General features: G+C 43.7%; 4 protein-coding genes and 1 long non-coding RNA gene across 8 annotated transcripts; 3 read left to right on the forward strand and 2 right to left on the reverse strand.

The window, feature by feature from the left end:
* Positions 1-454: 454 nt before the first annotated feature.
* Positions 455-43,782, reverse strand: PTPN1 (protein tyrosine phosphatase non-receptor type 1). Its single transcript, XM_034066968.1, has 9 exons — positions 43,616-43,782; positions 15,373-15,463; positions 13,448-13,548; positions 11,419-11,517; positions 8,559-8,696; positions 6,188-6,397; positions 5,323-5,484; positions 4,497-4,732; positions 455-3,785 (listed from the first exon to the last, which is right to left on the reverse strand). Exons 1-9 carry the CDS (start codon positions 43,676-43,678, stop codon positions 3,578-3,580), a joined length of 1,308 nt encoding a protein of 435 aa, XP_033922859.1. The 5' UTR covers positions 43,679-43,782; the 3' UTR covers positions 455-3,577.
* Positions 43,783-43,864: 82 nt separating this feature from the next.
* Positions 43,865-206,742, forward strand: LOC115946134 (uncharacterized). 3 transcript variants are annotated; one of them, XR_004080246.2, is made up of 6 exons: positions 43,865-44,045; positions 52,352-52,413; positions 181,410-181,638; positions 182,586-182,660; positions 185,894-186,068; positions 206,019-206,742. It is a non-coding gene; the product is annotated as an uncharacterized lncRNA (long non-coding RNA). The 3 variants fall into 3 exon arrangements; XR_004080247.2 differs by lacking the exon at positions 206,019-206,742 and adding an exon at positions 191,584-191,952; XR_004080245.2 differs by lacking the exon at positions 206,019-206,742 and having other exon boundaries at positions 185,894-187,341.
* On the reverse strand, positions 199,567-201,951 carry CEBPB (CCAAT enhancer binding protein beta). The gene has a single exon (XM_034066596.1). The coding sequence runs from the start codon at positions 201,663-201,665 to the stop codon at positions 200,667-200,669; it is 999 nt and encodes a 332-aa protein (XP_033922487.1). The 5' UTR covers positions 201,666-201,951; the 3' UTR covers positions 199,567-200,666.
* A 2,111-nt stretch (positions 206,743-208,853) lies between the features above and the next one.
* On the forward strand, positions 208,854-230,236 carry PEDS1 (plasmanylethanolamine desaturase 1). The gene is made up of 6 exons (XM_034067246.1): positions 208,854-209,112; positions 212,315-212,434; positions 224,061-224,152; positions 225,638-225,782; positions 226,426-226,638; positions 229,078-230,236. Exons 1-6 carry the CDS (start codon positions 208,860-208,862, stop codon positions 229,197-229,199), a joined length of 945 nt encoding a protein of 314 aa, XP_033923137.1. The 5' UTR covers positions 208,854-208,859; the 3' UTR covers positions 229,200-230,236.
* Positions 230,237-234,611: 4,375 nt separating this feature from the next.
* UBE2V1 (ubiquitin conjugating enzyme E2 V1) lies at positions 234,612-250,973 on the forward strand. 2 transcript variants are annotated; one of them, XM_034067247.1, is made up of 4 exons: positions 234,612-234,729; positions 245,348-245,496; positions 248,588-248,713; positions 249,107-250,973. In XM_034067247.1, exons 1-4 carry the CDS (start codon positions 234,708-234,710, stop codon positions 249,251-249,253), a joined length of 444 nt encoding a protein of 147 aa, XP_033923138.1. In that variant the 5' UTR covers positions 234,612-234,707; the 3' UTR covers positions 249,254-250,973. The 2 variants fall into 2 exon arrangements, with proteins under 2 accessions (XP_033923138.1, XP_033923139.1); XM_034067248.1 differs by having other exon boundaries at positions 234,663-234,723.
* The last annotated feature ends 37,385 nt before the right edge of the window (positions 250,974-288,358 follow it).

Consider the following 288,358-nt stretch of genomic DNA (forward strand, 5'->3'; position numbering starts at 1 on the left):
ACTGGAACTGGCACAACTGGAACTCTTTGAAAACCCTGTCCTTGAGCATTACTACACTTGTGTTACCACACTGATTGCCTGGGCCAAAGTAGTTAAAATATAACTGTTTAAGGTGAAAGACTAGAGCAGGGAGGCAGATATCCTATGACTCTCCCTGACATGGCACTTGCTTCACTTACCTCTCTCTCGCTGGAGCTCTGACCTACATGTAAGTTCTTCCAGTAACGTTTAAATCCAGTTCCTTGCCAGCCCTCACCCAAACTACTACATACATATACAGGACATTGAAACAAAAATGCATACAAGGGGAAGCAACACCACTCGCACGGACCTTCTTTAAAAAAAGAGTTTTATTGTTACAACTAAAATGAGAACTGAAAACTCGTATGGGAAATCATTGAAAAACTGTACAGGTTACTCAGAGACCTGCAACTGTTGTACCAAAACATTGAGCTTTTTTGGGGTTTTCTTTTTTTTTTTTTTTTTACAAAAGTTTATTCTATGGCAATCTGTAAAAAAGAAAGACCTGATGAGTAAATATTTGCTTAAGGCATATAGCAGAGCAGCTCACTAACTTTCTAACAAGTTTAACATGGATGTTTGTCCATTTTCCAAGAACAGGTTAACCAATACACCCACTTTGAAACGCTACTGTATATACACACCCAAACTACTACATACATATACAGGACATCGAAACAAAAATGCATACAGTTCAGTATGATAAACCTTACACACAGCTCTCCAGGCTGGGGGGACATTCCACGGCCTATCCCAGGACTGGGAATGTTTGCAACAGAGGGAGAAATGGCAAAAGCCAGGAAGAGGGATAATCAGAACTCTTTTCTTATCAGCTGCAGAAGCTTTCTCTTGTGAGAGTAATTTCCAAGTGAATGGTTCTGCACCCAAAGGAAGGATGCTCTGGTTTCCTGTCAGGCCTAACATTTCGTATTCCCTCCTGGGAACAGGACAGTTCTTTCAGTGCTAGTTCTTCTTTTTCAAATGGGCCACTGCTGGAGGAGCTGCATCTCTGCAGGCCACAGCAGGCTGCCCGAGCTCTGGCACAAGAGGTTTCCCTCTCCTCCTCTTCCAGTGACAGCACAGCCAGTGAGCCCCTGAACTTGCTGTGCTATTGCCTGCCCCCAGTGCCCTGGGTGAGGTGTGGGTAGGGCTTACTAAACTCTCTGGAATGTCTGTACTATACTTACTCAGCTGAAATGAACCATGCCGAACAACCGGGTTACACTGAGTACGCAGGAATTCAATAGGAAGTCATGCCAAGGATTGGGCGAGTACATGTTATCCGATAAACACCAAACCAGTCTAGCGCTGAACGAAGGGACTTTCAGCAACACCCTTGGAACCACAACCACTTAAGGATCAGGTCATGCAAATATAATTTTTGGGCACATCAGGAAGCAGAAATATAAGTTCTTTCACCTTTCAAGCACGTGGTATTTAATCAGGACACTAGAAGACTTTACATGCATTTTAATACAAATGGGGTACAAATGTTGCCTTAGAACAATATTCTACCAGATGGAGAGAATAGTGGGGACAAAGCAATCACATAATGTATCTTAAATACACAGATGAGCCATTATATATTACCATTTTTCTATACTCATTTTTCATGTTTCCAATAATATAACTAAATATTGACTGATTACAACATTCCTCCTTTCAAGTACTGGTCTGACCAACAGTCTCACAGGTAAAGTATTGACTCCCAGTACTACCTGAGGATTTATTATTGTACTTTTGAAAAGCCCTTGATGCAAGCTTAACAAAACACAAAATAGAAATAACTCCCACCCCCAACCCCCCCATTCACCAACTTATTCACTGAAGGAAGAGCTACACCCAGACAGCTTTGCACAAATAAATATGGAGTGGAGAGACTTACGTAAGGTACTCCATAGCGATGCTCGCACTGAGAATGGTGGTTAAGTGCTATCACTCTAGAAAGACTTTAAAAATAAGAAGAACTGATTAGTAACACTGTTGTAAATCAGCTGTCATGGTTTCAATCACTACAGCCGCTGGTAGTGAGTTTACTCCTCTCCTCTGCGCCATGACGTGAGCAAAGATGCCTTTGCTGTTATTCTATTGATAATTTGGTAATACACGAGGAACAGCACTGACTAAGAGTTAGTGCAATGCTGACTTCCAGTCACAGTTCTACCAATGCACCCAAATCCTTATTTACAAGCACTCTACATGATTCGAGTCCCGGGTGCGGCACAGGGGCAGCATCCCCATCCCCTGCTGCAGAGGTGCAGGGCTACCCCTCGTACCACCTGCCCCATGGTGTTGAAGAGCGACTCTTCAACCAAACTAAAGCCAGTACATTAAATCTTTGCTTTGAACAAAGCAGCACACGAACGCTTGCATCATGAACCAACTGATACATCCATAGACCAAGATGGCTTTTGTTGAGCTTTTTATGTCTTAAGGAAGCTGCCACAGCATTAATTACTCTGGATTTACACAATGCTTTCCTGCTCATCACCTACGGTGGCTCCAAGCACGTCCCTGGCCCTCGCAGGAAGCTATTCCTTATGGAGCAGAGTGAAACTGCATTTTACATTCCAAATGATGAGGTTTAAGCACTGGTCCGTCTGAATGCCAGCTGCACAATGCTGGTGGACACGTTTTGGTTGAATTTCCCTTCCTGTTTCTCTCCCTCCCCTCAACCTCTCCTAACCTAGAATGTAAAAGTAAAACCAGCTTTACAGAGGATGGTGCAATGTAAATAGGCGCATGTGCAAGTAGAGTGCAACAAAAGTCAATGAGGGAATACAGTTATTAAAGGAAAAGAAGGAAAAAAAAAGAGCTTGACATGTTGGGATACCCTGAGCAAATGCGGAAGCCTGTTTCTATAAACACATGTAAAACAATAAGCTCTTTAAGAAGAGTTATGCCAGGATTAAATATATCAATACCACAGGCACTGCCCACAACTCAGTCTGCAATGATGAAGCAAGTTAAAAAGAAACCCTAAACCAAAAACCCCAACCACAACATCCATCCCCCAGAGCCCTCCCCTTCCAAAAAGGTACATTCTTCAGGTATGTGGGGTTCTTTTTCTGTTTTTGGGAACTCGTCAATATAAGTCATGTATTTGGTTACAACACTTGGAGAGTACAAGCAAGTTTCACTTGTGCCTAGTTTTTCTGAAACAAAAGAAAAAGAACAAGAACTGGCTTTTTAAAAAAGGCTAAAAACAACAATGTGTTGTAGTTCTACTACTGAGTCTAAAAAAAGAAAGAAATTGAGGAAAAAAAAAAAAGAAAGAAAAGGAAAACAGACTATTTGGCATTTTCTCTGCTTACTCCTGAATATTTTAAGGCCCTGAGATTAGAATATTATGTTCTTGGGACCACAGGGCTAGATAAAACCCTAGTGCATCAATTCTCTCTTTAAGCCCTAACCAAAGTTCCGGCCTTTCAAGCTAAGATCTACCTCCACTGAGACGAGGCTCAGGTGCCTCCATTCGCTTTTCTTCAGAGGAGCTGATTACAAACCCATGGAATCGGTGGTGTTTTCTGCAGGGTCGCTCTTGCTGGCACGTCCATCAATGAAAACACACCCTGTAACAGAGGTAAGCTCCCGCCGTCAGGAAGGTGAACATGCATATATTCACTAGAAATGGCTTCCAGGTTGTCATCATGTTCTCATCATCCTCTTCTGAGCTCTCCGACTTCTTCGACTCTTCTTTGTGGGGTGAGAGACGCAGGTTTTCACCAACAGTTCTCCTCCGAATTTCAGTGTCTTGACTAGTGCTTAAGGACAAAGACAGAAACATTCAGTACTGGAGGGAAACAACCACTCCGCGCTGGACTCTCCATTCATCTGGTTGCTCTAAATACAACCCGTTACCATGCAGGATGCCAGCAACACCAGGGCAAGTGGACATCATCCACTCCCACAGCACTCCGGTAAACCAGGAGTGACACCTAGCGGTTGCGCAGGCAGAAGCCCCGGGTTCGCTGCTGTCAGGTACACAGCAAGTCCTGACAGTCAGGTTGCAGTGACAGGCAGAAAGTCCTCTGTTCACGAGCTCACTCTGCTCCTTTCATCAAAAGTAGCTTTGCCTGCAATTCCTTTCACGTTTCTGAGTGTGGCTAAAGCCAGTCAGCCTAGTTTTCAGCTACATGACTAATACTGCCTCTGAGTAGTAAAAGAGCTCCTCTGTAAATTAACATATACTGCACGTAAATCAAGACTGAACCACCTCATTATGCTGTCACTTCTCCTTTTACTAGCAGGATCCTGTAAGAGGCCCTGGCTTATGCGTGGAGGTAAATGAACAAGAGCATAAGAGCTTTACTAAAAAGAGCGTGGGTTGGAACTATTACACTAACTTGATCAAGGTCTGTTCAAACCCTTCTGTATGAAAAGCTATGAGCAAACATCCTACAGCCTCTCAACTCTGTAAGCCAACTGGACACTCCTCCTGGGACAGTTAAAAGTGGGGAAACTAAATGCATTACCTGTCTGTGATCAGTGGCACAGATGAATGAGCCCTGCCATCTGGAACCGTCTCTTCCACAGTGCTGACCAAACACCTTATCTCTTCCTCTGCTACTTGATGTTTAGGAAGGAATTCTGTGTGTTCATGCATCCTTCCATTGTGCATTTCTGATGTTCGCTTTGGTGGTCTGGGAGGTGGTGGGGTATGTTCAGGAGGTGGGTCCAGGTCTTCATTGGAGAGCTCTTTCCACTGTTCCTTCAGTGAAGAAAAAGCCCTGTTAAGTTTTTCTCCATTGCTTTTAGGTAAGATACCGTAACTTTTAACATGGCAGGGTCTTTATACTCTACCCGTTCATTTGCATTCTAAAAAAAGGAAATTACAGAGATACAAGAACTCCAAACCTCAGCTACATCCAGCAGACAACAGCTATAAATGCAAAAATTATCACCTACTTCTGTAACATTCAAATAGTACAAAACAGAATCTGTGCTCCTGGAGTTCTGCTTGCAATATAACAAGCTTAGAGGATTTAAACATGATACTGCACCTTCTGGCATATTAGAGAGTTTTTATGATCTCAAGTGAAACACAAGGCCAATGAAGCCAGTCTACACACCAATTATGGTGCTGTAAAGCACACAGGGCTACCTCTTATATCATGGGTACTTTTGTGAAGGTTCTTACATACCACACTGTAGATCGTGACAGACTGTAAAGCACTGTGTTTAAGAACCCCATAAAAACTACTGAAGCTAAAGCAAGCATGAAATGCAAAGGTTTCTCTATTCTGCTTATCCCACATATCCACTCGAGTTAAAACAGGCTGTGCAGTCAATAGGACTCACTTGCACTGAAGCATCTCCCATAATGAATTTTGCCCCTTCAATAACAGCTAGGTAGGAGAAGCGGAGCTGGTCTGCTGTCTGTATGAGCCCCATGCGGTACTTCCTCATCTCCAGGAGGACCTGTTTAATGTCCACAGAAGAAGGATCTTTCCGCTTGTCCATCTGAAGATAAAAATTTGAAACAAGCTTTATGCTCTGATGAGATGCTCAATGACTCATTCTGCAGGAGGACCTTCACATTACCCTTCATATTATCGAGTTAATAAACTCATGCAAACCCGGTAGCAGCAGCTGTGTATTGGGTCTCTAAAAAGACAGCCACTTGGCCTCAAAATGTGGTATATTTGCCCCTTTTGGCCTTTTTTGTTTTGAAAATATAATTAGGGAAAAAAACACCCCACCCAGGACATTTTAACCTAGGCCTGACTTCGTTCTGTGACTGCTCTCACACAGGGACAGAATAAAGCCAAGGGAACTGCACTTTTATCCTGAAGTCAGGACAATTTCCTCCTGCCTAAGGCAAAGTTGACTCTGTAAAAGGAAACACATTAGATTTATTTCACATTGTTCCAGGACAGTCCACACTGTTACTTAGCAGACATCAGTGATTTTTTTAAACCATGAGGGGAAAGCCTATCTTTGTGAATCACACTAAAACTAGAGACTCTTTTTCTCACAGACTTAATATGGCCAGTCAGGAACAAAATCTGCCCTTGGAATACACTTCCAAACCAGAATATGAACATGAGAATGGGAAATAGCATGCAAAATACTTCACAGAACATACCACAGCTCTTTGTAAACCCACAACAACCCGTAACAACTCCACAGACATAGCACATAATCTGGAATAAGTGGTTCTTACCAGTAGAAGACATGTATCAACCAAACAGAAAGTTCCGGATCTCCCGATTCCAGCACTGCAGTGCACCACAACGGGTCCATGCTCCGGGTTAAGCGAGCCAGACTCACGCACTTTGAACAGGAAGTTGAGGAATGAAGCAGGTGACTCCGGGACGCCAAAGTCAGGCCACGTGGTATAATGAAAGTGCAGAATCTCTCTGGTTTCCTGTGTCTGTAAAAACAGTATTTAGGAAGTCTTTTAGCTTGGATACATGAGTCACCAGTATTGAAAGCACAGGTACCTATAACAAGTTCTAAGCAGCAAACACAATTCCTCATGGATTTCCCTAGGAAACAGTCACTTATATATTTAGATCAGGGGACTGGAGCACCTCCCATATGAAGACAGGCTGAGAAAATTGGGGCTCTTCAGCCTGGAGAAGAGAAGGTTGCGTGGAGACCTCATAGCAGCCTTCCAGTATCTGAAGGGGGCCTACAGGGATGCTGGGCAGGGACTATTCATTAGGGACTGTAGTGATCGGACAAGGGGTAACGGGTTGAAACTTAAACAGCAGAGGTTTAGACTTGATATAAGGAAGAAATTCTTTACTGTAAGGGTGCTGAGGCACTGGAATGAGTTGCCCAGGGAGGTTCTGAATGCTCCATCCCTGGCAGTGTTCAAGTCGAGGTTGGACAGAGCCTTGGCTGGCATGGTTTAGTGTGAGGTGTCCCTGCCCATGGCAGGGGGGTTGGAACTAGATGATCTTAGGGTCCTTTCCAACCCTAACTATTCTATGACTCTATGCTTCTATATTCAGCTTCAAACATTTTTACCTTCAAATCAGTTTAAAATTTTGTTCCTTTGGAAAAATTTTAGCTACTTCCTTTGAAAGTAACTCTGACTTCCATGGAATGGAAGCATGTGCCCACTCAGCTTTGTGCGCTACTCAGACTTCATGGCTGTCACTACATCTTTAGAACAGCTGGCTTAAATTCAACTGACAAAGTTCCACCAGTCAAGGAGCTTTTATAGCTGCACAGCTCAGGAACTAATAACAAAGAATTATCTCTGTGAAGCTCTCCATTCTAAGCAAAGGAAATTGGATCAGTAAATTTACTAATTTCTAACACAGTTCAGTTTATTCAGTAGAGTTCAGTATCACCACAAGACAGCTGGCATTGCCTCTTCCAGTTTCTAATGACAGAACATCATTTGATGATTTCTCAAAATGAAGTACCTCGAGTTATAAAAGCCCTTTACACTTTCTGCAGACAAAGCCCTCACATTATCACAGCTGTTTCTTTACAGGTTTGTTCCCAACTTGAATACTTTTTCTAAGACTGCTAACCCACTGGTGCTCACCTCCTCCTGCAGTACTGAGCTACAGCCCTCAAACATGTCTATGGCAGACACTGTACTTAACACACCAGGCATAATTTGATCAAATTTGTATCTGCTGTCACACTTCCTGGCAAAATGAAGCATGTGAGATGCTAACGGATGAGTAAAGGAATAACTGTGTCTTCCAGCAGTGAGCAGCACACAACAGAATGCAGGCTAGCATATCCCAACCTAGCCCAGCATCGAGGACCTAAGACGTTATCTTCAGTGACCTGCATTCGGTGGCAGTTAATGGTGCTTCCTTAGCCAGTCTCCCCAAGGAGCTTTAGATTAGCTCTCACTGCTCTAACACAGGGCAGTGTTGAAGAGAAGAGGAAGGGTGGGAAACGGCATGTATGCTTTCATTTTGGTGTTGCACAAAAGAAGAAAAATGTGAAAGAGGAGGAAAAAAAAGACAAAAGAAGGAGCAAAAAGATGATAATGAAAGAATATGAAGAAAAGAAGAAAAAGAGGAAAAAAGAAAAGAAAGAATATTTCTCTTAAAGCCAGTGGTATTGTATTGAGCTCCATACAGCTTATTGCAGGACTAGGACTAGAACAGCTCTTGCTTTCTGAAGACCATCAATGCAAAGCCTGAAGATTTAAGCCAAAAAAACCCTAAAAATAAACCTTAGAAGCAGACACATGCAAACATGTACATTAATAGGAAAAGCAATTATTTCAGCTATAACACAATAGCACTAGAACATCTGCTAAGTGATTTTATAAAGGGTTCTCTGAAAGGTAGTGACAAACTGACCTTCACACTCGGGGTATGGCTGAGACATGGAAATGACTGTAGTTTCCCCAAATATGTTTCATAAATATTCAGGAGTTTCATTTCCACAACACACAAACCAGAGGCTGAAGAACAGCCTCATGCAGAATCAGCAATGCCAGACCAAAATCTGCTATAATTTACGACCATCTTTTTCAAGGCCTTGTTGATGAGGAGGCGAATCTCACCTCAGAGGGACTGAAGAACCTGACTGGTGCTAGTTTCTGTACTTACTGTAAGGTTTTCCAATTCTAGCTGTCGTACTGTGTAATAGGATTTTATATCTTCAGATATCAATGTTAGTTTCAAGTTTGTATCTTCAAAAAACATTTCTTTCTCCTCCTTCTGTGGCCAGTACTGTGCACACTTGACCTAAAAACAAATAGAGACATTTATATACCATTTATGTGTGTGTAAAAGGCAAGGAATAAACATCCTTAAATATAACATTTTCTTATGAGATAATTTCATCTGCTTTTATGATACGGAGGAACAGTTCTAGTGTGAAGAACAGTCTTCCTTTGTACTGCAGAACCACATCTCCACTGAACCTGTTGTATGAGTCAAACTATTTGACCCTGACTGAATCAAGGATGGAGGACAGGTCTGTTTAGGTAGAGCTCTCTTTCTTCTACACATAAGCTCAAAGAGTGTGACTTATGGAATCTAATCAAAATCACCAACGCCATTATCTGTTTTAGCTTGTGTCAGAACAAACAAAGCCACAAATCTAATAACTGTCTAGGTATAAAAGCTCTCTCAACACTCTGCCAACATCTGAGTTTCAGTCTACTCTGCATTTTATTTATTACCCTCATGTCAAACATTTTAATTTCAAAAGAAGAGATAGATGCTAACAAGAGCAGAACACACTGTGAAAACCATTATGTATTCCACGAAGAAGCTACATATAGAGAATGACACCACTGCTAATTTGCAAGTGTAACATCAGATGAGATTTTGGGTTACTCCATTCACTTACCACAGAAATAAAAATAGCAGTGAGATCATTTGGATTTTGCATGGCACAGTTTCGAAGTAAAGAGCCGAACAAAAACCCTGCATTCAGCAAACGTTCCCATTACGTACTTCTGACTGAATTTCAATTTTCTCAGTAAACTATCACAGAGAGCTGACTTTTGCAAAGCCTGCTACGTGCTAGGAGCTGAAATGAGTCAACCAAATAGCAAAGTAGCACATTTTGCAGTGAAAAATTGAAACTAAGAACTAAAGAAACTCATCAGCAACATGAATAGGAAGCCTGCAGCCAAGTTTCTGACAGTTAAATCTAAGGATATCGTGACTGGGTGAAGCGGCCAGCTTCTTCTCCCACTAAGCACCTCTGAAATGGGATTATGACCACCACCTAACCATTGCTAACCATGCAATGGAATGGATTGCTGGACATGGCTAATGTCTGCTTTATTAAAGGGCAAATAATATGGGTTTAAAGTTGACATGGAAGAACAATGAAAAAAACCCAAAATTCTCAAGACTAAGATGATTTCTGACAGTATTGGAATAAGTAAGAAAACTCTTCAGTAATTTATTCATGGACTAACACCAGTTCTGTTCCAACTATTTCTAGTTCTTACTCAAAATCCATTCTCCAGTTTCTCAGGGTATAGAATGCATTACAATTCTCTGCACTTTTTCTCTTATTGATGTTAAAGAGACAGCCACTGGCTTTGTGTCTCATTTCTCCACCAAATGTGTCTGCAAACAATATTTTGTTGTGCTCCACTGTGTAGGTCCCCCAGTGCTGCTTGCTGAGAAGTGTAAGCAGCCTGCCCTGAGGGATCTCAGTAATTCATTTTGTTCAGAACCATTGGCAGTGCAGAGAATGAGAGGGAATGGTTGGAAAGGAAGAAACTATTGAAAATATGGTTACTGCAACTCTTTTGAAGATTAAATTTCACTTGCACTACAAAAAAAAAGCAAAACTCTAAAAATTCAAGGCTGCCATTTATTAGAACACTACTCACTGCACAAGAATTTTCCTGATTATTGGGAATTCTTTCCCAATTACGCTGAAGCATGTACCACCCAGTTATCACTGGTGAATGCCCAACGAACCCGCCAGCCCTCCTCCAAAGTGTCCTTATGCTGACTACACTGTAACATTCTACTTTAAATTGTGTATTTCTATCAGTCTTTAAAATTGCTTTTGTCTGAAGTCAGCACAGCTGCCAAGTCCACTGTAAGGATGGCAGATGTGGAATTAGCATAGAGGCAGAACTGTGACCCAAGGATGAAAACCATGCCTAGTGGTTCCTGTCATCACCATGAGAAAGGGCGAGGCATTTCCTCTCAAGACAGCATCTACTCCATGTGTCAGAGGAAGCAAAACCTTTGTTCTATCTGAAGGTAAATGACCTCAAAATTAACCTCAACTGTTTGTTCATCTATTGTTTCCCTTCACCTTCTGCCTGTCTTGTCCAATATAAGCTTCCTAAAAGGTCTGGACAGACCTTTAGACCACCACACTTGTCACAGTGAGTAAAGCATAGGCTTAACAGCTGGTTCCACATCACCCAGGACATCACTGCTCAAAGCAGATACCAGGTGAAGTGCTTCCAATCCTACCTCCATTCTCCTAAGCCCTCTTACGAATTTTGTAAAACAATGACACTGGTAGAGATACAATGTGCCTTAGTGGTGCCTTTACTAATCAGAGCTCTTACTGCATGAAGGAAGCCTGGAGTCAAAGTGTCTCTCTAACTACTTCAAAACCATTTCATAAAGCTTGTGAATGAACACTTGCTGCAAATGGCCTTTGACAGGTACAATCTGTGTACACTGAAAAGAACTACATTCAGATACTTATGGTAGCAACAGAGAACAAATTCAGGAGAAATTAGGACCTACAATTACAAACCAAGTCATTTTCTGACTGCACTAAGATTGGTTCAGTGGATATTCAATTCTAGGGATAATTTCTTAGATAAAATGACTTATGGTCATTTCCTTCCTACCCCACCCCATTCTTTGGGTTGGTTTTTATTGTTGCTTTGATTGCTTGGGTTTTGTTCGGGGTTTATTTCATAAAGAAAAACCATGCACTGAACACATAGCTAGAATTAAAAGTACTTACAGATCCCTTTTCCATCACTCTGTTCAACATGACAACACCACGGCTTTTCTGTTCCCAAACCATCTCCCAAAAGTGACCACAAGTATTTGGCAAAGGTCCCTGCAGAGACAGAATCCCCAGAAATAAGCATTATTTTCTGTTAATGTCAGTGCAACGCTCCCCACTAGAAGTTACTGCACTAGGCAATAAATTCCGACAAGTAACAAGCAACTTCTCATTTCAAACTGTAAAAAAATGCGGTGATACAGCTTTAAGTTCCATTTTCCCATTATGAGTTTACCCATGAAAGCACAGTTAATCTTTCCCCCCCATATAAAACAGGAAGAGAGAAGTAGTCTCACTTGTGAGAACAGAACTGGGAGTGAAAAATGCTGAGAATCTTCTCAGAAAAGGTGCACAAAGCAATGGGATAATAGAACCTCACTGAGTAAGAGCAGAATTAACACCTATGTTAGACTATTCTTCTATTCATCATTGTTATTCGTAATACTTGAAAAGTACTTGACTGAATGGACATTCAAAAGACTGAAACAATGCCAGATCAGTAACAAATTACATGGTTTTCCAAAATCTTCATTGATCTGCTCTGGGACTGAAGCAATGCCAACTCCTTTTAAAGACTACTATCTACTCACAAAGTCGATGTAACTGTGTGTTTGTGCTATGTTCCTTTGGTATTTCCTACTCCAAAATCATTGTTCTGAAGTTTGGGCAACACAAGCCAGCACAGTATTATTGTGCTTCTCATATGTGCTATCCATCACTTTGCTTCAGCAGAACTGCAGGCCAGGGTCTTCAGGAAGAATGACTGGATTTAAATAAAGCCACTCAAATCCATTAAATTCTAGATCAGAACAAAAAACTAGTAACAGCTTAGCTCCACATTTGACTATTCTACATACCAGTTTGACCCTATGATCAACCTCCCTTTTCCTGAGTAAGTGAAGTATGAGCTGTGTGCACAGAATCATTTTCATAGTGAACACTTCTCCCTTAGAAGATTTATCTTTATTCTCTAGAAATAGGAAGGAAGAGCTGCTGCTTCAAAATATTAATGCCAGCCCATGTTTATCTAAAGCATGGAAGGAGAGGTAAAAAACAAGGCAAGATTAAAGACCAGGACAGTCTCCAGCAAACTGATCATTTAGGACAAACAAGAGTTTTGGCACAGATGCTGGCTCTCAGAAGAAGATGACAGGCTACCCGTGTATTTTTAAATCTGTTATATAAATAGGTGTGGAATTCACAGATTCAGTGAAAACCAGCCGCTTCCACCCCCCCAAATTCCCATCACTGAAGTCAGTATTAATAGCTTTCCTCTCTCACATTAAAGGTACAAGCATCAGCACTGCCCAACTTAAGCCTTTTGGAAGTTGTGGTATCAGTAGGTATGTTATTTGTAAATGCTAAAGAACCATCACTTTCAGAAGGATGTTTAACAAGAAACATGTGATAGAGCATTCTGCTTATTTGGAACAGAAGATTCCCTAATATATTTAACTTCAGCCCCACTCAAATACCTGTTATAGTTAAAAGTCTTATTCAAAACCTGTAGGAGATATCTTTACTTTCATAAATACAGTTCTGTAAACGTGAAGCCCTCCCTTGAGGTTTACCTCTGTTCAGGGAATTTACCAGGCCACTTAAGACCAATGGTATGAAACCACTGTTCTGGTGTTCCATGTAGAAGCATGATTCATTTCAATCACATCTAAATGCTGCTTGTCATAAGCCAACAAGCAGATTTGTAGAAGTATGTTAGTTTGTAGCATTGATGGGTCTAAAGTCAAATATAGAAAGTGGCTAAAACACTCCACAAAAAGTCAGTCTTGAGCTGACAGGAAGCAAGAAGGAATCTGTAGCACTTCTATAAATCTGTTCTATGTGCATGCTTACATATGCACACAGATGTCAATAAGCACTTAAGTAGCCTTACAATAGAGAACACAAACACAATGAGGCTAAAGAAAACCCACGAAAACCAACTCCAATCACCATAAGATTTTTATTGTCCACTGCCAGCAATTACCTGGGTAAGGATGTAGCTCCTTTGGGCCTCTTCCATTTTTATCAAACTAGCATTGATATAGTCATTGTCACCTTGGTTTAGCTTAATTCGACTGTGATCAACTGCAGCATAATTAGAAAACACTGGTTAAAATCTATGCAACACAGCACAATGCATGCACAACCTCATCAGACGTTAAGATCAAAAAAGCCTAAAGAGTTTAATGACAAATAGCACAGAAGTGTTTGCTGGTGCTTGTAACTCTGGAAATACAAGTCCCCCAAGAACAGTACTACAACAGGGCAGTAACAGACAGATGTGGCACTTCATCTTCCAAGAATACATTGCAAGAATGGAAGTCTTTGAAGTAATCTCAATGGTAATTTGCAAACCAGATCACACTGGTCTATTTGTACAGTTAGTTATCAAGTCATTCTTTATAAATAAATCTCATTACACAACTGCTTATCTTTTGCAGCTTAAACATTCAAACCCACCTTGTTCAAGGTTTTTAAAGGTCTGCCTAAACATATATTGAACAAACAGAACACAGACTTCTTACTCTTCTTACACTCAGCTACTGTTCCCCCAACCCAACCACACCTTCATGCAGAATGAACACAACAAGAATTCCAGAAATGTAATTTCATTGCTCTCTTGTTAGTCTCAGCTTGCTCCACTTGGAATTAAAATAAACCAAAACACCAACACACACACACAAGTCCCCACATTTTGCAAGAAAGCCAAGCAGACTGGAAGCAGTATTATCTAAAGGTAAAGAGCAACTATTTGTTACTCACAACCCCAAATACTAGAACTGCTTCGTAAAGCAAACCATTACTATTCCCAGTCAACTGCTCCAAGACTTCAGGAACTTTTAACTACTAAGAGGAAGTTTTCTGATATACAATAATACTCTTGTCTTTGAACAGCAGACATCTGTCAAGCGGTAGAGCCTATAGAAACTCCACATTTAAATCAGGTGGCAGTGCTGCACCCTTGAAGGGGGAAAGAAGAGCCAGAACAGGCACTGTCACACAGCACAAAGGCGGCAGTTTACTGAACCAGCTGTGAACTTCCTTTAGCATCTAACACATTAAGTATTATCTGCTGACCATTAAACTACTGTCCTGCACTTCATTGCACTTTGCATGTTTTGGTTGTTGCAGCCTCTCTTGCACCCCAGAAGTTCAGACTTCCTATGCCTGGCATGCTCTGTGTTACTGCCTTTGTACATGGGATCATAAAAAAGAGGACATGCTGCAACACCGAACTGTGCCTTGTACAGAGGAAACATGCTCAAGGATGTACTTGGCACCAGAATATATAACAAAAATTATTTCAGAAACATGAGTCTCACTAGTAGTGCCACCTTTGCTAATGGCCCCTCTGTTCTAATTAGCCTAGACTTCTTCCTAAAAGTCATGTATTTTATGCAAGACTGTTTCCCCTCTCCCAACGGAAGCAGTTATGCTTCTATTGACTAGAAGATGCTCTATAAGAATCTATAGATACTTATACATATTCTAACATAGAGACTCTTCTATATATTCTAATATATATTCTTACAGAATCTGTAAGAATCTGTAGATTCTTAGACTGACTAGAAAGATGCTCTAGTAAGTACACTGACACAGAAAGGATACTTGCCATCTTACTAATGCTACTTCAGTCACCATTCTTCCCTAGCACAAGAATTCAAACGTAAAGAAAGCTCCTTTCTTCAGATTTGTGCCCACTAATACAGAACCTACTGCATGGTGCTCTAGTAAAATCCTATGAATATAGGGGCATCCTGTGACATCTATCTCAAATACAATAACAAAAAGAATTGTCTTGGATGCATATCCCCCTAACACAAATTTTGTCCTTACAAAGAACATTTAGCTGTTACAAGAAGTCATTAGAGGCCAACCATCAAACAATGGAAAAGAAAGTGTACTTACAGGGGCTGACATCTCTGTACCTATTTCTATTTTTGTTTCTGGGATGTTTGGCCACTTTACATGGAAAGTCACTGGCTTCATGCCTGATGTCCTGAAACAAACAAACAAGGAAAAAAAAAGCCTTAGATATTAATCCATCTAAAATCATTATACCATTAGTTATTTTAAGACAAAAACCCATTTGACTGTATTTCATGTACAGGAGTTCTGGACAGAAAACACTCTGGGCTTCAAATTAAGAACTGAATTTAAATTTATCAGAATACAAACCTAACATTATTTGTGTGTTAAAATGTTATTAGTTTGCATAATAAAGTAACAGAACATTTACCAGAGATTATGCTTTTACATTCCTCATGAAGCAATTGCTCCCAATAACACTGAAATTACCCATTGTACTTGTCACTCAGAAGCAGTTAGAAAACATTGTGATAGAAAAAAACCCCACTCCTTGTCTACCTTCCTTGGCTTCAAACACACACATGGTGTGGTGACTTGTCCAAGATCACCTACATCTTTACCTTATCAACAAGATGTCATAAAGCTGCAAATGGTGAAAGTTATTTGTATCCAATTCACATGCTCCACTAAAGCAGATATATATATCTATAGAGAGAGAGTTTCAATTGGTGCACTGATGGCTGAACTGTTACATGCACTTTTTTTTTTTCAAGCTGAGACAATTTTGGAAGTTTTAATGAGAATTCTGCTGTCCTTGGACATTAATCCCAATCTGTAGAAACAGAACTGCACATTGTAAGTAAATACTGTGTAAGTATGCCAAAAATTATAGAGCTAGAAAATTCATGGTGAAGCTCTTTGATCTAACTGGAATTAATGAAAACCAATGGAATGGATTTATTATAGAACTGGTATTTCAGTGGCATAATAAGTTTAAGAAATTCTAAGACAGAATTGTGTATGAAACAAATATGTGAACCTAGCCCAGAGGTCACTACAAAAAAAATCACCATTAAAAAGAAATTATGGAGTTAAATTCATGCCCTTTCAGTGGATAACATTAATTTTGTTAAATACCGTCAACCAAATGAAGCAGAACTCAAAACTCCGTTTCCTGTCCAGATACAGCTGTATTTGTGGATGGTATTGATCCACACCCAGTATGACCAGAGAACAGGTTTCTGCACACATAAAGTCAGTGCATTTGGAGGGCTGCTTGCATAGAAAGGCTGTGGTCTCCTCTATGAGCAGTTTTGAATTAGCTAAGGCTCTGGTTCAAAGTGTGGTAACTTTTCAACATCAGAGCAGGAGGATTTTGTACCAGCTCAGAAACCCCTAACATAGAGGCCAAACTGAACTGGTTTTCTCTTCCTCTCAGTTTTGCACAAATAATCACGTACATTGCTGACGATTTCTTTGTAAGTGTGCTATATACTGCAGCTTATTATTTGCTCATCTTTCTCTACCCTATTATTCAGCTCTGTATCAGTTTACACTGAAAGCTACATGTCAAGGGAAGAATTCTATTTTACATATACCTGCTCCAAATTAGTACAGTATTCTGAAATGGCTCCTCTCTGAAATAAGCCCTGACATCAGCTGCTATCTTTTTATAACTTAACACATGGCTGCCAGTATTTCTGCTTATGAAGAATGCAGTCTGGAGAATATGATCTTGACTGCCACAGTCTAATATCTCAAACACGAGGCAGCTAAAATGGGTGTTTTCATAAATTCCATCTCTGACACTAGGTTGGTGACATTGTATTTTGCAGGGGTTTATTTTTCTTCTGTACTGACTGTACAGGATTAACAAGAGACAAAAACAGGGAACCAGGAAAAATGGCTTTCTAGATCTCTAACCACATTTCCCACAGAGCCTACATGTTATTTCTTTTAAGTGTTAAAAAAGAGAAAAATAACAAAACCCCAGCACTTAAGATTCATATTATAAGAACAGCAAAATGCAAATGAAACCAGAAGACCCTCAGGCATTTTTGCTGTAAATGCTGGGTTAAATTAGCAGCAGCACTAATCTACACTGTTTCCTTTCACGACATTAACACATTTGAAATGAACTGTTCCTTTTTTTAAGAAAGGAAGCGGATGAAATGCTTCATTACGGAAATGGAATGATACAAAGGCATTCTGATACAAAAGCTCTATACTTAAGCATATATGTGTATGCACACATACACTCTACTGCCAGTCTTGAAGAGTTCCATAGATTCAAATACCAACATCCCGTATTTAAGGATCTGAAACTGGTAATTTGCTGTTCCAGGAACAGAGAACTGGCTGTTACCTCATTGCCAAACACTGGATCTGTTTAAAGATGCTACAATGTCTAAAGGTACTGAAAGAATAAGGGAGTCATAGGAGATGCACAGAGAAGAGAAGAAGCCAAATTACCCATATACATCCCGAAACACAGACAATTTAAAAAGTGTAATACATTTCTGGAGCATGCTTTCAACTAACAAAAAAGAAATGGAGTGGGGATTGGGTGGTAATAAAGTGAAGGACCGAGATATGGCAACAGGCAACCTGCTGCCTCCTGAGAAAAACCCAGCAAGCACACAGCACATCACTGCTGAATGTAATGGACACCAATAAAATCCAAAATCCTGGAGGCTATGCATGCCTGGAGCTCAGCATCAAAGCCAAGCCTAAGAGGCATACTCTTCTCAGCAACATGGGATAAAAGTGGTTTGGGGTTTTGGTTGAGTTTTCTGGGGGGTTGGTTTTTTTTATTTGGCTACAGCAGTTGCTAGGACATCTAAAGTGACCCCCCAAAAAAAATCATTTCTAGGATCACTTCCAGAATATGTACCTGACTTCAGTGGAAATCAGATGGCCTTCAACAGAGAAAATTATTAGACAAAACCAAGGTACAACTGGCCATGTTACAGGCTTTTGGTACATTCCTCCAAAACTCCTTTGTTACTGGTTATTGCAGGAATCACGTAACGCTAGTGGTAGGGTGGTTTCAGAATATGTCAATAATAATACAATAGGATAATCTCCATGCTGGAGAAAGCAGAATCACTCACAAAAGGAATTATTATGCCATGAGGAGCTTGAATCCAGTGATGTCATGAGAACTGAAGGCAGCGGATGAACACAGGGATTGATAAAGTTACAAAACTCCTTCTTGAATCACACTCGCAGTCACACTGCAGAGATCCCGTCAGTTAAAAAGGAAGCTCGACATTTCATTTAAAAGGTCGTGCAATATAAAACTTTAAAGAGGAAGGGCTAGAACTGAAGTCAGTTTTCCAAAGTCAAATGCTTCTGGTTTTGAGCATGAGTCATCCCATGCCACTCATGTCCTGGTTTTAAGTCCCGTACGCTGTGCAAATACCCCCAAAAGCTTCAGGGATGGAAAGAGGAAGTCTACAGAAGCACTGCTCTTCAGATGGAAAGTTCTTGTAGCTGTTCATTTGCAGTACTGACTGGAATAAGTTCTTTCATGATTTACAGGAGAAGATTGCTCTCAGCTGCATGAATTGAGCTCCACTTGGCCTGACAGCATCAGGACACAAAACACAAGGGCAGATGAGACAAAAGGGATCAGTCCCATGAACACAGCCTTACCTTCCAGAGACCTACAGATGTTCACCAAGAAGAGGTGCTCATGGTGGGTCTCAGCCCCTTGTCCCAAAGCCTTCTGCATCAGAATACCTGACCCTTCCTCCTGCTATTAACACCCAACATTAGTGATTACTCTGTAGCCCACAGCACTTTATTTCCATTCCTCCCAGCCTTCAAATTCACCCTCAATTGAGGCTCCCAACCTGTAACTACTCTGGAGTCTGAAGTCTGACAAGTCCCCCTTTGGACAGCAAGGATTTTCTGCAAACTTGTCCTAACCACTGGCACTCTGTACCACACTACAGCTTCCATACATACACTCCTAACACAACAGCACATTTGACTACACTTTCGCCATCTTGTTCAGACACCAACAGGAGATTAAGAAAGAGCAGATATACCCCAAAATCTTGAAGTAAGTATTAGGTCAGAGGAAGAACAGTTGATGACATCATTCATTCAAGCACACCACAATGTTGTACAGATCTGCATGTTACTATTTCCAATAGAGGAAATAATGTCTAGTCTAAAGGCCTTCATATTCAACAGAAAGGCTCCTGAGGAACTTTGCTGCAGGCCTTAATTTGATCACACTCTTTTATTATACCATAAACTCTGGAGTAGCTCAGACTAGGAGATAATGATACACTGTCATTTTAACAGTTCTGTTCCTACGGGAAGCAGCAATTGCCGAGATCTTATCATAGGCTGCAGAAGTGCATAGTAATCCATCTACTGACGCAGTCTCACTATGGAAAGCAATTCACAGCAAGCATATAAAGACTTAAATAAAAAAATAATTTTAGCTTAAGAGCTTAAAAAAAAGAAGTTTTATCTTAAAGTGAGCACTTAAAACACGATGACACTGCTGTACAGGTGGAAGAGTAAAGAAAAAGTTACAATAAGGTCAAGTGAAAGCTGCTGTTTTCTGAGATACCATTACAGGCTGATTTCAGAATGGAAATGTCACTACAGTTATATGAGGTGGCAAAGACCTGTATAGAAGAACACAAGAAAATCAGTACAAAGGGTTCCACAATGAACAACTACAATACACAAATGGGAAAAGGTCTTCAGATTCAGTGTGTAAGGCAGCAAAAAAAACCAAGGCCAGCTTGAACGGAGCTTTGAGCAACCTGGTCTAGCACACCTGCGTATGGTAAAGGGTTGGAACTGGATAACCTTTAATGGTCCCTTCAATCCAAACCATTCTGTATGATTCTATGAAATTAAGCCACTGAGAAGCAGTGAACTGACTCAACAAAAGTACCTTGCTAAGACACAAAGTATACATACATCAAATCTTCATTCAAACCCCTTTGACAAGGAAGTCTGGATTTCTTATCCTGTATTTTTTTACACTTTACATCAGGATATTCAGACACGGACAAGAAATGAGGATGTAACTTCCAGGTAACAAGAAGGTCATCTAAAGATCAGGTAAATGAACAGGGAATTGCATCACATGACATTAATTTTAACAACAAGCTGCAGACTTTTAATACCCTTTGAAAACATTTTATCTAGTCTCTTAGTTTTGCTTTCACGTAAAATATGGTAGCATTGATTTTCTTATTCATTTCCCTCAAAAAAACCCCAATTGACTCGTATGCTGAGCTTCTTCCTGACATCATGCATGAAGAGAGAGAACAGGCTTGTTTAAAGTTCAACAACACAATTACGTGGGTTTAAAAGAATAAATAAATTATATTGAGAAAAAAAAAATCCCACACTTGCAACATCATTTTCCTAGAAAGCCCCTTGCTCGTTCAGCACTACATGGGCAATCTGAACAGGTTGTCGTAAGCAGCGTAAGCAGAGCTTCTGACACCAGTCAGCTGGTTCTAGGCACGGAAATAATCCCCCAGGAGAATGTAAACTGGACACGATTGCGTTCTTAAATCATATCAGCACGTGGAAAAGGGTACTATTTTTTTCTGGGCCCATGTTTATTGCAGCTAGATTACAGATTGTTTCTCACAACTAACTAGTTTCAACACACCTAACCACAGAAATTTAAGAATGATGAAAGTAAACCCTGCAGTACCTTACTGTGCCCACTTCATCATGGTAGAAAACCAAACACTGTAAATGCTCAAGGAAATGCTCGCACCTGAAGAGTTCCTACAACTTGGGTATAATCTTCCAAAAGGGAGAAAACCATTTTAACAGTATATTCATTCTGCATGTTGTCAAAAGGATGACACTGCTGTAGCATAAATCACTGCAATTCTGTGGAACTCAGCTGTTCCCATTCTCAATTTGCTTCAATGTCATTATCTGCAATGAGGAAAAAGTGATTTTTCAATTGTGCTATTTTTGAGGCTTGCAGCAGAGCCAGGCCGATCAAAGAGCTAAACTCTAATATTAGGCTAAAGAATTACATGCAACTTCTCAAATTTCAGTAAGTTCAAAATACGGCTTGTCCTTGAAATTTATGACCCATAACAGAAGAAGTTCAGAGTAGCTGGCAGGAACACTCCACTTCTGCTGTTTTGTAGCCATGTACTCACTGCCAAAACAGGAAACAACTGAATGGAGGGTCAGTATATGAAAACAACTGAAGTTCCCTTCTTCATGTCCATTGCTATTTTTCCTCCCAGACACTCAATCTATTCCAGAAGTGTATCTTACATATTATTGGAAGGATAGAGACTTCTGAGAAGATGAAATGGCTTTTTCTTGACAGCACTTGTGCAAAAGAAAAGCTCTGCTATCTGTATCATCAAACAAAGTCAGTGCCAGGAAATAAACCACAGTCTCATTAAAGTGTCAAGAGGTTCTAACTCAAGTTACTCTTCTCCTATAAGAAAAATAATCACAGATGAGATCCAGATCTTGATTTGCCCAAACATTACAGGTGTCCAGACAGAGTTTTGGTTTAACCTCATCTCAAATAGACTGATGCATCTGACAGTCCAGACATCTTTGTAACTCCTGAAGGAATTTAGTCTGTGTAGCAAATCCAGACCTTAATATGTTTGCAGCATGGATTCTGTATGAGTTTTAAACTGCATAATTCCTGGCCTGTTGTGTATTCCAGGCTCCATAAACTGACAACTGTGGTTATAAACAGAGTCCTCCTTTCCTAGTTACCCAATATTTTCATTCTGACATCTCACAACAGCATTATTGCTTTTACAGAGCTGCCAGCAGAATAAAAAGGCAAACCACCCAACAAGGTGAAGAACATGTGTGTAGACCTTGAAGGCTTCAGGGAGGGTGGGAGTGGGGAGACTGTAAGCACTAGAAGGTGAGGGAGGGATGAGAAAAGCTTCTTCTCACACCTTTTCACAGCAAAACCAGATCACTGTGCTGCTTATAACCAAGGTATTTTCTAGAGTTTAAACAAGTGGCAAATGATAAGGTACAAACTGGAAACAAAAGGACAAGAGATGGATGTCCTTGGAACCACTGCAGGTAGTTTACAGTTTCTCAAGGGGATCTCTGACTTCATGAAATAGGAACCATGGAATAACTTTTTATTTATACTCAGAATCCTCTACTGATTTTCAGAGATACTACACACAGTGTTAATCTCAGTTAATGTTAAGAAAGCAAGACTGTACTATTGCCTCAAATTCCTGCATAATCCATGATCACCATTTAAACTTAAACCAGTTCAGTTAATTCAAAACATAAGTGATAAATAATATAATCATATGTAAGACACTCCTTGCTCACTGCTTCACCATCTGTAGAGGTGCCCTGTTCACTTGTCACACTGTCACTAGTATTTTAAAGTTTTACTGCTCTTTTAGAAATTAGGTTTGGTTTGGGATTTTGTGTCCTGTTTTTAAATCATCAAGCAGCTACGTATTAACCCTCCCAATTCCTCCACCATTATGCAAATATTTTCAAACACATACTAGCCTTTCAATCATTTAAATTCATTTACATGGCTCAGCTCAGGTTAATATACCAACGTGAACACTGGTGTATTAGCACCAATTAATGTGTTGAAATTCAGTATTACTAGTTCAGTATGCAAATCCAGAAAGCCTGACTCATTTACAAAGCTCAGGGAAAAAAAAGCCCAGTCTTTTAGAAAGGTTTGAAATAATCTTTTGTTTAAATAATTTCAAGGATTGTGCTAGAACACGGGCAGCAGCCTTCAGATGAAAGCCAAGTAGTCCGGTTTGCAGGGTTAATGCCACTAGTAACAACTGGTACTCATGTAGGAATTTGCAACTTTAAAAAAAATAATCTAGTATAATTTATTTTGTAAAAATCCACAATGAAACTGAGATTAAAAACGCCCTAATAGCTGTCTAAAATCAGCCATTTGACACCATACCTCTCAGCAACCAGAGTCCTATTTACTAAAAGATAGCAGAAGGCAGTGCTGTGCTGGCATGGTCTAATCTGTAACAGTTTTATCCAAAACCCTTCGCTTGAAGGATAAAGTATTTTTATGCAGCAGAATGAAAACCAACTTCATCTTCAGTTACAATCAGCAAACTAAAATCAGGACTTTGGTCTGAATCTCACCAGGTAATCTGATGGATGAAATCCCTAAGCCTTAACAGAAAAGAATCCAAGAGACAGAAGAAATAAACTGAAGTATTATCCTTTGAGTTTTCCACTCTGTTTCAGGACCTATCATCAGGTGGTGATTCTTTACCTGTCATGATTGTAATATGGACAGCCTATTCTTGGAGCCCTTAAACAGGTTATTCTAGCAGGCAGTGGTTAATTTATCTTCAGAAGACCAAGAAAAGATACTGAAATAAAGGTAGGAAAACGGTGAGATTTCTTGTTCTGGCTAAGCACAAACCCAGTTGTAAACTTCACGACCATTACAGGAATTACCCCGAATAATTCAGATATAAAGCTTACCTTTTTTTTAAAAAACAACAACTTTCAAGAATAAGAAACCACATGCAATGACTGAAATAATAAAGCCTTGTTTCTTTAATAAATAAATAAATATATAAATAAACCACTCATGTTTTGCTAATATCAGACATTTTACTCTGGGCACAAATCAATATGCATAAAGTGAATCAGTCAAGCCTGATTTCCTGTAAATTGTTTTCAGCCCACTGAAACATTTAAAATCTTGAAGCAAAGGAATGCTCCTGCAGATGAACACAGCTACATAGTTCCATTTAATAACTTACCGTCCTCTCCCTTCACACAGAAGGCATGTGTGATCTGATCTATTGAGGTACAGCACATCAGAGCATGTACTCTGCTGTAGGGACAAAAACTTGCTAATAATGCTATTCCTAATTCTTGGCAGCTGTATGACAGCAGTAGTAAGCAATGAAAACCATAACCAGCCCCTGTATGAAGTTGCCTTTTCTCCCCTCCTCCAGATGTCCACTCTAAAAACTGTCTCCTTACTTTTGACAAATACAATCAAAAGCCAAATACAACAAAGGGCCACCTGTGGGTTTATGGGTTGTAAGAATTTAAACATGGCCTGGCATCTGAATTGACAACAGAGAAATATTTTGGATCCAACTGGCATTCTGCAATCAGACCCGCTTCTATCACTACCAACACCTGTGTATCCTCTTCAGGCAACAGATTCAGGGGCTTGGCATTTAGAAGCTGATCACATCTTTATAGATTTTTTTTTACTTATCTCACATTTTTGATCCCAGTGTATGTGTCTGTTCCAAGACTTCTGGTTCTGAACACATCCTGCTCTTATAGTTAATTGAGCATGCCGACATACTGCCCACTGAAAAGAATACAGATGTTCAGAAAATCTGGCATATTTATTATTACTGTTAACAAGGAATTTGAGATGCTCTTATGGTACTAGGTGTTGTATCAACACAGAAGTACAATATAATCCTCTGCCTAAAGAGAAGCTCCAGACAGGTGCTTAGCATTGGATCTACTGTCACTTGTTTAAGGCCCGAGTCTATTAACATGCTCAACTAATGAACTGTAACAGAACTACTATAATTACCGAAGGACCCACACCATCCAAACACAGTTCTGTGGCCTTGATGAGTTATATCACACTTGCCAAGTCTGAAAACAAGCAGAGCTGCATATCTGAGGAGCTGAAGTTTGAGTCTTCCCACTAAGCCTCTATTGTTTTTTTAAAAGAGAGACTTGATTGGAAACCTACAGTTCAGATTCACTGAACTACACATGAAACTCCTCTGTGGTATTTGTGTCCTTTCACCTTTTCCTGGAAAGTATGTTGACTAAAAGCCAAACAAACAGCACTTTAACTGCTTAATAGACAAACACCACCGTCATGTTGCTCAGGACAAATATTTTTAAGAAACAAAGTGAGGTTAGAGATGTTAGATTTTTTTTCTTTTTTTTTAAAGAAATGCCAACATTAGTCTTAGCAGCAGTTTAAACTTACAGAACCACACAATTACCACGGCACTATTTTTAAGTCTTTCATAGATAACATGTTAACCACCTCTAGATCACTAACTCATCTGAAAATACTGGTCCCATTAACAAGACAAGTCCAGTATTCCCTATCTGCAGCAATATATGCTCATCAACAATACAGAACTTCTTAAAATAATAAAACTGTCCAAGAAAAAAGGGCAGGCAACAATTCCCAAGAGATCTTCATTTTGTCAAGGTCATTTTCAAATTAAGGTTACTCTATGTGAGATAGAGATCTAATTATCCAGTACACAGCTAAAAGCTACCAGAGAAAACAAAGTCAGCATTAGAACATTTTACCAAGCCTCTCTTAAGTTTAAAAGCTGTAGTTCCACCACAAAGTATGTTTCCACAACATGGCCCATGTAAGAAGCCCACACAGTCACTTTCCTGATGTGTTTATGAAATGATCCATGAAAGCATAACTCAAATCAGAGCTTCCCAACAAAGGGTGATTCCCCAGACATTCCAATTGGTATGATACATGTATTATGTTTCCTCCCCCAGGGAAAGGCAATCGTGCCCTGAAGCCAGAGTACAGAAGTTTATAGCATGAAGTATGAGCCCAACACTAAAGAGGAGGCCTGTCCTGGGAAAGGACCTTAAGGAAAATGACAAGGTGTTTATAAAGCAGCCCCCAAACACCAACACAAATAAGCTGGGAACACAACTAATGAGTTTTCCCTTTTGTCCCTAATTGAAACTAATTAGATAGCATCCATAAAGCGATTTTAGTTCGGAGTGAAGCCATGAAGTGGCCCTAAGGGACAGGTAAAGCATCTACAAAATACACAAGACCTTAGCAACAATTGTCAGATGGGTAAAACTGTCATCTAATACAAAGTCATCATCTCTCCTAAATCCATAATTTTGCCTATCAAGTAGAGACAACAAATTTATTTGCCAAGCTTTGGGGTATTTTATAGATCTCATCCTCAAGGCAATCCTAACAAGTCAGAGAAAGAAAAGTTGTTTTCTTCAACAGTCTCCTACAGATGTTTGTTGTTTTATTTTTTTCCTCTGGAGTCTGATTTTCCACCCATACAGTTAGCACCAGAACAATTCCCTGGAAGGTATCTGATTCCCTGAATAAGACCACAAGGATTTTTAACCCTGGACTCAGAAAACATGATTTTTACAGTTTTCAGCTTGTTCTGCAGCTCTACTTCCTTTTGAAGGCATAGATGAGGTTCAAATAGAAATACCACATATCTCTCTCTCGAATGGTGGCATAGCTACTTTAAAGTGGTGGTCATCCAGTAACTCATAATAAAGACCAAAGACAGTTTACAAATAGCATTTGAAAAGAGGAAAAGAGGACCTCAGAATTTTTGGTGGGTGCTCAAAACAAATATTAAAAGCTGGGGGGAATGAGAGATGGCTACACAGGGACAATATGGTCGAAAGCAAAAAATTCACCTATGTCACAAGTGTTATAGCACTAGATGTGTCTGAAAACAGAAAAACCAAGTATTTAAAGATCTCCAGAGTTCTCATGTTTACATATCAAGCTCTTTACAAATTCAACAACTTGATTTGCACCTTACAATACCTCCTTTAAAACCACAGTCAATGCAATGAGTAATAAGGAAAGGAGGAGACTTTGTACACTCTAAGATCAATTCATTTTTGTTATACTCTTAATACAACCCTGGAATTTGCATGCAAAGGGAAAAGATAGGCTGTATGTAAGAATGAGCACACACATAATCCTTTGTAGGTTTATTAGAATTAAAATTACAAAAATATCCTTCTAGGGCTTACAAAGGAAAATATCAGACACTTTTTCACAACACTGCCTCTACTGTCAAGTTTGTTGTTGTTGCTGGTATTAAACATTTATGCCAACATGAACTGCTAAAACATTTGAGGGTTTCAATGGGAACGAAGACAGGGCTTTATGCTGGTGACACTGATCTACCCTATCTCTTCCTAATAGCCAGTTGTGTCCTGCTCCAAGAGTAGTGAGAATCACAGAATGGTTTGGGTTCAAAAGGACCTTAAAGCTCACCTAGTTCTACAGTCCCTTGCCATGGGCAGGAACATGTTCCACTAGACCAGGTTGCTCCATCCAGCCCGGTCTTAAACACTGCCAGGGATGGGACAGCCACAGCTTCTCTGGGCAACTGTTGCCAGGGCCTCACCACCCTTGTAGTGAAGAATGTTTTCCTAATATCTAATCTAACTCTCCCCTCTGTCAGGTTAAAGCCATGCCCCCTTGTCCTGTCACTACCTACCCTTCTAAAAAGCCAGCTTTCTGGTATGCCCCTTTAAGCACCGGGAGCTGCTCTAAAATCTCCCCAAAGCCTTCTCCAGTCTAAACACCCTCAACTCTCAGCCCGTCTTCACAGAAGAGGTGCTGCAGCCCCCATTCATCAGTTAAGGAAGTCATCCATTGAAGACAGTCACAAAACACCTCTTGGTTGCTATAATGGATGCAACTTGTGTTCTCCAAGCAGATTAGTTTTCATCCACAACACCCAAAGTCATTAGCTTTCTAACTTAGGAGTCAGTGTTTCTCACTACCATTTTAGGAATCCAACCACTTCGCTGCAATGCTCTTGGTTTGACAGCTGTGTTGGAACATCTATATATTTCTCCTTTCAGAAGGGAGGCTATTTCACTCAGCAATTTTTTTAGGCTCTTGTAGGAATGCTTTTGTCTTCCCTGGTCTCTAGAGGCAAACGAAGAAAGTTTTAGATTAGCTCCCCTACCCCATCATTAGTACTATAGAAAACCAGAACTGTCACTAGAAGCAGACATCATTCAGAGCCATAGAATCCAGGCCTGGAATTGTATATTTCCTTTATGTTTTTGGTGAGAAAGTCTTTCTAAATACAAAAGCACTTCTAGATTAATTGTCTATGGCCCATTTTCCATGATGACACAAACCAAGAAACAAAAGGATTGTTCCTTAGGAATCAGAGCTTCTGAAGTTTGCCTAGTCTTTATTCTCTTGATTTGTGTTGGTCTGAAAGTCTCTTCCCATCATGAAAGACAGAAGTGAAAAGAGAATTTTATGAAAACAGGATTAATTTGCAAGAATAATTTTGTACACCCAACTGACTAAAACTAAACTCAGATCTTAGCTACTGTAATTTAGAGGCTAGAGTAAGCAAGCTATTGGTGTTAAGAGAAGCAAATTGGAATTAAAATAATTTTTATCAAGTTAAACTAGTTCTATATGCTTTTAGAAAGTACAGTCTGTTAAAGCAGATTTAGACACCAGCTTGCCATATGTTATGTTAAAATTAGACTGATTTTTTTTGTAAAAGCAACAAATTTATGCATGAAATATGTCTGTTCAGTACACCCAGGTTTTGAGGAACACTTCTGCTCTTCCAGTAATCTCTGCAGAATGTAGCAACTAAAGCTTATTAGAAAAAAGAAACTAGTTCAGAATTTTGAAGTTAATCTTGACAGTATCTCTTAGAACTGTTAACACTTTGCACAATATGAGCTCCACTAGCACTGTTTTCCAAGTGGTTGTTAGTGCAGATATTTCATGGTACAGTTACCTGCAATGACTTCTAGATTTCAGGATGGAATTTGTAGGAATTTTTACAGGGTCTGTACAATGATCATCTCTCAAAGATCAACAGAAAAGCATTTTGAATGCAAACAACTGCATGGAAAAAAATCCTGTATAATGGAGAAAGGCAACTTTCTTCGAGGGTAAGAAAGGGGGAATACATATACTAGACCAAATATATTGTAAGCAGCTTAGAGAAAACAACAGTTACTTCATTCCAGGGCTCATGCCTCTTCCTTTGAGGAAGCTTTCAGTCTGAATTCATACAAGCCACAGACATGACTTTAGTACATATGTTTAGTGTAACAAAGCCCAGATGCCACCTGAAGTGTTCTGTTGTGTCTGTATATTTACACTGATTGCTCAATTTCAAAAGTAACGGACTGGCTGTACTAACATTTATTGTACCTAGTTTGTTATATGACATGCACATTAATATAATTTTAAAAAGTAATAACATGGGTACCATTGAGAACTAGAGACATTATAAGCTGGTTAAAAATAGTAATTTAAATTCCTAGCTTAGTCAGCTTGGCAGAAACAGCTGTGTTCACTGTAACCTCTAATTAGTTTGCATATTATAGGAGTTCCAAAGGTTATTTCCCTCTCAGACACCTACTAAATTAGCCTTCACAGCACAAAACTATTACGAGATCAAATGCAACAGCAACAGATTATTCAGACTTTTAGTGTGAGGTGTCCCTGCCCATGACAGGCGGGTTGGAACTCGATGTTCTTAAGGTCCTTTCCAACCCGAACTATTCTATGACTTTAGAGACTTACCACTATTTTTTTCTGTAATGTTTCATTTATAAAGGCATATATCCTTATTTGATAAGGTACAGGCAATCTACTTTCTATATGGAACATTAAGAGCCTGTCTTGAAAGGAAAAGTAAAGGCCCAGTTCATAGCTGCTTGCTTATGAACATGCAGTCCTTGCTTAAAGATCTCTGTACTTTACTTCCAGTAATCAATGCACAAAAGTTTTCATGTAGCACATGTATCTGTTCAGCAGTAAAAGAATGAAACAGGTAGACTTGAATACACATCTCAAAAACAGCACACCAGAAATGCCATGAAGTTTATTTTGTAAGCCTCTGTGTTTTAGAAGTAGCGACCTGGAGGCTGAAGCCATTTTTGTTCAGATGATGGAAGAAATGCATTAGAAATCGAAGGTAATTTTTTAGCCAAACTACATTTAATACTGTATTTTGGCCACACAGCCCAAGTTTCTGCTATGTCATCTTATGAATACATTACATAGGTGAGACTTTCAAGACACTGACTGTCCCACCAACAGTCTAAATGTCACTGAACTTACATGGCAGAAGTAGTGGCAAAGCCAATGTTGAACATGCTTGAATATGAGCTAACAGTCAGTTAAAAATCAAAACATAAGTGGCTCTATATGTACCAGATTCTTACTCCGCAGAAACAGCTAGAGAATGACAGATGAGGAGCAACGTGCATTATCAAAGTGTGTTTGAAACTGGCATTCACAAAATAAGTCATATTTAAGGCATCATGGTTTTGGTTTATATGTATTATGCTAGTTATAGCATTAATATTTTTATAAACAAGAAAGGTGAGAGAATAATTTCTTGAATTATATTTCTATTGGTGAAAGCATATTTTTAAATATGCTTTCTAGAGACAACTACAAATAACTACTGTAACATAAAAATCTGTTAAACCTTTAAAAAAGCAAGCAAAGAAATGCCAGTAAATGTTTCATATGAAAAAGAAAGAACTCAGTTCTCATACAAGTAAACTTGGTTCATTACTTTGAAACACTGAGCAACTGCAACCAGAGTTTAAAGGAGGTTTTTTTTCTCTCATGGCTAACGGGTGTCATTCTGCATTAATGATTTGATTCACTTTGAGTACCTCAATATTCTAAAAGATAAATAAAACTTTCTAATATATTTGCAAACGTTAAGGGAATGAAGTCACATGAGGACTACAATGTGGCACATATTCAGACCACATCAGGAAGGGACAGGAAACAGCCATGTTTCCCACTTTCTACTAATTCCATGAAAATTCTCCAAGTCATGAGCTTGTAAGTAGAGGAAGTACTAAAACACAGAAGAAAGGAAGCGGCAGGAATTGTTAAATAGGAAGTTGTGAACTTTGCATTACCTACTAAAAAAAAAAAGATATCTACATCTTATTTTGTGGTAAACTTCATTTCCTTGAAGATGTTTGTACCACACGTTTGACTGCCCTTCTTGAGATGCCATTTTTAAGTTAAAAACATGAGGGGGATTACTAGATTCATTTAGTATCAAGAAATCCTGTTCATTCAAAATGATGAACCGTATGCTACAACAGGTATCAGCTCCATAATGTAAGAGGATTTCCCTCCTGCATTCTGTTTTTTTTCCCTACAAACTGGAGTAATACAAAGCCCAGGAAGTTCTGATCTATGGCATAAGAATAATTCACTCTGTTGGCCATTAGCAAGAACGCAGGCAATGAAACTACAGACTCATTCTGCCAAAGCATACTCATTACACTATTACCAAAGCTTTTTACCATTTTTAACATAATGAGGTTCAAGCTTAAAGAGCATGTACAATTAACAGGATTGCACAAACCATGTTCATGCCTCTGCGTGCAGGGAAAGGCCAAACTCGAGCTTTGCTCCTACAACACAACCAGGAAACAGTCCTACTTTTAGCAGTTAAGTTTTTCAGCATATTGCCATTCTGGTTTGTGGAACTTTGAGTAGCTCTAACTGCTTAGCTACCATTCCCAGACAGAAGCTGCAATTACCCTTTCTTACACTATTTTCAAGAAAGACTTTTGGACTGAAATCTGAAGAAACTATTACAAATTCGCATGAACAGCTTGTTTCAATTGGGATCTGTTTAACATGGCTGCTGCTGTTATAATTACAGATGCCCACTTCACTGTACTTATAATATTCAAATTTGGGAAGGAAAATTTTAGTGATGAGTAAAAGCACACTGAATTCACTGAATGGTGCAACCTACAGGTTGCCAAGCTACTGCAGTGCACACAAAAACCTGCTGAGAACAAACAGTACTGCTGAAAACAGATGTTAGATAAAGCAGAATTTGGATACTTCTGTTTTCTCACATGACTAATATGTGTTTAGGAAACCAATCCAAGCTAAGCTAGTTGAATAATAAAGCTTAGAGCTTTCTACACCTAAGATGATCAGCTCACAGTCTACGGACCAAGTACAGTTTTGGGGACAAGTTGAACAGTGATGCCATTTCCCCCGTCCCCACAAACACAAGCTTACACACTTGTTTACCCAACTATATGACTGTCAGGTCACGTACTGGCTGAAAAGGCCACGTTACAAACACGCAAGCATGTTGTTTGATGACGGGGAAAGAACGCACTGTCCAACCTTCCCATTGCTCCAGGACAGAACACCTGTGCACCTTTGCTCTACACCCAGGTTTAACAGAAGAAGTTGCACAGAGGAAAGTCAATACTTTCTTTGGAAAGAGAAACTTAACCCTTAAATGCTGACAAAGATGTAACATTCACCAAACTGACATTCAGAGAGGTTAAGCTGCTTAGATCTGAGGTAGGTTTCTGAGCACTTTGCTTTGCTGCCCTTTACACACAATAATATATATTAATTCTTACAGTGGATATCGATCCTGCATTTTACTTACCATAGTTTCTAGTATGTGTTAGCATTTAGTTCTCACACACAAAAGGTGAATGTCAGAAAAGACAGTATGTAGGAAAATCTGCCTATGGCCAACAAGCCTGAGAACTCCCTGTGGAAAGATAAAACTCCTTCCTTAACCCCAAAGCAGCCATACATGAAATGCTAAAACTTATTCTGTATTTTTTCTCCAAGTTGCAAAGCAATATTTTAAGACACTGACAGAACCAGTCCTGTTCTAGAGACTGTTTTAACTGTCACTGCAGTGAAAGAGAGCTTTCAGCTCCAGCTGTGCAGGCCATCTTCTCCCCATCTGAAAGCAACTCGAGAGTTTAAAAAACAAATGTCAGCGTTGAACAGTCACATCACATAATCAAGATAAGCTTTCAGACATCCTAACACAGGACAGATTGGCACCCTGCATTCCAGTACATGAAAAAGACTGCAGAACTTGACAAGCTAGGCCTTCAAAGGACTGTTTAATTCTCTCTATGCTAATGAAATAGATTTGTGAGTGAAAGTAAGTTGCACAGATCAGATGAGATAAACAGTTTTGCCACTTCATGCATCTACTAGTACTGCTAGTTTAAAATAATTCATTCCGAGAACACCAACTGATTTACCAAAACCAAGCAACTCTCACAACTTCTACCTCTATAAGGACAGCATCCTCTCTGGAAATGCATGACTCCTAATACTTCCTAAACTCCTCTTTCCCAGCCCAGACAGAGCGCTGTAACTAACACCCCACACCCCACAGCTCCACTAGACTCTTGCTCATCATGTTCCACTTCCTGCCAGCCAAAGCCGGTTATCAGTCTCCACTAAATATGCTTTATAATTTGGTGGCTACCTCAAACCCTCATTTGCAGCCAGACACGGCTGAAACTAGGAAAGGAGTATAAACTACAGTAACTTTCAAACGTCTTAAAAAAAATCCTTCACCCCTATCACATCCCCTTCCATTCCCTTGCCCCCCAAAAGACCATTACACTGAAGGCTCCTCAGGCTTTATCTACAAATAAAGGTTATCAACATTAGAAACATGCACAAGTGCCTCCTCTTATATGAAAAGTGCTGAGGGCAAAACATTTTTATTAGAAGACTGGATTATTTTTCTCTAAGTACTCTAAGGTGGAACTTTGCCTGTAGAGAGATAGTTTTATTATATGGAGAACAGACTGCTAGCAAAGACTTTAGCACAATAAAATCCTAAAGCTGTAGACATTATTACATGAAAAGAAGGAATGTCTGAGTGCTTGTTCCTAAATAGGTAGCTATATCAACTTATTTAGCTACTCTTAAAGGATAGTAAGTACATAACAGAAAACCTCACTCCATGCGGTAGAGAACTTTGCAGACACACATCAAATAGGGAATTTCCTGTCACCAGTTACAGAAAAGTGGCCTGTACACTGGGCTACATAAAGCAATCAAGTAAAGCCAAGCATAGTGCATTTGGCTCCTAGCAGCAGTTCTGAATGGTAAGTTTTATGCAAATTATTTCTGCTTTAACCATGACAATTATAAACAAGAAATCAATGACACATAAGACATAAATCAGTAGTTTCCATGAAGCCTTTCTCTGCCTGCTTCTTGACAAGCTTTAAAAAGACTTGTAAGATTAGACCTCTCCACTAATGTCAGCTAATAAATCCAGTAACTTAGCAGCTGTAAAGATTTACATATTTTCAACCCCATTCCAATCTTTCACCATTACTGAAAACAAGCAGAGTCTGACAAACCCACAACAAATAAGCTCCAGAAGCTGGAATTACACCCCAAAACCAGCCCTATTCCTGAGCCTGCCCCCTGAGCAGGCAGCTGACTACCTCTGGCCTTTGGATCTCAGGCTGCTTACATCCTCTCCTTCCCCCAGCTGAAACCACCCATGCTCTCCATCTGCTTCTGCCTCCACCAGCCAGAGCCAGACTACCACATGCTTTCTCATAGTTTATCTGTCTGAATAGGTTATCGCAGTTACTGAGTTATCAGAGTGATAATTGTAGAAGAACTGAAAGTAATTGCTATCTAAGGAAATTATTAAGGAACCATATATGTAATACTGCTCACTGGCAAATCAACCAACTAACCCAACTCAATACTGCACTTTTTTAGTACACTACCAATTCAACCACAGCTAATGTTGTGATTTGCAAGGAGAAAAAGAATGGGTTTGTTGGTTCACAGCACATATTGTCCTTCATGTATTTAATATACTAGTTTTGAAACAGTACAAGGGCAGACCTGCTCTGGTCATGAAACACTTCAGGCCATTTCTGAGAAGATACTAGTACTGGGAATGAAAACATGGTACAAGTTGAAACAAGACTCTTGTTGATGTCATACTACACATTGCAGGTAGTAACTGCCATTGTCACAAGTTTAAGAAACAAGTTACAATGTTACTTTCCAATGTAATTAAAATGTCAAGGGAGTAAAAAAAACATCCACTTCCACTTGTCTACTTCCCCATCCTTTTCTGGTTAAAACTTCATAAGATTTCTTCTTCCATTTCTGGAAACATTCAGAAAATTTCTATACTATGTGTATATGTATGTTGGCTGTTTAATAAGCCATGTCATACTTGTTCATTTCCTGCTCCAATGACCCACCCTCTCCTTCTTTCCAAAAGATGCTCCTCTTACTAAAACCTCCTGCTTGTGTCAGAGTTCTGCTTTTCCCAGTAGCTCCCATCTTTAGTCACTTACGCCTGCGCAACACAAAACAAGGATGTACAGTCTACACAATGATCCAGAAGTCTGGTCCTACTTCAAGCAGCTACAAAGACTGTACAGAGACAGTGGAAAAAATAGGCCCTACACAGTATAATGGAATCGCCATCTTCTAAACCAGTACGGGTTATTTTTCCTGACAGAGAAAGGAAGTATACTCTTCCTTAGTTGAAGATGCATTTTTAAAATAACTTCACATTTGTTTCCTGTGATCACATTAAAAGGTCACACTGTTTATGCTACTGTAACCTGTTACAGTGGGATTAGAAATTATATAAACAAGCAATTCTCATTCAGATGTGCACAAGGGAAGAAGGTTATGAGAACATTCCCCTTTATGTGTAGAGCACTTGTTCCAAATAAATATAAAGAATCTGAGAAACAGAGTGTCTTTTGTAGAAGGGCTCACAGCATCAAGTACTAGATGAATCATGCACTTCACAGAAGCATAAAATTCTGGGAACTTGAGATACTAGAATAAGCACCTGAAAGATCACAAATAGAACAGCCACTTTATGTTCAAAATACTACTACTGAGTAGCATTTTTAACAAGCGATTATTTTAGTACAAAAAAAGTATAGTGAGCTGTCTGCCTGCAGCAAGATCTGTGTAGCTCCACACTCGCCACTGGAACAGCATGGAAGTGTTTCTGTAATTGCATATACTGACGGAATGCAAATGTTGCTTTGTTGTTGCTTTATCTTGTGTTTCTACTGATGTAGAAACTGTTTTAACCTTCTTCTAAGTACAGGAAAAAGACTGCACCACACAATTCAAATCTGATTCAACTACCTAACAGTTGGCGAGACAAGTAAATCTTCCTTGTCTTGATCTCTTCACCCTCAGTGCTGAAGGTGTCTTTTTATCTCTTAAACCGCATCTTCCCAAAGCATCTACAACAACCAAGAGCTGAAACAACTCTGAAACTATTTGATGTCCTGGATCCCAACACAGAATGAAGCAAGACATCCTATATACACAGTAGAAATCTAGTTCCAGTCCCTAACAAAGGAAATGCCTTAATGTAGCTATCAGTACGCTACTTAAGGAAATCCAATATAAGATTAATGCTGGATTCAGCAGAAAGGTTTTTTTTCTCTGCTTTCTTCCATGGAACATATGCCCACCTAGGAATATTTTTCTATTCCAAAGGATAACAAAACAGCAACTAAATAAGCTATGTGTTCAGTGAAGAATTCTGTGAAATAAATCAGTGCAAAATTATTCTCTTAAAAGTATAGTATAATTTATCATGCCAACAAGAACAGGTAGGAGATTGCAAGAACAAAAGCCACCAGGAAAAACAAACAAAACCCGATAAACCCACACATTTCAGGAGGAATTACATCTTGAGTTGGTGTTGATGATAGATATTTGTAGCTGAAAAATATAAAACCTCTCACTACACTGGTTGAAAACACAGATCTTTCAACTAAGCTGGCTGCATGTTGCTGCCGCAAGTAGTTGTCCTTTACCAGCTTGTTACTCCACTACTTATGAATGCAAAAACAATAACTTACAGATATAATGTGTTTATTGGTCCATATTCTAGGCTAAAGTATTGTGCAAGGTGAAAACATATGGAAAAAGAACTTAGAAATAAAAGAATTAGAAATAAAAATATAAAAGGAAACATTTCCAAAAGCTTCTTATTATGCCAGTTCATTTTCCTTCCCAACAAGGACATCAGATTTTTCACTGCTGTTCTATGAACCTTTTTTCTTAGCTGCAGAAAGCACAAACCCAATTTGAAAGTAGATCAGCTATCACTATTAGCAGAATCACATGAATTTCCAAGAATCACTTTTATCACTTTTTCTTAGTATAATGACAGGCAAGCTGTTGAATCTTAGCTGCATTCCGCGTGGGCGAGAGAAAAAGCACATCTAAATTCTCAGGGTTTGGTAGAAAATGAATTGGAGTTTGCACCACAGGATCTACAAAGTGAACACACAAAGGTATTCTGATGCTGTATCACAGTGCCTCTCCCAGCCAAACCAGCAAGGGCATGTCTACCTGCACCAGAAAGATAAACAAAAACATGTTTCTTGTGCAAATCAACATGAAACAAGTTGACCAATGACTAAAAAATTAAATCTCAATGGTAAGTGCTGTAAACATCAACGCTTCCAGATCAGATCGAGTTTGTTTTATTAATTATGAACATTGCAGAGAATCTGCTTCTACATTTTCATAACTTGGTTCTTTAAGGATAAACTGCAGACATTGTTCACTACGGCTGCTCTCCTGACAGCAATGCTGTGCATGCTTTGGTGCAGATACAAGTGTTCCAGTCTTATTGTTCTAGTCTACTATGTTGAAAATAACAAAGTTCCCAATTCATTTCATTCTGTACAATGCAGGAACACTGACGCACCTCACAGCAGCACAGAAGATGATACAAAATCTTTGGCAATTCTCTGATGTTTGTCCTGTATCTCAGTTTATATGAAACTCTTTCCAAATCAGTTACAAAAATAAGCAGATTTAAGTAAACTTTAATATGAAATCCTACACCCAAGAACATTTTAACTAAACACTCCAGCTAAAGGGTTTGGGTTTTGGTTATTAATTTGGTAGGTTTATGGTACAATATTCAAGTACTAATCAATTTGTTGTTAATAAGCCTCCTACTCAACTCACAGTTTGAAGAACTTCTGCTCCATGCCCAGCCCCTTCTACTTCTGGGCAATAGCCTCTGTTTTAAAAGAGGTGAACAGAATGCAAGACAGACTATGGCCACAGGAGAAAATCTTCCCCTGATGTTGAACTGGCCAAAGCATTACAGGAGCTGACCCTTTTGTCACACAGCACTAACTTAATTTGCAGATACTTAAAAAACACCCCAAACACAGAATCTCCAAAACCTACTAGAAAACTACTTAATATATTATGCATAGCAGATACTGATACTCTACATGCTTTTTGTTCCTTCCCTTCTTATGTTACAAAAGGCGTAATTACGTGTTTAAAAAAAAAGGCTAACACCAAACACAAATCTCATTTTGCATATGGGGCTGGTAAAGAAAAAAGAAGTTTATTTGCCTACTGAAAAACCAATTCAGTGGCATTATCTGGTGGCTCAAACAACCCGCCCAATTCTCACATTCACTGGAGTACAAGTGATGCACGACTTGAGGCTTTTACACTTTTTTATAGATGGGGTTTTACTTTTTGTTTGCAAACTCTCCTCCCTCCAACTTCTTTTAATTAAAAGATGACCACTTTGAATCATACACGAATTCTGAATTTCAAGGAATTGATATCCTCAGATATTTAATGGGGCTGAATTCACAATCCAAAGAGATTATTATGGTACGCTAATGACACTGACCTAAAAGCTGAGAACTGATATGTTTACAAGTAGCAGTGATATTTCTGTGTAAATCATAGCTTAGAAAGTCTCAGCTAAAGAGTACCCTAGGAGAAAGCCCACTTGCAAAGCAAGTATTACAAGAAAAGATTTAAAATTTTGTTACCTGTTAATTCAAATCTACCCCTAATACATAGAAAGTTATTTTACTTTCCAAAATACGTGGTCTGCCACTACCACATTTAATTCTCTATTTACAAGGGCTATTTCTATTTGAATTTAACATTGTTTGGCTTATGACCAACACTGCATTCTCCTTAACTGTCAGTTTCCTTCTATATATGTAACCTTACAGCACACAGAGGAATAAGAAACATGCGGAAGAACATACCAAGGCCATAAAAACCTCCCAAAGGTGCTCAGAATCAGGTGTGGTACTGTCTGCACATTGTACAATTCTACATTTTTAGCAAATCCACCTTAATAGTAAGCCAAAAGAGGCTCCACTTTTCAATGTTCTACTTATAGCAATGCTATCACAGAAGATCTGGATTCAAGTACTTGGATTTTAAACTCTGAAAACCAAGGAAAACTAAGCAGCTCTGGAGCTCTATATAATGCAACTTGCTCAATCTCGCATTTGCCATCAGTAGACACAATTGGTCTTGATCTGAAAAAGTTAGTAGCATAACTAACCAATGCAGCTGAGTGCCCCAAAACATTCTCAATATCACAGAACATACCATCACTTGCAAATGAAGGCAAAGTCTGATTTTGTCACAGAGAAGTTACTGGCTTTGCAAGCCACAGAACCTTAGCTACTCGATCACTGGAGCCTCTCCCACATTTGTGTCAAGATTCAGAGGCTGTATAGCACTGGAAAACATGGAGTATCTTTAGCTGTACTGAAGTCAAAAAAAGAGACTCCTTGCAACTGTCAGTTCTAAACTAGCTTTCCATAACCAGAGCCAATTAAGCTAAGCCTCGAATGAATCAACATAGCATGAATTAAGAAGTGGTGAGGCATGCATGCAGAGACCTGCATTTTCAAGTAGCAAGAACTGGCAGAATAAAGTACAAAGATGCATTTGGAATAAGTCATGCTCATGCTACAATTTATCTGCTGCAAAGAACTTTAAACTTTTTTTAGTACCAGAGCAAAACAAAGAGTAACCCAAATGCTTATAGACTGCAGCAGCACAAAGCCTTAACTCTCACTGCAGCTTATAAACTGAAAACACAGTAGAACTTCCTGTTCATTTACTTTAAATACACAACACAACCACACTACTACCCGGTCTATGGGGTCAACCATTTCACAGTTTACTTTAATCATTAAAATCTATATACATATTCTACAAATATTTTGCCAGAGACAGTGAATACATTGAAAAAAACCCTTTCCATGCCTTTTCTCTCTCGACAGAAACGTCTGAAATATCCACGATAGATTTTTGTCTTCCATAATGTAGGTAAAGCTTGTTAACTTTCATAATTTGTAGTATTTTAGTTTAGAGAGGTTGGAGGAAAAAATGTAACATTCACATTAATATTAGTTTAAAATATCCTCAAAAAAATAAAGAAACCAAGAACAGCTGTGTGTCTCTTGCAGGCCTCAAACCAAACTGTAACTGCACTTCAGCTTTCCAGAGCACACAGAGCAGTACACTTAGTTCTGTTCTCAGTACACTCGCCTCCAAACATATTTGAAAATCTAGACTACACCCAGTTTGTTCTTATTTTGTGTTCTACTGACTAAAAAGCAATTAGAGAGCAGTGCACAATTTAATTTGCTACCTTCCCTGCATGAACTGTGTCCACAGATGTTTCTGTAAAACCAAGTCAGCTCTGCCTCCATCTATGTTGTATGGGATTCCAGTTGAATGGTAGATCAGAGAATAATTCAGAAGTATCTTTACTGCTACTGATAAGCACATCAAAGGTATATCATTGGCCAACATACTAAAGTCAACATAACCAGCTTATATAAACACAAGAAGCAACTCTACCTGTATTTGAGGGTTGTGTTTTTAAGATAATATCTCATTCTATCACCCTGTACAAGAAGTTAGAAACTAAAATACCTCCTAAAATTCTGAAAACCCTCTGCATACAAAATCACAATCAAAATCTGATATTGCACTCACTGTAGCAAATGAAAACCCATTGTTCCTTTGACATTCTAGACAAGTATCTGTATTTTTTTCTCCTCTGCTCTAAAAGCAAGCCTAAACTGTGGCTTTTCTTAGCTCTGGGCTATTGCTTCTTTGTTGTCACATCTCCAGAGTGAATGTTTTTCATTCCTATTGATACTTCTAATTATATTTATGCAGTGTGCTATTATTCACTTACCCTTAAGCATTTGTTTTCTGTTGCATACCTTCACCTTGGTTATCACACTTCAAAGCTCACATTTAATCTGCTGTCCATTTTCCTTAAAGTTTGTTCTTAAGCTAAGATCAGGTCTTATTTTATTAGTTATCTTCTAAGTATGTTTCTCTACAACACAAGCCATGGACAGAACCAGACCAGTCCTTTTTATCTACTGGGTCTCTGAGCAACCTCAACAGGATCTCGTAGTTCTTGTAGCAATTAAGTCTAGATGAAAGGAAGAAACAGCACTGGGTATTTAAAAAACCAAAACCAACAAAACATGTAGCGTTTCAACAGTGTTCACCCTGTGGCAGAGAACAGTTGCACTACACATGCAGTGCCCAAGACATGATTGTCACAAAATCACCTACACAAGGTCTTAATTTTGAAATGCTTTTGTCTCCGTCCTGTGATTATTTAAGGTTTAAAAAAATAATCCAAATGTTATTCTTGCACAACTGTACTATTATCAGAGCTGAACACCACTTTCCCTTGTCCAGGAAAAAAGAAGCTTGAACAATTTTAATCCTTCAAAGTCACATGGCACCAATGTAGCCATCCTTCCAATCAGCTTCACCTCCCTGTAGCATTCATTATTCCTCCCCTAGATGCTGTGCAGTTCTGTATCTCTACATAATAGATTTAGCCAAGAAACAAGAGGAGGTGCCTGTTAGTAAATTGCATTATGTTTCACATGGAATACTGGTGAACACTTCCGAATTTTAGCAGTTACAATCATAACACCCAGATACAAAAAGCCTGTGGTACAGTTAATTCAGAAGAAGACTTTTTTCTGCACCAGCAACATACATTATTCTACTTAGGCCATTCTTCAGACCTAAAAATACCTAAAAGGATTAGTATTTTTAAGACAACTGCATTGCTAATGTCACAGCCCAGAAACCAAAAGCACGGATTATAGTGAAGTACATTGTTCTTCCAGATGTACATGATCTGCCAAAATGTCATTTTCAACATCTGATATTTGAAAGATGCAGTTGAGCAGGGGAGTTACATGACATCAATGCATACACTCATTAATCTTAAAAAAAAGGCCCACCTCTCCTGCTTGTCAACAGTTGGATGCAGATCAAAGAAACACTTTATTTTCTTGAATTGAGTTTTAGTCCTCAATCAAACCTCGTGCTATGCCACAGTCTGGGCCGGCTACTGACTCACATCATTCAAAGACAGTGGGACAAAAATATCACTGAATGCTGATCCTGCATTGAAAATATTCCACAGTCCCTCGTTCTCTTTATACGTTTCACTTCTGTAATTAAATTGCACCCACAGAAATACACCATCTCCATGACAGAGATATATTACTCAAAATCATTTCCTGAGCACTAAGCCTGCAACATACCAAATCATCAAGAATGGTTTAGCAAAAACATAGCGTCATATATGCACATGACTTTCAACTGATATAGTTAACAAGCCTTGAAACTCCGCAGGAAATTAAATACTCTGACAAAAAAATGACCTTCTGAAAAGCATGCTCAAGGTTTTATGCTTATTCTCTAATACCCAAACAACTAGATGTGTTCATCCTGCAAATTATTACATTTAAAGCTTGCCTGCTGTGCTTCTGAAACTGGAGTTCATCTATTTCACTTTCAGAAAAGTCCACTCCTTCTCTTCAATGTCTTATTGCCAGAGAAATCCATAGCGAAAGGGAAGCAAAGCCCAACTTCTATGTTGCAAATACGAACTTAAAACTCATTAGTTTACGCAATATACCAGCTTAAACATTCAAATGGATTTTACAGTAATGCTGCCTGGTCTGACTGAACACACCCGCCCACCCATTCATGCGCTTCATCTCCTTTTAAACTTCATTTTGGATAAATGTGCAAGGAACTTTTTAAAGGGAAAAGCCTTCATTTATCTTGCTTGTGTGTGTGAAGGTGGATTCAATGGACTAATATTCTTACAAGTGTTCACGTGTGCCACACGCGTTTTTCAAAACGTCACCAAAAAGCTCTAAATGCATTTAAACCACGACAATGCAGTAAACGAAATAATAAAAACCAGTACCAGGTAACTGTACAAGTAACACCAACAAGCTGGTTTCCGGCTATTATTAAAGTGACTGAAAACCTAGGTGCATGCAATGCTGTCCATCACTGCTAATAGAAATAAAAGAAGACAAACAGAATACTAAGATTTAATTCTCTTAACATTAGGAAATGGGCAACTTTAAACGGTTACTGAGAATTCCTGCCCATGCTTAGCTCCAAACGGAATCCGGAGGGCGAAAAAGAGCGAGGCTGAAGGGTCCCGCAGAGACAACCCCGGCTCGCCCCACGGAACGGGGGCCGCTGCCCCGCTCCCACCCCTGCCCCCGGGCAGCCCCGCCGCGGTACGGAAGGTCCCCGCCAGCCGCCGAGCGGAGCGCGCTGCCCGCGGGGTGCCCGTGCACCCGCAGCGCCGCCGGGGGGGAGCCGCCCGGCGCTCCCCGCCCACGGGGAAGGAGGTGAGAGGGGCTCCGTGGAGCAGGGGCACCGAGCGGGGCCTCCCGCTGCCCCCTCAGCGCCCGGAGGGAGGGAAGCGGAGACGGGAAAGCTCCGACCAGGGAGAAGGGAGGCGGAGGGACCTCGGCACACACGTCGCGGGGGTGGGGGGGAGCAGGACCAGGCGGCAGCAGAGGGAGGGTGAGGGAAGCAGCGCTCTCCCCTCAGCGCCGGGGGGCTGCCCCTCACCTGGTAGATGGCGGCCCAGCTGCCGGCCTGGTCGAGCCGGTGGAACTCCTTCTCGATCTCCATGGTGGGGGCGCCGCGCCAGGCCTGTCCCCCCCGCACCGCTCCCGCCCGCTGCTCCGGCAGCTCCGGCTCCAGCTGCTCCCGAGGCCGCGGCTGCCCGCTCTGCATGTCACCCCTCCCTTCTCCCCGCCGGAACTACGCACCCGCCCCGGCGACGCGACGTCCGGGGCGGCCCGAGAGACAGGGGCCTGAATGCGGGGCGGTGGGAGCGGTCTGTAACGGGAGCGAGCGCTCTGTGGAGGGGCTGTAGGTTCCCCCCCCCTCAGACGCCCCCTGAGGTGGGGTCCGGCCCGGACCTGCTCGGTGGGAAACGGGGCGGGCGCGGCCGCCGCCTCCTCCCCTCCACACTCGCCCGGGGCCGCACTGACAGGTAGGGCGGCCCCGGCAGGGCTGAGGGGTTGCAGGCTGGAGGTGGCAGCGGGGAGCCCCGGCTTAGTGCTCGGTAACGGGGTCTGGCAACGGGAGCAGCAGACGGAGCCGTTGGTTGGAGCTCCTGGGCTCCAGGCTGGTCCTTTGGTTCCTGAGCCGTGAGGAAGGGCTCGGCTCATGTTTTCAACAAGAGGGTTAGAAACTTGTCAAACTTCTCGTGAGGCCATTTGCTTGCAGAGGAAAGGGTGGGCTGGCAGCAAGTGCCTGAGCTGGCAGCACAGGGTGGTTAGGTGTATATGTGTGGTCCACTTCATGGATGGGGAAGGCATTCTGCCTGTAATCAGAACATGGAGAGTTCATTTTTCACGGTTACACAGCCCACAGAGTTAAATGTGTTTCTGTTAGTTGTTCCATACCCTTTGACTTAAAGAGTGTGTGATGTGACAAGCTCCAAATGGAGTTGGATCGTCTGTCCTTAGCTCCTGGATTCTTACTCTGAAATGGCCTTTACTAGCAAGGTGCTACAGTCCTATCGCTGGAGGTAAACATGTACGGTTCTACTCCACCCTTTTCATTAGGCCATTCATTTCCAAAGGAAGGTGTAGCCTACAGAGTCAAAGTCTTTCTTCCTGATTTTCAAGACCAGACATTCCAAACACATGGACATAGTTATCCTGTGTATAATGCTAGACTGTACTTCGTTTCCAAAGCAAGAATTTTCCCTCCTGATGTCAGCCAGCTTCTCTTAGATAACTACTTCTCAGGCTTTTAGAACATACTGTTCCTGAGGGCTGGTGCAGGCTTGGCATACCTGGTGTCTCTGCAGCACAAATACTGACCCAAAATAGGGTTTGTGAGAGTGGATTTATAGGATCGACATTTTTCAGGAGTGAATTTGGTTATAAATACCCTAAGCACAGCATGGATTTGAAACAGTGAGAGTCGTAGAGTTCTCACCAGGCAAGATGTATCAATGTTGATAAAGACAAAAGTATTTCATAGCTTAACAGCAGCCTTCGCAGCACTTCTTTGTTCCTGCTGGAGGAAGCTTTTCCCTTCTTTTACTAATAATTCTACTGCACAGTCTTTGGAAGAGGCTCCCTTTCACTGTTCAGCCACTCAGATCCAGATTTGTTACATATGTACAAATGGATGCTCTCTGAGGAGAGGACTAGTCAGAGATGTGAGCTGAGGGGGCCAGAATTTTGGGAAAGGGTTAATAATAGCTCCCATGGCAAAGGCGATCCGTGAAAGCATCTTAATAGGATAAGAGTCTTAATCTAAGTAAACAATGAAACATTATTCTCTAGTCAGCTGCTGTGTTGCATAGAGACATTAGCAGATGGTATTATTTTTTTGCCTTTTTTACTGCATGGGATTTCTCTTGATTTTTGGAACTAGGAAGATGCAACATTAGCCCCATGAATTAAAGGGTTTCCACCTGTTGAGACTTGCTTCCGTATTACTAAAAGATGGGGGACTGCATATTCTCTCCCAGTCTGGCTGTTCTGACACAGGATCTTTATCTTGAGTCCAGGTGGTGAATTTTTAACCTACTGGACCTGGGGGCATAGCAAGTTTAACAACTTTGCTGCTTTCCCCTTTCCCTGTTATTCAGGGTCATGAGTTATGAGTATACGTGGAGAGTCTTGCTGTGTTTCAGTGGTACCATACTGAGAGATGAATCTTTATAATGTCACCAAAGAGCAGTTCCTGTGGATGGCCATTTTTCATTCAGACATAAGCCTGAAGAGGTCAGAACTTGTGATGCTGCAGCTAAATGCAACTGAATTACTGCAGTGCATAAGCATTTTATAAGGGAAGATAGCGTACATTCATTTGTGCTTATGTCTCCTGAATGGATGTAATAAATAAAATCCGTACGAATTCTTCAGTCAGTGATTCATCAGCAATATATTCTGCTAAGTGTGTACTGTTGTCACAGAAATAATTGCCTTGAGTGGCAAAAGCTGGTATATTCCCCTGAACAAATTGATATTCAGCTGAAGATTTCACAGAGTAACCCAGAAAGTAAGAGACTAAAACTTGCTAGTGGGTCTTACATTCTTCATAAATTTATGTCTATCACAGTTGCAATGTGTGTGACCAGCAACATTTTAAAATGTGTTATTCTGGTTCCATCAATGACTTTATTAAAAATTTACAAATTTTGGAGGGGATAGACTGTTACAAGTATTTGCTATTTATGCCTGTAGAAAAGAGGTAAGAAGCAATTTGCAGCAGTGATACACATTGTGACTTCTATTTCAGAAACAGTTTGCAGTTAGATTCTAGTTTATGACAAATAATAAGCTTCATCTCTGGCATCCTGTGGTGCTGCAGCAACGTAAAGGGCACATATGTCACTTCATGGAACCATCAAGTGCATTCTGAAAGTGGGAATTCTGAAGTTCTTCCTGCTGAATGGAAGACCACCCCACCTTTTGCTTTGTAACAGTTGTAGGGGTTTGTAGTAATTTTTATTTGGCTCTCATATACACAAGGCTCCAGCTACCCACAGAACCATATGAAACAGACTGACCTCAAGTTTAGAAAATAACAGTAGCAGAACAATGAAACTAATTCTATTATTTTTAATTCACTTAAAACCCATTAAATGACGCATTCAGTCTAATAATTCTAAAGTTTTAATTTGCTCTCTGCTGACAATATTCAGCATTTTGAGATGACCTACTTTAAAACAGCCAGTGTCATGAATCTTCATTAAAGTGTCTGCAAGTACGATACATGTTGTTCCTTCACTGATTTTTGAATGCAACTTTATAGTTACATAAAGCCAGTTCTAGCAGGCTTGCCTCCATTGTGCAGCTGGGAAGCTTGTCATTCACATTCCACACGCTTAATGCCATTGCACTGTACACATTTGTATCTCTGTTTAGCAGAAATACAGTCTATGTGCAACAGAGCTAAGGCTTGGATCCTCTGGCATGTCCTTTTGGTGTTACATCTGAGCAATCCCTTGTTCTGATTTTCTCTTTTGTTGTAGTTCAAGATTGTTACTGTGTGAAGATCTGTTCTGTCTTGATTTTCCTCTCACTAATTTTACAACATCACACAAAGCTCTAATGATTCACATGTTATGCCTTGGGTACTTTGAAGTATGTGGGAGTTCATGAGCAAAATCCAGTGCAATTGGACATTGTCATATGGTGTGGTGAGACTGTTTCGCTTCTGATTTTGTTCTGATGTTAGCATCAGTTTTAATGTGATAAAATTATTCTGGATCTTTAGTACTGTATGTAAGTCAGGACCAAGCCTGGTATACTCGGTGTGATTTCTGTGGTAAAAATGTACATTAGCTTGTAATTTTTTAAATACTGAAGTCACAAACACAAATTAATACTCAGGCTTGCCTAACTTTAAAGCTCCCTGAAGAGACAGGTGATTAAGAGCGGAACTTATAAAGAGCATGCTTAGTGAAGACTCAGAATGAGAGACTACAGTAGGATGTAGCAGAATTAGGAAACTATTAAATATTTTACTTTATGTACTTCTCAGAGGCTTAGGTATCTGAGTCAAGGGTTCAGAAAGTATGTATCTCAGATCACAGATGGGAGCCACCTTTGGAAGCAAGATGCAGAAGCCAGAGAAATTTTTTTAATAGCGAGAAAATGTTGTGGTGAAGGTGAGTTAAGGACAAAATTACTGTAGCCCAGGTCTGAAGCAACTCATCAGAAAGGACACTCATATTTTAGTCCTACTGGGGGTGGATGTTTGTGCAAAACAGTTTCACATACGTGAGGGAGGCTAAAAGATCTCCGCACCAGCCTCCATGACCTCATGGTTAGGACACTGCTGAGACATGAAAGATGTTTCCCTCAGGCAGGGGCAAGAGTTGAACGCAGGTCTGCCACATCCTGGTGTAGTAAGGGATGTAACCGCTGAGGTCTTAGCTGAAAGGCCATTCCCATCCACAGCTCCTTTCTTTGTTTTCAGAATGTGGTCTACTGGTGCTTTAAATGTGTCTTCAGGACCAGGCTTCTCAAGGGATTTAAGAGTGGAGAATCCATAGGTAAGGTGGGGGCTTAGACTAAAGAGAAAAATTGACATAGGCAGTTGTGCCAAAACTGCAGAAATTCTGTGCATATTAATTGTTTGGGTAGAACATTTTATACTCAAATTTTTAGGCTGGTGACCTCAGCATGGATCTAGCAGAGGATTCACATACTGGACACTGCACAGGGATACTGTAGTAGGACACTAGTGTCAGAAACCATTCACAGTTTATTAGAAAAGATGCAATTAAATGATTTGGCTATTGTAACTTGAACAGTGGGAGAATCAGTGTTGACCTTCAGTCTGGCTTGTAACCCTGTATCCACTCTATGCTTTTAAAATCAAAGGAATGATTTTCTGCTATCTGGCTTTCCTCATGTCTGCCTCCTTAGGCCAAGATGTCTAGTGAGAGATATAGTTGTGTACAGTCACTTTGGCTTGGCAGTGCTCTGAAAATGACTCTTCAGCTTGGCTTGTTCTTTCTGTGTTCATTCATAGTTTGAGAGAGAGGTGCTAAAATATTAATACACAAGTGTGTTAACCTATAGGGAAGAAAGATTTCTTTATTACAGCTCTGTACTGGGTCTATTGGAAAGAATGCTTGGTATCTTTTTCAAAAAGACAGCTTCTTTCTGAAACATATTATGAGAGGTGGCATCGCTTTGCTGTGGAGTAATCCCTCCTGTGAGTTCTAATCTATGGGAAGTAAGTGGTGCACTTGACCTTGTCTCCTAATGAGACAGATGATGCTCTAGAGGCTTTAGGATTTTATGCAAAGAGGAGATGAACTGAGTGTAAGAACACAAACTGCAGTTTGTAAATGTGCAACAGAAGATTTCCTCTGATATGCAGATATCAACAGTCCTTGTGTCCAAAGCACTTCAGGACTGGGATGGTGAGAGATGACCCTAAAGCCCATATGGTACAGAGTCACTGAAGTTCAGCTGCAGTAAAGCATCTTACATGATGGATGCAGTGCAATGCAAAACAAGTCCTCAGTGAGAGGAGACGAGCACTGCCATGAAGAATGGCTTATGGGTTCACCTGCTTCGGATACCCAGACTCCCAGAGAGAATCCGCATCTCCTTGGACGGCTGGGAAAGGGGCCAGCATGGACGCTAGACTCTCTCTGATCATCTGGAAAACCCATCAGGGGTCGGTTTCACTGTAGATGGTGCATAAAGGTGGCCTTATTCAGAGCTTTACAGGAACTATGGTTGGGACCAACCTGCATAGGAATTCAGCTGGATCAGGAACAAAAGAAGCTGCGGAGTGGAAACTGAAGACAGATAATAGTGATGTAAAGGGGGTGCCCTGACGGTGCTCCTGTGAACGTTTCGGTGGCACCATCTAGTGGCTGAGAAGCGTTGCGTGCGGCGGCGCCCACCGCGTCACCAGAGTCCCTGTCTGTACCGCCTGTGCCACAAAGCTGTACTACAGCCCCCATCAAGGGGCCATTGTAACCGTGGGTCAGCCTCAGCTTGAGCTTCAGCATGTCGTGACATGATTAGCTGGCTGTGACCTCAATAGTTGCTTATCTTAACCTAACTCATTGCGTGACTGACTTCTACCAACCTTAGTAATGAACTGGGCCCCGAAATTACTTCAATGAACAGGCTGCTGAGAGAAAACTACTTGTCGCGAAATGTATGCACCATTAAAAGTAACCACTTGGTGTCACTCTTTCCCACAGTTAATGGAAATTAAGGCAATAAACTACTCCATAGGTGTCTCTGTAGATAGGTAGAAGCACAGCTGCCCATGTAAAGAAACAAATGTCTTCTTTGAGATGAACTGTTTCCTGTAATGCTAATAATATCAATATCTTGTACTACGCATTGCAGTGAATCTGATTCTCCAAGGATGAGGCTGAGATTTAGCATCTGAGTAGATGTGGCATCTGAAGTGTAGGCAGATGTACTTGCGGAAGGCTGGAGCCCTGTTGCATGTCATAACTACTCATTTCTCAGCTCCAAAACACATACTAGAGCAATTGCTTTCCTCTGTGTGGAAACCAAAACCATCATTTTTCAGTTTATGAAAAATATAAAATTTAGCACAGAAGTATCGTTGCAGCAGTGCTATAGGGTCTCATGCATAGACTGTCCCTTTCTAAATTAGGCTCTGCATGGAAGTAGTATGAAAAGACCATCCGTGACCCATTTAATCAAGTAATAAGTTCTGTTTTCTTTTCCTTCAGTATAGGGTCTGAAACTGTTAGTGTATTTTTGAAAACTTTACCAGAGTGTCAATGGAGGGCTGTTAAGAATTGAGTCATTTAACTTTTTACACTGGTCTTTGTCATTACTCATTGTGAAGATACACTTTTCCACTTGCAAAGTGTTTCAGTCTGAAATGCTCCAGCAAGGAAAATTGCCCTTACATGATTTGCCCTGTTTTGAAAGATTCATTTCACTGACTTCTGAACTATTTTCTTCTTGGTAAGAAGCAGTACAAATAAAAAACAAATAATTTTATAACACAATCTAGTGATGATTGGAATAGAATTGGATTGGTAATAGGAATGTCTGGATTGGAATTTCTAGAAGAAGGTTCATTTCCATAAGATTTCCAGTCCTGGCTTGCAATGTAAAGAAGGTAAATTAATATCTGGATTTATAAGTTCAGTTGAAGCCAAAGGGGGCAATAACTGTTTATCCTAATGCTGAATTGGACTCCACAAGCTCCACAATTTTGGATCTCTGTCCTAGTAGAATCAAAGGTCTTAAATATTCAGACAGTCACAATTATGGGCTGAAAAGAGCCACCTGGATCATAGAGACCTATGCCCTACAAATGTGTGCAACCATTTAAAAGCTGGTTAGCCCTCAAATTGCACTCTCCACAAATCCAGAGCAGCAGAGCATTTCTTAACAGCCTGTATGAAATTCATAATCTACCTTACAAAATACTAAAAGTTGCAAAATCTGCAAAGCGTTGCAGGGAAAAAGCAGAAGAGATTAAAAGCCTTACTGGTGCCTTCAATCCTTATAGTGGTGGAGGATTAGGTAACTGAAAACATTCTGTGATCACAGGACGCAATCCTTCTTGCAGTTTAGAGAGGAAGGCAGTCCCTCCCCCCAAATAATTCCAACCTGTGTAACTTGAGGCACATTGGTTTTCATCCCAATATACACTGATTCAGGGTTTTTAGTCAGTTAATGATCCATTAGAACCTGGCACTTGAAAATGAGAATCTAAGAAAGGGTTGGATCTTGTAACTTATTCTACTTCACAAAAAAAAAGGCAAGTACTCGTCCAAACTCGAACATGCATTTCAGATCTTCTCTCTTCACTTTCCATAGTTCAAAGCAACATGATGAAGCAGGTTGCAAATATGCTAAATCTGTTATATGGGGTGTAAGATACATGACTTCATAGCAGAGTTCTATGTTAGCTGTCAGGTTTATTCTCTAGCTCTTAGGAAATAAAAGTCTTCCTCTGGGATGAGATAACCAGAATGCTGTTAGAAGGACTGGGATACCAACACTTCTCATTACCACCTCTGTTAAAAGAGAGTAAGAATAACTTTTTAGCTAAGTACATCAGTTTACACTAAATTAACCTGAAGAAATAATCTGTCAGAATTCTGTGTGGAAAGGAAAGAAGGGCTATATCTACCTGTTACCTGTACTTTGAAGTTTCAGCTATCAGCAATGGTGTGACAAACCGTGCCTGTGGGGCAGTGTACCCTGTACGTTCATGTATGTAAACCTTTTGCTGCTTCTGATGTTTTTCAGCCTTCATGGTTCTGCAAGATGTGTTTAAGGTTGATGTCATGCTGTGGCAGAAGCAGCTAGAGGTAGAAATTTGTAACTCATAGATGCTAAAGCTCATGTTACCATTGGATGGCACTGTAGACCTTACTGCTCATAGTAATTACAGCAGTAATAATTTTATTCATAAGAATTTTAGGTCAAACAGCAACTAATAGAGAAATAGTTAATGAAAAGACCTTTTAATGGCTAACATGGTGTTAATAACATAAAATTGCAATTGCAGAGCTGGCTTTAGTTTTGCAGCATTACGTTTTAGGAAGTCTATGTTGAAATCTTGCTAGGTTGCTTAGTTTTCTAAGTAGAGATTTCAAAATGCGGTTGATTCTGTCACATGGGACTCAGGTGCTGTGTGCTCCCTACTGTCATAAAAGGTGTATGGGTATGTTTTGTGATTAGAGGTTACTTTACCCCAAGGCTTTCACTCACTGTTCTTATGCTTTGTTCAATGATTTATATTAATGAGAGAATGTTTTCAACAACCCTTTCTTTAAACAACCCTTTTTCCTTACAGCAAATGTGGCATATCAGAGTTTGGAATCACCATCGCCTGTGTATCTGAGGGTGACAGAATAGGTGAGTGCTAAAGACCTGTAGGCTTGCATGCATAAATATTTTTCACCTCAAGTTGAAGACAAAGTGTTCAAGGGGATGTCTGCAGTTCATTCAGAGTTGTGGCTGCTGTTTTAAATATGCAAGGAAGCATTAGCTTAAATTCGAGTTAATGATACACCATTACTTCAATGTTGAGGCAGTTACATCATTGCTATCTCTATGGCCATAGAGTGGCATTCAGTGCAAGCAAGCCAGTGGCAAATTTGCCTGAGTTTCCTATATGGTTTTGCAGTCTTGTGTTCCTTGCTTCCAGTTCACTTGGTGTGAAGCTAAGTGAATTACATACATGAACTGCTGACTAGACTTGAGGCTGTGTATCCAAGGTGAAGTGTTTGGCAACAATACTGACTTAGCCTCACCTCTTTTGCCACCTGCTGCTGGTTTCTGTGGTACACCACCCCTTCACTTGTGCCAGCCCAACTATTTATGCAGCTGTACTTGGAAATGGAGCTGCAAACACATACACTTCAAAAAAAAAATAAACAAACCAACAGCAACAAAAAAAAACCCCAAACCCAACCAAATCACCTTTTTTCTGGATTAGTTTTAAACAAGATCAGGTCTCCAGTGCAGTGAACCACATGGCTACATAAACAATCATTCTAGAACAACAGAATACATTGATGCTGGAGCAGGATGATTACAGGAGACAAATATCAATACCATAAGCCAGTATTGCCACTAAAGACTTCACCTTAGGACACCACAATTAAATTTATGATTTGAGTGACTCACAGTAAACTGTGTTTTAAGGTAATGTTTTAAATGGTTGTGTTTAAAGCTACTTCCATATGCTATTTCCTGGTGGCACACAGACTTAATGTAGGCCCTGTAGTGACAGAAAGTGTCTGTAGAAAGAGTGCCCTGACATTCTTTTTACCTAGGAGTAAAATGAGAGCCTTCTAGTTTCAGATAAGCCTCTAAGTGGAAAAAATAGTGGTAGAGTGCATCCATTTTTACCAGTATTTCATTGAAACAAGTGGAACTATTTTCATATTGTCCTCTAAAATCAGTTATTTTTCTGGAGGTGTATCTTACTTCTTTTGTAATGTGGGAGTTTTATGACTCTTAATTTATTTTCCATAAATGAAGAGGAGCTCAGATGAGCTCCATTTCACTTAATCCAAGAAGGGCTCAATAAAGCTGCTTAAGAAACTAACACCACATTTGGGATGAGGGTAAGTAGATTGACACGTTGTATTTCCCCAGCACTGTATATAAGGAAGTATCTTTAGGCTGAAGCATTTTTTACCAGTCAGATACAGTTAAAATTTCAGATGTGGCCTACTCGGAGAAGCAGACAGGCCAGAAAAGCAGTGCTGCAGGGGAAAGAAACCTCACTGCAGAGCTGGCCTACCTGCCAGGAGAAAAGGGACCTATGAAACTTTCTTCCAACGTATTATCTGGATCTTATCTGCTCAAACACTTCAGGGTTCAGGAAGAGCAGCCAAAGTCAATTCTTGCTTAGAGTGTTTAAAACAAAAAATAAACAGAAGAGAGAAGTTGTGCGTGTGCAGGAGGAGGTGTTGGGGTGGAGAATGGACAGGGTAGTGGGATTGGGGAGGCAGTGTTTTAACCTACATTGACTCTTCTGAAATCTTCTTGGAAGTATACACTGGTTTCTGAAATGACAATGAAATTGCACAATCCATAATTGTGGCGGTGGAGATTTGCTGGCAGGTATCCAGTGGCCAGTATTCTGACATCAGCAGGTAGATGAAACAATAGCTAGTATAAATTAGAGAATAGCTTTGTCTTTACTGTTTGCTTGTTATCTGATTCTACAAAGCCTGAAAGATGCTTCTGAAATGTATAAACCTGAAACTGAATTTTCAGGTCTTCATTACTATTTTAAAATCCTAAAAAAATCCCAAACCAAAGCCAAGCTTTGCTGACTGTGCAGTACTCCAAATTGTCTGAAATCCCTTTTGCAGACACCACCAAGCTGGGTGGGAGTGTTGATCTGCTGGAGAACAGGAAAGCTCTACAGAGATATCTGGACAGGCTGGATCAATGGGCTGAGGCCAAATGGTTCAGCAAGGCTTAGTGTTGGATCCTGTGCTTGGATCACAAAAACCCCATGCAATGCTCCAGGCTTGGGAAGAGTGGCTGGAAAGTTGCCCAGCAGAAAAGAACCTGGGGGGTGTTGGTCAACAGCAGCTGGACATGAGCCAGCTTGTACCCAGCTAGCCAAGAAGGCCAAGAGCATCCTGACCTGTATTAGCAATAGTGCTTGGGTCAGACTGCCCAGGGAAGTGGTGGAGTGACTGCTCCATAGGTATTTAAAAGGTGTGTACATGTGGCACTTAGGGTTATGATTTAGTGGTGGTCTTGGCAGTGGCAAACTAACAGTTGGACTTGATGATCTTAAAGGTCTTTTCTAAAAGATTCTATGATTCTGTGTAGGAGAGAGACTGAAGAGCTGTTGTAAAATTAAAATGTTGCTGTATATTCTGCCTAGGGTCTGTCTGGCAGCAGACAAATCCACTTCTGTTCTTACTTAGAGGTGTAAATAATCCAGATGTCATTTTTATTGCAGAATTATGATAGTGTCTTCTCAAATTGTGCTTCTTCATGTATCGAGTGAAAACTAGAGTTGGGGTAAAACTTGCAGCTTGTGAATTTTCCTATATATTCTATACACAATTTGACTTTATATTTCATGAAAGAAGAATGGTATTAGAGTTTTATTGGAACAGATGTTGAGAGGTAACATTAGGTATCAGATGCGTGGAAGTTTCTGCCAAAACCTTGTCTATGAGACTCTCAAGCTGAGCTATACAGAATATATTCAGGGTGGAAGGGAGGAGAATATATAGACAGAGTTTCTGGGAACAGAGTGCAGGATGTATCAAGGAGTTCAAGAAGAAGTCAGGGTTAAGCAATCTATTTTCACTCTTCTTGTTACCTTCTCTCAGACACATCTTCCATTCTCAGCACCTTACAGCATTGATCTTCCATTATGATATGTACAGGGGTATCTTTCCCAGTTGGTGTGAGCACCACAGAGAAATCAGTTGGGGAGAAGCATACTAAGGGCACAAAATGTTTTGTAGCAGGGAGTGAAAGCATTCAGATGAACCTAAATAGACCTAAATGGATGAAGATTTCTGTAATATTCTCATTCTATTCCCATGCTTCAGTAACTTCATTATTAGATATTTTTTCCTAGTGACAAATCCTTATTTCTAGTACAGCTTGTGGCTGTATTTTTGCAGAAGATATCTTCAAGTGAGGTTTTTCCAAATGTTAACGTGAGTGGAAGGATTAGCCTTTAGATCTGGAAGAAGTACGTGTTTTTATATACCGGGAATGCTAAGAGATACTCCAAAATTATTTTCATATGGTACTTTTACATTTTAAACATTTTGGAGCAGATACTGTAGCCATCCAAATGCATATGTAAAACGCCCATGAGACTGGTTTACAAACACATTAGGAAACTGAACGTGATTGTATTATCTGCCATGTGCATGTATGGACATTAGCAAGTGCCTGCAGTAGGTGGGGGAATGTGAGCACAGTTGAGCCAGCTGCATGTGTAGTCAGAATAAGGAAGGAACAGGTTTATATGCATTTTGAGCTTACATTTGTGTGTTTAGCTTCTTTAAAAGTCAGTTACTCTTTCTGTATATCAAGCATCAGGCAGTGAGCATGCCACATGTGAATAATTTTTTAGTGTTCGTGCTACAGGATTAAATCACAGGTCTCCCGATGTATAAAGAAAACCCTTCCAGCAGGGATGAATCTCTCTTTTGAACTGATAAAATAGGAGGAAATTTAACCAAACCAGTTTATTCTAGTTCCTATGAAAAATATTATCTGTGAAAACATAAAAGCACTTAGAAAATGTCAGCATTTAACTCTTATCTGTGTGCAGATCAACATGAATGGGTCACAGTAACCTCCCAGAGAGCAGGTCTGCATGACAAGCAAAACTAATATGTATCTAAGGTTCTTAAAAAAACCCACAAGCCACCTTTATCCACGGAGTATCTGCTCCTAATAGAATACTTTATAACAGAGAGATCTGAATGATCTTGTATTAAGATGGCTTCTTTGAACTTTGCATTGTAGCAAAGTAAAACTTTCATCAATAGTCAGGCATATTTCATCTAGGTGTATGTATTTTACATTGCTTCTTGTTTCACTTTCCTTCTTTGTCAAATGACTATTTTACTAGAATACTTTTAAACATTTTTTACAAGCACAAAAGTAGAAGTTCACAAATGGCGTGTGTAATTAGCACTGTTGTGTGCAGGAACTGGTGCACATCTCAAGCTTAGAATAACATTTTTAACAGCTATTAACTAAGAAGTTTCAGACAAGTCTGTACCAGGCGCTGATATGGATGGAAAAGGTGCCAGACTGACACAGGAGCATGGTGCAGCACACGGCTGCAGATGTGTCATTTGGCAGATTAAATAATACAACTTAGGTGTAGCAAAGCTCCAAAAACCTTTTCTGCCCCATTGTTGATGCAGCACATGATTCAGCAATAAAATTCCTGGTTGAGGTGCTAGTGCTGTGTCACAAGTGCATAGTCTTGGAAGTGTATATTCCCTTTGTGTGATGTGAAGATACCAGAACTTTGTTTGGAAATTAAAGATTCAGCCTCCTAAGTATTAATGCTTTTGACAGTCATAGGTTAACTATGTAGTGTGTCTCTACAGATCTTGTGTGGTGTACAGAAAGTCTGAATCCAGCTGGGAGCTAAATGGTAAAACAAGTAAAAAGACCTTAAAATACTCTCCAGTCTTGATGTCTTAGAAAGATTTCTTGTTACCTAGATGCACAGTCCACTAATAGTTATAAGAGTCCATGTACCCTTTGATTTGTGTTTAACACCCTTGTAATTTAATCAGGAGCCAGGCAAAGGATGATGTACTGAAGACAGACCTGGTATTATTGCAGAGCTGGGTGTCTGGTTTGTGGGTCTGTATGTTTTGAAACTTTGCTGGATCAATTTCAGCTCTCTCCAAAGCTTTACGTGTAGGGAGATTACTGGGAAAACTGATGTTGATCCTCTCGGTAATGGGGACAGAGATGCAAACTCTCTCAATACAATGAGTAATAGTTTCTAAGATGCAAAGTATTCAGTAAAAACTCTCTGTGAAGGCCTGTGTTCACACTGTTTGTAATATTCTTGCTTTGTTTTTGATTTTTAGGCTTTTTAGTAGTCAATCAGCTAATAAAGGCGAGTAGTCCCCAATTATAAGCACAGCTCACATCCTAACCACGTCCTCAGCTGTTAACTTCCTGTAGAAGAAGAAAGATGGCTGTAGAGAAAGATGGAAATTCAGAGCTAGGTGTTCCAAGGGCACTGCCACTTTGTGCTGACAGAGGATTAAGTAAGGACAGCTAACTTCCCATTTAACTGGCTAGTTGGTCATGCACAGCTCAGTGTTACGAATTTCCACCTCACTTCTTGATAATAAAGTCAAATTTACTGATCTTTGCCCCCATCCTGTACTCCCATTTCTGCCAGTTTGCTGCTGATTTTGATGAAAATGAAACTGAGCTCTTACTACAGGATAAGAGACTCTGACAATTATTTCCTTACAGCAGTAATTCATTTGTTCTAATAAAACTGCCAAGAACTCCAAAAGGAAGCAAACAAACAAAATTCCTTTTGAAATGTCTTTGCATAACTCTGCAATGGCTTTCAGAGTCAGCAAAATCACATCAAATCTGCTTTTTTAAAAATAAAACTTCAGGGTAACTCTCTTACAGTTCGTTTCAGGGTCATTTTAGCTTGGGGCTGTTTTGTTCTATTACACAAAGAACTTTCAGATGGGACAAGGGACTTCATTTTAACTACAGCAAAGCATTTTCAAATATTAGAACATCTTGTTTTATGAGGTGAAAAATCTCTGCTGCCAGAGCACAGATTTAAGTTCTGGAAAAGGCAGTGTCTTCACAGAAAATTGGACTACTTTGGAGTGAAGAAGGATGCAGATCTTTGAAATACATTCCACCATGCGATATTTCAGTGAATCACAAAATCCTGTGGTTCAAGGTTTTATTTCCCTTATCTGATATATAGCTTGTAAGAGGAATGATCAAGAACTGGTTGAGAGCTTTTTTAGCAGAACATTCTTTGTCTAAAAATGGTATTCTCCATCTGAAAATGCTGCTTTGCTAAAAAACACTTGTAGACATGTACCTTTTACAAACAACTTCTGAGAACCAGAGTGGAATTTCCAGTCAAAGTAAGAGAATGTGTTGGAAAAACGAGTCCAGTAGTCAGCACTGTCACTCACAACAGGAGCTTTAACTTTTGTCTCCTGTGTCGCAGAGAAGTGCCTTAAAAAATAGCTGCTTGAAACTTGGCTGCCTGTACAAGAGTTAAGTGCTCATGTTCTCCTCTTGGAAAAAATGTGGAAGCTCTTCAGTTTGTTCAAGTCCAGAGCTAATTGTTGATACTTCAGGGTTTTTCCCAGATATTTTTTCACGTTTAAATACAATGGCTTTTAGCCTTTGTAAAATCTTTCCATGCATCTTGGCTTCACTCTTCCTATGGGAAGATGAGATGTGTGTCATGTTTGTCTTACATGTGTTACCCAGATGAACAATGCCATGGGATGCGTGACCCACCTAATGGCTTGAAATCCTGGCACTGTATCATTGGTTGCAATAGGTGGGGCTGTGTACACCCAAAACCAAAAAATGTGTGTTTGAACAATAAGATGATTGGGGATTGTTTGCGTTTAGGTTTGCACATTCTGCACATAAGCCATTGATCCCCAGCAAATAATGAAGAAGAGAAAATCCATTAAATAAGTTATTCAAAATATCATAGAACTTGTCAAATTGACAATTTCACAAAAAGTATCCAACCAACTGTTTTAGCAGTAGAGCAGTTTTTAGGGATTAGAGAGAATCCAGACTGTTCGCAGGAAAAATCCAGCTGAGGTGAGGCTGGTATTTTGCATTAGAGATTAAAAGATTGTGAAATATGTTGAATTGAATAGTGTTTGTGAATAATTAATTTTATGGTTTTCATTCCCGCGATGCAGCTTCTATCAATGTAAAGCCAGGCTTGGGAGAAGTACATAATGTGTAAGACTGAAGACAGTTACTATTGCCCTAACAATGGGAGATGCTCAGTAATGAAACTGTGATCAAATAGAAGCAGCTCAAAGAAGCTGGCAGAATACCTATTGCAAAGAAAGAGATAAATCTGTGGCTACTTTGAAAATACAGTCTCTGTTGCTCAAACTAAGAGCAGTCAATAAGAACTTACAGATGGAAATTATTACGGTTTAAATGTTACAATATTGGGATTAGAAAACTTGTTCCACAACTGCCTTTAATTTTGTCTTTAGGAAATAATGTAAAATCAATAGGAAATATTTTTTCTATGTCAGGCAATGTGATCAGCAATTTGGTAACCAGGGGGAGAACACCAACAGTGCTAAGCACTGGGATGCTGAGCAGTTTGCAGCTGGAACAGTTGACTTGCTGGATGATCCCCAGTGTGGATATCTGTTTACCTGTGGTCAGAGAAGGTGGAAATCTACAACCCCTGAGTGCCTTTAGGGTAATCAAACACATACTGAAATTTAGATACAGAAAGAGTGCCCAGGTGGGTTTTAATTCAGACTAACATTTAGGAAACCAGAATAAATGTCTCAGTGATAATATGACTTGACAAAACTTCACTTTGATTAATACATGTGTAGCTGTGGCTAGGTGTAACTAGGTCACAGCACAGAGACTGCCCTGTGACCAGACAAGATGGTATTTGAGTTGTACTCAGTTTTATCATTTGGCATTGCTGAATATGTCTGTATTGCTACTGCTGATTAGCAGCCACAGAGATAATGAGAGAACTGAGATACATGAGAGAGTTTTTAGACACTTACACCCCATTTGAAACTCTTCATGCAACAGATATCTGCACTTCAGGCAGGGTGTTTTTCCATGCAGAGTGGGTATGCTATTGTCCATATTTGTCTAATTTCAGCCTAAGTAGTTCCAGATTTCAACAAAACACGATGTTTGTGAACTTTTCCCACTTCATATGTCTCTAATGACTGGATATATTCAGGATTTGCACATATTAATGCTGGGAGTCTGATGGTCATGATGACCTAGGCCAAAAGAAATTGGTGAAACTGACTTCTGGAATGTCCATGCAATGTATTGTGCATGATTCCAGTTTAGCTTCAAACCACTGAAGGATATACAGAGCTCATTTCCCAAGATGTCCTTCCTGTTTTGAATTGAACAAGAATATAGTCCTTGAAGAAGCACTGAAAGAGAGAGAGCTATCTGATGGTGTTTGCTGAGCAGCCTGAAATTGAAACTCAGCCTTCTGTGAAGAGCTCCAACAAACAGGAAGGTGAGGGAAGATTTTGCATCCAAGAAGATTTTCTTAAGGAGTAAATTTTAAATAAGTGCTAAATAAAAATGCTGTTTCCAAAATTATTTCCATGTTAGTCTACCATAAGATTTATAGAGAACTCGGGAAATTTCTCCATAAACTCCTAGAAGTCATTGGCTGGAATAGTACAACTTTGGGTACCAGTGACTGGAACTCTCAAAAGAATCGAGGAGATCAGACTTTGGTGCTATTAAAATTATCACGAAGGCCCCAGTTCCACCTTAGCAGCTCAGCTAATTGCCCATTCTGTGTAATTCCATGGAAGATTCTGGAACACTCATTTAAAATCAACACTGATTTTTTTTTTTAAGGTGCTTTTTAGAATTTCAGAATGATTTTCAGGATTAGAACTCAACTTTCTAACAAACTGTACAAGCCTGTATTGCATTCCTGATATCCTCAAAGTTCTCCCGGTGCAGGGCATGGGCCTGAGCTAAAATCTGATTTTGTGCATTGGACAGAATTTGTAGTCTTGGATTCCAAAAACTAGGCACTGGATGCCACGTACAGTTACTGTACTGGGTGCTGAGTCCAAGAACTTCCAAGGAAGTCCTTCAAGGTTTTTGACTGAAAGGAACATAATCTGAAATGTCAGTATTGTGAATGGCAGAGCTCATGCGAATACTGCAGTGGGGTTTTAAATATTCACTGTGCACATTTATTGATCAAATCGTGAACGCAGACCTGCCTACATCAGATATGCTTAACACAGTTAGGTCCTGTTTCTAAATGTCCTCTTATACAGCAGTGAATTCAATGAATCGGATGCCTGCTTTTGAACTGCACAGACATGCTACACAAACATCCCCCGAAAGGCACATTTTTAGTCAATTGGTTAACAAGTTTAGAAGCACAAAGTAGATCTGCATGTATGAACTATGTGGTTAGAAATGAACACAACTCAATTTTGTTAAAAGAAAATTAATAATGATTGGAAAGTGTTGTTGTAATGGAATTAAATGTTATGAGGGGAACAAAACATAGTTTAAAACAATGAGTTTAAAACATACAGCTCTGAGGAACAGAGTCTGCTCTTTCTCTCTAGAAGAAAATCCTTCTAGGTTTCACTGACCAGTGTGGTTATTGGTTTACAGTTTAGTTTCACAAGTTTTTGATATTCACTAAATATTTTTGTAGCTCACTGATTGTGCTCCTTACTTTTCAACCAGTCTTACCCCTGCAATTTCTCTACCTAGAATCAATAACGAGAATCTAATGGGAGGCTCTTCCCATGAGGAGCATCCTCAGCTGAACCAGCCCCCAGTTTTACCACAGATTGGTGGTGTCTTTGTTGGACTTTTCCAAAAAGACAGTGTCACATGCCAGGGTCTGAATCAGAGCCTTGTCTGTAAGTCACAGGTTTAAATCCAGTCACAACAGCAATTTTAACATGACTGTTACTCAGTGTGCTGTGTAAGGCGTACTAACCCTCAGTCTGGTTTCTCTTTAGCTTCATGTTATGAAAACACCCTAGCACTATAAAGCTAATTTTAGCTCTTGCATAGAATTTTTAGCAGTAGCTCTTGAAGTGTTTTTTAAGGGAAGGCAGTGACATTAATCCCATTTTTAGTTAAAATCTCAATTATAGAGAGGTATTTTCCAAAAACCAGGCTGCTTGTCAGTGACAAATCCAAAATGGAGTGTGAATGACAGGCATCTCACTCCAGGGCACCACCTCCAGGGATCACAGCTCTTCAAATGAGACTCTGACATAGAGCACCTTCTTTCTGCCTGCAGTGTGAACTTGGGTCGGAATGCTCTCAGCAAACCCTCAGCATCCAATAGTGCCATGCTGGGAAACCTTTGTGTGATTTGCCAGTTGTTAGTCTGGCATTCTAAATTCCTATCAGCGACACTGATTTCAGCTGTGGCTATCCCAGTATTTCCTACTCTGCTCTGTATCATGTATGTATATATACTTTTTTTTTCTGTTCTTAGCAGTATTTTGGAAACTTTTCGGCCTTCATTTTTTACCCAGTACCTTAACCATGGCTCTGAAGAGACCAGGAAGCTTGTTTTTCTATCCTTACACTGCTTTCTGGATTTTGTGTATAAACACTGCCAACTTTTTGAGTCTCTCCTTACGACCTGTTTAATATTTAACTCAAATAAACAGAACTGAGATTTTTTTAATATAAAACTAACTCCTGTAGGCCAAAAGAGCTTTTAATTATTTTGTTGCAAATCATTGAAAATAAAAAGTGTTACAGAATGGAGCTTTCCTAATACATCAGTAAGTGCTACAAAAAGTAGAATGGGAAGTAACAAGTATTTAAGGACATCTTTTTGCTGTGTGTGCTGTTTGTGTTAGTGAGATTAGTACTTGTGAGTAGTAACTTAAGAAGGTGCTGTGCAGAAAACAAAAGCAAGATACTAGGCCTGTCATAGTTAAACTAATTTTCTGCTATTTTGCTTTCAATCTCAGACTCTTAACTCACCCTCCTCAGCTTCTGTGATAAGTTCCTACTTGTTGCTGGTTTTTTCCATAGTAAAAGTTTTGTCCCAGTGCCAGCACATTATGTTCCTGGTTAGAGCCATGACGTCAAATGGTACCTGGCTCCAGGCCAAGGAATGCTGCTGGGAAGGAGTGAATGAATGAACGAAGTTTTCATTTCACATTGTAGTTGCCTCTTTCAGAGCCAGGAATCTTCATGTAATATTCAGTCAACTGGCTAATGTCAATTTATCAGTGTTTCTTAGTAGAACTAGAAGGAACTTCAAAGAGGGTTCATAATAGGTAAAGCAGCTCAGGAAAAATATTATGATAAACTTCTTCAAGTTCAGAGCCAGTTATAATCACTAGAACCATAAAGGAAGAAAGATGTGATTTAATGCATAGCAGCTGCTGAATTCTAAATACAGTAAGAGAAAGAACCTGTGCCTGCAAGAGTTCCTGTCTGGTGTTCAGAAACTGAAAAGGAAAACAGATTCCAAATTCTAAACATTTCTGTGAGCTCACGTGGTATTGCATTTCTTTCAAAAAGAATGTATCCTTAGCTCTGCAGGACAACACTGCTTTGAGCTGTGCATTTGCAAAACTGAGGCATCAAAATTACAGTTCCAATCAGAATTCACTGCTGTAAACTCACTCATCCCAAAGTGCTGATAAGACTTTGGCCCAGAGTTTTTGCTCTGATTTTTATGAAATTCCATTTATAAAGTGTCTCTCTCCACTGGAAGCTGATGTTCAGTTTACTGCCAGTTCATTTTCATGATTTCCTCATTTTTGAGTCCTTCCAGGAGTATGAAAACAAAGGCAACTTTGGTAGCATTTCTTTTCTCACAATTTACTCAGTGGTAGATGATCTATGTTCTGTCAGTTAGTCCCAAAGAATAAAGTGTAGCTAAACCCTTGTCACATTAGTTCTCTTCTTGATGGCAGCAGGTGCAAATCCAGCTTCTTTCATGGCCCAGAATCTATTGTATGAAGTTTCAGTTATTGCAATCAGTTTCTGTGTCTTTTCTAATGACCAAACAACCATGGTGGGAATAACTGTCCTATGACAATACTGTACATGCCATGTATTTCAGTATAATTGCACAGCATTTTCCAACAGCTGACTGGATGGAAAGAGTAAATTGAATGCATAAAACATCCACAAAAGTTAGTTAATGCACATATTTGGCAGAACAGTGCACACTCTTGAACTGGTAAGGAATAAACCAATACACATAGGGAAGATGCATTGATGAATTCTGTAAGAGATCAGTGGTCCAGGATGGATGCAGACAATGGCATGGTGTACAGCTGGGGTCCATGCCAGACCTTCTCCTGTATAAAGCCAGTAACTAGTGAATTAAGGACTGTCTAATAGTACTCAGGGCTCTTTTATAAGACACAGTAAAGAACAATACTAAGCATCCCAAACTAGAAATTAAAAATCAGTGCCCTTATAGGGTATTACAATAGTAAATGTTTTCCTATTTCATAATTAAAAGACACTGTCATTCAGATTAAAAAAAAAACCAAAGCAACAGCACATTTAAAAATTAATTTGGTAATGGCTGCTACTCTTGCATGAATATAAAGGCACTTTTAAATCTTCCACTTGGTAGGAAACAGTTATAACTATTTTGGCAACCAAAAAATGTGTGATAGAAAAATACCTGGATTCCTGGATGTATTTACTTGTTTCTTTTGAAAGGATTTGTAGTGAAATCACTAACTAGTGAAATCACTAAGGATGCTTAGGGAAAGCATGACAAATACAGTTTTTATGCCAGATGAATCCAAAGATTCATACAAATCATTGTTCCTCATAAATGACTAAATTCACTACTTTAAGCCTAATACCACAGGTATTTACGTATGTGCTCACCTTATTCCTTTGACTGTGCTTTTGAAATCAGTTGGATTATTCATATTAGAGTTAAGTACAGATGTAAGCACTTGCAGCATTGATCTGAAGAAGTCTGGGTTTAAATACAAGCCCTTAAAAACTGTGGTCATTCTCTCACAATCCATCTGATCGGTCTGCATTGGACAATGAAGGAAGAAAATATTTTGTGATCCTCCTTTATTTTCTAATTTGGATAATAAAAACATAATAATGAGGAGAAAAATAATAACATCCATCCCTCAACCAGATGGTGTTACTGTTTTCTTCTGCAACTTGTTTTGAAAAGTATTAAGTAGGATTGGCATAAATTGTTTTTCTTTCTTGCCCCAGCATGATTATGTGATTGTTAGTCTTGTGTATAACTTTGCCGTCACCAGTTAGCCTTCAGCTTTACTGCATGTAATTATATGTGCTATAAATGGTATACCATAAATATGCTGAGAGCTTTTTCAGAGGTGAACAATCTCTTCACATGCAGTATGATACAATCTCTGAGCCAGTTCTCTTCAATACAGCTTGAAGAAAAGTAGTCTTTTAAGCTTTTGTCAAATAAGCAAAGTTTAGTGCAGAATTAGGTACAGAGAAAAACCTGGAGTAGCAAACAGTCCAGGGCAATGCACACCTCAGTGAATGAAGCAGGTGCAATGTGAGCAGTAACAGTGGCTTCCTTTCTTTTCTGAAGTAACCAGCAGCAAAGAAAGCAAAAAGTGTTCAGTGCATCCTCTCTGAGGATATTGTCAGCGGAGAAAATGCCAGTTTATATGATCAGTGACAAACCTGGCTGGGATATCTATAGATACATCGTGCCTTTAATACTTGGGATGTCAGCCAGTCAGCAAGCAATCTCTCAGGTCAGATTCAGTGGAACCAGAAGAACTTGTTGAGCTGGTGAAGCTGGGATCCATAAGAGGGCTTACAGTCAGCTCTGTCTGTTAATCATGGCTTGCATTTGCTAAAAGTTTTGACATTGTAGCTTTGAGGTTTTTATTTGCAGCTGACTGTGAGTGGACAGGGATGCAATAAACTTGGGTCGTGATGTGGGAAACAACTGTCACGGAAGGATTACAGAACAGAGGAGAATGTTCCACTGATCACAGCTCAGTGAGATAGCTTCAAAGCCATAAGGTGACACATGCTTCCAGTCAGAGGCCTTTACCTAGAAAGGTATACTCATCAACCACAGAACCAAAGGCAATTCTAGAGTAACAGTGGCAGCACTGGCACTTCGTACTAAAGCAGTGCAGTGAAACATGATGTCAGGTAACTCTCCTTCCAGTGAAAACCAACTCAGAACAGTGAAGTGCTGTTACTGCTTTGTTAAGTTACAGGTTTCTTCCAGCACACCTCCTGAATCTCATCATACCTCTCACCTACAGGATATACACCTCCAGAGGCCTATAGTGTGGACATATCCTAAGGCTTTAATGCTCAGTGCTTTTTTCCTTAGAAATTGTAACAGCTCCTTCTTTCCCACAGAAGTAAAGGGCATGGTAGTGGGTGTGGGAATTTTGTAATGGGTGGACCTCCAAACTTCACATTTTATTCGGGTCAGTTCCCCAAAAATTCCATGCTGCTATCCCAACCAATTCACACTGTTTTGATCAGCAGAATTAAACACAGTATAATAGGACTGGCTTATATGGTGACACTTCTGAATCCAGACAGTGTCACAACACATAACTACAAAGAAGTAAATAATGACAATTAACTGGACTTCCTTGAACCTCCCCAGAAATATTGTTTTATTCACAGCAAAGGTTCAGAACTGTTCATGCTTTAATTGAACCACTTCACTCATCCCTAAATGAAAACAGTTGCAGTGTCCAATGTACATAGCCCCAGGCACTGTAAAACAAATGAAAAGACTTTTCTTTGTCTTATTTATTTACTTGAAGCTAAAGAAAAATGCCAAAATTCTGCCCTTGAACAAATCACCACTTCTTACATACTTCACCCCAGGCAGAAGTTCCACGTTTTTCCCAACTCATGAGCTGTTTTTGTGTATCTGATTTGTTTACTTTTCCTGCTTCTTAAAATTGCCTCTTCTCTTTAGAAGTGGGGAAGAAGGAAAGAAATTGAGGTGAAACCACAACATGTTTTCCTTTTCATGTAACAAACAGATCTTCTTTTCATAAGCTTCTGCAGGCACTAAATACCCAATATGGCTTGAGACAATAAATTAATGTCCTTCAGAGAATGCAAAGCTGGGAAAATAAGAAATACAAGTGTTTGTAACATGTGTTAGGAGATATTATAGCTGATTGAGATTTTGATGTTAACTCTACATTGTCTCATCATTTCTATCCGTTAAAGATAATAATACTGTTTATCCTTGTGCTGCTCACTTTCAGTTTGCCCAAGTCCTTACAAGTGTGAATATGTATCATTATTTCTGGTTTTCAGATAGATCTCTTATAAAAGCAGCAAAGTCTCCATGGAAGTTAAGGTTGGCATTTTCAAATGATGGAGTGTCTTATGTTAGTCTTCATTGAAGAATCAATGCTGCTTGGTGAATATTCTGTGTTGTAATTTCTAAGCAAGCTGAATCTTAAGTAGAGCAACAGGTAAAGTGATCAGCATTAGAGAAAACTCCCAGAGGGAGAGGTATAAAATGGGCCTTACCTCTAATTTCAAATAGAGCTGAATTACCTACAACACCATGGTTGAAGATTTCCTTTCATGTGTCAGTGAAGCATAAGGAGAAGCGATTTGTTTAAACTATGCCAAGGCAAGGCTCTGCAGAGATGAGATGTTGTAAGGGGGCTTAACATAAAGGAGACAGAACTCTTGTTTTGTTCTGTTTGATATATTATTCTGTATGTGCCTTTTGTCAGAATCTTCTCTTTAGACACCTTCACATCAAGGTTAGATATCATTGCACAGTCTCCCTGGGCTCTGGAATTTTACAACAGTACATCCCAGCAAGTCCATGTTCTGCAAGGACCCAGTTAGAGTCCAAGGAGCTCAGCATCAGATTCAGTTTAGTTTCTGTACCCTGGATTCTATCACTGTGTCCTTGTTTCACCTTCTCTCACCCAAACTAGAATTTTTTCCCTCCTTGATCATTTAGCAGAACATTCATTTCTTATCACCAGCTGAACCTCACATTGTTATGTGCTCAAACACACTGTACAAAAATTAGCTGGGCAGGTCCTATGAAAAGCTGAAGCATTTCATGATGTGTGTCCTCCTTTAACAATCCCTACTGAAAAATGTACGTTTCAGGGATAATGAGATGATAAATGAGATAAGGAACATTCCTGTCTTCGAGGCCTGTGTGTCTTACACCTCCTCCTGCTGCTGCAGAAGTCAAAGGTAAACTTAGGGATTTGTCCTGAGAAAACTGAATGTTGGGAAAAAAAATGCTGTCCATTAGATGGATTGTCTTCATCAAGGCCTAATTTCTTTGAAACAGGGATGGAAAAAAGGTTTCTGACTTTGCAGCTCACTGTGTACAGGTAAATTATAAATGATGTTCTGAGAGTCAGCTCAGTTCATAGGTTAGTCCCTGTAAGTTTTGTGTTGTAAACAGGTATAGGTGTATGTAACATTTTTGATGTAATAATACATGTATTGGTTAAAAAAAATATGTCAGGAAAATGTCCTTCTTGGCTAAAGATTGGGTACATTTGAAGGGACCCTGAGGATCAGCAGGACTGAAATTGGGAAGGACAATACAAGAAGTTATATTATTACAAAAATGCACCCAAAACAAAGATGTGTTTCTGGAAAAGCCATATTTGGATGAAGGGATGAAACCTCACAGAAATCTCTTACTTTCAGGGCATCATGAATATATTTATAGTGAAAAAACAGATGTATTTGTTTAATGTTTGTGATTTCTCAATCTTCTGCACATTTTTAGTAAATACTACTTAAAATAATTGCTGTGAAATCAACACAATTTTCTTAGTTGGGAGTTTGGGATTTTTTTGTCACAGAATCATAGATATTTGTGGCTGGAAGGGACCTCTGGAGGTATCTGGTCCAACTCCCCAGCTCAAAGCATGACCAACATAGAGCACTTTATTCAGGATTCTGTCTAGTTTGAATATCTCTAATGCTAGAGACTCACAAGCTTCTCACAGGGCAAGCTGTTGCTGTGTGGTACCACCCTTGCAGTAAAAACTTTTGCTTGTGTTTAAGCTGAATTTCCTGTGTTCTACTGTGTGCCCATAATGAACAGAATATTAACACAGCCAGAATTAGGCACACTTTTGACTACAACCTTAATTTTCTCATCTGTGAAGTAAGCCACTATTATGATAACCCTTATAGCATCAGGAGGTAAATAAGACTGTTGCTGGTATTGCAACATATCTGCTTCTGTACCAGAGCAGGCATTAGATGTCAGGTTATGCTGGGTTATACTTTTGCTGACTTTTAACAGTAATTATTGTTCAACAAAAGCCTTGAAGTGCCTGATGCAAGAAATGCATTGCTGGTGTAGTCACTTGTATTATGATTGAGAGTTACAAATGACTAAAAAGTGACTCCTATAAATAGGTTGGCACTTTGAGGGCTCCAGTGGAGGAAGCCACAAGCTTAAGTTAAAAAGGAACTCACACAAGACTTCCCATGGCCCCAGGAAAGAAAGTACATTGTAGAATCAGAAAAAATGATGGTTTTCTCTTCGCTACTTAGCCTGCTCTCTCTGATGATGTATTATTTTATGTCATAGAATCATAGAATCATAGAATAGTTAGGGTTGGAAAGGACCTCAAGATCATCTAGTTCCAACCCCCCTGCCATGGGCAGGGACACCTCACACTAAACCATATGTCCTATCATATCTTGCGTATTTTAACCATGGAACTAACCTTTTTATAAACAGAGCTAAAGGGGATGTATATTGTTCTTTCTTCTTTTTAACCACTGTTAATGATATTTTGGTTTGCCCTTGTCCATGTAGTGTAAAATAATGTTTAGATTATAGTGTTTTGCTTGGCTTCTCTCCAGGCTTTTTTCTACTTGCCTTACCTACTTCTCTCTGTATGTGTAATATCTGACTAGTGATAGAGGTAATATCTGACTTGTGATCCCACAGAAAAGAGTGTAATAGTATATTACAAAGTTGTTTTTGCTTTCCTCTCCCAGGAAACAGAGGCATTGGCAGTAGTAATACTTTTCTGTTTATTATAAAGAAACAAAAGTGGTCTTGATATGGATGATTTACTTGTTGAGTAAGTTTTGCATAGGCATTGCCTGCAAAAGGACAAGACTTGAAAGCTCAGGCAAACTATTTCCCTTTGAATACATAGTGGTGTTGCTATCTGCTCAGTTCAGTTTCATCTCTATTAGGAAGGTCTGCCAACTCCAGTAACTGGGCATGGTACATGGTATGTGGTGTGCTTGGAGGACAGCAGGAAGATGTGCCAAGCACATTTTGCAGAGCTCAGCTGATTGCCAGAGTGTGCAGAAAGCCTGAATCTTATCCAGTCTGTTTGTACAAGATATAACCTCTGATGACAGATATTTTCTTCAGATATAAGGACTTTGCAGAGCTCTGATGCAGGTTGTACCTGCTGTGGGAATGTTGCTTGGGTAACAATGTACATTTAATGGATCAAAGAGCAGTTTTCTTGTTCAGACACTATAGAGTCCTTACTTATCTAAAAATTCTATTGTGAAAACAGAACAGAAATTGATCCATTGCATTTAAAGGAAAAGATGGTAGAAACTTACCCACTCCTGGATGCAGAAAAGACTTTTAAATTCCTAACATCTTTATCTTAGTACAGCAGATCACTCCCATCTTGCTTTGAACAGCAGAGGATATAAATGGAACACACAAATTGGCGTAGTAATCTGGCCTTTTGAAGAACACTTAGGCTTATATCACCATATGCTATTCATTCCTTAGCTATTATACACAGGATTCAAATAACAGTGTCATCATGAGTTTTGAAATCTCCAAAAACAAGAGTTTCATGATTCAAACTAATATTTAGATTTTTATCTTGAGTTGATGTATTTGTGTCACCAACCTGTGATGGGAAAAAATGAGGGCTATTCCTGACAACCACTGCATTCAGGAGTGGTTTTGGATTAAGGATTTTTGCTTTATGTTTCTCCTAACAGTCTTTGACATCTCTTCTCACCATTTACATTAGCTGTGTTAGTATCCAATACTAGAATGTTAGTATTGGATACACAGGGAAATGAAAATGACATTTTCTAGACCTCATGTCTGTTTGACTCTGCCACCCAATGGTGTACTTTATTATTACCTGCTGCCTTCTCTCCATTGCTTAGGAGTTGCTCCATTGTGAGTTAATTTTTTCTAATACAAACTTACTTCCAGTGATACAAATTTCACATCAATGTAGTAACATTGTCCACAGACAGGAATTGTAATGGGAAACTGTCACATAGGAAAAAAGGGATTTTTTGTGTAGATTTTCAATACTAACGTTGTTGAATATCATTTTCAAACTCTGCTTACATCTCACTTTTGGAAGTTTCAGTTTCCTCTGAGATCAGTTTCTTTGATGCAGCATTGTGGAGGCCCAAGAAGAAATAGAGGATGTAAAAGAAAGAATTTCAATTCAGAATACTACCTTTTAATATGTCATAAAAATGCAAAATATCTGCCATTGATGTGGTTATATATATATATATACATGAGACATTTATAGGCTTAAACCATATGCCTGAAATGTATTACAGTGTCTCAGCCCCTCCTAATGACAGATGATCTTAAGGTCCTTTCCAACCCTAACTATTCTATGATTCTAATATAAAAACCTAAGATCTGTCTTAAGCCAGAAAATGTGCCAAAGACACCCAAGCAAAGCATTCCCATGATCTTGATGGGATAACTGGGCAGTTCTCTGGACCATGTGCTTCAGGAAGGTGAGGAGTGGAAGGGGGTGTCCGGATTATTGCCAGACAAGTCATTCCTCTCAGGTGCTTATTAGTGGAGCTTGGAGGTTTGGAGGAAATGTACAAACTCATTCGTCCTTATCAGCAAATGTGTCCAAAATAAGTACTGTCAACTGTCAGCCCCAGCAGGCACTGTACACACTGTACCCTGAGAGCTCAGTCACAGTGCTCTGAGGTTGTTTTCTTTGCTTTTCTATCTTAAGAGTTATACAGGTGTGTACCTTGCGGGAAGACAAAAAGGGTGGGGGTTGAGAGGGAGGGAATGTTTAAGCAGCAGGATTGTATGAGCATAGTGCTGTGTTGGGAACATTTGATTGAGCCCCCGTGCGCAGGGTGATGTTAAAAAGCACGGTAGAGGTTTTCAATGCCGTGAAGGGGTACTCTGAGGTTTGGTTTGAGTGTATCCACTGACAGTGTTCAAATGCCAACATATATGATGAGAGTGATCTGTGTAATATTTATGGGACTTGCAACCTAGCTAAGCCTTGCAAGAGTTAAAAGTATGGCTCCACCTCAGGATAGAAGGGACATGGCAATATTTTAGAGCACGTGATTTCAGGCTCTGTTCAGGTTTTACTGAAATAAGGCTGCATGCCTATTTCTCACCTAATTTTGTTTTGCTGTATTGACACGTGGATATTTGTTTGTATTGACACATGAATATCTGGTTTTGTCTTGACTTCAAGGTGCCAACCTTGTGTTTATTTAAGCACCTCATAGAGATCCTGCTTGGAAGGGACCTTTATTGATAAACTTGTTACTTGAAACAGGACGATGTGGTTCACTGCACAGGGTAACTCCAAGCTTTAGGAAGTCAGTGTGCTGCTGGAAATGCTGAGCTGTTTGACAGTGATTGGTGAGAGCGATTGTAGTAGTTATAGATGTGCATGACAATGTGAGACATCATAACTTTATTCACAATATTCTTGCCTAAGCTGAGAGATATTTTTAGTTGGTTTGTAGTGCCAAGATTTCAGTAAGAAAAGGAGTGTGAAATAGACCACTTGGGGCAATGTGAAGTCTTGCTGCAACTCTGGGGCTTGCCTCATACCTAGGAAAGGAGCAGGAACACGCCTGGACTCTGGAAGAAGTATTTTTACATTTTGCTGTTGTGGCAGACAGCAGGCACATGGGTTTCACTGCACAATCCAGAACAGTGGGGCCAGCTGGACTGAGTGGGCAGCCTGCCCACATGTAGTGACAGAGGTTATGGGGAATGTAGTTTGGTTCTGTCCACAGCCTACAGGAAGAGCAGCATGTAGCCCATTCCCTAAGGCATTCTAGCTAAACCTGCTTTACTGAGAATATGTCAGAGTGCTTTGGCTATCTACCTGCTTACGTGCCAACAGACAGTTGAAAGCCACTTAAGTAGCTCTTAAAGCAAATGGAGTTGCTTTGCAAAGACATGATTTATTATTTCATCTGAGAACAGCACTGTGTTGAAGTGAACAATCTCCACTATTTTGTGTTTTACTGTTAATCTGTGTAGCAGTTTGGATAACAGCAGTTTTCTTAACAGATTATTTTTGTAAGGTTTTAGAGTAGTATTGAGGTGTTAACTCTGATTTCTCGGTGTTTGTGTGGCTGCTGTACTCTAGATATTAAATTAAAAATTGGAAGTAATGAATAACTATTTATATGCACTGCACTCTCAGAACATGGGATAACTTAGGTATGTGACTTTTGTATTACGGCTGCCACTTGGGAGACATTATCAGTTGTGTTCTCTACTAAACTGATCTAGGGAATCTAATGAAGAGGAAACTAATGAACAATGAATAGCGAAGTCTGACTGACTAATAAAATTCCTTGGGGAAAAAGCACCATTTCTCTATAGCTTTCTGTCATGGTGGAAGTATAGCAATGCTTCTGTCACTTGAGTCAAAGCTATCACTTGAGATAAAGATTTCTGCTCTGAACTAGATATATATTAAAAATTCCTTAGTTTACCTGGAGTTAAAATCCGTGAGGATTTAATTTTCACTCACTTATACTGGATTTCTACTTGTGTACCTTCAATTGCTACTTTGAAGCCATCCTGATTTCTACCAATATAAATAAGAGGAGAGATGAGCCTCATCAATTGCTTGGAAAAGTACCATGTAATGTTAAGATTGTGTGCAGAGGTGCTCAATGTCTGCAAGCAGGAGTGATGCTACAATAAATGTAAAAAAGAAGAAAAATACAGTGTTGGAAAACTGCATTTATGCAAAATTCAAGCTTAGTTTTAGACTAATTTGAAGAAAATTGACTTAACTCTCCCTAGCCACTACAGCAAGTACCATTAGGCATCCTTGTGGGGTGTAAAGTAGGCCGTGGTGCAACTGAGCACACACCAAATGACAAAGCTTCCATTTCTGTTCTATATTGTGGATATTTGCATTTCTGAGACAATTTTTGCTTGCATGGGGGCGGCAGCAATGAAAACATGATTCTACAGTCCTGGGATGGAGCTTTTTGCCAGTTCATAAATGCATGCAGTGGAAACAATGTTTCTGAATAAAATCAAAGCACTAAATGAACTGTTCAGTCATCTCAGTGTTTCCATTTGGAATGCTGAATAAAGAGCCCTATTTCTAATCCAAGGCGGTTTTTATTAGCACTCAGTGCATTTAGCGCAAGCACAGACCAGTTCTGAAATCAACCAGGGTACAGCTTGAATAATAGGCAAGTTATTTTCTTCATAAACATTAGATTTATGAAGGCTTGGTTTTTTCTTCTCATGGAAGACTAGTTGCAACTTGTTTGAGGAAGCTGTCAGAGCAATTTTTACATTCTCAGGATCTTTGAGAGAAGAAGGAAGATTGACATCTCTGTCCAAACAATACTGCATTTATACTGTTCCATCTTCTGCAGAATGCCACAGACTGTTGGTGCGGTGGTTACCTGCACCACTTTATCTGAAATCAGGTTCATACCATACTCACCAGCTGGGTAGTTCAAATGAAAGATGGACAAGTTATCACCTTTCTAAAATTAAGGTTGCTTTTCACTTATTCTCTATCTCATCACTTTGTTGGTTCACATCACCATCTGTTCCAGTTCTGCTGCTTATATGCAGCTATTATCTTGCTGCCTGGCAATTTATGTGAATGTCCAAGAAGGTACACTTAATCTGGGGATAAATATCCACTGGTAAAAACCGCCCTTTCATAGATACTAAATATTGGCAAGAATGCATGAAAAACATCAGTCACAATTCAGATCCATTTCTGGTTTTGTTAACTCTGTTGTGTGGATGTGTGTGACTTCCTTCCAAAGTTTCTCTGTTCCCATATGTAATATGTGGTCAGTTGACTTACTTCCAGATCTTAGATAGCCTGTGTGGACAAGGTGAGGAGTCTGCTTATGGAGCGAATCTCACAACTATTGCCACTTGCAGTCTGACTGGTATTATGGGATGGTCTTCAGTGCATGTACTGAATTTCTTTTAGATGAAATGGAACTGTTGTTCTTCAGGAGCACAGTGAGCAACTCCATCTGTAGATGAGAATGCTCTTCATGAGGATACACTAGAGTTAGTCCCAGGTAAAACCCTGCCACTCATGCAGTGTGACTGCTGGGTTCTTCTTACCAGTCATTTCTGTTAAATGGTCCCACCGACTGATTTGCTTCTGTTACACCCCATGACTTGAAAGTCTAGACATAGCGAGAGACGGATGAATGAGTGACATATCCAACACCCATTAACCTTCATGCTCTTCAATAAAACATCATTTTTCAGTTGCTTTCTCTCTGAGCTCTTGTTTAATGTTTCACACAGTACAGGAGAAGATAAGGTCTTCATGCAGTGCCAACATGCAAAATACGGGTTGAGATACAGTTTTGGAGGGTAAACTTTGCTTTCTCCAAGAGGTCAGGCAGCTCTGTTGTCAGCCTGCAGATGGCTGTTGTCATTGTGCTTATGTTTCTTAAAAGCACATGAAAAGAAACACAATTTGCTGCTGTTCGCTGAGAAAACCAAATGAAATAACCTGCTTGGATATTGGGTAGTTTGTCCTGACTTTTTATTAGCTGAACAAAACTATGAAATATTTACATCTAGTTTTCCCAGCCTTTTGAGAATTAGTTTGGTTTGGTCATTAAATGTCTTTCAGTTGGTCTTTTCATGCCTATTCAGTAAGAGTTCCTGAGAAAATTTTGTATGGAATCTTAGTAGTCCAGCTCCATTTAGAAATTGATTTTGTATTTTATTCTCCCAGGATGGAACTTGCAGGCCACAGGGTATGCGTTTTACTTTGTTGGGGTAATCCCATTGACTGTTGATTTTTATGGTACGACAGATCTGCTTAAATCTGGCCAGATTGTGGAGTTTGGAACAAGAATTCATTTTTTATTGACTTTTAAATGGCTATTCAGCTTATAATGTATGTGTAGGCCCATCTATATGCCTGTGTATGTGGTTACCAACAAGGCTTACATACAGGAAAAAGGCAAGAAAAATTACTTTGCTGTAAATATACCATTAGCTAAATTTTAGTCTTTTTGAACTGTTAAGCTGAAATGGTGCCAGAGTGAATTGTTGTGTTGCTGGAACTAAGTAAATGCATATTGCAAAGTAAATGAAAATGTGTGAGGAATGTTGCCTGTTTGTAGCTGCATTAATTTAATGCAACTGTAGGCATCATACAGTGTCATGACTGAATGCAAAGAAAAACAAAATTGTGCCTGATGAAAACATCTGGATTCAAGTTTTGGTGCCAGTAAATTCTTCCCCCACTGGTAAAAAAGATTGTAAAACCACATTCTTTTTGGGTTATGTGATTCATAGGAATGTTCTGCAGAGTGCTCCAGCTCTTCTTTTAAATACATAGCTCAGGGTCATTGGCTGGCAATGGCAGTGCTCTGGGACTAAACCAGAGAGAGGTCAAGGGGCTGTATCCTCAGTTATGCTGAGTTCGCAACTGGCAGGTAGGGGAGAATTAACCTCCATTTCAATTCCCTGAAACTCACAATCCAGAACCATCCTGGATGTAGCTCTTAAAAGTTACCTTTGCAGAGGGATTGCATAGTAAACAGTGTTTTGTTCCAGGAAGCTGCTTTATGCTTCATTCTCGCACTGTTACTGCTGTGCCACCTGAAAGGATCAAGAAGTCTGTGATGAAAAATCAGCTATACTGTCTGTTGTACAGGGTTCTTTCTGTAATAACTGTGATCCTAAACTGCTCCTGAAAAATTTGTCCTCAGTTGCTTTTTGCTCTCTTATTACTCTGGAGATACAGCAACCGCGAACATTCGGCAGCACCATTAGCTTCAGAAAGCACTGCTTTCTGTTCCTGTACCCTGCCCTGGTCACTTGTACCCACTGTGGGATCTGATGACCCCAGCCACTGCCAGAGTCACCTCAGGGAACGGTGCCCTTCATCAGAAGCTGCTTTGCTGCCTGTTTCTTCTCTGATCAGGCAGAGCGCAGGCAGCAGGGCTGGGCCCAGGCAGGGGATAGCACAAAGACAGGAATAAGTAGTGTAGTGGGGGGGACTGCAGAGAAATGATGGCTGCTCATGCACAGAAGTGCAGCCACACAGGTACTGTACTCGGGATTACAGGCTGAATGATGGCATGTCTAAAATTTATACAAGTGTGAGGCTTTACTGAAGACTTGTGTCTGAGATTAATTTACATTTTCTTTTAAATGATGAATCAGTGCCTTTTCTTCAAAGTCTGACACACAGATAACTAAGATAGCCAAGAAAGATAAAACTGTGGTAGCTCAAAGATCAGTACCTTTATCTTAGCTGTTAGTACGTAGATCTGACCAAACATCACATTCGGAGAATTTCTGTAGGCGTTCAATCCTTGGTTATTTCAGGGTGACAGTGGTACATAAGTTTATATGATGAGCTTCATTTGGCAATATAACTATGAAGGGATATTCAGGATATCCCACTGAGTAGATACAGACTTACTGTCCTAAATGTGCAGACAACTATGATACCAGGGCTGTGAGTACTTGAGGCGGGTTCAGCTTTCATGCTCCATGTTGGTATGTACAGGCTCTGTCCAGAATTCAGAAGCCTACTGCAGCAATATGTAGTCAAATGAAATTTATGGACATGGGAAAAAACTTAACTGCATGTAAGCTGAGGTGTATTAACTAGCTTCTAAAGGAAGTGGTGGCCCTCACGTACATGGAGTGATTCACAGCCTGAGATTTCCTGCTTGCTTTGTGAGAAGGCAATTGTCTTCAGATATAAGGAGTATGGAAGTGGAGATGTAGGAGTATGGGACTTAGGAAGGTAGCAATAAAGGATAATATAAAAGCGGGATGTTAGTATGGAGAAATGAGGAACCATGAGGATAGAGTGCAGTTCTCAGCCCTGTGAAGATTTTAGAATGTGACTCCAAAAGTTAGGAAGTTGTTACCTCTGTGCTTAGCTGATGATTTTTGTTGTATTTTCCTTCTCATTTTAAACTGCTTTGGCTTTTTCTTAGTTGTTTGCCAAAAATACCCACACTTACTCAAGCAGGGTATGTGTTCACAGTTTGCTGTCTAGAGATTAAGTTCTGAATGGTGTCTATTCTTCATCAGTCTATGTGCATCCTTCATGTGGAGCATTGCCAACTCTCATACTCTGCATTCTTCTGTATTGGAGGCTGCCACTCTAGGGGAGAACTGCTTTACGTGTTGCAGGAAGTCTGAACATGTGCCATGGCTCGCAAAGGCATCATAAATGACAAAGTTAATGAGCTGTATGTGGCATGATAAGTGAGTGTTCTTTCATTGAATTATGAGCAAAGAGGGAAAGATGTGATGGTGAGGTACTTCTGAAATGTTATTCTGAAATAAGCAAATGCAAAGTACTAATCTGGTGCCAAATATATTGCTTGGAGTTGTTTCTAGCAAAAACATCCAAGCAGTCAGTTTGTCAGCATTGAAACACTGGTTCTTATTCAAAACAAATTCCCACTGTGACCACTCACATGGAGCTGACTTTAGTCTCTGCTCAGGCCACATTGCCATTGGCTTTAGCAGTCACTAAGTCCAATATGCTCTGTTACTAGATCCAGATTTTCCAGGTGGGTAGAGTTGTAACTGCAGCAATTCAAGCCAGCACAGCATGATTTTAGGTCACGTCTACACTGGGTGCTTGGACTTTACTCAGCTATAATCATGACTGAGATCCTAAATCAAACAAAGCCTGAGGGTATGTCTACACTTAATCAGAGGCATGAATGCAACATGTACAGGCATGGTTAAGCTACTTTTAAACAATAGCAATAATGGAATGGCAGTGTAAACTTTACAAAAGGTTGTCTAAGCACATTGGGAACTTGGTGGATGTATGCAAATGATGAGTTGTATTGAATTCCATGCCTCTACTTTCCCACTGCTGTTGCTAACTCATGTTGTAATTGTGTCTCTGACTGCAGTGCAGAAATTCTATTAAGCTGTTTAGTTGCCCTGTTACAGAAAATAGGACATTGACTGGAAAAAAACCCCAAATAATGCAAAGGCAACATGTCTTTGCTAGATTGCCAGCTGTGTGATCTGAAACTCAAACCACAAGAAGCATTCACACAGTTTCCTGTTCACTAGTGTGACATCTTTTCAAGTCAGAAACTAGGTACAGGCTCTTATAATGACCTCAGTGGAGGAGCTACATGTCAGGTGGGGTTTGTTAGCTTTACTCTGGTTTGAAATTAGAACAAAGGAAGGAAACACTAGATTGCTCTTTCTAGTGAAATGCTTATCTAACATAAGAGGAGGCATGTGGCTTTAAAATTGTTTCTCATATGCAAAGAGTCTGCCCTGGATTTGCATTTCAACCATTTTGTTAATTACAGTTTTATGGTCAGCTTGCAAACCCATCTATTCCAATTTCACTGTTTCAGTTTGTAAAACGTCTGTTGGAGAACAGCTGGCCCCAGAGTCCTGGACACCTTTTTTGTGTGTAGCTGATCAGTTCTAATCCAACTGGAAGTTACTACCTAAATGAACTTCACTGAACAGCTATTTTGTTGTAGCCTGTAGGCATGAGACAGTTGGTCTCATTTCCCTTCCTAGAGGCTAAAGGTGTCCATATTATAAAATCAGCATGCTTGTTCTAGCTCTGGATTGGAAAAAAACAGAGAATTCAGAAAGTGCAAGAAAATGACTGAAGTGTCCTCAGGGGGAAATTCAAAGAACTTTGCTTATTGTGCATATCCAAAACCAGATCAGATTTGATTTAGGGCCCCTCACTGTAAGATACGATACACAATATGAACCAGTACTGGTGTCCGAAGTCAGACATTCAATGAGCAATAAGAGGCCTTTTTAACAGTTAAAAAAAATTGCCAGTCATTTTGTTAGACTTTTTACCTCCACTGTTCTAGAAATATTTTTCTAAAATAGGTATATTAAACCTCAATTGCCGTTAATGATGGAGGAATTAACTCAAAGAAATCATCTAACTTCTTTATATGTAGCAGATCAGATTAAGTAACTGCAGTATCATTCGATTCAGTTGGCAGCTGTATGACCTTCCAGATTTGAGTGATTCTAAGCTGTCCAAATCTTAGAGGACAACAATGCTATATCTACAGTGTATGCCATGTTTACAGGCTCTGGGATAATTTATCACAGGAAATGAATCTTCCCAGTAATTAATCTGTTTTCACGGTTACTCTTCATCCTGTTAGTGATAAAAATGATAGCCATCAAAAATGTCTTGGGGAATGTGGACCTCCTCTTGTTTAGAAATTGGCCAGACACAGGGAATGCTGCTTCCATTAAAGGCAGTAGTCCAACACACAAAGCTAGTGAAGCAATCCAGGATACCTACTTTGGGAAGACACCAATTCTTCAGATGTTACAGCTTAATAACAAACAAGTGAATTCAGTAGGGTTCAGAGATGAGTGCTCTTGGTTTTGGAAATTCAATAGCAAAAGCTTATTACCAAGTACTTCATAATCAGCCAGAAAGTTAGTGTCATTTAACATCAATATATTTGACTTATAAAACAAGCGTTCAAGGAAAACAGTCTAGAAACAATTTGGGGCAGGAAGCAGAAATCAAAGCAAGGTGAAACAAGGTAAAACTGGCCCCACATGGAAAGGCAAACAACTTAAAAGGATTGCTGATCCTGTCACACTGAAACCTTATAGCTGTCTTTTGCCCTCCATGTATGGGGTTTGGTTGGTTGGTTGGATCATGTTGGTAGATTGGCTGACATTTTGTTAAGTGTTTATTTCATTGTCTGAGACAGGCTGATACATGAGATGTACAGATGATCGGAGCTGGCTTTTCAAGACTGCTTACATGTATTTACAAATATTTCTGTTTGTTTAATTTGTGACAGCTAATACTGGCTTCCAGCTGTTTATCTGGCTGCACTTTTCTATGCTGGGGTTAAGGATTCATTGGGAAAACCCCAAGAGAATAAAATAAAATGGTGAAGCCATGTAAAACCAATAAAGAAACCTTTCAAATTTCCATTGTTTTGGTGTAAAATTGTAAATCTGCTCAGAAGCCAAACGTTTACATGGGGTAAAATCTGAAATCATCAACATCAACATAGTACTAGTACTGTACTAGTGAGGGGCAGTGTGGGACTGTGATACGAGGAATCAGTTTCCATCAAAGATAACCACAAAGACATTGTTTCACCATCATCCAGCTACCCATCATCCAGCTACGTGAGTGTGCACAACCTGTGTTGATGTTACCCTCTGGACGCCATCTCTTGGGTAAATAAAGGCCATTTGCTGGCTTGTGAGTTCTGTGTGCTGAAAGGCAGTACATGGTACCAAAGCCAGAGATTCATTATAACTGTACCAAAGCCAGAGATTCATTATAACTGTTTTGCCTGAACCTTACAGCAAATGTTTCAGATTTAGATTAAAAACCAACTCAAATTGACTCTAACCTGTATGAAGCTATTTGACAAACATCTTAGCTTTGAAGAGTGGAAGGAAAGTAGAAACTATGGAAACTTACAGTTTTCTGTGTGTACATATCTATTCTATATTTGTAGTATCATTGTATCGCTGAAACCCCAGATAAAATGGAGGGAAAAAATTCTAGTCATTGTACACATAGAGAATCACAGCTGAATTAGTTTTGTTGACATTAGTTTCAATCTAGTGTTGTTGATAGCGACCATTAGTGAAGACAGAAGATTTAAAGCTCACATATATCTGAGTTCTCATGAAACATCACTGAAGATTGTATCTAGATCTGAGGCTTAGATTCAGATTCCCCTTATATTCATTCAGGCCAATTGCAAAGGTCCTTAACATTGCTTTAATCAGGATAATGACAGTAAAAGCTAAGTGAAACATGTTTCAAACCCATGGCATTTGTGATAGTGATTTGGAAATGAAACATTCATTTTTGTTTTGTTTGGGAAATGAGATTTAGTCATTGGTTGTCATATGAGAATGAAGTGCACTCCCTGGGCCACTTCTTCAATTGGGCAAGGGCTGCTAATGTTAGCAGTGTGCCAAATGTGAAGATTTGCAGCTTGTTGCAGAGGACTGTGTATCATAAACATTGCTGTAATCTGACAACTAAATGTGACTTCTGTCTGAGGTCACAGATGATGCCAAAAGTCCAAAACATTTAAGTAGATCTCTCATTCTCCAAATCATGCAACAATCTGATATCTGCATTGGCATTTTTTAGGTCTCTTGGTAAGATTTGCAGTGACATGCTCTTGCTTATTTAATGTGAATCATTAACTCTTGGAAACCTGTGATACTGTGTTCCTCTTTTAGGAAATTTGTTGGAGGTGGGAAAGGGGGTGCAAAGCAAAGAGAAACATCTGCCAGAGACTACCATGGTACAGTAATGGCACAGAATTGGGCTCAGTGTCAAGCACCTCAGTAACTGGAATAAGCTTGTCCCTACAACTTCTCTCAGTATGATAGTAAATGGAAGAGCAGTCCCATCTTACCACTTTACTAGATAATCTTTTGAGCTTTCTTCTAAGTCTAGCTTCCAGTGATTTGGGAACTAGAACTTGCCATAAATGGCTGAAGTTTTCATGCATGTCACCTGCATGACAGCACTGACTGCCTCTGTCTGCCCAAAACAACAAACACTGCAATGCTTCCTGAGTTCCTCCTCACTTGAGAGCAACCAGGGTTCTCCAATGCAGCCAGGGGCTTACAATGAACTTCTTTCCTCAACGCTAATCTCATTCCTGGTCTTTTTTATGCTTTGAAGCTGATAGTCAAGAAAAAAAAAAAGAACAAATCTGTTCTCCAGAAGTGTCTGCTGCTTTGCATTTATCCCTGTGGGATGAATGCATTGGTGTACATTCAGTGGAGGAGATTATCTGGAACAGAGGAAAGTACAAAGTTGGAAAGCAGTGAATACCTGAAGGTGTTTGTCAGAGGTGCTTGCTTATGAAATACTCAGCTTCAGTCAGGGCTGCAGTTCCTGAGCTGTTCTTTCACTTCATGTAAGGAAATGCCCTCTTCACTGGAAACTACTGAAACTGTTCCACAGCAGGATGTAATACTGGATGTGCCATGTGAATGTGCTATATGACAGTACTGAATGACATGGATCATGTCACTGCCTTTGGATAGTCATGGTGCTGCTGTTTACCAGGGCTTTGGGACATAAATGCAAAACACCGCAAGGCTGCTTTTCCTTGGTGAGAACCCTGACACAGAGCATTCTGCAGATCTGTAGCAGGCCCTTGACTAATCTCCCTGGTTGTTTCCCAGCCCATTCCAAATAATAGATTTATTAAGCTTTTCCTGCTCTTTTGAAAGCCTCAGAGAGACATTTTCATAGCAGAGGGAAGCACAAAATGCAATGCAACATCTTGCAGACACCCTCCTTTGCTGAATCATCCCTCGTGGTCCTGGGGGCAGGAAAGTGTTGTACCATCTGCTGACCACAGTTAAGAGAATTGACACACATGACAATTTTGGCAGTGGAATAATATTGGAGCCAACATTCATAAGGCTTTGGCTGATTGAAACCAGGACTACCATACAGTCTGTTATTGTCCACTGCCCTGCTAACTAGTAGCTGCTTTGCTTCGCTTTTCTTTTTTGGGGGTGGTGGTGGTGTTATGTAAGGTCATGAGTAGAAATACCCAATTCTATACGCTTTTACTTGTAACAACGGCCTTGGCTTGTTCTCACTGTTTATTTACAATGTGGCCTTGTGGCTTAAAACAGAACAGAGCTTCCTAAAACAAACACTTGTTCTGCATCTCTCTCTCTAATTTCATGCACTCCTCTAGGTTTTGAGCTCTCTGGTGCACACATATCTGTGTGGTAATGCCCCGCTACAGGCCTCATAGTGTCCTGCAGTATAGCCAGTGCAGCCAATTATCCTTGGATATAGTACAACTGTAATGCTATGATGAGAAAACAATGCAGTATTTGCTTACAGGAAAGCATCTTTCTGTCATATATCTCATATGCAATAGTTTTCATTCAGCTTACTTAGTCCTCATGATCATGATGCAGATATTGCTTCCTTATGGTTTAGTAACATCCTGTGGCTCTTACCTGCCTATACTCACTGCTAGTGAGCTAGAATAATTCCTAAATTCTCCAGACCCCTTCCTTCTCTCAGACTTTACAGCCACAGAACCATCACCTATTGCTCTCTGTCACCTGTGGGATTCAATACCCACCTTGCTTCCAGCAGACATATGATAATCACATAAATGTTCATGTCTTGCTTCCTGCAGAAGGGGCCAAGTGTGCACAGGATTTGTCCCTGATGCTCATTCCTGTTACATGAACATAGTCTGTAGCAGCACAGTTGTGTGCTTAGCAGATTCTACAGTATCACAGAGCAGCATGCTCCTGCTTAATGTGAGCCGGGACTTTGTGATGGGCAGTCAGGAAATTCACACTCACAGCAGCATTACCTGTCATTGAACACTGTTCTCTCTCCAGTTCTTCTCACTGGGCTTTTTCACCTTTAAATTCCATTTCACAATAACATGCTTCTGCCAACACTACTAAAGGCATGTCATCAGCAGCTCAAAATGTAATTTTCTTGTCATATACTGTTGCTTAATTATTTATATTACCAATTAGAAATATGAATAATTTAACATAATCTGCTGGGGATCAAGGTAAGGACAACACTCTACTTGTATTTCAATGAGAAAAAACAATATGAAGGCTATGAGAGTCACCCTGCAGTCAACATGTGCCTTCTGTGATGGAGCTTTATTTCTTCTGTGGGGCAGGTCCTCTTGTTTGTTTCCTTACTGTCACATTTCTAGAGACAAGATAACTGTCACGTTTCTTGAAGGATTGAACAGTCAGATCCAGCTCTTGTACTCAGCATAGTAAATCACGTAGCTCAGCTTCTTTGCCATCGTTATTTCACTGAGCCCCGTTCATCCCAATACATGTCGCCTGATTCAATCCAGAAATTAATTAAAAACCCATAACTTTATTTTTTTTTAACCCAAGGAATACTGCAGTTGGGTGGAACTGCAGCTATAATTGGGATCAGAGTCTGACACAAGAAACGTTATAGTCCAAACTCTCTTGAGAACACCTGACCTTAGACATCTCTCCACATTAAAACTGAAAAGAAGAAAGGCAAAGTCTGTTGTCTCTGAGGAGTGGCATATATGATGTCACATTAAAACCGCAAAATAACTCCAGTGAATGAACATTATCACCAAAGAACTGTATTTGTATGAGTAAGAATAATTTCATAACTGAAAATTGCTGTGATTCAGATGCTATGGAAGACCTCATAGGATCATGTAGCAGTTACAGAAGATGTTTGACATGTTAATGTCTGTGTATTCTCTAAGGGCTGGATTTTTTAAAAATGCTTCTATTGGCATATCAAATGTAATCTAATTTATGAGTCAAGTAGATCTCTGCCCTTCAGGTATTCCTGAAGGATTTACACATTTTCCCTTGGTCACACCAGTAAAATTCCTGTTTCCACTGCTTTCTGCACTTGGCTATGCTTAAGTTTGGGCAACATTTCATATAAAAGCTGTAACTACAGTTGTGATGGGCATTCAGGCAAACTGTATACGGTGTGTAATTGAGTGGAACAGATGTGATGACATGTGGATTGTGCTACTGCTCCGTGCTGCTTGTGAGGTTCAGCATGAAGGTTGGTACTAAAATGCTGGCAGGTGTACACCTGCCTATGTTGCTTTGTAGTGTGTTATTTCTCTAGATTCCAAGCATGGTATGAAAGAAATGTTTGGGAATGGAATGTTCCAATAGTTCTGGTATCCACATTTCTAGAAGTTGCTGGAGTTGTAAGGAGGTTTTAGAAAAATTCTATGGAAATTAATCTTGGATTAAAAAACCCACAAACCAAAGACTAGGGAATGAATAGCTTGTTATATATCATTTTGAGGGGGAAAAGAGTAAGTAGTTGAATATTTAAGATGTGAAGTAAAATGTAACAAGAGCTAAATAAAAGATGAGATCAGACATCTAGGTATAAGAGAAACACCTATCTTTAGCAGTGACTACTGAAACTATTGGAACAAACTGTCAAATACGTAGGAAGATTCTTCATGATTTGTCTTCTCAGGAATACTGGGTACCCTTCTGAAAGACTTGCTGTAGCCAAACAATATTATTAGTGTCATTCAAATGGTTACTGGTGTAATATCAAATGACCCATGATATATAAGAGGTCAGGCTAGAACAGCCCTTTCTGTCCTTGTGTCATGTGAGTGTAAATTAACAAAACTTCAGGTTGGAATTTATACCAAAACAATGTAAAGGTACAAACAATGCACCTTTAAATGCAGAAAGTTTCATGAAGGAGAGGATGAATTATAGCTGAGGAAATTACAGCTGAAAGAAATACAATGAGAGGAATCCTAACAAAATGAAAGAGAAATTCTTTTTAGCGAGCATCTGACTTTAAAACAGCCATGTTCTGATAACGATCTAACAGTAAGTCTCACAAGCCACCTCTGAACTCCCATAGGTACAGTATTAGTATTTCTGGTGTGGATTGAATCTAACATATTGAATCTAGTTCTGCTGAGGACAGAGGGAGTCAACTCTTAACAATGAGGAGGAAAAGGAACAGGGAAAATCCCAAGCACCTTCCCATAAGCCACCTGACGAACTTGTCCCACAAGCCTCAACTGTTTGTTTCCATCAATACCACCCTTTGTACACAAAAAAACAACCCATGCCTGGACCTGCTGGTAGCACAGAGAGCAAAACAGCCGGGGGATCTGAGAGACGTGTGTCAAGACTTGTTCTTGCGCCATGAGTGGTATAGCCAAGTGTAGGGATTAAATATAGTGAGCCAGCCCCTTCTCCAATTGGAAGAGCCCAGCTCATCATATTTTGGTTGGATTCAAAACCTTAAGGTATTTTAATGATAGCGATAATGGATTTTTGTTCTTTACCTTCTGTAATTGGAGTTTTAAGATTGACTTAAAGTATTACCCTTCACAAAGATTAGATCTTTTAAAGGAAACATGAGGGTTTCTGTTAGTTTCTATACTTACATGACAGAAGAGGCCAATCTGACACTCACTAGCTCTATGGCTTACAAATGAGTTGAATATGGTTGGTGAGAATGGCTGAAGATAGGCAAAACATACATCATCTTTGCAGACACAAATGTGCTCCTGCTGCATATGTTGCATATTGACCTTGTGCAGGGTTACTTCCATGTCTGAGTCTGAATTGTAGAAGTAGGTTGTGTCCAAGAACTGGCTGGACATCACTGGGGTGTCACGTTTAGAAAAACACTAAGCTATTGCCAAACTGAGGACACAATCATGAGTTATCTGGCCGAGAGCTGGGTGAATACTACTGGCAAATATTCATTTGATTAATTTGTTTCCATCAGCTTTGAGTCATATGTGTTCTGTATCTTCATTCTTCATCTGGCTGCATTCCTTCCTGAATTAAATATGGGGTTTTTTGTCAGTCAGCACAGAATGTGTTGCCGATTATTTTTAACATTCCTTATTTATTTTTATTCTTTTAAGCATTACTTATTTGTGCTGATAGAATCAGTGACACTGACATTTCTGAAGCTGCTCTCTATGTCCAGTATCTAGAATATAAGTGGTAGTTTGAGACTTCAGCAATGCAGTTTAGGATCCCCAAAGCTAGTACAGGGAATGCCAGCACTCTTGTTAATGCTTATGATTTACTTTCCTGTTCTGTGAGTGGCAGTATTTGGCTGGACCTAGTCAGAACTTGTCATGTTAGAAGCTTGTGCCCTTGAGTGTATCAGACCTACCCAGGGATAAACTCTCAGCTTAGTGGAAAGGACAGGCGAACTGATCTTTTAATCCATATGGAAGTTTTTTACAGAGGCAAAACATAATCTAGGGCAATAACACTTCTCCCTTTCCCTGTGTTGGAAATTTTCTGAGATCACTTATTGCAGCAATGCTGCAGAGAGGACTAATGGAGTCAAACAAGACAGAGCCAAACAAGAGCTGTGGGAAGAGAAACATGTGATGGGATACAGCAGAATGGATATGCTGGGAAAATGTGTATAGGATTGATTTGGAGACTCAAAAGTAGACAGAAGTGTGAAGAAGCACCTGCAGCATAATATTGTCTCCCTCTGTATTTCTCAGGGGCTGACAGTATGAAATGTGATGCAAAACATGGAAGGGTGAGGGGGTGGATTTTAAAAATCAAAGCTAGATAGATGAAACCTACAAGCTGAACACAGCTGATTTCCCAATTTTGCATCATTCTTGTAATTCCTGCAATCTGAATATCACTTTTACCATTTTGACGATTGCTGCAACAGTTCCTGTCAGTCCTGAAAATTCACCTGTAATAGTGGAGAGAACACAAGCAGACACACTGAGGCAATGTGTAATTTTTTGCTTTACTGTCTTTAGGACAGTATTAAAAGCCATCAGAAGCAGCAGGAGAGATTCAGAGCAGTGTTCTGTTCTCACTTTCCCACATTGCAATATGATTGATTCTTTGCACTGTTCTAACTTGAAGCAGCATTTAAGACTGCTTAAGAAGGATAAAAATTAGCACAGGTTTCTGAAGTGTCATTAGGTATGCACTTAAATATGTATGGTATACATATATATGCATGTATGCATATCTGTATATATGTGTGTCTACAGATATCCATCCACACACAGTTCCCAGCACTCTAAAGCCCAGATCTCTACTATGGCTTTCTTATTATACATGTGGGTTCATACAGTTTAGATTTATATAAATTAACATGGCATTTACATACACCCAAATTTTACTTAATTTGTATTTAATTCCTGAAGGAATATTTCCTTAAAATTGTACATTCCTTTTCTGTTTCCTATAATAGAACACCTCCTGCTTCACCTGCCTAAAAAGCCTTTTAGGTGAAATCCTGGTTTGTGGGAAATCACGTTGAAGCCACAGTACCACAGCAACCAGCAATTAAAAACAAGCTGATGCAAACAAGAAGAGCAAATATAATCAAAAGACAGACCAGACACACTGCATTCTATGAATGTTTCTCTCATTCTATTGTGATCTGTTGGATTTGTTCCTTGAGGCTTTCTGTGGCTCTCAGAATTAGAATTTATGCCTGTAAATTGCTCTTGCAAAACAGCCTCTTCAGTTTTGGCTTTTCAGTTTTCCTCCTCACATATGCTTCCGCCCCCCCAATTGTTTCCCCAGTATTGGTTCAAACAAGGATGAATTGATGCTTGTGGTGGTGCTGCAGGACATCTTACTTAAATTTAAATATGATCATCATTTGTTTAATGTTAATAATAAGGCTTGATCCCTTTCTCATTGGTGAAGGGCAGAAGGGCAGCTGCCTTAATGCTGGGCAAAGGACAAGGTATCCTTTAAGGAATGGTTAAATGCACTGCTATGGAAGTAGAAGGTCTTGCCTTCAAACTAAGACACAGAGTAAACCATACTTAACTGAAGGAGAGAGAGGGTACCTGTGGTACCCAGCTGCTGTCATGATGGCCTCAACAAATCTGTTTTCCTTGGGGCAGGGTAAGAATGTTGCTGTGATTCAGCTGATGAAGCTCACACTGCAATTACTGAGTTTTCAGCCATATCCCAATTTACAGCTGCTCCCCAGTAAGGACATGAAATTTCTATACCCCCAGTTCAGCTTCTCTGTCTCGCAAGGTTCAAAATGTTCAGCTTCAAACCCTGGTTCTGTGTTAAACTTAGTGTATAATTGCAGCAAAATCCTTCAACAGTTAGGTACGGATATTTCAACTCCATGTGTAAGAGTTGGTCTCTGAGTCTTACTGCAGTGAGGATTTGGCCTCCTACTGTAAATATATTTTGGTGCCTTGTATGTTCCACTCTCTCAGAAGCACAGGACCCTTTGAAGGCTTCACCCTTTAGCAAATAGCCCAGAAGATAGAAATACTAACGTCTGTTTCATCAGCAACAATGCCAAATGTGTGGAAAATCATTGTATTAAGTTGTATTATGTCCCAGTGCCACAGTAGCCTCAGTAACCTGAAATAAATCAGGCACAATGACCTAGAATCCAGGAATTTCCCATGAAGAAACAGCTTTCTGCAAAACAATTTCGCCAAAGCCAAAGTCTTGCCAGTGGCTACGCAATACAGAAGAAGGTGCCAGTTGTATGATCCCTGTGCTTGCAACCATGCTCAGAGCCAGCCACAATGCGATCCCAGTGCACAACAGACATTAGGCCAGACTGAAGACATATGACTGACTGCTGGGATTTACAATAAAGCACTTCTGAGATCAGCAGACAAATACTCTGTGTTGATAAGAAACCTGTGAAAATAAAAAGGTGTTATCACCTGAAGTTTATGGTTGTTGACACACACATCTATTGCCTTTGTGCAAACAAGAAGTTTGGTTGCAATGCAGCATTAGGGAGCTCTCAGCATGGAATCAGAATAGTTCTGGCCAGCAGTCCAGAAGAGAAAAGGAGTTTTTAACGAAGGAAAGCAGCTGGAAGGTATGTCTGAATTTACAAACAGATCTTCATGTTTAATAAGATAATGTAAGGCTAATTCAACAGTAAATATATCCAAGAGATTAATGACAAAGAAGAGCAAACATGAAGGAGTCCCTTCCTCACAATATTGGAGCACTGGAAGTGTCCCTACCTGTGGCAGAGGGGTGGAACTGGATGATCTTTAAGGTCCATTCTAACCTAAATTAGTCTGTGACCTATGATCCTACAGAAAAGGCTGCTTGTCAGAGAACCTCATGTGAGGCACTAAACTAAACAGTAGCAGACAGGCCACAGAGGTGTGACCAGAGAGAATGCTGAAAGGTCTGGTACCATCAGCAAACCTTTCTGTAAAGACCATACAGCCAGTGGGAGATGACCAGTTGATGCAACCCTGTGTTGCCAAGGGAATGATTTTGTGACAGGTTGTGACCTTCTAATCTGTGGTTTTTTTGACAAGCCAGAGCTTAAACAAAACCCTGATCAATGTCATTTCTTAAAAGGCAAGATGTAGCAACACACATGAATTTAGAGAGCAGAGCACGTGTTGTAGGAAAGAACTTGAAGGAGGCATGAGGACCTCAGCCTGTTGGCACATGGGTAGAGCTGGCACAGGACAGTGGCTGAACCTCTGCAAATACTTGCCTCCATGTAAATAGCCAGCTAGGTCTGCAGACAGGGAATCATGTTTTACCTAGCATATGATACAGAAAATAGTAGCTTTCTTCAGAATTTCACTTGAGGACAAGGAATTGGGGTGAAAGCAAATCTTGAATCCCAGCTATATTGTTAGTCCTTCACATTTCAGCTGGTGCTTTCTAAGAATGCTTTTAGCAGCCCTTGACAGGAGATTTGTGAGTAACACTCTGAAGTAAAATCTGCAGCAAAAACCTGAGCAGTTGTTCCCCACCCCCAGGTTTGCTGTGAATATCATCATCGTTTCCTTTGCTGTTTAACCCTTTCATATCTCATTTTGTCTGGCAGGAGGGTTTCAGCTGCACACTATTTTTATACTTGCTTGACCCTATTGCCTATTACCCCATTGCCAGGCTCTGTTTTGTATTATATACTGGTTTTGTCTTGTTCAGCTGATTACAGTTAGTTATATCTAAGCCCCAAACTCAGCAACTGCATATAAGAATTTACTCTCTAATGATTTTTTTACCCATTATAGTAATGGCTTAAGAAGTACTTGGAAAACAGTCTATCATGGTTTAATTTAAATGAATTGCACAAAGGACAAGGTTCTATAGTAGCAGCATCATTTCTCCTGCACTTAGAGTCTAGTCCAGTAATAGGTACAGGGTTTTGTCTCTTAAATTTGTGACATACATGGCATATTTCTCACCAAAAGTTAAAAGCCCACATTGGTGTAACATATGTTTAGACCTGGATAATGACAAAATTAGAGCTTTTTGTCTTGAAAATGTTTTGCAGCAGTTTTCCTATAAAACAATTAGAGCAAGGTCACTGATAGGATGAGGAGGACTGATGAGCTAGAACTTCAGGATCATCAGAGTTCCCTTTTCTGCACAGACCCCTTCAGATGAATGTGCACAAGATGCATGATCATCTCTCACATCTGCAATTTCTAGCAGTTTAGAAGCAAAAAAGTTATATTCTTGAAATATTGCAGTAAATTTTACAGTACAGGATTTCAGTAACAGAGAAGTCAGTATTCCTAATCTAGCTCTTTTAGTGGTATATTCGTGGTATATTCATGGTATATTGATGGTATGTTCAGTGCTTTCATGCACTGAAGCTAAACTTTTATAGTTTTCCTTAGCATTTGACTGACTTACAAGTATAAAATGGTTTAGATATATATTTTGAGGTAGCAGCAGCAGCTCTTCATGAAGTGAAGGCAGTGAAAATGAAGGTCAGAGATCACAGAAAGTCTGTTCTCCCTCCACAGAATCAGCCTGAGTGTTCCATTTTTGCAAATGAACCTTTGAATATTGTTTCGTCTATTAGAAAAAGATAATGATCTCAGTCCTCTCATAGCTTGGATAGGAAAAGTGTCTTATTATTCAGTTGTAGCGTTGCTGTGGCCAGATTGCCCACCAGTCAGTGGTGTAGCTCTATTACTGAAGCAATGTTTTCTTACTTTAGCTGAGGATCTACTTTGATGCTTTCACCTTTTGATGTAAAGTATTTCCAGAATGAAACGTATTCTCCTGGTCTAGTACAGAAGTGTAATAACAAATACTTCCTGGTATAAATGTCACCGGATCAGACTCTAGCTTAAAATGCATATTTACCTTTATGGCATGCTGACTGAAGCATTTCATGGAACCTTTTACTTGAGAGAGCATGAGAGAGTTAAGAGGGGAGTGTTTGCTTTCACGTGTTTATCTTTCCCTGTACTGTACAATCCGTTCATTCCACTTCTCATCTGGGCTGTATGAGATACAAGTGCAAGTATCTACTGCTTTACCTGATACCAAGCAGAGTGCTTTACCAGACATTACTCTGAATGGAACTTGCACCATTTCCCTTCTTCGAGAAGACTGAACTGCTCATCCTTTCCACTTCCTGAAGTCATGGTAATAATGCAGTTGCATAGGATGCTCTTGCTCACTCTTCCTGTTCTTTTATTCCCCCTACACATCTTCCTTCTCCCACATATTGGCAGTGTATGCATCACTTAAAATTGCACAACTAAGATTTCATGGACATTTTGGTTCAAATATTTAGGAAAAACCCTGCTATTTAGGAGGTTTCTTATGTAATGTGAAAATCTATGTTTATTTTTCAGACTTTTTAGCAACTGTTGAACAGATGGTTGCACCTTTGCTTTCACTGCTCTCACTATGATCAGAGTGTTCCCTTACACACACTGCTCACCATCACTCGCTCTTAGCTCACTGGGGACCTAAAGCTCAGAGTTTTCTGGTTAAGGATCCATGTACTTATTCTGGTGGCAGAGCCAGGCTCTGTCCCATTGCTTCTCTATCATGTGACATTCCCTGTGGTCAGGAGACGTACTAAGTCAGTGGTACATCTGAAGTGCCAGATTTACTGGTTGTGTTTTCAGTGCAAGTGTACCACTCATGTGCTTTCAGTGACTGCACTGATCTTCTGAGACAGAAAACTGTCTTTTCCTTTTGTAGAGCACCTTATAAAATGGGTCATGATCCAAAACTGGCCTTCATTTATGATGGTAGCATGTTAAACGTATATTAAATTTATGTATTATATAAAGTCTGTTGTGTAGGTCTGTTTGTTTTATCCTGTTTTGTTATTCCCCTAACCTAAAGCAGACAGCAGTTTGAATGAAGTTTGGTGTGGGGGAACCTAACAAATCCTTGTGTGTTAAAGTGCAGAGGAAATGGAATGCTGTATTAAAAGTGAAATGTGATCCAGGTAACAATAGGCTGTAGTCAGGGGAAAGCAATGTCACATGAAATTAAAATAATTTCAGCTGGGCTGGTAAAGTTTCCAATAGCATTTTACAGTTCACAGAACAATTTAGACTTTATGCAAGGAAGAAACTAAACAGTTAATGATTATGTAGAAAGCAGCAGACATCAGAATCCTGACAGCTTAATTGCTGTGCTGACAGCTCTGCCTGTTCCATGGCTCGGGTGGTATTTTCACCTACAAAGCTCGCACTGAATTTCAGCGGAGGCTGGGACTGGAGACACTCCTTGTTACCACACCGGCTGCAGGGAGGATGTGTGTAGGTGGCTCTCTAAGGCAAAGCAGACAGGCAATAGGAGTAACAGGTTAAAACACTTGTCAGACAGTCTCTCAACATTCCCTTTTGTGGAAGGGGATCAAGCCCACATTGAAAGGTGTCTGAGAAAAGAGAAAAGAATAAACAGAAGTTGGTTTAATTTAATCCAGTGCTTATTTTGCAATTAAGAAGGTTTTGAGGTTTTGCTTCCATCTTGAATAAAAGAATCGGGAATCCAAGGAGTCTCTGCAGAAAGCAAGCCATGAAGTGTATTTCTGTGGAGAAATTTGTATCTCTTAGTAACAGCCACTTCTTATTTCTGTGCAGAGACTGCCATATATTTTTGATGCTGCTACATTTAATAGTGCTGTTGCTGATTAAAGATTCACGTATTTTAAATATCAGCTCAGGTCACTCGTTTTGTAAAAACCTGGAATGTAATGAATTCCATGATAAGGTGTTTATGAAGATATGGAAGGATGCAGTTGGATTCTCCTGAGGCAATTTCTTTGGAAGTTCCACTCTGATTTTGTTTCTCACATTTTACAGTTACTTGCAGATTTGAGGAGCTGGAATTTTTAATGCTATCTTCATACTGATGTGCAAGACAGAGGGAAGCCCTGTGGCTGGAACCCAGCCCTGGCTGGTTTAGCAGTCCCACTCTAATGCTTGCTATAGTGGTAGAACTCTATCAGACTAGGAGGTGTATATGGATTGCATAGGAAGCTAGGCTCCTGCACTGTGTTCTGCAGCAAAAATTATACATTTTTTCCTTTTGAAAATGGAACAATTTTCAAGCAGCTGTGGCAGCTGCTGAAGACATTCTCTGTGCACTCTTCAACCTGCTGGTATTCTATAGCGCCTGAGAGCACAGTGTATTCACAATGCTCAGTCTTTAGAAAAGCACCTGAAAAAACCCGTGACAGGACATAAGTACATCAGATGAGCTAATAACACAACAGCCTTTTCTTGTAAGCAGAATGATACTTTGAGTTAGTTTCATTGTTAAACTGTGTGCATAAAATAGGATGACTGTGTCTGATACCATCTAACATGCTCCCCGTATGCAGTTAAAGGGATGTTCTTTCTGTGCTGTGTGAATGGGCTACAGATGTTCAGAATTACCTTTTTGTTTTCTGTGGCCTTTGCCCGTTCTTTGTCAGCATTCAGGGTGAAACTTCGGTGAATAAAAGCACTGAGAAGGAAATGAAGTGAGTGTGGTGTTGGGGAAAGTTTTAGTAACCCACCTGTAAGAACCACACACATGCTTTTTATGAAGAATTCGGAAAGGCTTTTCAGTAATTTTAGCTGCAAAAAGGAAATGCTTTCATGGCTTTTATAACCTCTCAGGCTCTACTCAGTTTCCCAAATACTTCAGATTGACAGGCAGAAAGAAAGAGCAGCCCTTAGTGGGGTTTCATTCACTGACTTCAGTTTACACTGATCAGTATTCACACCACTTTCATGGGCCCACTGCATCTGACTAGGGGCCTTCTCTGCATGGTGGGGAGTGCTTTTGCTTGCCTTTGAAGTCACAGTGGGTCCAGCTTCTGCTTAAGGTTCCCTAGCTTGCTCAGAATATGGTGTTTCAAGCTGTGTGCAAACATGTTGAAATTGAGATGCCTCTATCACACAAGCCACTAACAACCTCAGACTCAACCTGCTATTTCTGTCTGTGTTTGACTGCAAGACTGTGGACTGCATGTATTATAGGGTATATATGCATATATATAGGGTTGTGCTGTCTCCCTATGTCAGAGGCTGGATGTGATTGGAAAATGCTGTCTTTACCAAAACTGAAATGTCCCACAGATAATGAATTTTAACAAATGAAAGTGTCCTTCTGTTACTCTTAAGCCCAAGTTAGGTCTGATTAGATTGTAACTGCTGATCATGGTTTACAATGCAGACCACATGTGTACCCAGGAGCAATATGTAATGCTGCTCACATGCTAATCTCACAAAATGTGTTTTATTTTATCATTGTGTTCAGATTTTGAATTATATTGGTTGTTTGTACAAAGAGCAGAAAAAGACACTAAGATGGCATCCCTTTAAGTATTCACTATATCTAAACCTGAATCTGACAAAGAGGAGGATAAGGGAGGGGAATCTCATAGCAGCTTAAAACTATTTGAAAGGGAATGGTGAAGACGACAAAGGCAAAGTCTTCTGTAGCGGCAGACAATATAGGGAGGAGAAATGACCACAGATTTTAGCTCGGGACTTTCAGACTGGACATGGGAAAACTTTTTTACCCAGAAGGTACTGGGGAACAGATGACCTGCAGAGCTTGTGATATTTCCTTCCCTGGAGGTTTTCAAGACTCAGGCAAAACCACAGCCAACCTGATCTAGCACTGGTGATGGTCTTGCTCTGAGCAGATTGGGTGCCATAACATCCAGATACTTTGCAATTCCTATGCTTTTATTTGTTTAGGTAGCTGAACTGTCCATCTGCCTCAGTGAAGGATTTATTCCAATGTCAGTTCAGTGTATCGTTAGCACATGTAGGAGGAGCCAGATACCAAGCATTCAAGCTCTTTGTGAGGAAATTTCCTTGTAAAAGTGAAGAGATTTAGGGTTTAGCTTAGACCATATTGTCTTGGGCTTGTATTGTGCACACAGAATGACAGTAGTAAACAGTTCATCCTCGGGGTACAACTAAGAGCTCTTTGAAGAAGATAGCCTAAACTACTGCTTAGGCACCAATGGGAAATACAGCAGTGGAGTCTGCCACAAAGCACAGCATCCACTCATCTGTTAAAGGATGCCAACTTCCCTGCTATAGTTGGCTCAAATTTGGAGTCAGTACCAAATTTCAGGTTTTGCAATCCTTTTGTGCTGAAAACCAGGATTTTCCAACACATTCTATTAATACGTCACTTGCAGCTCTCACCCCTGCCAAACACTGAGGGATTCACGTAATCTCTAGTGCCATGTGGCACTTTTGTGCCTTACATCATTTTTCCTGAAAACAACTGAATGATGGTTCAACACATGATTTAATAACTGACATGGCACAAGGCCTGGGCTAGGAGATGTCCAGTGTCTATTCAGCTACCGTGAGTTTTTGGCTAACATTCTCTGAGGGACACGTAACAAAGTGTAGTAGTTATTTCCATTCAACTCTTCAGATCCCTCACGTACTTGCTCATTCAAACAGGAAAAGGCTATTATGTACATATGTGCAACAGTGCAAAATCTATACTAGTTACCAAAGCAAACATGGCCTGGTCTTATTGTGAGTGTTTCGTAAAGTGATAACTTTAGAATCTGAAATGAATAAGAAGTGACTCAAGACCAAGAATGTTATTAAGATACAAAGATCAATCAGTCAGTCTCAGTCAGTGAGGACAGAACGAGATAGTGGGATTTAAAATGGAAAAGGAAATAGATGCAGATGTTTCTATAAAGAAAAATATGGCAGCAAAAATTACAGTCCCAGTGTGATATGTATGATGTCGCTGGCACTACATAAAGGATGACTTGTATGGTTAGTTAAAATACAGATCCTGTTCTCATTAAAACTGGGCTAGTAACTTCAAGAAGTGGGAGGCAGTCACATATGAATAGATGAAGCATGAAGGAGGAAGTGGAGATAGTTAAGAGTTTGATAATTCCAGATGAAGGATGTGCAAGTAAACTATTCAGGTATTTAAAATCCACATAAAGGAACAGCAAGTTCTTTTACATTGAAATAAAAACAAAGTAAAATCAGTTAAAGGAGTGGAAACACTGATTTAATTTCATATGATACTTAAAATAAGGTTAAGTGTCTTAACCAGGGAATTGCTATCAGGTGAGTATGAACAAAGATAAAGATCTTGGTAAGGACAGACTGGAAACTAAGGATTAATTTAGTGTGTTGTTGGTAGATCTCTATATGTAATCATGTAGAACTAGTTAAGGAAAAGTGTTCCAGAAATTATATAAGGAATGACCCATAGAGACAACAGGATGCTTAAACATGTGATCTAACACAGCAGTTGCCAAATGAGAGCTGAATCATCTCATAATATTTAGTTCCATCCCCTTGCACAGGCACTGCTTCTCCTCGGTGCCTGGAGTCTGTCTAGTGTATGTACAGGCTTGTGTCTGCCATGCTTTCAGCCGTAGTTGGGAAAGTGGGAAAAAAGTGGGAAAGTGAGATGATAGAAGCACAGCACAGCTTATCACCTGCCTACCCATCAGGAGGAGTGTCTGCCTCTTTCCCAGGTCCAGAGACCCCAAGTGTCTTTCTTGCAGGACAGTCCTTTGTGTAAGAGTGGTTAGTTTTTCCCTTCAGTGCTGTTGGAGATAACCTGCTATTCTCATCTTTCCTATTTTCACTCCATATAATTTTCAGGTCAGGCAGTGTTAGGCCACTGTTGTCATATTCTCCACCTCATCTGGTTGCCTCTCCTGGTAAGGTCCCTTTCCATTGGGTTCACCTAGACACTGGCTCTGGGGGCACTCAAGTGGGCGGTGTTCTCCAGGCCCAATATACACAAATACACACGACACACACGTGTAGATGACTGGAGTGAAGCTATTAGAGAAGTGATGGAAGAGAGCTGCAACCTCTGGTAGTGTGCAGTGTACTTACCTTCCACAAAGCTTCTTCATATCCTTCTGTAACTATAAAGCTTCTCAGACACATTGTGCTTCTAGCTTCACTCCTGTCTTTCATGACATGATATGAGGGAGCTAAATTAATTGTTTGTCCACCAGTTAATTTATACCAGGATCTTGACAAAGCAGTAATGCTGCAGTGACAGTAGTGTTGTATGTGTCCAGATGTATACATTAACTAGGTTTTGCTGATTCCTGGAATAGGTAGTACCTATGGCATACAGCTTTCTGTGGTGATTTAAGAACGACATAAACCAAAATATTCTGTCTTCAGAAGAATATAACAATAAAGCTATTTCAGTTCTGGACCAACAAAAGTTCTCAGTAAAAAATTAACCCAGCCAAATGTGATTCTTCTAGTTTATAGCAAGATTCCACTTTAATCATGGTCATGTCAAAGAAAATAAACAATCATGTGTAGTGTACAACAACAGTTGAAAGGTTTTACTATGAAAGATTATTTGTCCAGGTGTTCTAAAGCATTACACACTGGTTTTCCTAACTGCTGATAGATATGTCAATGGGGAGGTCAGTTATCATAGAATCCCAGAATGGTTTGGGTTGGAAGGGACCTTATAGCTCATCCAGTTCCAGCCCCCTGCTACAGGCAGGGAAACCTTCCACTAGAGCAGACTGCTCTAAGCTCTGTCCAACCTGGCCTTGAACACTGCCAGGAATGGGGCAGCCACAGCTTCTCTGGGCACCCTGTGCCAGCACCTCATCATTGTAATACATTTCTTCCTTATATGTAGTTTAAATCTATCCTCTTTCAGTTAAAACCATTACCTCTTGTCCTACCACAACAGTTGTGCATATTTGCCTTTGAATGTATCAGCTAATGAAATCCCACAGACTGCGGCCCTGATTCAGGGAAGTACCGAGGTATGTGCATAGCTGTTCAAGACAGCACTACATTGTGTGTTTGATTCTATATATAATTTACATCAGTGAGAGTTAAGCACATAGTCAACCCATGCTATTCTAAATCTTTGAGTTACTTCTAATTAGGAATTATCTTTGTCCATATTGAAATCCATTTGGATTTTCTTTTCATGAACTCTTAGGAAAGGAAAATAAAATGTGTTTCTTTGAGTATTTCAATCAAGTAAATGTCAAAAGTTTTATCCCAATGTCATTTGTATTTTGTAGTTTCATGTTTGAGTTTTGGAATAAGAAAGTTTTTTAGTGGCTGAAGTGATATTCTAGCTGGGGAAAGAAAAAAAAGCAATGCAGTGAAATGAAGTATCTAATAACAGAGTCTGACCATTAGTCCTGACAGAGCTCTTTACGTGTAATGTACTGTCCTTGAATAGACGAGATACGGCATTTCTTTGTTTTGAGGATTTCATCTGTGATTACTCTTTTGGCACTAGCATCAGTGATGAAAACCTGTCAGATTGTCTTTTTCCTCTGAATAACTCCATGTTGATGCCTTCTGCTGTCAGCATCTCCTTGCAGTTTGTTTCCTTTCTTTGCTGGACCAACACCTCTAGGAATATTGACATAGGCAGGATATCAACTCTTTTTGTTATTGCAAACTATCTTATGCTTCAGGTTACATCTTCATATGTAAACTAATGTGAGTGTTTTGCGGTTCACCACAACATTTATGCTGCAAATTACTTTATACATTTGGAAAAGTTTCCCTTCTACCCTATCTTTTTTCACCTTAAATGACTAAATTTAGATTTTACTTCCTATGGGCTCTTAAACTGGAATTCTACCTGTAGAATCAAAGCAAGCTTTAATACACAGTGTGGCTAGAGTTAACTATTATGGTAGGTCTTTCAACATGGTGCCTTTTATCACTGAGGAGGAAAACACGGGAGCCATACCTGGATGCTCCAAGCCAGTTTAGTGAGAGTCTACTGGTCAGCTTCAAGAGCAGGAGAGGAAAGAGCAATGGCAGAAGGCATTCAAAAGCCTGCAGTGCGCCTTATCCTGGCTCCCACTGGCTTCTCTCAGAAATTTGTTGCAACTTTTTCATGTCATCACAGTAACTTAAACCAGCACCAATGATCAACAGTTGCAGAGGAAAGAAACCAAAACTGAACACTTGACACAAACGAATACTTCTTATAAGGAACAGTACTCAGAGTTTGCACTCCTGCCGGAAGAAGGCAGAGAAGTGAGGCTCTTCCATCTGCAGAACTTGTCACTGAAACATGAACGGATCCTCAGAGCTACTCTGGAGATGGTGGCAACTTACTTGAACTTGTTACCAAGTGGCCCAGACCAGCTAGAACAAAAGCCATCCAAAGAAGCCAAGCTGTATTAGAATATAAATTAAAATACTTAACATTTTAAATGAAGAAAACTCCAATAATTAGCTAAAACAGAATAGAAACAAAAAGAACTTGTAAACAAGCTCCCTGCCCAGTGTGTGGGCAGTGGCTGTTCTGGTCTCTTCCCATCACCTCTGAGCCCTGGGTGCTTGCTCAATTGTGTCTCTCTGCAGTCTCACTAGTGCAGCCGCAGGCTCATAGCTCCTTGCTGTGACTGTCTCGATCCATTTGTCTGTCATGTTCTTTCTTCTGGTCTGGAAGCTTCTGTCCCAGACCAGTCTCAATTGCTCCTCAAGGGAAGAAGCAATTTCTCACTCCATCCACAGGATTTCTTCAGACCCAGTCGCTTATTTTTTAAAGGAAAATAACACACAAACTAAGGACAAATCAGATACTGGCTGTCACAGGAGTCCGTAACAAATAAAAATTGGATTTAAATTATTCCTCTGAAGTCACAGAGTATTTATGGCCTAAGCAGAATTAAACCCACTACCCTTTGACTGGTTTATGGGTAAGCTTCCTCTCTGAATAATGCCTTACTCTTGCCTGGAGTGCTGAGGGGATAAGAAGTTTCTCTGTACATTCTGTTTTCATATGGAAGTCTGTAGGAATTATTCACAGGCTCTTCTGTGACACTCTGCAGTGACATGTTGTGAAGGGGAATACGACACTTCAGAGCTTTCCTAACTGTCTTGCTATTGTTTTGTGCAAAATGAAAACGTTCACAGTATAAACACCTTGCTTTGGCAAGAGTGGGAAACCTCATGAAGTCTGAGCTTGCTTGATTAAGCAAGAGAAAGGGAACCTTATGCATGTTGCATGACAAAACCTTGTTTGTTTTGGACAAATCCACTCAACTTGTACACTGCCTATTGCTGTGGGGAGAGCAGCAGCTTCTGCTGGGCTATCAGCAGTAAAGAAAAGCAAAACCTCCAGAGTATTAAACTTCCTGATTTGTCCTGTGGTGCCAGCGAGTCCCCAGCTGACTGAGGCAGGAGCTGTCCTCAGGAAGTTCACAGTTCAAAACTGAGTAGGAAACAATCATCTGCTTTATTACCAAACTACCAGGAAAAGAAGCAGGGCTGGAGAGAGGCAAGTGACTTGTTCAGTTGTGCTCAGTGGTAGAAGCCGGCATAAACCTACATCTCTCCCAGCTTCATTGCATTGCTTCTTTCTAACCCAGTATTGTGTATAGACAAAATATGGAACCTAAGAAGCATGAAATTTGAAGAGCTGGGACACTGTCGTTAGTTCTAAGTTGGTATCTCTGTGGCCCAGATTTCTAAGCTGCTAAGTAGAAATACTAGTGTCAAAATTGTGAAACTATTGAGATGTTCAATTCCTGTTTCCATACAGACATCCCTTCCTGCAACTTCCTGGGCAACGACAACCTAGGCTGCTCTCCACCTTTCTTAGTTGGTTACAGCACTGTGTTGGTTAGAGTACCAACCAGCTCTTAAGTAACTCCTTTTCTTATAAAAAGCAGTCTTGAGCAGTCAGATGTGTACGAGCTGAGCCAGGCCATTAGACCCTTGCTAAGGTAAGTAAATAATCACATACACAAGTTATCACTTTTTTCTTCTAGATTTTAGCATTATAAGAAAGAAGAATGCCAAGTCCTGTAGCCTCTGATAATGTGTGTAACCTCTTGCCATGAAGCTATGAGCAGCATATGAGCTGCCTGCTTCTCAGTACTTCCTTTATACTGCTTCTTTTACTAGCCCAGTAGGAACAGAAATCCAACCATATCAGTGGGAACAGCTATATGTTTGCAATTCCATTGCCATTTTTGATTTAGGACACTTTTATTTTGCCTCAATAAAGTACCCAGGGCGTTTAAATCTATATTTAGTTTCTTAAAACGCAGAAACCTAGTCACACAAATGCCATATGGAGTAGACGTTTTGACATGCACATTCTAAACCCAGTGATTAGCAAGCTTTTTGTAGTCACCAGAAGCCAAGTTGGGTTATCCTACTGTGATTCTCTTGGGGAAACTATTGGACATCATGGGATCACATGATACCATGTGGCCAAAATTACAGGAACTGTAATTCATCAGCAAGGTGAGGACAGCTTTCAGGGAGATACCACAACATCCTGTCACTTTGGAAATTCTAGCTACATAGCTGGGAAGCTACAACTTGCCTAGCTTCTGGTTTTAATTTTGCCTCCCAGATGTGTGGCTCCAGACACAGAGGGCTAGCACGCAAACGGGTTCTAGTCCTATCGTAACTCAGGAGACTGTGATTTTGATGTATGTAATATCAACCTGTGGCCTTGCACCTCAGAAACACACAACACTTCCCACTTGTGGTGAAGTAACTTTCTTTCTGAATATAAAGGAGGAAAAGAAGAATTGCATGTTAATAGCACACACAGTCATGTTTCCTTTTATAATCTGACACATGTAAAACTCAAAGTGAGAGAAAAATGCAGTGTAATTTTTCAATAAGCTGAAATTAAATACACCATCACCAATATGAAGTTGTTTTATGTGACAGGTTATAGTTATCCAGTGCATTAGTTCTGTAATCAAATCTAATCCCAGTGGATTAAGGACAGCCAAGTTGCTAAAATAACTCTCATAATAAAAACCATAGACCAAGTGAATCATGGCCTGTATGAACAGAGCAGTGAATCATGTTCAATGACAGAAACAAAGGCAGTCACAGAAAGTTTTGTACCTATATACCTTAATGAAAGATAATTTCAAAATAGAACTATCTTCACTGAAATAAGTATTACATGGAAAAGATGACAACTGTGACGCAAAGCTATCCAGATACATTGTGTTTAATAACCTCAGAATGTTCAAGCATAGCAGATACCCTCCTCGGTCAATCAAATTGTCTGTCTTTTATAATAGAAAAGGAGATGCTTTTTAGGGGAAGCCATGAGCTGAGCCACTCTCTGAAGTCCATCTCCCTGGTTTTCCCATGACATCGAGAATTGTTGCATTAGGGAGGGTGGAGAGCACATCTCTGAGGGTACATCTACCCTGAAGGAAGTGATGAGTCAACTGTGTGATGAAGATCTTGGTGATGGCTGTAGTAACAGAACTTTCTGGCTGCCCCATTTATCTTTTCAGTTGTTCTTTGCATGGATACTGTCTACATATGGTGCCAGAAACTCCTTTGGAAAATCCTGCCCTAGAAGTGATCTGTTACACTGTGCTCCTGGGTTATGGGTATCTGGTCAGTTATCCAGAGTTGAGTTACCATTATTGCAACACAGCTGCAGCATACAAAGACTTATGACAGTTAAAAACAAAGACCTTCCATCTTACTAGTGCTCATATGAGGAATGTAGAAGCACGTGCCCCTCTTTTTTCCTAGTGAGGTATAATTGGACTTTGTTTATGGACAAATAAAGGGCTTCATTGTAAAGGCTGATAGGCTCTAATTGGGAAAAATCTGGCAAAGATTATTTGTCAGTTTTGTGGAATAATGCTGCTTGTCATGCTTTTACCTCCAGGAACTGGAGAGGAGCCAAGGGAGATTGTTCTGCTCTAAGTGTTCATGAAGAGCTTCTTTTCATAGTGCACCAAAAAAAAAAAAAACCCTGAGAATAAAGAAAGAAAAATTAAAGAAAAAGAAACTTCCCAAAACAACAAAGTTTCAGCACATGATCAGGACACAGGAGTGGCTGGGCCAGGCTGTCACCTTCAGTTGCACAGTTGTTTGTGGCTTACAAAACCATTAGGCCTTCAGAAAAATGACTATTATTCCATGTTAATAATGCTGTTATTTAAACACAATGTCTTATTCTGATGGCCACTCACTCCAAGCAGGATGCAGGAATCCCAAAAGGGGATTGAAAAGACAAAAACAATCCAGTAGCTGGTAAACAAATTTTGGAAGCTGAATTCATCTCAAAGGCAGGATTTAAGCACCCTGGGTAGATGCTTGCAAATGAAGTTATTGGGGCATTTCAGTCGTGAAGACAAAGACATGACCAGATTTAAAGCTAGAAAGAAAAGTAACAAATAAATAGATAAATCTTTACAATAAATACTTCACAACTTGCTAGCAGTGAAGTCAATTACACATAGTAGCTGTTTATGAGGGACAGCAGTGGGTTCATAAGGTTTTGAATATCTACAATGAGATTAGGTATCTTTCAAGAATGCATGTGTTAAGTTTAGGCTTAAGAATTACAGCCTCTATTCAGATCGAATTAGAGAACCATAATATTCCCTTCTGGCTCTTTCAGTCTTTGCACCTATAAATCCACTTCAGAGAAATTCCTGTTGGGCTGGAGGCTGATGTGCTGGGTGGGTGGGGGCTTCAGGATATGCTTCGAGACTGATTTTGTTACATGGACTCTTGATGGGACAGGAGTTTCTCCACCTTCTGATGGCTTAGTGATGTTTGTGGTGCGCTAGTGACTTCATTGTCTATCTCACTCCAAGAACGAAGCAGAGGGAGAATCACCTTGGCTGATTCTATATTTAAGATGTTATTTTTCCCCCCCAAAACCTGTAGGTTTTTACCTCATTATGCAAACAGTTAAATTGCCATATGCAGAGGGCAAGATTTGAAATGTGACAGAGATGGTCCAAGATACAAATGTCAGCTAAGAGGGACACAAGCGACAAAGATTTGTATGCATTATCAGTGCTCTGATCCCCTCACTTTGCATATAGTACCTATAATGTAAAAGCGATGTGCTATCAGCAGGTAACTTTCAGGATTGTATCATATGTCTCTGCTTCACCTGAGATAACTCACACCGTGGCCCCATTTCGAAAGATGGTTTTTCTTTAAAATGTCACAAAATACTACATTGCCTTTGACATGGACTTTCATGTTATGGTATGACCAAACCTGGATGATAAGGTTTCTCTAAGGAGAAAGTAAAAATTTCCATTCTATGTTCTCTGACTTAAAATACGCCATAAAAGAGAGGGTAGGTTAGTGTCCAGCTGCATCATGTGGTATCATCTTATTGTTGTATGTGGAATTATTCTTACGTATTTTGTAGCCTCAGGACTTAGATCACTGATTTCTCTGTGCTGTTGTCCTCACTGCTGCTACTGCTGGAGTCAGGATTGACTACTAAGTGATGTGTGGCCCCCTCATTCCTGGAACTGGATACATGATATTACCTGCTAGCAGTGCCTGCTATTCCGTATGAAAAAAGACTTGGAAGCCAGGTGCCTGCAAAACAGAGGTAGTATCCTTCAAGTGCACTGGACTGACCTTGCCTCTGCTGCTCCCAGCTATTTCTAGCCAATAAGTAACGCTGACAGGAACTGAACCAATATGGCAGTGATGAATACTGTGCCCAGATGTCTGGATGTCATGTCCGATATCCTCTGTAGTGCTCTGAATCCTTCCCATTCCCAGAAACATAGTTAGGAAGTAGCCTTCTTCTCCTGCCTGTCTCTATGTTGAGCTTTGGTATTAATGTGGTCAGAAATGGTCTCTCAACATGTTTTCCTCTTTGGTAACTCCAAAATGATTATGAAATTGGGAATAAACCTAAGTAGCATATTGTACATTTCAGGTGACATAACTTCTTTAAGTATGTGATGTTTAGAGCATGTCTTGACCTCCAGTTGGTCCTAGCATAAAGTAACATTGACAGGACTTTGTTCAGCCTTTCACAGGCAGAAAGAACACATCTTTGTATACATTCTTCATACGCATATCTTTTGTTTTATCGATTAATGTCATAGTAGTGGAATGTGGAAGCTGCAATTTCTCAACTATTTTGGAGAAGGCTGGACTAAAATGCTGTCTCTCCTTTTTATGCAGGACAAAATGAGACTCTGGGCATATTATGTCTGATGAGTATTTTCCTAATTGTTCCAAATAGTCTGTCTCTATGCAACAGCTTCTCTCTTTGACAAAGTTTTGGATCTGGGACTTTTATACTTTGAGGGTTATCCTTCACCAGAGGAGCCACAGGCCAGCACAGCACATGCTCTGTGGTACACGTGCACAGCTCTGATTCCCAGATACTTTTTTTATCTAAGGCACTTTGTCCATGATCCAAGGAATCAGCTAGCTGTTCCTGTGCTTAGCTGTGTTTACAATCACTGCCTATTATCCTTGCATGCTCACTGACCTCTGATTTCATAGCACGTTTAGCCTACGATTGTTTCATGGGAGATTTTTGTGCTATCAGTATCTGTTGCAGATCTCAGGACTTGTTAAGTTTCTCAGCACAACTGATCAGTATTCAATACAAACCCAAATCTCCAAGGATAAGTGGCAGAGGGGATGCTACCCAAAACTTGTCTTCACCCCTAGAATGCTCTTCTTGCTCCATAAAGTACATAGGCTTGCCCAGAGTTCTTCCATGATCTACATAAAGAGGGTTTCAGAAGTAGATATTGATATGAAATGCCAGAAAAACAATCTTCTTGCTGCCAATTTTAAATCATTGAACTTATTTTAGCAGTAGGGAGAAGTTAGAGCTGGAAAGCTGTGCAGCTTGTGTGACAGCTGCAGGAGTGGATGTTACCTCACATTGGCAGTCAGTGCCCCTGGCAGACCTCCTATGCTGTGTGCTGGACAAACAAATGCAGAAAAGGACAATTCGTTTCTTGAGTTTCTCTAAATATGACAAGAAGAGGGCACAAAACTTTTCCTAGGTATTTTTCTGTGTCACATCCATGAGAAGATCGTAGCTCCAGAGTTAAGGAAAACTTGGGAAAAGGAGAGAAAACAGGAGACAAGGAAAGGACAGGAGAGGGCAGTGGTGGCATTTTCCCTAAGAGGAGTTGATCTGAGATCAAGCTGTAGTCAAACGCTGTAGCCAAACTGACAAACTGAAAATAAAAGAACCAGTGATCACAGTGTGGATGAGGAGAATTAACCATGATAAGAACTATGAGCAGAAATGTTTCTAAGTCTCTACCTCCTACTGTCCCAACCAAACCCATGTTTTGTACTTGCTAAGCAAACCACCTCTATTTCTAAATTACAGATGCTTAATAACAGTAGTTGCAAACAATATAGGATGTCCTGGCATCCTGATAGGATACATTAAAAATGAGGCTTTAGTTCCTTCTTCCTTGAACTGGAAGAAGGTCAGAAGGGAAGGGAACTGTAAAGGAAAGGGAAGGTTAGGAACTGTTACTGCTGTGGAGTTGAATAGCAAAGCTGATTCTGGAATCACTGTTACTGGAGTAATGGCAGTGCCACAAGGTAGGGTCTGTTGTGCTGTTTTTGGTCAGCTTGCCAATAGGCCAGGAATTGATGCTTATATTTTTGAATGCACATTTTAAGAGAGGCCTCAATCGATCCTGTGTGGATGGAGTGCACTCTTGTTTGTAAAGAACACGAAATGGAAAGAAAAAAAAACTAGGTGACTGTGTTCTATTGGGAAATGCATCTTTGCATCTCTGTGCACAAGTGATTATGCAGAGAGAAGGGCACAGTCAGGAGAACCCTATCCCACATCTCAGACAGACATCTCCTGAGACACCCTGGGTTCACTGTGATGGTCTTTTCTGATCAGGTTCTAGCTGCCAGTAGTTGAGTCTATTTCCAGCAGTGGAGAGTCACAGAAGCAAATAACTATGTAGGTTGGAGTTACTGTTTGTGTGCCAGGAGGCAGAGGGAGGCTCTGATGAAGATGGATAAAGGCTGATGCTGGACAAATACTGGATGAGAAAAAGTCCCTGTCCCAAGCGCTTACTGTTCAAAGGATGAAGTACAAACATATATTAGAACAAATATATGTTAAACTTCCAAATAAGATGAGACAAGTTAGATTCTAAAAATGGGCAAAAGATAACTTGTTCTTATCTCTAAAACAGCCTAAGGAAAACCAGCTAGCTAATCCCAGCAGAGGGAGACTGGAACTGAGGGAATGAAGAACATTCCAGCCAATTTGCTGATGACTAACATACTTTAGAACAACAGGCTGCTTTTTAAACTTAGAAGGTGACTTGCTGAGTGGTTATTCACTGTTCACTCCCTGCTCTTGATAAGGGCTCCCACAGGACATTCAGTTCTTTCTACCTTCTCCCGCATAAGTTTATCTGTGAACATCAGTACAAAGCAAAGGGGAAAGAGGCCAAGCAGGTTTGTTTAATCTCTGCTGTGACTAATAATGGTGTGCTGGGCTGGCTGCTCAGTAACGCAGCTTGACATCATTAATGTGACCGGCCTTTTGCAGCATCTTCCTATGGTGTTCCATGTTGATAATTATCTTAGGACAACCAAAGATTTTAATAGCAAGACTCAAATGAAATTAATTTCTACCAAGCCGGGAACCCCAAAGGTCTGTGTGAACATCCCAGTGAATGTCACAGACCTTTGGCTCAGGAGCTGCTGAGGCCATGCAGGACTGGGCTTTCTTTAGCAACTGTAGAATTGGAAAGGCCTATTCTGGCCTGAATGCCTTGTCAGAGATGTTTTCTGTTCACTTTGATTCAAGCTGGCTGCTGCAGGTGAGGGGTAGGACCAGATAAGCTCCTGAAGTCTTCTCTAACCTAAAAGATTCTATAATTCAGCAATTCTGATTTAAAGCTGTTTGCATTATCACAGTTTTGTATTTAATATTACTTGTTTACTACTAGTGCCATATGTGTGCATCTTTAAGCCCTATAGAGGTAATTTAACCTGTGTCAATGGTGCCACTTTTCTGAGATTCAAAGATCTTTTCAAAGCTACTAAGGGAGCTTCATCACATCGATCAGGATCAGCTCCTTTCGATGTATGATTGCTCTCAATATTTGCTTATTATATCTACCTGGTAATAAATACTTTGGAGGATGGGCATTGTATTGCACCTGAAATGTAGTGTTTGGCTCTGCAGCACTGCTGCAATAGAAATCATAGAGATATGTATCTGTTTTTCTCTGGCTGGGTACCAACTGAGCCAAATGGGTAAAAAAATGATCAAGGATCATGCAAGAAATTAGTGACTGAAAGACTGAAGAGGTGGGAATAGAAGCCCAACTGACCAAGTGTTTCATGCCTTAGCCAATGAACTGCAGTACCACCTCTCCTCTTCCTCTTTGGTCTCAGAAATGAAAACATTACTTCAAGTGAAATGAAAGTGAAATGCTTGTCTGCTTTGCTGAAGCAGCTAAAAAGGAAAGGGAAACTTTCAGGAGAGGCCTACAAAGGAGTGCTTGGGATGATGACTCAAGTGCCTTTTCAGAGGTATCATATCATACACTTGTTTTTGTTGCCTTAACAGTTTTATTCTTAAGCTAAGGCTTGGGTTTCAGCTGCTCCCATATTTGGCAGCCCCAGACTGTTGAATTGGTTTTGAGCCTTCTAATTTTCAACCTTAGTTTATTAGTGGCCAGTTCATGCCTATTTGTTCTTCCACCAGCAATAATAATCTGTTCTTTTCCGTCCTATTTTCCTCTTGATGTATTTATAGCCAGAAACCATATTCTTTTTTCACTCTTCTTTTTGCAAAGTTTCCTGATCTTCTTTCTTGTATCACTCTCTTGCTGAACGAAAATTCACCTTGATTATTTCAAAGGAAGTGCAAAGTTGGAACAGAAAAATGTCCAATTCTATTGCAGCCTTACCATGAGCTGGACTGTGGTAGGCTTATGAAAGATGGGGAGTGGTTACAGAACCATCCTCTTCAGTGTTGCCAGAATGGTTGTCTTTGTGCTCAGCTTCCACAGAAATTGTCCTGTAGCACACTGCTGGGGGCTGAGCAGTTGTAGGAATGGGGGTCTGCCCACTGGTACTAGGGCCTAGCTGCATGCTGAGGGAGGTGAGGGTGCAGGATCAGTACTTGGAGGTATTGAATCTGGAGATTCAACTTTTAGTATTATTCTTCAAGTTGAACTCTTCCAGCCATATAAAAATTTTCCATTTTTATGTTAGTAGAGAAAAATTTGAATGTCTGAGCCATAAAAGCTCAAAATTAGAGAGAAGATAAAAAGAAGCCAGCTTTTGCCCTGTTTAAGCTCTCAGTTGGTTAAGCCAATTTGGAACATGTAGGTGAGGATGGCTGTCCCCATAGGGCCATGCAGGGGTGATGGGAAAGCCTGTCCTTCATTGCATCAGCGTGAGGTGTAGTGCAAAGAGCCTGTCTCAAGCAGGACTGTAGTGCTTATTGACTGGGAATCCATGACCCACATCTCTTGTCAGATAGGTTAATCAGAGTCTATGTGGGCTTGGTGTGGCAGCAGCACAATGTGAGCAGGCTAGAAATGGATTTTAGCCCTTAATGGAGTTACTTCAGTTTTGTAAGGTTTGGACAAGTATATACTCTCCCTGTTGAAAAATACAATCATTACATTCTAACTTGCTCTGATGTTGTATGTGTTTGAAAATTGTTATGTGTTCAAGTGGTGAAAAGACAAAGTAACTCATACTTTCTGCTCCCAAGATAAGTGCTCAGCTGATGAAATTGGTTCTGATGTCTCAGGCTGTGTTATGTTTTTTGTTGGCTCTCTATTCTCTCAGTCAGTATCAGAGAGAAGAGCAGTGGGACCTGCCTGTGCAGCTTAAGTGCAATTTGATTAATAATGATTAATAAATCGTATGTTTGATTATTTTGGTCTGGCCTGCATTCAGATTCTTGTTCACTCCCAGCAGTGGGAGGGCTTGTTCAGCCAAAAAAAATTCCATGCCTAGATTTTTACTTTCGGGAAGTACAGGAGTTTGAGATCCAAAATTAGGCTTTCACCTTGTGCCAGGAGAGAATCAGCCACTAGATTAAGAATTTGGATGCTTTCCCTCACAAAAAATTCTGGGAGTTGTATATCAGCTCCAGGATTTCAGATCTATTCCCAGTGTACATCCAGTGCTAAAGCCATGCCTCATCTTCTCATTCCAGAGATAGGAAAGGGGGAAAAAAATGAGGAGGAGGGGAGAAAAGAATAAAAAAGTCAGAAAGGAAAATGAGATCCTGGAAGTGAAGAAGGGAGTAAGTCATATGGGTAAATGAAGAATGAAACTCAAGGGCCAGGGAAGCAGCTGAGGGATCAGATAAGAGATGTTGCTTTGTATAAAGGCTTCTCTCTTTCACTGTTCTGTTGGCTCTCCCAGACAGTTGGGGTCAAGAGGTTATTTTTAAACTACCCATTGATTCATACAAGATGCCTGATTATGAAATATTGGAATCTTTCACCAGCGAGGGAAAAACTTCCCCTGTGAGGGCTGCCTGGAAACCCATAACAGGGAAGGGGTTAATTGTTGTTCAGTTTACAGCTGGGAATTGCTGGTATCCAGGAAACAAAACCATGAGACCAGCTGGAGCCTGCTGGAATCCCATTCATTTTGGCAGAGGTGTCTGTGGTCTCCAATTCTGACATCACTGCCTTTTGCGTCACAGAGGAATGCTTAACCACTTCTCCCTTGCTATTTTTTCCTGTCTCTCTCTTATTTCTGTGACTGACTCAGAATTTGCAAAGCAATGAGAAAAGGCAGTTTACAACCCCCCAAGTCTCCTGTCATCCATAGAGCTTGCAAGTGACCCCATCAAAGATGTTGGAAGATTTTTAATGTGCAGGAGAAGCCATGCTCAGGAAGAATAGACGGGATGTGAGCTAGTGATAGGACAAGGGGTAACGGGTTGAAACTTGAACAGCAGAGGTTTAGACTGGATATAAGGAAGAAATTCTTTACTGTAAGTGTGGTGAGGCACTGGAATGGGTTGCCCAGGGAGGTTGTGAATGCTCCATCCCTGGCAGTGTTCAAGGCCAGGTTGGATGAAGCCTTGGGAGATATGGTTTAGTGTGAGGTGTCCCTGCCCATGGCAGGGGGGTTGGAACTAGATGTTCTTAAGGTCCTTTCCAACCCTAACTATTCTATGATTCTATGATTTCTGTTTCCAGTCTTATGTAGCACCTTGCTGTAATAGAGAGCAGTCTGTCTGACTGATGCTAAAGAGAAAATACTCTTATGGTTCAGATACTCTAGAGTATGTCAGAGGAGCTGGAAACTCTGCTCACAGGCTCCCTGAGTCCCTGCTCAGTGTCCTGTGCCTTTCCTGCCCATACAACAAAACAGTTTGAAGACACAAGTCCACACTCTGGTTCTGCTCTGTAAGAAGGTCTTCTGAAACCCAGATCACTTTGAGCACAAATAAGAAATCATAGGCCATTTAAGATAGACTATCCTGCTCCTACATACTTAACTCTTTGTGCTTCATTTTGCCTACCCATAATCTGTAGATAATAATAATCCTTCAACTATTCTACTTTTCCATTCTGTTGACATGTCTTTCTACACCGTAAGTAAAGCTGCCTGGAAGTCTTTAGTACTGCCTGTGGGCTTGGAATGCCATTGCATGGTCCTCAGTCTTCCCCTGGTCTGCAGATCCTGCTAGCATAGAAATAGCAGTAAAACCTGTTTTTTTTTCCTCTTTAGTATCTGCATGAACACAAAATTCTACTGTTATTTTTTGAGTCTAGCTTAATTGACTGAACATGACCAAGTAACATGATGTAAGTGCAAACGCTGCTCATTGAGATGATGTGAGAGGACGCTGTGTTTTCAGCCGCATGGTGAAGCAGGCCAGTTACAATGAGAACCCTGCTGCCCAGTGCAAGCCTGTGCCCCATCCCCATTCTGTTCAAGAAGGGCCTGACATAGATATTGAGTGTGTTCTGTATGGAAGATGTTTTGGTTTAGGAAAGATTGTTTAAGTATTTCAGGACTCTGTTTTTCTGAAGCCTGTTCATGTCTGGTATTTATCCTCAGCAGCTGATCTGCAACTTCACTGCTCTGTAAGCAACCACTGATTATGCTCTTATTCTTCTTTTCCTGATTAACATTCTGACCCTTAGTATAAAGTGCAGAATAGAGCCATCATTGCAAAGGAATCACTGTGGTAATCCTGAGAAAATGCATATGTGTGACTGGGTCACTGGGGAAATGGAAGAAAAAACCCCAAAAGATTGCTCTTGCAAAATTTGGCAGTAGACAGACTGTTAAAGGATCTCTGTCTAGAAAATATGCTCTAGGAAATTAACCCACAGTATCTATATGAAAGGTTTTCACTAATTTAATATCACTTTTCCAAAGTGTGTTCTAATAAATGTAAAGATTTGCCTTCTTTTCCTCTACATGTTTACACAAACATTGATCTTGTCATAAACAGATCTGCACTCTCACTCTTAGCCAGGTTTTGAGACCCTGGGGGAATTTCTATACCTATACAAGTAGGAAAGATTCCTACTTGTGTATATGCATAATGATGTACCTGTCAGCGTGACAGGAGTTGAAGCTTGAGGTCTGCGTGACAGTGGCCTGTGGCCTGTGCAGGGATCTGGTCCTCACTGTGTCTCTGATTAGCAGTGCCCATACTTTGCTTTGCTAGATGCGAGGATCTTTGGTTCAGCCAATGTGCCAATGCTTCATCAGCTCACAGCCTGTCTTGTCATGATGCTACCACCTCTGTGTTGCACAAGGGAGAAAGGAGAAGGGCATCCCTCCTCTCCCGCTCCTGCACCACAAATTTGGAGACATTGGAACAGTCCAGGCTGGTCTGCACTTTGCTTCCATAGGATTGGTACTGATCCTAATGAGAGACTGTAAGGGTAGAAAAGAGAGGAGGATGGGACATGCAAGCACCAGCCCTGCCATGGCTGGAGTAAATAGCCAGTGTGAATACACGGCACACAGGTTACACAGACATCCCACGGAGCTGTTGTGGAAATGTGTCTGGAAGCTTCCAGCACACTGATATTGCTGGATTCACTGGCATTATAAAATTTAGGTGTGGCATGAATCAATTATTTATAAACTGAAATTCCTAAAATCAGGGGCCTAACACAGAAAGGTTCTGATTTTCAGGAATTCTGGGCTTTAAGAGGTGCCACTAGCTTTCTGGGGATCTGCTGAGTGTTCAGCATTACACTATGGCCTCTTATTTAGGTATACAGTGTCTGAAAACATCAATTTTCTCTTTCAAAGCAAGCAATGCATGCAATTGGACCACTTTTTTAAGAGGCTATGGTTCTTTCTTTGCTGTTACTTGGAGGTTCTCAGCAGCACTGGGAATTGGGCTCAGAAGCTCTGTGTTTGGCTTGTTACATGGTTTCAACTTTGCCCAATGCTTTGATAATCAGGACTGGGTGAGTGCTAAGTGAGATTTTACGCTGCTGCATTGAAGACAGTGGATCTGCATCCGTTTCCATTTCTGGTGCTTTATTTCACTGTTTTCATGGCAGACAAAACAAAAGCAACAGAGGGGAATAGCCCTTCTTTGGAAAGTGCAGTGCTTATGGTTTGTGTCTGTCACACAGGGTGCTGATCTGTAAGCGGGACTTGTAGGCAACACAAATAAACAGGACGACTCACAGTACTATGCTGGGCTTGTATCCACACTCACAGATGTTGCTGACTTCCACTGCACAGGAGGCATTTTCACAGGGATGAGTGTAATCAGTTTAGTAGCTGGACTTGGATTAAAACAGATAGCTGGTGCAATCTGCAGAGCTGAGTTACACATTGCTGGGAAGCACAGGCAGGGCTTTGTCTATGCTAGTCCAGCAGAGCAAACACCTGGCATCATTTAACAGCTTGACTAAAAATATGTTTTTTCACATTAATACGCAGGAGAAATGTGCCTTTGACTCCTCTTGGGTGTGGTATGAGGAAAGCCACAGCCATTGTAAGAATGTCATTAACGTCAATCAGGCAGACATCAGAAAACATCCCCACCCACCCTGTTATGGTGTGAATGTGTCACACAAACACTATGAACAACAACTAGTGCATGGGATTTCTCTATCTGTCTTATTTGAGCCCTATATGTTTATTTTTAACCACCATGGTCTTTACGACACTTTTTATCATCAAGTCACCCATCTTGATTGTCCAGGCTAGGGTCATTCCAACTGGGAATCAATGGGATACCCTTTGTGCTTTCCAGTCTTGTCCTCCTTATCTTCCCATTTCTGTGTTTACAGATCCTCTCCTCATGATAAGTGACACTTCAGTCTCAAAGCTGTATTTTGAAAGCTAGCTCAAATTTTAATCACCAGCATGATCAGGATATCTTACAGATATTATACAACATGTCTGGCTGTCATTGTGCATAACCCACTGAGTAGGAGACTTGGCATTCAAGGAACTGTCTGTGCATGTCTTTACGTCAAATGATAATAAGCTATAGTTAAGTCTTTAGTACAGCACATGAAATTTTGTACCAGTTAGAATGCAGTAATGCCATCTTTATATGAACTCAGTACCCACCACAGACAATGGCAGGAGTGTTGTCTTAATGTCTGGGGTTTTTGATGATTTTCTAATTTAAAGCTGAGGTTTGGTCTTGTATTTACTACTTGGAATGAGAGTGTATGAACTGATGTAGCAAACCAGTCAAAAGAGCTAAACATTCAAACCAGGGTGTGAAAGAAACCATGCATTTACCATTAGTCTGGTGTTGTGTCATATCTGCATGCAGGTGCCGTTTTAAAATTAATCGTGGACTGCCTTCTTCAGTCTCCATGTACAATACGCATATTGCACCTTTTCCTTTCCTTGTCATCCCTGTTTATACTTTTATTTGTTAGATTAGAAGAGACCTTAGTAAAGGTCTGAAAGGCCATCACAAGATAAAAAACAGCACACAGAAGTAACTTGCCTAAAGTCATATGGCAGGTCAATGGTTGGTTTTATATCACATAAATAAATGTCCATTGTACCACACTGCCATCAAAATGATGTGAAAGTACATCCTAACTTACACATAGCAACAGTACCATTCACGTCACAGAGCCTGTGTGAAAAGGCTGCTGGTGGTTGTGAGACTGTATTTTACAAAGTTAGTCCCAAGGGAATGTTCTGCAGTCAAATGATGGCTGAGGGCTCTGGCCCACCACAGCTTCCTGTCTCCCTCCCCAGAGGCAAGAATCAATGTCTGTCACATCTGTGAAGTCGCAGTGGATTTGGATTATTCTCTACATTTTTATTTAATTATACCCCTTTTTGCTTCTTAAGAGACTCTTAAAATTTCCAAGTATAATAAGAAATAATAATAACCAATTAAAAAGCTGTGGGTATTAAGTGGGAAATAACAGACTCAAACAAAGTCAAGGATTATCCTGGGAAATGACGTTTATGCATCCTGGAGCACTCAGTTCTGTGAGGCAATCTGAGGTTTTGGTTGTACTTAAAAGTGAGGCAGCACTGCTTTACAAGAAGATTTGACAAACACCACCAGTGCAGATTTTCTGCAAGGTTGAATGTGGAGGTAAAGGAACTGTTGTATCTCCATTCCCCTCATTAGCACTCCTTACTATATAGCTTGTGCTCTTTGTCACATTAGACCCCACTCATATCAAGACTGTGTTAACCAAAGTAGTCCTGTGACAGCAGCTATGGTGTCAACATGGTTATACAAGCAAAACCAAATATTTTCCCTCATATACTGTATTTCCCTTGTGAAGTTAATACAAACCATATGAGTAAAAACATTTTTTGCGTTGTAACTCCACCAGGAAGATCAAATACTATTTGTATGCCATACAATGTGCACCAAAGAAAAGGGCTTACAGTATTTGTATGAAAAGCTTTGTCAGGCACAAAGCAAACATGCTGAATTGAGTCTATGATTAGTGGCATCCAAGAGATTTTGATCCACATTGTGCTCTCTAGCTGTACCTCTGTAAGCAAGATGTCTCAATGGATATAACTGCCCCGTCAAGGAGTTACAGTTGGACGGTGTGTTTGTATACAGAATAATATACAGGAATCTATAGCATCATTTCAGATGGCATTGGCTTTGAAAATACAGCCTATGTGGAGGAAGTTGAAAAGCCCAAGTGTTGCATTGCTTGGTCTTTCTCTTCTTTTATGATTGAATACTGGGGTTTTAAAGACATCTTATTCAAACATAATAAGGTACAACTTCCACAGTGGGCAAGAAAAGGTTTTGGAAGCATATGAAAGAAAGCATTAGCTACTGAAAGTAAATCCTAGTTGATTTACCTCCACTACAGTTGGAACATCTCAGCTTTCTGTAATGAAGACAACACTTTTAAGTGTAACTGGACCTTGGGCTTTAACATGAGCTCTGTAAGATATACTGAAGTCTATACTAAATGCTTCATGAATTACATTCTGATAATAATCCTAGACAAAATTAAGTCAAGAGGGAGGAAAAACAGTTTATCAGCTCTGCAAGCTGAACACTTCTGTGGAACCATAGGACCAAGGATTTATCCTTACAAATCCCTGTGATCATCAAATGGTATGTGAAGTTCAGGACAGTGAGCAGACCATCAGACTGAATTGGCTTCATTGGTTTAATTTAGAATCCTTACCTGCAAAAGGATTGTGTACAAACTCACAAGGATTTCTGGATTTGATGTTTTTGTGTAGCCTTTCTCATATGAATCAGGCTCTCAGGATCAAGGCCCTCATCCAAAGGCTGCTCAAGTCAATGGAAAAAACTCTCATTGTCTTTATTGGGCTTTGGATTAGGCTCCAAAAGTTGAGTCATGTGTTGAATGGAACATTGTTTGAAGCAAAACAGGCTCAAGCCTTCATTCACGTAAAGGTTTTAACTGTTAAGTGAAATTTCTTGGATACTTCCTGTGCCCTATTGCCCACTTCCTCCTGCCTCTTTGCCTGAGAAGACACACACCGTCAGGGAGAAGACCATGAGCCCAGCCCCTAACTCAAGTGGTTTTCAGCCTGTTCTCTGCTACTTTTTCTCTATCAAATGGCAGAGAATGTGTCTGCCATATGACCAAAATGCAGACTGACAATGTAACAGTAATGTTCTGGTTAGATTATGTGACAAGAATATGTCCCATCTTGTGACAGGACATCCACACACTAATGTAACAAGGAAATAGTTCCATGTCACTCGAAAACACATCTGGCCACTGGGTCATTAAAGGACCAAAGTTTACTGTCCTCAAGCATTTTCAGTAGGAATCACCACTGCCAAGAGACCAGGCACTGATGATCTAATTCATCACCTTTCATACTTCAAACTGAAGACATACCTGACCTGTTTCCCCCCAGAATGTAGGGGAAAATATCTTTACTTATTTTAATTTCAGTCTTAAGATTACCATTGTTATCTACCAGTTAGTATTTGTAGAGGGAGCAGACAGACTCTTCTATTCAATAGGGCTTCAGAACAGTGAAATAGTGGTTATACCTTATACTTGCTGTTTTATTGCTTATTTCACATCATCAGGGCAAGAACACTGGATGGAAGGATGCCTTTGTACCTATTTTTACACGTGACATTTAAGAGGCAAAATAGATTGTGAAGATTTTCTCCAGATGTGTTTTCTGGTTTTGGCAGATATCTAGAAATATGAGGGATGTCCTGATGCCCTTATGTACAGGTGCTTCATATTTATTAATCTCAATTCATTAGGAAGTGCTCAGAGTGATTTTTTATCCACCAAGCTGTCACTACTCACCACTTAAGTTCATGTCATTTGGTTGTATGGTTTTAATGCTTATTTCCAAGTTCTGTGTGCCAAAGCCGTAAGAGCGCACAGAAAATAAGAGACTGATGACAGAAACCTAGAGCAGGTAATCAATCCAAATCATGATTAGCTAAATAGGATTTCAGTTTATGTGGAGGTGCTATCATGAATGAGGTATAGTGAGGTTAGCTGGATGTGAGAGATTTTGTAAGTCATTCTCAGAAGCAGACTTAACCCCAGGTCTAATGTTGAGGGTACTAATACCAGAGCAGCGGTTGCTTTAGGGTTCTCTTGTTGTGATTAGAAATTTAGCAAATCCCTCTACCTAAATAAAGAGATAACTTTGAGCCCCAGCAGTCAAAATACTTGTATGGAATGTGGGAGCCCAAGTTCAATACATACTTAATAGTTATACAAAATAGAACAGTCCCAATGCTGTGTTCCCATTAAAAAGTTCAGGTTCAACACAGTGTAGTTTTCCTTTAAAAATAAACCCCAACCAACAGAGAAACCCTTCAATGGAAAATTCCCAAGTAGCTTTTCCTCTCGAGCTACCTATGGGGTTTGCCAAAAGAGCTGACGTACAATGAGATTTTTGCTCTCTGTAATTTAAATCCAGGAGGTTTTTTTCTGAGGGTGATTCATTTTACAAAAACACACAACAAATAAACAAACACATCACTGGAGTTAAGAAGAAGCATGTGTTCTGGATTAGGAAACAGAGCACCCCTCGAAAGCTCAGCTGGGCCTGTTCATTATACAGATAGGGTTATTGTTGCCCATTTCATTGTCTTCCTTTTTGTCCGTGCTTCTCTTCTCACAGTGTCTCCCTTCATTTTTTTCTCACTGGTACACTCCTCACTCCATGTGTCACTCATTTGCTTTCCTTGCTTCTAGTCTGTCTAGACCAGGATGTGGAATGCGTTAGCTAACACCAGTTAGCAGGAGAGCAGATAAGACAGTGAGCCTTTGACTTGTTTTAAATTGACTGAGATATAATAAAATACTATTTTATTGTTAATTATTAATAATTATTATTTTATTATTTTTATTATTAATACTGTCTAATTGTCTAGGTGAGATAGTGCTTTATTTATCTGGAATGAATGCTGAGTGCTTTCAGGAACAGTGTCAATACCGGCCCCATCACTTGCAGGTTTGCATAAAGCAACACAGATGAGACCTGCCGTACGCAGTTCATGCTCTTGGTCACTCCCCAAAGGGAGAACCAGGTTTGCAGATGTTTGTCTAGACCAGTCTTCTATAGGCTTTGCTAAAAATGTTGAAAACCTGGTTAGCTGTTTTGTTGAAAAGGACACCCCTGCACTATGTGTGTGGGAGAAGGTGGGTAAAGCATGCCTCGTGCTTGGAGTAGAAGGTAATAACAGAGCTCAGGTGCTGCAGTTTTTTCCAGGGACTTAGGGCTATCTCTGTTTCCTTAACAAATGAACTTTAACTGAACTGAGCATTCAGAGCTATGGTATTTGCAAATATGCACTGTAAGTACAATGGGAACAGGGAGAAGTAAACAGCAGCAGCTCAGAACAAAAGAAAAATCATAATTTGATTTATGTATTACTTCCATCCTCACTTGAGATTCCAATTTTCTCTTCTCCCTCTCTATCACCACCCACATTCCTACAGCAGGTTCGGAGGCACTCTAGTGAAATTACAGTGACTGACAGCAGAAGAAACTCGATCAAAATGAAACTAATTTTCCGCATAGCTCCATACAGGCTTTTCTTTGGTGTATAGGAAACGCGTATGAGTAATTATATCAAATTTGGCAAAGATAAGACTTTTGAATCAATTCACAATGAGTCTCATTCATTCCACTGTAGCTGAAGTGCAGCATCCCATGCTAGACTATGATTAACTTCCCCATAGTGCAATATCCTGATCGGTTTTTTGTCTTTTAAGTGTATCTTTGGTAAGGCAGAATGTACCTGGAATGTATCTTGCTGCGGCAGACACAACAGCTCTGCCCTTTGGGAACTGACACTCAGAATTCCTTAGCTACAGCCCAGTTGTCACAAGAAGAGGTGATTAATTGGCCATGGGGCTGGGACGGTCCAGTGGGGCTGAGGGGTTGGGAACTGGCATGGAAATGGCTAACCAGACTCAAGGAACAGTAGAGCAGTCCAAAAGCTGGAGCAGAACTAACTGCTGGAGAGATCTCTGGTTTGAAAGCCAAAGATTTCCAGGCAAAAGCCAGAAGGGCCACATAAACGTAAATGAGTGGGTGGACAGAAAGGATCAGCCATGTATCCAGAGGTCTTTCGATTCACTGACCCTCTTTAGCGCCAGATGCTGCTTTTAATGCACAGCTGGCTGGTGGAGGAGTATTTCAGTATAAACAGAGTGGGAGATGGATCTAATATCCAGGATGGAGGCTTGAGCCATTTGCCCAGTACTGTACTTGCCCTGAGTGAAGGTTGGGATCTTTTTGATCATGTCCTGCACGTTGTACTGTACTGAGATGAATCACTTCCTGCCTTTGCCCTTTTTGCTTGCTGCTGCATCATGGCAGCACTGCTCTGGGACGGGATCCTGAAGCCTGGGCTGAGCTGTTTGTGTTCTCTGTGCTCTGTCCTGGCGCCTGCTTGAGCAGAGAAAAGGCTGCTGTGCGTCTAAACTGCTGTGTCATACTTAGTTATTAATGACCGAGAACCACATGACACAAAGTTCTGGGAAGCCCAAGCAGATTCCAGGAAGGGGTCATGGAGTTCAATAAACAGTTTTATTAGAACTTGAATTGCAACCAGAAGGCTACACATTGACTTTTTCTTTTCATGTAAAAACTTCATGATTGTTACTTGAATTCAGAAATCCTGTGAATGGCAGAAAAAGCACAGTTATCATCCAGTTGGTTTTTATGTCACTGCTAGCTCAATACTGTTCTCAATAATGAAATCTGAAGTCACTCTTCATTTACGTTTTTCAGTTACCTTTCTAGTTTGTTGGTGAACTATATGGTTATCTGAATTTTAACCAATAAAAAAGTGCATCATGATCAAAGGATCAGATTCTTACCTTGAGTTATACTGATGGAAATACAGAAATCAGTGGAGAAATCCTAAATTGGCAGAAAACACCAATATATATCGCATTACTGTAAAGCCAGAGGTAGGCATGTCATACATCACAGTTAAAAAGAGAGCTATAAAAATTGTGGATTAGTTTATTGCATGAATAATGTGCAGGGTTATCATTCAGGATGGCTGATGCCATATCAATGCATATTGCTGAGAAGAGGTTGGAAAGGATCTGCATGTTGACACAGAGGAATCAGGTGGCACAACAAGAAGATACGGGATGAGTCTCAGCAGGCAGATGGCCACGTGTCGGTGTCCCTGTAGCAAGTGGCACTAGCTGGCTCTGTGTCCTGGCAGCAAGCCTGTGAGCTGAGTGAGCTGGTGCTCAGTAAAAAACAGCTTTGCAGTAAATTGCCTTTGCTAAAGTAATTGCTTTTACATTATCTCTACCACACACTTGTTAAGGGGAAGCTATGGTTCTGTCTCACTGAACATGCTTTTCATTAGTGTTTCTGGCTTTACTTCTGTGTTTCCTTTTACTGCCATCAAGCACTATGAGTTGTCTAACACCATGTATAGTGTAAATTGATCAACTTGTTCATTCATCAATTCTTATGTGTCAGAAGAAGTGGGAAACACATCTCCTTTTGAAAATGACCATAAAGCATCCATTATAGTAAATATCAATGATACATTAGTGAGCATTGCTATTCCACTGCTCCTGAGGAGTACTGAGGGACAGGAATTAAGTGTCAAAGCCAACCTCTTCCGAAGTAAAATTCAGGTGCTTTTTTGCCTTACTCGAAAGTGAAGGAACGTGACCAAGTTGCTATGTGAAATAAATAGAAGAGCTAAAACTCAGACTCAGGTCTGCCTCATACTCTACTCATCTGTCCACAGGACAAAATCTTTTCAGTGCTAACTCTTGGGGGCTGTTTGCTACAAACCATAGCTCCAAACCATAGTTCTGTATGATAATGTTTAGCAGTTCTGATTATGAACAGACAAGAGCAACATTTTCCCTACAAACACATTGACTGCACCAAAGCTCTGCACCAGGTCACTCACTGGGTACTGTAGCTACCTTTGAAGTAAAACCCAGCAAGTGCTCAACCAGCCACACACAACTACTTGGCAGTCTTTTATGGAGGAAGTGAAAAAAATATTGCATCTGTTTGAAATAAACGGGGAATTTTCGAGAGGCAGAATGGAATTACCCATGCTGGAATCTGACTTCAGCTCACTGGTGTTAACTCTTGCAAAAACAGCCACACATTTTTCAGTGCTCACGCTGGTCACAAGTTGTCTGATCTCCTGGTCTATGGGTGGCATTCAACACATACTGGTACATCCTCCTTTGAGGAGGTGGGCTGGCTTCTTGCGGAAAACCACTGTGTTATAAACCTATAAGCCTGCTTCCATACTGCTTGGAGTTTATCAAAGCCTTTGCCTAAAATTCACCATCACTTCTCAAGACTATTCCAAGGGTCCTCATTAGAAAAGCTTTTTGAAGCATGGCATGGTCAATCTGTTGAGTGCTGCAGGACAATGGCTGGTGTCTGCAACAGTTCTGTGACATCTGGAGCAATAATTTCTGGTCCAAGGTGGATTATTTGCAGAGGCTGTTAAGTTTTGTGGTACTACAGAATGCTCCATAAGTTTTGTTTCATGTAAAAGCTTCTAGTAGAGATTCAAACATACTTTTTCATGCCAGATAATTTGCATCTTAGGGTATATATAAAGCTGTGATGTGAAAGTGTAATTGTGGCATATACAGGCTCCTCTGAACTTCTTTTATCTTAGGCAGCACAGGTAACAGGAAGAGTGAAGGCACACTGGCACCTTCTAAGTCTTTGGAAATCTGCTAGTTCTCTGAGTACTAAAAATGGGGGTACAGCTCAGGAGCTGCAGGTCACCTTAAGCAAAAGCACTAAATAATATCTTTACCTCAAAATAGGAGTCGATTCTAATCAAATATGTTGTACATTTATAGTCAGTCTCATAGTTTCCTAGGATTTCTAATCTCATAGGAGACAAAGTATAAAAAGGAGTGGAACTAACAAATCTTGGTTTCCTGTGCCTTTATGTGCTGTGGTGTGTGTTCTGATAAGAGATTTTCCCATAGCTGAGCATTTACTGTTCTTTCTCATCTGCTTTCTGTGATTCCTTGTATTGAAAACAAGGTTGCTTCTATTGAAATTTTTCTCTTCATGGATGCATTAATAAAATCTCTATCTGACTACTTGAAATCTTAACAGAATTTAGGCTTCTGTCTTTATATCAGATTTAGTGGAAAGCTGCCAGTTGCTTTGAAATTATAGAGCTGATGGATAAAGAGACACATGTATGTAACATGCAAACAGCACAACCACATGAATCCCATGTCCTTAGGAAATCAGGTTACAGGTAAGAAGTCTAGCAAGAGTCATTAGAGAAAACCCAGACAAAGATTCAGTTAGCTTGAAAATGGGGAAGATGGCAAAGGAAAATTTAGCATCTCACTGGATAGCTATTTCTCCCAAATTTTCAATCAAAATCCAGTTTTTGGTAAAATCTATTTGCTGCAAAAGTCATTACATAAAATTAAACTTGATTTTCATTCACTAAAATTTCCATGAAAAGTTTTAGATCAGGCTTGACCAGACAAGAAGATCTCTTTTAGCTGGAAAACATAAGGATCAACAGAAACACGGCATGTGGGAAAATATACATGAACTGAAGTGAAAGTTCTTAGGAAGTGAGGCCCATTCTGTACCTTGCTTTGGATTTGGGTGACAGAGAAAAAAAAACTACCCTCAGGACTTGTCCAAGCACCAGTGTCCTGTTTATATCTTGTGGTCTTATGAGTAACTGGCTGGAAAAAAACAAGAATGAAAAGATAACAATTACAATAAAATTAAATTAAATAAGCCAGTGACTCATTACAGAGCAGTAAAAACAAAAACAACATCATTTAGGACTCAGTAACAACAGCAGAACTGAAAGGAAATACAAATATGGCTAGACTGGTTTCCTTGTATATACAATCAACCACATCGAGATAGGAAAGGAGTAGAACTGATCACACAGTTATTTAGTGGAAGGCAGAAAATGCAGACACTATGAATTACAATGCTACAGTACTTTGGCAACCAGGTTAATTTCAATGGGAGAAAGGGGCATAGAGGTACATAACGTACATCTGATGAAGGTATCCCACTGTAACTGACAACAGGATTTATCCTACAGACTCTTGCTTCATAAATCTGCTTTATTAAGCAACTATGTTAGGCTTCAGAAAAGTGTTATCAGTGAAGATCCATCCATGATCTCCTTTATACTTTCAATATAAACTTGGGGCTAATCCCAGAGTAAGGACAATCCAAGAAAGTCTTGAAATATGGAAGCAAACTAAAGCTCAGTTTTTGTATGACTCTTTTGGGACATTAGTGAAGTTACTGTGCTTCCAAAGCACGGCAGTGCTAGGAACTGCACATTCTGAACACAGCACTTGTCACAGGCATCTGACATGAGCCCTCCACAGCTGTAGTGCTTTGATTTAGAAGAAGCTCTGCAAGATTTATTCTGAAGAAGAAAATATATTATATAGAGGGATACTGTGATTTTCCAATGCCATTCACTTGACAGTGCCAGTAAGAAGCTGAAAAATTGAGGGGAGAATATAAATATCCCCAAAGTTTGGTGTCACCTCTGAACAAATTTGATCTGTCTCTTCTAATCACATATTTCTAGTGTTCTCATTGTCACAATCTCCCAACGATCACTTCTTTAGTACGCTAAGTGGGATGGAGACATGAGCACAGTGACTCTTGGACTGCTTTTGAGTTGTTTGTGATAGTTTACAAACCTTTAACTTTGCTGCAGTAGAAAAGTTTTGACCTGAAGCTTTAGAAATTCTGTAGAAATACATCTTGTTTAGTTATAGTTTAGCCTTGCATCCAAAGAACAAAAAAGCATGTTATAAACACAAGCAATGGGTGTTCATACCACTAATAAGGTATCTCATGTAGCATCTTGGAGAAAAACAAGGCACAAAGCAGTGATTTCCCCTTATTTGCTCTGGGAGCCACTAGGAGAGGAATAAATAGAAACTAAATCTCCTGACTGCTTGTCCTGTGCTTCAGCCACGAGACCAGGCTTCATCTGACAGACACTGATTTCTGGTGTGTGCATTGTTTTTCTGCACAGATGGTAAATCCTCCTGTAGAGTAAACAGCCTGTAAAGGGAACAGCTGCAGATGCCTTTTTGACAACCACCTCGCCTGATGCTGGCCATGTGGAAGATTTGTACCCGTCAGATATATTATACTGTCCTCATCTTCAGTTGTGCTGTGTTGTTTACAGCCTGCTTCCCTTGAAGTCAATAGAGCTTTTCACAGCTAGTCCTTCAGTTCTTGAAAAGACATGACTAGTATCTTTAACTGTTTCACATCAAGGCTTCTATGACTGGACTGTTTGTTGCTGCTCTGTGCTTGAGTTACTTCTGCCCTTGGTGTGCTAGAACTGGGCAGGAATTTTCCTGTTACTAGAGGCTAACATTTACTACCACTCTATACATTTCAAAGCTGTAGGGCTGAACAAACACATTCCTCATAAGCAGTTGAGCTCTTCCACCACCAAGAAAGATGCTGCCTGGCTGATAGCACATATGGCAAGGTCACCAGCAGTTTCTGGTTTGCACAACATGGGCCTTTAACTAGAGAAGGAGTTGTCTCTCCAGTCAAGAAACATTGTCTTGCCCCTTGCCTCCTCAGTCCTGGGTTACCAAAAGAATAACACAGAACTCTCATGTTACATGTTTGTATTCATTGTACAAATGTTTACCGCTGACATCAAGCTCCAATTTGCTAGATGCATGCTCTGGTTTTGATCAAAGTGTGCTGAATTTATGCATCTGCTCTAGAATAGTAACTTACCAACTGGCCTTAGTATTTTAAAATGTCACTGCCACTGCTGTAACACATGCTGGCAGTAAGCAGATTTTCAGCTGAGGAGTCATTCATGGAAGCTGCTTTTGTAGCAGAATCCATCAGTTCTCTACCTCATAACTCAAAGGTAGCTGCTACTTTGCTTTTCTTAAAATGCCAGATATTGAGTCCTACAGATACTTTATTTAATCGTGGAAATGTGCTCGATTTGTTACTAGACAAATGTAGCGGCATCTGAAGAGGTTACAAACTAAGAGGTGGTAATAGAGAAAAACAAACAGTGAAGAGCTTAGAGGTACGAATAATATCCAGAGTTTTCTGAGAGGTTATTGGGAATTCACTGGAAACCACCAAACTGTAAAACTAGAGAATGAGTCCACATCATCTGCACTGACATGCAGTCAATTCAGCATAAACTAGGAGGCATGGACTGAGTCAGCCTCTTTTCCACCTCCTTAAAAACATCCAGAAAAAGTGTACTGCCAGGCGGAATAGCTGGGAAGCAAAGAGGAGGTGTTCTGGCAAGAGCCCTCACCTCTGCATTTTGTGACTGTGGGGAAACCGAGCAGTACAGCTTTGAGCAGTACGAGCTCCCACACTTGGACAGGATCTGCAGCCAAGGTTGACCATGATGTGACAGAATGGCTGAAGAAAAAGGCAGAAAGGAGTGCTTTGATTTTTAGATTCAGGAAGGCAGAAGAGGAGTGTAGCCTTAAACTGAGAGAGGATCTCCTCAAACTGATCAGCTAAAGGCAAAGGATAACAATACCTGCTTAAAGGTACCACAGAGTATCTATTAGCTACCAGTGCCACACACTGCGAAGCTCAGAGGTCAGCTTTTCAATGGCTGCACAGCTCAGAAACGGAATAGCTGCTGAGGGTCTAGTTGCAAGGTTAACCCAGCTTGATTCCCAGCTTGGCCTAAGCCTATCCTTAACCCTGACATGTTTTGAAACTTAAGCTGTTATTGAGGTATAATGAACAGGGACCACTTTGCTTTAAACATCAGTATAGACCAGGACTAATTTTATGACAAAATGGTCCATCAGAATGCTCTAGTATCTCTGCCCATCTAATACTAGCTCTGCTACATGAACTGCTAAGAAAATCAGTTTAACTGTCAGAGAATAAAAAGATGTTCTATCTTGGAGATCCTAAACCTATCGGTTTTAGCATCTCCCTGAGATCTGTAATGAGCTTACACCACACAAAAAAAATAGGCAGTAAAATTTGTAGTCAGTTGTGTTTCAGTAAGCAGATGATGCTGTACTTGGGAAGTGTTTGTAGGACAGGGTATCTGTGCTCACTAGGCCTTTACCAACACACAAATGTAATGGAGAAAATAAACATTTCTCACTGGTATTTGAATTCCAACAAATATTTTAGCCAAGAGCTGAACTTAGAGCAAGGACAAACACTGCCATGTGCTGCAGTGTGCTGGATGTCACACAGATGCCCAAGAAGCTGATATTTGTTCCTCTGCAGCCCATGGGGAACTGGAGTCATTTGCAACAGAACACATTTGTGCTTTCTGCAAGGCAAACAAGCGAGGGGAGAGGGGAGGAAGCAGCAGGCAGGCATCAAGTGGTCTTTAAGCAGCTAGCCTCTGCCAAGGGAAGATAAGGAGGAATGAATTAGCTGCTCTGGAACCAACTCCACTTCTTTTTCTTAAATGACTTCGGCTTGGTGCCTGGTTAGAGCACATCCTTGTTTTGAATGCCTTGTTTCCGTTCCATGTCAATTTTCTAGTGCTAAACTAATTTGCTGAGGCTCTGTTAATGTCCCTGCCAGAGGAGCTTCCATCTCTCTTATCTTTATTTACTCAGAAACATCACAACAGTATATTTTAGCTCTCTTTTCCTTTCAAAACTATTTTCAGCTTCACTCCCCATCTATCCCAAAAGTTGCTTCCTGCACGGTGATACATCTTAGCAAGGGGATAATGAACACCCAGCAGCAATGTCCTAGACATGTGTTGCACAAAGAAGATTGACAAAGGACTGACTAGCTGGTAACCCTAACCGAGCTTCTGAAGTTCTATCAGTCAGCAGATTGGAATGGCACCAACACAGCCAAGCAGCACAGAAGCGTGTAGATGTGCCGCAACCTGCCACATGTGTTTACCCCAGCAAGGAACCCACTTTGCTTGAACCAGTGTGTATTGTCTGTATTGGCTCTGGCTGCCTTTCACAGGAAGCTACAGAGCTCACTGAACTTGGGTAGTCAGCAGGGGTTGATCTGGCACTGGGCAGTGTCAGTCCCTGCTTCTTCCAAAATTCTTTTGAGGAATCTGAGCTGAATGGTTTGTTTTAGCAAGTAACTGCAATATGAAAGAGGGATATGCCTTAAGTGCTGGATTAATGTCATGAGACGGGTCCGTACACAGTCTGTTATCATGCAGGATCTTAACCTAGTGGCTCCACATAGTTCATTTCAAGCTTTTAAGTCAGTGGAGTATGTAATGGTTTTGTAACTAAAATCTGTCCTTAGGTTCATCCATTCTGCTTGTGTCTGCTCCTTTCTCCTTGAAGGCTGGCCCACTTTTCCATCTGGAGGACTGGGATGGGGCTGTCCTCAGAGCACCCGCCGGGCCGGGGAGGTTACTGGAGGGCGAAGACTGATCCCTCCCTCTCTCCAAGGCCAGATGAGGAGCCTCCCTTGAATGATGCAGGATGATATTGCTCCCAAGAGCTAACCCTGATGTTTCCCTGATAGGAAAAATGACCCCTGCAGGATCTGAGCACAGTGCCTTTCCTGGGGTAGCACTGAAGATGCTCCCTCCCTACAGGCAAATACATCCAACAGGATGAAGCCACTGGGCCCTTCCTCTCTTCTGGAAGCTGAAGATACAGGGGAAACCTGTTCTGTACCTTCAGGGACTCAGCCATTTGCTGCTTCTTACCCTCTCTTCCTCACTTGCTTACTTGTGACACTTACTGGGACCAGATTTAATGACACATTGTTTAGAACTTATCCAGGATAAAGCCTTTTTGGTTTATTCTGTCGGTGGAATAAAGCCCAGAGTTGCACTGATTAGAGGTTCTCTTCAGTTTCCTATTAAATCTTTTTTTAATTACACATCTCTTTTAATCATGATCTCTTGGCTGATATTAAAAGCGAATGCAGGAGGCTTTGGGTTTGGAATAAACAGATAATGGCTTTCCAGTAGTTTCAGAACAACAAGGTACCAGTGACACCTCGCTAGTAAAATCTGAGAGCAACATGCCAATGACTAAGGCAGGACTAGCCTTTCTCTGTTTCACTGCTGTCACGTAAAGTCACTTCCATGTTTAGCTTATAGAGCCATTAAGGTTGTTGGACAGAAAATGGTTATCCCTGGAGTATGTTTGCAACATGGACAAACTTTGACAGGTTGTGCAATGCTGCCTCTGCTGCGCACACAGGCACAGCGAGCACAGAGTGAGCTGGGCTTCCCCTCAACAAGGGTACAAGTTATCAGTACAAGTCCTGAGTTCCAACCTTCCAGCTCTGAGTACTAGGACAGAACCCAAGGATCTCATCACCTGCTCCTCTCCTGGGACAAACAAGACTGTCCAAAAACAAAGGCTCTTTTTTTCCTGCTGTTTTCAATTGGCAGGGAGCACATGTACTCCAGGGAACAACAATATCAAATTTAAATTACTCTTTATTTCTATGACAGTCGTGCCCAGAATCTCAGACTGGGACCCTGCTGCAATGTGCTGTTCAAAACATGTCAAGAGAAACTACAGCATGAATGAATGGAACAGAAACGGTGAGAAAAGAAGCAAAAGTAGAAGGAAAAATCATTTGAATAGGATGACAGAGCTGGTGAGAGAACTTGGTCAGGAAAAACCCGCAAGTACTGAACCCACATCTCCTCAGTAGTTAATCACACATTTACTTTACCACACTGCCCAGTTCCTTTTTGTATTAAGAAGGATGCATGTATTCAGAAGTTATTACAAGTTTCAGTTGAGATTTTTCTTTTGTACAATGCCAGGGCTTGTCCCATGAAATTACAAGCTGAGCTACTGCACGCTGCTCCTTCATGGGACTGCTGCTCCTTACTTGTGCACCACTGGGATGAAGCAGCCTGTCCCATCTGCACTTTGGGAGAAGCTGAGATTATGTATGACACCTTTCCCTCCATATTCATACTCCACCCAGGAAAATGAAACTTGTAGTATGTGCAAAAATATCTCTGCTAGCTTAATCTAATTAGCATGAGTAATAACAGCCACAGAGATACACCTGAGAGGACATTAACATGCTATAACCAGATTACAAACTCAGAGACTCTGCATACACACTCTGGCAGCTAAACCCACATTGCCACAGTTTTGCTGCTATTGTTACCAAGGTGTATTAGCCTAGCACAGGTAAATCAGCACATGCTGCAATTATTCCTTCCCCTATTTTTGATGCATAGATACATTCAAAGGCTCAATATTTTAAAGAAACCAGCTACCCTTACGCTTTCATTCAGATAACCCTTTCATTCAGATAAAGCATGCTTTTATTTAGTGTGGCAGATTGTTACTCTATGTGCTAGAACTGCAAAGTAATGGACTCTGATGTTATTCATTTCAGTGCCTTGCTACTGGCACATGGGTTTTGGCCTTTGCAGTGCAGTATATACCTCATATCCTTGAAGAGAGGTGAGTTGTAGGAGCAGAAGGTGAGGCTGGTGTTTACCCAATAAGCAATAGGTTGGTTAGCATAGTATCTTACCCAAAAGACACGTACACTGCCAAACTGCCAGGCTGAGGAGGAATGAATTCTAAGAACAGGGTTTCTTGAAGGCAGTGGCAATAAAACTCCCCTGCTAGGTGCTGCAACGAGTCCTGAGGCAGCACCTGCCAGAGATGGCTGTGTGAGCACACCCTCCAGCACAGTCACAGTAGGAGTAGAGTTTCTTCCCCAGTACAGCTCAGTCGTACTTGCTTTCTGGAGTGGCTTCCTCTAACAGCGTTAGAAAAAGCAATGTTAACAAAGCCAGGAATTCCCAGCTTTGTTAACATTGACTCTTCCTTACCAATGTGCTTCTGAGCTCTTGTCTAAGTCTGGCAAGAGCCTGGTTTCCAGTAGGTTTTCTCCAAGAAACCTGGATTGAATGAAGTATTTTTATGTCATTATCTTTTTTGTAAAATCAGCTATTGAAATGTTTAAATGACAATCATGACATAGGTGACCTGGTCTCTACACCCAGCATCCTCCTGATGTGATGCCATGGGTAGCTAGCTGGAGTTGTCTTCATGACTCCGTTCCCTTCTTTCCCTTGATCTGTTTCCCCTGTAAGATGAGGAGCTCTGTGTTTGTCCCGTGCTTAGTGCAGTGAGCACCTTTGACAGGGGCTTCTATAAGCCACCAGAAAGAGCATGGAACAGAATCCCTATTTCAGCACACTTTTGATATGAATGCAGATGTTACTCCAAGCTTTTATAGTATAAACTAGGAACAGCTTCTCTGGGTTTATAAATAGATGTAATCCTGCAATCCCACTGAAATTACTACAAGTAGTCTCACCTGCAGAGTTAAGCACAGACTCTCTGCTCCTTTAAGATCAATATTAATTAGCATCTTGGATTTACTACTAATTGTTTAAGAACCCATTCCTGTAAAATTTCACCTGATTTTGACAGCAGGCTCCTTGGCATAAATATACTAAAGATTTAGCTTAAAAGTCTGCATTGACCAAATCAGGGCCCTGGACTGTGCATGCTTGGGAGCAAGATCCTACCTCCTGCTAGCTGTTTCATTCATAACACCAGCAGTCCAAATCCTTGACTAGGATTAGAGATGCTGCTGTAATACAAGTAAATATTAAAAAGGAAGCTGCTCTGTAGCTCAGTGAAGCATTCTCTTGCCCTTGGCCTGAAAGCCTGCATCTCAATTCTCCTGCCAAGCCTTGGAGCTCACACCCCATGGACAGACGCACATGGGTTTTTCCCATCAGTTTCATCAGAATAAAACTGTTTTGTGGTTTCTTGTTATAAACTCTTTACAGAAGCTAATTACCGTTGGCACAGAATTAACCACCAGTTGTATAAGTGAAATTTTGCTCAACTTTGTATCCTGTGCTGCATTCACAACATCATAAAAGAAATGTGCTGCCCAGCTGCATGTGCTATGTGGCAGATGTGCTGCTAATGCAGGATCAACCCATCTGCCCATCAGGTGGAAGTTAAAAGTCCTCTTCTACTTTTTAAATAAACAGGGAGTAAATCCCAGTGTCCTTGTCAACGTTTCCGCCCTAAACAGAGCAGATTCTAATGTTCAAGGCTGCAAGCAAACTAGAGAAGCCTGCAGATGCATTGACGTGTTTACCTGAGTATTTACTATACTTTGTTTCAGTGACACGTATGTGATATGGAAGACTCTATGTAAGACCCATTCTCAGGCTATTTTGCCTGCTAAGTGCTGAGCAAGTGTTTTTATACCATTTAGAAGAGCTGCTTTAACGGGGAAAATGAAGGGGAAAAAATCCTGTGGAGACCAATAAAATCTGTGAGGTTTGCATTATATTTATGGAAAATGAATACAGCAGGGTCAATGGGGCATCAGTTTACAGGGTGCCCTAGCTCCACTGGTGAGTAATATGCTAATTAACAGCTTTAGGAATGCTGCCAAAATCCTGCTGGAATGATTGCAGCACACCAACAGACCTCTCTTACCTCCCCAGCAGGCATTCACATAAGCAACCATAGCTGTTGGGATGAGCAAGATGACCTCTTACTACTTCTTCCAGTCTGTTTTCTAGGCCAAAAGATATTAGATCTTGTACCTGACCTCAAATATAGATCCTTCTTTTCATATTCTTGGCATCATGAATCTCAGTAGCTGAAAGTCAGACCTGATTTCTGTTTAAGCAACGTCTCAAGTGTTTTCAAAAGCAATAATAAAAATGCAAATAATCCAACAGCTTCCTCTTTGACCAACAGGAATTAAACAAATATATCTGTGCACTGTATCTTTAAACCTAGGAACTCTTTATACTGAAGCTGAGGTTAAAAAAATTACCTGTTTACATAAGAAATAATGAGGTTTTATATGTTGGTCTTTCATTTTGTTGTTCTCTTACTGGAAAGTAAAGGCAACACTGATTCAAACCCAATCTGTCAGTGAGACATACATACTTGAAGGATTAGCTTTGCTGGATTCCAAGTTACATTGCCAACTGCTGTCTCCCCAGAGTCTTGAATATTGGGAAAATGTGTTCTGAATCTAAAAATTAATTGAAAACCCCACAGGCCCTTGTGTAGAGTCCTCATTAGCAACTGGCCCTGCCTCCTTGTAGACTGTAAACTCTTTCTGTTTAGACCTGTGTTATTTTGTGCAGCACAGTGCAATCTGTTAAGGGAAGACACATTGTAGATGTGTGAGAGGCTGGTGTAAGAGGTCAGAGTCCAAGTCTGCATGAACCACAACAGCTCTGTTGGTTTCAAGGGATAGAATCTGATTTATGTCAGCAGAGGATTTGGCCCACGACAGGCACAGTGTGTTCTGTTCTTTCTGTTTGGGGTTAGGAAGATGAAGGTGTCCCATATCCAAAAAAAAATACATGCCAAAGAAAGATAATAAGCAGCTGCTTTGAGTTGTATCTGGCTTGTAGGGGTACTTCATACTTACTCCTCTTGGTAAGACTTACTTTATTCTAACTGTGGCTTTGGTTTCTGTACAGTTCAATATTCTCAAGTTTGCTAATAAAAACCATTATAAGACTCTAAATTCTAAAGCTTGGGAAGACATTAGTGATGAGTAAATGAAAGAAAACTAAAGCAATGTGCTTTTAAATGTTTCCCTTTTCTGCCTACAGCTGCTGGCAACCAAGGGGCTATTCTACATAGCAGAGTGTACGACTCTTCTTGAGAAGAGATGCCTTCAATGTTTCCTGTTCCACAGTCCTCTTGAGGGTAAAGATGTACTTTCCCCACTTCCTGGAAGCCCACAGAGGATGTTGGCCTGAAAAAAGAGCCCCATTCCAATGTTTTCTGTTCAAAATTCACCCCTTTTTTATTTGAAATTGGCTGTTTGCTTGGCAGGCCAAGCTGCTGTGGGAAACTGAATTTAACATGGAAAAGCATTCCTATGGGTGCACGTAAATTGGCACAGATTACCTGCTGTCAAGGGCTTTGCTGGGGAGGATTAGCCATTTGATGCTGCGCCTGATGGCTGTCATTTTCCTTTGTGTGTGCACATATGGAAATGTGTCATTTATTTCTCATGTACTGCTGCTGTCACAAAGGACCCAACTTGTCCTTCAATTCATCAGATTAGATAGTGTGGCACTTTCTTCGCGTGTCTCCAGATCAAGAATGAAATTTTGCTGCATTCTCAGTGGGGGTGCACCTCATGCACCTCATCTTCCTTAGGGTTCCAGTGTGTTCCTGTGAAGTGGTGCACTGGAAAGCCTCCTGAAAAACAGCTTTCTTTTAAATGTAAAGTGGAAACTCCTATTGGCAGAATTAACTTTTCTTCTTCTACTAAAGGACACAAAATTAACAGTAAAGTTACCACAGGAGAGCAGAAAATGCACCTTCTCTGTGGGAATCAGTTACACTAAGCAAAATACAACGTTCCTTATGTGGGGGCAGCTGAGCAACTAAAACTGGAGAAGTGAAGTAAGTGGCACACAAAGCCACAGTAGAATTGCATGGAGTGTGTATCCTTCCATCCTTTTCTCTAACACACTGCTCTCTAGCTACTCAGTTCTATTTCTGAGAACTTTGTTTCTTGATATTAGAAAAGCTAAGGAAGGAAATAAAAAGGGTCAGATGGCAAACAGCAAATCTAAAAAGAGCAGACAGTGGCAGTGAATCCCAGGAGATTCCAGTTAGGATTTTACCTTTTATTTTATTATTTTTTCCTTCCAAACTTACACAGGAAAGTGCATGTTACTGCTTTCTTGATATTACGATGTTTGTCTTCATACTTCCCCACTCTCTTGATGAAATTCATTTGACAAATCAGAAGTATGACTTAGGTGGAATCAAGATTGGGATTTGGGGTATAGGTCCACAAATTAATGCTTCACCTGGAAAATATGTTTGGCATTTTGAATGTCAAATAGACTGAGGACAACATCCACTTCTGCCTTAAAAGTCATTGTCACCTGGGAGAGTCCTGAAATTTCCTAGTCTACAACCATTGGATCAGGAGGATTTGTACCTGCACATAGGTCTTCTATGGATTAATAACATAGTGCAAGTGCAAGCACTTTTGGGAAGTTTTAATCTCCATTCAGGAACACAAAGAACGTCAGCTGCTTACCGGTCCTTAAGAACGTAATGCTATCATCAGTGATAAGAAACAGGCTACAGAGCCCATTCTAGGGGATTTTTTTCAGGATAAAACTACCCCCTCATGTCTCCCACTCTCCATCTTGAGCTAACTGTCCCAAATGGAACTGACCAAAACCAGCCAGTCACTTCTGGGGAAAAAAACCCACCCCATTTAATTGTGAAGTTTGCTTGCTTGTGTCTAATGAGCTCAGGAAGGGACAGATGAGAGGAGGATCAACACTGTGAAAGGGTTAAGTCTATGCAAAGCTCAAGGTAGTTCTTATGAATCCTGTTCACGTTCACTAGAACCTACTCAACCACTTCTTTCATCAGTGGACGTGGGCCAAAGTGCCTGTTGATAGACTTTTCATTTTTATCACTGAAGTGCTATCTTTTCCTTGCTTCTGTCACCTTCAGGAAAGCAGTTACCCAATTCCGAGTACCATTTGAGGAAGCAAAGATTAAGTAATAGGCAGCAATGGGGGATGTATGACACTGCACTGAGAAACTTCATCTCTGATTAACAGCAGGTTCCGTAAATGTTACCCATAGCAGAGGGACCACTGGATGCTTCCCTGTCTGAAGTTCCTTTATGGACGCTTTCCCCACTCACTTAGTGTTTGTTCTTCTGCAACAGCAAGGAAATGAAGAAGAGGAAGGAAAAGAAGCAATGGGCACACATTTAATGAGGAAGAAGACAGCTTAAGGTACTAGAGGTACCCCTAAAGCTTATGCAACTGGCCTGTGCTCAGCAGTCAAGTGTCCAAACAAGGCATAGAAGCAGCTTTCCTGTTAGACAAAAGCCATGAGAAGGAAAGGAGAAGTGGAGGCCTTTGGGTTACAGGAAATCAGTATGGACCGACCAACGCCCTGTCCAGACAGCACAGGCCCTGCCCTTTCCCCTCACCTACTACACTGCAGGCCTTTATCAGTCATAGAGCAGTTTGGGGTGTTGTTCAGCATCAGCTAATGACGGGTATCTCTTTCCCAAGTGAAGCAATCTGAACCCATTCCTTTTGTGTGACTTACCCAGAGGCCTGGGGGCAATTCCAGAGACCAGTTTTTCAGCCTATTCAGACTGTTATTTTTGCTAAATGAGAGTCTAATAAGGTAGTAGCTTCACTTCAAACAAAAAGATAGAAAAGGGCAGACTTCCTTCTACACACAGACTTTAGCCAGGTCTTGCAAATTTACTTCTTAGCCAGGGAGGCCGAAGGCTGCAGAGCAAGTCTGATGTCCAGCTGCCCTCTGTCAGTAAGCCTTTACCCCTGCCCCAGGGGAGTCTCTCCCATGCACAAGAAAACCCTTTGGCTGTTTTCTTTGCCCACTGCATCTGGACCACAGGGGTTTTCCAGCATATTGATGGCCTCTTCATGTGGACCTCTGCACGAGATAAAGACCCTTTCCTCCTCTAGAGGTTCAAGCTCTATAGAGGTGATTTGTGGTAACTGCTGCAACCACAATTTTGAATGCCTAAGCAGGTGCTCATTTCTTGCCTGAAATAACATGATTTGTATGCACTTTTGTATTTTTGCCCAAGCGTTTGAGCATCCCAAGTGCCAGATCAAAAATGAACAATCTTTTTAGAAAGGACCTGGGAGCACATCTGGAGAACTACTGGCGAGACAAAAGATGTCAAACCTTATATTCTCACTGGCTTCTCAGGCATTTAGTTGTGTTGAATCCAATAAATAATACTTTTAATTTCTTGCTGTTTTTAATTGCTAGCAACAGAGCTGATGCTTTCATTTCTGGGCCTGAAGAACAACCTGTTTTTAACAGAGGACGGAATGTTATGTTATGCTCAGTGCAAGGGAATCTGCTGAAGTTGAAGGGCTGTGGTTTGAAATGTACTCACTTGCAGCTTAGAGTTTTGGAAGAAAGAGATTATTTTCGCATGCTGCTAGAACACAAGTCATCTTTATCTCTCAGTCAAGTTTATAGGGCTGAGCTTCATGCTGGGAGTGGTCAGCATCTTGCTAAGTTAAATTCTCGTATCTGATTGTACACTGAGACTGGAGAATACTCTCCAATACACCTAAGTATGCATTTAACTTATCTGTATGTATTATAATGGTGCTTAAGAGTCCCAGCTGTCCAACAGAACCCAGTTGCGCTGGACGCAGTACAAACACAGTGCTAAAGTCAGTCCCTGACCAACTGGTTCTGTAAGCCTGTGTTTTGTTTTTGCACTGGGAGATGTATGGGGGTTTTGAATGTGTCAACCCCAACGCTGCCATTCAACTGAGTCAAAGGTACCCGCTGAGTGGGTGGATTTTTACAGAAGGCCTGGCTAATTTTTAGACCATTAGTAACGTGTAGTTGAGGAAGATAAGGTAATGAACAGTGTGATCCAGTCTCATGCTGCAGAGTGCAAAGAGTTCAGCTGCTAGAGTTAAGAAAGAATTATTTTCCCCATCTATGCCATTGCACAACAGGAGAGGTGCTTGAGCGAGGGGATGTCTGAACTGCTGGGTGTGGGGTTACACAGAAGGCAGGACATGGGACATCCTGAGGTTTATCCACACCCAGTATGGAAAATGCATTTTTTCTTATGCTTCAGAACTGGGAAGTGTATAACTAGTTCTGGAAAGGCAGCCTTGCCCTTCGAATCTTAAATAGCCAACATGGAGCATTAAAAGAGGAGCTGCAACCTGGGAAATGTATAGCAAGAATAGGAGTCTGTTCCAATCTCTCTGTGCTGAGCCTGGGCTAAAAGTATTGTCCATGATGACTTTGCCAAGGTGGCATGAAACACCTTTAGTGCTTGTGAGCACTTCAGAGAAGGACAAAAGATTATAAAAGAAGTGTTTGTTTAATATTTGGATGCACAATCCATGTACAATCAATTGCAAGGCTTAAAATAAGGGATTCTTTCCACAGTGTGGTTTAGGTGGATCAGTGTCATCTCTTGAAACAAGTAAGCTTCTGATTTCGGCCTTATCAAGCAGGACATCAACAGTTACTGGGTTTCTGTATGTTCATGGAGCTGTTATGGACTCACAGAAAAGTATAAGAATGTCCTTTGTATTCTGTGCAAACTTCAGTAATTCAGTGTGGCTATGACTACAGGAAAGAATTGTCCTGCAGAAATCTAGACATGTTTTCCCAGCTGGGAAAAATGATGTCCTCTGTTTCAGCTCTGGTTTCTAATACTCATATTTACAAGGAGGATATACATCTGTGTTTAGATGCCTGTACATACTGTTATAGCACCATTTTTCTTCAAGTTAGATTATAGCATAGCGCAGGTAATTAAACAGTGATCTGTATACAAATTAAAAGGGTTGCTACATACCTTTAATGGGGAAGTACAATTACAGTAATTTTATGTGCATATGGCTGCATGAAAGCGCACATGGAGTTCTGAAAACTTGGGCCTGTGTTTTGTATGTGTTGGTGCTGTTTGCACATGCAGATGTGAGGGTTACTCACACTCTGAGGCTGCCTTTGAAGCTTCACTGCTGTGCAATTGCCATGTAAATGTGCTGGTACTCTAAGACTCCATAGATTTTCAAATGGTTTGGGAAACACTACTTAAAAACTAAGACACTTCTTCCCATTTCCTGCTCAGCATTGCCAGAACTGAGTAATACACAACACACAGCTGAAGAGATGTGTTTCCTTTTGCTTCTTCCCAGATTGTGCTGGAGTTTTGCTGGAATGCTGCAGGACTCCAAACTATGGCAGTTACAAACTGACACCAAACAAGCCACTTGTTCTGTTTATTACTCTCTTACTATTCATTATAACTTAACCACTGGGCAGACTGAAGGTGAGCTGATTGTGTGAACAGTCCATTCGCTGAACAGCTGAGACTGGCGAGCCAGCAGATGTGAGCATGCAGGACTGGAAGGTGCCTTAATCCATTCATTTGGTGTTTAAGCAATGTTTTGAATTTAACTGCTTCATATCCTACTTTCCTTGTGGTAACACAAATGCTTGCCAGCACACCCATAGTCGGTTTTTTCACCGTGATCAGGCTCCAAGCCAGAACTGATGTCAAGGATCGGTGTGATAAGAACAGATTTCTGTAAAATGGGTTGTGAATGATGGCACGTTCTTAATGCATTCGCAGTATTAAGACACTTTTGCTTTTCAAAGTCTGAGCTCAGAATCAGCTGGGAAAGCAATGCAATTCCAAGTGACTTCTGACAATGTAGGTCAGTTGAATGAATGCAAAAGTGAAAGCACATGTACCACCAGATTCCCACGTCTGGAGGGGGATGTCAGCCTGCCGGTGCAGAAAGCCCCGCAACTCATGGGTGACTCGTGTTTTCCGGTGAATGACAAGCGCTGCCATGGATAGGAAGGGGCAGAACTCAAGTGCCGGGGCTGGGACACGTTAACTCTGTGTGTGCGCTGCCCCCGGTGCTGAGGCCGCGTTCCCTGGCCCCGGAGCCCGAGCCCGCGGCAGGGAGGTGGTTTTGGTGCTGCCGCGATGGCGTGATGCATTTTCAGTTACCAACAGCGCTAATTGCAGTACCAGTAAGCGCCTCGCCACTCACCGTCATGTGCTCCTGCTTACAAGAACTGAGTGGAGCCGGGCCGAGGGAAATCCCCTCGAACGACCAGAGCGGGGCTCTGCGAGCAGCAGGGACCGGCACCGCGGGGGGTGAGGGAGGAGCGCGGCTCCGGATGAGCACCGGGGCGGGGAGCGAGCGGCAGCCGCCCGCGGGGTGCGTGTGCCTGGGGCCGGCACCGCGGGTGCCACGGCCGCGCCGGGGCGGGACGGGAGAGGGAGCTGCCGCACCGGGCTGGGCGGAACAGGGGGGACCGCGGCTGCGGTGTTGGCACCGCGGTACTGGCTGGAGTCGCGATAGATCGAGGGGGTCGTGCTGAGCCCCGCCGGGACCGGAACAGGAGCTGCCCCGGGACAAGGTTGTCAACGGTCCCGTACTGCCCGCCCCGCGCTGCCGCTTCGCGTTACCTATGGAAATCATCGGCGAAACGACTCATGGGGGGTTTCCCCGCCCTGTGGCTGAGTAAAAATGATTTGTTTATACAGAGTCATTAATTTAGATTGTCTTCTGTATGAATTTTAATGGTCGCTGTTCCGCAGTGCCACGGACGCTCTTCCAGGATATAGGTGTTGTCATGCAAATTAATTTTACTTGCTTCCAAAGTAGATTCCAAATTAGCAGCCACACAGGGTATTAATTAGGAGTAGCTTTTGCCTACCAAAAAAAATCCCCAGGCCCTGAATCGCACAGTTCTTTGGGGGTCACAGAACACTGCTGCAAGACAAGACTAAGATGCTTGAAATGCATCACCATTGCTTTCAGAAAGAACACACAGAGCATAAAGGCTTTCTTTATATTAAACCAGAGAGATAGTTCACTCTATTTAAAACTTCTTGGAGGCAGCATAATATATTGCTAAAAATTCCTGAGGGAGTATTAAAAATTATTATTTCTAAGGGTATGGAGATGCGAATGTGTTTCTGTGGGGCAGGATAAGGCGTGAACTTGCTGCGTATCATCTATGCTGTGGTTGGCCTTGTGTACTTACTTTTACCTTGTGGTAAACGTGAAGCTAGCCCAGCATGAAAGAGGAAGTCTCTCTCTCTAACTTGGGACATCTTGGTAAGCACCGCAGCAAAACAGTAATGGGTTTTTTTCTCCTTAATGAGGAGGATGTTTCTAATACACATACATCCAGTACGTGAGTGCTGTCAAGTTCTGACAACAGTAATGTCCTATGGCAGCGTGTTGCTCCATTTGACCAACAAGAGCTGTCAGAGCAGGTGATGAACAAAAAGTTCAGACTTCAGTGCTGAGAGAGGCCAGCTTGTGAGTAATGGTCTGTCACTGGCCTCAGATCATGAGCTGTTTGCATAACTTTGGCTCAGGACAAACCCAAGACAAAGATGACAGATGATGACATGTAAGCGTTCCCAGGTGCTCCTGTTGGCTCATTCCAGTCTGATCCAGATCAGCTGGGTTTCAAGGTCATTAGCACTCTAGTGCCATGTAATGGCAAGGGTGACAGAGTTTGTGGCCTGCCTCGCACTGTCCTAAGGGCAATGAGGGAAGGTGAATAAGAAGAGTTATCTGCTACTGAGGGCCTACTCTGAAGCTTCAGCAGAAGGGAGAAGAAGGGATGAGACCATGCTAAGTAACATAATTTGTGCAGTTCCTTCACAGAAGCCACTGCCAGCTGATGTCCCTGGTGTGCATGTGATTGCTTTATGCACAGACTAGAGCAGTATCATGCTCTCCTCAGGTTTTAGCCACTTCCTAAGTTTGTGGTTTGGTGAGCAGAATGATGTGTTGTGTTTGATGGCCTCAGAAGATGACTAAAATTAGAAATTGAGCTGGATGTGATTTCCAGTTGGACTTTATTTGGCCAACTCTCATGCCTGGCATTTCACCCTTATCCTTCCTCCTTGCCCTGCAAGTTAGGTACTTCTTACTCATGTTGGGGGCTTAAAGGAAAGACAATGGTGTCCTTATACCTGACCATTAATTGACCTCCTATGGCATACATGAGGAACACGTGCATAGGACTGAAGTGTTCTTGGCCGTACAGGACTAGTTGTCAGCTAGCCAGTTCATGTTGTGCCACCAGGAAAAGCAGGAGCTTGATTCAGTGACATGGGAACACTTTCCAGACCTGTGTTCTTTGTGCTCAGCTCTGTTCTGATGGGCATAGCACTGCCAGTTTTGACAGACACATCTTGTGCTTCCCCCCTTCCTTTTGTGTATGTGAAGCATTGAGAAGCAGTAACACAGGGGTGAGTGCACATTAATTTGGTTTAGGATCTCCTACAGGTAAACTTTTCATCATTCTTAAGGGAATTTCTCCTGCTGTGGGTAGAAGCTTTTTCCTTGGCAGATGGTAGCAGGCTTCAGTACATCCTCCCAGTCCTTCCCTCTCCCTTCCCTTTGGTTTGAGATTGAAACAGAAACAGACACTGAATCACACAGACCCTGAGAAACCAATTTTCATCATTAATCCCCTTCCTTATTGCTTAGCGTCTTCTCTGTATTCCCTTGGGAACCATCACATGGGAGAATCATGGATGGGGGAATTGTCTGGGTATCACAGAAGATGCTGTAATGTACCTACCCCTCTTCCCATGGGCAGCCTTGGGCTCTCTTTCACTAGGGGAAAAAAAAAAAGGAAAAAACCCAAACCTAAGCAACCCATCCCCCCCCCAAAAAAACCAAACCAAATAACACAAAAAACCCCACCTTCCCCAAAAAAGGAAACCGTTAGGTGTTAGGTCAGCAACTCAGAAACTGAGAGGAGAAGGCTTCTGAGGGGCCTCCAGTGGATGAAAAGGAGAAGGAAGAGGAACTGTGCAGAGCCTGTGACTTGGCGAATGCTGCCTCTGGGTTGGCTGAAACTGTGCATTGCAATGGGTGAAGAGGGCACTCTGTTTGCTCACACCCCAGTGTTGGTAAGGGTCTGTTGGGTAGTTTTAACTCTTTCTCACATCTGGTCATTGGGCACAGCACTGAATATGAGGACAGCTGTGGCCGCCCTCCTTTTATCTCTGCCCCATTCAGTTATGCATCCAAATGTGGCAACATCGGTTTGAATGTAACCTTCCCCTAACACTTAGATCTAGGACCTGTTGCAGTTCAGCTTGTTTCTTTCAGGATCCTTCACAGCATTGTTATTATTATGGAATTAAGGAAAAACATCCTCTGTGACACCTGAGGAGCCTCCTCCCTCCAAGAATGCCTTATGTTCTTGGAACGGAAGACCATCTCATGTCAGTTCTGAAGCAAGTCCTCCTCCAGACTGTTTAACCTGAACACCAAAAGGTACTTGGGATGTTCAGTTGTGCATCCCCCAGTATCAGTAGGGTTTCATTCAGTCTTTCCCAGTCTCTGAGGTTTGTGCTCATGTCAAGAACCAGGAGGGAACAAAGTTTCACATGGTTGGAGACTTTGCTGAAAGAATGTAATCTGTCAACCTGTCCCTTACCTCAGTGACCCCTTGTGTGGGGAAGCTGCAGGTTGTAAGCAAGCAGCAGCACTGAAATCAGTCTGGTTTGCCCCGTGTCCATGCTGCTGGTGTTGTGTGCAGGGATGGCTCAGTGGGTGGATTGCCTTTTCCTTGTTCCTTTTTCTTCCTTTTTTTTTGTTTAAAAATATGTTGTTGTCCTTTTCTGGAGGCTTGACCCAGCCCCAGGCCTTTCCACTTCTTTGTTTGTTCTGAAGTGGGGCCATAGTTTCCCCCTTTCAGGCAGCCTTGGCTTCAGGCATCATGACAGAGTGAGGAGTCACTGGTCCGATTTATCTGTGCAGCTCCTTTCCAGCCAGTTGTTGTACTTCTGGAATACCAGTACAAGTCTCCCCCATTCTCCTCCCTGCTGCCTTATCAGAAACCCAGCCTAAGACCCGTATGGGCCACTTGCCAACACATAACTCCTCTAACATAGGATGAAACTCTTGATGCTGCCTTTTTTAACTTGTTTTTCAGGTAGTTCCTACCCTTTGAACACTGACATTTTTCATACACTGTCATTCAAACAGTTCATCAGGTCTCTGAACCAGCATCTGAACTTAACAAATTTATGTGCTTAGTTTGTGTACCAGAGGAAACCAGAACTTTCCACAGTGCCTGAGGTATTCCATCGCAGTGAATTCCTCTAGAAACTCCTCCACATGTACAAAATACTGCTTCCAAAGCTTGGGCATAAAAATGTTATACTTCTTTCATGAGTGATTAAGGAGTGATCTCCCTACGACAAGACCTCTGTGGGTTCCAAAAGCTCAGGCTGCATGCCCTAAGGTGGAAAGAATGAAATGAAGCCCCATTCCAGCTAACTTCCAGGTTTGGCCTTGCCACCTGCCATCTTCATCCTGTATCTGCAGTCCTGTGGCACTGTTTGGATGCTTCCAAGATGGAGAGGTGGTGGAGCACATCCCTGCATGAGATTCTGTTGCAGAATGGTATTGCTATGTTTATCTGAGATGAGGGCCTAAATTAGAGTGTGGAGACATGAATCACTGCCGTTCTGTGATGTCCAGTGATGATGCTAGTTTCAGTTCTGCTTGTCTAGCCACTAGTTCTTTGGTCTCCTCCCAGAAAAAATGATACTGCTTTTCTGTTCACTCAGATCACTGCCTGCTTTGGGAATAGTGCAGTCAAAAGAAAAGAAAAGATTTCCTGGCAGTTTGAAAATGGACTCTTTCAGTGAAGTAGAAAATAATCCCACAGAAACATCCATATATGTGGAAGATTTCTGAACAACCAGCTAGAACAAAGCAGTGAAGCCTGATCAAAGAGACCAAACTCCATCATTTAAGCTGGTTTTGTAATTGTAGTACTTTATCAACAAGTAGATATTGCTGGAAGGGCTGGCTGACTGGGCTGTGCAGATGTGTAACATCTGTGCACATTTGGCCTTTGGAAAGTGTCCTACTGATGGTTCATTCCAAAAACTTTATTGGTTTCCTAGTTTTTCTCTTGACCGGATAAAGGAAGAATGCTTTTTCCAGGGTCATCTTTGGTGAAAGTGTTTTCTGGTTCACATCCAGTAGGCCTGGCGGAAGAAGAGTTCAGTTCTGCTCAGCAAAGTAGACCACCAAAGCCTTGTCACAAAGTTATGTCATTGATGACAATCTCCTTTGGGCACACAGTTGTGAGGGCTGCTGGTTAATCTACACCACAGAGGGAAAAGACCTCCCAGCCCCCTCATTCAGTATAACTATGGTTTAGAGTGTACAGAAGTCAGGAGTATTGGTCAAGAAATGAATACTTGCTCAGAGAAGAGCATTCTGATAGCTTTTAAACAGCACTGGTGAAGGTTAGGTCTCCATCCGCATGTGTTGGGCTGGCTATTAGAAGGGCACAGGATCAAAATGAGAAGGCAACAGCATCAGTTGCATCCCATTCCAGATCAGATCTGCACTGTGTAAAACATGCATTTGTTGACATAGCTGCATGGAGGATAAGGGACAATGCAAAAAACAGTGGCTTTGCTGCTCACCTTCTTTTTGATGAGTATGTTCTGTGATTTCTAAATTCCTTCCATATTCTGAGACAGCAGACTGGTCTCTCTGTTAGTAAAACATGTTTAATACAGAGGTTTTATTCACCTGTGTTCCCCATCTGGGTTTGGATGGGTATCTTCTGTGCAGCCCCAAAGGGATATGATTCATGACGGGCCTCTTTCTCCACTCCAAAATTCAGGGAAACCTGAACTTTGGACAGGGGAGGGGAAATTTATCCCCAACATGTTCTTCCTGACATACTCTGCTTTCTATCCCCCAATAGCAGTAAGCTGAATGACCTTTTCTGAAATGCAGGCTTTATGGGTAACTTGGTTATTCAAGATGACGTTTTTTCAGTGTTCCTCTATGAGCTTGGGGTATGGAGAAAATAGCAATATACAGGCAAGCTTAATGAATGATTTAATGGTAGTAACCGTTTTAAACTTACACACTTAACTTGCATTTAATGCAGACAGTTCTAAGTGCTTTATAAAAGGTGATATTCCCTCGTTTTGTGGAAAGAGAAACTGGGTCACAGTTCAGCTCAGTTATTTGTTCAGTATCACTTGCCGCTAAGTATAGAAAAAAGAGTTCAATCTCACATGAGAACCATTAGATAAATCTTATTATAAAGGAAGTACATTCCTGTCTGGAATGTTACGGAATTTTGAGATCTTAGGAAGAGGTAAGAGTTTTTAAGTTGGGCAAGGAAGCTGCTTCTCAGCCCTCTCCAATATGTAATGACTAGTTTAATGCCAACAAGAATATGAACTTAACTCTGTCTTCCTTCTTCTCCTTTTTCCTTCTCTTTCCAAATCCGTAGATTTGGTGTTGTTTGGATGAATGGACCCCTTGCACTTGCAGCATTCAGCAGCTGCTCTACCCTCTTTGCTTCTTGCTAGTTTTATTCATGGTGTGCTCATTTCTTGGAACTCATTGCCTGTACTTTCACTTGCACTACCAGGCATTCTGGGAGCACGCAGACACTGATCCAGGGAGGGGGGCCTATACTCAACACCTCTGGATCAGCCCCCGCCTCCTTACAGTGCTGCCCATGAGTTCTGTGGTTTCTTTGTTTTAGACTGGCACAGTTCCACTGCAGTGAAATCAGCTCAGCCCCATGAGCTGGCAGATGGCACAGACGGGCTAAGGCTGGCCTTAGCTTTTGCCTTATTTAGTTTGTTTGCTAATGGATGAGCACTTTGTCCCCTTTGCAAAGCTGACCACTTCCAACTCTAGCCACTCTCCAACACCCAATTGCAGCACAAGTCCTGGGAAGTCCATTGACATTAACATGCATCTTGAAAGAAAGTTGCAGGAGGTAATTTTGAGCTGGGTTTTCTTTTTGCAGTTCATGTATGTGCCAGTAAATATGATTCCAAAGACATCCTGACCATATCCATATTTGCACAGTAGCTACTTGGCACAGTGAGTGTTCAGATCTGTTTGTCATCACTACTACACTATAAATGTTAAACAGTAATGATAGTCATAAAAACACCATAAAATAGGCTACAAATTACTTTGGCTTGGTCGGATTCATTTGGGGTTTTGGATATTTTGGAGGGTTTTCTTTGTCTTAAAATGGTTATCTTTTGATATTAACATCTCTCCTGTTTAGCTGATGTCCAGCCAAGGCCTCCTTCCACTCTGAGTAAACCAGACCAGTGTTGGGTTGACCACCTGGTGTACTCATTATGAAAAGTGTGCCCATCTTTCCTTCTGAAAGTGGGACTTCTATCTCCCTAGACACTAACACATGGCACAAGATCCCATTTTAAATGCCCCATGAGATTCTGGAAATACTCTCCCTGATCCCAGCATACTTTTAGAACTGTTTATCTAAGCCCTCTAATGGTATGCCAAACCACCAGGTGTTCTGTGTGCCTCGGGCCCCACTTGTTCTGGAAGGTTTCCTTGTTTTTTGTTTGTGCAGACAGTTATTCTGGTCTGGATAGTGGGTTCAGTGTGCCTTTCCCAATGCTATGTGCATATTCTTATTGATTAAGAGAATCTTTTCATGCTTCCCCACATTAGGATTACTATGAGCACATGTCAATGTCCGCTTCCAAGGACTGCAAAGGGTGTTGGACAGGACTGCATGATGGCTCTTCAAACTGTGTCTCCTTGATCATCTTAAATACTAACTGTGGGTATTTCTTGCTGCCATACAGCCCCTTCCTTCCAGGGCACATGAGACCTTAGCTGTGCATTTCTAAACATGTTTCTGTTTAATGTTATGCAGCAGCTACTATGTTGTTGTCAAGATGAGCTTATGACACTGGAAACTGGGTGAAATTCCATGCCCTTGTGCTATGCAGAAGGTCAAAGAAAATGCCCATCACATCCAGGAAACTATAAATAGATACTGTACAAAAATCAGCAGAGGAGAGGTCATCATGTGAAACTGCACAAATTTATGTGCCCAATATGGGAACTAAAGGTTAGGTTCCCCATATGGACAGAAATAAATTTCTTTTCAATTTCCTTCTGGAAGTAAATTCCTCCTTTCTTTCTCTAAGTGCCCAAAGCAAAAAACCCACCCTGAAGCATACAATAGAAGAGTCTGGTTCAGTCCACACATCAACAGAGTCATTCTCTCTCAGCTCCCAGATGAAACAACCAGCTCTATGTTGCTGTCTTTCTCCAGTGTTTCTCAGACCAAATTATTACCAGATAGAAACCAAGAGAATTATGACACCAGGAAGAAGAGCACCTCTTTGGGTACCACATCATCACCCTCAGTTTTGTCCTTTAGGAAGACAACTGTTTAGTTGTTTATGCATCTTAAGTAATAGACACAAGCTGCTCTTGGATACCTGGGCTCAGTGCTGGCTTTGATGGCAGTGCTTTGTCTGCTCCTCTGCTTTTACACACATGGCTGTTTTGTGCATTTGCAGGGATTACTCTCCCTTTTCAAGCAGAAAGCAGTGACTGGATCAAACCCAAGCATTGTTCAAGTGACTCTCTGGTTTGTTTTCTCATTTTCGTTTGTAAAAGTCAAAGACATAAGGATGTCTTTTTGGAGGTAAAAGGTAACTTGCACTCAGCTCTTCACAGGCCTGAGCTGGAGAGAAAGTGCAGAAGTAGGTCTTGGTCAAAAGCATTATATTCCTGGATAATTTCTCTCACTAGATGCATGCTTGAAGTAGAAGTTGATCACGTCTCCTTGTGAGGCCACATTACCTTCCTATCACACCACACTGCCTGTCTAAATGTAACCACCTGGATTTGGGTTTCAATCCAATACAAATTTCTGTTTCTGACTTGCTTTTTCCAGAGTACCAAATGACTCTAAACTTCAGGGAGACGTGTTTCATAGTAGGCATTTTCCAATAGTAGATCCCTGCCTTATCTGGGTGTGAGTGGGGCAGGAGGATTTGGTTTGCTGGAGACGAGATTAACCTGTGGGGCAGTGTGGATCTTGAATTGAGCAGCTTCTCTCTGGGTACCTGGCAAAGTGACAGAAGAAACTGGTCATGGCTAATAAATCCTTCCTACTCCACTGGGGTGTGGGAGACCTTCAGTGGATTATTCTTAGCTGGTTTTCAAGGTAATGGCCAGTGTGAAATTCTTAGTAAGGAATTGCTTGTTACAGGCAAGTAAGTCTAAGTGCCAGTGCAATGTTCTGCAGGGTCTGATAGTTCTGTGAGGTCTGGGCTTTCAAGGTTGTTTACTTGGGAATATCAGAGACATTGTACATACACACTGGTACTAAGAGGCTTAAGAACTAAGCTCCCCGTTTGTACAACTTTCAGCATGCTCAATAATAGCTAAATGCTTCAGAGAGACATTAAAATAAGAGTACAGTTGTTATTGAACAGGACATCTTATTCGTCTGAATATGTCAGGTTTTTCAAATGGAAGTACTCGGAGGTGCAGAATTGGTTTTCAGGGATGTTTTGGTTTGGAAACAATCATAATTAAGAAAATTATTTCGAAACAGAATTTTTCATTGACCTGTCCCTTTGTTTTTCCCCTTCAGTTTTCAGTTGTTAAAATCATCCACATTTTTCCAAGTAGGTACCAGGAAAGTTTTTGAAATCTCAGAATATTCACAGGGAAGCAGCAGCATTTCCAGCTGATCTCAGCTTGGATGCTGGAGGAATATGATGAAATTAACAGAAACCAGGTAGGATTTTCACTGCCTGACAGGCAGGTTGAAATCCTGATTGATTTCCTTCCAGCTGAGACACCCAGCCCCAAGGGAGCCTGCTGAGAGACAGACAGAGCTGAAAGCCACAAACCCATCTCTATAGGTCTTCAAATCTCTGCCCTGCCACTTTCCTCCTCTCGAGTTCTGATAGGGGTGACTGCTGTTGTGTGCAGCCCATCACTGGACTGTTTCAAGCTGGGTCTTCCAGAGTAATGGTTATCCTGCTGGGATCATCAGTATATCTGGCTCCCAGGCAGCCTGGCAGGCTCAGGCTCTGCTCTGCCTGTGCAGCTCTCCAGGCAGGCTGCATGGCACCAGCACTCCCCAAGGGCTCCAAGCTCTGGACACTTACTTGCTGGTTCCCACCTGCTGTCTTCTCTGAGGGTCAGGCAGCCACTTCCCCTGCAGGGCAGGTATGCAGGCTCTCCCGCTCCACCATATCATGTTCAGCTTCAATTTGAAGTACCAACTTTTTTTTCAGGAATGTGAAATTGCCCCCTAATTCATGGCAATTTCACTGTAATGAGGCCAGTTGAGGAATATTCTTTAGGGTGTTACTAGGAGTGATCTGTGAGAAATACTCATCCTTTTGGAAGTTATAGACAAATCGATTCCTGGATCACTCTGGGAACTGGTCCTTCCCATCTTTGAATGCCTTTTGCCCTAAACAACAGTATTGAGTCAAAGCTGATGTGGGTCAGACTCACACTATTCAAACCACATTTGCTGGTTCATCAATACAAAGTGTAGAAAAAACCAAACAGGTCCAGATTAGAAAAGAAACCTGGTCCTGTGGGAGAGTAAATCCTTGATTTCAGACGTGTGAAATTTTAAATGTGAGAAAGTTACCTGATGGAGGGCCTGGTGGGTCAGGGGGGTTCTCCCTTTGTTACTTGCTTTGTTCAACAGAACTGCACATTGCATTGCCATAAGCTCACCAGCTTTCAGCAAGCTGAAGATTGTTTTTTGGGTGTCAAATAAGGTGTCATGGTTTAACCCCAGCCAGCAACTCAGCCATTTGCTCACTGCCCCCAGTGAGATGAGGGAGAGAATCAGAATGGTAGAAGTGAAACGATTCCTGGGTGAGATAAAGACAGTTTAATAGGTAAAGCAAAAGCCACATGTGCATACAAAGCGAAGAATTAATTCCCACTTCCCATTGCAGGCAGGTGTTGAGCCATCCCCAGGAGAGCAGGGCTCCATCACACACAATGGTGCCTTGGGAAGACAAACGCCATCACACTGAACATTCCCCCTTCCTTCTTTTCCCCCCAGCTTTCAGTCCTGAGCATGATGCCACGTGATTTGGGATATCCCTTGGGTCATTTGGGATCAGCTGTCCTGGCTGCGTCCCCTCCTGACTCCTTGTGCACCCCCAGTCTCCCTGCTGGTGGGGTGAGGAGCAGAAAAGGCCTTGGCTCTGTGCGAGCTCTGCTCAGCAGTAATGAAAACATCCCTGTGTTATCAACACTGTTTGCAGCACGAATCCAAAACACAGCCCCATGCAAGCTACTATAAATAAAGTTAACTCTATCCTGGCCAAAGTCAGCACAGTGGCCAGCTTGTGACATCTCTGCTGAGTGAGCAAACTGTGGCAGAGGCTTTGCCACGTCCTCAGAATTGTGTCTGGGACCACTCTAGTTCGTTTAGTCCAAGCAGTTTCATTAGCTACTGAAGCAGTCTGGGGTGGAGGGTGAAGCCTGGAAATGAAATTTCCATATAGCTCTACCAGTGATTCACCGCGACCCTGTGGAACATGGCTTGAATTCAAAAGGTTGACAACATTTAACCTCACAGAGCTCTCAGGCACTGGGACCTGAGTGCTTTAGCCTTTACTAAACAAATACTTTTAATGATTTGAGCCTTAACAGGAAAGTCCAGTGGGGGCTGTTGAACTCTGGAATTCGCTGCAGGGGGGCACAGGAGAGATTAGAGGCCACGGCTAATCAAAGAAAATCTGCTTTACATTGTACTGCTGCTTGCACAGCCCTCAATTCAGATCTGCACCTCCCTTCTGCCTTAGAGGGAGCTGCATGTGTAGACTGACCCTTTCTTTGCTGAGCTTCCCTGCCAAGATCTTCCAGGACAGCATGTGTTTCTGAGGCTGTGAATTCATGTCAGTGTTCTCAGCGAGCTCTTCTCTCGACACTGCACATTGTCCTGGCAACTGTGCTGCCCTGTCTGGAATCAGCATACCTTTTCCATGGGCATGGGGTACCCTGAGCTGTCAGCTGAAAGGAATTTTTCAGCTGTTCTGGTCGAGTGCGCAGCTGCACCAAGAGCTGTGCCAGCAGCGTGAGGAGCCACTCAGTGTGAAACCACAGCCTCCATCCCTCCAACTGAAAACACCATGATGCCAACAAACCACTAACGGCAGAGGCATTGGCTGGTTCTCCATTTCTCCTGCAGGTAGTGGAAGATAAGGATGGGGCCTTCAGATTCTGTAGAGCTCCTCAACCCAGTAATCCAGATGTTTTAAAAAAGCCTCCAAACTGAAGTGTAGGTGACCAATTGGCTTCTTCCAAGGTTTATTCCAACCGTGCTCTCATGTTAGCATTATGGTCCTTGAAGGCCTTGGATCTGTGCGTGATCATAGCAGATAGAGCTGTGGCAATGTGAAACATCTCTGCCCACAAGCTGTTTGTTCCCACATCGCTGCCAAAACTCATGCATCTGGATCTCAGCTGGCAGAACTGTGTGGCATTGCTACGCATCCACTTTGGGCAAAGTCAGCTGCCTTACTTTAAGCTGTCTGTGGTGGTTGGAGGCAGCCTGGATGACTTTGTACTGAAGTGGATGAGACAAATGCACACTGTTCTGCTAACTCATCTTCCCTTGAAGCACTGTGGAGCAAGTAACTTTCAGAAACAAAGTGGTAAGATATAGCCAGAATGAAGTAATATCTCAGATAGCTTCCTCTGTTTCTGCAGTGTTTAACCATGTTCATAAATAGGCTTGAAAATGCTCTAAACCTGTGTTGTGCACCTACCGTGGTCCCCCTTAGCTGCTCATTGCTCGGTAATACTCAAATTGAGGGGCCTGAGCACCAGAGCCCAGCTACACGCTAAACTATCTTCTGGCCACATCTACATCCCAGTTGGAACATGTCTTTTAAAAGGCAGCCTTTTGCAGTTTCATACTTCAGCTACCAACTAAACTCCTTATCAGTGTGATTCTATCAACAGGAAACTGGTAAGGAAAAAAAAAGAAGTACCCAGCCCATACACCACGATGTTATCTAATCTCTATCCAATCTGCTTTCTGCTTGGGGATGCATGCAACAGACTGCAGTAACTGTATGTCAGAAGGTCAAAGAATACAGGCAGAGGACAACAGTACAAATAAGCTGCTGGGACTCAAAGAATCCAAAGTTAAAGCAGATTTTTAAAGCTGCTTAGTAATCAAAATATCTCACTGTGCAAATCAGCCTTTTTCTTGTGCTCACAGCTCCTCTGTTTTGTATGCCCTGGAATGTTTGTCACTGCATCAGAGGTGTGACAGGAATCTTATGAGCACAGAAAGAAAGATGGAAATAGGATTTTGTCTTAAAACATGTACTTGTACTTGGCAAATATGGAAGAAATTGGTTTCACTTATTATGAGAGACATTTTTGGAGTCAAAAGTCAGTTTCTGAAATTCAGCTATTGCAGGTTTGTGGGGATATAATATGACTTAGCTAAAAGCTCTTCTAAATATATATCTTTCTCAAAGATATAAAAAAGATATCTAGGTTTACAGTTGCTACAAATAGATAATTGTTAATGTTTGTAATTACAGTAGACTGCCCTCAGCACCTGGAAGATGCTATAGAACTGCTCTGATTAGAAAAGATTCAGACTACCTCTGGTGCTTCTTTTCGCTTGAGGTTGTGCTCACCAGAGACTGAATGCCAGCTGCAAGACTTGAAACAAGGCCCTTATGTCAGATACAGTCATGGCAAAAACGAAAGCTCAAAGAGCAGATCATCTCCTTCTGCCCTCCAGAAAGAGGTGTAATAAGAATAACAGAGTACGTGCCAAGGCAACTCTGACCAGCTGAAACAGATGGCACAACAATCTTGTCATCCTTTCCCACTGACCCAGGATTGCCTAAAACCTCTGCAATCCAATTACTGGGTTTAATCTGATTGTGTTATTGCAATAAGCGTATTATTTAAAGCCTATACAGGTATGGTTAGGTGGAATATGTGTGAAGCTTGTGAATTAAATGCATTAATGAAAGTGGACATGAGTGCATGTTACCAATCAGTTTAACAAGGACAGTGAGGAGTAATCAAAGTGGGAAGACTGAGAATGAGAATTTATAGAGTCAAACAGTTTCTTAGCACTTCCTTTTGTGGATTAGGGAATTAACTAATTCTGGGTTCTGGAACCCTTTTCTTGGAACTGGTAGGGGACATCCTGATAACAAAAGAGGCTAAAGCCAAATGTAACTCAGCTGAGTCACGTACATAATCGTGCTGCACTTCAGGTGTGAATAAAGGAAGTGGGAATAGGTCTGAAGTATATAATGACATGGGAGGTTTTTATTCAGAAATAGTAACAACTGAGAAAATTTCCTTAACTGGTCGAGGAGCTCAGCAGACTCCACTAGGAAAAGCTGCTCTTGCGAAAGCAGCAATCACACGCTCCAAAGGACTTTAACCCACCTGTCTCTCCTCTACCTGGAAAGGCTGATTAGTTCTTTTTCTAGCTAAGGCACTTCTTAGTATGCTATTTGTAAGCAAGTAGTTATTTCTGTGAAATTTGCCGTTGATGCCTGTTTCAGAAGGGGAGATCTTAAACACTAAAGATTGGACTGGTGCAGATTAGAAGGTGCTGCTGCTTTCAGCTCTGCCAGTATCACAGTCCCAGTTTGAATACACAGTGGAAATTGCTTCTCTGTCTGCTATTCCTCAGTGAAGAATGTGTACACAGAGATGAAGAATATGAGCTGAACTAATCTGATGGTGGCCTTTAAGCGGTCCTCACATTATTTGGATAGCAGACCATCTGGGAATCTTGGGTATAGCAGACACAAGCCAAGTTATTGAAAACTTGGCTGTATTAGGTCATGAATGGAATTCCAACTTGTTGCTGAGTTGGGGAGTGAAAATGAAATGTGTGTATCTTAGAAAGATGCATTGAATCGATAAAGATGGTTTAGCCCACAAATGCACTGCTGGTTCCTGTGTAGTGAATGGAGCTGACACAGGGGATTTAGGTCTATCTGTTTCTTTGATCACTGGTGTCTGAATGAACTGGAACGAATATTGCAGAGGGTTTTTTGCCTCCCTGTTTCTGAATGCAAATGAAGGTGATGCACCTTTGACAAGTCCTACACTGCAGGAGCAACAGTATAGGCATTCTAGCGGGGGTGATGTATGTAATCCCTGAATGGATGTTAGAGCAATTTTTATTGACTAAAAGGACTACTAGCTATACATCTATGTGTCTTTCTAGAATTTTCCCTTTTGTTTTGCCTCACTGTTTCTTTAATTGCATAATTTTCCCCCATTTCTCTTTTTCTCTTTTTTCTCCCCAAATCAAAAGCTCCCCAGGCTGTTTGCAGAAATACCCTCAGTCTGTGCTGGATGCACTTAGGTTTTGCAATCACTGAAACCCATGAAAATTGTCTTGTTGCCTATTGCTGTGCTTGGCAGGCAATGTTCAACCTGTGCTGCTGGTGTGATCTCCTTGGCCTGGCAAGCTCTGTACTCACTTCCCTTCAAGTGGTTAAGTTAGTGGTTGTTTTGTGTCTATAATTTAGCTATGGGAAACACATCTTCCTAGCAATGTGGTACTAGAAAAATCCCTAGAACTATTTAATGTTTTTCCTTCCCACTCAGTATTATGAAGCATTCATGATAAATTACTGAATGGTGGCAAATGCTGTGTGTGCACAACTATACCAACATGTGCTTTTTATAGCATACAGTTCTATAACAAGGGCATGTAAGCTATCTATCTGCTGTGTGTTACACAGTGGGGTGGCACCTTCCTCTAGCATCCTGCTTTTCCCGTTATTATTGCTGTTTCTGCCTGTTCAGCCCACTACTTTAGCTAAAGGAACACATGGAAGACATGAAGAGGGAAGAAAGGAGTTAAAAAAGGGATTGTTTGTATCACTTTAACTTCAAAGTTATACGGCCAAAGCAAGGGAAACTCTCATTACATTCCTTTAAAGGTGTCTTTATCAATGCAACTGACCAGGGCAAGTTAACTCAGCTCTGGTCTTTGCAGACCACCTGCTCAAATTCAGCAATGTTTATGGGTTTGGATATGAGTCTTTATGTAGATAGTTGTGTGGGTGTGAAAATGCAAAGTGAAATGGTTATACTAAAATAACTCATACATCCTTCCTTATTCTTACTCTTGCTCCTTCCAGTTTGGATAGAGTCCCACCAGTCAGAGCAGCATGGTTTCACAGAAACTGTCTGCTGGTTGTGAGGATCAGCAGAGTCAGAGCTGGTCCTGGGAAGCTTCCATTCCCTAAAGCATCCAGGGAGACAGGGCCAGCTGAGGTGAAGAGAAAACTTGAGAAAATTAGGTGTGAAACTGCCACATTCCAGCTTAAAGTAGGTCTGTCTGAAGTTAGCTCAGCCTGAGGTTGGGTCCTTTTCCAGAAACTCTCCATGCTGGGCTGTTACCCAGAATCCATGTCATAGGGAAATTAGGAACAAGGACCTCCTCTAAAGAGCCTCCTGGACACAGATGTGTTGGGATGGTTTGAGCCTCATCAAAAAGCAGTGGTTATATAAACAAAGCATCCTGTCCCCTGCATTTGAAAGAGAGTATTTATGAAAGGAATGTGCCAAAAGCCACAAGAGGTGAAGGGACATGTAGAGCCGCCTACACCCTCCGTATTCCTTACACACACAGTCACTGCAAAAACAAACAAACAAGACGGGACTGGCTTTGCCAAGATGGTTATAGACCTGACTCAAAGCAGCCCAGTGTCCTGGCTGTAAACAAAAGTGAATATGCATTATTTGGGAAATGAAACAGATTGATCTGAAGAGCTGTGTGCAAATAAAGGATTAGGAGAAGGGAGGAGTGGCAGCCGGGCATGTCCATGTTACTGCTGAAAAGTGCATAATGGGATAAGTGAGACTGTGTTTGTCTGAGCTCAAGCCTGTGATTGTACATGTGTCTAAGTGAGCGTGACTGCCTACACACAGCTACCCACCCTCTTGGGAGGGAAGGAGCGCGGGACAGGCCTTGTCATTTCAGCAGCGGGGACAACTCCTGGTCTTTCATCTGCTTTTTTTTCCTTTGGCTCTGCCATAGGCTGATGGTGCTGCCTTGAGCAAGTCATGGGTGTGTGCTCGTATCCATGCAAGCACATATGTGTGAGTACCCGTGTGCATTTCTGAGAACGCCGCATGTCTGAGCTTGAATGCAAGTGTGTTTATACAGGTGCGCACGTAAACACGTGTGATGCATGTTTGTGTGCAGACACTCTGAATCAGAAGGGGTCTCTCTGTACATTTATGTGTGACTTTCTGACTTCGGTGGAAGTTGTGTGTTATATATGTAAGTATCCAGGAAGCTGGGTTTGTATATATGTGCTTCCTGCATGTACATAGGTGCTTGCCCACCTGTGGATGGGGCTTTTCCATAACAGGGAATGCTGTTTCATCTTCTACAAGCCAGTGGCAAAATAATATTGCCAAGTGAAGAGCTTATGCAAATCTGAGCCACTGACTGGAGCAGGATAGCTACAGCTCTGTAAGGCAACAGTGAGCTTTTATCTCACTGGCTTTGTTGAAACCTTAACCAGCAATATATCAAACTTTGCAAAAGTAGAAGGCATCAGTTGTGATTTCACCATACTGAGATTCTTTAATCTGCTCTAAATGCAGCAGGTCCTTTGGATTTAGTTATACCTCAGACATTAAGATAGGGCTGTATCTTTCCTTCATCACTTACGGTCAGTTTATTAAATGATACTGGCTTGAACACAGAGGTCCAGCAGCAGCTAAAGAGCTGAAAGCCACTGCAAGCTCACTAGTGTTGGACCAGCAGACTTTTGGCATCTTCATGTCATCTGTGACAAATAGGACGTGTATATGGAGGGGTCTCAGACTCTTCAGACATAGCAGTTACAGTGATTGAGATTTGAAGGGGATTGATAGGGGTGTTTGAAGTTATGATTTTAAACAGGCCTGTAATTCACCTTGACCATCTTAGTGATAGAACAGATTGCCTAACTGGAAGGCATAAACTTATTTCCCCCTCTTGCTGTTGTTGGCATTTCCTCTTTTAGGTGTCTGTTTTTTTAACATCTCTAGGAATTATGTATTACAACATTTCATTTTCAAAGAAAAACACTTATCTGTGCCTAGCAAAACTGCTCTTCCCTTCAGACAATACTTGGTGTGTGCATGTAGATGTGCGTGCATATGGTTGTATGTACATACAGATATATGTGTATTTATGAAATTATACTCCGATTATCATCTGCACTATGCTGTGTACTGCAGTATCCAGTTATTATGTCCTGGCCACATCTAATAGGTGCTGTGCTCAGCAGTGCTGCACTTCATGGTGTTGGGTGCTCTTGTATGATGACACTGCCTTGTTGTGGGTACTCAGTGGTGTCTGCTCTTCACAGCTGCAGTGCTGTGGTATATTGTTTCCTGATAACGTTTGCTTTTAGCAGTGGTATCATCCAGGGCCACTGCAGGTAACCAAGTTTACATGATTTGCACTGTTTAGCCAGGCCTGCTTTGTAGTTATGCTCATAGCATCAGATTATGGAATGTATGTTGAGAGTCCAGGTAATGATATCCCTGTCCAGTCTTGCAATTTCTTATTGGAGCTGGGAATTCTCCTGTTTGAGAAATTAATCATTAAACTTCATTTGATCTGCTGAATCTGTGTTGTGCTATATCTTATTGAAGTGTCATTTTGTATCTGAGTGTACCTCTGACTGGTTTGGGGCTTCCAATGAAACAGCTGTGATTTCTCTGTCAGAAGGGGTTTTTTTCCTTGCTTTTCCCCAACTGTAAAATTAAACAAATCCTCAAAAATAGCAAGTTAATTGCTGAGGACTGCGCAGTAACTGTGATCAGTGTCTAATTGGCTCTGGATTCCAGACAACACGTAACAAATTAGCTTCAGTCTAAAGAATCCATCTTTCTGCAGGCAAATAACACACTGTACACGCAGATCCTAATGACATAGCAGTGCTGTGGTGTGTCTCTCTTTTGTGTCATTTAAGTGCACAGTATTGTGGTTCGCTTGTGACTGTATAATTAAAGCAAGTCAAATAATGTTTAATAATTTTAGCTATTCTACCTGAGTATTTGCTTAAACAGTGCCTGACTCTTGAAAAAAAAAGACAGTTAGAAGCATGACTCTGTGTACAAAATACTTATTGCACAATTTTGCATGCACAATTACCCTGATGGCAGATGCAATTACACACCACGTATCCACAGCTGCATGCACAAGTTGGCAAGTGCTCAGCCCTGGTTTGTACGTAGTCTGGTGAATTTATTTGGCACAAGAAAGCTTCAGGAATGAAGTCTCGATCTGTAGACACAAGGAGCTAACCTTTCTGTAGGATATGCCTCTATCCTAGCTGCCCTCAGAAATGAGGGTTGAATTCCATCCCCACTGCCTGGTCAGGCATTGCCCTTTTCCCTGGAAAGCAGTAAGGAGTTTCGAACTTCATCCACCTGTCCCCATGGAGCAAACAGCATCACACTCTAAATTACTCTGGTATGATTTCAGTTCCCCACTGAAGACTGTGTCCTCCATTAGCAGAAATGACCTAGTTATGTTCTGATCTTTGCTTTATCCTGTGGGAGTGTTACTGAAGCTGTTTGCATGGCTTCAGTAACTCATGATGTTTTTCATGTTCTCTGTTGGCCTTTTTCTCTGCCTTAGTTCACTTTGACCAGCAAAGCCATGCAGTTACTAATGCTGTGTGGCTCCTGCCCAGCTGAGAGTGTAGTTAAGTACCCATAGTCCAAGTTTCAGACCAGGCCAGATCCAGATTTCCAGTGTTCAGCACTTGCCAACAGGAAGGCAACAATTTCAAAGCAGCCCCCTTCCCATTCTGAGGCTTTGTAATTGTAATTAAGAGGCAAAATGGCCAATGCCTTGCAGCTCTTGCTGGGATGCTAAGGGTTGGGTTTTTCCAAGGGTTTGGCAGCTTCTTGGGAAGCTGAATGAGGTCCTCAGAATACTTGAATTCATGCTGCTTTTCTTCCAGAAGGTAAAAAATCAGTGTGTGACAGCATGAGTGTCCACAAAGCTATTTATTACATCTGCCTGGCACAAACTGGCAGAAAGCAGGCTGGCTATGGATGAAGCTGCAGCTTTTCTTCACCCTACAGGTCAAACTGAAGATCAGTAACAACTCAGTCACCTCGGGGGGAATTCCTATCAAAATTGGTTCTGTCCCTTCAGCGTATTGAAGGAGATGAGGTGGGGAAGCATCATTATTTATTACTCATCTGTTGCTAAGGTAGAGCTCACTGACTTTCGGTGACTGATTTCAAAGGGAGTCCTGTGGAAGTAACCATGAGTAAGGAAGCTTTCAGAGAACTGAAAGCTTGCTGTGGGGTATAGTGTATGTGATCATTTGTTGCCTGTGGCTGAAAGGATCTAAACAGGAGCCAGAAAGTCATTTTGCTCCATGGGAGAGCACTAAAATTATTTTTCTGGCTTACACAATGGATCTGATCCTCCTGTCACTTACGAAAGCTTTGAAGCTATGTAATCTTATCTGAGCTGCTTAATTTACTTCAATACAAGTGAAAAGAGAATTCAGGGTATTGCTCCTATGAGAAGCGAGCAGGCAGGGGCAATATGTGTGTGTCTCCCTGGTAGCCTTGTTCCTTTTACTCAGACTTTTTGTTAAGCTCTTACTTCCTGAGCATCTTCTATCAGTAAGTAATTGTTTTCAATATGTGAAAGGAACATGACTGAGATGATTCTTTGCACAAAGACAGAGTGGGAAGAAAGTCCTCCCATTTGTGAAAAAACCTTAAGCAGTCTGGCCAAGTGATGGACTTCTTAAGGGAAAGAGGAAGGAAATGGCAGGGCTATAGCCCCCCTCCGATGTTAGACTGCTCAATTCCATGTGATGGAAGAGCATCCTGTTGATTATGCAACCTTCCCTCCTAGAACACAGTTCTGTATGCCCCACTGAGACTTTTGCTCCATGATTATCACCATGGTCTCACAGTATATGCCTTACTTTGTCATGTGTCCCAGCTTGTCACTTGTTTCCATACACCAGAAAAGCAGAAATGTCACGTTAAGAACTTGCATCTAGTCACTCCAGGGGGGAACAGTGTGAACTGGAGACTCAGAGTGAATCCAGCAGACACAGGTGTATTGTGGAGGTGACACTTTCTGTCCTAAGGGAAAGGTTTGTCATTTGTCTTTCTGCACCATGAGTCATGGAGCAGCACTGAGCTGACAGCAGCGAAAGAAGCCAACAGGGCGAGAACATGTGAGAACAGAAGAAGTTGTTTAAAAGATGCAAACAGTCAACAATCCCTAATTTAGCTGCAATTCCCTGTGGCTGGCAGTATGGAGGGGGGAAAAAGATGCTATTTTAGTGGTCTCCAAGCTCAGCATTATAAACCAGCAACTGATCTGATTTGGAAGTAGAAAGATGTTTTTCTCTTCTTGTTGTCCCAAGGAATTCACTCTGAGATTTAAATGTCAGGGTCTGTCTTTTGTTTCTCACTTGAAATCTGCACTTATCTCCAGATCTGAATGGGAAGTGTTTTGCCATCCTGACAAACTTCTCAGAAATTCAGGAATGTTCCTGCGTTCACACTGAGTTGAAACTCATATCTTTTCTGCACAAAACCCATACAGCACACCAGTGTCAGGGTAAGTAGTAGCCTGGTCATTCTGGGAGCCAGCTGGGATAAGGAAGTTCTAGGTGCTGATCTCAGTTCTCCCCTGCCCCTATCAAACACCTTGCTGCTGGAATGCTGACTATTCAGGGGCTGCTTGTACTAATCTAGCTGGGATCTGGGAAGCTTTTCTTAACAAATGCTTCCTTTAAAAAATAAGTACAAAACCACAGCTTGATAGAGATCTTTTCTGTTAAAAAATCCTTTTAATTGAAGATTCCCAAGCAGCTGTAGATGACAAAGCTGTAGACAAAGCATGTGCCAGGTGAAGGCTTCCCTGGCCCATTCACAGCTGAGTTTTGGCTCTGCAAGAGCAGCCAGCAGCAGAAGGGCAGGAGCTGCAATGAGGTTAGCTGTGAGTGTGAGTACCCACAGGGGATGGATTGCCCAGTGGAATCAGTCCATTTTTTCTCATATTTGGGGTTGTTTTTTCCTGTGTAATCCTTCTGCTGTAGCTCTTCTGGTCAGGAGTGTGATGAGTTGTAACCTGACCAAGACAGCTAGGCTGACAGGAGTCCCTGGTGTAAATACAGTCCCTCTGGGACAGAAGCTGAGCTCATGCTGGGCATGTGTTACTGGCATGGTAGACTGGCTTAGCTGTGCTAGTGCGGTAACAGGCCCACTTACTTAGGGTCTGAATCATACACCGAGGATTTGTTTACAATATGAACAACAAAGTCTTTGCTTGTCCTTTTAGTCAAAGAAGAAGCACTATGTAAATTGGGCTGTTTACCACTATTTAACTATATATCAGGTTTTCACCTTCAAAGGCTGTCCAGGTGGTTTATTTACCATAAATGTAACCTTGGACTAAAGCTGAGATGCTTAGATACCACAGTGATAGGCACCTTAGAAATGCTAAGGCAAAGATAAAGAGAGCACCATCAGATTGAGTGAAATGAGAAGAACTGTCTGGCCCCTTTACAAATACTGAGAATAAACAATGGCAATCTTTGTACTCGGGCTGTAGGCGTGTTGTCAAGGTAAATGAGACCTGGCAGAGGGCCCTATTGTCTCCTTTCCCACAACTCATTAAGATTTACTTTTTTTATCATCAATGGGTATAATAACCAGAGCTCTGATTATGCCACAAGGACATCCCAATGATTCATGACACACAGATTGCATTAGTCATCAGAAGGGTCTTCTCAAAAGGTTTTCTCCTTGTCTTGTAGGAGGTAGGACCAACATTTTTAGAGTGGGCTGCTCAGTAGGGAACACTAAGCTGATAGTGCACACTTGTGTGAAGTCCTGTGCATCCCTTACCCAGCCCTCAGCCCCTTAAGTTTATCCATCAGTGACACCCTTCCCTAATGTGCAGCATCAACACCCACACACAGAAGTTGAGTTGCAATAGGGCTGGAGGCTACCTTACTTCAGACTCCTTGCCAGCAAGGATTGCAGCACATAATGAATCAACTGGATTATGCTTACCTTGAATAGGCCTGCCAAAAACTGACCTGATTTCCTCTCCCCCCACTCTCATTTCATTGTAAGGAGCCAAGTGGGTTCTGGATGCAATACAGTGCCACTAGCTCAGTTGCCAGCCCACAAAATTTTGCAATAATACACCTTTGTCTTTCAGTAGCATCTCTTATCAAACAGTTCGCAGTTATTGTTACAGACCTCAGTGCCTCGGTGGAACAGGTAAGTGTTACTCCCCAAGCTGCAGAAGGACCAAATGAAATGCTGAAAGATGAACAAGATCTATGAGCAACTTAGTAGCAGAAGTCAGACCACATTGGGCTGCTCTGCCACATTAGCTATTATGAGCATACACCTAATAATTCCCAGGTGCAAATGCAGTACATGAGATCTCAACACTCTAGTTCCTTGTACCACTCCACAGTTCACTTCTTAAGGAGGTGGGGAAAGATCTGTGGTACTGAATACAGCGGGGCTTGTTCCTCAACAGGTGGCAGTTCATGTACAGTTGTCCCAGCACTTTCATCCTGAACTCCCTTACCTCTGGGCAGATCAAGCCTTGCCAGACCCATTATAGATGCTGATTTAGAATACACTATTGGACATGCATCCCATAATATTTGAATACTGCATTTAACCATCATCCTGCGGAAGGGATAGGGCTATGAAGACTTTAGTCTGTTATACTGTATTTATGTTCCTGGGGGTTATTTTGCTGGAGATAATGCTTTCAAAACAGAAAATATAACATGCATATCTCTCCTAGCTTCTAGTTGAACTAATGGATGCACTCAAGCTATTGGAGAGTTAATTGCATAAATAATGTGCTGTAGGGTTTTGTTCTCACTCCCTTCTAACATGGAAAACTGTGTGCAGCAGTGTCCTGTTTCATGTTTATTTGCTTTCAATATACACGCAATGCATAAAAACATTCATGTAAGACAGCAAGATCAAAGTGGAAGGGAATGGATCATAGTGAGAATTGTGAGGATTCTTAGTTCCCTGGGAGTTCTTTCCACACTCTTGGCCTGGACCACAAACCCCAGCACTTCAGGGTCTCTCCCATTCTGTGGTCCCATGTACCAGAGATGGGGAGCTGGAGAAAGCCCATGGCACTGTGCAGGGCAAGCAGCATGTGATTCACCCCATCTGCAGTCTGTGCCTGGGGCCTGTGCCTGTCACACAGGACAATGCAGTTTACCCCCATCGTATTGTGGTGTGGGATAAGACTCAACCCGTTCCACTGAGACCTGGGATGCAACCACCACTAACTAAATTCTTCATCTTTAAACTCTGGGCAGTCCTTCTCATGCCTGACCTTGGATCATGGGCACACACAGAGGGGGAACAGAGCTGCTATTCCCTTGAGAAGCATTGCAACAGACAGGTTCAACACGTTCAATTAAGCAAGTGTTAAACCATGTTTGAGTACAAAAAGTTATTTGTGATACTACTTCAGTATGGAGGAGCCATGGAAGTAACAGTAACAGATTGATTTTTATGAGGGACATGAAGGATTTCTTTAAATGAAGTGAGTATAGGATTTCCTTTGCTGTTTCTTTATACGGAGGATATATTTAATATGATGTATTGCATACATCCAGCTCATACACTTAAGTAATATATGATGTGTTAGATATAAAGACTGTTTTTGAGGTTTAACTGTCTCCCAAACATCTTTATGATCATGTAAGTGTTCATAACTGAACTCTTTCTTGAATAAGATAAATTCCTCCTTTATGTATATTTGGATTTGTACTAACAAGTTAATTTTTGAGTCCAGTGCTGCATAACTTTGCCAAAGAAAAATTGAGTAATAAAGCTTTTTCATAAGTGAATTTTTACATCAGTTATATCAACAGAAGTGAAGGAACTGTGCAATAGTCATACTGCCACTTGCAGAACTTTACTTAGTATAAGCCAAGCACTTGACAGTTTCATTGCAAGCATTTACTGCCTTTGGACCTTGTCACAATTAATTCAGACTCTGACTGTGAGGTTTTTACTCATACAGATCTTGGCAAGACAGAGCTTTTTAGGATAAATGTCATCAAGACTATTTGCAGGAAAATCATAACAAGACATTTTTCTCCATGTGCTTTCTAAAGCTATTTTTTATCAGTAAGATTCGTGTCAATGGGGTTTTTTTCCGTCAGTTGAAAAATGCATTTGTAATAATATGCAAACTGTAAGTAGGCAACACCTTACACAATGCAGTGTACAACACACCAACTACCCTTGCACCCTTGCTCCCAGGATATCCATGGAACAGTGCAAACTAGAGGCATGTTTGCAGCACAAATCAAATGAAATTTTAGGTCAAGATTGTGTTCAACATAAAGTAGAGCAAAATCCTTCCTGGTTTGCCACTGAAGAGATGGCTTTTGACCAAGCATTCTACCAAAAGTTGTAACTGTGGTGAAATGCAGCAATTGATCTTAAATTTCATAGTTTTAGCACCTGAGTAGTTCTTACCTTTTAATTCCCTGAGTCAGATATGTCTGTGTCTCTATCTCTTCATTGGATGGCTAACTGGAATGTGTTTCTGCCCATGGATCACTTTCAAAATATTTGCCCCAGCTTAATTAAAGGTGTCATTTACACCAGTCATCAAATACAGGGCTTTGTGAATGGATAAGCCCTAAAGACCCTTCAGAATGACTGCCAGAATATTGCTAATAGAAGACATGTTTGCTGGAGTTTTAATAATATGGGTATCCCTGTGTTTAACCTAATGAATCTCAGATGCTTTGAGAACTTATACTGTTCAAATCAAAACAGGACTAGGGCATTTCCATGGGGAATGGGGACCTGTTTTGTGAGGGACCTTCCAATCAGTTGACTCCTCAGGGTTTTGCAATCTCCATGATGCATTGCATACTCTTTTCACTGTCTTCTTGTCCACTGACTGTGTTTATGTGTGAAAACATAGGAAGAGTTCTGTACTGAGTCACACTGCAATCTGCTAAGTACATCAGGCTGGCATGCCAAGTTGGTGAAGTTCTTGTCTTGATAAAGGTAACAACAGAAAAATAGCCAGAAAAATGAGGGGCAGGGAGTGGGACAGCAAGTGTCAGGCTTGCAAGTGGTACAGACAGATGGCCCAGCTGGCTCCTCAACCTCAAGATGCAGATAACCTGCATCAGACTTGAGTGGTGACAGTCTCTCTGAGGCCATCTCATAACCTGGATCACTGTGAACCCCAGCAAAGCTAACAAGGCTTCATTTGAGCCACAGGAGTCAGCCCCATAAGTGGAATGAGATAAAACAAGATTGAAACTGCCATGCAGATAGTGCAGTGAGGCCACATCAACATGCGAGAGGAAGGCATGGAGAGATCACGCTGACCCAGCTGGCAGCAGGTCACATCTGTGACCGTCTGGTATGTGTCTGGCCGCAGGGGTGGTGGTAGCAGTGCAGCCTGTCAGACACCTTCCCTTTGGGTTAGGCCATATGCCTCAGATTTGTGCTCTTTAGTCTTAGCCAGCAGTAATCTGAATTGCTGTCCTGAAAAGTGATAGGAAAATCCCAGCCACCTTTGTAAGCTGAAGCAAGGTCCCGGTTGGCATAGTGAGACAGAAATCAATTGACTTTTTTAGAGTTGCACTTGCTAATGCCAACAATGTAATTTGTTTTATTAGTCTGTATGGGCTTGATCTAACTCTTGCTAAAGTCAAGGAGTGAATGCAGAGCCTGTCCTGACAGTCAGCCTTATCACCATCAGCAGAGATGGAGCTCATAGCATTTTATGCCTGCTGCCAAGAATTAATTGTGTTCAAGTTAATGCCTGAGTTAAGATTAAGCTCTGCTTGATTGACAACTCTTGCTACGGCAGGAAGCATAAACCACGAGGAGCTGACTTAGAAATGAGCCATTTTGTCTGGATCACCTTCTGCAGATGGGAAAAAAGAAATGCAGCACAGTGTGCGTCAGGTTGCAAGCAGATGTCCACTGCACACAAGTGCTGTGTGCTCAGCAGTAAGCTGCTGGGGCTGTGCAGTGATGAAAAAGGGCTCCTCTGGTGACAGCCAAAAATGAGCTGGCCATAAAGAGGCAGATCAACTGGGGGAAAGTTAAGTCATCAGCATACCTGGGTGTATGAACAAAACCTGCATGGGGTAGAGCCGAGCCTGGCTGGGGGCTAGGCTAAAAGCCTGATGAGAAGGAATGGGAAGAAGCAGCAACAGTGGTTTAAGGGTGGGCAGTGGGTGATGTGAACTGTCTTGTAGGTTCTGTGATGAGAATTGCTTTAAGTTCAATAACAATCAGAACATTAACATTATATCCCTTAATAATATACTATGTGTGCCCCTATTCTTTGTATGTTTTGGGTTTGTGCCAGGTCTAAGATAGGTCAGATCCAGCATTCAGAAACTTTGGCAGTGTCTGCTCAATGTTTTGGGAACCAAATGGTCAGAGAACATTGGAACACCGGAACACAGAGCACTGGAGGGGATGAAAACAGCAGTGCTTCAGAGGAATGCTTCCTTCAGTGTAAATATATTTTGTCGGGGGGGTTGTTTTGGTTTGGTTTATGAGTTATGAATACGGGTCCAGGGACTATTTTTGGCTTGGAGCATTGAGCTGGTAAAAACTGCCCAGGTATCCTCTCTTGTGCTTAGAGACACAAAGAACCTAAAGTGCTCCTTGTCTTTGTTTTGGTTTGGTGCAGTTGTTCAGAGCGATGTGAGGTGTACACAGGGCGTGTTGATGCTGGGCCTCGTGGGTGAGTCTGTCCAGAGGCTGAAAAGCCTGCCTGACGCCCTAGCACTACCTAAGGTTCTGTATTGGAATAAGCAGGGATTTTTTTGTTTTCATTAGAGATTATTATTAATTACAAGTATTACTATTTCATTTCAGAGTGCAGCTTAGCAATTGCAACATTTGCAACTTCTCTCTGGGCTTGATATCTCATGGCAGCTCAGATGAGGCTGGGAAACATTGTCAGGAGGGAACAGAAAGAGCCTCACAGACAAGTGAAGGCATCAGTCTCAGTCAGAAGAGCATTTACAAACCACAGATTCCCCATTGCTTCCAAGCAGTCAGCTGTGCAGGGACACCAGCCCACTATGTACTACCATGCTCCTGTTTTCTCGTGAGCATGACAATTCCACCACCTCCGTTTAGGAGAACAGTGCATATGAAGCAACGCCTGTGGGATGGTTGTCTTGTGCAGGAGCAGGATGGAGCAGCTCCTGCTGCATTTCTGCAGGTGGTAACGCACTGTCTGGCTCAGACAGAGGCAGCACTCCTGATCAACTCATTGACAGCAATTCCCTGATAGCATCTGTGAGAACCCAGCAGGACCTGGGAGCTGCTACGCCACCAGGAGCAGTGGGTTGGGCATTGCTTTCCCAGTGGTAGGTACCAGCTTTGAGCTGCAGCTGATTTGAGAAGCACAATGAGATCCCTCAATGAAACCCCATTCCCCCCAGTCCCCTGCCTTGTGAGTGTGACTGCCAGCCACGAATCTCTCCCACAGCTCTGTGCATAGCAGAACATGAGCTGAGGCACAGCTGGAGGAGCATGCTCTATCTCTGATGCTGCCTGGTCAGCCACTTACTGCCACGTCCCATATCCCTTCACAGTGTCTAGCCACACTTCAAAGGAACTGAGAGGGGAAATTGCTGTAAAAAGGGCTGTGCCTTCCCTGTCTCTCTGAGGGATCCAGTTCAGTGTCCAGCCTGTTTAAAGCCTGAGCTCTTCAGGCAAAGAACGTGTATTATCTAGTTTGTATTTTATGGCGGTATATTAATGTTTTGTTATAATAACAACAACAACAATAATAATTAGGGCTGTGAGAGCCCTGGAGGGCTGGAGAGGAACCAAGCCCTGCAGGTTCTCTCGGATGTTCAAGTTTGACAAGGTTGAACCATTCAGGTTTAACCCCCATCATTGGTGCCCTCTCTCACCCTACCAGCTACCATTATGACCAGGAAGTCTGCTCCTGTTCTCCACATGTCAGCTGGGAACTGTGATACCCTGGGGCTTCTCGAGGGAGGAACCCGCAGTTACTGAGGAGGATGTGAGTGAAACTCACTGAACTTTCATGGATGTGGGCTGAGGGTCGTGAATCATCAGATCTGCAGCCGAGGCCAAGCCTGAGTGGGTCTGAGAGTCTGCACAGAGCCATAGTGTGATCTGGGATTGCAACACTGTCCTTTGTCCATCGAGCGCTCTGAGATCTGTGGGTGAAAGTACCCTGTGTGTGTCAGTTTAGAAACACTGTGAATGCACTAAAACTGAATGTGTTAGGTAGTGCTATAGGTAATACAAGGTGTCTTCCAGAGCCTCAGTCCCAGTGTCCGTCTTTCCATCTCCTGAGTGGGTGACAGCGACACCTGGAACTGATACTGGGAGATACAAAAGAGAATTCTTCCAGATCCCTACACAGAAAAAAATATATGAACCTGGAATGAAAAGATGCTGCTGATGGACCAAAGGGTCAGCACCTCCTGTGTTCAAGATACTGTGCCAAACTGAGGCATCACATGCATTTCCAACCTGACAATCATTGCGTGGGATGGGGGTCCAGGCACTCCTGATTTCTCCTGAGCTCTAATCCCAATTCCCACAGTGTTGCCTCAGCTAATCGCTGCCTCAGTTTTCCTCACTTGTAAAATGTGGGGGTAATAACTGTGCATACCTCACAGAGGGCTGTGAGGATTCATTAATTAAACGATGTTCGGGAAGTGCTTTGAAGATGAAAAGCCCTATATAAATGCTGGGTGTTACTAGTGCTTAGTGAGTACCTTCACAGCCACAAGCAGGGTGTGCCTGCAGGAAGCAGATCCATAGGCTGAGACTTATGGCTAAGTGCCTTTAAAAATAAATATGATCAGTAAATGCACTGGAGGTCAGCTTCCCTCTCCTCCCCCTTGGGGTGAGCTCCCACCTCAAAGGAACTAGGGTTTTTCTTTGCTTCCTCCACTCCTGGAAAACGCAAAAGAGGTTTGGGAGTGCTGAGATGTGTACTTGTACTGGTGGTGGTGATGCTAGTAGTTCAGACATTACAAGCAACCAGTTTATTCTAAGCCAAACAGGTAGAAAAATCTACATGTTCAACGAGATGTATTGTCCTAACAGGTACCAGAAGTCTTGGGGAGTGTGGGCTTGGGAGAACAGTAGCTTCTCACAAATCCGCTTTGCCAGGAAAATGTGTGTTTCCCTGGGTTTAAACGCTTAGGGCTGCATTGTCACTCTTAAGACAACCGCCCAAGTGACATGCAAGTGGCCAGTCATGGATACGAGTCTCATGACTCCCTGTGCAGTCATAGTAATGACATGCATACTTTAGGTATACGAAGGCAAATCTGTACTTGCTCCTTCATATGCGTGTTTGAATGAAAACAGAGATGCTGATTTCCTCTTCTTCTCTGTGCCCCTGGAAAATCTAGTATTTAAGGTGAATACCTGACTAAGCAGAAATAAAAGGGATTTTTGATTAGGTTAATTGTTTTAATGACAGCCTGCCACATTTGAGAGATCTCTCTTGTGAAGCCTCAAGACAAGCAAACTTCTCTTCGAGATGTACTGTGCATGTTCCTGTATTTAGGAGGCTGTGCTGAAGTTTCATTTTCTGAATTGGGCAGGGAGGTCATTTCTTTCACAATTCTCCCCAGGTTTGCCTGGGAATGACATACCTAAACAATAATGTATGGCCTAGTGGAGATGCCCAGATGGAACTAATGGCAGGAACTGATAAGGTAAAAGTTGCATTTACTGAAGCCTAGGCAAGACTTGATTGTAGAAAATTAACAAGACCAAAATCGAACCAGACTCACATGTTCCTATATAAGAGATTGAGACAAAAGCTGTGAATTCTTCTGAGATAGATGTGTAAAGTGCTTCAAAAGCAAATGCTAGTTATTACATGATTTATAACACTAAAATTCAACAGACATATCATTGGTTCTTTATATTCTAAAATCATCTGGGAAAGATGATGCAAATACCTGAGTCATAGCTAAGGTTGAGGCCAGAGGGTACCAGTCACATCAGGAATACTGTTGGACTGCTGAAGGGAACATGCAGAAAGATCGACAGAAATGTGTAGAATTTACAAGGAGGGAACAGACATCCTGGGTTTGAGAGCACAGAGACCTGCAGGGAGCAGCCAGTGAGTAACAGGTTCTGCTCTGTGTGCAGTCTGGAGGATGTTCTATTTCATTCATCCTGCAGTGCCCTCTTGATTTGTTCCTTCTCATCATAAAGCATATCAGGTGTCTTGGCCATGCAGTGGGACACACTGAGCACCAGGCTGGGACACAAGGGTACCGCCATTGACAGGCTGGGATACTTGAAATCCTTGTGCCTCAGTTTACCCATTGATTAAGACGATAACCTTCAAACGATAACCGTAAGTGTTGTTGTGATTAATTATTAATGTTAGTAAAGCGTTTTGAAGTTGAAGAGTGCTGCATGCTGGCTAAGGATATTCATTACCTCAGACTCATGATGAAATTCTTATATTTACATAATGAACCAGTCACGGAAGAGGTGCAGAGATGGTCTCTCCTGGTGAACAGATTCTTCTAATTCAGCTATCTCATCATCACTATCTAAATCAAATCCTTTTTTCCATGGGGAATCTGCTTTTGGAGCAAGCAAAGCCCACATGCTCCATGTGAGACTCCCAGGATGGCAAGCAGCCACGGTACCTTTACTAATTTCAGTCCCTGCCCATGAAACTCACCTCACCCAGAACTTGTTTCAACTTCTCCAGCTGTTCTTGGCATGTGTTGAGATTTCATAAAGTTGATGCCATCAACTCCCACACATATGGCAAGAGAGAGTGAGAGAGAAAACCCACACACAGTAACTAATATATAGGGAGAAGAGGTATTTGCATGGGAGAGCACAAACATGAGGCTTTTCTAGCTGGCTCCAATGGCTCTTGACTGTTAATGCCAAGATGCAAAGGGATATGCAGATGAGAAGGATGACTCAGAGAGTCCTTTCCGATGCACAACTCTAGGAAGACGCAAGATGCTTCAAGCAGGGCCACTCAATCCGTTTTTATGGAGGTCAGCTGGGTAGTTTTTACTGCATCCACACAGTGGTTTGGGGCAGTGTCATCGCGTGGGCTCTGCCAGACTTGGCAGGTAGCACGTGGTAGCTTCCCAGCTGGGATTTGTGGTCGCACATTGCAACCCTGAGAGACTGGTGAGGAATGTAGAAGGTGACACATGCCTAGGCCACTGCAGAAGCTGGGAAGATCTTATTCATGGTCCAGATTCAGAGTGCAATCTGCCCTTTGTGTTAGTTTTGCTAAGACATTATACCTGTGGTACAGTAGTTTTATTCTCATAATATGTCTTTTTTCCTTTTCCTTTGGAGGCAAGTGAATAATTTGTCAGACTTTCTCAGCCAATAAGAGTTGGTTTCAATCCATAATTCATTATCAAGATGATACATGATTATTTGACAGGTCCTTTAAATTTATAATCTCACCCTAGTTTCAATAGGAAAAATCTGTAAACTGCACACAAGGGAGAGTTTGAACACAAACCCAGAGTGCCAGCAATAACACCCATTTCCATGCTCACATTTAGAGCTGGGCAGATTTCCGGGGGAATCCACATTTGTCTCCTAGAGCCAGGACTTGAGAAGGAGCATAGGTTTTTCAGCGCTGAACAGTCACACCAGATTTTGCTTGGGGTTTGTTCTGCCTATTACAGGACAGCAAGCTGTTGTAGTGGGGATAAGGCAAGAATGGAAACAATGCCAAGACTCAGTGCAACACGGATTCTTATGCTGAATGGGGATGACGCTCAAGTTCCTCTGCTCACTTACCCTCAAAATCACTGGTGTGAATGGACACTAGACATGTATCAAGACTCATTGCCTCTGTGTTAATGAGAGACCAGGCAATGTGCATCCCTTGTCAGTCTCTTTCACTAGCTGGTAACAGAATCACTTCCTTGGAGCTTCTCAGCACAGTTCAGTGCTGTTTATCTTCTTTACTTTGTGTTGTTTAGCGCAGGATCCAGCCTATCAGCTGCACTTGCTTCATTAGTCACTAATGAGCTGCACACTTAGAAAGCATTTAAATGTATTTTACAGCGATTGAAAGACTACAATGACATTTTGCTAATTATCTCATTGCATACCCAGAGAGCCCTGCAAAAGCTTTGCCACATTGTGGGGTTTATTGGACACCAACTATCAGGCCATCCATTTCCTTTCCTATTTATATTCTCTAGTCTAATGAAAGCCACAAATCTTTCCAGGTGACTTCTTTATTGGGTGAATTTAGAGCAGTTAACATTTGCATTTATTAATTTTCTAGAAAAACTGGTATTACGAGTTGCTTGGGACTCTGGCTGCTATCTCGGAGTTCATTGGATACCAGCTGCAATCTTGGTAATAAGACTTTGTTGATGATTAAGCCTGTGACGTGATTTTCAGTGGCACAGAGCACCTGCAGCTTCCTTCAGCTTCACAATGACCTGAGGAGGACTCAGCACCTCGGACAACACCTCAGTGAGACCTGGGCACAGTGAAAAATAAGGCAGAAAGTCTGTAGGGCTAGATGTTCACAAGTGTGTGCACAGGAGGGGACTGTTTGTGTAACCTGAGTGTGCATCTGCTCTGGTGTCTGATGCTGTCACAGTCATAGAATCGTAGAATCATAGAATGGGTTGGGTTGGAAAGAACCTTAAGATCATCCAGTTCCAACCCCCTGCCATGGGCAGGGATGCCTTACACTAGACCATGTCACCCAAGGCTCTGTCCAACCTGGCCTTAACCACCATCAGGGCTGGAGCATTTACCACTTCTTTGGGCAAACCATTCCAGTGCCTCACCACTCTCACAGTAAAGAACCTCCTCCTTATATATAACCTAACTTCTGCTATTTCAGTTCAAACCCATTGCCCCTTGTCCTATCACTACAGTCATGATATGTCTGGATTGTTCTTATGAATTGAGTGTTTAAGCAGAATACGAGAGCCAAGTCCTAAAGCTACTCATGTGCCAATACATGAATGTGAACTGGCTCTGTTCTTAATATGTTTGGGTTTCTGAGCTCAGGCACTGAATTTTGATATTCCCTTATCTGAAGAAGTATCTGTAGTACCTTCTCCCCAAGGTAGTACTCACAGTTCCCTCTGTGCCCTGGAGTTTTGTTCTATCTTTCCTTGACTGCATGATCAGAAATGCTCTCTCAGTAATTTCACCTCATTTCTTTTCACTAATGACAGATCTTTTCTCTCTGCAAAACCATCTTCTTTTACTGGGTCACTGTTAACTCTTCTGTGCTCTGCGTAATGATGCTGGAGATTTTTTGTAGATAGGCATTATGCCAGTCTCCTTCATAAAACTGAATTACATCTTGAGCAGGTATGAACTTGGAACAATTCCTGCCTCCCAGGTAAAATAACTCATCTCATGCATAGGCTTACTATGAATCCTGCACAAACTGGAGACACGGGGAAGGTGAAAGGCAATTTTTCTAATTCATAGCTAAATTTCTTCTGATGAAGGATATGCACAACCAACTGCAAGAAAACAAATGATAGTTCTGATTTATTTTCCACTGTAGGAATAATTGGTAGCATTGTTCTTCTTGGCAAAGATGAATAGTTGGAACCAGACTATTTCACAAAGACAAATTATCCACAGGGAGAGATTTTTGAGGCAGTCATAGGATGCACCCTACAGAGTGTGATTCTCATGACATTAAAGCAATACTCATGGCAGTGTGACTAACTTCCAATGAAAAAAGAAATGAAGCTGATAAACACAGCATAAATGTTCTATGGAAAGGGCAATAAAAATACTACATTTTAGGCAAGGTCTGGCTTTCACCAAAGCCAAAAGAGTGGAGCTTAGTGAACTTACCCAAAACAGGAAAAAGAATTTATGACTGTGGAGGACAAAAAAATACAGCTATGAATCTGAGCTGCTGAATAGCTCTATACCACAGAAGAGATCCCCCAGAGTTTTGCAATAGCAACTGTTGTGTTACTTTGTGGAATTTTCTGATCCTTTGATAATGTTTCCTCCTTTTAACAGCAAAATCCACACTGCTTCTTGAAAGCTTTTAGAATATTTTCCTGATGTTTTTATCCTAGAGGAGAAGGCAGGACTACATCTGGTATGTAGGACAGGGAGCTGGCAATCTGGATTCTTTTCAGCTTTGTCACTAACCCGTGGTATGACTTCGGTCTACTTATTGTACAGCACCGTGGCTTGGAGAAGCTATGGGGAGTCTCTGCCTCAGAGAGGGTTCTCTTTGTGCCTATAAAGGGACCTCCTTGGCAAACTTGGCCCTTGGCATTCCCAGCTCCTGCCGTGGGTCTTCGCCTGGCAAAAAAAGCTCCCACTTAAAGAACATCATGAAGCTGTGCTGAGGTACGGGTTCTCAAGGTTACCCACACGTGCTTCTTTGACTCAGTCTATGATCTCCATGGAACTGTAACACCATAGCTTTGTTTTCATTTACCTTAACCCCAGTGTCAGACAAGCCGTGGAGAAAAACAAGTGTTTGTTTAGGAACAGTTGAACTTGAACATTGAGATGCAAGGCTGGGAGGAGGTAAACAAGTAAAATGTAAAATAAACAAGTAAAAAATAGTTCAATTCTGCCTTAGATTTTGCAGCCAGAGGCCAGTATTTTAGGCCACCCTCTCTGGAATCTCAAAGAATGTCCACACGCTCAGGCACTGGGTTCCATTGGTCCCAGGCATGAATATACACCATGCTCCATCTTTCTTTGCGCAACTCTTTGAAGTTCTCCACACTTTTGTTCCCTGGAAATTAGGTTTTATAATATAAATGCCTCCCTAATTGGCTTTTACCAAAGCCAGCAGCCATGGATGTTTTACCAGTGGTTCCTCTGGGTTTAGACCTAATTGACCAGCAGGTGTGTGACCTCTACAAATGCACCTGCTGGCCCTTCCTGGGAACTAGGTACCTTATTATTCCTCCCTTCCTCATAGCTAGACTGCTGGCTACTGCTTCCCACCCACTCCAAGCTGCTCCCTTAATTTCTTTCTACAGAGTTATTAGTGTTATTCAAGACACTGGTTATACACAGGTTCTATTAAGTTACGATTTGTGATGTGTTACCAGTTTCCTATAGAGACCTCTATATGCTAATCGCTAGGATAAATTATGAGTTGATAAAAAGTTGTTCTGAGAAGACTCATCTATGGGGACAGGAATTCCTCAGCTTCGTCATCTGCCCCAGCCGCTTAGGCTAAGATTTCCAAAACCCTGCAAAGGTACTTTGGTTTTCATATCTGCCTTGCGATGAGTCATTGAGCACCCTGAGGTTCAATTGACCTTGTTTGATTTTGGATGCTTATCTTGAAGTGAGGCAACTGTCACTGGGTACCTCGAGATTCCCCTGACTGCATTTGGATTTTGGGTGCTTGCTCTAGGGGATGTACACACTGGAAATAACAAGCTAAATAAAAACATGGGGCTTTTGTAAGTGCCTTCCACTTTAAAATGGGACTTTCAGTTTCTAAAGGCTGGCAGGGAGTTAGTTTTGAGTCACTCTTTGTGTGGTCATTTTTATTCTGGAACTAGAGTGTTCTTGCACAGAATTACACTAAAAATGTTGTGTCAAGAGGCATTGTCTTTTGTTTCATGAGTTTGCAAATATTCCCAAACAAGTTTGATGTAAGCCAGCAAGACCCAGCTTTTATCCTACCGAATAAAAGCACCTCCCTGAACAACACAATCCTGCGGCTAACTGGGAGCTGCCAAAAGGGAATGTGCTCCTGATCTTACCATGCCGGCAGCCGTAAGGCCCAGGCTTTTTGCCATGGCCCAGACCAGGTAGTTTACAGCTGCTTCAGGGGGGTCTCTGGAATACTGTCACAGCATCATGTTTTGATGAGACGTTAATACCCTTTCTAAGTTATCTGAATGCCTCTGATGGAGGTCATTATGTGTGTACAGTTTGTTTATATTGTTGCGTAATTTTGCCCAATTAAAACTTCACACCTACAATTTGCATTCACAGTTCATAAAATTCCCTTGCTTCCAGTTCTGCACTACTACTGCTACCAGCGAGGCATACAGCAGATTTCAGTCTTTATCCAAGTGCCTTAGAACAAGCCACTTCCATCAGCCTCACATCTTCAACTGACAGCAAAATGGCCCAGACCTGAAGCAGCTGACTCAATGCCACTGTGATTGCGGCTTACGTGTCCCTTAACAGCAATTGCACATACCTTAGCAAGCTGAATTAAAATGATAGTGCACAGGCATCCAGGATATACCACCAAGCCTGATTCTGCAGAATCTCAGACCATGAGTGAGCTTACCCACACAGGCAGTCCAGTCTGGGGACTCCTACTGATTGCAACACTGCAGTGGGTTGATTTGCATACAGAAGATTATTCATGTTCTTGTATTTATTCAGTCCTGCAGTCCCTAGGTGCCATCAACTCTCAGTGACCTTCCTGGGAGTTGGCAGTGTTTAGGACTTCATCATAGCCCATGGATCAGTCCTAATTCAGCAATTCATTTAACTTTGTCAGTAAGATTCATACATATCCTCCAGTGATTTGTAGAGTGGGGAACACACTGAATACATTTATGCACCTCTAATCTGCAATCTAATTGTGCTTTGAAAATAGTGCTGTTGGTGAAGAATAAGCCAATGCTATATTTTGTTTTTTATTTCTAATGCTATTAGGTTGGGTCAGATTGGGAAATCCATGTGCAAGGGAGCAAGTAGGCACGTACAAGCAGTCGGTCCAGCTAGCTTTAATGGTGCCATTTGTGAGAGCTCACCAGAACTGTTCACTGGGGCCACAGCGTGTGAGACACAGCAGCCAGAACACACAAGTCTTACTCAAGCATGGCAGTTATTCGTGACAGTAGTTACATGGAGCCAGAGGGACTGACCGAGTTCTACATTATATTATCACTTTTGTGCTGATGTCTGTACATTGTGATCAGAGTCGTAGGCAACCAGGACATGGCCACACTGTTTGGACAAAGGGAACAGTAACAGCCCCTCTTCACAGGCTGCTTCTCTTAAAAATGCTAATTTTCTGACTCGGCTGGGGAGTTTTGCAACAGATCATAGTGAATATATTCACATGGGAAAGTCTCCAAATAGTGACTGTAACATTATTACAAAGTATTATTAATAAATGAATTGACTTTGGTTTTATTAGCTAGGGAAATAAACCCAGGCCCATGTTGTTTGAGTGATACTCGAATCAGGACAGACAACATTAGGAACACAACTGGTATAAAAACTGCCACACAGTAAATCAAAGGACAAGAAAAGTACATGGCTATTAACATTCTACTGTAACATTCCTCACAACCTCTCTGCAGCGTGGGGAACTGCAAGCCAACATTTTTCAACTGTCCTAAAGAATGTGAAATGTAAATGTTTAGAAGACTGTTTTTCTTGCCAAGCTGAGAGCCATCATAAACAGCAGCTTCTAATAGAAACATTTTAAGAAGATGCACTCCTTGCTGCCAGCTTTTGAGAGCAACACCATTTAAATTAGATCGGAGTTTCCTTGAATTCTTGACACTCCATTGCTGCCTCTTATTTGCCAAGAATTGTTGGATTGATGTTATGTTTGAATTTAAAGTATGAACTGCAACTGTGCTAAATATGCTGCTTAAATGTCATGTGGATAAACAAGAAATTACCTGCCTAGGATTCATTTTGAGGACAGGCCTGAAGAAAATCTTGAGGGAGAAGAACCACTGGTTTAATTATGATACTTTATTTCTGTGGCATCACAAATGTATATGGTATTTTCCCTTCAAGTGGAGTTTACAGATTTGTTCAGCTTGTCCATAGCTAATAATATACTAAAAGTGAGCCACGACTTACTCCTTACTGTACCCACTCCGCCTTTCAGCTGAGAGTTCTGTGAATATCATTGATAAAGTAATGCAGTAAAATGCCATTACAGAGCTGTATTTGGCAACACTGAAGTCCTGATGTTATTTCTTCGCTGTAACATCCTCCCCGTATTTATTATCAGATAATCTTAACCAAAATGTTCAAATCTAGGAAGATGCTTTGTGAACTGAACCAGTTTCAACTGACTGTTTCAGTTGTATCACCCTGAAATGCCAAACAGATGAAATTATCCAAGTTTAGCATTTTGTAAGTGAAATGTTTTAGCTTTGGGATTCAGAGTTTCCATTTTAGTTTAGCACTTTATTATATTTTTAGAAACCCTTAAAGCAAAATTAAATATTTGCATCAAAGTGTTTCCTTATGAATCAAAACATCTTTTTTTTGTCACTGCTGCTAGTGAATCAAGTTTAGTGTATTTTTAGAAGGAAAAGCCATCTCTGATCACAACCGAAAGCATCTCCTTATATAATCCATGTCCATATTCCTCAAACTCCTTCATTTTGTGCCATGACAGCAGATGGGTTAGACATGACATGGTTATAAGTGGATCCTGGTTATGCATCTTTGCAGTTTTTATTTTGATAAAGACTTTTAAATAACTTTGGGAAAATCTTGGATAAACTTTCCAGGGTCTATACATAGCCTGCCACTTGTTTGGAACCACGGTGTTAATTTCAAAGAGGGTTTTGAAAGGCAAAGAGGGCAGCTGTAGGTACCAACCCCAGGGAAGTAGATACTTAAAGAAGGACCACAAATTTAGTACTGTTTTGAAATCCACAGTACTGAAATAGCAGTGCTACATAGTGAAATCATGAGATTTCATTTTCAAGAACACTAATAGGTTTTTGGTTCACTCTTCCTTTTTTGCACTTGTGCTTTGGGATGATCACATGCTGCATTTACAGACTACTTCTGCAAGTGTGGCAGTGAGGACTGTCCAGATGCCTGTTCTCCTCCATAAGCCCCATCAGAGAACAGCTGACTGTGAGGCTTATGCTGACAAGCAACAAGAAAACATGTTGTCACTATAAGCAGGAGATGTCTTGAATGGAATCAGAAGACAGTGTTTGAATCAATTGCTTCTTTTTACATTTAGGTTGCTACAGAGACAAGTACAATCTTTAGATGGAGTTAGCAACTGTTACCTGCATCAAAGAAAGAGATCAAGAATGAGCATGAGTTGGAGAAGACCAGTGAAGCCTCCCAGCATGGAAGGATGTGAAAAAGACCCAACAGCAGAGAGTAAGAGGATGTGAGCTGTGCTGTGCTCACAATGAAATCATTGGGAATTTTGCCATGAAAGCAGAACTGAGTTGTTCTTTCAGGTATGAAAAGTACTGCAAATTACAAATACAGAACTCACATTAAGAAGTTAAGACAGGAAGCTGTTTTCTTCCTAGGTTGAGCCAAGAAGCTGTGAAAGCTGGGTCCTTAAACTTGTGTATTCTAGCCAAGCCTTGGCAGAAGTCTTGCTTTCAGCATCCCTTGAGGGTGTTTTTACTTCCTATTAATATATATTGTAGTTCTTCCACTGCTTCCTTGAGTTCTAGTGGCCTTCCTTCTCTTTTCCACCTGATCAAGAACCTGCATTATAATCTAAAGTACACTGGAGCAAACAGATGTCTTTGCATTGTCTTTTAATAGGCTTCGAATCAGAGCAGAGAGGTTATAGTTCTTAGGTTTATAGTTTGATTTACAGATTAGTTGGGACATTTTGCTACTGTTTTGATTGGAGCTTGGGTAGCCCTAGAAATGACAGAAACAGCAAATACATAAAACAAGGTTCATGCCAATGGGACAATCGTAAGAGTTTATATATGCAGTGCCAATGCACAGAGCATCTTGGTGGCAGAACCAGGAATGAAGGCAAAGAGTCCTAAGTTCCCTCCCTGTGCTTTCACCGTTCCATCATGTGAACTCCCTATAATTACCATAAAATTGTGCAAAGAGTAACATCCAGCAAAGACCAGTTCTGCGCGGCTCCATTGAGCTTGCCAAGGTTGTTGGGGCAGCAAGGGAAGACACACATAATTCATTTTAAGAAGGGATTTTTCCCCCCTTTTTGGCATCTTTGTGGTGGCTTGTGAAACGCTGGGCTGGGAAGGAACAGTACAATGAACAGAAAATGTTCCAAGGAAACCAGCCTTCTCCATGCCATTGCCCAACAAGCACCCAGTATACCAACCACGGAGCTTTGCATAGAAGTGCATGACACACATGGGAGCTATAATTTCTGCTGGCATAACACCTCTCTTCCTTTCTGAATCCACAGAGCAGAGAAAAGGCAGAGAATCAGAGTCTCTCCCTGCCTGGTCAAGGCTCTCCCTCACCTCCAATACAAATGCAGGTACAAAATTATTGAGTCCATATTCTTTTTGCATGATTTATAGCCATAAAATGCAAGCTGCCTTTGAGCACTTGGCTCTTCCCCTCTTGCAAGTTAGGACCAGATGCAAAAGAGGACTTAAGCACCTACAATGCAGTAGGTTCCTCCCTGCTCAGGATAATATTTCTTCCACTACCAGAAACCCTATGTCTAGACATGCCCAGAACTGCTGTGACCTGAGCAGCTTAGTGCAGAGTTCCCACCTAAAACCCACTGAGACCCTGGAAGAAGTTAGAGGAGCATCTCTTTTCTCAGGACAGCCAATTCAGATGGAATATTTTGAACAAGCCTAATACACAGCAGCAGGACCAGTCACCTCACATGATACAGTCATAGCTGCTTGCTTTTAAACTGGACCAGGCGGGAGAGGTGCTCTCTGGCTGGATGGTTTGGTTTGACTGACAAACCTGAGCAGAACAGGAGTCGTCCTTAGCCATTTTGCATAAGGGTCCAGGCCTGCCCCAGTCTTATGGGGATTGTCTAGGAGAATAAGCATTCCCTCTGGGAATGAGATTGTAAACCTGAAAGTTTCCAACACAAAGAAGAAACCAAACCACCGGCCCCTTTCAAGGAAAACATAAATGTGAAGAATTAAAAAAGAAGCAAAAAATAAAAAAAACCTGAAGAAACCACAGTTATTTTGCTGGCTAATATTATGAAAACATGATAGTACTTGCAGCTTCCTGCTTGGACCTGGCTTGCTCCAAAGTTATTTTGTGTGTTAATCATGTGGTTTAGATGATGAAGATTAGGTCTGAGTGAGCTGGTTCAGATAAAAGGAGAAAAGGCAGCAACCAAACCTTCAACCAAAACTCCAACCTAAACTTTTCTAAGCTTCAACTAAAATAAATTTTAAAAAGTATTAACTTTCTTTATTATTCCTTTGTTTGGCAATTAAGATTTTATTTCAAAGTGCTGTTATTCATTAGCTACAGTTACTCGTTCAAGGCTTTGGGAGCGCACAATGCCATAGGAAGAACTGCTGTTATCACTGCAGACAGGTTCACAGAAGTACATTTCCATCTCTTTGCCTGAACTGGGCTGTTTAATGGAACTAACGGTTTTAATCCTTTTTACTGCTTCCAGTATAACTACCACCACAAGTTTCTGCCCAGTTTTGTTTTCTAGGCATTAAAACTATGTTCTTTAGCACTTTGCTACATAATACATTTCAATACCCGTTTTAAATGGTTGTCTCAGCTGATGACATACTTTTGTGCTTGATTTGCACATATTTGGCATGAGGGGTGCAAGAGAAATGCACACTTATTCAATTTATGCCCAAGACAGACAACTCTGCAGATACTGAATTCATGCATAACAAGCCCAATATTCTCTCATGCAGACATTAGGCACTAAAGTACAATTGTTGTAACTACTGTCCTCATCCTCCATTGCTTTTTAGTTATGCAGACTGAGAGCCTGGCACTTCCAGATGTGCTAGACAGCATCTTACACACCCTGTGGACTTGCTGCAAGACCATGGGTTTGATTGCACAGTCATAAGACAGTGGGGAATCAGGCTTTAGGTGTATTGTATATGATGTGGAGAATCAAGTCTCCTGTCTTACCATCCATTCTAATCATTTCTAGCAAGAAAATTAATTCTGTCCCAGACAAAACCAGGACATACACCAATATGCAGGAAAACTGACTGGAAGGAGCCCGTAACTACTACTATGGGGGACAGGTTGCTGCTCAGGGAGATAGCATAACATTGGGCATTTCACAAGACAGCTGGACCCTGATCCTTCCAAAGTACAGGCAAATAAATGAGATGCTCAAATTAGAACTCCTTCACTGTAGCCACTGGTGAGATGCAGGTACCTTCAAAAAGAGGCTGAGTTTCCCAAATGTCAAGGAAACAGGGATTCTAACAGTACAGTAAGATTAATCTAGACTTCACGCCTTAGGGCTGAGTACATGCAAAGGTAAAGTGTCACAGGACACAAGACTGTGGCAAGCACTGTCTGGAGACTGCTGTTGAATCAGTTGATCCCTCTGCACACCTGCAATTACTGATTTTGAGTGGGTACGAAGGAGGGAGCTGCTTTTTGTGACAGCAGCTGTTTGTGCAGCGGTTCAAGCCCATCTTCAGTCAGGTTATATTAAAAACAGAGTGAGTAAGCCAGCTCTAGAGACAGACTTCCATCATTATAAACCAAAGAGGCTTAGATTAACATTTGAACTTTTTGAATGCTTATTCTAATTCAACCACAGAATCTTCTCAGAGTGTCAGCCATCACTCATTAAGACATGCAACCATTTATCTGTGGTTCAGCCGTGTACTGATGCACAGGTTTTGCTTTAGTGGTGCCAAGTGGCTGTGCTGGGGTGAATGCCACTCAGATAAAACCAAGCACTAACTCTACACTTTCATATTAGCTCTCTTCCCCCTTCCATAGTTGGGAATATTACCATGGCCTCAGATTTAGAGTGAAAACAAACAACCCACTTCAAAAATAAACTGCCCTAGGAAGTGCCTTTGAATTTATTGTTTTTAATGCCAAATTAAAAGAACATCACATGTGAATGTAAATCATTCTCCCTGCAGTGAATGCAGAACAAACATCCCAGTGTTTTGCTAATACCTGGAATATAAAACTGTTTATAAACAATGGCAAATCTGACAGGTCTGTTTTATTTCTCTTCCTCCTCCATATCCCTCAGTGTAAATTAATAAATATTAATGAAAAAGAGAAGCAATAACACTTATCTGTAATTTTTTCTCCTTTTATTTTATGATCATGCTTAACTTAAAAGTGTTTTGGGGTTACTTTTAGTTACATATATGATTGTTTGAGCTTTTTATTAGCTGTGATTCATTCTGCATATCAGAATAAAGTGATGCTCGTCTTTCAGTCTGTATCTGTTCCATGATGCTCAGTTATCTGTCTGCCCTTGAGCTATCGGTAGGTATGAATTTGCATGTACACTGTTCTCCTATGACAATAGTATGCCAGGAATGACTGGTCTGGTATTACCTGGTCAGGTGAGGTTCCATTCAAATAATGCACATGCCACCAAAACAATTCAGATCAAAGGTCTGTCTTTCAACAGAATTAAAATGTAAGGACTTCTAAAGCAATTTTAGCAGTTGGCTTTACAAATGAACTTATGTCAGCTGCTCTGTATGATGACTAAATTGCTTATATATCTAATCTTATCTAGCTATCTGTCTGTCTGTTTTTCAGCATTTCAGTACCCATCACCATATTATCTAGGCGCCACCATAAGATTAAGAAGGTCTGCAGTGACATTCTCAACATGATCTGTTCAAAGGTCGTTAGCAGAGCCTTTCATACTGGAAAAGATTGGAGAAGAGTACAGAAGTGAGCCACAGAAGGAGAGAAAAAGGCAAAGGAGGTGGTAAGCTGTCAAAGCCATTTTGGTTGTGCTCATCCTGTGTGGCTTGCTTAACTAGTACTGAAGGATAGGAACCCCATGTTGCCTGCCTTTATTCTGCTACAGGGACTATACTACTTGTTGTACACTACTGTCACCTAAGAAAGTTATCTCACATGGCCTCAAGATTGCTGTCCCTGTGCTTTCTTCAGATGCTGTTTACATGCTTGTTCTTTATTACTTCTGTATATGGCTGCTTCAGAGCAGGATATTTGTCTCAAAAAATCCTAGTAGAGAGCAAGCACTGCAACTCAGGGAGCCACCTTCTCCAAACTAATATATCAGTTAAACTCTTATTTTTAGGTTAGTGTGCAAATCCTACAAACTGTGTTTGAAGAAGCCAAAAAGGGTGTTTTTCAGTGTACACAAAGTTAGACAGGACCCATGGAATCAGGAAAGATGATTTTATCCCACAGGCCCAGTCCTGCTTCTTCTGAAGTTGGTTGCTGTACTGTCTCTGATTGCCATGAGCACATACTGAGGACAACCTTGGGACTGTGCATGGTGAAAGGTGTCACTGGCCATCCTGTGTTCACTGGTGCAATCTGTTGCTACTGTTTCAAGAAGTATATGATAAGTGAAAAATTTGCCAAACTCTTTTTTTTACCACTGCAATTAAGAAGCTTGGTTCCATCCTGAGGAGGCCAATGACAGTATGTTGGCGTGCTGCTCAAACCAACCCCCGGAGGTTTTTTGTACCCCTTTTGGTACAAAAACACTAGGGGATTTACACTAGGGGATAAATAGGTGGTTCCAAAGCAAGAAGGAAAGAGCCAAAGTTGGAAGCTAACCACAATACGTGGGTGTAAACGATTACCAAAGGCTTCCAGTAACTCTGCTATCATCAGAGACTGACTTTATGGGTATGGCCTCAAGAAGTTTCCCTGCACTTAATTAAAGAGGCAGATAAGTATCTAGGTGGAGTGTGCAGATAGGTTCTGAATGAGTTATCCACTAAGGCTGGTTCGCTGCACCTATTGTTAAAGCCAGAGTATAATATCAGATTAATGCATTATATTTGCCTATTATAGCACTATGTCATCATTATATGACATGTTATAATTAAAGCCCTGCATTAGAAACAAAACTATTTGGCTTGGGATAAGTTGCCTTTACGACTTCTGTGGTTATGATTTCCTCCTTTTCTTAACCCCTTAAAACTGCATAATATAGCTATTTGTAACTGTATAAAGAAAGTTTCTAGTTTCAGATTCTAATCTCAGGTAATTCAATGTAAATAAAGTCAAAATCTGGCACATAGTCTTTTCCTGTGTCTGAATATTTGCTAATAGAGGGAAATCTATGTTGTTTGTGTCAAGAGTCACCAAGATGGGCATTAGATTAAAGGACAGGATGCATAACTCACCATCAAGCCCTCTCAGTTATCATTCACTGGCCACATCAGTTCCTGATTTTGTACAATTCCCCATTACTTTTCAGGGAGGAAGCCACTCCGTACTTTCACTCTTTTTCCTTCCTGGAACCACATGAGCTAAAATTGGTTATTAGACTAGTTTCTGGCCCTAGCTCTCGGGAAACCAAGCTCACAAATGCAAATCTGCGAAATGGGTGTGTGATTGCATGCCTCACTTGGAGATACGATTAAGATTACAGTTTGGGTAACTGACTATGCTAATATCTTTAATTAGTGATTTGCATATGCAAGCTTTTAAATTTCAGTAGTTGGTGATTCATGCACTTAAGTGCCAACCTCAGCCTTGCTGTCAGATTTAGACAGATCAAGGATGCCAGCGGTACCCCTTCTCCCACACATCAGATGCACAGAGCGTTACCAACAGTCAGGGTGTAATTTCCCCAGAATACCCAGGCTTTGCCTGTTCGAGGAGCATGTGTTTTATGGCGATGAATCCTCTGCTGTTGTTTGGTAGCAACCTTTATTATTTAATATTTTGCAATACTCTTATATAAATCTAATTGATGTCTTTTATATTAGCAACTGAACTGTGCATTTGTTTGGTTTGGAGATGGTCACCTTAATGAAGGTTAATGATGAAAGGACAGTTGCCAGTAGCTGGGGGTGATATCCCACTGTCAGTCAAGCAGCTGGTGAGAGTTTATTCTGTTGCTGCAACGCTGGTAACTCAGTAATTTGCTTCCTGATTCATGTATGACCTTTCACCTAGACTTGGAGAGAGCTGGATTTGGCCTTCCTAACTTGCTTGTGCAGTTTTAGGGCTTAAGCACACCAGGGGCTATTTTGTTATTTGTTTCACTTAGATGTTGGAAATGTGCTTTCTCTTCATGGGGGCAATTTGTGCCGTGCAGGAAGGCCCCAAGTGTAAGTGCCAGATGTCTCAGACTGTCACTCTGGAGTACATGCAGACTTCTGATGTGTATAGCTGAATGGAGACACGTTTTTAGCATCATAGAATTCCTAAAGTGAAAAGCAGAAATGTAAAAATAACAATATCCAAAAATGGGATTATGTTTTGCCCAGAAAAGTTATTTCTCCAGTTTTTGCCAGTGGTACTATAGCCACTGCTCAAGGGGGAGTTTCCCTCTATGGTTCCTTACACAGATAAGTCACTCAGCTTGATCCCACTGTGACTGCTCCTGTTCACACGGAATAGGTGGCTGCGGAGAGATGACTCAGAGGGAAAAATGGGATATAATGGGCCACACATGGGCATGCCAGAAGAGTGTGTTCTCTCCAGTGCTAATTAATTTTCTGCTATGCAAAACACTTAATAATAGAAAACACTGCTAATTTCTTTTTTCTTTAAACACTTCCACCTCTGAAAAATGCTTTTATGAACTCCATTCAGTCCTTTTCCATGTTGTTTGACAAGTCTCCTAATTATGTCAATGATTTATTACCATGATCTGTTGTTTCTGAACAGTGTGTTACTACACACTTAAAATTGTGATGATGCCCCCCAACATCAGGAATTATATACTGTAAAAAGGAAGCGTATTCAAAAGGGAAATGCTGAGGCCTCAGTGCAGTTCTGTGAAAGCAGAGCTCATTCAAGGAGAGAACAAGGAAGACAGTATCCAGCCTTGAGCATGGTTTCAAATACCTTGAGAAGTATGAGGCATGGTAAAAATATAGCCCCTGCAGAGGATTTCATCATGAGGGACAGGCTTCTGTAGTCACTGGGTGAAAAAAAATTACTTTCTAATAGCATCTGCCTATTTTACATACATAATGAGCCAAACTCCATGTGGTCATATTCCTGCCTGGGAAGCGTTTGGGGTGAGGGACAGTTGTGCTTCCAGTCATTTCTGCCAGAAGACTTTCCCTGCTGAATTCATTTCTATTTTTAGCTTTTAGTATAAACTGTAAATAATTACTAGGTGGTATTGTTAAGGCCTCCTAGCTCATATTTCACATTTCTTTAAACAAATAGTACCTGAGACACCTCCAGAAGTATCTATTGGCAGATAAAGAACTGAAGCAAAGAAAGGTGAGGCAACTTGCCCGAGATCCTGCAACAAGTTTGCAGCAATGGCAGATACAGGACCTTGCTTTCCTTTCTCCAGAATCACTAGGTCATCCCTTCTACCTAATTAATGTGGGACAGAGTCTGCAGCAGAGGCTGAAAAGCGACCATCTGGGCTTAATATTTAGTACACAGCCAGTGCAGCACCCTCCTGCACATGCCAGGTCCCACCAGTTGACTCAGCTGTGTAGTGTGGCCAAAGCCCTCCTGAGGTCTCTAGCTAATGTTTAATCTTAGAGGCTGCAGAAGAGCACAAATTAACTTAGAGAAGTGTTTGTTTGGAGGTCACATTCACCTCCCTTCTCCTCAAGACATGGTGGTAGGTAGAGGAGGGAAGAATATAAAACTGCATTTGTAAAGAAGCTTGTAACAAGTGGGCTTTTCTACCCTGGATTTGTACACAGGAGTGATTAGATTATAAACTCCCATGGATCTTGACAAGCTGTGGATGCAGGAGGTGAGTGAAAGGCAAGGGAAAGGCAGCACACCTCACAGTGGGGCTTTATGCAATATCAAATGAGTTTTACATGGATAAATAATTTTCCCATTTGTCCTTTTCATTTCCTAAAACCCCCTCCTGCATAACTGCCAGAGACAAGCCCTTCTCAGGACAAAGCCTGTTTTGAAGCCAGTGAGGGTCACAAAGGCCTGAAATGCTGATATCAGAAATGCTTATTTTTGACCAGCAGAGACAAAGTGGTTCATAAGAAAGCAATACAGGGCTGCTGAGAGATGGTCCTAACCTTCTCCTTCTGTGAATACAGATGAGGATGAAGCCAGCTTGTGGTTTTCATGGCAGCACAGCATACCCCTATTTTCAGAGGCAGAAACACGTGCTGCAAAGATAACTTTTGTTCGTGGAAGAAAACCAACCCCATCATTTCTGGCCTTTATAGTAATCAGGATAACCCTCAGTGTGTGAAAAATAGAATGGGATCTGCCTCAGCCTGCAGGTATCAAGAAGTGTTAGACCAAAAGGTCCATAGTGCCTCTTCACTACACGGATCTGTTGATCAGATTAGGAAGGTACTAACTTGAGAGCACATGCACTACCTTGATTAGCAGTTTCATAGTCTTGTAAAAGCATCTCATTTTGCTCTCCGAAGTAGGTGGAGCTTTCTTGGCAGGTGAAGCCCAGGAAAGGGTTATCACTATTCTGATTTCCTTTTATTTTTCCCATATATAATGCTACCTTGAAGTGGAACGGGAGAAGAGAGGATGCTGTGGGGGGCTGCAGCCTCCATCCTGCTGCCCTGCTCCCTGATAGACAGTCACGGCTGGAAGGGGATATGCAAACGTGTTAGGAGGAGGTTGTTCCTGAGCTGTTCTGTACTGCAGAATGCTGCCCTGCTCCTGCCTGCTGGGGCTAGGGCAGGTACCCCATAGAGTGCACTGCTGCTCCCTGATACCCCTGTTCCAGGAGTTGTGTTCCAGCAGGATTTTGCCTCTCTTTTACTGTGAAAAGGAACATTTTAGTTTTACCAATCAGAGTAAACTGACTGTAATGCCAGTAAAGCATGCCTAATTGGCAGGGTTTAAAGACTGATCATTTCAATTTATGCCCAGAACAGGTAGGGCAGCAATGAAAGCCTCTCCCACCCAACCCCACCCCTTCTCACCAATGTGCCTCAACCCTGCCCTGAAGGGACCACCTGGAGGGCTGAGAAGGGAGTTCCCTCCCTCTGCGCAATAAAAAGGCACAGTCCTACAGTAAATACCAGGTTAAGCTTATGGCTGCTTAATAGTCAGTGTACCTCTGGTAATAAAGCTCTTGCAGGACTCGTGCAGAAGAGCACCTGCTAGTGAATCAATGCAAAAGCAGGAGTCATTTGCTAGAGTTTTGCCTTTAAGGACTTGGCAGAAAAGCACGAGTGGAATTTTCACTTCATGTTACCATGAAATCAGTGGGAAAATAGTTCATTGTCTGTCTTTTGGAAACGGTTCCCATCACTGACACAGCCTGCAATAGTCTTCCCAGAACTATGTGCTGTTTAGTATCACTTCCTTCTTTTCAGGCCTCTTCAGCACATGGAGATCTGCTGCCTTGTCCTTCATGCAAATCCCTTTCCAATGCGTCAGCCCAGCTCAAGAACTGGATCCCCTGCAATCACACGAGACTGTATCAAAAGAGGTTCAGTTGCATCATTCACACCTATTCTGAGTGTCCTGTCACTCACAAGCCAAAATCCACAGGAGATAATTCTGGAGAAAGGTGCAGTTGACCCATATTTGTTATTGGCAGAGGAAGAACTACCAAGGAGTCATGGTTTTCCCCTGACATCTAAATAAAATGCTGTACAGAAAGAAGAAAGGCAAGGCCCATGCGAACACTGTGTCCCTGTGAGCCTCCAGCAAGCCAGGCTTAAGCAATTGCAGAACTAAAGTAAAAATAACATTTTCCAGTAGCCATTAGTAGCTTTTAGATTGCCTAATGCAGGCATCATTGCTTTTTCTCAGCACCTGCTTTATCAGTTGTCTTCCAGCCCATAGAAGTCCATGGTTCTTGGCAGCAGCTCTTGCTGATGTGGAGTGGGTTATTGCTTAAGAATCCTTTGATCAGCAGCCAGGTACTAACACTGTGCTCTGAAATGGTGGCTTGCCAGACCTGGCCAGCATGCAAACTGGATGGGCTCCTTCAGCACAGTAGGAAGAAATCAGGATTTCTTTGGGCCTTGTTGAGTCCATCTCATTCACCATCTTTCTGGACATCCAGCTTTTCTATCTTGCTTTCCTTCCCAGGATTTCTGCCCATGCTACAGCTGTATCACAGCAGTATAATCCAGAGGCCAATCAGATACAGCTGAAGCTCTAGAAGGATGTGTTTCAGGAGAACATTTGGCACATCCAAAACCTTACAGCTTGTGTTGAGCATTGTTTTGCTTCTGCTCTGGTAAAGCATACACTGAAAGAGGGTATATGAAACATACTGAAAGAGGGAAGATTTAGGTTAGATATTAGGCAGAAGCTCTTCCCTGTGAGGGTGCTGAGGTGCTGGCACAGGGTGCCCAGAGAAGCTGTGGCTGCCCCATCCCTAGCAGTGTTCAAGGCCAGGTTGGACGGGGCTTGGAGCAACCTGCTGCAGTGGAAGGTGTCCCTGCCCGTGGCAGGGTTGGATCTGGATGAGCTTTAAAGTCCCTTCCAATCCAAACCAATCTATGACTCTGTGATGCACTCAAGTACTTTGTTGAATTAGAACCCAGCAGTAGAACACAGTCTGCGCCCCTCTTGTCAGATGTTTTATTGTTGGGGTCAGTTTTTCTCCTGGGAAATACAAAAATGCTGAAGCCACTGTCATCTTTTGTACAGAAGACACAGACAAATCATGCCCTGTGCGTGGCTGGTTCTCTTAAATTTGAAAGCCCACAGAATGTTAGTGCTCAGAATTTGCTGGGGCATGTGCTGTTTAACTGAGTAAGGAAAAATTTTCCCAGAGACAATGTGATCTCAGATCCATGTATATACAGATCCATGTAAATCCATCCATGTAAATACAGATCTATGCATTTATCATTACTCATGCAAGTAATAATAGTTCCACTGAAATCACTACAGCTACATGTATAAAGTGAAGCACATATGTAAGATCAGGATCTAAATATATAACAGGCAAATATACCTGCAGCTATGGTAACTGCACTTAGAACTAGAGATGTGCATGTGTGCACGCAGCCTCTGTACCATTTAGGGGCTAACTGATAATCTAAGACGATAAACTGGTGAAAAAGCCAGGACCAGAAACTGTATCTTTTGTTTAAGAGTTCCATATTTATTCTTTGCACCTTAATTTCTGTCAGTGTTCAGCACTCATTGACTCTTCAGCTGCGTAATTTGCCTTGAAAATGGTTAAGGACCCACCCTGTGCACTCAGTAGCTCAAGTCACACATAAAGAAATTCTGCTTTCTCTTCTTCTCCTTCACATTTGGGGCCTCAACCCACTGTTCTTAATTTTAAGCACAAAAATGTTTTCTGCCACCGTGAGTGGCCATCAAGAACTCAACAGCAAGAAAGCAGCCCTGCTCGGAAGTTGCCTCTGTTCACAGAGCTGGCACGAAAGCTCTGTGTGCTGAGGTTAGGCATAAGTAAGTGGCTATGGTCCAGCTTGCATTCCTTCAAGCAACCCAACTCCTTGATAATAACTCCTTTTGCTGTAATTCTGCTTATCTCATTGTGCCAAGTTATCCCCCAGATTTTACTTCGCGCCTTGTACATTTCAATGTTGCACATGCTTATATATCTTAATAAATTACAACTCCAGGTTCGTTTTCTGGCCTTTTGTGTTTCAGAAAATGAATCTGTGGTTTACTGTTTCAAGTAAGACACCTGGGCTCAGAGAAGTGCGGCAAATCACTGTCAGAGACATCCACCCCCGAGTTATTGTCTCAATGGCAAAGGCTGGGGAAATCAGCAAAACAATGTGTCTGCTAGGGAGCCACCACCGGCTCTCCTTCTGCTTCTCAAACTGGCTCTGGGCACTTTCCCTTGTTCTTGTGATTCCCTTCCTGAATTACTTCAGCCAAGTAATTGTTTCATCATGTTGCACAGAAATATTTTCCCATCGTGTCACCATGACATTCATTTCTAAACCCAAAGCTCCTCCGCTCGCTTGGAGAAAATACAGCGGGGAAACTTGTGTGGATGCGGCTCCCAGGTGAGCTGAGGGAGGAGGGGAATGCACCAGACGAAAGAGTTAGAGGCATTTTTCCATTGTTTGACAGAGGCTGTGATTCCTATTCCTGTAATTTCTAGACAACATCAATGAGCTACTTACCACAGGCTTAATGAACTGCTGTTGCAATATACTAGCAAACCCGAGGTATTTATAGAAAACAAGCTGTTGCATTTGTTTGTGTGGGGATAGGGAGCACAGCATCCCATCGCCTCTATCAAAAACACAGTTCTTTGCCATGAATACAGAGGGGTCTGCATTCAACCAGGTCTGCTGAGCGAGCCAGGACTTCTGAGAGGATTTATTCTGCAAATAGTATGAAATTATGAGACCTAACTTAACCCTCTGATTTAAATAGCCTGAACTCTGAGAGTGCTTTGATAGCTATATAATGTGTGATATGGGAATCCCAGAGGCAAGAGCAAATAGGATGGGGCAGGGTGAAAACTGGATGGAGATCAAAGTCTTCCTTGGCTTTTAATTAACTAGCAAATATTATTGGAATTTATTATTATTTAGTATATGAATACTTTTAATAATAAATATATAAATTTGTGAAAAGTGTAAAACAAATGAGGGTTAAAGTTGGCACTGCTCTGTGAAATCATGGCAACCAGTCCAATTGGAAGGTTTGGAACTAAATGTGTCCCTACTATAAATGCAAACCTGTTTGCTTCAGCAACTAGTAAACCTTTTATCCTCATTTTGAATCCCAGTCCTATTGTTTTTACATCCAGGCAGATGGAACCACCACCATTTCCAGGAGGGGAAGAAAGCCTTTTATTTAGAATCATAGAATAGTTAGGGTTGGAAAGGACCTTAAGATCATCAAGTTCCAACCCCCCTGCCATGGGCAGGGACACCTTCCCAGTAAACCATGTCACCAAGGCTCTGTCCAACCTGGCCTTGAACACCACCAGGGATGGAGCATTCACAACTTCCTTGGGCAACCCATTCCAGTGCCTCACCACCCTTACAGTAAAGAATTTCTTCCTTATAACTAGCCTAAACTTCCCCCGTTCCAGTTTGAACCCATTACCCCTTGTCCTATCACTACAGTCCCTAACTTAAAGCTTTGAACAATTCAGCAGGTGGGGAAGTGATCACAGAAGGCATTTTGCTTTCCAATTGAGTTTCCAATAGATCAAAATGAGCATATGAGAATTACAGCTATCCCAAAGTTAGGAACTCCCAAGGACTACAGCCCCAGGGGTGATGATCCAGATACCACGTGGCTGTTCCCAGGATCATTTCAAGGAGAAACTCTGGGAGTTTCAGGTAGTTTTGCATCAGGCTAACACCACACCATAAATTTCACATGATCCTGATGTTAGTCTGAGGCTGTATCTAATCTTTTGAGGTGTTTACATACTCACAATAGATTGTGCTGTTCATCTGCCCACACTGGGGCAGAACGGCCTCAGTACATATGGAAGCATCGGAAACCTCAGAAAACCTTGGGTTATTATCCAAGTGTAGAGTTTCTACCAAAGTTTAGCTTAATATTGCCAAGATCAAACTCTCAGACCATGTTTTGGTGTTAGGGTCCCAGCAAAGAGTTGAATAGAACTTCATTTGTTTAATGGTTTCACTTCTCTGTTGAGTATCTCTCAAAGGAGATTCCCTCACAAATTCCATATACAGTTTTGGCCACATGGATTTAGTTTTACTATATTGATTGGTTAAAAAAAGGGTTCGGAATGTGAACAGAATTGTTTCTTTGGGAGAAGTTAACGATATTCCAAGTTTTGCTTGGATTTCCTGATTAATGTAGTAGGAACCTTTCAACATATATGCATAGGTTAAAATTTTTCTTCACACTTCACGATCGTATATGAGGTTTGCCCTAAAATTCTGACTGTTAAACATCTGTGCAGACTTAAACATACAAGAGGCTAACACTCAGGAGAGTAATAAAGACTTTTTTTGGAATTAGCAATCAGTAGCAAAAAGTTACAACCACATTTGTCATTACCCCCCATCCACCATAAAGCCATCTTTGTCCCCGACAAACTGAATGCAGAACCCAGGCATTCCAGTTTGGTGCTGCTTTAGACTCACTTTTGTCGGTATGAATGACAGGAAAATCCAAGACAATGCTTAATTGCATCTTAAGTGATATCACTATAAATAACAAAAGCAGATGTGTGATTTGGCCTCATATACATGTTTTTCTCTTTATTAAAGCAGATATTGAGTTGCATGGACTTTTATTCTGGTCACAGCTAATGAAACATTGCTGGAAAACTAGCTAGTATGAGAGTAATTTTATATTTTTATACACATCCACATCAATGACAGTTGTTCTAGCAAGGAAATGGTAAACATTTTGCACAAAGCTTTTTTCAGGCTGTAATTTCAGTATCTGAAGGCTATTGCAGAATAAACCCATACTGTTACCAAATGTGATCAAGCCTCCCTCCCAGTAACCCTTTGGTGCATGTGTGCAATTTGAATGATTTTATGTGACAGAGGAGAAATGATTCGTATAGCAAGAAGTGCAAATATCCCTGCATCTTCCAAGAGTCCCTGATGGAAGGCAGTGGGAAAAGTGTGAAAGGAACAGCACAGCGTCAGAGCTGCACAGGGTTATACATGCTTTGGGCAGAAAAATAGTGAGTAATAAGTTGTATTCATAGACAGAAGAACTGCTAACAAAATTATAATTGTATTTTTAAATAGTGTGCTTTAAAATTATACATATGATTCCTTTTGCAGAACTAAGCACAACTGAATTCAAACACCTAGCAAAACAGAGCTAGGTGCTTTGAAAAGGGGATGTCCATGCCAGGGATTTGATCTTACAGACTTCTTTCTACAGAGGAAGACACACTGTTATTTTAGAAGTAAGGAGAAAGCCCTATATGAATCAATCAATGTAATAAATCATTTGAAGGTTAAAAAATAAAAGCCCAAGAAAAATGCTGTTTATAAAGTTCCATAAAATTCCAAACAGACTGCAGAGTCCTACCACAAGCTGTACAGAGTTGCTTTAGGAAAAGAAGCTCAAGAGACCCTGTCAGAAGGCAACCAAGACATACCAAGTACTGCTTTCAGTCAACAGAATCTTATTTGTAATGGGTAACTATATCAATATTTGGAGCTGAGCCACTGCTTGGACAGGGATTTTCCAATTCCCCTGCTGTGATTAGAAAAGATATTTGGAATCTTGTGTCTGCTTTAGTGCTTGTAGCTTTTTCAGATTCATTTCCAAACTGCTTTTTTTTCCAGACTATTTCTTGTCTAGGAAACATTTTAATCACAGGGGCTTTTCCATATGCTTGTTTATAAAGCAGGGTATTTCAAGACCTCCATGCATTTAATAGTGCTACACAGCTCCTGAAATATAAGTGAGGTGGGTAGTATAAGACTTAAGAATGAAGGATTTGGGAATTTTCTTTCTGACTTTCACAGATGCCTTCTGAGACCAGTGTAAAATTGATGCATTTCTGTCCTTAACTTTCCTGCCTGCAATGGCATCTGTTGGACAAAAGCTCACTGCTGCACAAGTTTCTCCTGAATGAGGAATCTATAATCCTACCTAAAACATACACTGGAATACAGCAGAAATTCAAACATCATTCTTTACATTGCAGCAACACCACCCTGGCTCCCCTGAACTGTGGCAGGCAAAGTTTAAGGATGAGGATTAGCTCATTCATGCCTGGTAGAGCTCTATCTCCAAAACTGGAGTATTATTTAAACAAATATAAATACCTTCAGTACATCTTATCTCTCAATCTCCCCTGCCTTCCAGCCCCCATGAACTGAACTTTTGTTGGAAACTTTGTCATTTAGACAGAAAGAAAGAAAGAAAGAAAGAAAGAAAGAAAGAAAGAAAGAAAGAAAGAAAGAAAGAAAGAAAGAAAGAAAGAAAGAAAGAAAGAAAGAAAGAAAGAAAGAAAGAAAGAAAGAAAGAAAGAAAGAAAGAAAGAAAGAAAGAAAGAAAGAAAGAAAGAAAAAGAAAGAAAGAAAGAAAGAAAGAAAGAAAGAAAGAAAGAAAGAAAGAAAGAAAGAAAGAAAGAAAGAAAGAAAGAAAGAAAGAAAGAAAGAAAGAAAGAAAGAAAGAAAGAAAGAAAGAAAGAAAGAAAGAAAGAAAGAAAGAAAGAAAGAAAGAGAAAGAAAGAGAAATATGCCCGAGGACAGCTTCAGTCCTGCAATTCCACCCTCAGCAGCACTCAGCTCTGACTGGGAGAGCTGCTTGTAAATTTGGGTAACATTACATGGCCTACAGCACAACAAGAAAATAGAATCTAACGATGTGGATAAGTTTCGTAACTAGAAGAATAGTAGAATAAACAGCCACAGGAGGCTGGAGTAATCATCGTCACGAGGGACAGTCAAGACAAGATCTAACGTCTATCTTGCCTGCAAGAACTTGAGTCATGCTGGTGCAGGAGCTAGCTCACCCTAGAAAATCTATTCTTAGGGTCTCATAAAAACAACTGAACTGCACTGTACAAGTTAAAAGGCAAACAGAGGAAATCTGCATGAGGAGTAACACTCACTGCTCACTACAGCACGGTTTCTAGTGCCCACTACTATATGGCTCCTAGTGCTCACTACTGCACGGCTCCTTGCAGGAGCTGCAGAGGCACTGAGGGAGGCAGGGAATGTGTAACAAATTTCAGTGAGATCTCCCTCAAGCAGATTTCCCTGCAGGAAGCCAGGATCTTAAGTGTCAAAAAAGCAGAACAGTTTTTTCAGCAGAAAACCTTCTTTGCTTAAAGAAACATTAAAAATAAGCAACAAATTGATGATTTGTTCCTCTGCAAACCACTGCTGTTTGGATTGGAATGCATAGGGGCGAATTCAAGTGCACAGCCTTTATACTAAAGAATCCTTCTGTGTTCATCTGTCAAACAGGGCACAGGCCACGAAGCAGTTTCTTTTCTGGGGCACAGGGAATCTGGATCTAAAAACTTAATGCTTAAATTTGGCCTAACAGGAAAATGGAAAATGCTGAGTAAGACCCGATCATTTGCCCAGCTCCCTCCATGTAACCAGCTTGAGACTGTTAACTTCTTATAGGGGAAATAATGCAGCCTGGGAGCCCTGGCAAGTCTGGCGTGTTCCTTAGTTCTCCCTAAATCCAAGCAATGGCCTCTGACAAACCTCCTTCTCTGCCATCCCACCCTTATCTGTCACTTGCCCCCAGCAGACACACATGCACACAGAAACAAACAGCTCTCATCCGAGGTGCTCTCTCTACAGGGTTTAGAAAGACATCTCAAGAGGAAAGATGAGGGAGGTGTTCATGAGCCTCTCACCTGGCCGGGTTTCATGAGAGCTTCCTGAGCAATGCCCGAAATTACCGACATCCAACAGAAATGCTACTTTCTCATGTTTATTCCTGTAAACTACAAACATAAGAAAAGCTGAATCATAGAGAATAGAAACTTAGTAAAGAAAAAACACACACAACATAAACAAACCCTCATTTCAAGCTTCCTCCCTGACTTTTTCTTCCTCCCTCCCACTTCAGGCTTGGTGTTACTTTGCCAAAGATTGGTCATGGTTTGGATAGCACATCTTGCTCTACACGTTCAGAACAGCAAGAAGTGCAAAAAACTCAACACAAACACCTCCTCCCCAAACAACACCCAAGCGGCAGCTAAATCAAGTGATTAGAGGACATAAAATGAGGCAACAAGAACTGGCTAAAGCTTCAGCTCTGCTCTTTGCTGGGTTTCTCTTGGGGGTTTTGCTTTTTGGTTTTGGTTGGGTTTATTTTTTCCTTTCTCTGAGTCACAGAGAAAGCCAAAAGAGCAACAAAAATCCTGATCCCTGATCCCAGCATTGAGCCAGATTCAGCTAGAATTTCAACCCTGCGCTTAATCTTGCTTTAAACATGCCTTCAAAATAAAACAAGCTACTTTCTTTAACCTAGTCATAAAGTTTATTAAAATTGTTCATTAATGCTTCAAATGTAGCAAGAATGCATAGATCCCAAAATATACATATGTATTTTCTTATAGAAATAGATTATTCTTTATAATAAAAAAAAAACTGTAGGAACATCTTTAACAGATTACTCAATTCATGACTGACAGTTACACGAGATTGCATCATGTACACAGCATTCCCAGCCATGCTTAAAGGATTGCATCACTTTGCCCTTGCTCTCCTCTCGCTCTTTTAAATAACCCCAGCGCCCAGCAGCCTGCAGAGCCCGTCCTGGACCTGGGCACCGGGACCCCGGGACCGGGGCCCCTCCGCTCCGCACCGCCCCGCTGACAGCCCCCGGAGATCCCCGCGCGGCGGCGGAGCCTTCCGCCCATGTGTAAATAAAGACCGAAAAAACACAAGAACAAACCAACATAAAAACCATTAAAAACCAGCCCATCGGCCCCCGGGCTCGCCCCCAGCCCGGCGGAGCGGAGCGGGGCGAGGAGCCGGCGACTCCCCTAGCCCCGCGACCCGGCCGGGGGTCAGCAGCGGGGCGAGGAGGCGAGCAGGGGCTCGGGCAGCTGTTTGAACAAGTTCCTGAGGGTGCTGAGCTCCCGGGAGAGCTGCTCCACCTTCTTCTGCAGCCGCTCGTTCTCGGCCGTCAGTTCCAAGACTTTGTGCTGCGTCTCCAGGTTGCGCATTTTCGCTTTGTCGCGGCTCTTGCGCACCGCGATGTTGTTCCTCTCCCTGCGGAGCTTGTACTCGTCACTGTGCTTGTCCACGCATTTCTTGGGCTTGTTCTTGGCCGCCGCGGGGCCGGAGTAGCCCCCGGCGGCGGCGGCTGCTGACTTGGAGGACTCGGAGGGGTTTGGGGTGCCGGGGGGGCTGGAGGAGGACGAGGTGGACAGGTTCCCGCTGCTGCCGCTCGGCACCGACTGGTAACCCAGGTAGGAGCGCACGGTGCTGCCGTAGGGTGAGGACATGCCCCCCGGTCCCGGCCCAGCTCCCCCTTCTTCCTTACGGGGCCCTTTGCAAGAGTCCAGGGTCTCGAAGACCGGCTCCACCTTGGTCTCCACGATCTGGGGCGGGAAGCAGCCCGGCAGACCCCCCGGTTTGTGGCTCTGGCTGGCGCAGGGGTGGCTGTGCCGGGCGAGGCTGATGTAGGTGTAGTCGGGCTTCTTGCTCCCGCCGCTGCCTTTATAGTCCTCGGCGAAGAGATCGGAAAGGAAATCTTGGCCGGCGCCGCTGCTGCAGGGAGGCTCAAAGTTGCCCCCTGCTGCTGCTGCTGCTGCGGCGGCGGGAGGCGGCTGCGCCGGCGGCTGCGATGCCAGGGGGTCCAGGTAGGGGCTGAAGTCGATGGCTCTCTCGTGGTCCCCTACGGTGAGCTCGGTCATGGAGCGGCCCCCGGCCGCCCGCGGGTGCAGCTTATTGAGCGCAGCCAGACAGTCCGCCTCGTAATAGAAATTAGCCACTTCCATGGATTTAAAGGCGGGCGGCTGGATGGGGAGGCATGCTGCGTCCCAGGCCACCAGGCGTTGCATGAAAGCAAAGGGGGATGCAGGGAAGAGGACAGGACGCGGGGGGCCCCCCCGGCAGAGGGTCAGGCTGCCGCCGTCGGGATTGGGGCTGTATGGGGGGGCTCCGGACCCGGCCTCAGCCTCCGGTGCTGGGCACGGCCCCCGGCTGCGCTGCCCACCGGGGCTGGGTCAGGTCCTGCGGCGCGGCGGGGCTTCACCGCTCCGGGAGCTGCGGCGGGAGCTGGCGAGTCTCGTCCGGACCATCTGGTTCTGGGTCCCGTGTCCTAAAGTCTCTGACTTAGGAAAGTTCCTTTCCCCGGTTATTTATAGGGGCGGTGGATCCCATAGCAACAGGCGCGTCACCGCCTGGCCGCCTGCCACGCTTGCACGCTCGGTAACTGCCGGCCCCGGCCCCGGCCGCGGCCCCGGAGGAGGCTCCCGGGGCGGGTGTTACCAGTGCGGTGCCCGCCGAGCGGCCGCGCTGCGGACAGGGCTTCGCTGTGGAGCGGGGGCCGCCGGGGCGACAGGAGCGGGGTCCGGGGCACACGCACCCGCGTGTGTCGGGAAGGTGCCGCCGGCTCCGTGCCCGCGGGGGCTCCGTCCTTCGCGCCCGGGAGCGGGCTGGGGGCTGGCAGCGCTGCCGAAGGGGTGGGTGCAGGTCCCGGCTGCGCCCCTGTTCCCTTGGGAAATAGAGGGAAAGAGGGATTTTCCTCAGCCCCTTAGGTGAGGCAGGGGAAAGGCTGCAAGCAGACAGATCCCGTTATTCTCTGTCCCGTGCTTGCTTGACTCAGTCCCAGGGGCAGTGAGCACCATCCATCTGAATGGGCACAGAGAGGAGCAAAGATGGGTCAGAGCAGGGCACAAGGCTGTTGCAGGCCTCCTGCATGCCAGCAGCAAAAGAGTCCAGCCAATGCTGAGCTTCTCTTGCCATCTCTTTGTGCAGGGATGGTGGCCTTATAGTTTGCCTTGGCATATTTGCTTTGCATGATATGGTGCAACTGTCAGGGTACATGAGCGATAGGGAACCGAAGGGGACTCACTGCATCCACACGGTTCAGAAGGGAAGTGAGATACGTGCATAGAAACATGGAATCCAAATGTTTTTAGAATCGCGGGTTAAGTTTGGGAAGGAAGACTGAATCTTGATGTCCGTTTTAATTAAAGACACCCACCTTGGGAATCAAACTTATATTTTCACTCTCTTACTCCCACATTTACCTGTCTACAAGCTGGTGATTCATCCCCAGAATAAAGGACATTAATTTAAAACAAAACATATAATTAAAGGAAGTAGGAGTGTCCTTCGCCTCAGCAAAGAAGACCCAGCACTGCAGGGAAAATGACATTGCCTCTTAGAATAATGTGAAGCAATCCTGCGGTGTGGGAAATATTGTAACGTTAAGCCAGAGGAACAGGTATTGCATTATACGATTCAAACAGTCAACTGTTCATAATGTCCAAACCTCAGAACTTTGAAAAGAGGAAGAATTCAAGAATCAGGCAGTGATCATCAGACTTTTTCTCACTTTAGTTTTTCATTTGCTTTTTCTTTCCACGTTTTAGAAGGATTTCTTTTCTTTCCATAGCAGAAGTACCCTAACAGGTTTTCAGGCTTCAAATAGTTCTAGTTCCATCTTTATCTACCAAGTTAATCTTTGGTGAATGCACCAGAGATTAAATTGGAGCTGGGCCTGGCCAGAGCGCTGGGTCTGGAGGTTGGAGTTGGAGCCCATACCTTCATAAATACAAACATCTGTATTGGGTGCAAATACTGGCAAGTCGCAGTGAGCCAGGGCTTGTTCTTCTGGCTGTTTACTCCCTCATTCTGCGCCTTTATCCTGCATTCTGATCTGGCAGTTACCTCCAGCCGCTGCCCCAACTGGCCCTTGTAACCGAGCTCTCAAAAGCTGGCCTCATGTGCTTCCTACCTCCCAGGCATCTCAGGGACCCAGAGCAGGAGGACTCCTGCTGTAGTGATGCCTTTCTTGGCATTACCCTGACAGGTCTCCAGCTCCCCATTGCTGCTGGATGAAGTCGAGCACTCAGAGTGGTTGATAACTTTCCTGGGCAGTGTTTCAAGACATTTTTGGAGATCTCAATTTGCCCTCTTCGAGTTTCTGCCCTATCCTCCCCTGCTCTGCAGCAGTTGTATTCCTGCCTGGGCTGCTCTTCCCTAACAAAATACAGTGTCTGTGCAACTGTCATGTGAAACAGATTATATCAGGGATGGTGTGGCCCACACCTCGCTTCCAGGCCAGTGCTGAGTAATCCTGTAGTCACCGAGATCACACGTCAGCCAGGGTGGTAATTGAGGTTGGATGCCCAGCTTGTCCCCTCCTTGCCTTCTCCCCCCTCACCTCCCTGCTGTACCTGGATCTCTTTAAACTTCCTCCAGCTCACCTCAAACCCCAGCATCCACTCTCATGGAGCCAACGTCCGTTCTCAGCTTCTCATGGGAACCTTGTTGGCGGCTCTAACCACGTATCCAAAACCCTGGCATTCGACAAGCAGGTTCTGAGCTAACTCTGGTCTCTCGTAAATTGTTTCTGCACTTGTCATAACAAATGCATGGCCAGAAATGGGGTTTTTGGAATGGGAACAGGTGCAGAGAGAGGCTCGCACCGTGAGGGTTGAGGGGAGGCCTGGGTACACTGAGCTCTGTCCCTTGGCCTGGGCACATGTGCAAAGGCTGCTAGTAATCATCCTGGAAAACTCTTCAGAGAGATGCTTGAGATAGGAGAATAGATGCAGAGATTCCTGGTGAAGGGATCCAGGCATTGTTGTGAAAAACAGAGTAATTTTGAACAGGAAGGCAGCACTTCTGTGAAAGCACCTTCTTCCTAGTGATTCCATGCTTTCTTTTCTTCAGAACTAGTCAGCTGGGGAAGGAGACAGCATAACTCACAAACCACTTAGGAAGAACGTAAAGCACATTTGAGCAGAAAACAATCTGATGCAATAGAATCCAGATCCCTCTACATCCATGTGTGAAACAAGGTAGACACTGGGAGGGTAACAGAAAGATACCAGAAAAGGTGGAAGGGAGAATCTCAGTGCTCATTTCTGTCATGAATTAAATTCTGCTCTTCAGTTTTTCTTTTGTCCTGTAAAAGCCACAACTTTCCAGCTCCAGTTTCAGACCTACGATAAAGCATTGCAAAGGCATTTTCTTCCTGGAAATGGTCTTCTTTTCCAGGATTTTTTGCAAGCTTTCCAGTTCATGCGCTCCAGGTCTACAGCAGCTGTCCCTGGAAGGACACCAGCTTTGGGGAGACGCTGTTGGTTTAATGGTGATGGCTGAAACACTGAAGTGTTTATAAGGTCTGTAGACTGGCAACCACCCTCTGGGATGTCTGTAATTTCTCATGTTTCTTGCTGCAGACTTGTCTCAAGTATTATTTCCCTTGCAGTGGTTCTTAACAGATCAGTAAGATCAGAGCTGTATCATGCTAAACCGTGTGTGAGCACAGCCTCTCACCCTGCCTTGCAGAGCAAAACAACAAGGATGGGCAGAAGAGGGACAAAGAGGAAAGAGGCTTGTGCCAGAGGTTGAGAGTTGCATCAATGAACAAGGTGCTGTAGGTAGTGTGTTGGAAATGGGCTGAAGAGGAGAATATGAGGGGTTCCAGAGCAGAGCAGTATCCGTGCAAACAAGCAGCCTGGGAGAGAGCACAGAGGTGGTGTGGGAAGGTCTCGGGGGGGTAGGAGGGGACCTTGCCTGAAAGACTGGCTTAAGTGGAGCGATGTTGCAATAAGTAAAGGCTGCAAAACAGAGAAGTAAAATTGAAATGTATTTCTGAGCATGTTGTGAGCTGTGTTTGCTCCTCTTCCTACCCCCAGGTACCTCTTTATACAGCCGCGCACCTTATGCCAACGACAACTCTTAAGTTGTACCTGGCAAAGGCCAGATTTCAATCTCTTGCTTTCCACTTGCTGTTCTCTGCTGTAAAAAAGCAGCCCTTATGAAATGTCAGGCAGGGACAATGTCTCAACTCGGAGAGAGGTTGGCTCTCCTTCCGTCCCCCCCAGCTCTGAGACCAGCCTCAAGACTTTGCCTCATTTTAACATAAAAACTGATTGCCACATGCTTTCCTCTCTTCTGAAACCGCAGCAGCGATACCCTGCCTTGCAGTCTCCAGTGGCAGGGAGCTCCCCAGGCGCTTGCAGGCCCTGTCTCCTGGCCTCCTTTACTTCTTTTGTTAGAGACCAGAGTCCTCCCCCTCCCTAAGTGCTCCCTCGCCCCTTGTTTCCATGTGACATGGTGATGCTCGGGTATTTGTTGGTCTTCTGCTGATTTTCTGCTCACCTCTGACCTAGCATTTGCAGGGCTGCGTTGCTCAATCCCACTTTATCTACACGTTGCTCTTTGCCCTACAGTGCTGCAGAGACGACACCTGGAGATTGGCACCGCTGCCTGCAGACAACATGAGCAAAATACCTTCCCCGACCCGATGGAAAATTTTCCAGAGCAAATTGGAGGTCAGAGCACCCACTCTGTGGCTCTGCAAGAGGGAGAGCCCGAGCGCACACCAACACCCCCGGAGCGGGACAGTGACAAAGCAGAAGCTACAGTTTCCAGTCCTGTGTTGCAGAGAGTCGTGCTGAAGCCATTTGGCTGGCAAGACATGGGCTGTCTTTTCAAGCAGGGACTGTAAGAGGTGACTTTGTGGTTTATGAGTAGCCTGTTTCCTGTATTCCAAAAAAATATTGGCAAAGAAGCTGCTGTCCACCAGCTTTTCCGAAGTTTTCCATAGTTGTCTGACATTTCCTAGGTAATTGTGGCCTCTTTCTTTGATGGATTTATTACAGTAGTGTATTAACACTTTTTCTAACATATGCAAGCTTTCAAAAGATCCATCAAGGGAACAGGAATTCTATCCCCCCAGGAGACCCCCCTAAGTGTCAGAATTTCCTAGTACAGAACTTGGGAATTCACCTAGGCAGTTTCTAAAAGAGGAGAGCTGTTCAGGGGTGCTGAGGCTGCAGGCCGGTAGCTGGGACTCCTTGGTGTGTATTGCTGGGGTGACATAAACCAAGGGAGGACTTAGAGAGAGTGATGGGAGAGTGGGTATAAGAAACAAGATTTTTCTTCATTAAAAGCATTAAGGTCCATGCCCTTGACTGTACAAATACTTTCTTTTCCCTCTGCTCTCTTCTTGTGTCAAGCACCATGGAGAAAGTGGGGCTGCCAGGCATCAGTTAGGACTTGTTGGTGTGAGTCCTGGCACCTAAAAGCAGCCCCTGGGCTGGTCTGTGTCATCTGGCAGCTGGCCTTGGTGGACTGAGTACCAGGCAGGGATAGCCATGGAGTACCATCCTCCACACACCTCGCCTTTTGGTCCGTGTCTTTGCATTTACAGCTTCAGACGAGAGCCGTAGGAGTGGCCATTCCAGCTCTCCCACCCACTGACACTTTCCCATGCCAGAGCCCAGCAAGGGAGCTGCAGCCAGCTCCCTTTGTGCTTTGTGGCACGGGAAGAGACTGGAATTACCTAAGTTCAGGGGAGAGAGGTGAGCCCGGAGGGTGCGCTGCCCCGACGGGCCCGTGCTGGTGGTGGGCAGCAGTCGGGTCTGCAGGAGCTGCAGGTGCCCTGGCAGGTGTCAGTCACTGGGTGAAGCAGTGCCCAGGGCTGTGCCAGCGGGACTCGGTGTCCCCGTGTCCCCGTGTCCCCGTCCCGGGGTGGCCGCAGCTGAACGGGGGTCACGGCACCGCCGGGCGGGCCCCGGGCTTCGCACCCAGCCCTCGCCGCCCGCTCGGCCAGGCCCGTCACCGGGCTTGGGGCGCCACCTAGCGGCGCACGGCGGGGGCGGGGCGGGGCCAGGGGCGGGGCCGGGGCGGGGCAGTCGGCGGTAACCGGCAGCCCGCTCAGGGCGGGTGTTTGAGCGGTGCTCGCCCCGAGGTCTCTGCAGCCGCGGCACCGCCTCCGGGAGCAGCCAGCGGGATGAGCACAGCCAGGGCCTGGCTGGCTGCTGCCCCTGAGCAAACCGGACAGGGATGCGGCTCCTCCGGAGCCTCCTGTACAGCAGCGCGGTCTGTCGTACCCGGTACGGCCCCTGTCACCCCAAAGAGCACACAGGTTTTCCGGGGAAACAGTATCAGTGCAGAGTTCCATTCAGAGTTCCAATTCGAGATGTGGGACTATGGAACCATGCAATGGTTTGGGGTTGGGTTGGGAAGGACTAAAGGTCATCCAGTTCCTTGCCATGGGCTGTGATGCCTTCCACCCATAGGCTACAGTGGAGCTCCAAGAGCTGCCACAGCCGTCGTGTCACTGCACACTGAGAAAGGATGAACCAAAGGGGTCTGACACCTCATGGGCACAGTGCCTGGTGGAAACAGCACCCTGAAAATGAAGCAATGTGTCAGGAAACCTACCAGTGACCTGGCACAAGTATCACCTGTGAGGGTGCTGAGGCGCTGGCACAGGGTGCCCAGAGAAGCTGTGGCTGCCACATCCCTAGCAGTGTTCAAGGCCAGGTTGGACGGGGCTTGGAGCAACCTGCTCTAGTGGAAGGTGTCCCTGCCCATGGCAGAGGGTTGGAACTGGATGAGCATTAAGGTCCCTTCCAACCCAAACCATTCCATGGTTCTATGATTCTGTGATCAATCAGACACCTGGTTTAGTATTTCACGCACTGCAAATGGATCCATTTTAAATGTTTAAGTGAAATCTCTGTAATTATTTGGAACACTTGTTATTTTAGTGCCATTTTATCTGGTATCCAGGTAAGTGTGTCGCAGAAATCATGTTCATAGACTGGTACTGGGACACCGTGTGGGGCTTTCTCTCCCACCCTGGGGTGTGTTTCTTTGGGGCCACCGGTGGGCAAGGGACCGCTGGATCCCAGCGAAGGCCGCGCTGCACCGGCACCCTACGGGGCTGCCGCTGTGACCGCCGGGGCTCCCGCAGCCCCGGGGCAGCCGCGCCGCCAGGGGGCGCGCAAGGCACGGGCAGGGGGTGCAGCGCGGGAGGGCGCTGCCGAGACCGCCCCGCCCACAGCCAGCTGCGGCCCGCGGGGCGGGGCGGAGCGCCTCCAGATGCGCGGCCGAACCCTGCCGCCACGCCATTGGCTCCTCCGCGTGGGGCGGCGCTGCCATTGGCCCGGCGGCAGGGCGGTGGCGCCGGCGATAGGCGGGAGGCGGTGCAGGGGCGGGGCTAGCCGCGCCCGTCCGTCCCCCCCCTCCCCGCTCCCGCAGCGGCGCGGCCCCATTTCCCGATGCTGCCGCGGGCCGCAGCGCTGCCGCCGGGCGCCTCGCCGGGGCCTGGGCTCCGCCCGCCGCCGCCCGCCGGCCTCCAGGAGCCGCAGCCGCCGCGGGGCCGGGCCATGGCGAGCGCCGGCGCCGCCGACAGCGTCCGCGCGGAGGCGGCGGGGCCGCCGGCGGAGGCCGCGGAAGAGCCCGAGGGCGGCAGCCGGCGGTGGGGCGCGCAGCACGCCGGGGCCCGAGAGCTGGCCGAGCTCTACTCCCCAGGTGAGGGCGGCGGAGGCGGGACCCCGGGGAAGGGGACCCCGCGGGACTCCCCTCGGGCCCGGCTCCCCCCGGCCCATGCCGGTGCGGCTGCGGGGAGCCCCGGGTTAGCGGTGCTGCACGCTGGTGGCGTGCGCAGGGCGGGCGAGCGCGGCCGGTTCAAGCAGGGCTGGGAAGGGGCAGCGCTGCCGTGGTGGGGGTCTCTAACGAGAACCTGCTCACAGTGAGTGCTCTGCCCTTTAAATGCTCACACAGCCTTCAGCTCTGGTCTGAACGCAGACGTGCGAGCTCGCGTGCTGGCCGCAGTAACAGGAGCTTTCATTTCAGGATGCTTGGTGACTACTTGAGATACTCACTCCTGGCACCTCAGAACTGGGTGGGGGATGTTTGAGGCTTTGGTTTGGCCTTGTCTTGCTGAGGCTTGCTGTTTGTCAGCAGCTGCAGCTCTGTGATTATGCCTTGGAATAACAGCAAACTCCTTATAATGGAATATGTTGTTGTCTTTAGCTCGGTGTGAGTGATGCCAGGTATTCCTGTCATTCATTCCCTGGTGAAGGATTGGGAAAGGGAAGATAAGTTTTCTTCATCTTGTGGTTTCCAGCAGGTCAGCTGAACACCTTGGCTTGCGTGTTCAAGGCCATTATTGGAAAAGCAGGCGTTCTTACTTGCACAGAGGCAAGTAATGGTAAGGAAACAAAGGCATCCATTAGTTTGCCAGTTTTCCAGAATATTTAGGGCAAGTGTGCCCATTGCATCTGGCGTAGGTCACCTCTTTCTTGCCGTGAAAGAAAGTGGTGTGTGATGTCCTTTAGCTGGTCTAGAGGCACAGCTCTGATCCAGGCGGTGACCAGCTCCTGTGCTTTACACACAAGCAAACACCAGCTTTACAACTGCACTGTGCTCTTGCTCATGAGGGTAAGATTTTCTTTCCTAAGCAACTTGCTGCTCTTATCTTCAGCTGTGGACGTAAGTTCCTGAGAAGTCTGTGGAGCAGCATGTGTATAGCAATACTCATCAGCAGTGAGCTGTGCTGGTAGATTAGATGTGCATTTCTTTCTGGTATTACATAAATAACTTACATAAACAATGTCAGAATATGTGTTACGGTGGAAGCACATGACGTTGAACTACTGAGCAGGAAGTCTTAAGAGCAGGGATTACATATAATTGTGCAGAGTGAATATGACTCTGCAGTATTTCCGCTATTTCTTTAAGCATGTACTTAGTGCCTTTGTCACCTTATTCCTTCAGCTGGGGTGTACTTTTAAACTTGAGAGCATCCCTGGCAATGTTCAAGGCCAGGTTGGATGGGGCTTGGAGCAACCTGCTCCAGTGGAAGGTGTCCCTGCCCATGCAGGGGTTTGGGACTGGGTGAGCTTTAAGGTCTTTTCCAACACAAACCATTACCCATGATCCAAGCACAAGTTGTTGGTGCGGACTCTGCTCCTTTGGCCGATTCACCTTCCCAGTCTGTCCAGAGCTGGGCCTGCCTTTCTGGACTTATGTATCTCCAGACAGGCACCTTGGGATCCCATGTTCAGAGTACAGAGCTGTTTGCACAGACTGAACTTCTGGGACCTGCTAGTAAGGAGCGAATGTTTCCCCACAGTCAGCTAATTGTTCCGTGAGGATCTACCCACTTCGCTCCCCTAATCAGGGTGTGGTTTCCTATTGCAGGGAGCATTAATTAACTCTTGCTTTCATTACCCCAGGGATCTCTTTATAGTTCCCACATTGTCACCCAATGCTGCCTGGAAGTATGCTTGTTCTTGTGTCTTAATTTAATTTTAGGATCCTCTGTTCCTGCAGAGGGTGTTGGTTTGTACACTTATGGCCTCTAAAGGTCTTTGTTCACACTGCTTCAGAAGTTGCATTGTAGGCACATTGAAGAGAGCACTGATCCTCCTTCAGTGTTCCTAGCTTCCTTTCCACTGCACGAGATAGTTGAGAAGAGGGACTTGATTTAGCATTTAGGAGGAGAAATTTGATCAGGCAGTAGGTCAGTGTAGTGGAGTAGTAGGAAAGAAGCTCCTGTCCTGAACGCATGCCAGACATGTGAGTGTGCCTCTGCGCCTGTGAGAGGATGTGCACCTTGCACATAGTCCTTACTGACTGCTCCCCTGCATGTTGCTGTGCCTCAAACTGGAGTGGTACAAAGTGTATAAGGCTGCAGGAGAGGGTGGGAATGGTCAGCGGGGTTAAACTGCTCTGGAAGGCCCCGGGCAAGGGCAGTTGAGCATGTCGAGTTAACTACAGCCAGGGCCCTGCTGGGCCAAGGTGGTGGCTCAGATCATCTTGGATTTAGGCATTAAAGGTCTGTTTCTGATGACTTAATCCACGTGGGTCTCATACTGAGTATTCTCTTGCTCTCGGCATCAGTGCCTTCTGAGGCTCTAGCAGTGATTGACAGGCAGAAGCTTTCTGCTGCTAATCTGAATGTTCAAAGTGTTACCATACTCTGAAATGTCTCTTTTAATAGAAAATAAATGAGGGGATTGTTCAGATACTGTAGTGTAGTTCAGGTACTTGTACAGCAAGGTACAAGAGAGAATGATTGCCAGATCTTTCTCTTTGCTTTTTCTGTCTCCTCTCCTCTTGCAATGGTTGAGAGGTCATAGGCTTCTGCCTGGGAACGGGAAGGCAAAGACAAGGCTGCAGGAGTTGAGCAAGCTTTGGAAGTATAACTCAAATGTCAGCAAAGCAGTTCTAGGGTCAGCAGAATACAAGATGATGCTTTTTCCTGCAAGCACCACAGCTTTATTTACAAGCGCTGAGATTCTAAATATTGCAAATCATGAGATGACTTAACTACAGGGCATCTGAAGCCAGGAATTTGTTCCCATATTCAGCCATCCCAGCAACACTGAATATTGAATGAAATGGAGATTTGAAAAAGGATGTGATGTGGAGGAACATAATGCCAGCAACCGCAGGGGGAAGGAAACTAGGACAATGTCAGATGATGTCTGATTTGTCCCTGTTATTTGGACAAGGGCACAGGGAAGGGGTTAGTAGTGACTGGAGGAAGAAGAATATCACAACAAAATATGCACACCTCCTGTGGATAAGTAAGTTGCTGTATCGGTTCCCTGTCAGACAAATGGAGTCAGTCATCCAGGCAGGGGAATGCCCGTATTATCGCAGATGTCAAAAATGTCCTCTCAGATAAACTAAAACAAGCCTTTTCTCCTTTTTTCCTCAACAGGAAAGAGGCTGCAGGAGTGGATCTCGGTCATCCTGTGCTTCTCCCTCATCTGCTTCAATTTTTACAATCTTCTCTTCTACTTGCGCCTGGAACACATGCCCTCAGTGATTGTTGGAATCTGTAAGTAGGAGCCCCTCACTGCCATGAACAAGACTGTTGTAATGCTGGAAACAAGTGTGTGATCTTTTAGGCTTGACTTGCTGTTGAAAGGGACATGGACGCTCCTGTGCGTGCAATTGCACTGCCTCTGAAACGGAGGCCATCTGCAGAAGTTTCTAGAGCTTTCTCTTTTTCAGTGGCTTCTTATATCTCAAAGATGAAGTTTTTAGCATAGCTACTGCAATGCAGTGTTCTTGTGTAGTCACTGCAAGTGTGAGGACAGCTGAGAGGGGAAAAGCCCTCACGACTGTCACAGCTGGAAACAAAATACATTGGTTGACAAAAATACTCTCAAGAACTTCCCAGAGACCAAAAGCCAAGTTATTTCTGGAGGTGGAGAACTAAAAATGAGTAAGTGGGAGTGTTGTGATTTCACACTGAAACATGAAGTTTGGCCTTTGTCCTGAATGCAGCTTTTTTGTGGCAGTAAAAGGAACTCTTGGTCTCTTATTACTCCATTTGATTGGGAGCGTAGGCAAGCAAGTGCAGTATTGTACCTCAGCCTTAGATGTGTAGAAGTATTTAAGTTGTCAGTACAGAGATAGCTGGTGTAGGTGCGGTGTGAGTTGGTGATTTCATCTGGAAAGATGGAGAGGAAGAACTAGTAAAGAATTCTAGTATGATGCTGTGCACCTTTACTGATAGAATGAGGAACTGCATGGAATTAGCTGAAGGAAAACCTTGTCTTTGAATAACCTGGGTGTGAAGAGGGACTCCACAACATTCATTACATCATTCAAAGCCTAAACCTACATACAATCTGAATGTTGCTTAACACTTGGAGCCGAAAGTGTCAGTGTTTACATGAGCCCTATGTTACTGGGATGGTGTTGAAATGCTGTGGCACAGAAGCTTTCTTGGGAGCAGGCAAAAGAGAGGGCAGTGGAGCAGGCTGAGCTGCAGTAGGTGGGCAGCTTGGCTTGCTCAGTTTGTTGGCATTTTCTGGGCAGCAAATGTTCCTGGTGACTGTGTGGTTGTGTGCGTATGGGAGGTGATATGGGGAAAGGAAAGAGGATTAAATTTAGGAATCGGAAGAGCCATCTCTGCAGTGCATACCTCTCATAACTTTCTGGTTAGAGTCTAATATGGGATGAGGGAGGGAAGAGACTAGTAACTAAGCGTTTCAGCAGTCCTCTGCTGTACTTGTGCTGAATGTTAAATGCAGTGTTAGCAACTCCTGTTGGGTGTGTATAAAGGTTTATATATTTTAATATGATTTCCCAGTTAACTGAAAGAAGACCAAACGGTGTCATTCATCAGGACACCACATAAGCTAGCTACAGGTGTTCAGCTTCCTCACTTAGTAATAAAAGTAACTTGCCTATAAACTGTGTGAATTATTGCATGTTTTAGAAGAGAATGGCACTTGTTGACAATTATATGTATAAAAAAACCAACCAAGCACCAACAAAACACAGCAGCAGGTTCAAAGAGGGATACATGATAGATGCTGTGAATTTCTGCCAAAGCTGGGAAGAGGTAATTCCTGACACCTCTTTCAACATTGCTTTCTGTTGGGGCTGAGGGAGAGCAGAGACATCCACTACAAATCACACCAGCTCGCTTGGCCTAATTTCATCTTGCCCACTCTCAGCTGATGAGGTGGAGGTGTTGGGAGGAATGGAGAAGAGCGTGGCATGAGAACTGCTCCATAATGATGTCAAGTGTAGACAAGCAATAATGATGCTTCACCTGTAGTGCAATCTGTTTGCAGCTGGCTTTGATCTCAATGCTAATATTGATAAAAGCTTGAGTTCTCTGATATCCTGGTTACCAGTTTAACTGATAAAGCAGCCAATTCACTGATAATATTATTTAAGTAGCAGTGAATGATTAAAACAGCAGAATCTGGATTCTGTGTAAACAGTGTGGAAATAACTGATAGCATATACAAAATTGAGTTCAATAAAATAATAACTGCTCCATGCTATCTTGTTGTGCTGTCTTCAGTCCATCATTTCTCCAGGTAAAGTGTGAAGGAGTCTGTAATACAGCCTAATTATCCCTATGAATTGAGTTTTGTGAAACTCGTCTCTGTAGATGCCCCAATTCCTATGTATTGCAAGGCAGTGCTGTGGGTGAGATAAGTAGCATTGAGTTACAGACATGGTCAAATGTTTTCCCATTGAGAGCTTTCATGAAGCTTAGACTGGAATGTTGACCTTTGAGTTGAGATGGCAAATTAAACATTCCTCTAATAAAGACACGGCTCTAGATCGTGTGCAGGAATCCGAAAGTGATTGGTGATCCAGTGGGCTGGGTCTGATCTGCACAGACCTGTGCGTTGGGATGTGCTGCTGGGACTCTTTGTGTACTCTTATGTAACTGTGTGCTTTGTTTTAAGAAATAGCGAGTAGCTTGAACCTTCTGCATCACTTCACCTTATGTAAACCCTGTCTCTATGGTTAAGGTCTGTGTTATAGTTTCTTTTTTTCATGCCTTTAAAGGCGTAGCTGTAGCATAGGTAATGCTGTAAATATCTATAAACTCCTAGGACAGAAAGATCTGATCCTCCTCTTACTGGCAGTCTGAAAACACTTACTTCCTTATGTGATGTGAGCAGGCTGCTGAGAAATGCTCTCAACGTGGCGCTCTGTCATTTGCTGTGCTGAATCACCTGCGGGCACTGGGGCTGCGAGGAGAGAACTTTATGGCGTTGGTTTAGAATAGCTTTTGAACTCGGTTGTTTTGTGCTGACTAAAGATGATCTTGCTGGAAAGGAAGAGGCATGTGAGCCTCTTATCTCTGGAAGACAATTCCCTTCCCCTCCCTGCTGTCAAAAAGAAAAGAGAGAAAAGAAAGTGGGCAGAGGGTGGATATATTCTGTTGTTTGTGTTAACTCCAGTTGTGCCCTATTCTGAGTATCTTCTGCTGCTCAGAAGCTATGAAAAATCTCCTTTTCATGCAAGCTGATAATGATGTAGATTTGAATGTGCTACCGTATTTGCACACACATGCACACAGTGAATGCCAGGGCAGCCTCAGGTAGGAAAGCTGATGTGATTGAGGGTTAATATCCGAACAGTCCAACTGCAGCAGGATAGCATCCTGGCAGTGCTGCAGACCCAGAGCAGCTCCTGCCCCTGGAAGAGCAGCTCAGCAGTGCTGAGGACAAGGCTGGCCTAGGTGTCACTTTGTGATAAGCAGAAAAGCCTTGCCAGAACATGTAAGATTAGGTCTGAAATCCCTTACACCCTTAGGTGACTTTGTGGTGTCCATCAGTATTCAATATACATGAGCTGTGTGTGAACATGTATATATATATATGTATATATATATAATTTGTGTATGTGTTGTATTAATAGCATCTCGATAAAAAGTTTGGCAAGTCTCACCATGGATTCTGGTTTTCATTTTTCCCTCCCTCCTCATGTCATGTTACAGGGTTTTAAAGCCTTTTTTCCAGGTTGGGTGACTTGTTTCCAGCATCTGACTTTTATCTGCAGCCACGTTTATTCTTAATAGATCCTGTTTATTGCAGTCTTATCAATTTATTAAGTTTGTGTTGTAATCTCTTTATATTCCTAAGAACTGCTCCAAGTAGGGCAGATCTCTGTAGAAGCATCTTGTGACACACACAACACAAGATACAATTAATGATCACTTGAGAGATGGGGAACTGGTTTTTCCTAAGCCCCTTAGAGGTACATGTTTCAGTACAGCAGATGCTGTGGTTTGGCTGGAGCAGGAAGTAATCACTTGGTTCACTTTCAAAATAGAAACTTGTTCTGATCAAGGCCCAGAACCTTTTTGTTTCAAGCCTGAGCAGCTCTGCAGAGCTGCACTTGGTTACCTGCATTGCAGAGCCAAGTGATGAGTGTGTAATGCATATGAAAGGTCTGGCACACGTTGGAGTAAACACGCTCTAGAGACTATCAGTGCTTTACGAAGTGCACTGGTGTGCCCCTGCATCAACATCCTGCTGTGGCGATGTCACTTCGCTTTGGATTTGTGCATTAAAATGAGTTTCCACTTGGAATCTTGATTTAAAAGGTCCTTGAAATGACACCAGGGAAACCCTCCGTTAACAAAGGAAAATCATCTTTGAACTCAGCGTTGATTCAAGTAAACAAATCTTTGTCACGGGCTGTCTCACCCACTCCCTGAAGCAATTGTCAGTTACTTCTTATCTGTTGGTAACTTTGTGTTTTCCATCCTAAACCCTATTATCTCTTAAAGGTGGATACTTTGAGTGAATGTTGCATTGCACAAGTAACAATTGCACTGTCCTGACACAATTTGTGTAATGTCACAGAAGCGCAGAATGGTTTGGGTTGGAAGGCACCTTAAAGCTCATCCGCTTCCAATCTGCTGTCACAGGCAGGGACACCTTCCACTAGAACAGGTTGCTCCAAGCCCCATCCAACCATCATCATCTACTGATGGCTTCTGTAGTGCTGTGTGTGTTAACTTGGGCTATAGCCTTTCTGGCACCAGTAGATGCTGGCTGTTGGTCTTGGCAGTTTAATTATGGAGTACATGGTTTGCACCCTGCTGGGTGATGTTGACACCAGTTATCTATTTGTGTAACCTGGTTTAGGGGATGAACTTCTCCATTGTGCCAGCAGAGTTCTGGGGCAGGGTGGATGGAAGCCATACCTTTGATGGGGAGAGATGAGCCCTTCTCCCTGATGGAGATGGTTTAACCTGGGAGCAGGGGGAAGCTGGTGACATGGCTCTATCTGTGCTTTCCCCCCTGTGTGCACAGTGGATGTGCTTTTGCTCCTTATGTCAGCAGCAGGACTGGGACAAAGACAGCTCTGTGTGCTTGCTGAGCTGTCTGGGGCTCTCTTAAAGTTGCAGGGGACTTTGGTTTAATATAGGTCTTAGTGGCCATGGTTTACTTGGAATAGTGCCTCATGCACTTCAGAACATGAACCCATGTTGGAGTGCTGCCCTGATGGAGTGGGTTAGAGTGAGTGGTGACAGAATGATCCGCTTTGGTGAGAGATTATGGATGCTTATGTCCTGCGCCAGGCAAATGCTCAGGTCTGTGGGTGCCAACCTGACTGCACAGAGCTCCTGGTGCTGCTGGGAGCCAAGCTCACCATGAAGGATTCCTGGGGGTGTTTGCAATGGTGAATAGGTCAGTTTGATCAGTTGTACTAATCAAAGTATGGGGGCTTTCAGTGAGGGAAAACGTGCTCCAGGGTTTCATTCAGTATCCATTGCTTTCTGTTCTCTTAAGCCATCCAGAAGAAAGGGATTAATTGCTTTTTCTAGTAATGCATTTCCAGGGAAAAGAAATAGGCACAATGGTACTTTTTGTGCAAGAACCTGAGGCCTAGGTAAAGCTGTCAAGATTTGGTCATTTAAATACGATGGGTGCTTGCCCAGCACTCCATCAGCTGAAGAAGTAGCTGCTTTGGGCTTGCTTTGGGTCAACAGGCTATGATTAAGGACATGAACATAAAATGTGGCTCCTGTCATTAAGTTTATCAGGTAGTGATTCTTAGGCAAGTCATGCTTTACGATCTGCTGGTGTGTGCCTCCAGGGGAGCTGGTACCCTGATTCCCTGCGGATGTGCTTTTCTGGAGGCTTCTGGCAGTATTAGAAGCTGTGTGGTTTCTGCCCTGAGGCTGGTGTTCAGGTCTGTTGCAGTTAGGGGCGAGGCAAGAGCTATGAGAGGTGTGCCTGGTTCTTGGGAGGCGTTGCTGGGAGGCAGTGGATTGTATGGCTTTCCCATAGCAGGGGGTAACTGGAGTATCCAGTGGAAGGAGAAGGAATGTCTGCTATATCAGTAGCGTGCCAATCTTGCAAAATATGCATGTGCAACTCAGGACTGACCTTTCCCATCTCTGGAGCACATGTATTATAGACATGGCTTATTTGAAGACCCAATTATACTCTAATGCATATAATAATATATTCAGGCCCTTTTATTTCATAGCTCAGCTGTGTTCTCTGCTTCCTTGCACTGGTAGGTCCAGTTTTGACTGAATGTTTCTCTGCTTTAAAAAGCAGAAACAATTAACTCTTCTCTTTTGCTTTTAAGATGCTACACTTTATACTTCTTGAAATGGGATTTCCTTTGCCTCATAACTTGCCACAGTATCAAGCCCTGCCTTTTCTGTGCTGAAAGCCACTAAATGTGAAATGCAGATGACGAAGGCATTTTATTTTTATAAGTATATAAGTAGCAAAGCAATGTTGCTTTAGCATATTGATTATTTAGAAAACCAACCTTTCTGCTGTGGAATTGGCCACTCCTCAGGCTCTTCAGTGCTGTAACATTCAACTGGTTTGTACAGTCACTGATTACAAATGACTGTACCTCAATGATGTTGCACAATAGCATCAAGTTATTTAATAACATCTTATGCTGGGTTTTTTTCCCCTCCAGAGACTCTTAACTGAGTCCTTACACTGAACATGAAACCTTATATGCTCTATTGCAAGGCTTCTGGGCTACAATGTGAGAATTCTGTCTGTGCAAAGCCAGGCTTACACTTGGCTCTGTACTGTTTTGGTGAAGTTACAGCCTGCTGCTGCAGAACATGCAAAACAGTTCTGTCTCTGGAGGCACGAGGTGTTCAAATGTCCCACTTGGTGTGGCTTCCTTTGCTCGCACTGGGAGCAGCTGGGTTGCAGGAAGTGGTATGGGACTGGTTCATGAGAGAGGCTCCTTATTGAGGCTGCAGGTTGCAATCCTCAGTTTGGTACGTAAGCAAGGAAGAGGAGGAGTGGGGGCTTCTCTGTGACACAAGCCCCTATGTTTTACCTGTTTCTGAAGAGACCACAAGCAGGAGCAAAGGCATCTTTGTTGACTGCGTGTTTGGGTAGTGTCTCCTTGAGCCCTTTGAGCGTGGCCTGGCAGGTGACTTGAGTGTCTGAGTGCCACAGTCATGCTTTGGCATGTCCCCTGACTCAGACCAGAGGCACCCACTCCCTCTGTGGTGTCCCAATGGTGCTGCTGTGCCTGCAGGCTCACCCATGCAAAGCATCACAAGTGGCTGGAAGAGAATGGCCATTTAGCAAATGTGTGCATCAGTCATGTGTTCACTTACTTTAAAACATCTGCTGCTGGTTAAGGTTAATTTGCACACCTGTGGTCTCCCTGTCTCTCAGGCCTTTTTCTTCTTTCCTTATTCAGCAGCCTAAAATCCAAACCAAATCCTGATGTTCTGAGCAAATTCTGCAGCTCATTTCTTAACCACGATGCCTTCTTCCCCTTCTGTGCCTTCTGAGTGCTCACTTCCTCTTCAGCTATAAGCCATCCATCCCACTGCTCAGCAGGCTGGAGTAAAACTAATGTGCACAGAGCTGTGTTTCTCTAATGCTTTAGTGGTCTTGCTTCCCATGTGTGTGTGAATCCATGGTTTGCAGTTCATAGATATCCAAACTGTGAATATCCTGCTTTTTCTGACTTTATAATAAACTCTTCAGACTGACAGCCTTGAACATGAATTTTGCCACCCTCCCAACCTTGATGAGAGAGCATCAAGTTTTTATACCACCTTAGAGAAATAGCTGGACACCTCTGCCTTGGTTTTCTCTTTTTACCTAAAGACAGTGCTAGGTATATGAGAGTATTGAGTTCAATACATTGCTGTCTGTACTTTCAGAGTCCAGAGACAGGATGCAAATAAAGTGTTATGATGTTAGTCATGTCTATATATATAACCTTTGGTTCAGTTCTGTCTCTTTTATTACAACTTGTCATACACAACTGCTGCAGAGTGAGCAAGGCCTTCTGCAGTCCAGCTGAATACAAAGGTTTCTGGTAGTTAGGTTTTTTCTATACTGCTTTAGTATAATGCACTGCTTCAGGCACCATTCATTCTTTCCTCTTAGCTTTCTACCAGCTGGCATTGGAGTAACACACGGAATATCTATGGAACTGTCAGTATTTTGCCTCTCTTTCTGTTGATCTTCCTGCTGTTATTTCAAGCTCTGATAATGCAGTGTGCTGGAGGGGATGAGGGTTAATAGGGTGATTACCTCAGCAAGAATGGTATTTTAGTTGTTGCAAAGTGGAGTGTTGTTTGGATATCTTCCTCCTGAATCAAGGCGGTTTGCTCTTTCAGCTGCTAGGTGCAGATCTAAAAGCTATTGTGTTCCACCCTGTCTCACTGTAGCTTAAGTGTGTGCCCTGAAACAAAAAAGTCTATAGAATTTACTGCTTAAAAAGGAGTTATGTTCAGTACAATGAAGTGATACATAGAGGATGGGGTATCTCTGGCTGCATGTAAGAGTTTGGGCCAGCTGGATAATGGATTCAGCAGTGGGGATTGATTTGTAATTTGAAAAGAACCTTTTGGGGTAGTAGATGCCACACTAATCCTAATCTATTTCTTCTCCCTTTTTGCAAATGAAAGGTGAGGGGAAGGCCTGCAGAGGTGAGGGATCAGCTAAGGAAAAGGTAACCACAAGGAGGGCTACATCTGAAGTGTGCTGTGCTGCATGCACTGTAGGTAACGGTTGTGTGCTGAAGATGAAGAACACTTGATTGATAGTAACAGAACAACCTCATCCTCTGTCATGCTTTGAAAATTACCTGCTCTTTAGCAATCCTGCCAATGTCACAAGAACTTCATTAAGCTGGACTCTCAAGGCAGCTGCCCTAAGCTTCCTGGAGTAGGAAAGACAGGCACAGTCTGGATCCTGACCAGGGTAAATAAAAGTTGTATGATTTGTGGGGAAAGATGCATGTTTGTTTTATTTTCTGGCATATCTCAGGCTGCTTTTAAGTTTCTGTGAAGGAGGGGGGAGTAAGAAGGTGCATTGGCATCAAAGCAACATGAACCAGTACACAGTAACTAACTTTTGGGCTGGATTATAAGTGAGTTGGAATTGTTTTGCTTAACATCGTAACAGGAAAAGGGGTCCCTGCCCATCAGAAAGCCTCAGTGCTATAAATGAGAAGCAGTCCTTGAACAGTCTTCAGACACATAGAGGAAACAAGTGCTGGCTAGTGGAAGAGAAAGCCAGGAATCCTCCTAGCTTCATGGACATCTGAGGAAGAGTTAGTGCAGAAGAAGAATCAGCAGAGCAAAAAATAAAGGTCCCACATCACCTCTGGTTTTGCAGCTCCTGCTGTTTTGGGAGCAAAGACTCTGTTACAATGGGTGAGTGCTGCAGACAGCCCTAATTTGATAAATTAGGTCCAACCATATCCTGGGCTGCATCAAAAAGAGCGTGACCAGCAGGTTCAAGGGGGTGGTCCTGCCCCTGCTCTCATGAGGCCTCACTTGGAGTACTGTGTGCAGTTCTGGTGTCCTCAACATAAAAAGGGCATGGAACTGTTGGAACAAGTCCAGAGGAGGCCACGAGGATGATCAGGGGCTGGAGCACCTCCTGTATAAAGACAGGCTGAGAAAGTTGGGGCTCTTCAGCCTGGAGAAGAGAAGGCTGCGTGGAGATCTCATGGCAGCCTTCCAGTATCTGAAGGGGGCCTACAGGGATGCTGGGGAGGGACTCTTCATTAGGGACTGTAGTGATAGGACAAGGGGTAATGGGTTGAAACTTAAACAGCAGAGGTTTAGATTGGATATAAGGATGAAGTTCTTTACTGTTAGGGTGGTGAGGCACTGGAATGGGTTGCCCAGAGAGGTTGTGAATGTTCCATCCCTGGTGGTGTTCAAGACTAGGTTGGACGGAGCCTTGTGTGGCATGGTTTAGTGTGAGGTGTCCCTGCCCGTGGCAGGGGGGTTGGAACTGGATGATCTTGAGGTCCTTTCCAACCCAAGCTATTCTACAATTCTAAATATCAGAGGAAAAACTGAAGAGCTGGGTTCCAGCCACTCTGACCTGGCCCTGTGACTACTCCTCTGCTTTTCATGGACCCACAGGCTCCTCTGAGGACTGCCAATGCCAATGGTGACTGTGCCTTCTGCCCTGGGCACCAACTGAAAGTTGTGAATTGCTAACTGAGCTGCTTTGAAACTATGCTTTGAGCACACAGTCTTTGTATTTCTGTTGTTGTGACCCATTTACCAGTGAACTGCAAGATCAGTGCAGAGCGCTGTAGTTGGCATGAGCTTTGGGTGATTTTGAGGGATTTTCACTGGGATCAGACACTCGGTTCCCAGGTAAATTTGCACAGGGCACAGCAGCCACTATGAAATCTGGGTCATGCTTCTGCTGAATTCCTTTAACCAGAGCTGCAGGTAACGTGTGTCCTGCCTTCCCTGTCAGAGCCTGAATGCTGGCTCCACAGAGGATCACTGGGTATGACTGGATGCACGTTCACTGGAGGGTCCATCTCAGAATAAACAAACAGGAAGATCTTTCTGATGTTTTTACCACCTGAGGGGATGGCCCTGGGGGCAGAAATGATCCTGAAGCTTAGTTTGCTTTATCCTTCAACAAATCTGGACTCCATCCAGACCTGGCTAATCTAACATTAGACCTGCTCAGAGCACGATGCTAGAACTGCTACCTCTTGTCTCTGTTCTGTAAAGGGCAGGGTCTGGTAGCCTGAAATCCCTCAAGCACAGAGGTCCTGAGGCAGTATCTCACTCATTGCTGTGTTGCTATAGCCATGTCACTGCGCTGTCAGCCACATTCCTCCAGCTTCTCAGTTATAAACAAGGGAGCTTTTTAGCTTCTTCCTCTCTGAATTTGCTTCCTCCAAAGCACAGCCTGGCAGCAGAGCTCATGCAGGGGAATAACTCGGACTGTGCTGGAGACTTCATTGCTGAAGGGACTGCGAGTCTGAAAGCCAGATGACTTCTACAGGTGAAGAGTGATAGGTGTCTGTTAAACACCATCTGTGACTAACTGGGAAATATACAGCTGTTCTGATCAAATGCCATCTCTTGTGTCCTTACTTTTAATGTCAGGATTAGCCAGGAACTCGAGTAGATTATCCAGAACATGAAGGCAAAAATAGGGCTTTACGTGCATGAACCAAAAATCACCCTTACTTGACCAGGGTTTTAAACTTACTGCAGTTGGCAGCTAGAAAAATCTTGTTGCAGCAAGCTCTGTTTAGTGATGTATCTGACTGGGTACGCAAATACCACAAGTGCACCCTGTCCCTTACAGAGACTCGGCAGTGTGGTTTCTGGGGCCTTGCCTCCAGCATTGCAGGTGCCACAGTTTTGAAGCTGTTTGAGGTTCCAGTCTTGTTTTGTAAATAGCATCACTATACCCAGGAATGGCTTCTTTCTTGGTGCTTACCTGTACCCATCAGTGTGCAATGCTGCTTATTTACAGACATAAGGGACCAACATTGGGAAGGATGGGTCTGCAGATAACGTTATCTGCTGGGATAGCTTTAACAGCCTGGTAATCTGTTAAATGGCATTGAAGAGGGAGGATGGGCAGATGTGATTCAGATGTGATGGAAAACTGGTGTTCTCCATACCAGCAATTGTAAGGATTTGTCAAGCTCTTCTGTAGAAGATGGGCTAAACACAAAATCTTGCTATTTAATGAACACCATAACCATCCAAATGGTGTCTTGTTGACCTTCTTTTTTCCTAGTTGGTCTGACCTTAAATTTAGTCAGATTGAGTAGATCTCCTGTGGTTGTAAATATCTAAATTAGAGTTAAATACGTAAATTTATAAACCAAGCATTAAATGTGTGTGTGTCAGTGAAACTGCTGTGTACATCTAACTGTCCCTCTCCCTGTTCAAGTTGCAGGAGTTATTACCGCTGACTTTCTGTCAGGACTGTTTCACTGGGGAGCGGATACGTGGGGATCTGTGGAGCTTCCCATAGTTGGAAAGGTTTGAGATTCTTATCCTTATGCTTGGAAACGTTATGAAATGCTTTTCTGAAACACTTCCAGTGTTCCCAGCTGCATTGGACTGTGTGTGTAAGCTGGATGTTTCTTGCAGTCTTGCCAATGGAACCAGCTCACCCACCCCAGAGCCCTCCTCCACTGAAAGGCATGGTGTATTGCTGGTGAAGTGCCACGTTTGCACTTGGCCTCAGTGACACATGCAAGGTGACACTGCCCATTTTATCACATTCTTGAAGGTTTGCACAGAGTTTTGCAATCCCAGTGTTCCCAGACCTTCCCAAAGTACTGTGGGAATGGCCTGTGTCACAGTGAGTGTGGAAACCTGGCTAGACTAACGTAGATCTTACAAAAGGCTGACAGACACAGAGAAATGAGGGTTATTCCTCTTGCTAAACCCTCTAAAAGCTGCCTTGTAAAACAGGAAGACACTCCAGTAAGAAACCTTTCCAGCTTCTGTGCTACTGGGCCCTGTTGTAAAGGTAATAGCATTACAATGGTGATGACTGAGGTTTTAAATTTGAGATGTATTTATACCCCTGCAGCTACAAATGCCAGGTGCTTAGTGGAAGGTGCACTGACTTCTGTAATAAGCAATAATCTTTCTTAAAGGTTAACTTCATTATAGCTACCATTAATTACTCCTCACAGTGCAATATAAGTATGAAAGTATATGATATTCCTTGTAATTATTAAGAAATACATGAACTAGAACAGTGGAATTAAGACTGCTGAGTTTAGGCATGTACTTGTTTACCTTTAATAGACTTGGTAGTCCTTGAGTCCCTGTATCTCTGGGCCGTAGTTCAAAGACCAAGACTGCAGGAGACTGCACTCAATAAACAAGAGTTCACTTTTGCATAGGCTGTACATGATGTGTGTGTTACAGGCAAATAAGTGCACTTGTTTTCCTGTCCCAGTCCTACTGATCGCATTTGCTGTTTTCTCTGGGACTGTCTATTCAGATGCAATTTCTGCTCCTAGGGGAAGAGTTTTATATTTGACTGTTTGACCTCTGTTGGTTTGTCTGGTCCTCTAACTTGCCTTTAATGCTGTCCTTTTAGCCCATCTCACAAATTATGAGACTAAATTTACCTTCTTTTAGTGATTTATTGGTTTGTGCTGCTCACCAAGTGATTTATATTTGTGAATGTCACAGGCTTATGTGAAATTAGGATGTTAATGCTTTGGGTTTGAGATCTACGGACTAAAGGTCTTAAGTGAAAACTAAGAAGAATAAAACTGAAAAGCAAAGAAAAACTGGATTTCGGTCTGGGAACTGAATTGCTTTGCAAATCAAATTATCTGATGTGTTGTCATCACACAAGTTTGAATTCTGCCTACATGCTCTGTGGTGGGAACTCAAACTGTCATAGATTTGAATGTATGTGAGGTTGGGGAGGTTTCAATAGTTGTCTTCCTAAGATCATTATTGAGCCATGGCTTCATGTTTGTCAATTTGGTTTTTCAGGCTTTCATCAGACCCTTTAGAGAACATCACATTGACCCCACAGCAATTACCAGACACGATTTTATAGAGACCAATGGAGACAACTGCTTTATGACACTGGTCCCATTGGCAAACATGGCATACAAATTTGTTTCTTTTTCCCCAGGTAAGCTCTTACTTCTGACTTGTGTGCATTTAGCATTTGTGTTGGTATTTAAATAAACATTTCTCTGTGTGAAGCCAGGAGAAATCAATGAATGCAAGAGGCCAAGTAATAGCTCTTGGAAGCAGGATGCTCCTGGGAGGAGAGAGGGAAACCTTCTTTTTCCTTGATGGAGCAACCAGAAGGTGGGCCAGGTAGATACTCTGGCTCAACAGACAGTCTGTGGCTGAAGTCTTGCAAGGAAGCATTAGAAGTTATAGTACATATTATTTTTATAAGAGGGATCAAAGTGTGTGTATGGAGGAACTTGTTCTGAAGTGTGTAAAAATGCTTCCTCTTTATAGAAACACTTGCAAACTGTAAGTGGGAGAATTAAAGAATTAATGTAATTTCATAGATGGTAAACTTAGAGTTTAACTTCTTGTTTATGGCTCATTGTCAGACACTGGTGCTTACCAGCCTGTCTTGTGACATGCTGGAATTGCTTATGGCTTACTGGCTCTCATGATACTTCTGCCAAAGCAGCTTTGTTGGGGCCTTTGGTAGTCCCTGCAGCGCCAGGCATCTCTCTCTGGGCAAGACAGCATCCTCCTAGTAGAAATTTACCTTTTCATAAATGGTAAAGACACACATCTTTGTTTTGCAGAGGCATTATATGAAACGTGTCCTTGGGAGTGTTACGTCTTTGCACTCATCATCTTCATAACCCTGACGAACCAGATTCACAAGTGGTCTCACACGTACTTTGGTCTTCCACGCTGGGTCATATTCCTACAGGACTGGCACATTATCCTGCCGCGGAAGCATCACAGGATCCATCATGTGTCTCCACACGAGACGTACTTCTGCATTACAACTGGTAATGCCACCTCCTTCATACTGCACCCTCTCTTTAGTAGGCTTGTGCAACTTTTACCTGGCAATATGTAATTTAGTGACAGCCTATTAAGTACCTACAAAATGACATGGTGAAATTGTGCTCTTAGCAAACTGTAGTTTTCTGTTGCGTAAAAATGTGGGGGGGAAGGTTTGTGATTGACTAAAAGGTAAATTTCAGCCTGATAGGGTAGTTAGTGGTACTGAGATCCAACTGCATGGTACCTTGGTAATCTCATGCTAGTAATGGATTTTGTTCATCAAAGTCTTAAAGCTGTCGTTCCCTCAAAATTGCTCATTGTCTGCAAGTGCAGCTTACCTTGAATGCTCATTTCTAAAACAAGGCTTAAGCGTTTTCAGTCTTCATTCATTCTGATTTGGGGCATAGGAGTGTGAGAGCTTGCAAAAAATTGCCCTTTAGGTTCCTCTTGCATCTATATTTGGTTTTATGCCCATTGTATGGGCAGGTATACTCAGTCACCAGTGTTGCATGGTCCTGAATCAAGTTAACTGGGGAGTTGGAAATTATGCACTTACATTCTTCATTCTGTCATTGCCTTTAGCACACAGTTTCTGATGGTTTTGAAATCTGCTAGGAAAAAAATCTAATTCTTGTGATGAGAATATAATCAACATAAAAAGGACATGGTACTGTTAGAACAAGTCCAGAGGAGGGCCATGAGGATGATCAGGGAACTGGAGCACCTCCCATATGAAGACAGGCTGAGAAAGTTGGGGCTGTTCAGCCTGGAGAAGAGAAGGCTGCATGGAGACCTCATAGCAGCTTTCCAGTATCTGAAGGGGGCCTACAGGGATGCTGGGGAGGAACTCTTCATTAGGGACTGTAGTGATAGGACAAGGGGTAATGGGTTGAAACTTAAACAGCAGAGGTTTATACTTGATATAAGGAAGAAATTCTTTACTGTAAGGGTGGTGAGGCACTGGAATGGGTTGCCCAGAGAGGTTGTGAATGCTCCATCCCTGGCGGTGTTCAAGACTAGATTGGATGAAGCCTTGGGTGATATGGTTTAGTGTGAGATGTCCCTGCCCATGGCAGGGGGGTTGGAACTGGATGATCTTGAGGTCCTTTCCAATCCTAACTATTCTACGATTCTATGAATATCATGTAAAAAACATGGTACAGTTAAGCATGACTTGACAGATGGCAAAAACCTTGCCACCTGAAGAGCTGTTTTCAGTCCTGTTATATCCTGAATATTTAAGCCTGGCCATTATCAGCAGTCTTAGGCTAGTTGCTTTCATTTCTCATTTAAAAACCAAAAAAGCATGTGCTTATGTTCACTCTGTGCTTTCTGTAAGTGTTCATACCATACTAGGCTGACATAGCACAGCATGCAGATTGTATGCTTCAATTTTCCAGTCGAGCAAAGTGTTTCTGCAGCCCCAATTCTCTTTCTTCTAGGATAGAAATGAGGAGGGCAACAGAAATATGCAATCAATACATGATTTAAAAGGGGCCTTTACTGAATGAAATATGACTAGTTACTGTAAGGCATTTGTTAGTGACTTGACTTGAGTAGATAGCCAAGTCCCAGGAGTATACTTGGTTTCAGGGCTGACCTGTGTACAAAAAGGTCTACCACTGTATCATTGCCAGGGATGGGTTCAGATAACAGAGCTTTCTAGCATTCCCAGTGTTAAAGCTTTCAGGCTGACTACCATTTTTAGACACCAGGAAGGAGTCATCCATTCCTTGAGGGTTACTGGCTGGGTTTAATGAGACTTGCATGGGCTGACTTCCTGAGGGGCATCAGTATACAGTGAGTTAGTGAAGCTGCAGGATCACAGGTGAGGTGGGAAAGGGCATCTTCAACTACAGAAGGTGGCTGAAGATAGTTCCTGTTTTGGTACATTGTTAAAGCTGTAGCTGTCTCTGGTTAGGAATAATCTAGCTCTCTAGAAACACATCTTCAGCAGTGAATATCCTGAATGTTCTGCCTTTAGTATTTCTGTCCCATAATAGCTATACACCAGACATCACCAGCAAGAACAGTTCTTTTCCCACTGCTGACAGAGCTGGCTGCAGCAGCTTTCCTGGGTTTCTGTCTTGCTTGCGCTAGCCTGCATTTCAGCTCTTCCCTCTAACATGAAATTCTAGCTCACTGTGGTAAGAGAAGTGTACATGGAGTAAAGTATAACATCTGCTTACAGAACAGTTCTGTAAGTGTGGAATAACTAATATAACCCTGTATACATCCATCTCTTCCTGGTTGTAGGAAAATCTCTTTCTTCATTCAACTTGATGGTTCTTTTCTGATAGGTTTGCAGTGGCCATAGAGTAGTGCGCTCCTCTCTCATCTACCTTGTTTAATTTGAAGAATGTTATTAAACAAGCATTGCAAGACATTGTACTTTGGATGCTATGGGAAACTAATCCTCTTTTTCCTTTGCAATCGCTTAGGTTGGCTGAACTATCCATTAGAGAAGATAAGATTCTGGAGGTGTTTGGAGATCATTATCCAAGCAGTTACCGGGGAGAAGCCAAGAGCTGACGACATGAAATGGGCTCAGAAAATCAAGTAACTTTTGCCAGCCTTCTGCAATCCTTAACTTGTTGCCAATGTTTTTTTTTAAATACAAAGCCATCAGCCAAATTCAAGACCTGCAAAGAAATAACAGACTCTAAAGCACAAACTAAAAAGTGCTAACAGACTGCAACGAAATGAACTAATTCTTAAAACAATACTTGAAATGGAGATGATTACTCTTACTGAGCACCTTTCTGTTCAGCCATGTCTGCTTACATCTTAGGAAGTACTTCATCACTGTGTTTCACAAGGCTATTGGGCAAGCCAGAAGGCAGGACAGTCACTCCATTGGTACATGGTGGCGTAGTAAACATGTGTTGTATCAACATTATTTAACACTTCAAAAATAGCTTGTTGCCTAAGACCTACAGGGAGAATGGTGACAGCAGTGTGTCACTGTGTGTTTGAGTCCAAGTACACGGCATGAAAACAGTGTGTCAGAATTAATGGAAGCCTATAAATAATCACTGTTCAATGCACTTAGTGATCGATAAACCTACAGCTCTGTTATGTTGAATTGAATTGATCTAATGTGGGACAGCCTTTGGGAATCTTGCTCCACCAGTGGGCCACGAATCCTCAAGTGTCTTCAGTTTCCCTTAAAATAAAGTTGTTCTACTCTACGTGGAACTGAGCTGTTTCTGCATAAGCCTTCAACTTACGAAGCCTCTGAGAAGAGGGAGGGCACCAGTAGGACACATGCTCAAGTTTGTTCATGCGGAGTGATTGCTGCTGAGTCTTCTGTTAAGTGTTCCCTACCCTGACAATAAATGTTTAAAATAGTTCTAGTATTGGGCACATTGCAAATAGCTGTATTCAAGAGCTCAAGGTATCAAATCATAATGTTAGAAGGGAAATTGTCAATGACTGGTGTTTTGTTCTTTTTTTTTTTTAAGGTGCTTGCTTGTTTCTGTAAATAATATAAAGCCTTAATCTCTTCTGGTGTAATGGAATAATATTTTAATGTGATGTTTGAATGTATATAATATATTTATAACAAAGCAGTTGGATAATACTAATCATGTTTGTTAAGTCTTGTTGCTGTTCTTCATTCATGCGTTGGCAGTGCTTAGTGCAAGAACTCAGTCACTGGTGGCAAAATGCTTCACGCTATTCAAACCACCGAAAACACTTTGCAGCCTGTTACATCCTCTTTAGGCTGAAGTGATCAATTGCTAGTCAACTATCTAAGAGCTTGACACTATATTAGGCCAGACCTCAACACCTTTCAAAAAGTGCAGTTAAATCTGCTTCGGATGCTAAGGAGTAACTGCTGGACTGGGGAGGGCGAAGTTCCCCATAGAATATCCAATGGGTACTTTATCATGTTAATGCCATTTGGATCTTGTTGAATTCTTTCCTGAATGAAAACTTACAGATGGTCAAATCTAAGACTGCTTTGCCTTCCCTAGTTGTAAATTGTGTTGAATGCAAACTGGTCCTGAAGAGCACACTAAGGTTTTTTGAGTTATAGGTTTAGATTAATCTTGTTCCTGATGGACCACAAGTTCTGAAAGTGTTGGAACTTGGCAGCTCTCCTCCAGTGGAAACTGCTGGGTGCAGGTGTGTTTGAGCTGGGTTCTGCAGACCAAAATCAGAGTTGTACCTTGGTTGCAAAATATTTAATGTGCCTAAATGGTTCAGGCCCTTAGAGTGGTTTGCATTGGAAGGGACCTTGAAGATCATTGAGTTCCAAACCCCTTGGAAAACTTTGCACCATTACAGGAAACTTGTCTATTTCAGTTGTACCAGTTGACACCACATCTCTGCATAGCTTTGACAGTAAAAAACGCTTCCACCAGAAGTGTTTATAGGAGTCTCAAAATGAATTTAGTTGAAAGTGGAGAAAGAGGAAGAAATACTCCATTAATACTGTTAATTATTGCCTATTGCTTCCAGATCTCTGGGCACTGGGGAGGGGTGGTTCTGTGCCAAACCTGCAGGCACAGTTGTTCCCAGTAGTTTGATCTCTACTTGTTTTAATTTCCAGGCACTGAGAGTTTAGGGTTACATTAAAGAATTGATATGAACATAAATTTGGGTAGGAAGAAAGGTAACTTTTAGTACTGTGGAAGTTAGTGTGGTGGTCATTACTATGAATCAGTGCAGTTAGTTCTGTTAATACTTGCTATTTGTGGCTGTAGTTTGCTTTAAAATCCTTTGCTGTGACAATGCTGGTGAGAATGCAAACTACAGTGTGTCCAGAGCAAAGAATGCTTCTCCTTCCTCTCCTCCCCTTCCAGTGTGGCTGTTCTGCAGTTTAGATGTGTAGGAGTGCTTAGGAAACAATGTCTATTGCTGTGAGTACAAAGAACTGCAGTGGTTATTTCTGCTATCTCAACAGCAGTTAGATTCACCAGTGCATCCATCCTGAGATTCCCATAATCCATATTCTAACAGGTATGTAGACATCAGTTTTCTGTCCCTCCTGCCCTCATCCCTTTCCTCACCTTTTCCTCACGCTCAGCCCTAGTTTGAGTTAGGTAAACCAGTGTCAAAGCCCAGTACAGAGCTTGGTGAATGCTTAGGGCTCCTGTGTAAAACAGCCTGAAGCTGTAGGTTGTTTGAGAGCGCATCTGGCTGCAAACTGAAATGCCAAGTGAACAGCAGTGCTGCAGTAACCAATGGGTTTAAGCACATGAATTATTAGATTTCCAAGAATTAGAATTTCTCTTCAAAAGTGCTATTAAAGGCAATTGCTATTGCCCAAACCTCTCTCAGCCATTTGATCTGTGGTCTTACTGGAAACAAATCTGAGCTGCTAATACTGGTGGTGGCTGGGACTATCAAGCCGTTAATCTTAATTATGAGAAACTGGGGCAGCCATTAATCTCTGGATGCTGTTTTCCACGCTGATGCTGTGCTCCACTCCTGAGGCAGCTCTTGCCCAGAGTGACCCACGATGACTGATATGGCTGGACGCTCCTAGGGTCCTGTCTTCACGTTGCTGTTCATAAGGCAGCAGCCTGGGGCATGGCCCTGAGCAAGTTCTGGTTTTGTAATCCTTGATCTTTCCCTCCCTGCTGTGGGTCAAGATGTGTCACAAAGCTTCCTGCCCCTTGGAGGACTGAAGAACAAGCCAATGTATTAATGAATACCTTGGTCTTCAAGCTGGAAACGGCTCCACCCCTTTAAAGTAGTGGATGCTTCCACAAAATCAGTATGGCAATTCTGGAGCAAAAGGCCATGTGGATCCCTCTTAACATATGTAAATCTGGCTAAAGATAAATTTGCCTTAAGTTAATTAGGAATGGATTAGAGCTAAAGCAGCATAAGAGACTCCTTTTAAACTCCACAGACATGGCCTGCATTACAGTGTAAATGCTTTTGAAAGTGGTTTTATTTCAGTCTCTCACCTCTGCAGACAGATGTGGTCAGGCTCCTGCTCACAGGAGAAGTCCTTCCAGGCCTTCAGCTTCTCCCAGGTTTGTAGTTGCTTTCCAAGGAGCTGGCTACATGTGGCCATGCAGGGGCCTAGCAGTAGCAGGTGTATTTCTCTATGTGTACCTGTGGAACTGCAGAGGTGGTTGGGGGCGCACCTGCAGGGGGAAGCCTTGCATTCTGTGGACAAATTACTACAAAGTCTTTAAAATCCTGCTCATCCTTTTCTTAAAGCAGTGCTCAGGACTGCCTGGTGGGTTTGGGTTTGCTGTTTGCTTTGAAGTCCCCATGGCCACAGTTCAAACTGTTCAGCTTCCTGGTGCCTCTTGGCTTCCAAATGTTTCAATTTACTGCTGGAGCAAGATATCAGTGTTCTCTCTCCTTGTCTGTAGCCTTGACCTGTCTGCTGCCTCCATGAAGTACTGAGGACCAACAAGAAGCCCTGCTCAGAAACAGCATTTGCTGAACACAGGTGAAGCAGCCACTATGTGAGGAAAAGGGGCACTGAGCCAGCCTGAGGACCATGGTGGGGATAGAAGTGTGTCAGGTGTGGGTTTGTCTCATTTTAAAAAGGGGTTAAAAACAAGGTCAAGGACTTGTCCTGTGTGAACAGCTGTGCACCAACCAGGCATCAGCCTTGCCTACATGAGATAGGGCCAAGATGTTTGCTTCAGGTGCAATGTCTGTCCATCTGACGTCCTCCTGGAACTTGACCAGCGGCAGGTGTAAGTGGAAGGGAAGCTGCGGTTTGTAGGGGGTTAAACCAGTCACTCACCTTGCCCCTTAAAGCTACTGATACCCATTTGGAGCAAGGAGGTCTCCGTCTGCTCGACACCGAGCATCTCTCCCCATCGCTACCGGGGTGTGCTCGGGGCTGCTCCCCATGGCCCGGCCAGGTTTGCTGAGCTCGGGTGCCACCCAGCGGCTCTGTGCATGCCTTCCGCTGCCGCGCTCAGCCCTGTCCCGCCTGAATGAAATGAAACCCAGCCGGCAACGGAAGCGCTGCTGGATTGAAATAGCTTCAAAGCATATCTGATACAGCCAGCACCTTGCCTCTGATTGCTGCTGACAGCTGTGTGTGTTAAAGCTGGCTTAAATGAGCAAATGACTTCAAGCGTAAGGGGTCTGCAAAATGTTTTGCTTTGTAATTGTTGTGATGTCTCCGGGCACAGTTTTTGGATCAGGTGTTGCAAGACAAAGCAGAATTCCTTTTCCTCCTCTTTTCTTTTTTACCTTTTCCCCCCCTAGTCTTACTCCTGTTTTAACCGGAGAAAGTGGAACATATGCTGCTGGTTAAAACGCAGCACTGTACCTCTTCCTGATGTTCCTGGTGTTTTTTTTCTGGATTCATACTCTCTATTTTAGGCAAAAAGGTGTTTTTCATAGCTGTGTATGAGACACAAGGAGGCAGCGTGTGTGGTTGCGTCCATGTCTCCCACTGTACGGGAAGGCTCTCTGGGCCCCTGCATGTCTGCACTGCTGCGCCATGCCCTGGAAGTGCCCCCCGTGCAGTAGCCCTGACACCGCACCCTAGAGCTGAGCTGAGACAGCTGCAGCGGAGGCTGGTGCACGTCTGTCAGTGTTGGAGGGCAGCAAACTGAACTGCCCTGCTCCGGGTTCAAAGTGCTGGGCTGTGTCCTGCAGCCTCCCTTTGCTGAGCATCACAGGATGAGGTTCTGATGCAAATGCATGAGCAGCATCAGAGTATTACAAAGCGGCTATGAATATCTGAAAGCAGTAGGAGAGCTAACGCTGCTGTGCTCCGGCTGTAATGAGCATAGCTTGCAAATTACCCATATTAATTGCATTGAATTTTATGGGCTGTTCAACGCTTGAGTGCTCTGGTGTTTCAGAGCTCCCCTGGGGGCTCGCTGGGGTTTCTTCCCCCAGGGTTTCCCGCTGGAGCGGGCAGAGGCGGGCCCCGGGGGGCACACCCGCCCGCCCGTGCGGTAGAGCTCTGCAAGCTCCCTGCCTGTACCACAGAGCTCAATGTGCAACTCTCTAGCCCCGCCCGCCGCGGCCTCCTCTTAGCGCGCCCGCCCGCGTCGCGCCCGCGGAGCCGCACTTCCCGCGTTGCGTTGACGTGTGGTAGGGGGCGGGGCTCCGGCGGCAGCGGCGCAAGATGGCGGCCACCACGGGTGCGGGTGAGCGGGCGGCGGGGCCGTAGGGCCGCGGGCTGGGGGCACCGGCCGGGGCCGCTCCTCGCTGCGGGGCAGCCCCGGGCCGTGCGGGCGGCAGGCTGCGGGCGGCCCGGCTGGGCCTGTCGGGGCCGAAGGGGTGGTGGCGGCCGCTAGGCCGGGAGGCGCCCGGGGAAGGGGCGAGGGCGGCGGCGGAGGAGCCGGCCCGAGGGGCGCGGTCCGCAGGGGTTTGGTGCCTGGCCGCGGTGGTGGGGCCGGGCCCCGCTCCTAACCCGCGGCTATCGGGCCGGTGCCTCCCCGGGGGCTGCCGAGGCCTCGGGGTGGGAGCGGCCCCTATGAGGGCGAGTCCAGCCCGGGGCCGGGAGGGCCTGCGGAGCCGGCCCGGCGGGAAGCGTGCCCCGGTGCTCTGTGTGCTGGCTCCGGGAAGTGGCGCTGGGGCTGCGCGCTGGGTCCTGCGGCAGGGCAGGGACCCCCCGCCCGGGCCCGCAGCCCTCGGCTCTGCCCTGCGGTTCGGGCATGGGCCCTGTGAGCCGCGGAGCGAGCACGGCGCGGCGGCTTGAGCCTGGGCTCGGCACCGCAGGGCCGCCGGGCTGGCTCCTTTCCTGCGGGTGAGCTCTGTGTGCTCGGAGCTGGCCCCCGGTTCCCTGTTCGCTGTGATCGCTGAGCCGGTGCTTAAGTTACGTGCGTGAAATCAGCGGCTTTAAAAACCTTATTCACTAATAACATCTTCCTGTTACATCAGAGGGATGGAACTTCCTTGTCAGGATGTGTGTGCTTCCAGAAGTCAATATATATCTTTTGGCCTTTAAAATTGTTTCTCGCCCACTTTGAATAGTTACACAAATCCTGTCTTTGCACTTAGCATCACACATTAAACAGAAATATTGCAATAGATCTTGAATGGGGGGTTCTTTGCTGACATCATTTAATGAACTAAATAAATTAGTTTCACTTCTCTTTAGCCTGTTTCATTTTCCTGTTTTCATAAGGTACATATGGGGTTTTCAATGTGACACTGTAATACCTGTGTTAAAATTGCTTCCTCTCAAGTTTGAAATCACCAGATTTCTCTTGAGATATAACAAAAATATCTTTTTTTAATAGATAGGTCTCTATTGATGACAAGTTTCAACTTTTAAGAATAACCATTGTAATGCAGATAACTTGTAATCAAGATTATGAATACAGGCTGCAAAATGCAGTGGATGCTGTGCTCAGAACTGTGCTTCACAGCTCTGTGTTTGAGTGTAACCTGATGGTAAGGTGTTGGAACACTTGATTAAAATACACAACAAATGTAGCGGAGCCTTCTTCCCCCTCCTGTGTCACATTGTTCTGGCTGCCATGCTTTCCCAATAATCCTCTCAAGCTGCTGACTTTTCAGTTTGTGTTTGGCTGGAGGAACAAGGCAAGTGTTCTGTTTTTTAAGCCAGTGCAGCTTCGTGGATTAGTTGTCTGAGCGCTCATGGAGGGGTATGTGTGGAAAGGGGCTTGGACTGTGGTGGTGAAGCCCAAAGCTAGTGCGCAGCTTTTCTTTTGCAGCCAGTGGTTTTTGTGATAAGCTGCCATTCACCATCATCTGCTAGCCACATGGTGTCTTTTGGATTGCTTCCTACTACTGCAGGGATTTCTGAAAGCTGTCTCTTCAGTGCTGAAAGTGTGAAACACTACACAGCCAGGCAGATGTGGGTAGGGGCATCGGTGTCTTGTGTCTGTGGTGTGGGCATCTGACAAGCGCTGCCATTCAGCTACTCATGAGATCCTGGGTGTTTAACTGCTGCTGAGGAGATTGGGGTGGAGAATAAATCAGTTGTGACTTAACAAACATGTTGCAGTAACTGAACTTTTGCAGTAAACCCCCAGTTCAGTCTGGGGGAACCTTCAGGTACAGATCAGTATCTTACACTGAGCCTTCGCGCCTTGTCTGGCTGTAAATCATGGGCTGCCTTACCAGCAGTGGTTTTCTTCTTGTATTAGTAAGTGATGGAGATTCTCCTGATTAAGAGAACAACATAGTGTCCAGTTACTGGTGGTGATGGTGGCACTGCAATGCAGTTTGTACTGTTCCCTCTTGACACTGCACTGAAGGCATTGCCCAACACATACAAATAGAGCCACCACATACAAATAACACCACCTTGTTCTCCAGCACTGTTCACTTCTCTGTGGGCAAATAGCTTAGTAGTGTGTTTACTCAGATGTAAAATAGATTTTGCTAATGCTTGTTTCATGGAACCTTGATTTATTCATAGTTGCGGGTAATAACCACTTGAATATATTTGATACCATGAGTTCAGCAAAGGAGCCTAAACAGAGGTTGAGGATGGAGAATGAGTCTGTGTTTAAGAGCAGCTACTGCCCCAGAGGAAGAAACAGTAACAAATGTCTATGCAACTTAAGGAGGTCATAGGGCTGGTGCTGAGAATCAGACAAGAAAGCCAGATATTTGTATCTAATAAACAGATAGAAATAATTAACAGAAGAAAAACCAACCCTCGCCTGGAAGAAATGTTATGATGCAGGGTCCAGCAGCATCAGTTGCCCCCCAGCAGTGGGATGGGGAGCAGAATCAGGAAGAAGGTAAAACCCATGGTTTGATATAAGAACAGTTTAATAATTAAAATATAATATACTAATACTAACCACGATAATAATAATGAAAAGGGAAATAACAGAGAAACAGAAAACCCAGCCAGCTAACAAACAACAGCAAAGCACAGTACAGCTCCTCACACCTGCTGACCAATGCCCAGCCTGTCCCTGAGCAATGATCAGCCCCTCCTGGCTAGCTCCCCCCACTTAATATACTAAGCATGATGTTCTGTGATATGGAATACCCTTTTGGCTAGTTCAGGTCCTGGCTGTGCTCCCTCCATCTTCTTGTGCCCCTCCTCACTGGCAGAGCATGAGACTGAAAAGTCCTTGATCAGGGTGAGTGCTATTTAGCAAGAACTAAAACATCAGTGTGTTATCAGCATTATTCTTAGACTATAGCCAAAACACAGCACAGCTACTAGGAAGAATATTAACTATCCAGACAAAACTTTTACAGAGAATTCTGTATTGCTGATGATGTGTGATTTCCACACATACAATTGATATATTGATAAAAAGAAAGGGTTGACTTTAATCTTCCTAATAAGGCCCTTCATGTGAGACTACGAACACTCAAACTGTAAGTTTATGTCTATCCATCCTTCAGACTGAAGTGTCATGCAGAAGCACTCAGCTGGCTCTGGTACCAGAGGTGATCTACCTGAGAGATCCAGGGCTCAGAGGCTCATGCACCCCATGGCCCTACAGGAAAGTTGAGCTGTGTGGAGTCTGTGTTGTAGTTAGCCTACAGGAGCTTGTTCCACGTTGCTGTCCTGCATACTGTAATATTACGGTAGGTCAGATCCTGACCATGCTGGCCTGTGGAGTCCTGTTTCTCTAACTTTCATCCTGGAAAGGTTTAATGATTTCTTTCAACCCACTTTTCTCTCACAGGTCTGTTTAGGGGATCTCCTGCAGGGCTATGGTAGATACTGTGCTTACCAACAGGCTGGATGCACTGAGCAGTAAAATGATATCCCCAGAAACAAGTTAGGCAAAATCAGAGGAATGTGAAGAACTACAGAAGGGTGATTCATTAGGTGTACAGTCACGATAGTGTGAATACATGTATCTTAATATTCCTAACGGAGAGAACAGCACAGCTCAGTTTTAGTACAGTGTATTAAAAGTATACATTTATAGTTGTTGAGGGACCCATAACATTACTGTGAGCTCACATCTATGCTTCCAAAAAGCAAATGCAACATTACCATGAGGAAGAAACTGCATATTGAAGGGTATGGAAGGTGTACCTGCCTCTGCAAATGGACTGTGATGTCTCCTTTGGAGGGCACTGCAAACAACAGTCACTGTTATCTCAAAATAAATATTGCCAGCCACTGAGTACTTTCTAAGTCTGTAAGTAAAATACTCAAGGGTAGGGAAAAAGTAATTGAAGAGAAAATAGGAAGATAAATTATGCCTTCTTAAATGAGATAGACTGTAAGAGCACAGGAAATAGCAGGTGTTAAAGATTGAAAGCTTCCTTGAGTATTGTAATGGAAGGATGCAGCAGATTAAATAAAAATGTAAATAGTTTAAGATTTACAAAGATACTCAGTTGGATCTTTTAATATATAATGATATAAGTTACATAACATACTTGAAAAACACCATTCTGGCTGAGAATTTAGAATGATTTGTTATTGTATTAAATATGTAAGTAGCTTAAAATCATAGAAGCTGTAATACTGGCAGATAAGGTGTGTGAAGGTTGGGATTGTCAGGTTGTGAGGATGTTTTTCAGCTATTGCAAGTCAAGCTGGAATTACTCTGTACCTACTGATGAGTTTGTGTGCTTTCCTCCCAGGTCTGATCTGGGCCTGGCCCAAAAGCAAAGCCCAGCAGTGTGCATCCTGCCTCCGCCTGCCTGTTCTTACCTCTGCTGTTAAAACTGTACTGAGCAGGTAACACTGCCTTAGTCTGTCAGTGTGGCATCTTGATCTTCAAAGCCTGTCTCTGAATCAGTGAGCCTACTCCTGCACTCGCCTCTTGGTGGGTGGTGTGAGTGTAAGAAAACTTAGCAGTACTTTTTGATAGAAGAGGCAGCTGGAAGAGAGTGCTCGGCTCTCAGTCAGTGACATCCCTTTCTTTTCACAATGCCAAGAGGAGATGGTGGGGTTTTCCCTCTTGAGATTTTGTGTAAAGATTTTGTCCAGGATGTTAGTTCAAGGTGACTTATTTTCTGGAGTAAACTTCTAGCTGAGCTGGTAATGTTTTGCTTTTCACCTGTGATACAAGCCACGGAATGCAACTGATTTTAACTCTTCTGCATCTGACAAGATGTATTTGGCTCCAGACCTCAGTGATGCTGCCAGTATGCCTCAGACAAATGTTTTAACATGATCTCTTTCCAAGTAAAGTGCGTAAAGTGTTGAAAGACAGAACCAGTTCTCTAGCTTACACAACAGAAAACACTTCAGTTTGTTTCAAGTGCTCAGGAAGCTATTTTGGATCTGCACAACAACTCAGTACCTGTCTGTGTTATCAGAATAGAAATCGTGACTATAAAGATGATGCAAGAAATCTGAAGTTCCTGTCTCCTGAAAGTTTCTGCCGCAGTTGCTAAAAGCCTTTTATTCAGTTCTAAATATTCTGTCAGTTCAGAAACCTTCTATACCACTGGATGGGGAATGATTTTCTTATTTCTTTACAGTGGCAGTGCTGCAGGGGTAAGCTGTCAAATTTTCAGTAGTTGCAGTCTCTGCAAAAAGGTGAGAAATATGGAAAAGATGTAATTAAGGCTTAATATCAGATATACAAAAAACAAGCAATGGAAGGGGCTTTAACTTATTAAGCAACAGAGGTGTTAAAAGCGATTGGATTTCAGTTCACTTGAGTTACTGTAAATTGGGAGCTAGTACAGAAGCAGCTAAAATTGGCCTGAAAGGGCATTTTGATAAGTTGCCTGTTACCACTGAAGATGTCAAGAAATCTTCAGCAAAATGAGGGTTCCCCTCCTTAGAGCCCCTAATGAGTGAAGTGCACTTTCTGTGTGCTTTGCTGGGCCGTGTATTTGTCCTTTAATCCTGAAGAGAAATGCTTATAACTTGATTTCACGTTAGAAAGGAAAGAGAAATGTATTCCTGAAGTTTTTGAGGTGTATTTTTTGTTATACAGACATTGATGAAAATGTTTCAAGTAGAGGATCTACACTCGGAGGCACGTTGTCCACATTGCTTCACTGTGCTGTGTTCAGCTTGTTACGGTTTCTGTGAATGTGGAATTGCTTCTGCTCTATAACTGGGGAAAATGGAAGATTAAAAAGTATAGTCTGTCACAAAGTGTTGATTGTAACTTGTTAAAAACAAATTATATACTTCACATGGATGTAGATTCAAGATGGGAAAAACCTCAGGCTGGTAAACTATTCGTAAGACACATTCAGTTGTGTATCTTTAGTAGTGCTGTGATGTGAAGTAAATCTGAGTGTGCTTTAAGGGCTTTAAGAATCCACGCTGGCATTTAACTGTCTTCCAGGAATAATTCTGTTCTTTCCAAGTACAGAACTTTCCTTTCTGCGATTGACAGGACACAGTCAAATTCCTCATGTCCTCATTTCAGCTTGCTGTCTCAGTCTTGCAGCTCACCGCTTAGTAAGCAACTGGGTTGTGAGGAGTTGTGGTAGCGAAGGCTCGTCATTACTGGTCTTGCCTGGCAGCACTGGTATTAGGTGAAAACAGAAGGTTCTGATTCTGTTTGAAGGCTGAAGAGGATGTCATGCAAAACCTAACAGCTTCTTAAGTGGAACTTTGAACTCTGTAAAGTACACATCCTCGCTTTCTGGGAAACCCACTGTGTGGTTTAGTTTTGTTCTCTGGTTTTCCATAGAAATAGTTAATGAACTTTTTGTAACTGGTGAACTAGTGTGCAGGGTTGAGGCTTCACAAATGTACCTTTACTAAAAGGTGAGCTTTCAGAAAGACTGCACAAACCTGTGTCATTGGAGATCTTACCTTGTCAGTACAGTTATTTAAATTTCATAGGTTTGCTGTTGCAATTAATAGTAAATACCTCCTTTTGCTTGGAAATGCATTTTCAGTTCCATTTCTGCGAGTGTTTTTCTGTGGTCAAGCAAGCTGCATGTGAAACAATTTTCTAGATATTACTGTGTTTCAAATGAAACTGCTATTTGAGAGTCTTCTTGAGCTGTAGCAAAGGCTAAATTAAAATGCATAACAATGTACTTTTAACAAACTGATTACTTTTTAATTGCCTCCTACTTTATTTAGGTTTTCTTGTGTTAAATGAAGGACCCTTAGAAAAACAGGTTGGTTAGGTTACTGCCTTGAAAGTCTCCATTGCTACGCTGAAAAGATTATGCAAGGTATTTACTGGAGGGTGGGAAGATGACATGTAGTTGACTCATGGTTGTATCAGCTGGTGCAGGACATCTCCCAGCTCTGAATCTGCCATGGTTTAGCCATAGAAAGCATTTCCCAAATACTGTGTATGCCTAGAACAGGTCACTTTCTAGGAATCTTGGTGGAGAGTGAACATCAATGGGGATACATTTGCATGCAACCACAAATGATAAAGCTTGTGTGGTTTCTGGGGTTGGGGTCCCAGTGGGATGTGGTAGCTGACCATTGCAGGCCATTGCATGTGAAGAGGAGATGAGGTTGGCTTAATGACTTCATGCATCTTTCCAGGCTGACAGAAGGGTGAATCTGGTCTTTTACTTTGCCTTCCTTAAGGGCAGGTTATTTGGAAATAATATAAAGCATTTGTGATTGTATGGCCATAGTCTTTTACATGTAGATTTGTTTTTATTCCTTTTTAATCTCCTGAGAAAGTGTCAGAGAGGAGCTGAATTACTGTCATTGATTTGACTCTGAACTTGCCTTCTGTAGTGGCTGAGGTGCTTCTGTTGCATCTCTGAGCTTTAGCACAGGGATAGAACATTTTAGAAGTCAGTGATGCTGTTGGACAAGATGGTTTGTTGTAAAGTAACAAGTCATCTCCCATGATAATTTTATTTTCTGTGAAGTGCATAATATCTTTAATATTATATACTTCTCTTTTGGCACCTCCTTTTGCCACTCATGCTCCTGTAGTGCTCACAAGTGAGCAGTCACTGTGAAAGTAGGAGTAATTTATGTTAACTTTTTCTGTGTGCACGATGTGACTAGCTAGCTCCCTGTAGACCTCAGCCTTGTCAGAACTCTACCATCCTGTTTGACTCTTGTGGCTCTGATTCATGCTGAATCAGAGCAGCTGGATCTGTGGAGGGCTCAGAAATAAAAGTGGCCTTCTCTTCCTGTAAGGTTGTAAAGCCAAGCTGAGCTCTGGTTAGCAAATGTCACAATTAAAGCTGCCTTTCAACCTTGCTTGTGGCCTTCTCAAATATATACGTGACAATGTCATTTGTAATTACATGATCACTTAATTTTCTTCACATGGGATTTCTGCCTCACTCTGAACAGGGTGCATGATGCTCAGAGGGAGGATGGGCAGGCAATGGGGTTTTTGCCTCCTTTAATGTGTGGCCTGTGTGTGCTTACCATAAAGCTGATTCCTCCCGGGTTATTTGCTTTGGTCTAAGTAAATATCAGTAAATTATCTTTGAACCACTGGTAAATATGGAGTGGTATTATCAAGCGCTGAAGCACAGAGACCAAGAGGATGTTTGTTAAGCATCATGATATTGTGGTCCACAGAGAGCATTTTTTGGTAACATGGCACATTCAAGGCAGGTCTTTTGCTGGCTTCAGCTTATTGCATCTGTAAGTGGGGAGAGGCTCAGGTTGGGTTTCTAATAATAACCACAACAGTTTCCTTTGCGGCATCACCTGCATTGTTGAAGAGCGCTGTGTCAGACCCAAGGGTGGAGTTCACCCTCCAAAAGGATCTTTTGTATCTCCGTTGTCGTCCTTAGCTGGCTGTTTCTTTCCCTGGGTGCCAGCGGGCAGGGCTGAAACCCAGACAGCAGCTCCAGGCATCGCAGCAGTGAGTCATTCTCCATCACCAGTGCTCCCATGCATCCACTGCTGCAGTAGTAAAATAGGTTGTGTGTGTAAGTAAAGGTGGAACCTTGTCCTTCAACGCACACTCCAGCTGTTTCTGTTGTTCCCTCTGTTGGAGGTAGACTGCTCTCTTCTCTGTTTCCTCTAGCTACAGCATGGAGAGCTTTGGGAATGTAGGTAAAAATGGGGTGGCTAATCATGATTCAGGCATGAGCTGCGTACTTGAATCTTCATGTGCCTGAGGTACACAAAATACACACTGCATACTTTTAAGACTTGCTGAGAGGGGAGATGCAGGAGCTTTTTAAGCAGGGATTACCCTGCTTAAACATTAACAGTGATTCCCAAGAGGTCATCTTACCACTGATGGTTTGGGGCTTGGTTAATCTTATGGGGATGGCTTCACCAGCCCCAACTGACTCATTTCCTTTTGCAGCCAAAGATTGGTATTACACAGCAGCCATGGTAACAGTGCGGTCTCGCTGGGAGTTGAAGATGCAGATTTGGCATGGAGTTGTGTTTGAGTTGTGCTCTGCAGCCCCCAGACGTGTGGTGTGGTATAGCCAGTGCAGGTCTGGCCTCTTCTGGTGTCACTTTTTGGACTTCAGGTTTCTCTTCATACAGTTGTGTTACTGAATCATGCTTCCCTGGGATATTCTTGACATGTTGTGTTAGATGTGCGTATCAAAATGGCCAACTTCCACTGGATGTAGTCCTTCAGGAACAGACTGCTCCAGCATGGGTCCCCCATGGGGTCACCAGTCCTGCAACAAACCTGATCCAGTTTGAGTTCCTCTCCCCACAGGAGCCTGCTCCAGCATGGGCTTCCCATGAGGTCACAGCCTCTAAGGGTATCCCTCTGCTCCTGTGCTGTAGGTGGAGATTTGCTCCACCATGGGCCTCCATGGGCTGCAGGGGCACTCACTGTGCCCTGCACCACAGGCTGCAGGGGAATCTGCTCTGGCAGTTGGAACATCTCCTCCCTCCTTCACTGACCTTGGAGTCTGCAGACTTGTTTTTCTCACGTACTCTCACTCCTCTCTGCTGCTGGTGTTACACAGGGCATTTTTTATCCCTTCTTAACTATGCCAGAGGTGCTGTCACTGTTGCTGATGGGCTCAGCATTAGCCAGCAGCAGGTCTGTCTTGGAGGCGGCTGGCATTGGCTCTGTCAGATGCAGGAGCGGCTTCTCTTAGGCACAAGAGGTGGCTTTCTTCTCACAGAAGCTACCCCTGTAGCCACCCCTGCTACCAAAACCTTGCCACACAAACCTAATACAAAGGAGGAGTGATGGCCTAGGCTGCATTCATGTTTTGTGATGACTGAGCTACAGATACCTTGAAGAAGAATGAGTAATATTAAGTCCCCTCTGGCCTGGGTTCAAGATGCTTTTTTGCTGCAGACTTAGTGTGTGAGCTTGGATATGTCATAAGCTCTCTATGCCATTGTTTTCCATTAATGTGATAGGAATAAGAACATTTTCTCTTCTGCTGTGTGTTTTGAGGATAAATGTGCCAACATCTAAGAAGTGCAGAAGAAATTCCTTGGTGGTGGAGGTCATGAGTACAAAGAATGCTGTTGCTACTGACAAAGCCCACTTAAATTAACTTCAGACTAACTACTGTTTGGAGTTTTATTTGCCTTGAATGGTATTTTAAAAGCTCTGAGTAAGTTGGGTGCTGTTGAGCCTCTCATTTTGCAGCATCTCCTAAGTTTTTGTGCTATAAATCATACAGACAAGTGCTAATTAGAGCTCTGTGATACTGTATGTATCTCTGAATGGACAGACATTTCCTGTAATTTTGCTGCCTGCCCCAGTATCTGGCCTGTCATCCTTCTAGTGTGTTTAATTGTGAGTACCTTATTTTGCTTGTAAAATCCAAGCTAATTATGAGGATATCCTTTTCATAGTGTTGAAATGTTGTCATTGAAAAACAGGTGCTTTTTTATGGATTTACCCAAAATGTTTGCTGTAGAATGACCAAAAGTATCAGGGCAATTGCTTTTGGTTTTATTTCTTTACTGGATTTCTCAATTCAAAATATTTTTCTGATGTTTTTCAGGAGTAAAAGTTCCTCGTAATTTTCGTCTGTTGGAAGAACTTGAAGAAGGTCAGAAAGGAGTAGGTGATGGAACAGTTAGCTGGGGCCTTGAAGATGACGAAGACATGACACTTACAAGATGGACAGGAATGATTATTGGACCTCCAAGAGTAAGTTATGTGCTTAACTATTAAAGTAGTACTGTTACTCTTATTTCTCTTCTCCCTTTTCTTCCCTTAATCTAACCACTGGAGTAGAAAACAAAGGAAACACAAGTGAGTGGAAAAAAGACCACTGTAGCAAGTGATTTATGTTGAAGGTTCAAGTTCCATATGATAATAGGGTTCATATATCTCTGTGTCTTGTGCTTTTAATTTGGAATATTTTTAATACCTTTCTCTGGTTAGTTCTGTTACATGTCTGCTTTATATTTACAGATTCATTAAGACATAACTTTTGAGATTCCAGGATTCTAGTATCCTGTACTCTTGAATACAGACAGCAAGGTTTAAAATCCTTCGGCTAGTGAGATTACATATGGAGCTAATGTAGGTAAAACGTGGATGTTTTGTCCAGTACTGCTAGTCTTTCTGCTGTTTCTTGTTGAGTTCATGGGTTGGTTTTTATTGCAGCAGTACTGACTTGCTCTTGCAGAGTTTCAGCTAACTTGGGAAACTCAAATTTTAATGAATTTAATTTCTTCTCTGAATGTTCTTTCCCAATGTAGTTTCTTACAATGCTACTCGTCTTTGTGGTGGTATTGTTGTGTTCTCACTCTCTATTCCCCTCAAACCCTACTAAACTGTGGGTCTCCACTCTGGTAGTGAACTTGAGGACTTATTGTGCTTTGTATGTATGCATGTATTCTAAACCCAAAACTTGCCTGTTTTCTCCAGTTTCATTGTATACCTCTGTTCTGTGTCTTTAATATCCTTGCCATGTAGTGCAAGTAGCTGATTCTCCTTCCTGCAGTAGCAGATGTTGTCTTCTGTATCTGGCCTCAGTTTCATTTCCCAGTAATTCCAGTGTTCTCTGTCTGTTATCAGGAAACCTTTGCAGATCTTTAACCATGCTACTGCCCTGTGTGTTTCCCTTCTGTCAGTTGCCTTTTCTGCTGCACCATGAGGTTGTACAAGAATCCATATTACAATGGCATTACATATGCAGTATTCCCATCCAGAAGTGTTGTTTACTTTTTTGTCTGCCATTGTTAACATTTCCCCATTTTTGATCATTTCATTTGTTTATGATATTTTCTAGAACAGCATTTGATTCTAGAACATTAGGAGAGTGTTAATGAGCAGTAAGACTGAAGAAAGCTCACTGTGTGCATACACTTCATGGAGAATTTAAGCAACCTTGAAACCTAATTTAGAAAATTAAATAGAAACTGCAGCGTGCAAATAGACATATGCTGACTTACCAGAAGTGATAGAACCATGTAGTTCATGTCATGCTGCCAACCAAGGCTAGAGGACTACCATGGAAGATGGTTCAGCTGTGCCTCTTTTGTCCTTCTGACACACTTATGGACATAGATCTTTTCTAAATGTATCATGCTTTCTTATTGCTTGAAGGCAATGGGCTGTACTGGGAGAGATTCTGGGACATTTGAGTCATTCTTGTTTTGATAAGTGGCTGTCCTGCTTTCAGTACTGTTCTTACTTGGTTATATTATTACCATGTTTTTTTTCTTACTAGGATGTGAGAATACTGGCAATGGGGGAATAAAAATGAAAATCCTATTTCCTTCTGGGTAGAAAGCAGTCACGCTCGAAGCAGGTGGAAGAGTCTTATCGTGGGCATCCCAGAGGGAAAAATGAATCGTGGTGCAGAGTTAGATACATGCTGCTGCTCTGCATATCCCTGCTACCATACATGGAAGCATCCTTCTCCTTCCCAGACTTTGTGCAGATAGCTTCACAGCCAGTGATTCATCTTGTTTATACAAGCTATTTAAAAACAGTGGCACTGTCACAACTTCAGCTTTATCTTCACGTATTTTATATTGGCTATGGACATGTGCACAGGCCAGGGTTTCCATTCACCAGTCCGCATGTCGTGTGGTTATTGGCAAAAACCCTAAAAACCTGCACGAACCTCTGGCCTCTTAGTTACTCTGTGGACCAGGCACACTCAGGGGCTCAGCAGACCTGAGCAGAGCTGACAGATGACTTTTTCCCCCCAGAACTTTGTCACAGCACTCAGTTTGTCCCTGCCTTGGCTGGCATCTGAAAGGCTGGCTGGCTGAGGTGCTGGGGGAGTGACCAAGAGGTACTGGTGCCAGCCAGCACTGGCCAGTGCTGGTTGGAAGCCCCTTTGTCTGCACACTTGAGAGACAACTGAGTCAGGAAGTCAGTTCTTAAGGTTTTGGTAGTGTTTTGCATCAAAATACTCATTAATATTAAGGGAAATATTAAAATATTCAGGGTGTAAACTTCCCCATGATGATCCTTTTGCTGCTGTATGCTGCTGCCAACTTCCTGCATTGCCCAGCTTAGCTGGAGCTCTGTGGCCGGCAGCACTGGCTCAGCACATCATAATGAGTTACTCTCAGAATGCAGAATAACCTTAACTGTTGTTTCTTTTAATGACTTTTAAATATTGAAGATTCAAGGTAGCCTTGTAGTCTCTCATCTGTATCCATTGTTTTGTTAGTTAAGAACTCTTGATCCAGGGTTTCTAATAGCTGTGAAGTGTTACTGCTGTTGAGACAGTGATAATACTGTTTGGGATCGGGATGTACTTTGCAATGGGAGGGATTCCCCTTTCTGAGAACCAGCAGGTTGGTTTATGACCAAGGAGTATTTTTCAAGTGCAGTTCTAGGGCAGGCTAGAGATAGTTGCCTAACTGTTAAAGCTATGGCTTCAATTTCAAGGAAGAGAGTCTGGTTAGTAAACTGGGAAGACAAAGCTGCTTTATAAAGATTAGCTGAAAAGTGAGTATCTGTGCTATATATGATGATTAAAAGAATCACTTCAGTTGGTGAATGGGAAGCAATGCCGGTTTCATTTCTTATATGAAAATTGGATGTTTAAAAGACCAGTAGAATTTATTACCCTGAAGAGATAATATTTGATACCATTCTGTGATACTCTGAATATTAGAAAATGAACCCAAACCAGAGGTAGCCAGCACAATATGTAAGTGGCTGCCCTCATGTTAAGTAGTTAACATGTCCCTAAAGTAACCACTGTTTTAACCAAATGTTTACTGAACTGCCTCACGTAATTGTTTTCCTCCCTTTCTTCTCCCCTCAGACGATTTATGAAAACAGAATATACAGCCTTAAAATAGAATGTGGGCCTAAGTATCCAGAAGCACCTCCATTTGTAAGATTTGTAACAAAAATTAATATGAATGGAGTAAATAGTTCTAATGGAGTGGTAAGTTTTTTGGTTTTACTCATTTTAACATGGTTTTTGTGTGCATCTTCCAGTTAATGCTTTTGTTTTATGCTTAAAACTTGCTTAACTGTTTACTGCTTGTTGGTGCCATTTGCCTTGAGGAGAAGGAAAAGGGGGTAGGAGGGAAGTGGACAAGCCAAGTGTGTTCTGAAATCAAAACGTGGAATTGACTTTTCCTGCCCTTTTGCAGTTCACAAGTAGTTGCATCATGCAGGGATTTATTATGCTTCTAGCAAACTGCTTGCTTGCTTCTGCTTGCTTTGGTTTCTCCCACTCAGGTTTCTTAGAAGCTCTTTAGTTGGAGGGTTTGGGGTGGTTTAAGTGTATCAAACATTTCAATTCTGACAGGAATGATCTTTTTGTCTATTTTAGGTGGACCCCAGAGCCATATCAGTCCTAGCAAAATGGCAGAATTCTTATAGTATCAAAGTTGTTCTGCAAGAGCTTCGGCGTCTAATGATGTCTAAAGAAAATATGAAACTTCCTCAGCCACCTGAAGGACAATGTTACAGCAATTAATTAAAAAACAAAACAAAAACAAAACCATGCCCCCCTTATTCAATTTAAGCTGTCTTCATTTTCCACAGTAGTAAATTTTCTAGATGCATCTTGTAGACCTCAGAAATACTGGAAAGGAAGTTCCCATTCAAAGGAAGTTTTTTCATGAGATACTGTAAATGATACTAATTTTTTTTGGTTTTGGGTTTTTTTTTGGGTTTTGGGGGTTTTTTGTTTTTTTTTTTTTTCATTTGAAATATAAGTTGTGCTATAACAAATAATCCTGTCGTGTAACCACTGTCCACATAGCTGAACTTCTGGTATCAGGAAAAGTCTATTTAAATTTATTACTGTCAAGACCAGTGTGGCACATCTAACGTAACTGTGAAAGCATCCATCCCACAATCACCTTGCTGTGTGTCTGGCCTGGGGTTTGGGTTTTTTTTCTGTCTTTTGCAATAGAGTCGAAGCTCAGGGCTATTTATTAGAGTAGACACAAAGGTTTTTGCTTCCAGTACTACACTGGGCTTTATGGACTACTAATGGGGATGTGTGCTAACCTCAGTCATCCCTCCCTTTGTGCTATCTCTAGTAAAGGCTGAATGTGACTGTGGTCGTTTTTGGGGTTTTTATTGTTTTGGGGTTTTTTTTAAATGCCCTGATCTGGGCAAGCTTCCTTCTTCCCTTTGGCCAAGGCATAGATTGTATTTCTCTTCCTGGTCCTTCTCACCAATGATGTGGGCTTTGGGTGAGGGATTCAGGGTTCTTTTAATCTCTTCCCTCTTCCCCTCTTTTTAGTGGGGATGCTGCTTTCTTTTTGCCCCTCTTTGTGACTCTTCTCACCCCTGGCCAGCAGGGGTAAGCGTTGGGGCAATAACTTGACCTGTTCCCTCTTGCTTATCATTTTGGTTTTGCAACAAATTTAGTCTTCACCAGCCTGGGAAACAAGAGTATCTATTCTGCTCGCAAACTTGGATTTCCCCTGTCCCTCCAGCACTGCTGCCACACCGCCAAGCTGGCCACGGCTGATGTTATTAGATAGGCTTTTGACGTGGTGAAAAGAGCAGTAATTTACCAGGATTGCTGAAACCTTCTGCTGCTGCCAAACTGTTACGGGGAAACTCTGCACACAGAGATTCTGAACACACTCCAGCTCAAATAGTTGTATTTTGGTGCTTTGGATTGACCAAGAATGTTAATTAACAAAATATTGCACTTATGTTTGGCCCTTCTAAAGATGTGACAACTACAGACAAATCAAATAAGTGGTAGATTTCCTTAGGATTCTGTAAGTCTTAGAAGAGTAATCTCCTCAGTGAAGATTCTGGTGCGTACAGCAGATTGAGGACCTTGATTGGCTTTGCATCCTGGCAAATCACTGCCTTTTCTGGTTTACTGTTTCGGACCACTAGCTGCTGAAATGTGGATGCAAGCTTACATACAACCAACCTGGTGTGTCCTGAGTTCTATGAACAAATTCAGTGTTTGTGTAAAAAAAGAAAAGAAAACAAAAAAACAGGAAAAAAAAGGAAAAGAGAAAAATGAACACATTTTAAAGCAGCAGCTATCAAGTCAATGAACAATTGATGTTTCCATTAACTCTTTTGAGGAAAATATTAGTTGTAAGGATTTAACATCCTCTGTAATTAAAGTTTAACATAACAGTATTCCATAAGCAGCCTTTTTATTGTATCAGACCATTGCCTGATTTTAATATAATAAAAAGTGTGCATTAATATTAGAAGGCTTTAATTGTATTTATGTTTAGAATTTTAATCCCTTATGGAATTCTTGATTTGTTGGAAGTATCTTCCTACAGATCATGTTTAGCTAAGAGTATGTAGACTGGTGGTGAGAGGCAATTGTCTTTATCCAGCTGCTGCTGCTGTGCCAAGGAGAGTCTTTAGTCTTAGATTAAACCTCAAACTCCTCTAGACTTGGCAGTTGGTAGCATTACATGATGCTTGAGGAACTGCTGAAGTGAATTTCTAGATACATGTGCTGGCTGAAGGTAGCTCTGTCATTGCAGTGACCTTTCTGTGCTGTGGTCCTGAGGAGATCAAATCCCCGCATGGTTGCATGTTAACACTGTCAAGTTCAAGGAGAGCTTCACATCTTGAAACTTTACCTGTTTTTCCCTCAAACAGTGAAGTGTAAAAAGCTGACCTCTCCAAATCTGGATATGGAACGGGGCTGTGAGATTTCAGCCATTGCCAAGTGTAAAGCATCTCTGCTTCAGAGAGTTGCCAGAAGGTACTCGTGCATTCACTTGGGTGTTGTGGTGGAACAAGGTTCTTCTTGGGTTAGGAATGAAAAAGGGAATGACCTTCTATGAAACTTTGTGAAACTTGCTGCTGGCTTCTAGCCTGGAATTCTCAATCCTCTGGTAGCTTGGAGGGTATCTGTGAAGACTAATTCTTTGTCAGCATCATGTGTGGGTGTTTATTTAAAATAGCTCGGTATGTGAAGATGTTAAACGGGAATTGGAACAATGCTCGATAATTATAGCATGCTGCTCGATTATCTCTGTTTTTCAGAGCTGTTGTAAGTGCCCTTGCCCTGTTTTGGAGTTGGTTGGTGCATGTTTGGGGCCTCCCTTGACCTTCATACCTCAAGTAACAGTTTTTAAACCTTGAAACTGTCCGGTTTGCTCTGCAGGTTGTACAGGTTGGAGCATTCCCCTCTGACCTGGGCTGTGCTGTGCTGGCAAGAGCCATGTGGTGTTAACATTTGCCATGTGAAGTAGGGTGGTACCTGAAAACCAGAGGGGTTCACTCCGAATTTTCTCATCTGGGAGTTGCACTCTTTGAACATGTCAATGCTCCCGAGCTCTCTTCGCTCTGAACCATGTAGGAGCGGTCTGGAAAGCCCTAAGAGTCAGCTTCATTGGATCTATGCATTGTAGCTTTGCCAGTGTATGCGCCCCAAGAGCTGCGTAGTGGAAGAGACCTGGCATCTCACAGCTTAGTTGCTTGTTTGGGCTTCAGAAATGAGATGGGGAAACAAAAACTGTGTCTTACCTGTATTTATCCTCACTCTAGCAGTGTAAAGCCAAAGTGGAAGCTGATCCCCACTGACCCTCAGTTTATGTCTTGAACCAGGGTCTCTTGATAGAAGGATATGAAGGGATAATAAATGAGTGGATTGGCCCTAAAATCGATGCTGTTCCTTGGAGCAGGTGCTGCTGGAGCAGTGCTCGGGGCAGGGACTGGTTTGAGCAGGAGGTGGCCATGCGGATGCCCTTCCCGGTTCCTGCAGAGGGTCCTAGGGCCATCCTTGCACCAAATATACTGGATGTAAAACCCCTTCCTCACCTGCCAGTGCTCCCTGGGGATGTGGTGAGAGGTTTTGGCTCTGGCTGTAGTGTGAGGCGGTAGAGGGAGCTAGCAAGCTGTGCAAGGCTTGGCTCTGAGTAAGGTGCAAATGCTGCTCCATTGAAATGTGGGAATTGGCCTCTTGTGGGAACCACTTTTCACACTTATCCTGAATCAGCTCAGTTTTAAAAGGCTGATAATCGTTACTTTCTCACTGTACAACATTAACTTGCTACGGGGAAAACCGTCACTGCAGTGAGATTTTAATGGTTAATAAAGACTAATTGCTTGCTTCTTGCTTTGTTGTAATTCAGCTCTGTGTGTGTAGGGAGTAAATGCTTAAGTATTGCTTTTTTGTACAACTTGTAGTGCTTTGGATTTATTAACTTTCTTCCAGTACCAGTAGGGAACTGATTTTTAACCCAAAAGGCGTTTTCAGCTGCTGTGTCCCTGGAGCCGGTCAGAGCAGAGCAGAAGGAGCAGCCAGTGAATGTGGCTGTGATCATGGGTTCTGAGCAAACAGCCTGGCCAAAGGACAGCTGCTCAGATGGTTTATCCTGGAGCTGCTTCGGAGCCATGATGCCAGAGCTCCCAATGGCACTGCCACATAAGCAGCATGAAGGGACAGTGTTAAGTTATGCCAGTTCTAACAAGGGAAACAAACCCAACAGAGAGATGCAGTGGGACATGCTCGGGTGCCAAATACCAGCCTCTGTGGTATGCTGCTGGAATTGTAGGAGCTATTTGTGGCTTACCTTGCTGTTTGTGGGAATTGGCCATTAGGCATTTGAGGTTGGTGCTTTACCTACAGGACAGCATTTCCTACATCAAGAAACAGCACAGTGAATTCAGGGGTGTTTTTCAAGCTGGCACCAGCTTACACTGAAACAAGGGAGTTCCAGTTCTGCATGTGTCTGTGGATAAGTCTGCTTTGAGCTCTCCCTACCTGGAGCTGAAAGAAGGTGAAAAGAATGTGATAGTGATATTATTAATATCTAAACTTTGTTGTGTGTTATTTTACATTTAAGAAGCTTTTCCTGATGGCTTAGAGTGTTCCTCAGTCAGTGGAAATTGCCATATTGCATTAATGTTTGGCTGGGGTGCTTTCCAAAGCGCTAACCTTGCTGTTGACTGAGATTCAGGTCCTTCAGTAGCTGCTTGTTTGTCCGGTCTGTAGCAGATTGCTGGAGAATGTGCTTAACTTCTAAGCCTGTGAAGAGCCCTGGTGAAGTAAAGCTTAAGTTAGGCACATGCTTAAGTGCTTGGTTGGACCAGAGGCAGCACACTCAGTGTCTGCTGGGCCAGACCTTTTTAGCCCTTATTGAGCATCTTCTTCCCAGTCCTCCCTTCTTGGTGCTACGTTGTTGGTGCTTGTGCCTTTACATTTACACCAATGTCACACACACTTTGTTGTAACAGAAAAGCAGAAGACATCGTGGAAGATAAGGAGATAAGCTAGACTCTCATCATCTTACATCTGTCAAGCATCTTGTCACCTTTTCATCCTTATCTCCTTTTAAATAAAGCCTACAGAGGGTTTCCAGAAATGTGGGTCCTGTCCTGATTTTCTGCTTCTCGAGCCAGGTTGGTGGTGGCTTTGTCCTAACATGTCTAGAAAGCCCTGTGGTACCTTAATGGGTAATAGGAGGGGAAGATAAATGTCAAATGGTCTGTCTGCAAGTCCCTTCTCCCTCTCGATTGCTCAATATGTATTCTTTTACTTTGGCTTATTTCGTTAGCTCTTCACTCACCAAAGAATGTTTCAGGATAGCCAAAGCTTGAAGTTTCTTTTGGGGAAAAAACCCAAACCAAACAAAAAAAAAAAACCACAGGAGTTTGGGAAAGAAAAGGGAAGCCAGCTTTTGAGTCATCTCTGTCAGAAATGAGTCTGTTTTCCATTCTACTTGCTCCTCTTATAAAGCTGCTTTAAAACCATATATTAATAATTGGCCTGGTAGCAGTCTCCTGATATATGGAGAACAGGATTTTTGTTTGCCTCGTGGTGGAGGCTTTTGGGGGCAATTTTGTGCTTGCTTGGTGCTAAGTGCAGGCAGAGGGAAGCCGGAGCAGAGGCTGGAGGGCTGGTGGCACTGGTCCTGCACACACAGCATAGGGCAGGGTTATGGAGAGATGGGTGTTGTGTGTGCTGCAAACAGCTGCTTGTGCTCCCCTGGAGGCACACACAGTCACACACCTTCAGTATTCCTGGAAATTAGGAGTAATACCTTAATTACAGCTCTTTTGTGATCACTGAGGCTGGGATGCTGCATACATGGGGCTGGGGTGTGCACAGGCTGCATGTGTCACCCCTGTACGATCAGTGGGACTTGGGAAACAGCCGTAGGAGAGCATGGATCTCAGTGAGCTATCTGCCAAACTCCTATCCCTCCAAAGAGACCTCTTGAATCCCTGGGCTACCAGATCAGCCCTTGTCCAAGGTTAGCAGCCAGATGTTTCTCAGCTGCTTGGACGGGTTTCCAGCTGAGCCCAACTGAGCGGCTATCCAACATGTAAGTATTAATATAAACATCTCGGAGGCCTCGCCTTGAGCGAGCCATTAAAAACTTCCCACGATACTGGAAGCGGCGCTGGCTTCCTCGGAGAGCATCGGGACTCTCTGTATCACACTGGAATATCCTGCACGGGTCAGGCTGCGGCTGCCACCTGCTCGCTGCACAGCACTGGGGCCTGGCCCCCCCCTTGTTTTAGTGGCGCCAGAGCAGTGTGGTCCCTGGAACTTGATTATTTGTGTTAGCAGATAATTTAGGCCAGAAGGCTGAGAGTGTTCCCTTCCTTCCCCGGGTGTCGTCATGCTTCCCAGCAACACACAGTCCTGAGCCCTGTGTCCCTGCTCCCCTCGTCCCGCAAGTACAACAGAGACGCTTTCAGCATCCCTTCTTCTGAAGGGTCACTGGCCACCCGTTGTAAGCTCGGTTTTGGCTTGGGTGGGCCTGCCAGAAGGGGAGGATTTCATTAAATCCAGCATGTAGAGCTGTGTTTTTAATTATTACGTGTCTTAAAGGAGAAAAACAGGAGGTTTTGATGTGGGGTTCTCCTAAAATATCCCTAACACCACCCATGAGCTTCGGTGTTCAAACGTGGGTGATGAGAAGTGACCCTCTCTGGTCTCCCACTGGTGTGAAACAAGACTTCTAACGCTTGCCATCATTTTCATGGAATTTTAATGCTTTGGTTCTCCAAGACCTGGCCTGCTCCAGCCCTAAGCCAAACACCATTTACACCAAAGCTGGGTCCTGCTGGAGGTGCAGGGTGCTTGCTTGCAGATGCTGTTCCACAGACAGGAGTGTGCTGGGCCTGCTTCCCAGCGGATTACTTTACACCACAGGGCCGGTGCTGCAGCAAGTGAAGGGTTCACCTTGGTCTCCTTACTTTTAAGCTGCCGGAGCTGCTAGGGTTGAGATGCAGTGGGAGAGGTCACATTATAAAAGTGCTTTTTCTTACAAAAGGCTTGAAAGCTGCAGGTGTTCAGGGCATGGGCAAAACGGGAGGTTTTAACAGAAATAATCCTGCGTTTAGGCTGCATTTAGCAAATGTAATTCCAGCATTAGGCTGGCAGGGTCCTCCCGCAGAGGATGGTTTGCAGGGTTGCTTTCCAGCTAATGAAGGTTGTATGTGTTAATGAGAAAGGAACTGAAACAAGAGGGACTAGAACCAGAAATGGGGTGAAACCTGCAAGATAATGAAATCAGCCCTGACAGAGCAAAGGTTCCTGTTGCCTTGGTGAAAGCCTAAGTCTGTATCCTGAAAAGCAGCAGTGTGGGAATGGGTTTTCAGCACCTTCTTGCTTATTAATGAGTATTCAGCTAACAATAAGGTGTGGGTTCATTACTCCTTCCAAAGACCATCCCTGTTGTATTCATGGAGACCACCTGAAAGACATGGCCTTCCCAAAGCATCCTCCACTTTACAGCAGTGACAGAGGGACAGAGACATCCTGCATCAGGGTCCTGCTGCATGTGCCCTGTTGCCAACTCTGCACTCAAAAGCCTGAGTACAGACACGTTTGAGGTAGACTCTGTGGCACGGAGCGGTGTGGTTCTGGTGCTGGTCTGGAGGCAGGAGAGCAGCCATGGGTGCTCATTAGTAGAGGATGAGGGTGGCTATTGTGGTGGGTGTGAACTGCTCTGGTTTATGGAAGAGAATCAGTGTTAATGAGATGATCAGATCAGCAGCAGTGCTCAGATGATGTGCCACAGCTTGTGCTGTTCCTTGGCTGAGTCTTAGCTGTCCTGCTGTGAGCAAGGCACTGGACTGAACCTGGCTCATCAGCTCCCACTGTTACTGATGGGAGGCTCTGCTTTGGGGTGTCCCTGCTCCCCATGGCCCTTCAGACCACTCAGAGCTTGCTGTGAAAGGCAGAAGGAGCTGGGCAATGGGCTCTTTGTGTGACTGCTCTTTGGCCAGTTTGGAGCTCTTGCTTAGAGATGGTGATGTGAAAGATGGAGGGGAGAGCCCAGCCCCAGGCAGGGTCTCCGCAGAGATGCCAGTGTAAAGGAGTGCTTCAGGCCAGTGTGTCTTCCCATGTAGGAGCCCAGAGGTCTTGCTTTCAGGAACAATTCTAACTTGTAATTCCACCAGCACAGGTTTTTAGCGTTTCTGTACAATAACACCTCTGTATTTCTCTGTGCCCTGGTGTGAATGAGAGCAGATTGCAGTTTCTCTGCTTTTTAAAGCTTTTTAAGAATGCTGAGTATTTGAGATGCTCTGAACAGAGTGGTGTAATGACCTGGCCCATTCACAACCATTTAAGCCCCTTCTGTGCCTGCTATTGCTCAGCTGGACCTCTGTCCTGGTCTGTAGCTCCCACAGTTCAGTAATAACTGTGGGATCTTGGGTTTTGTACTTTAACATCATTCCCTGTGCATCCTCTGTAATCCCTGGTGCTGATTCCCCCAGTGCATCCCGGCCCTGCCTCCCACCAGGAGGAGAATGAAAGCCAGCACCTCTGCTCCCAGGGCTGCTCTGCAGGAAGAAGCTGCCCCAGCAGCCCTCTGAAGGGTGCAGCAGGTTCCTGGTGTTCTCACCCATCATTTCGTGCTCACCAACCCCACCACAGAGCCTTGCTGCAGGGACCACTCACCCAGCTCTGACAGCACACACAGTCAGCATGTGCTGGTTTGTGCTTGTGGCCAGCCAGCTTGCAGTGGTGATGGGTCTGTGAGACACTGCATTCTCCTCCCTCGGTGGGAGCCAATGGGTGCCAGCACTAATCCCAGTCAGAGTCCAGGAGCAGCAGGATCTGGGGCTGGAAGCTGGATCTGTTCCTCTTTCCATTCCCTGCAGCTCAGCATCCCCAGCTGGGAAAAGGATGCAGTTTGGTTGAGAAGAAAAATGAGAAGTTATTTTCCCTCTAGCACAGAAGACATTCCTGCGAGCGGGAACTGTCAGCCCTGGGTGTTGGGATGGGTGTTCTCCATCATTCCGTTTCCTTGTATTTCTCACTCATTTTTTACCCATTTTGATTTATTTTTAATGGCCCTGACACCCTTGTTTATAATAATAAATAGCAACCGTGTAGACACAATGAGACTGTTTCAGGTCCAAGTGTTTTTAATAACCTTGCAGAGAGAAATAGACCTGAGCTGGGATGTGGAGAAACCTGATGAAGACCCTGCTGCTGCAGTGAAATACGATTTCGGAGTCGCTGCTGTGCAAACAGTCCTGGACAGCGATCGCTTCCCTGCTTTGACTCTTGGCCAGTGCTTTTAGACAAGACTCCCCTTTGTATTGCTCCAAACCCTGACTTCCAAGGGGTGTTTTTGTCTTCCAGACATGACCTGACTTAAGCAAAGGAAAGACAAGGGGGTAGGTGAAGGTATTTCTTTTATTACCAGCATTTCTCTGTGACTCTACAGCCCAGCACATGCCCCGTCCTGAGCTGGGGCTGTGCAATTCCCATCTGGGATGTTGCAGTGGCACAAGGAGAAGGGAAAAAGTGATGATGGGCATTGTGAGGCCTCACCCTGTTTAATTAACTGAAACCTCATTAGCTCTTTTTAGTGGTTAAACAGCTTCGAGGGGGTTGCCTTTTGCCAAGGAAAACAGGCAGGCAGGTCTGTGGAGGCTCCTCGTGCCTGTCGGAAGCAGAGCCGCAGGGCTGGCTGCTGGAACACGCTGCCCTGGGTCCGAGGCAGGTATCCACCTTTCAGGAAGACAAGGGTTTGGTTTTGGAGAGCCAGAGGGTGGGAACACAGCCCCCAAGGAAGGGGCAGCCCCCCATGGCCAGTGGCAGAGGGCTTGCTGGGCAGCAGGGCGGCTGAGCTGTTGTGGTACCCAGGTCCTGGGATTCAGGGTCCATGCTAGGAGCCCTGGGCAGGTTTGGATGGGCATCTCCCATATGGCCCCAGCCCCAGTGGCTTCTCCCATCTCCCTCTGTAGGGCATGTGCCATGGTTCCCCTGCCTGTGTAGGGGCAAGTCTGGGCTTCCCTGCTTGCTCATGGTGCTGCAGCATCCCCTTACCCACAGGGCAGAGTCCTGCCCAGATCTCCTCCTCCAAGTAATCCCCCTGCAAAGAGATGCTGGAGGTTGGACTCCTCCTTGGCTGTGCCAGGCCTCCTCAAACCTTCCCCTGCAGGAAGGGCCCATTTCCTTGAACTCTGGGGCTCTCCTTTAGGAGTTTCCCCTGTTTCTGCCCTTTTGCCTCCCTGGCATCCCTCTCAGGGATGTGCATATTAGGTAGCTGTGGTCACACCGCCCTATGCTCTGCCTTGGCACTGAGCTGTGCTTTCCTTGTGTGTTCAGGGACAGGGGTTATGTCTTGAGCCTGGAAGGACTTAAGGGAGAGAGGTTGGTGATGCTGAGTAGTGGCCTCAGCGCTGTGGCTGGTGCCAGATCCCAGCAAGGAGGGAAGCAGGGGGCATCCCACACCCTCTGTGGCCCTGCCACAGCAGCAGGAAGGAAAGGGGTGCACATGGAGCCAGGGTCCCACTGTGCCAGGGGATCACCTATAAATTATCACTGTATTTATTAGGAGGGATGGAGCCCATCCAAGTACTCCTGAGCTCGAGCAGCCCCTGCCTCTGCCAGTGCTGGGGTGGCCCAGGCAATGGAGCAGCCCTTGGGTGCATGCACTGAGCTTTGCACACCCTCAGCTAGAGCTGGAAGCTGGGAAACGCTCTTCTTGCTCCCTGTGCAAAGAGCTGCTCTATCCCAAGGCCAAGCAGGGCCATGCTCAGCCCTTTGTCTTTACAGGGTCTTCTGCCCTATTTATCTTCCCTCAATGACATCTCCCCTCCCTGTTCCATGCAACACCCCCCAAAAAAATAATAAACGGCAGCAGGCTCTGTAAACAGAGCCTATCTCCAGAGCTGTTTGAAATGTAGACAGGCTCAAGTGAATTAGTTCAGCGAGGGCTTAATTGCCGTCCTGTCTGTCAGCGTGCGGCGCTGAGGGTTAGCAGGGGAGCGCGGTGGCAGGGAGATGGATGGGGTCCTGCAGCCGGGGTCACTGCACCAGAAACCACGTCCCGGTGTGACCCCTGCTGAGATAAGCGGTCTCTGCGCCGTCCCCATCGCTGCTGTGACCCTCCCTGGCCTCCCCCGGAATGAAAACACTGGGAGAACCATGGAACGGTTTGGGTTGGAAGGGACCTTAAAGCTCATCCAGTTCCAACCCCTGCCATGGGCAGGGACACCTTCCACTAGAGCAGCTTGGTCCAGTCCCGTGTCCAACCTGGCTTTGAACACTGCCAGGGATGGGGCAGCCACAAGGGCTGGGGGTGCAAAGCATGATGTGTTGTCCCTTCCCCCTGCCAGCCACGGGGTTTGGTCTCGCTGGGGCTCAGGGCTGCAGAGGGGAGTGGGTGCAGTGGCTGATGATGGCAATGTTGTGTCCCCGAAGCACGAGGCACGGTGGAGCTTGCGGGCAGGGAGGTGTCCTAGGCAGGAGACGTTCCTTCCATCCCATATGAGAGGAGCAAAGTATTAATCCTGCTGTCCCTTCCCTGTATGGCTCCTGCATCGCAGAGCAGTCCCCACAACCCCAGGCATCCGGCTGCATCGCTTTCACACGCTGTTCCAGCCAGCACGAGCGCAGCTGGTGGGCAGAGGCACTGGGAAAACATCAGGGATAACCATCCCCCTGCTTGGTCCTGCAGGAAACTCCCCAGGGAGGGCGGATGGGGCCCGGCTGGGTACCCCGAGGGGGGCAGCACCCTCAGGGTACGGTGCGAATGGGGTGTCAGTGCAGGGAGCTCCTGCATCGCCACGGGGGGATCGGGCTTTGGCGCAGGCAGCCGTCAGCAGCGCGTCTGGCCGGGCTCTTCCCCACCTCCCCGCTAATTAAACAGCAGCTTCTTATGGACGGGGAAAAGGAAGGAGGAAAAGAACTAAAGATCAGCAAGCCCCAGCCCCTGAGATTCCTGTTTACCCCCTCGAGGGGCACAGGAGTATATTGTCCGTTTAATAGAAGCCTATAAATCACTGCAAAACATTTATAAAATAATTGAAGGTAATGGGAACCATTTGTTTAAATAACATCACGTTCATGCCCCAGAGGTGCAATAAAAGTTAGATTAATTGATAGGGTTTTATATCTCACTGTGAAAAACCATGTCACATTCTAGACACCGACAGTTTGGGAAAGTTGCAAATTCATCAGGCACCCAGCTACTATCAAAATAGTCTCTTCCATGTGAAGAGGCACATTTATATGACCCTGAAGGGTTTTAGGATGAGAACTATTTACTTAAACTGTGAAGTGAACTAGCCAGTGTGAGATCCTGACCCAGATTGGGGTTTTTTTCCTTCCTCTTCTATCTGCTGGTTCATTTTTTTCCCCATTATGATAAAAAGCAAATAAATATCCCTAAACCAAAGGCTTATTCTTAACCCCGGGCTAAAGTGTCCTGCATCCATCTGTGCCCATGAGAATGGCACCTCGGAGACACCGGGCAAGGAGGCTCGGACTGGAGCAAGGATGTGGGGCTGGGGGAGCCCTGTCCTGGGCTGCTCACCCCAAACCCCATGGCAGGATTTGTTCTCCTTGGCCTCCTCTTCACTGCCAGCCAGGGCCAGCACCGAGCTGCTTTCAGGCTGTAAACCATGCGTCCCCCCTTCCTCTTTCCTCCTGTAACCATGTCCTGTGGTTTGTGTGGTTCAAAGGCAGAAAAATGGAACAAAGTGTGGGGTTTAGTGAAGGGGCAGGCACTCCCCAGCCCCACCACTGCTCTGCTCCCCTGGGCTCCCTCGCTGCCCATGCTCTGCTACAGGTTTGCCCTGGTTTTCACCAAACTCCACTGTCACCTATTTCCCCTCCTTCCATACGCTGAAGAGCAAGGCCAGCAGCAAGCATGGGCTCTGCCAAGCGAGGTGGTGGCACATGGGACTGTCATCCTCCAGCCACCCCATCATCCTACAGCCTTATGGCTCCTGGGTGCAAGCAACGGGGTCATTGCTCTTCTCATTACACCCCTCAGGGCTCCCCTTTATAACAGCCCCACTGCAAAGCTGCACCCACAGTCGTCCCCTAATGCAGCCCCTCAGGGTGGGTGGCACAATTGGGACCCACCTCTCCGACAGCCCCATACCAATACATTCCCAACCAGCCCATCCCTGGGGAAGCACCGGTTCCCAGCCATGCTGAGCGCGCAGTGCAGCCCAGCTTCGCATCAGCTTTTGATAAAGGCGCCCTGTCAAACAAGGGCTGAATAAATCATGATGTGTTACCAAGACGCATTACAGCTTTTAAAACAACCACCATGGCATTCTACCCCACGGACTGATGAGTCTGGGGATGCCAGATCCCTGGCGCTCCGCAGCCTTGCTGGAGCCAGCTCACATCTGGAGTGCAGTAAACGTACCCAGAAGCAAGAAAGCAGCTCTGTAAGGGTCAGGAGTACAGAGAGCGGCTGCTGAGTCCAGGCGCCACCCCAAAACCCACATGCATTTCCTTGTGTAAACACATGTGGCCAAAAGGCAGCCGTGGTCACCTTTCTCCAACGTGAGCCCTATAAAACCGCCAGCAAAGTGAGGAACAATGTCACTATTATTGTTTAAGAGGAATTCCTCCCAAGCAGAAAAGCATAGCCGGGCTGCCGACAAGGGTGTCTTTAAAAGCAAGGGCTGACAATTGACTCCAGAGCTGAGGGGAGGGAAAAAATCCCCTTGGGGTTGATCATTTGCAGTTGTTGGGGGCTTCCAGAGCCACCCGTTAACCTGCTGGGTCCTGCTGCTGTAGAGGCATAGATGGGTGTGCAGAGCCCCAACACACTGGGGCCGGTGCTGGGGAAGCCCCAGGGAATGGGGTGCAACCATTGGGGGAAGAGGGTGCTGGCTTTGGGTGCTGGTGGGAAGCAGCCCTAAAGCTCCTTCTGTCTCAGCAGTGCCCAGTGAATTGATCCACCGAGAGCCAAGCACATCCAGAAACTGGTCCCATACCTGCCATGGGTTATTGCCCATAGCAGGAGATTTCACCCCCTCACACCACATCAGTGGCAGCCCTGCTGATGCAATCAGAGCTCCCAGGCCTGGCATTGTCTGGGGTGAGACTTTACCATACCTGGAAAGGAAAACCACTGCTGCCTTCTCAGAGCAAATATTTGGGGTCTGGAGCTGCTTTCTCTTGGGGGGTCTGTGATCACTAGGATCAAGACCTTAAAGCTGCTTCCCTATGGGGATTTATTGCCTGGTGGCAAAGCCAGATGTGGGCTGCCAGAAGCAGCACGAGCGATAACCTGGGGCCAGATCCTGCCTATAATTGGGAACTGCAGCCTGGACCTGCTCCAACTGCAGCCCTATGGCCACTGGGCATGGATACACTCGGCAGTGCCTGGGGAGGGTTGGGAGGTAGCAATGGGCACAGGGTTCCTGCCAGCAGGACTTTAACCCTACACCCGAAGCTCAAGGTGAACACTCCAGCACCAGTGGTACTGGGGGAGTCCCTGTGGGACACCTGGACAGGAGGATTTAGGGACAGGACTGAGAAAGGGCTGTGAATATGTACCCAGGCTGGAGGTGTGCAGATAGGGAGAGCCTCCACGCTTCACACCTGATTGGGATGACCTTGCTCCTGGATAAGGGCTGTGTCCTCCAGTGGACACAGATGAACATCTGAATTTCAGTGATAAGCCCATCAAACAGTTAAGTGTGTCAGAGGCTGCACCAATGCCCTGCAGTTTCTCCACTGAGTCAGGGTCCCAAAACCTTTCTTTGGGAAGCTTATCTTATCAGGCAGGGCTGCAGTGCTCCTCCGGGAAGCAGGGCCAGCTCAGCCTGAGTAATGGGGTTCTGAGCAAAAGCATTGCAAAACTGAAGGTGCTTTTAAAAAGGCCTGACATCCCAGACAGACGGGTGAGGAGAGAGGAAGAGGAGGCTTAGTCACACTGGCCACAACCCAACGCTGTGGTGCTTCTCCAGGGCAAGGTCTTTAATGTCCTTCCTAGGACAAAGCTTTACATCTGCCTTTCCCTGTGAGAGCAACCTGGGGGCTGTTCCCAGCCAAATCTGCTCCTTAATTCCTTCCATCAGAGACTGGGGCCAGCGAGAGGGATGCTGCCGGCATCATCCCAAGGAGCCCGGAAGCCCCGTTCCCCCTGAGGCCACTGAACAAGGGGTTCAGTGGGGATGGGGCGTCCCTCAGCCACCGGCCACAGTGATTCCCGAGATGCCTCTGGCAAAGGGAGGATGAGCTGTCGGGAGCCACCGGGACTGGCCATGAGTGTGATCCTGAGTGGAAACAAACCAGCTGGACAGGGAGCTCCCTCCCACCTCAGGCTGAGCCCAGCCTGAACAGCCCCTGCGGTCCTTCGGGTCCCCTGACAGCAGGAGCCAGGCATGGGAACCCAAAAGCCAGTGTAAATAACATGCAGACACTGGCCAAGTTTTCAACACAGATGGAATTCCCAGGAAAGAGGAGTGTCAGTGTCCGGGGAATAAACACCCAAAGCCATTCCCAAAAGGAGGAATAACACTGTCAAAGGCGATGCCTTCCCCACTCCTCCTTTCTCCCCGTGTTGATGTAGATCATGAATTTCCACCTACTTGGGAAATTCTTCCCAGGGTAAGCGCCAGCATTAAATTAAAACCTCTTGGAGCCTTCCCCTAAAAGCCAGCGTGTCCCAGCCGACATCCGAGCATGCCCATGTGTGTAGGGGCGCCTTTGGGAATGCCTTGCGTATGGTCCCTATAAGCGTGTGTTGGACAGGATTCCTGGGGGCTGATGGGATGGGAAGCCTCCAAGCTGCGGGAAGCCTTTGGTTTGCTGCTGCTTGCGTAAATCCCTGGACACACACACACACTGAAGCTGGTATGGGATTGAGGGAATGGCTCTGCCTCTTCTAGAGCAGCATGACCACACTCTGATACCGGGGTAAGGTGACCAGGACAGGCTAGCTGTGACATGTCCCCAGTGCTGAGTGGAGCTGGAGGTGGGCTGTGGGGACCTCAGTGATGGCATGCAGGGGTTAAGGCACGTGCCCCTCTGGAGCCCTCGCAGGCAGCAGCCACAGGACACATGTGATTATTATTGTCATTCCCTTCATTTCTAGCATTTCAGAAAAGGAGCTGCCCTCAGGACAGGGATTCAGAGGATGCTGTGGAGGAGCCGGCAGCGTTTGCCACTGAGCTTCTGTGAAGGTGGATGAGGAGCAGCTATTTAATGTGGGTATTTCATAGCTAGTAAAAGAATAAGAAGACAGCTCTTTACCCGTAGGGGAAGGAAGTGTCAGAAATGATTGATGGCACTTTGAGCTCCTTGTTGAAATGTGGTCAAAGCCACCACATGGGAAATGTTTGGGAACAGTTCTGCCACCTGCCTGCTGTTTGCTGGGGGCTCAGGGCTGGTGCAGGGCTGCTGGGGGACAGACCCTTGTCCCCAGGTATCCTCTGAGCTTTGCAGTGGCTCAGCATGGGGAGCGTTTGGCAACCTCCTGTGATGCTCATGTAGCCCACCATGTGCTATGGGACCTGCATGTCACCCACTTTGCAAGGGTTGGGAGATCTTCCTCCACAAGTGCCTGGTGCTAAGATCCACGTCATGGTCTGCTCTGTGTGGATGCAGTACTGGGTACAGGCGAGCTTTGCCGAGGATACCACCTCACACAACAGCACATCTCTTCTTCACCACCCTGGGGCAATCCAAGCAGCCCCAGATCCCCAACTGCAGTTAAAGACAAATGCAAAGGACCTGGGGGACACCTCCAGCTCTGCAGGGCCTGGCTTGTCCCCAGCACCGGCCCTGCTGCAGCCCCCCCTCCCAGCACCGCAGCATCCCAGCCCTGCTCTCTTTGTAGTGCTATTTTTAAAACACCAAAGGAGAACTCCCACCTCCGTCTGCTGGAAACGTGGCGCATCCCTCCCGCTCCCCGCGGCCGCCAAGAGCCCTGCTCATTTTCAAGCCTGCCCGAGTTAGCTCCAGATCTAAACCCAGCCGAGCAGACTGAAAGGGGCTTGTTGTGTGAAAAGGTTCCTCTGAATTAGCTGTATCTGCCTTGTGATCCCTTTTTGATTGAATGCTTAATAGCAGCCAGGTGCAGGCAATACGGGACGCTCGCCCGCGCCTCTGGAAGCAGCTTGGGAACGCGGGCAGCGCACGGGCAGCTCGGTGTGTGGGCTGCTTCTGCCCTTCCTCTGCCTCCCCTTTCATCCACAGGGATCCCAGCCTTTGTTTCCTTCCCAATATGCGGGAGATGCATCTCTACATTTGCATGTGTGTATACACGCAAACGCAGAGCTCTGTTGCAAATACAGAAGCACCGGCACATGCGTGTGTTGTTCATGCAACCAGGTGGGCAACATGCTTGTAACATGTATGTATGTGTGTGAACATGTTCTGTTCATCAGCACTCCCGCGCTCTGCAGCAAGACGGTCACATGGAGCCTGAAGACATTTTTCCACCCTGGCACTTCCAAATGTGTCTGCTGGTGTTGGAGCCCATTTCCATCCCTGAGTATGTCTGTGCACAGCCTTACTGCAGTGATTTTGGAAACACGCTGCCTTCGGAGGCCATAATAAAAGGTGGATGCCAAGGAGAGAGACTGTCCAGAAACTACCAAGTGAAAGACACTGCTCTCCTGGAACATGTGTCTGAAAGCACAGGGCACAGGCAGGAGTGCTCCTGAAGGCATGAACATTAACTTCATGTGCTGCTCAGTGGTCTTTGGTCCCTGTCGCCATGCCAAACCATAGGAGCTGCACTGTCAGGCAGCAAAACTGCTGCAGCTGAAGATGCCCGAGCTGCTCCTGGCTTCCTGGGGCTTCAGGGCCCTTCTTTATCCAATGACACCATTCAAATACACTTTTTTCTTCTCCTCCACCCCCATCCATTTCTTTTCCCCAAGTGATGCAATTTCCACCCAACACTGTTCTGGAGAAAGATCTATAGGGTGTCGCTTCCGATTATAACTCCTGTAGTGCTGGCTGTAGCCTGCCTGGCTACTTGATTTATTGGACTCCCAAATCCTCCAAAGAAACTCAGTGATTTTATATAAACAATTCCCTTATGCCTGAAAACACAGCATTTGCCAGAGTGCTTTCTCAGTGTTAGCATCCAGAAAGTTATTAGTGCCAATAGGAGAAGAAATTGTCCTGAAATCTGGGGCAAACACCGCGTACTGCAGAGGTATGGACCAAGCATACACATATATGTTATAGCTTGTGCTTTTCTGGGCTGCAGAGACATGTACTGGGCTGGTCCCACTGCTGTTACAGGGGTTTTGTCACCTTCAGTGAAGGCCAGGCAAGAGCTGTGGCACAGCAGGATGAGACGTCAGTTGGCAAAGAGCCGGCTGGACACAATTAACCTGTCAAAACGTTTTCAATACTCAGGCTTCAACGGGATTTGATGAATTTAATGTTTGCACCGGATCAGCACTTTGCATCATGCAGTGGCAGAGCTTCGGAAGCGCTGAAACCAGATTTCCTCCATTGCTGAAACATAACTCTGCTTTTCCACCTGCAAATGGGGCCAACAACACTTTTAAGCTATGGAGAAGGTGATAAGATTCAAGGGGAAAAGGCGCTGTACCAGAGCCAAGTCATTCCCTACTATCCCAAGGTTTCAGGTGCATGCAGAGGAAAACCAGTGAAAGGCCTGTTCCTTCTCCTGAGGGGAAGTGTTTGTAGGATCAGGGTGTATTTAGACATGGCAGAAATGGGACTCCTAAACAAAGGGCCAGGGCGGCGAGCCCTGCGCCGCTGCCACCATTCCCACACGGCAGAGGGTTTCCAGACTCGCTGCCTACCTGCCTGCGGGAGTAAAGCTGTCCAGACCCACCGACAGCACTGGGGAATTCCATTTTAGGAGGTGATGGGAACAGGGTCAGGCATTTCTAACCCCCCACTTTCTTGCCAGAGTGGATGATGTGGGCTGAGGGACTGGGAACGTGCTTCTGCTCTGCTGCCTGTTCCCCCACCACTGCTGGGTGTACATCCATAAACCTGGCTGCTGATCTCTGCACAAGGATCCCCCGACCTCGAGCGTGTCATAGTGGCCAAAACTCCAGCACAACCCGGCTACATCCCCCCAACTGGCTGAGTGTGGTGCCAAGGCCCTTAGCCTGCCAGTGCTTTGTGCTGCTTATGGGATGAAGCCTCTTCTCCATTAATGGCCACAACATAAATTGGTTTTAAATACTAAATTGCACCAGGGCGAGCAATTCATACAGATTTACTTTGGGATTGTGTAATTAGCAGTGGGGGATGTGCAATTCTCTGTGAGGAGATGTGCAGGAGCAAGAGCAGGCTGTTTCCTATGGAAGAAATCAAGGCAGGCTGAAGAAAGGTGTCAGTGTTAGCTGTGTGAACAGCAGCGGGGCTGGGCTCATTGAGCTTTGGCCCAAGTTTAGGAAATAAAGATGCATGGTGCCAGATTGCTGCTATGAAGTGAGAGGGGGATGCTGCTGAGGATTTGGGATGCTGGAGGTGGAGAGGGAGGGGCTGCACCATGGGGACAGAGCGGATGATGGACCACCTCCACTTGGTCCTTGGAAACCTCCCTCTGAGCAGGGGCTTTGGAAACCTTCCTCTTTCCCCTCCTTGTTCTGTTTGTCCTCAGCTCGGTCCCCCTGAACGTGCACGTGCACGGATGCAGGCGTGCGTGGGGCGAGCTGCTCACAGTGAGCAGATGCAGGAGGCACATGTGCTGCGCTTGGCTTGCAGCAGCGCTACATATGCAATTTTCTCCTTTACGCCCACAATCAGTTTATAATCTCTGGCCAGAACTTTGTCTCCTCCATGAGAAGATTTGGCCTGTGGAGAGACGTCACCTCGAAGGCGAGTGGGAAATATGAAAGGGTTCTCTATGTGGAGAGCAGCTCAGTTTGCCTGCAGTACACAACTGTGGGTTTTCCATCCCTCTGGATTTCTGCTCCAAGACATCTCTGCACCGCAAGCCCTGCCTGGGCTGCACCGAGTGCTGCCTGTGGTTGGGATGAGCCAATGGCACCATACTGACACTGAGCCATGCTCCCCTTGGCATTCCACTAACTCATGGGGGTTTGCAGTGCAAGAGGGACAGGAGCCATGTCTTGTGTGAAGGTAAAACTGGGATCTGTGCTGTCTGGTTTCTCAGCTCCCAGGTACTGGGCATCCATTTGGGACTGCTGCCATGTTCCGTGGCTGGTGGGGATGGAGCTGGGCTTTATCTGAGCGATCCTGATGCACTGGCTTCGTGTCGAGAAAGCATCAGATCCACCACCTCCAGCTTGATCCTGGCCACCCAAGTAGCACCCTGGGATGCTGGGCTCCCTCTTGGCCCTGGAAATGCGGGGTGCAGGCAGCATGCTTCCACCCAGCCGGTTTGGCACCGGATTTCCTTGGGATTTAATGGAAAAGATAAGAAAACAGAATAAATGGGGGGGGGGGGGGGGGGTGTGGGGGAGATGTGTGTAACATGACACACATGAAAGAGCTGCTGGTGTGCAATTGATCTGCTGAATCAGCCACCCCTCTGGAGGGTGGTAAGAAATCCTCTGGCTAAGAAATGCAGCTCTGGAGATGCGGAGAGGTTGGAAGTGGAGCCATGAGCCCTGTCCCAGCCCTGTCCTGGCTAGAGGTGTGTTGGGCGGGATGCTGCTCTCACACGTGCAGTGAAGGCGTGTGGCCTCCGCTGCAGCCCCAGCAGAACTGAAACGGTTTTCTGCAAAGGGAAAAAGAAAAAACAAAACAACACAAAAAACCCTAAAAACTCACACAATCATTTTGGGAGAGATGGAAAAGGCGATCGCGGCAGCAGCATGGGCTGTTCTCCACCTGTTGTTATTTTGGTCTGGCCCAATCAACCTGCTAGCCAGGCTGGAGCCAGAGACCATCTGGAAAAACTGCCGTGTTTATAAAACTGACATGGAGCAGCACCCCAGGGCCCTGACCTCCCACACGAATCTGGAAGTGATTAAAATGGCCCTGCCTGCCTCTGCGGCGCGGAGCTGCCTGCGGAGCAGCCACCGCCTGCATTTGGAGTTCTCATCAGCGGCGCTGGGAACGCGAGCCCTGCGCCCGGCTTCCCTGCACGGAGCCCCCCGCACGCAGGGGGATGCTCTGGGGAGCAGGAGGGAGGGATGTGCCAATCCATCTCACCCAACAGAGCCTTTCCCTACCTGGAGCTGCCTCACTCGGCACCGCATCCCGGTCTGGCTGATGGGCACACACCCGAGGCTGCGGCAGCCCACCCATCGCTCCCTGCCCTGCATCAATCCCTCCGTCTGCAGTGGCCCTCTATTTTTACAGCTAGCTGGAATTAAACAGTGAAATAGTATCGGTGGGCCTGCCTTCAGTGGGAATTAGAAGGCGAGCCTCAGCACCAGCAGCAAGTATGAACCCTGACAAGCTGGCTGTGAGCTTCAGTGAGCTCCAAGTCACTGCTGTGGGACCAGAGCCATGTACAGCCCTTCCCCAGGAGCAGAAAGGCTTTGGTGGGGATTTGGGTTGGGATCCCTGTTTGGAAAAGCTCTCCCCAAAGGGGTGCCCTCCCCTCTGTGCTGCTCTCAAACCTCTCACCTCCAGCACACTGCTTATCAAAGCAGCTCTGTGTCCTCCATGTAGCAAAGAGTGACACCACAGCCAAAACTCAAGCCACATTGGACCTTGCTGACCTGCACCGGGCAGGGGACATTTGGCTGGTTTCAGCCTTGCCTCTCCTGCTGGGCAGTGGTTTAATTAGGGAGGTGTGAATAATGAATTATCCGTGCCTCTGAGCCATCCATGGAAAATTCAAATCAACCTGCTTTTGGTTTACAAGACGTCAGAGAGCTATCTGCCAAGAGAGAGCAGGGGGAGGAAGAAAAGCCAGACTGTGTCTTGGTGGGGGCCGACGAGCGGGTGGAGACTGGAGAGCGGGCTTGGAGGTGATGCTGTGTGGTGCAGACTGAGCCCAGTTGGTGCTGGCTGCTGGCACATGAGGAAAAGGGATGCGTGGTCCCTCAGTGTGTGAGCCAGGGCTAGAGCCACCAGGCTGCGTGATGGATGGAACTCCCTGCTCCCGTCTCACTTATAAGTGAGCGGGTGGGCAGGGTGGTCACTGCAGCCATGGTGAGCAGCTGGTGGGGACAGTGGGTCCTTCTATGTGGGATCCTGCTCCCTGGGCTCCCTCTGGCTCTTACTGGTCCCAATGTAGGGGTAAAACCAACCCCTGTCCCATCCCAGGGGTCCTGCTGAGGCTGGGCAGTGACACTGCTGGCACCCCAGAACAGATGGGGAGCAAGGGAAGGGAGAGGCTCCCGCCTCAGCCCCATGGGGTGGACCCAAACCCTTGCAAATGGGGCTGCTGGGATTTATAGTGACAGCTTCAAGTAAACACTTGCTTCACCCTGGCACAAGGGGACTTAATCCCTGAAAGGGCCCTGGCCTTGGGCCTGGAGGAGCCCTTTTTGCTGTGTTTGCCTTTGTCCCTCCTCTGTTTTACCTGCTCAGCTGTGCTAAGCCCTGGCCCTGAGTTTGCTGCCACCGCTATTGTTCCTGTGTTATCAGGGGAGGATGATGGGGACAGGGATGGGAGCAGGAGGGGCCGGCTGGGCTGCAGAGCCTGGCTTGAACTTGGCAGAGCTGCCGTTGGGCACAGCTGGGCAGGATGCTCTGGGAAGGCTTCCAAGCGACACACTTCTCCTTCTCTCCAGGTTCAGCCTGGACCTGGCTGCGATGGCAGCAGCTCCCTTCCCTCCTCCCCAACTTGCCCTGCAGTCCAGTTCCTATGTGCTTGGATAGGGATGCTGGGAAAGACCCAGCTCCCATGGCTCCATCCCAATCCAGGCAGGATTTCTGATGGAAGAACATGCAACATTATCAGCCTGAATTTCAGACACTTTAATCGGCTGCTGATAACGAGGGGGAGCCCTGTGCTGCTGCCGGGGCTGAAGGCTTTGAAACAGGCAGAAAATAGACCTGTCACGTCTTTTGTCTGGGGCCAGCTCTGCTCATTGATCTATCAGATGAGTAAACCGATACATATTAACCCAGAGCCAAAGCAAACATATTCTGAGTGTTGAAGAAGTACAGATAAGTCCTTTTCCCCCCACTACCCCCAGGAAGCTGGAGCTGAAGCCCTGACTTGGGGGAGTCAAGGGGTTCCCGTCCACCTTCTGCACCCCTTTCCTGGGGTGCATGGCTGCGTGTGCCTCAGTTTCCCCTGCCCTGGGGAAGGGATGGGACCCTCCACCATGGGTTTGTCCTTGGGGGTCCAGCCCCCATCCTAAAGTTGCCACTACTGCTCTGCCGCAGGGAACGTGTGCCATGGGAGCACTCCCATCATCAGCCTCCTCTGCTTGTCGAGGTTGTTAAATTCCCCCCCAGTTTGTAAAAGGAAGGGCCAGTGGCTGATAAACCCTTGTGAAAGGCCGGATGATAACAGCAGGTAGCATCACAGATAAACCCTCCTACCCACCCCCCTGTACCCACTGACCTGCGGCTGCAAACTCCCTCTGCGGGCTGCAGGTCCTGCAAGGCATTACCAACCCCTGCTGTGTTACAGCCTCTTCTGAGTTATGATTAAAATCTATTACACAAATAGATTGTGGAAGTAAATTGTGCTTCAGGGAAGTTGAATACTTGAAACCATAGAAAACTCCCACTACTGATTCAATTACTTGCCATAGGCAAAAAGCACTTTGGCCACAACAGTGGGACTGAACTGGGTTTCATCTCCCTTGGTACACTTGGGTTGGTGGGGGACATTTCTGGGGTGCTGGGACCCACTGTCTGGGCAGTCAGAAGTGAAACCCTTCACAAGGACACAAGCATTTTGGTGCTTTTTCCCTGGGAAAGAGCAGAAATGACTCATGCTGAAGGGGGATTTTGGAACAACGATGTTGGTGCCTGATTTTTGATAAGTCTCAAAGTTTCATTTCTACATGATTGTCTTGGTTAATTTTGCTTCAATTTTGATATTAAGAACCATGCTAGTTACTTCTGCTTTGAATTTTCTGTTAAATGGTGTACTAAATACATTGTGAATGCAACACATTACACGGACATGGTTATTTGGATGGTGCAAAATTCGATTTCATATAAATCACAGTCTAGGAATGAGAAGGAGGGTGTATCCCTGGGGTGCCACACAGAGACCTTGTCCCTTCATCATCACCTCCACCATTCCCATAACTGGCCAGCCCTGGCCCCGCTCCCCTCACCTCGGGGGCTGAAGGCAGATGAAGATGCTTGTTGTGGTGCTTCACTAAGGACAGAGGAGGGAAAAGGGAAGTGACTCGTCTCACTCACCGCTGGGCCATGTGTCACTGGGGAAGCCACCCGCGTCCGGCCCTGCTCGCCCTGTCCAGCTGCACCCACCCCAGCATCTGCCAAGCAAACAGAGACACCCCCGAGCTGAACAAACAGACACCGCTCTATGGGCAGGAGGGCAGCTCCGGGCCAGGGGGGCTGCTGACGGCAGGTTTGTGCTGCACCTTGCAGGGATAGGCAGGAACCAGAGGAAACCGCAGCTGCTGACAGCCGTGCCCAGGGGTCCGGAGAGGAAACCAGGGCAGCCCCAGCACCGTGACCTTTCCTCCCGCTGGGAATGCGCTGCCTCAGCAGGAAATGCTGAGGGTTCTCCTGGCTGATGGGATGCTGCTCCCCATGGCTGATGCTGCGGGAGCCCAGGGAAGAGGTTTGGAGAAGCCTCAGCAAGGGCATCCTCTGCAGAGGCTTCAAAGAAGAGTGACGGCTGCACAGCAGCTCACCCGCAATGGCTGCAGCAACCACACACTGAGTCATTTGACTTCTCACATGGGTAAAAGAAAAGGGATCTGGAGTGAGCCCTGGTGCAGAGCAACCCACCTTGTGGGTCAGGCTAGCTCTCACATCCCACAGCGGGGTTTCCTGGCTTCTGAGTCCCTTGTAAATAACATTTAGCCTTTTTAAGTGGTAAGGAAGTTATCTGGGAAATTAGAGCAAAGGATGGGAAAAAGCTGACATTGAATCCTGGTTTCTGTTCTTCATCCACCCTTTGATGTATTTCTGGGGAAAAGCCGCATCCCACTCAGGGTGTGGAGCTGCTTGACCCCACTACAGGCACCTGAGTAGCCCATAGGGATGCTCTGCATGCCCCAGCCCCTGCCTACTCCTAAATCATAAGTGGGCATGAAATACAGGATTGCCAAAAGGACAGGGAGCCTGGCTCAGCTGGCAGAGCCCCACTTCGGCAGGGGGAGATCCTGGGCTCAAACACTGTTGAGCAAAGCTCAGCCCTATCTTGGACAGTGGCATCATGCAGGGATGGGAACCGTGCTGTAAAACCTATATGCTCCCCTGCAACCACCAACCAGAACACTTGCTCAAGGAGCAGCCTGTGCTTGCTCAAAACTCAGCCCAGGTGAGCCCATAATGGGATCCAGGCTTCTGCTGAGCACAGCTGGAGGTTGCCAGAAGTTCAAGCCAGGCTGGGGTTCAGGTCTGTGATGAAACCCTCGAGTCTGGGAGCTGCTCACAGCAGCTAACACAGGGACAAGCAGCTAAGGACAAACTTGGGAAGGGTTCTGGTTAGCTGGGCACTGCTGCTGACAACAGCAGTGAGAGGAGATGGTTCAGCAGCAGCAGGATCAGTCCCCTTAGGCACTCTACCAGGAGCAGCCCTGATGCACACCAGCAGAAGACACCCTGCAGAGGAAACGGGAGCCCGTTCCGGTGAGGAAACGCCACAACTGCTATTTATTTGCAGAGGTTTGTTTTCATTAACTCCAGCGTGAGTCAAACCCTTCCTGCCACTGCCTCACCGGCACAGAGCCTCCGGCTGGCACCGCTGCTTCTCTGCTTGCCGGGTGGAAGCTGAGCAGCAGGAAGCAGGACAATGTGGCCAGCGGCCCCGGTGGTGAGCAGCCCCGTGGTGTGCTGCTGGCAACTGTGCCGTGTCCATGAGCTGCAGCCCCACGGGGCTTTCCTGATGAGCTGTGTGCATGAATCATGGGCTGGCTGGGAAGGGGAGAAACACAGCGATGATGGAATGAGTTGGGAGCAGTGCCTCCAAGGGAGCTAGACCAGAGCTGGGAACAGCTGCCTGCAGGAGGGGTAGAGCTAATTTTAGGGGTAGGATTGGTAAGACATCCCATTGCCAAGCTCTTCATGCCTTTGCCATCACTGAGGTGCACTCGGAGCCAGCCAGCCCATATCTTTATCTCCTCCAGCCAGCAGGAGGGAGGCACAGGGCAAGAATAGCACTGCCATCCTTCCTGGCATTCCAGCCCCATGGACCAGGGGTTTCCTGAGCAGCGCTGTGCCCCTGCAGTGGATGGTGGATGCAGCACCATGGCTGTACCTGACCACACTCTGGCTAGCTCCTGGGTCATCTCTGTGCCAGAGAATTGCTTCTCTTTCTGTCCCACACAAAAGCAAGAGCTGGGGGTGACCACCTACAGGTGTTTCAGATGGCAATGGCAGTGATTCATGGGGTAGCCAGGGAGTGTGGTGGGGAAAAGGGACCAACCTGAGCTGGATGGACCAGCTCTGAGCAGTTTCAGCTTAGAGAAAGGACCCTTTGCAGTGAAGAAATAGGGACATTTAAAACCACGCTGGTGACAGCCATCAGAAACACATGCTGCTTTCCCAGGCCATTCACTTCCCCCCAGAGATGCTTTAGTGCGGGTGAAAGCAAACCAAAGACAAGGAGTAAACAGCTTTTACTTCTCCAGCTGAAAGACACAGCCACCTATGCCCTCCACCTACAGACACCAGGATGCCACATGAGCTATTACATCCACAGCCAGCTGCTCACAAAACCCATCCGAGAACACAAACCACACAGCCACACAGACCAAAGGGCTTTGTGTGAGAAGCAGCCGGTTCCCCACTGCTTCCTCTGCCCCGCTGCCTGTGACCCACTGCGTCCTCCAGGCCCAGAGCCGGCCCCGGCAGGAAACAGGTGGGATAAATATTTGTGCAAAGCAGAGTGAAACTCCCCTTGAAGGCCATGCAATGTGTTTCCCTTGCAGTGGTTATGAATGGGAAGGTAACGGCCAGCACTGCAGCAGGTGCTGCCAGGGCGGTGTGGGACCAGCACTGCTGCCTTCCCAGGGAAAGTGAGCCCATTACTCTTGGTACACCAAGAAGGCAGGCTCAGGAAGCTGCTGGGGGTGCGGGAAAATCAGCCCTGGAAAAACCCAGGCACTTCATTGCTGTAGTTCAACCTGAGGCCCTTGGGAGCCCTGCAGGGTAGAGACCAGCACACCCAACCCCAGGTGGGACCACCACGTGAGACCCCATGCTGGTGGGACAGAACAAAAGCTGTACTGTCCCACCATGATGTTTGTAAAGATCCACACCTCCCCTTTGTAAGGCTGGTTAAGAAAAAGCACCAAGGGACCATGTGGATCTGGTGCCCTCTGCAACCAACATGTCACTGGAAATGATGTGCTGTTGGGGTTGGGGCAGATCATAGAATCATAGGATGGTTTGGGTTGGAAAGGACCTAAAGATCACCTAGTTCCAACCCCCTGCCAAGGGTAGGAATTACTCACACTAGATCCAGAAGCTCTTTCTCTCCCCTTGGAGAGGTGGTCAGGATTTCACCCTCTCAGCCCACCAGCATCAATGCTATGAAGGAGGGGAAAATGCACTGCAGTGACGCTGCTCCTTCTCCCCTAAGAGCACTCTACTGTGGGGGCCTGCTGCTGTGGCACCTGTTTCCAGCGGTGTATGGATTAATTCAGAGACTATCTTCAACCAGAACTAAAACTGAACAAGACTGGGATCTGCAACACCTTCATCTGGCTCATTTCAGAGCCAGGCAGTGGGAAAGGAGTGGGAATTTCTCTCTCAATCAGTGTGCGCGGGGAGCCGGGGCAGCACAGGATACAGGCGCCTCTGAGCTAACACGCACTCATTACAACCCCGACATCTGCTCTCTGACCTCTTGTGCTCCGAGTGCTGACAAACCTGCCCCGGCTGCCTTCCCCCCTTGGACTTCCTCCTCCTGCCTGCAGTCACCGCCGGCTCCCCAGCGAGGGGCAGGTGGGAGCCACGGGCACCCGCGCCCCTCCCGGCGGCGCTGCGGAAGCTGATCCGGTGATTCGGGACCGGAGGGTGGGGACGGGCTCCGCAAACCAGCGAGGGTTGCACAAGAGTTTGCTTAAGGGCTTGTGACTGCAGCCTCATGCTCAGGTGCTCCGGGCAGGCAGGGAGCAGCCCGGTCCTGGGGGCCAGGGCTCTGCATCCCCATCCAGGCACAGCTGTACACGAGATGCTGCAGAAGCGCTCTGGGTACCACCCCCTTGCACACTGGACCTGCTAGATCCAACCACAGCAAAGAGCCAGCTGCTCACATCCCTGTGGGGTTTGCAATCCACCCAGTAGAAACCAGCACAGCCGATGCAATCCATTCCCCTCATCTACCTCTCTCCCTTTTTTCCCCTCCCTCTCATTCCCCCCTTCCCCCAAAAGCTCTTTGTCTCCGGGCTCTGCAGAGGAAGCAGACCTTCTGAAAATAAACTCTTTCTGCTTTGATCTGGTTTATGGGCACGCACTGTTTATAGCTCCGTGCGTACGACTTGACACCTTCCCACCTGCAGCCTCAGCAACTGCTTCTTATCACAGCCACTTTGGATATTAACAGGCCAGCAGGGAGGGCAATCTGGAGGTCCCCAAGGCCCCCAGCCCACCCCACAGCCCAGCACCCTCTCCAGCCACTGCCCCTCCCCAGGCAGGAGGGAGACCTGCTGGTATCCCCCTGCATGTGCTAATTGCATCAACCCATGTTTATTGGGATGTTTATCTAGACTAACAATGATGGGAGGGTCTTCATAGGTCAGATCCCCACAGGAATTGGCTCATTTTGACCTGTGCTTTCAGCACAGCCCAGGACCTGGTTGGGTTCCCATGGCTTCCTTCTGACTTGGTGGATATACACATTTGGGAAGGAAGGGCAGGAAAGGCCTGGAAAGCCCCAGATATGCTTTATTTTGACCTAATGAAGTGTATATTGAAGTAGGTGTCACCCACCTGGTCTGGGAACTGGAGCCCACTCAGGTTCCACAGCCTGGCTGGGTCAGTACTGGTCTGCTTCTCCAGCACTGGAAGGAGGGCAGGTACCTCTGCTTTCTCTGGAGCCTGTTTTGTGACCTCTCTGCTCTGCTACAGCATCCTGGAAAGAGCCCGAGATGTTGCAATAAATGAGTCTGTTAATAAACAACATCAAGTCCGGGCTGTGCTTACAACCATCTTTTATACAGACTTGCCTTCAAAACACCCACCAACAGGGCACCTCTGTGGTAACAACGAGGTGGTGACATGTACCCAAGAGTGGATCCAGGCGCTTCCCCTGTGAGGTCTGGCCCTGCAGTGCTCAGCTGGGCTGCACCACCAAGGATCGGGGAATTACAGTTGACAGCACAGAAGAGCTGTCAAGGTTTTGGACATCTCCCCTCCAAAAAGCAGGGAAGAGAAATTACATTTCAAAGCTCATTCACAACAGAAAGCCTTGAACTAGACCAGCTTAAGTCAGTTCTTCCATCCTTATTCATACACTTCCAAAATACTGCACATTTTCACTTTGAACATACAGAATGTTTTTAAGTGCATTTAATTACCTTACATTTCATGGGGAAAATAACTCATTGAGGCTAGGCAAAAATAATCATGTTTTTGACACAGTTGCAACCACAGGGGCATATTTTCAGTTATGAGAAGTTAATCAGAATCAACCTTTTCCACCATATTGATTGCAGCACACTGAGTTTTCAGTTAACAGCATTTCCTTAGAACATTCCCAGTTGGCTCCAGCAGCAACACTTACTTCATACCTCTTGCTGCACTAAAGGAGATGGTTGGTAACACTTGAAACTCCCATTTAAAGCTGATATAGAGGCATAATGGGGGGGAACGGGATGGACACTACACTCCTTGCCACAAGATACTTGAGGTCAAGCACCACTGCTGTCAGAGGCAGGTGATGCTGACTGCCCCAGGCATGCTGTGCTCAGGGCAATGGGCTCCAGGTCACAACCCTGTGCTGGCATGCCTGAGGGGAGCAGGGAGTTCCTGCCCATGGGGCACGGACTCAGCCCAAGCACCTGCTCCAAGGTCTCGGGATGGAGTTTCCTAATCTCCAGGCAGGCTAATGCAAGCGGCATCTTGCACAAGTGGCTGTTATCGGCATAGTTTGGGGCTTAGTGGTGGCGCGGCAAGGGATGGGGATTGCTCTTGGCTGTGGAGGGCTCCAGGCTGCAGCCGGGCGCCAAGGCTGGGGAACAGCCTGCTCTGTCGTGCTGCAAGCCAACAGCTCCAGTATAGAGACACATGGAAAAGAGCCCAGAAATCCCAAGGCTTGGCCTGGTGCAGGGAGTGACTCGCTCTTGGCATTCTCTCCTCAGCACACCGCTGCCTTCCCAGGGATCCAGCCACCCTGTGGACCATGATTCCCCCAGTGTGGCAGGACCAGCACCTGGAGCCGCTGTCTGGATGTGGGAATTGCCATGTAAGACACCCAGGGGAAGGTCTGATCCTGCTGTGCACCAAATCTCACACAGGCTCTGCACCATGCAACTCTTGCCCTTTGCAGGTGATGGAGCGGAAAGCAATGCAAACCCCAGCTGGGTTGAGCAGGGGGGTCCCCACCACCTCCCCAGGGAGCACTTTAACAGCAGTACCCCTATTCCACCCAAACCCTGCCCCTCTCAAGTAAATCTGGCCCTTCTCTAAGGCAGCATCACATAGGAAGGATATAGTTGTATTTCATGTATTAAATATTTGGGGGGCACCTTCGGGGAGCAGCTGCACTGGTGGCAGAGGGACCTGCAAAGCCACGTGCATTGGAGGACAAGTTCTGGCCTGACCAAAGGGCTGCAAAGCATCTGGCATGCTTCCCCTTGTTCTGCTATTAACTTTTATCAGGGTAACTCAATTGTTTGCTGTGGCTGCAGGAATGCCCTCATGATCTGCTACAGCATGAGCACACACAGCCTCACAGCACCCACAGGAGAGCTGAGCACTCACAGCAAGGTGCTGGCTGTGAAGTAAGGCAGAGGTTTAACTTCTAAGCATCACCTCTGAACCCCAAACAACTACAACAGCAAAGGAAAGTGAGGTGGCTCTTGTTGCAGAGCCTCCTGAGGACACACCATCACAGGTAATAGAGAAGTACTGATATCCAGGGGGATTTAGGGCTGCTCCCAGGCCCTGGAGTTAGCACATGGAGCAGGACTGCGCAGTGTGCCCATGCGTGCATCAAGAAATCAGCTGTATGTCCCCATCAACCAGAGTCTGGTGCAGTGGCACCTCTCCTTTCTCCTCCCCAGCTTTGTGCTTGGGAAGCAAGGGCCAGCATCCCCATGGCCACATGCCCAGATACATGCATGAGGGGAGCAGGGCTTGGCTCTGCTCCTGCCCCCCCCCGTGTCACTGGCCTGGGGGTCTCATGGCCAGGAGTGGCGATGCCCACAGTGGCTGCACACCATCAATCACTGCTCAGCCACTTGGTGCCTCCCACCCGAGAGCTTCTTGAAAGAAACTCCTCATTTTCAACACCTACTTAAGGCTCTTGAGGCCGCGCCACTGCCGGCAGACGTGAGCTCATGCTGCTGCTCACAGGCATGCACTGCCCTGCCCCAAGGCTTACACCGACAGCAAAATAGCTCCCTCAGCTCCCCACTGTACCAGAGGGTATCTGGTGAGCCCCACCTGAAATGCAAAAGATGGGGTCACAGACAACACCCCCCCCGCACTGCCTGTGTGGCTCTCAGGGCCTCATGGTTTAAATAGGAAAGCTTCTTCTCTGTACTCACTTAAGTGTATCCTCATAGTCTTTTTGAACATGTGGGTGTTAGTAGGTGTCCCCTAACTGGGGAGCACAGGAAAGACCCTATGTTTGCATCCCCTGCTGATATGAGAACAACATCACCAAGTTTATGACTTACCAGCACAATGGCTGGAAGTGAGCTTCACACAACATCTCCACAGAGAGGCTCTGCTGCCCTAACGCACCCATGCTGTAGAGATGGTGGTCCTTAAAATAATGCTCCTACCTGCCTCTAGGCAAGCCAAGACCTTCCCTCCCCAGGTGATACCCAGCAAGGCCAGAGCCCGAGGAAGGTCCTATTTCAGTGGGAAGCTAAATGAGGCAGATGGCTTTCAGCTGCTCCCATGACAGGGTGTGAGCAATCATGCTCTGAAGCTCCTGCTAAAGGGTCACTGTGCTTAAACACCACCCCCCCCCACAGGCAGCACCAACCACAGGCAGTGCTGTAACCCAGGGTACATGTGCCACCAAGGGGACTCCTCTGGGCACGCAGAAATCGTGTGGCAGCACCCAAGGGGAGGCTTGCCCTTGTCCCCGTGTGTAGAGGCTGGACCTGGGTGTAAGGCAAAGTCCATCCCTGCTCTGGTGCCACCGCAGAGGGGCAGTCCCAGCACTCTGGGTTGGAGGAGCAGATGCCTCTCCTGGTTTCCCACCAGCCCTGAGCCACCACAAGTGTTTTCTTCTGGCTAGCCGCAGCCCTGGCTGTGTGTGAAGGTCCGAGCCCTGGGGGAGGAAAGCCTTTGGTGATTTCTTCCTGCTTTGCACAAGCCATGCTCCTGTGAACACCACATGAAAGGGCTGAGAGGGCACAGGGAAGGGCCCAAGAAGAAAAAGCTTTGCACCCTGGAAATGAGCTGTCTTGCCAAGGCAAACCAATGCTGCCCAGCCAGAGGTGCCAGGTTGTGCCAGTCCATCCAGGCAAGAGATGCACACAGATGTGTGCAGGGCCACTGAGCAGCCCCAGTGATGCACAGGTTTCCAAGACATTTATGGTATATAAAACAGAAGTGGGGTCTGATCTGGTATAGAACGTGGGTCTGGGGTGAGGTCCTTCATAGGTCTGCACCCTACAGAGTCACCACATGGCAAAGAGAAAAGGCAGGAGATGCTCAGCATCATGGACAGGCCAAGGCTAGGTGGGGATAAAGGGGTTAAAAATCCAGGAAAAGCTGCAAATGGATTTCACAGATGGCCCTTTAGCCACAACTGCAGACCTTCGAAGGCTGCACTCTCCGGTTGTGGGGGTCCCTGGACCCCAGTGCTACCCTGCAGGCCATGGGGAAGGGGTCTGGCCAGCTCCTGGGGACTTTCATCCCCTGCAGCACCCCCGGGAGGCAGCGTGGGGCAGAGGCTGGGACACAGCAGCCTTGGTTTCAGCTGGAGGCATGGAAAAAAGAGAGATGAGGTCACTGCAAAGCAGTTGTGTAGGATGTGATACAGGAGAGGAGCGGGGAGCATGGAGGAACAAGGAGCTATTGTAACCTTGCAGAGCAGGGGGAAAACCAGCTGTGGGGATGGCAGGTCACCTCCTGCTCACACCAGACATTTGGGGGGTTAACTTGTCTGGGGTCACATAAAACAGGTCTAGAAGAGGAGCGGATAGAAGGAGGTGGTGGAGGGTGGGTGCCATGTGGTAGAGGCATTGACACAGCTTTTCTCTTCATTGCACCATCCCTGCTGGGATGCCTGTTGTAGTACAACAGGTACTGGTGCAATCAGTTCAGGTACAGTGAAACAGCTGGAAAACACTTGGCACAGTGCTGGAATGCCATGTGAATGTATCTGCCCTATTCAACACCATCCTTCCAGCCTCTAGGGGACTGGCCACGGGACTGGGCAGCTGAGAGCCTGTGGAACATCTCTGAGCAGTGCCAGGGGCTGGAGTGGACTCTTGGGACAAAACCAAGAACCTTTCCCTCTCTCCCCCACCCTTTGAGCCTCCCAGTTTATCTGTGGCATGCTGTGTGCCTGCTTGGCAGAGGGTGGCTCCATGCTGTGGGGTTGGGCACGCCTGCTCTATGGCACAGGGATGAGCCAGAGATGCTCATTGCTCCATCGGGGGCCGTGCGCTGAGGCTCCATCATGGAGCAACCTCCTCCCCTCCGTCTGCCCCAGTCCCGCTGCAGCCCCCCCACGGCCCCAGCCCTGGCCGGCCCCACGGTGGCACAGGGCGGCCGGAGCTCAGACTTTCTGTCTGCACGGGGACTTCCCGTCCCCGCACGGCGCTGCCGGAGCGAAACCAAAGAGCGGCTTGTTCGGCTGCCGGGGCCGCCTCCGCGCTGACTGCCCCGCTCTGTTCCCGCTAGGAATAATATACCCAGAGCTGCGAGCATAAACTGAGCTTCCCAGAGCCAGGCTGGTGGGGGAGACTTTAATGGGAAGGAAAATAAACGGTGTACTGGGCGTGCGGGGAGAGGTGTGGTGCTGGCAGAGGGGCGCCGGGTGAAGGCTCCTCTTGGTTTCTGTTTCCTTCTCCCCCCCGAGGTGTTTGCTGAGGGAGCACACGTATGCATGCCCTGCTCTGCAGTTTGTTTGCTTCCCAGGATGCCAGGGAAAAGAGAGGCGTTTTAAAGGATCTGGTTGAGAGCTTTGGGGCCTCCGCTCTGCCAAAGGGCTCAGCACCCTCAGAGCTGTTTGCTCCAGGGAAAGCGGCTGCTCCCTTCCCCACATCGCTCCTCTCAGGCCTGAGCTGCTTGGCTCCCAAGAGGCTGTGGTGTGCGGGCACCAAGGAGGGATGTTGCTGCGCCGGGAGGGTGACAGCGTGTTTCTGATTCCTCAGCACAATGCTGCGATTCAGGGCCTTGGGAAAGCACATGAGTCACGCTGTGAACTTCCCCGGCCAGGCACCGCTGGGAAACACGTTTGCATCTGCTCAGCCACCCTCAGAATGCCTCTTGCTCAGGAATAATCCCCACTGCCTCTCCCTTCCTGCCTGGTCCCTGTGCTGGCTGAGCCTGATCCTTAGAATATCAGCATCCCAGAGACAAGGGTACATGGGGAATGGTGAGAGCATCCATGGTAAGAAAACAGCACAGATTTTGGATGCAAGAGATGAAAAGTGTGGACACCAGCAACCCTGGGTGCACCTCTCACATCCCCCTTGGCAGAGGAGGCTCTGTTGACTTAACTCTGGGGCTGCACCTATTTATGTCTGCAAAGCCTTTGAAGTCCTCAGGGAGAAGAGCAGGGACTTCGGATATGCCTGTGACTCAGGAACACCCACCCCCTCCATGACAAATCATTATCCTGAGCCAGGAGGCTGGGGGGGGAGGTTGCGGACAGCCTGAGGGGCATGGACTGAGGCTGGGAAGAGTCCTCAGGTCCAGGACACAGCATTTGTCTTCGAATGTGTCCACCACCAGCTTCCAACAAATGTCAGAAACACAAATGGGAACTGAAATCCCATTTTATCAGAACGTTTGCTTTGAGCAAAGGCTGCTCATGAAGGGAAAGGGTTTCAGTTTCTGTTCAGTGCGATGCTCCGCTTGTCCTGCTTGCTACACCTTGATGTGTGGTGTCCATGTTCCACCAGTGTCCCCCTGCTTCTACGGGGATGGGGCCATGATGGTCGAGGGGAGCCGCTTGTGGGAGCCTGAACGGTGCTTCTCTGCCCTGTGGGGCCCAGCCTGCCCCATGTCCTGCATCCAGCTTCCTCCAGGAGACCATCCCGCGGCGCCGGTGCCTCTGTCTGTGCCATATCCTGCTGAGTAACGCCGGTCCACATCCATACATGGGGAAGAGCCGGGCGCGAGGCTTTCTCTTCTGTCAGACCTCTCCCTCTCTCAGTAAATAACATTCCTGCTAACGCTGGTATGTAGAAAACTTTCCAGCTCTCCAGCTAACGTCAGCATCGCGGCTCCATCCCAGCAGGGTCTGTGTTAACCTCAGGGTGAGGCCTACACCCCGGATGGACCGCGGGGTCCAGTGGGGTCCCCGCTCACCTGCTGCTCCCATCTCTGCAGATGGGAGGTGTTTTACTGGAGGGGAAACACAAATCTCATACTCGTGGCTCCCCGTGCCCCACCAGGGGATGATGAGGGGATGCCTGTGAAGGGATGAGTTCTCCACATGACTAATGCACCAGCACAAAGCTTTGGCTTGCGTTAGCTCTCCAAGCCCAGGCTGCCTCCCACCAAACCCCAGCTCCTCTGCTCCTGCTGTAGCAGTTCCAGGGTTATTCATGGGGTGAGAAAGAGCCAGAGAGAAGAGGCAGTGGTTTAGGAGGGGAGCCAAGTGCCGGTGCAGTGTGACCCTCATGTCCCTGCTTTGGGCAGCCTGGGAGTGACTCGGGAGTGACTCAGGAGTGATTCCTCCCTCCTGCCCATCCTGAGCTCAGGCTCATTGACGAATCACTCCATGTCTGGGTGGAGGGTGTTGGGGAAGGTGTTGGGGACTTCCCTGTGGCCCCCTGGCCTCCACCGGCCGCTGGTGACCATGGCTGAGCTTCTGCCTTGTCCTGGTGTAAAGCACTGATGTGGGCACCAACACGGCTCTAACCACTGTCACTGTCACTTGCCTTTACTGCTCTGTGCTTCAATGGCTGCAGTAGGCAGCATCTACCTAACATGGGGCTGCTGCAACACTGTCCTGGCTTACCCCAGGATGGTCTTTGAACCAAGCTACAGTCCTGGGCTGATGCTGAGGTGTGATTTTGATGGCTAATTAAAGGCAGCAAACTGAGTACACTCACAAAAAAAGGGTTTACATTTTTCCAGGGGTTGATTGGGATGGAATTAACACTGGTGGTGTTAATTCAAAGAGTGATCCATTCTCCAGGGCTGTCTTGAGGACCTGACAAGAGCAAGCTCAGGTTTGGCAGGGAGGGCTGCTTGGGGTCACTCACCCTATGCATCAAATAACCAGTGTGGGGGAAGCTACAACCTGACCCCAGGCCTGTGGTGGTGGTGAAGATGGTGCTGGCAGGAGGAGCTGGGCTATGAAGTCCATGCAGGTTCATTCACAAGCATCCTCAAAGCTTTGAGGTTTGGTTCCAGGTTTACCCCTGCCTGGGATGCAGACATGCACAAGAGCAAAGCTTTGGGCTGCTGAAATGCCCAGTGCTGAGCATCTGGGCTGATCTGATCCCTGGAAGCAGGTGCCAGGGCTTCCCTTCCCGTCACCAGCAATTGTGGCCCTGGCACATCCCCAGGCCACTGCCATGCACTACGGAGCTGGTGTCTTTGGCACTCTGGGAAAGTCCCAGCCACGGTGGGTGCACAGCGGCTCTGTCCCACCCCATGTGCTCCCGTGGTGCTGCTTCCCAGTGCTGCTTCCTCGGGATCAGGAGGGGAATTTTCGCTCTTGTTCCTCAGCAGCCCTGTGTTCCTGTTGGAGGGCATGGCATGCCAGGCACCGCCACGCTTGCTGGGCTGCTGGCATGTGTTGTCACCTAGGGAAATCACGGAGGCAGTGAGGCTCCCAGCTCACTTTATGGCTTCAGAGGAACTCCAGGCTGCAGACGGCTGCAGGATGAGCCCATGTGTGGTTGTATCACAGCCCTGTGTCCTTGGAAGAGGGGCCTGCCTGGCTATTCCTGTTGCAGATCCAGAAGGAGACAGTAAAAGGGGTGCGGGTAGCCTTGGGAGATGATGTACTTCATACACCACCACAGGACTAGGAGCCAGAGCTCTAGGGCTCAGCATGGAGAAAGCCCTGCCATCCACCAGAGCCCTTCCTGGCTGCTCAGCAGAGGAAATGTTTCCTCCCCCGCGTTTTTCCTTCTCTTTCTTTGCCCTATTTAGGTATTAAGGATCAGTGGAGGAAAGCTTGGCTGGTGTGGGGCAGGGGCTGTGTGGGGCTGTGGGTCCTAGTTGGGCTGGCAAGGCTGTCCTGCCACCATGGGGCCACCTTGCCCCTCTTCTCTCTTTGGCCAAAGATGCTGTGACACATCCCTGCAGTGGGTCTGACCCCACATCAGCCCTGGGGCCATGGAGCATCCCTGGCTCCGTGCTTGGAGCTCCGTTTGCACTTCCCATGGTGGGAAGAGGCCGGATCCTGGTGCAGTGGTTGGGCTGCGCTCCCTCCCAGTACGGCTGTGCGAAGTCAGCAGTGCCTCAGCAGCAGGACCTGGCCCTCTCCGCACGCCTCCCCGCCAGCTCCTCCATGAGTAATGACACAAACGTGCTTCTCACCCTGTCCCCGGCACTGGGCCGCTCACCGGGGCGCTCGCAGGCTCCGCTCTCGCTTCCCCGTCTCTGTTTTACATCAGAGCAGCTCCCGTCCGTCTGTCTCCTCTTCTCCCCCCCGACACAGCTTCCAGACGGTGTTAAATGCCCAAAAGCAGAAGCAAGCCAGGCAGGCAGGCTGCAGGCTGGTCTGGGGTCAGGCAGACCCCTGGCACCGCACACAGTGCCAGCCTGGCCCTTGTGTCCACACCGAGGTGACAATAAGGACATTTGCCAATTGGGAGCTAATCCTGCCCCTGAGAGCCAGGAAACCACCTGGGGACTCATCGAGAGGGTGAAAAGCACCAGCAGGCTCCCCTGAATGTGGTGGGCACCAAAGGGAACCAGAGCACCCACTGTCACCTCCACTGCTGTTGAGGCATCTGCCATGCCAGTGTCCTGCTCTGGCCATGCCGGCAGCTCAGCCCCAGCCAGGCAGCTGGTGGGTAACACTTGGCTTGAAACTGTATGGAGGAAGGACAGACTTGGATGACAAAAAGGGGCTTCTCCCAGGATGGGACTGGAGGCAGAGCCCCATGTTACCCATGGGCTCATACCCCACTGACGGGTGTTAGAGGACAGATGTTACAGCTGCGGGCATCACTGATGGACACATGGACAGTGGGATCCTGGAAACTGCACTGGCAGCCTAATTGCTCATTTGCTGTGTGTCTCCACAGTCATTTGTCCTAAAAGCAGCTCCTGATTCAGCAGGGTTGTTTGGAGACACCCTCGGCTGTTCATGCTTGAGAGGTGGGAGAAGCACTGGGTTTCCCTTGCCCCAGTGATGGAATAGTATTCCAGCAATGGAACAGTTTGGACAGAGCAGTGCAGCTGGCGAGAGGTGGCCATGGGTGCTGCTGGACCCACTGTGGTGCTGCCCATGTGGGGAGGCTTCCCAGCTGGGAAGTGGGTTTGGTTTCAAGCTTTAGTTATGATGAAGGGAAATGAAAATAAAAGCATGGCATTTCCTGCCATCTCCTGACATGCCTGAAAATGTGATAGGGTGTTTGTCTTCATCAGCACACCTACAGGGCCTGCCCTCCTCCCCATGCCCAGCCTGGAGCAGGAGGAAAACAGAGGGAGGAATTAGAAGAGCTCAACGATGAATGGAAATGGTGGAAAATGCCCTGCTTATCTGGGGATCCAGTCCTGCACAGCCTTGTGTTAGTGGTCAGGGCAACAGGAGGAGTCAGCAGTGCCAGAAACCAGTTCATAGAGTTCATAGAGGTGGAGGGGGCACAAAGAGCCATGTCTCTTCCCCATGCTGACCAACACATTCTGGGGGCTCAGGAGACACTGGCCACTGGGACAGATGTCAAAGACAAGCTGCCCCAGCCCTGAACCCCAAACACTGCACACCAAATCCTCTGTGGGATGAGCTTGGTGGGAGTTGAGCTTTGGACCCACAGCCACTGCCTGGGGACCCTGTCCCAGCTCCACTGTCTCTGTCAATGGGGCCAGTTTGGTGACATTTTC

This window comes from Melopsittacus undulatus, chromosome 10 (assembly GCF_012275295.1).
Source record: "Melopsittacus undulatus isolate bMelUnd1 chromosome 10, bMelUnd1.mat.Z, whole genome shotgun sequence".
NCBI classification, from domain to species: domain Eukaryota; kingdom Metazoa; phylum Chordata; class Aves; order Psittaciformes; family Psittaculidae; genus Melopsittacus; species Melopsittacus undulatus.

Coding starts and splice junctions, on each gene's coding strand:
- PTPN1 (XM_034066968.1), bottom strand. CDS start 43,678: ATGGAGATCGAGAAGGAGTTCCACCGGCTCGACCAGGCCGGCAGCTGG. Junction 6,398..8,558: donor TAGAATTGGAAAACCTTACA/GTAAGTACAGAA, acceptor CTGTTTTTACAG/ACACAGGAAACCAGAGAGAT. Junction 5,485..6,187: donor TTGATACATGTCTTCTACTG/GTAAGAACCACT, acceptor TTTTATCTTCAG/ATGGACAAGCGGAAAGATCC.
- CEBPB (XM_034066596.1), bottom strand. CDS start 201,665: ATGCAACGCCTGGTGGCCTGGGACGCAGCATGCCTCCCCATCCAGCCG.
- PEDS1 (XM_034067246.1), top strand. CDS start 208,860: ATGCTGCCGCGGGCCGCAGCGCTGCCGCCGGGCGCCTCGCCGGGGCCT. Junction 209,113..212,314: donor GGCCGAGCTCTACTCCCCAG/GTGAGGGCGGCG, acceptor TTTCCTCAACAG/GAAAGAGGCTGCAGGAGTGG. Junction 224,153..225,637: donor AGCTTCCCATAGTTGGAAAG/GTTTGAGATTCT, acceptor TTGGTTTTTCAG/GCTTTCATCAGACCCTTTAG.
- UBE2V1 (XM_034067247.1), top strand. CDS start 234,708: ATGGCGGCCACCACGGGTGCGG. Junction 234,730..245,347: donor GGCGGCCACCACGGGTGCGG/GTGAGCGGGCGG, acceptor GATGTTTTTCAG/GAGTAAAAGTTCCTCGTAAT. Junction 245,497..248,587: donor TGATTATTGGACCTCCAAGA/GTAAGTTATGTG, acceptor TTCTCCCCTCAG/ACGATTTATGAAAACAGAAT.